General features: G+C 38.1%; 2 protein-coding genes across 3 annotated transcripts in view; both read right to left on the minus strand.

Annotated features, from left to right (window-relative positions):
- LOC111147658 (transmembrane protein 30A) overlaps positions 1-29,900 on the minus strand; it is a 35,640-nt gene extending 5,740 nt beyond the window's left edge. The window contains exons 1-4 of one of the 2 annotated variants that reach the window (XM_022503855.1): positions 29,486-29,900; positions 6,524-6,631; positions 3,678-3,785; positions 86-173 (exon numbers count right to left, since the gene is read on the minus strand). In XM_022503855.1, coding sequence (XP_022359563.1) covers positions 86-173; positions 3,678-3,785; positions 6,524-6,631; positions 29,486-29,722 — 541 coding nt within the window. In that variant the 5' untranslated portion in view covers positions 29,723-29,900. The remainder of the gene's footprint in view (positions 1-85; positions 174-3,677; positions 3,786-6,523; positions 6,632-29,485) is intronic. The other variant, XM_022503856.1, reaches the window with a different exon arrangement.
- A 24,216-nt stretch (positions 29,901-54,116) lies between these two features.
- Positions 54,117-219,718, minus strand: LOC111147678 (filamin A interacting protein 1). Its single transcript, XM_022503892.1, has 6 exons — positions 219,032-219,718; positions 147,794-148,075; positions 109,199-109,372; positions 101,404-101,582; positions 58,054-60,859; positions 54,117-54,921 (listed from the first exon to the last, which is right to left on the minus strand). The coding sequence occupies exons 2-6, from the start codon at positions 148,067-148,069 to the stop codon at positions 54,715-54,717; spliced, it is 3,642 nt and encodes a 1,213-aa protein (XP_022359600.1). The 5' UTR covers positions 148,070-148,075; positions 219,032-219,718; the 3' UTR covers positions 54,117-54,714.
- Between the last annotated feature and the right edge of the window lie 18,317 nt (positions 219,719-238,035).

Here is a 238,035-nt window from a genome sequence, read left to right on the forward strand (position 1 = left end):
GACTATCAATCAGTATCAATAAATTATACACATTTTCCTATTTATATATGTTCATAATCTGTATTTCTTTTTATCTGTATCATACCATTAAACATGCTGTTGGCAATAGCTCCACAAGGAGCAATTGGTTTGTCTTCATTTCTTCGATAAGGCTCACATTCCTTACTGGGATTCTGATGTTCAGAAGGAAAAGAAGAAAGAAATTATCACATGGGCCTCTGGGAGAACTACGAGCTAGCCTAATTACGGATTTTAAATTCAGTCCCAACATGTGTCTCATTTGTAATGCATACAGAATAATTCTGTACTGTAAAGACTGTAACACCACATTTAAATACTCAAATTTTTTTTTAATTTTTATTTTTTATAAACATATAATATATTTTTATCCCCAGGGGTACAGGTCTGTGAATTGCCAGGTTTACACACTTCACAGCACTCACCTTAGCACATACCCTCTCCAATGTCCATAACCCCACCCCCCTCTCCCAACCCCCCTCCCCCCAGCAACCCTCAGTTTGTTTTGTGAGATTACGAGTCACTTATTGTTTGTCTCCCTCCCAATCCCATCTTGTTTCATTTACTCAAATTTTTTCTTAATGTTACTGTATTACCTTTTTATGTAACCCTTCCTTGCAAATACTTTGTCATATATACATATATCAAATTGACTTTTTTAAAATTTTCTTATCAACACAAAAATCATATCACGAAGTTTTCTGCTCAAGAAAAATTAAGAAGCAGTCTATTCTCAATCCAGTTGTGACATGATAAAAGGAATGTTCAATTGAAAGTAGACTGCAGGGGCGCCTGGGTGGTTCAGTGGGTTAAAGCCTCTGCCTTTGGTTCAGGTCATGATCCCAGGGTCCTGGGATGGAGCCCTGCATCCGGCTCTCTGCTCAGCCGGGAGCCTGCTTCCCCCTCCCTCTCTGTCTGCCTCCCTGCCTACTTGTGATCTCTGTCTGTCACATAAATAAATAAAATCTTAAAAAAAAAAAAAAAAGTAGACTGGAAGCTCTAGTTCCACCTATGTACTATATAACTTTGGGCAAGTCCCTTGATTTACCTGGCTTAACTTAGAAAATGAACATATTCAACTAGATAATCTCAAATTTTGTAATTCTGGGTTAATCCTGTGGTTCTACGTCAAAGGAAGGAAGGAGGGAGGGTGAGGTTTTAAATACAAATAAACTCTTCAGTAGGGGATATATATTCTAGCCACTGAATTCTTCAAGAAGTTTTAATAGAAAGGAAAATATTTTTTTACTACCTACGCATCAGAGATCCTGAACTAAGCAATGCTAGATACTTTCCAGTAACTGGTTTAGGAAAGCCATTTATTGAGTACCTAATATACCATGTATCCTGCAAGGTATTAGACACAGAAAAAGCAAACAAATAAATAAATAAAGTCCCCGCTTTTTAGCTCACAGTATAACAGAGGAAACACATCCATATACAACCAATTATTATATGAAATAAGAGCCATGATGAAGGAGTTTCTAGTCATTCAACATGTATTTATTAAACGTCTTCCATGTGCTAAGCACTGGCAAGGTGCTTGGTATATGGTGATTAAAATGATCCTTGCCCTCATGAGCATAGCATATAGTATAGTTGGGAAAACAGAAGACAAATAAGTAAATATGTAATTACAAATTGCAGTAAGTGTTATGAAAGTGGTATGCCAAGTAATTAATAGGGGAAGGCAAAATAAATTACTTTAGAACCTATGATAAAGAAAAGCTTGTTCTGGAGGTAATATAACATGAATTAAGACCTAAAAAAGAAGAGAAGGCAAGCATGTCACGAGCAGGCAGAAGAGGGTTTTAAGCAGAGAGAATACAGGCCACTGAGAAAGAACTTGTTATTTCTGAGAAGATAAAAGAAGAATGTAGTTAGAGTATGGGAACAAGGAGAATAACGTATGATGACACTGGAGAATTATGCATAGTTCAGATCATCCTGAGATTTTACTCCAAATGCCAGTAGACCACTAAAAGATCATTTAAGTGGTTATCTACATTTTTCAAAAGATCACTACAGCGACTATGTAGAAAATGGCCTGACAGTAGGGCCAGAACAAATGATATGGAGAGAGTTGGGAATGCATGATATGGGGAAAGTTTGTTAAGCAAGGTGAGAAGTGACTTGGCATAGGGTATGAATGAATTAAATATGTAAAGAAGTTATTTTGTATCCAAGGGCACTATAGAAAAGAGCAGGCCTCCACATGAGAGGACTTCCAGGGCAAGACTTAAACCAGTATTCTAGGCAAATAAAATGTAAATGCTGAAGGGCAGATTACTTGGTCTCAGGAATGGTTAGGAAGAAGCATACATCACCCAAGGCAGCCAGGCCAAAGATACATGAAAGGTATGAGTTAGAAATAAGGAAGTAGAGTGGAGTGGTAGGTTGACAGAAGATTGTGAAGGACCTTACACACAATGTTTTAAGTAACAAAGACTTCAATCTGTCCATTCTTAAAATCTTCAAAATCTTTGAAAGCCACCTGGTCTTTAAAATCATGTATTTGGTTTAGCTCAGAGATCAATAAATAACAAACTATACCTGTTTTTATAAATAAAATTTTATTGGAACACAGTTACAGTACACCCATTCGTAAGTATTGTCTATGGGTTACTTTCATTTTACCGTGGCAGAGGGGAGTTGCTGTGTCAGAGACCATATGACCTGCAAAACCGAAGGTATTTACTGTCTGAGCTTTACAGAAACAAATTCATCAATTCCTAGTCTAGGCCAAAAGCTTTTTGCTTGCAGCCTGTAAGAAAAGAACTGATCTCTGTTTCTTCTGCTTTTAGCAAAGAGAGGGTGTATCTAAATAAAGGAATTATAAAACAACCACCGTTTTCCAGGTCTCTAAACACACCCAATCTATAATCCCAATCAACAAATTCAGAAAGATCTAAGAACTTGGTGTGTCTCATAGAATATCACCTTCTCTGGATTTGAGTCCTAAAACCCCACATGGTATTTTGCAAAATATTGCAGACCTAACCAGAATCTTTCAATAGACATGTTATTTCTTGAGATCCCAAACATTAGGAATGATCAATAAAACCAGTAGATAACCTAGAGGAGTATATGCTTACCAGGAGCATTCTGGTCACAATATAGTCCTAAACTGCATTCTAAGAAATTCATTATATCTAAGAAACCCAAAATAGCTCTGGAACTCTGAAGGTTTGCTACACTGGCAACACTAACATAAAATACTTGGGGACCAACCACTACTATGAAAAGTTGAACAGTCAGGAAACTAAGATCCTCTAGCCCCACATTGGGCTCTCTGCTCAGCAGGGAGCCTGCTTCTCCCTTTCTCTCTCTGCAGCTTCCCCTGCTCCTGCTCTCCTGCTCAATCTCTTGAGCTCTCTCCCTCAAATAAATAAATAAAATTTTGAAAAAAAAAAAAAAAAAGGGGGGAGCCTGCTTCTCCCTCTCCCCCTGCTTGTGCTCTCGCTCTGTCAAATAAATAAATAAAATCTTCAAAAAATAGTAATAAAATAAAAAAGCAAAAACTCTCACTAAACAAACTACAAGTAAAAAGTAACACTTTAATTTCATCCTAACATTATTAAATTTAACATTTCTAACTAAGCTATTACCACATATTCTTATTTATATCTACATTTTCATATTCCCATCATTTTACTTACAAGTAAAGCACTAGAATCTCCATTTAGTTGACTATCATCTCGAGATTTCACGTAACGACGATGGTTTTGATAGAAATTAGACAGTCCATAATACATAAACACATTGCCCTAGAGAAAAAGAAGGGAAACAATTTTCATATGAAACTGTTGTGTATAAACTTGTTTCATGCATACATAAAAGCTAGTCATTTGGACTTTACTAGTTTAGAATTTGTGATAACTTAAAACAAGTACTGGAGTGAATCCTACCAATCCTTAACAATCTAAAACATTACAAACTGTAAGTAAGGTTAAAGAAGGTATGTTAAAAAATTCAAGAAAAAACTTTGAAATATCCTTAAAGACTTCAAAGAAGTACTATTTGCATGGAAAAAAAAGCCCTCAAGATGTCTATTAGCCTATTCTACTTTCAACTTCAAATTTTCTCCAATTCAGATTGGTCTCCACTGAGAGTCAACTTTTCAAAGGAATAATGGTCTAACTTTCATTTATTGTCCAAGTTAATTCTTAACTTGAACTGAGACATAAAAAATTTCTTAACAACATGCTATATAGTATTAGTAATTAATAAATTAATAATTAGTAAAGTATCTAAGTTAATGAGTTAATATATAACAATCAAGAAAAATGCTCTAATATAGTTGGTGGAGCCAATTTAGAATAACTTGGGAAAGAAGGGTGACCGACATACACTATAATTATTTAGAAGGCACCGCAAAACCATCTTGAATGACTTAAGGTTTTAAGAGGTAGCAAAAACATTAAGCTATTTTCTCCTTTCTGGTTGCTACTTCTATAGTCTACAATCAAAAATAACTCAATAGGGGCTCCTGGGTAGCTCAGGTGTTAAGCACCTGCCTTCAGCTCAGGTCATGATCCCAAGGTCCTGGGATCAAGCCCCACATCCGGCTCCCTGCTTAGCGGGAAGCCTGCTTTTCCCTCTCTCTCTGCCTGCTGCTTCCCCTGCCTGTGTTTTCTGTCAAATAAATAAATAAAAATCTTTTTAAAAAATAAATAATAGGGGCATGTGGGTGGCTCAGTGGGTTAAGCCTCTGCCTTCGGCTCAGGTCATGATCTCAGGGTCCTGGGATTGAGCCCTGCATGGGCTCTCTGCTTGGCAGGGAGCCTGCTTCCCCCTCTCTCTGCCTGCCTCTCTGCCTACTTGTGATCTTTCTCTCTCTCTCTCTGTCAAATAAATAAATAAAATCTTAATAAATAAATAAATAATTTTTAAAAATAACATTTTAAGTAGGCTTTATTTGATTTGCTATTTTCACATACACAATTACTTATTTAAAATTTTATTTTCAAATGTCAAATTATACAAACTTTCCCATTTGATATAAAGAAAATGTTCACATAAGAACTATTTTTGGTTATCAAAAATATCACAGAAACAAAGAATATGCTTAAAAAAAGATAATCTCAATTAAGAAGCAGTACAGTAAATTCAACTTATAAACTGAAAAAGAAATCCTTTCAGTGAATACTGAGACAAAATAACTGAAAAGTCTGTCAGTCCAATGCAAAGTTTGGTCTTGTGAAGGAACCCAGGATCCACAAAAGAATGGGCTTTTCAGAAAAAGTTCTAAAGTAGGTGTTTTTGGATGGGGAAAGAAACAACTGAAGCTTTCAAGACTGTTTTATCTCAATTCTGTCTGTTCAGACAAAAGCAGAACTTCTTTACAGTTTTCTCATCACAGTGAAAAAAATCTGAATTTTTGAGGTTTAAAATTTATATGTGATTTCTGCTGAAACAAAGTAAAACAAATTCCTGTCTGCTCCCAAATTTATTTGCATGTTTTTTAAGATAGTGTTAGTCCTTTTTTTTTTTTAAAGATTTTTTATTTATTTGTTAGAGAGAGGGAGAGAGAGCGAGCACAGGCAGACAGAATGGCAGGCAGAGGCAGAGGGAGAAGCAGGTTCCCCGCCGAGCAAGGAGCCCGATATGGGACTCGATCCCAGGACCCTGGGATCATGACCTGAGCCGAAGGCTGCTGCTTAACCAACTGAGCCACCCAGGCGTCCCTAGTGTTAGTCCTTTATTTCAGTGCACAAACATCTACAACCACTAGATGGCAACCACTTGCCGGGGACCACAAAAGTCAAACAGGTCTTTTAAGAAAATTTCAATTGTAGAAAATCTAAAAAGTTGACAAGTATTAAACTAATTTTGCTTCCTGAAGAATAAAACAATTTTTTATGCTGAATTTTTAGGTAAAGGAAAGCACAAACTGGTTTTGTCATGTCTATTCTGAATCCTTATGTCCTTTAGCATCGGCTCAATTTCCAGTAACAGGAATGAATGCAAAAGATATATAACTACACACACACACACACACACACACACACACACACAGAGAGTAGTGTTCTAATTGCTGTCAAGACATAAAAGCTCAATAAGGTTTCACTACGTGTTTGCATTTATGGCAATTCATATCTAATAGAAAACAAGACAACTAAATAATGAATGACTTAGTAAATTTCCGAAGTAAACTTACTTTAGTATTAAAAGTAGGCAAACTCTGTCTGTCAGATAAATAAATAAAATCTTTAAAAAAAAAAAAAAGTAGGCAAAATTATTTCATATAAATGATACATTGCTTTGTAAAATAAAATTTTCCAGTGAAAAGATAAAATGTTTTAAATTTAGTTTATAAAGTACTAAACTATTTAAATAAATACATGATATTTAATTACCAGACAGCATAATGCAATAGTCAAACAAAACAATGTTCCTCAAAAGGATATGGACTTTGCTACAAAAATGAAATTAGTAAAAAAATTTTAATAAAACATCAATATTTTTAAAAGCAGGGTTTTTCTAAGACATTGGGAATACAGACCTCAAATGACTGTTCCAGTGTGAAGTTAATGGTACAGTAACAAGGTGTCGCATTCGGAGACAAACATTTATTGCAGGGACTAGAAGGGTCTGTTCCGGTATAATCAATCTGTAAAAGAAACACAAAGTAAGCACTTCCTTGGAGAAAGTGGATACACTGTGAAATAACTTGCTATTAGAAGAAAAAAAATGAGTCCAATGAAGCAATGTATAGCCCAGAAAAAAAAGTTTTTAAGGTTATCTATTTTGACAACCTAGGGTAATAAAAACTAAAAAGGGTCCTACATTATTCTACTAGCTCATCTTTCCATGTAAATTCCTCTCTCCTTTTTACCAGGAGAAATATATTTACGCATAAAGTCAGATAAAATATTCTAACTGCATGATATATAAAGATTTAAACAGCTATATAAAGCCTAAATAATTAAAATAACAAGTGAGAGGTGCAGGGGGTGGGGGCTCAAGTCAGTTGGGCATCTGCCTTTGGCTCAGCTCATGATCCAGAGGTCCTGGGACTGAGCCCTGCACTGGGCTATCTGCTCCCAAAGAGCCTGCTTCTCCCTCTCCCTCTGTTCCCCCTGCTTGTGTTCTGTCAATAATAATAAATAATAATAATATAATAAATAAATAATCTCTTTAAAAATAAGTGAATAAAAATAAATTTAAAGAAATACCAAGTTGATACAGAGATCAGTAAATCAGTTATTGCTCTTAAGTCTTCCAATCTTTAATACTTTTCAGTCACCTCAGCTTCCATGATATATTTTCAAATTAAAAAAACAACAACTAGTAGGTATCTCAAGAGCTACCATTTTCTTAAAAACCTGATGGTGTAAAATAAAGAATTTGCCTTGTCTTTGTCCTGGTTTCCTGGCAAGGAGCTTCTAAAACCCTTGGAATTTCTCCAATGACAAGGGGGTATCTGTTTTTGATAAGCCCCGTGACTCACCCACTATAGTTTCTGCTAGAGACAGCCCAGGATGGGGGCTAGTCACCGGAAAGACTATGTATGATTAGGGACTTTGGCTCAGCCCAATCTCTGGGGAGAGGGGAAAGCCTGGAAATTTAGTCCAGTTATATGCGCCAATGTTTAATCAATCATGCCTGTGTCATGAAATGTAAAAAATAAAAATAAAAAAAAAAACAACTCTGGAAACAGAAGCACAGGGGTGCTTCCTGGTTGGTTAACCCACTGATATACCAGAAGAGTGATGTACCCTGATTCTATAGGGAGAGGGCACAAGATTCTATATTCAGGTCCCTACCAGACCTCAACTTACGTGTTCATTTAGCTAGTCATAATTTACGTTGTTTACAATAAAACTGTAATGGAACTTAGCTAGTCATAATTTACGTTGTTTACAATAAAATTGTAATCCTAAGTATAGCACTTCCCTGAGTTAAGTCACTCTAGCATATTACTGAAACTGAGAAGGATCACAAGAACCCCAGATTTATAGCCAATTGGTCATAAGTACAGATGGCCTGGAGACCTCTAAACTTGCAAATGGTATCTGAAGGACAGTCTTGTGTATGTGGGGGTGGGGGCGGTCTTAGGAAGCCCCTGGATTTGCAGCTAGTTGACCAGACATGTCAGTAGCCTGGGGACCCAATTTGCAGCTGGCATCCAAAGTGGTGACAGTCTCTCATTGGGAGCCATGCCCTTACAGCTGTGCAGTCTGATGCTATTTCAGGATGGTTAGTGTCAGAATTGAACTGCAGTACACCAGCTGGCATCAGATGACCTGGCTGATGGCTAATATGAGTCATTATAAGAATTTTTTAAAATAGATACCATTGGGCGCCTGGGTGGCTCAGTGGGTTAAGCCGCTGCCTTCGGCTCAGGTCATGATCTCAGGGTCCTGGGATCGAGTCCCACATCGGGCTCTCTGCTCAGCAGGGAGCCTGCTTCCCTTCCTCTCTCTCTGCCTGCCTCTCTGCCTACTTGTGATCTCTGTCTGTCAAATAAATAAATAAAATCTTTAAAAAATAATAATAAAATAAAATAAAATAGATACCATTATTGTATCAATATTTTATGGTCTTAAAAATCCTTTGTACTCTACCTATTCATCCCTCCCTCCCCTAACTACTGGCAACCACTGATCTTTTTACTATCTCCACAGTTTTGCCTTTTCCAGAATGTTGTACAGCTGGAATCACACAGTGTGTAGCCTTTTCAAATTGGCCTCTTTCACTTAATAATATGCATTTAAGGTTACTCAAAGCCTTTTCATGGCGTGATAGCACACTTCTTTTTAGCACTGAACATTATTCCATTTTCTGAATGCAACACAGATTTATCCATTCACCTACTAAAGGACATCTTGGTTGCTTTCAAATTTGGGCAATTACAAGTAAAACTACTATAAACATCCTCCTGCAGGTTTTGTGTGAACCTAAGTTTTCAGCCATCTGAATAAATTACAAGGAGTAGGAATGCTGGATTGTATGGTAAGAGCAAGCTTAGTTATCTAAGAGGCTGCCAAACTATCTGTATTGTTTTGCATTCCCACCAGCTGTGAATGAGTTCCTATTGCTCCACATCCTCACCAGCATCTGCTGCTGTCAGATTTTTGGATTCTCACCATTCTAATAGGTGTACAGTGGTATCTTGTTTTAATTTACAATTCCCTAATGATCTATGTTAAGCATCTTTCATGTGCTACTTGCCATCTATATATTAGGGACCAAATGTATCCTCCCCAAATCAGCACTAATTGTCCATGTGATGTATCTGGAGGTGGGGCTGTTGGAAGGTAATTAGGTTTAGATGAGGTCATGAAAGTAGAGCCCCCATAATGCGATTAGTGTGTCCTTAAGAGTAGAGACCAGAGCTCTCTTTCTCTCTCCCTAATCCCATGAGAACAAAGTTGAGAAGGCAGCATCTGCAAGTGAGGAAGAGGGTCCTCACCAGGAACTGAATCTACCAATACCTTGATCTTAGACTACTGAGACTCTAAAACCATGAGAAATAAATGTCTATTATTTAAGTCACCTAGTCTGTGTTTTCTGTTCTGTTTTTGGTTTTGGGTTTTGTTTTGTAGCAGCCCAAGATAAAATAGAGTTTAGTACTAAAAAGTGGGGTGTTGCTGTAACAAATACCTACAAAGACAGAAATGGCTTTGGAACTATGTAAGTGGTAGAGCCTGGAAGAGACTGGAGATGGATGCTAAAAATAGAGACATTAAGGGTAATAGCGGCAGCAAAGAAAAAGCCTTGGGGCAAGAATGTCTGGCCCAGTGGGTCCTGAAGGTAGAAGAGCTTCAGATCCAAGATGATTACATTTGAGCCTTAATATCTAAAAGTATTTACTCACTAGATTTTGAAGACTTGCTTAGAACCTGTCACCCCTTTTTTCCTCTAATTTTCTCCCCTTCCAAATGGGAATGTCTATGCTCTGTCAGTTCCTCCCACTGTATTTTGGAAGCACATAACTTATCTGGTTAAATAGGTTCACAGATGGAAAGACATTTTGTCTCAGGATGAACATACCTCAAGCGCCACCCATATCTGATTTAACTGATATTTAGATGAGACCTTAGAGTTGGTGCTGGATTGAGTTGAGACTTCGGGGTATATTGGGATGAAATCGAAGTATATTCTGCATGCAAGAAGGACATGAATTTGAGGAGAAAAAGGGTAGACTGTATGGACTGAATGTGCCCCCCCCAAATTTGTATGTTGCAACCATAACCCCCAATATGATAGCATTTGGAGGTGGGCCTTTGGGAGGTAATTAGGCTTAGATGAGGTCATAACAGTGGGGTCCCTATGACAGGACTGGTGTCCTTAATAAAAAGAGGAAGAGAGACCAGAGCTCTCTTTCTGCCATGGTAAGGACATAGCAAGAAGGTGACCTCCTGCAAGCTAAGATGAGGGTTCTCACCAGGAAATCAATCTACCAACACCTGATCTTGGACTTCTTTGCCTCAAAGACTGTAGGAAATGACCATCTGTTGTTTATAAGCCACCTAGTCTATGGTCTTTTGTTATAAGAGCCCAAACTAAGATATTGTATATTTTCTTGGGTGAGATATCTCTTAAGGTCTTTTGCCCAATTTTTAACTGGGTTTTTCATTTTCTTATTGCTGAGTATTAATAGTTCCTTGCATATTTTGGATAATAGTCCTTTAATAGTCCTTTATCCTAGATAATAGTCCTTTTAAAAATGTTTTTTCCTACTCAGTGGCTTTTTTTCTCACTCTTTTGATAAATAATAATTTTATGATAAAGTCTTTTATTTAATTTAATAAAGTACAAAGTTTAGCCATTTAATTTTTATTTCTAAAACAACATTTAAACTTTATATATGCTCAGTATTTCCTTACATTGAAAATAAAGGTTAAAATCGGTCTATAGAAAATAGAGTCAGCAACTAACTGCAACATCTGATTGCTTTTTAAAAAAGATTTATTTAGGTCAGAGAGAAGGAGAGCACAAGCATGTGCAAGTTGAGGGGAGGGAGAGAGGGAGAGGGAGACAAGCAGAGGCCCCACTGAGCACAGGCTGGACACAGGGCTCATCACAGGACCCTGAGTTCATGATCTGAGCCAAATTCAAGAGTCCGACACTTAACTCACTGAGCCACCCAGGCGCCCCAACATCTGATTGCTTCTCAAAAACTACAAAACTGTTTAATAAATCCCGGTTTTGTCAAATTCCAATAATGAAATGTTCTCCACCAAAGCTTATTTTTTTATTAATAAAACTTTGTTTACAGAAAATTTTTATTCATCCCAAATATCTAGGAGAAGTTAGGCACATAACTAAAACAATCTAAAAACACAGGTCTCCTAAATGAAGAGAGGCAAAGCATATGTAATTTATACTATACCTGTTGAGCCACAACTTTCCACTCAGGGCCTATCCATACATAATATCCCACTTAAAACCCAAGTTTTATGATTCTGAAGAGATGAAAAATGAGACCACTTAGAAGGGAGAACTATATTTTAAAATCTATATTAAACTATAGTAATTTTTTTCAGTTTTTATTTTTAAAAAATCTCCACACATTTCTTTCTTTTGAGTCTTTCTTAAGACTAATTTAAGGATTTATGGGTGCCTGGGTGGCTCAGTGGGTTAAGCCTCTGCCTTCGGCTCAGGTCATGATCTCAGGGTCCTGGGATTGAGTCCCGCATCGGGCTCTCTGCTCGGCAGGGAGCCTGCTTCCCCCTCTCTCTCTGCCTGCCTCTCTGCTTACTTGTGATCTGTCTGTCAAATAAATAAATAAAATTAAAAAAAAAAAAAGACTAATTTAAGAATTAAAAAAAAAAAGTGGCCAGCTATTACCATATTGTATGCCTTTGAACAAACCCCTTTCAAATCACTCTCTTTCAAATTAGTTTCTAGGGCAAAGTAGGAAAGAAAGATCATTAATTGTGCAAGGACATATATTATTTATTTGAACAAAAATAATGAATTAATATGATGGAATGTAAAATCTAATAAATCATACTACAGTATATTAAAACTGAACATTTTATTAGAACCAAGAACAAGGGGAGATAGCTATAACATTTTCATTACAATCTTTTGATATAATTTTCAAAACGTACAAAATATTGGTATGTTCTTTTGATTTCAGGAAAATCTGAAAGGAATTTTTAAAAAATCATTATCATGAACATATTAAGCCTCACTACATTCAAGGCATAACATATGATACAAAATAAGATACAAAAGCAATCATACCTAAACTTCAACATTGTTTATACATTCCTTTCTATTACACACATACTGTATTTCATCTGATTCTCACCAAAATCCTGTATTGTTATTTACACCGTACACACTGTACACAGAAACATGCCCAAGCTCATACAAATAGCATTAGCTTGCACTATGCTAAAACCAAGGATTTCTAACCCCAAACCTAAGTTTCTTCTACTGAACTGCTTTTTCTAAAGAATCATCAGGGGCACCTGGGTGGCTCAGTGGCTTAAGCCTCTGCCTTCGGCCTGGGTCATGATCTCAGGGTCCTGGGATGGAGCCCTGCATCGGGCTCTTTGCTCAGCAGGGAGCCTGCTTCCCCCCCTCTCTCTGCCTGCCTCCCTGCCTACTTGTGATCTCTCTCTCTCTCAAATAAATAAATTAAAAAAAAAATTTTTTTTAAAGAATCATCAGTGTCCTTTGCCCTGTAGAAGACTACTTTATTAAAGGTATCACATGAATACAAAGAAAACGACTACAATCGCTAAATGCCAAACTGAATGGTAAAGAGGACCAACCGTAAGTACAAGGTGAACCAATAATTTTATACTGAGAAGAGGAGGCTCTGAACTGAGCCATTAAAGAAAAAAAAAAAAAACAACAAAGGAAAAAGAAGAAAGATGTGTACAAGTGAAAGAGGGGACATTAGAGAAGCAAGAAGGTAGAGGGCACAGGTATATCCCAGGACAATGAACATAAACACTTAGGATTTATGGACAGTTTTCATTTATTAGGAAATAAGGTTAAGGAAGGTAAACTGGAGACATAAGAATACTCTGTGTTTTACTGATTACTGTTTATTAAAATATACTAAGTGCCAGACGTAATAAGCACTTAATACACATCATCTCATTAAAAAGTACAATAGTCCTGCAAAGTTTGTTTTTGTTTTCCTTATTTTGACCTAGAAGACTCCTATTTAGGGAAGTTTAGTAATTTTCTAAAATTTTTCTCAAAATTACCCTGTTAGTAATTATGAGCAAGAATTTGAACCCAGCTCTGCTTTGCTCCAAAATCTATGTTCTTTTCACACTAGTAGGAAAGAAGGTAGGTACTGATTGTGTGAGTGAGAGAACAGAGGTACAACATATAAGGCAGCAGGGTACCCTAGAGGACCGATAATATAATTTAAAGTTTTTAAAACATTAATTTTTTATTAACAGGTAATACATCACTGTAGAAAAATTCCTCTCAAAAATGCTCGTCAGATAAACAGAGTGAAAGGAAGAAATAAACAGCCATATTTAAATTATTCACAGCCTTTTTTTTTTTTTTTTTAAAGATTTTATTTATTTATCTGACAGACAGAGATCACAAGTAGGCAAAGAGGCAGGCAGAGAGAGAGGAAGGGAAGCAGGCTCCCTGCTGAGCAGAGAGCCCGACGCGGGGCTCGATCCCAGGACCCTGGGATCACGACCTGGGCCGAAGGCAGAGGCTTTAACCCACTGAGCCACCCAGGTGCCCCAAATTATTCACAGCCTCTTAAAAGCAATTGAACTTTTTTTTAGATTCAGTCACTATTTTAATCTTTTTTGAAGATCACTTTTTTAAAAAATCAAAAGCTTAATTCTGAACTTATAGCTACAGAACAAATGTAATCTGTTATATCCAAATCAAATTCTATGGGTCATTTGAAAGCTGTTGTACGTTTCTATAAATTAGGGAATCTGAGTGGGAACAATAAACAAGGATTTTACTTTTTAAAAAAAAGAAGATTTTTTAAATTTACTGGATAGAGAAAGCACAAATAGGGGTAGGGGCAAAATGAGAGGGACAAGTGGATTCCACACTGAGCGGGAACCTAAAAACTACAAAGGGCTCATCCCAGGACCCTGAGATCATAACCTGAGCCAAAGTCAACAGCTCAATCAACTGAGCCATCCAAGCACCCCAAGGATTTTACTTCTAATTCAATCAGTTTCAATCTCATACTTGAGATGATAAATTTATGAATTAGGTAATAATGTAAATGATCTTTAAAGAAAGGACAGCAATAGCAAAACTAGCTATTATTTCCCAACTGTCTTCTCCATGCCAGAATTGCTCTTAACCTTTTACAGAGAGGAAATCGAAATTCCAAGGTTAAGTAACTGCCCCAAACCAAAAAGGCTGGTATGTGACTATGGAATGTGACTGGGGCTGCTGTAACTACCTGCCACAAACTGGGTGTCTTCCAACAAAGTGTAATTTATTTTCTCACAATTCTGGAAACTAGAAGTCTGAATTCTAGGTGTCAGCAGGGCTCTACTCCTTCTGGGACTCTGGGGAGACTCCTTCCTTGCCTCCTTGTAGCTTCTGGTAGTGGCTGCCAATTCTTGGTGTTCTTTGGCTTGCAGCTGCATCACTCCACCTCTGGCTCTATTACTGCCTGCTTCTCCCTATGTGTCTGTCTTCACATCACCTTCCCTCTGCATCTGTTGTCTATCTCTTCTTATAAGGACACCAGTCATATTGGCTAGGAGCCCATCCTTTCTCTCTGCTCCTCCCTTGCTTGCTCTCTCAAATAAAATATTTTAAATAAAGAATAAAATTGGTGTCAATTGTGAGTATTCTGATGTTTTAAACAGTACAAAGTCTTCATATTTTTCAACTTAAAGACAGATTGAAAACGACTTTGTTGGGGTGGCTCAGTCTGTTAAGCATCTGCCTTCAGCTCTGGTCATGATCCCAGGGTTCTGGGATCCAGCACCTCAACGGGCTCCCTGCTCAGCTGGGAGCCTGCTTCTCCCTCCCTCTGCCTGCATCTCTGCCTACTTGTGATCTCTCCTCTCTGTGTCAAATAAGTAAAGTCTTTTTAAAAATTTTGTTGTGATTAGTAGGTATTGCTGGGGTCAAAGGCAGGCAGCCCCAAGATGGGCCACTTAGGCATTAACGTTATTTTGAGTTAAAAGTAATCAAAACCCAGCAGACTGAGGAAAAGCTCTTCACTTTCCTCTCAAATGCCTGCTTTTATCAGGAAGAAAGCTATTCAGAGAGATTCCTCTTTACCAAAGAAACTTATCTACATAACAATGCAACCTTTGCTTTCTAAATACCTCCTTTTGGGGCACCTGGGTGGCTCAGTGGGTTAAAGCCTCTGCCTTCAGCTCAGGTCATGATCCCAGCATCCTGGGATCGGCCTGCTTCCTCCTCTCTCTCTGCCTGCCTCTGTCTGCTTGTGATCTCTGTCTGTCCAAAAAAAAAAAAAAAAAATTATAAATACCTCCCCTTTTACCTTCCTGCTAATGGTATTTTTCTCTCTTGTATCCTCAGACCCCTACTCCTCTCCTTAGCTCATTTATAAACACAACGTTGCCTGACTGCCTGGGATTTCCAGGTCTATGTGGGTTTTCTGTACATGGATTACCAAATTTGATTTTCTCCTGTTAATCTGTCTCATGTCAATTTGATTCTTAGTCCACCTAGAAGGATCTTGAAGGGTAGCAGATATTCTTCCTCCCTGACAATATCATCCCAGGACTATCTTAATTTTTAGTGTTTGAAATGTAATTTTATAATATAAATTTTCATACAAAGTCTTATATATGACATTTAACCCATTTCTACACACAAAAAAATAAACTCCAACATAAAATTCCTTAAAAGTCTAACTAAGGTTATCAAGTTATAAAAACTGCCTAGGATAGAACTGATGAAAAGGGCTTTGCTAATTATGATTCAAACTATATAACAGGGTAGATCAAAGGAACAGATAAATCAGTGAGTAAAGCAGAGCTTTCTCTTTGGAAGAATACATGGTCATTTCTATACAAAATATTGTTTTTGTATAGTCCAACAGATGTTCAAATATTAGTGGCTTTTACCTTTGTCTCCAGTGCTCCTTCCTGGCAATGCTGTCTTAAACCACGTGGCATCCATTATACCGCCCTCTCTAAATTGTCACTGGTCTTATCTCCACCCCCAGTCCAATTTTTTATTCCTAGATGTATTCACTTAGTTGAGTTTCTTACCTCCTAATTAAACTCTTACCATCTCTATTTCAAATCTATGGTGATCTTTTCAAAATTAAGCTATATGTATGTGATTTTTTAATGCTTTTTGGTTGTGCCTCACTAAAAACTTGACTTAAAAAAAATCAGTAATGATAGTTCATTGAATCCCTTAATCTCACACCCAGTCAGTGGTTGTCTTTTGATACCTATAAACGATACTAAAAGAGGACTTATTTCAACTACCTCCATTTTGACTTCAGTCTGTACTTTCTGATTCTTTCCAGCTTAGCGATTAACTCAAGCAAAAGATCCTACAGGCAAAGTATCCCCATGACTGGGGACCAAAATTACCCCCTCAGCAATAAGGACTACCCTGAGCCAGCAAAATCAGCATGGCTGATCCCCAAGACAATGACTCACCTGACCTTTACTGCCCACCTGTGTGTACCCAGTGAACTTTGTCCCACATTTTCCTTATATAAACCTAGAAGTATTTTCAACACTTTGGAGATAGCCTTTGGGAAACTAGTCCACTATCTTCCCGTGTTGGCCACACTGAAATAGATTCTCTTCTTGTTTCGCCACTACTCCTCTTTCTGTCTTTGGATTTTGTCAGCGGCAACTGGCCTAATCTGATCTATTTGGGACCCCCGGAGCCAGGTGCTCTTGCACCCCTGTGTCCTGGCTACAGTATCACCACTGTACCAAGCATCCAAGTTCAAAATCTCAACATCAACTTTAGCACTGGCCTCCAAGTTCTGCTAATTCTTCCTTAGCAATATAATTAGTATCCCTGAATTTGACTCTCATTGCTTGCACTACAGATCAAACTTTGAGACCTCATTCTAATATTTTTAAAAGGAGGAGGAAAAGGACATTATATCTTTTTAAAAAATAACTAAGTTAAAAAAACTTTTTCAAAACTAAACATAATCATATATAATCTGAGACCTGAGAACTTAGAACAATAGCCAGCTTAGTGTATTGATGAACAATGCTATTAGATGCTATAATCTTCTAATCATTCTTAAATAAGTTTCAATTAATTTTAGAAATTAAACTACAAATCCATGTAACTGTTGGTTGGTTGGCTGGTCTATGGCTTCCAATTTTTCAGAACTAATATGTATACAACAGCACTTCTTTTTTTCTTTTTAAAGATTTTATTTATTTATTTGACAGGCAGAGATCACAAGTAGGCAAGGAGGCAGGCAGAGAGAGAGAGGTGGAAGCAGGCTCCCCGCTGAGCAGACAGTCCGATGTGGGGGCTCAATTCCAGGACCCTGAGATCATGACCTAAGCCAAAGGCAGAGATTTTAACCCACTGAGACACCCAGGCGCCCCTACTTCTTTTTAAAATAAACCTCAAAAAGGGGCACCTGGGTGGCTCATTTGTTAAGTGTCTGCCTTCGGCTCAGGTCATGATCCCAGAATCCTAGGATCAAGCCCCATGTTAGGCTCCCTGCTCAGCAGGAAGCCTGCTTCTTCCTCTTCCACTCCCACACCCACTTCCTTGTGCTCCCTCTCTCTCTCTGTGTCTCTCTCTGTCAAATAAATAAAATCTTTTTTAAAATAAAATAAATAATAAACCTCAAAAAAAGCCTGTGTTTGTGTATAGGAGCAGGGGATGCATTTCATGACATTTTTAAAAAATCATGTACTCCCCCCTCATTTGCTGCAACATTTGCCAATCAACCTGTTTGCTGAATTTTCAGCATTCTCTAGATGACTGTTCAACTGGCAAATTTGTTTTACCTATACACATGGGGTGGATATCATATTAATACAAGTTTCATCTTGTACTCTATAACACTTTCCTTGGCTAATTTCAATAACTCCTTGAGACACACAATACCATTCAGATGATCAATAAACTCTCAGTAAACTGTTTTAAAATTTCTTGATTGTACTCATTGAATTTAGTTAATTAATTTGTTCATTAAAACATCTTATCCCCTATTAAATGCCAAATATTGTGCTACAGGATGGGAATACATAATGGAAAAACACATTGTTCATACTACAAAAGAATTTACAGGCTAGTGAAAGTAAAATCATTTTAATAATTACCAGATATAATTTGATAATGTTATGAAAAGCCATAAGCTAGTACTTATGGGACCTGAGAAGCATTTATATCAGGTGGGGAAAGGGAGGAATCAGGGAACATTTTCCATAGTGTTGACAGGAATGAAATTTGAAACAAATGGAAGAATAAGAAAAGGACGGACAATTCAGGTAGATCTGGCAGCATGCCACATTCCAGAAACTACAGTAGTTTGCTATGGCTAGAGCAAAGAGTAAGGGAGTGGTAGGAGGTAAGGCTAAAGAAGCACAAAAGTAGCCCATCTTGAAGAAAAATACATTCCACATTAAGGGGTTTGAACATAAGCCTGAATAGTAGAAGCCATAGGAAAAATTTTAAGCAAGAAATTTTAAGCAAGAAAAATCAGAGAACTTAGTTCCTAGAGATAGGATAATGATAATCAAGTTTAGTTTGAATTCCAGGATTTCTGATGTGAAAAACCATGTGGATGTGGGGTGCCTGGGTGGCTCAGTGGGTTAAAGCCTCTGCCTTTGGCTCGGGTCATGATCTCAGGGTTCTGGGATCAAGCCCGGCACAGGGTTCTCTGCTCAGCAGGGAGCCTGCTTCCCTTCCTCGCTCTCTGCCTGCCTCTCTGCCTACTTGTAATCTCTGTCAAATAAATAAATAAAATCTTAAAAAAAAACAAAACAAAACACATGTGGATGGTGATGGCACTCACTGTAGGACAGGTTCATCACTGCTTCTTCTATTATGAAATGCATCATGTAATTCCAAGGTCAGCTCTCAGTCCTCCCTTTATGTGAACTATAATAAGCAGGAGCACTGAGCATAAGTGTTCACAGGCTTTTTCCTAAAACTGTTTTCCAGGACACCAAGTTTACCTTGTTTTTCTCCCACCTCACTGGCTGCTCCTTTCTAATCTCCTTTGCTGTTCCTCCTCATCTCCCCAGCCTCCACAAACATTGGAGTGACTGGGTTGTCTAGATGCTCTCACTTTTCTTTGACCTGCAACCACTCTCTTGACTTCATTCCACCTTATGTCTTTATAAATCATCTATGCTGATTAACCCTCAAAATTTATAACCCAAGTCTCAACCTTCCCCCTAGACTCATATATTCAATTGCCTACTCATTATTTCCAATTTGAATGTCTAAAAGTCATCTCGTCCTAATAAGTCACCCTCCAAAAGCCCCTAAAACTATACTAAAACACTTCTGCAGTCTTCCCCCATCTCAATAAATTATAACTCCATCCTTCCAATGTAGGTCAAAATATCTTAAAGTTATCTTTTATTCTACAATTTCTCTCACCCCCCAGCATGTTTACTACCTGAGAAAATTCCATGAGCTCTATGTTCATAATATATTCTTTTTATTTAAAAAAATTCATTAACCCAACATTTGCCTATGTTTTAACAATTCAATATACAGTAACTAAACAAAAGAATAAATTTTATACATGATATCCATGTCATAATATATTCTAAATCTAAATGCTTTTTACTGCAACCATTCTACTGTGGCCCCCTAATCTCCTGCTTGAATTATGGCAGCAGACCTTTATCTGGTTTCCCTGCGTAGGACCAAGGGCAAGCTGCTCCAAGATGGGCCAGTGGTAATGAGGATCATTTAAGTTAAAAAGCCATCAAAACCCAGCAGATTCAGAAAAGGTTTTACCTCCCCCTGCAACTGCCTAAAAATAATTTAGAGGACCTGCTCCAGGAAGAGAGCTATCACCTAAGATAACTACATTATACGATGAACTAGATAGGGTCAACAGGGAAGAACCTAGCGAGCCAGGCCTGTTTGATCAGTCTTCTATGTCCCATGGTTTCTGAGTGGCCCAGCAAACATTTGCTTACCAAGCAATTACAGATCTTCCTGTGAACTACATTCCTTCCCTTTGCAGTAACAGACCCCTACCCTTCTCCTTAGTTCATTATGACATATAAACCTAATTTTGCCTGGTTTTGGAATTTCCATGTCTGTGTGGACTCCCCATATGTACACTATTAAATTTGATTTTCTCCTATTAATCCATCTCATGTCAATTTAATTCTTAGCCCAGCTAGCTTGAAGAAGACAGGGCATTCTTGCTTCCCTATACCTGCTTCTACTTTTATCCTCCAGGTAATATTCTTCTTATCATGGCCAGAGTGACTCTTTTAGCTGTAAGTAAAATCATGTCACCTATGTGTGTGAACCTTTTCAGTGGCTTCCAAAATCCTTACAGTGGCCCCTGTGCTGTGCAGCCTGATACTTTACCACTCTAACCTCATTTCTTCTATCCTTCTCCACTTCTCACTCTATTCCAGCCACACTGGCCTCTTTGCTGTTCCTCAAACATGCTAATAAACACACTCTTCAGGACTTTTGCTCTTATTCTTTCTTCTGCCTGGTACATCCTTCCCTCAGTTACCAATATGGCTCATTCCCTGACTTCTTTTAGATCTTTATTCAAGTACCACTTTACTGAAGCCTTCCTATTTTATTTAAAACTGTCATCCATTCATATTCCCTTCCCTTCATTTTTCTTCATGGCACTTTTCACTATCCAACATACTTCAGATATACTGAATTAAAGAGCAAGTCAATGAAAGGTAAGAATGTACATTATCAACAAGTATGGCCCTTCTTTTCACACAGACTGTGTGGAAAAAGAGAATACAGACCAGCACCTACAAGAATCAAAACAAGAGGTAAGAGTGCTAGGATGTGAATTCTAGCTATGTGACTAAGAAAGGACTTAATCTCAGATTTAATGCCCCCCCCCAAAAAAGGAATAATAACAACATTACCATTGTGTCATCATATCAAATGAATCAAATGACATATGTATGTAAGATTCTTAGCACAGTAAAATCTCAAAGGCAAGTTGTTAGTATTTTTATTACTAAACAGAATTAAGATAGGACTTTCATTTTTTTTAAGAGGTAAAACTGGAATACTTATATGCTGAACAGAGAAAGAAAAAAGAGGCTGAAGAAAATAAGAGGAAGGTGATGATATTCAAAATTCCTATTAACTTATTTTTTTAAAAAACTTATCAGCAAAGTAATAAAGTTGGATTTGCTTTTCACATATAAAACACGTACTGCCTTTTACTATGAAATCAAGTTCAACTCAATACTATAATCAATATAAAAATGCAATCTATTTTTCCATGCCTAAACTCCTAGCCTTATATCTAGATGACTTAGCTCCCATCCAGTCAATATATTACCACCAGACAAATCTTTCTATATATAGCTTTATTTTGCGGAGACTCCTAACATCCTCCAACCTCAATTTCTGTGCTACCTTTCTTCCATAGCTTAAAACTCAATTACTAATTTAGAGAACAAACTGACGATTACCAGAGGTGGGGGTAGGCAGGGGGATGGGGGCAATAGGGGATGGGGATTAAAGAGTACACTTATCACTATGAGCACTGAGTAATGTATAGAATGCTGAATCACTGTACTGTACACCTGAAACTAATATAACACTGTATGTTAACTACACTGAAATTAAAATAAAAACCTTAATTAAAAAAAAACAAACCTCAATTACCAGCTGAGAATCTTGTTATCAAAATAAAGGCCACATTTCTAACCTCTAGCTGCCCTTACAGCTAGTGTGTCCTTGTTACTAAGTGGAGGTAGTACGTGGCAGCTTCCTCAAACCATCTTTAGAAGGCCTACCCCTTTGTTCTTTATCTCTTCTTTCACACTGCAGCCTGGAAAAGGATGTGACAACAGAGCTCTATCCTTCATTCTGGACTGTTAGCATCAGTTTCAATCCCTACCAATGGCAGAGCAGTAAACTAGACCTAGTAAAACAGTACCTCCACCCTAGCCAGAGACTGTGTTTCTAAGGGATTTTTACATGAGAAGGAAAATCTTAATTCCTCATGGTTGAACCCAATCCTAACAGATACACACTGTATCAATCATGTCACTTCCCTAATTTACATACTCATTATCAAATACTCAAAGGCTATCCACAATCTGGCACTGGCTTATTTGCCCTTACTCCTATATTCTCTATACACCTTTTGATTTTCTGTCACTACACCTTTCCTCATATTAATCTCCTTTCTTGGAATGCATCCAACTTCCCATTTAGAAGTGTTATTTATCCTTCCAGTTCCAGTTCAAAGCCCACTTCCACCACAAAGCCTCCCATGGTTATTAAAGACAGATGTAATCTTATCTTCCTTTGAACTATTAAGGCATGTTCTGCTTGTGCCACTCACCTAGCAAGGCTTTGTTTTCCTTTTAGATGTATAATCTCATACCCCCCAAAAGATTCTAGGGTCCTTAAGAAAGACTACTCTCTGCTTAAGAAGAAAAAAAAAAAATTTAAAGAGGCTCTGTTCACATTTTTCTAATGTTCACTATGTCCACAGCAGCACTCTGCATACAGAGTGTGCAAAATATCAATTAAAACTCTTGATAATTTTAACTCAGTCTATGAGTTTTTACCACCCAAACCCACTAAATCCTTTAACAGCTAAAATTCAAGGGTAGCCTGACCTAATGTCCAGATTGTAATAAAATTTACTGGATATAAACACAAGGTTTGTGAACATGTGAGTGCAGATAACCCTTTCAGATACTAACTTCATTTCCTTTGGATATATACCCAGTAGCGGGACTGTGGGATCATATGGTAGTTCCTTTGTAAATTTTCTGATGCTCTTCCATAATGGTTGTACCAATTTACATTCCACTGGCGTTCCCTCTTCTCTACACCTTCACCAGCACTTGTTATCTCTATCTTTTTGTTAAGAGTGGACCTTAAGTATTCTCACTGAAGTGTTTACACCAAAAAAATCTTTTTAAAAGAGTTAACTGTGGTAGGTGATGGATGTATTAATCAGCTTGATTATGGTGATCATTTCACAATGCATACATACATATATCAAACCATCATACACTGAAGACCTTAAAATATACAATTTTTATTTGTTAATTATATACCTCAGTAAAGGTAGGGGGAAAAAGTTCATACTGAAGACAACAGTCCATAACTTATCCTAGAAAGAAAGAAGCTACCAGGGGGAAGAGGAACTAGAGTTCACTCGATTTTAAAAAGTAGTGGTTATTAAATGTCAAAAGCATACAAAGCATAATACAGAATACAATGGTAAACTGTACACATGCCCATTAGCTTAAATACAAAACACAAAGAACCAGAGCTAAAACGAACAGATGTAGATGACTAGATTAGTTTAAAGGTTATCATATTTCTCAACTTTGTTTTGCTACCACTGTAATTGTTCCTCTAAATAAAACTGTCCTTTCTTCTTAGTAACTCTAAAAATATATCCTATTCCTCAGAACCCAACTGAATTTAATGAGCTAGGAAAGAAGGAATTTGAAGGACAGGCAGTTTTCACACTGTATAAGAAGGACTGGAAAATTTCCATTTTTGAATGTAAATCCGTCTTAAAGGAAATCAATATAAGACCTAAGCAGGTCACCCAACAAAATGCTGAGCAATAAGGTAAATCACAGTAAGTATTAATTAGATTAAGCTCTAAAAATGGCATTTTAGGGGCGCCTGGTTAAAGTGGGTTAAAGCCTCTGCCTTCGGCTCAGCTAACCATCCCAGGGTCCTGGGATCAAGCCCCACATCGGGCTCTCTGCTCAGTCGGGAGCCTGCTTCCTCCTCTCTCTCTCTCTCTGCCTGCCTCTCTGCCTACTTGTGATCTCTGTCAAATAAATTTAAAAAAAAAAAAAAAACTTAAAAAAAATTATTCCCTTTCTCTCTCTCTCTTTAATAAATAAATAAATAAATAAATAAAATGGCATTTTAAGTACCCCTTTGAACTAATACTTCCACACTAAAGAATTTATCTGGAATCCTTTCTCCAAAGTAAAAATCTCAAAAGCAATTTTTTAAAGGTTGCTTGAACTTTATCTGACTGTGTAAAGAAATGAAGAATGGTATCACCTGGACCAAGATTAATACGTTTAGCTAAGGCCTTTTTTATCTATGAAATGTGTACAAAAAAGGCTGAACACAAGCAATTATCAGAGATTATACCTACCTTGAAAGATTATTGAGAATTATAAAGTTTAAGTTAAAAATTGCTATTTTTGTAACAAATGATGAATTTGCCAGTATGTTTCTTTAAAACTCTAAATCAAGGGCAGGAAATTCTTTTCTGTAAAGGGCCAGAAAGTAAACACTCTAGGCTTTGCAAACCAAGAAGCAAAGTCGAGGATATGGTAAGGGCCTATTTAGCCAGAGCGATTCTATCTGGTTAAACAGTGATTTTGTTGTTTATGCAGTAAAACTTAAACTGATCCTGCCCCCCCCACAGCCCCCCCCCCGCCCCCCCCAACCTACTTAAAAGCAAGTCCAGTCGACCAGTTCCAGATAACAGAGCCCAAATACAAGGGTGGGTCAGGTCAGGTAGAGATAACAGAGCCTGGATGCAGGGATGAGTCGGGCCAGGTGACATCCAATCAGTGGAGCGTGCATACTGTCTCCCTAGCTACCAAGGAATATGGGCCCCGCCTTTTGGGCGCCAATTCTGACCAAGGTGATAGGCTATGGGGTGAATTGTAATTCAATTGGCCACCTGTGTGTGACCTAGCATGACCGTGCAGCTTTCTCTGTGTGTTGCAATCTCACTGGCCACCTGCGTGTGGCCAGGCTCAACCACATGGCCTTTCCTCTATAAAAGTTAGTCTGTAAGGCAGGGAAGGGTCACCTCTTTGTAAGAGACAGCCCCAGCCGGTCGGTTTGATTCTCGATGCTTGGTGGGAAATAAAACTTTGCTTGACCTTCGCTTTGTATCAGTCTCGCTCCTTTGATTACGGACCCAACAATATTATGTAGGTTCTTTATATAAAAAGAGAAAACAACTTTGCACAAATTTGTATTGATGAAATTCAAAATATATTAGCACTAGCATACAATCTTCTGGTAACGCAGGTCTACTAATAAGAATGAAATTATTTTTCAGGGATAACATTTCACATAACTGGGGTCCAAAGTCAGTGTTTTCTATCACCAAATCAACTGCAAATGTTCATCTATAGAAGCAGTCTCAGTTCCTGAGCTTTACAAAATGGTCTGGACCAGCCATATTTACTTTGCCATGCCTTGCTCTAAGTACCAAAGTTGCTTGAGAAACAAATTAAAACACAACACAAACCTCTTAATTTCTAAGAGTCAGCTTCTAAGCCACTGCAATTCATCTGAATAGGAAAATTTTAAATTTCTTAACATACAGTGCCTTATCTTTAACCCTTATTTCTACCCAGCAATTTATTCTTCCTTGACTCTTAGCTGTGAGCTAAGTATAAACAAAGAATAATGCTAAATGCAGAAGAGAAATCTAATCCTCTTAAAAATCTTATTATGTAAGAATCCAGGTTATATAGGAATATAACTAGGAAATGAGGAAAACAGAAAGTAACCAGGATTAAATAATTGAGGGCAGTAAATGACATAGTAAGATAAAAGCAGAGGAGAGTTGGGATTTCTCTATCAAACATGTTGTGGGTGGAAAGGGGAGTTCTATTCCATTAAAATTTAATGAAAAAGTTTCCTGAACACTTTTGGCAATATTAATTTAAGGTAAATATTTAGTTTTTAAATTTACTCTGGACATTACTTTGAAAAATGTAGTCATCCGATTCTAAGCATTCACACTGATAAATGCCTTTGTAAAAGTTAAGAATATCTCATTAGCTTTTTGAAGGTAGCTGTATTCGGGTAATAGCTCAGTCTCACCAACAAAGGCCCTAGACTAGAAAATCATTATTTTTGTCAGAAAAGGATGTGCCTGACTCCTACAACTGCCAAATTAAAGGAAATTACTTGCTGCTAATAATAAATGAAGATATTAAAATTTAATGTCAAGCGACATATTAAATATTTAAAATATTTTTGTATGAATGATAAAATTAACAATTTTAGTTTTCTAATAACTTCACTGAATTAGATGGTGGAAAAACTAAAAACCAACTAAACAAGATATACAAACCTAACAGGATGGGGCTGGAGAGATAATACTGCCAAATATAAGCATTATAATTTAAAAATATCTTTTTTATAACTTTTTCAGCAGAGTCCAATGTGCTTTACAAGATTAATTTTTAAAAATGATACCCTTCTGGAAGAAGGGTATAGACCTACTGATTTTTGTGCCTAAAATATTTGGACTTCTGATCTTAGCACTCTAAGCTATATTACAAAAGCATTCTTATTTGACAAGTCTCCTCTTGCCTAATAATTTGATGTAATACAGCAATCAAAGTTCCTAAAACTTTCAAAATTGATAAAATAAGCCAAGTGTGAGAAACTTACAGTGTAGAAGTTGGAAAGAACTTGTTATTACCCACTTACTTTTAATAAACCTCAACATATATATACATTTTTAGATTTTTTTACTTATTCATTTGAGAGCGAGAGCATGCCAGAAAGAGAGCTCAAGCAGGGGGCAGGGTCAAAGGGAGAGGGAGAATCAGACTCCCTGCTGAGCTTTAGAAAGCCCAACAGGGGGCTCAATTCCAGGACCCTGGTATCATGACCTGGTCCACCACGGCACCCTAACCCTCAACAAATTTTAACCTAAACTAATAGCTAACAGAGGGTGGAGAGCTTGCAAAAAGAAGCATGTGCATTTTGGGAAAGTTCTCCAGGTTTCTCTAGTATTCCACACCTGATCCAGAACCAATATTCTGCATAGTTCAACAGCCAAATTTTTAAAAAATTGCAATTCTGTTTACACAACTGTATTGTCAGTGTTAGGACAAAATTCCCAATTTTAATTTCCTCTGGTTCTAAAGGTGATCCAATTTGAATACACAGCATTTTTTAAACCTCATTAAAGCTGGAAGTCATAAATTTTTAGAACTGAACAGCGTATCAGAGATCATCTAGACTGAATTTTTTTTTTTTAAAGATTTTATTTATTTATTTGCCAGAGAGAGAGCGCGAGCGAGCACAGGCAGGCCGAGTGGCAGCAGAGGCAGAGGGAGAAGCAGGCTCCCTGCAGAGCAAGGAGCCCGATGTGGGACTCGATTCCAGGACGCTGGGATAATGACCTGAGCCGAAGGCAGCTGCTCAACCAACTGAGCCACTCAGGCATCCCTAGACTGAATTTTTTGATTCTTCAAGAAAAAGAAACTAAGTCTCAAAAACATACCAAGAATCATCACAAACTAGAGTAACAGACCTGAGACCTCAACAGTACTGCCTTGACTCTTAGTTCCCTTTTAACCATTAGACGGAGGTGCAGGAGACTCCTCAGGCACTTTGATATCAGAATTACATACATGAGAAGTAGTCAAAAAATTTCCATTTCAACAACCACTTAGTGTAAAGAACCTTACTTAATTCAGAACCCAAAAGTTTTAAAGTAAATATTTATCTTCATAGTATAGTAAATATTAACAAATTGAGTTCTGATAATTTACTAAATTCCCATAGTATAAAATTCCAAATTATTGCTATTTCCATCTTAATATCTTACATTTAAGTAAAATGATCCAATTCTAATGTTAAATTATTTTCTTCTACTTAACTATTCACAACGCAGTTATGATTCCAGCATAGTGTAAAAGATTAAGGCTGGGAATCAAGACATCCAGGTTTCTGCCTCCATTTTACAATACTCTGTTAGCTTAGTAACAAATACCAACCTCTCTGACTCCATTGCTCATCTCCTGATCAGTGATTATCATAATGACAGTAACTATTTATTTTAAAAACTTAGTGCCAGGAATGTTATCTATACTGTTTTTAATTCCCACATTTTATAAGATAGGCATTATTCACCTATTTTACAGGTGAGAAAACTTAGGCTTGGAGAGATAAAGTTTCCCAATAAACTGAGCTTTTTAGTAGCTGAGCTGGAATTTAACACCAGCTCTGCCTAAACCAACCTAGAGCCCATAGGTCCTTGTGTTACACTGTTTTGCTCATATCCTGATATGTGTGATCCTAGAGTGGTTGAGTGAACAAGCACCACATTTGCAGGACTATTAGGGAGAGAAAAATGATAAAACAAATAAATATATATGCTGGGTAAACATATTGTGGCACTTTCTTCATATATTAAGCCAAAAATGAATTTTTAGCAAAAGATTTAAGTACTATGCTATTGATAATATTCTTACCACTATAAACTTAAAATTGATCATTGTACAATTAAAGGATATATTGATTTTGCTTTTAGAAGTAACATCGCAGATTATGCGTAAAGTAGATATCTTCATGCCTATTCCGTAATTGAAATAAAATTACTCTGAAAGTCCCATTAAATCACATACACAGATTTAAAGTATTTAATAAAATTAGAAAAATGGCATAACCTGAAAGAACAGAAGAAGTCAAGAGAACCTGATACCAGTTCCTGCCCTTCCAAACAGATAAAAATACCATCTGGTGTACCAGAAAAGGGGATGTATAGATTTTAGTACTGGACATCTCTACGAAGTATTTACATTCTAGTACCAACCTACCTCCACCACTACAAATAGATGAAGATACTATGATTGCTGTTCTGAATTCAAGATGCTTCTCCAAGTCTGTCATGTCTTATATCAGTAAAGTGTTCAGTAGATAGTGTACAACTAATTCTGTGTATAGTCCTTGACTCTCTTTTTAAAATTTAAATTCTATTATTATTAAATGCGGCCTAAAAGTAAAAATTAGAATTGGAGATTCTGGTTATCTTTTATCTCTATCAATGCCTTACAACTAAAAGCATATACTAGCCCAAAATGAAAGGTACTGTGCGTACTTCTGCTTTGTGTCCTAATATGTGATCTGGGAAACTTATTTATATAAAATCATCAATACCTCTATGACCCTGGCTCCTTTCCCTTAACAATGGCCAACGCGTTAATCTCTGTAATCCCCAACACGGGTAACGACACTCTGACCAACTCAATTCTCCCGGAGTTACATCTAGACAGAACTTCTTTTTCCCCCACTGTGTTTTAACCTCTATTGGAGGCAAAAAGCCCGACAGAACCACACGAACCGCACATTAAAGGGGCGTTCTTCATCTGACCCACCCCCTGCATTAAACATTCATCCCGTCTGAAGCCCTGGAAATCGCAGGAGGAAACTCGGACAAAAACTGCAAAATTCCGGAAACACACAGAAAGAAACAGGAGAAACAGAGGAAGAGGAAGAAGACGCGGGGGAGGGCAGAGCCAGCCTGTCAACCTCAAGGGAGCTGAGGCTGGAGTAGCGCAGACCCGGAGGAACCCGTTCCCGGGCAGCGCCAACTCCCACTGCCGCTCCCACCCCTCACCTCGATCTCGCGGATGTTGTTGGAGGTGACGAAGATGCCGATGCCAATGGGGATGAAGATGAGGCCGATGATGAAGAAGGTAGGGAGCACCGTGCCAGCCGTGAGGATGGGCTGCCAAGCCGGCAACCGTTGCTGTTTGAAGGCCGTGTTATCCGGTCTCCGGTTCTTGGCGGTGCCCCCGGGAGGACATTGGGGTCCACCATCCACTTCATCCTTCGCATTATAGTTCATCGCCATCGACCCCCACGGCGCGGCTCCGCGACGCGCAGGTGGACCACCCAGGGGACCCGCCTGCTGACCCTGACAGAAGACGCGCAGGCGCCGCTGCCGCCGCCACCTCCGCTGTAAAGGCGGAAGAGGCGGGACACCCTTCCGCAGACGGCCGCCGACCGGAAGCAGGTGTCGGCTGGGGACGCCAGAGGGAGGGAGAGAGGAAGGAAGGAGAAGACTGAGGACTAGGGGAGGGGAAAAAGGGAGGAGGATGGAAGGGGGAGGGAAAAGGCGGACGCACCCTGACCATCTGCCCTGTGACGACAAAGTGAGGGCCTCAAACCCCTGAGCGTGGAGCAGCGTTGCGCCTGCGCGTCCCTGGGAGCGAGGGTGTTTGGACGCTTACGCAATAGGTGTGTCTTTGCTTCACTCTCCCAAGCTTCTGTTTCCGCTCACCTACCTCCTGCTGTGGTTATCATGGCGACGGCGCTGCTAGGTCGCCGGTCCGACTCTCCCGGCCCAAATCACCTTCAACATCCCTGGAGCTGCTGACAGAGAAGGCTTTCTGCTGACTTGGGCGCCAGACAGGTTTTTGTCTTACCTCGAAACCCTCTCTGAAGGGAATCGGCGCATTTAAAAGACCCTGCCAAGAGAGCTTGAGCCTGGTGGGATGGCAGTGTTTGCCTGGTTTTCTCTAAAATTTTCTCTAAAATATATAAGCGATTTTCTCTAAAATATATAAACCTCAACTCAAGGCACAAATGTAAACGTTAAGCAAGATGCGTGGTAGGTGACCCTTTTGTACTAAGTCAAGAATAAATCATGCCAATTGCTTAACCCCATTATCCTGCCACTTGTTCTCACTTTTTCCCTCCACGAACAGACTTAATGTTACATTTTACCTTGTTTTCTGTACTCATGTTTCTCTTTTGCACATTGATTTTGGAAGTCTGTTGTAATAAGCTATAGGTCTTTACTAATAATCAAAAAACCTCAACAAATTACGGCATCACTATAAAATGAGATGCTATGTAGACAGTTTAAAACAACTAAGGATTTGATGATCCAAGGAGATACTCCTGATATATAAAAAGTAGCTAAATGATGCCAAAGTACTATAGATATATAGAGTGTAAAGCCCCAAAAAAGTAGTGGCAATCTATTTTTTGCACTACATATTTTTTGCTCTTTTACCTATTTTCCAAATTTTCTGCAATAAGCATATATTTGTAGATTTTTTTTAAAGTTATATACATTTCACATTATATTGGCATCTTTGAAATCCAGGCCAGAGAGTAATTCATATGATATGAAAACATACCCAAACTTCATTTTCTTTCAGACTTTGTATTTATGCCTTTTGGGTTTTTTTTTTTTTTTTTCAGTTTATTTTATTTCTTTTCAGTGTTCCAAAATTCATTTTTTATGCCCACACCCAGTGCTCCATGCAATAAGTGCACTCTGTAATACAGGCTCACTCAACCCCCCCACCCTCCTCCCCTCCAAAACCCTGTTTGTTTCTCAGAGTCCACAGTCTGTCATGGTTTGTCTCCCCCTCTGATTTCTCCCATCTCACTTCTCTCCATCTCCCAGTGTCCTCCGTGTTATTACTTTTGCTCCACAAGTAAGTGAAACCATACGATAATTGACTGTCTCTGCTTGGCTTATTTCACTTAGCATAATCTCTTCCAGTCCCATCCATGTGGATATATTTATGCCTTTTGTAAGGTAAACGAAGGAAAGGAAAACGAAGAGTGTTTAGGCTTCAGATTTAAAATTAAATATATTTTCAAAATGACTGCAAATCTCAGGATGTGAGCCAATCAAATATTTATCTGGCAGAGAACTGGCTTACTTGCTTTTGCTCTTCTATGACACCATTATCTCCCCAATTCTTAGCACTGTTAACATAAGTATTTTTTTGTTTTGATCTATGCAAGTTTACTTTCAACCTAGGGTTCAAATGGAAAACATTCATCCATCACAGTTAATGGAGAAGGCATGGAATACTTCCGCTAAGTTCTGTTGGTTCCCAAAAATATAACAATACTGGACATAATGCAAAAATACAAAGCAAAAATACAAAAATATCTCTAGCTGTATTATCACATCCGCTAAATGTCATAGTTCCTTAAGAGAATTGCTACCTCTGTATTGTGTATAAATGGTCAGTTATTTTGCCCTCAGATTTTTTTTTTTTGTTCTAGTGATCTGAGTGATGGCAATATGTTTATCTGCTTTTTCTTTAGTTTTGTTTGTTCATAAGAAAGATTAACTCCTTATCTCTTTTTCTTATTAGAAATTCCATTTTGACTGAAACAGAATTGTAGAACTGAAAGCTTCCTTAGATGCTTCCTTAAAACTTAAATTTTCAGATGAGGGCCAAGTAGATGAAGAGATTTTTCAATCTCTTGATATCCTTTATAGTTCCTTTTACTCTCTGTACTGAACCATCACGATATGCTGCTTTACCGAACTAATTTTTTTTCACATTCACGTCATTGTCTCAGGGGACTCAGAATTTTATGCTTTCCTTTTTATACATTGTTTTATGATTGTCCTTACCAGGTAGTTTTTTGTTTTTTGTTTTCATTTAATCTGATGAGGTAGAAATTCAGCATTTCTGGTATAACAAAAGAGAGTGGTCTCACAATGGATTACCAATATATGCATTTTTCTCTGTGGTTCCTGGTAGTGACTGGGGTGTGTGTGTGTGTTTTGATGATACATGTAGATAATATTTCTCTTGTTCAAATGATTGTTCACTTGCTGATTCCTGGGGAAAGAAGAATTTACATGGCTAAATGATATTAATGCCATTTACCAGGTCAACACAGTAAGTGTGCAAAGAATGCATGAGCCCATATATAAAAGTAAATCCAAAATAATAAAGCAGAATGCAGACCCCATGATCTGAAAAGATGTATATAAATAGCTTTTGGCAGGGTAGTTTTATAATAATTTTTTATTTTGTAGCTCAACTGGTGTGTTCAAGCCACCAAACTAGGTAACTAGAAACATTAAAGAAAAAATATTACATAACTATTGAGTAACTTAATTAAGAAGAGGAAACTGAAACTGGTCTTTTTACTGTTTAGCCAAAGGGCCACACAGATTTGCTTGTTAGACACCTTTGAGTATTCGGTGCTGCTTAAACTCTCCAGTTTCTAGCCATATTCAAGCCATTTCATTCACAACTGTAGCGTAACAATGTTTAGGAAAGCTGAAGAGACCTAAAAAAATGTACCACAGTTTTTGCCAGCATGAATTTTAGAGAAAGTTCTTAGGAACTGGAAATGGTTTGAATTGTTTTCAGTGACTGGGTGGTATTTTTACTTGTTTATTTTTGAAGAAAAAAAATTTCTATGCAGTTAATCATGGCAGCTTACTTTAGAGAACTTTGATGGGACTAAATCATATTCATGTTTAATGGAGAAAATTTTTAGGGAAAGAATGATAGAGAATTTGTGTAATAAATTTAATTTGTTATATTTATTTGCATCAGAGATTGGTTCCAACTGAAAAATTACTGCTTTTAAAATTGACCTCTTCCTGTTTTTTTGTTGTGTATTAAACTTTTTCAGTTAGGCATTTAAGAAAGTCCTTTTGTTCTCACATTAAGAAATTATCTGATTAGCCTGAGGTCATTGGTGGTGTGCTGAAAGTTTTTGCAGGTTCATGAATAATAATCATAGTCAGAAATAACAATTCAAACAAGGTATTTTAATGGTAGTCTCATAGAGGAAAGAGTAGGCAGCCTAAGAACTTGGTTTTGGGGAGGAAATTAAGGTTTCTTTTCTCATAATTCTACACTTTCTTTAAAAGAAAAATTTTAATTCTGATAAGACTTCAGACTTCGTGACTCCCACTGTAGACACTCTCTCAATTGATTACGCCCATGGTGCCATCAATTATAGATAAGGGCTTCCTTCAAATAGGATGTTGCCATCGCTAAGTTGACAGCCAACTGACATCTATTATACGTAGATAGTGAAATTATTTTTTAAAGGGGACAGGCAGAGGAAGAAAGAGACTTACTACTCCATGAGAATAGACACAGTAAAGTAGATCTTTAAAAATGTTTAACCAGGGGTTCACGCGTGGCTCAGTCAGTTAAGTATCAAGTATACTCTTGATCTCAGCTTAGGTCTTGATCTCTGGGTCATGAGGTCATGAGTTTAAGCTTCACACTGGGCTCCAAGCTGGGCATGGAGCCTACTCTAAAATTTTTTTTTACATGTTTAACCACTTATAGTCACATTTGGACTATTTTTGGATATATATTTTTATGTTCAAGTTTTAAAATACGGGAAATCTGAGGGGAGGGGAGAGGTGTGGCAGGCATTCCATAATTATTTGTTTTTGTTGAAACACTTGGGTCACTACTACCTATCAAGTTTTTATTTCTTTAAAATATCTCTAATGTATTCTTGAAGGATGACTTTCACAAAATGAACTTAAACGTGAAAGTCAACTTCTGCTGAGCCTGATAAAGGAAACTTTTTTTTTTTTTTTGTCAGTGAAACTAAATGTTTATGACAACAAATAACCATGACCTCCTAGACTTCCCTCTGACCAGTGCATGGTGAGGGACAAAGTAGGGGTTCAGCAAACTCTTCCACAACATTTTTAATTTCACTGAATTTTCTGAGAAAAATAATCTACACTCCCTGCCTTCAATTCCTAACCCGTCCAACCTACTGCTCCCCTACTTCAGACCCTACTCTACTGAAACTGCCTTGCTAATTCCTACTCATCCTTCAAGATGCAAGACAGTAGCGAATTTGAGGAACCTTTTTTTGTCCCTCAGGCTGTGCTAAGAGTTTCTCTCTGAGTTCGTGTCAACTTATACATACCTCTATCGTGTCAACTTATACATACCTCTATCCTCTATCCTATTACTTACCGTAATAGAGAAATAATGCTTATGTCTGTCTTTTCTACTAGAGAAAGCTTCTCAGGGTCAGAGAATGTTTTTATGTGTCTCTATATTTAAACACCTGGAAAAATGCCAAGGTCTTAAAGACAATTCAGCATATCTTGTTGAACTAACTAGACCTACTCTCAACTCACATTTTAGTGGAAGAGACAACTTGCCAACAAACAATTGAAATATAATGAGGTCAGTGCCATATAAGATGTGTGCACAAGGGTTTATAGGAGATGCCACACCTCATCTTCTTTATGATGTAAAAAACTAAACTGTGGGGCGCCTGGGTGGCTCAGTGGGTTAAAGCCTCTGCCTTCGGCTCAGGTCATGATCCCAGGGTCCTGGGATCGAGCCCTGCATCAGAGAGCCCGCTTCCCTTCCTCTCTCTCTGCCAGCTTCTCTGCCTAATTGTGATCTCTGTCTGTCAAATAAATAAATAAAATCTTTAAAAAAAAAAAAAAAAAACTATGAGGAAATGGGTCCTAAGGTCTGAGTGATATTATGGTTCTCCATGCAGGAAAGAATAGGATCAAAAATAAAAGAACGTAGAGAAAGTTGAACCATATACAACACTCATTATTGATGATTCACAAGACTCCATACCCTAGCTGATCTCCTTTTCTCAAGATCTTGGGTTGTTTCCCTTTAAACCAAGATCTCTGGTATTCCCCATTCTTGAGAGTTAGCTTATACAGTCCATTTGTTCCACTTGTCTACTTGCTACAATACTCCATGTGGAAACAAATGCTTGGCTTCTGTGTGAATTGAAAATGACTGAACACACTTTTCTTGTTAAAATGGCATAGGCCATCTAGTAGTCTGGTGAGGGACCTCTCTTTGCGGAGAGCTGTCTTTCCTTAAGATGGGTGATTCTTGAGAATTTTCTTGTTTGATCCAGATACTCTGTCTAAAATCTTCAGTGGGCACAGAGGTTTCTACAAGGGAAGGATCGGCAGCCAGAACAATTTGGAGGAAGATCTGCCATAGAATACCCTTGCTGAGGTACTTCTAGAGGAGCAACCTTTGGGGTTAGGAGTCAGTAATTGGGTGCCCACAAAACACCCTGCCACTTGGACTAAACATATGTCTTGCTGTCAAAGAGGAGAAAGAAATGTACCCTCCAAGCCAGAAAAGTAAAAAATGAAAAACGTGATAATGGTCGTGGAAGAAGTCTGTGAAGATTGGAGGAAAGGAGATACAGCAGCTAGAAGAGTGGGAAAGGGCCTCTCCCTAGAAGGAATTACATTGCCGTTTTCAAACATTTATCCAGGATCCTGTATTCACTCTGAGGAATATGCAAGTCCCATCTTCAGGAAGCTTAGAGTCAAACTGGAGAGACAACTTTGTACACTAATGCTAATCATTATAGCCAGAATGGGAAAAGAGACTACTGAAGAGAAAGAAAAAAATAATTCTCCTTAGAGACACTTACCTCTGAAAGAAATGCTGCAAGTAATGCCAGTGGAAACGAAAAGAGAACTGGTTAACTTAAAAAATTTAAAAAAAAAATAAATAAATAAATAAAGCGAGTTGGGAACTCCGCGGCACTGGGTTCCAGCCATTTCCTGTGGGCAGGTCACTATGCCTGGAACCATGAAGTCAGTGAGGGTTGTCCTGGTTGGAGGCCTCAAAGTTTAGCATCTTTTATAGGTTCCTTGGGATAGCATCAACCACAAAATTTCAAAAGTAAATTTTAATGACATTCAAGGGAAAAAAAAGACCAGTATGGTGCAAAGAAGAAGACCAGTATGGTGCAAAGCCCCTAGTACCAACATGTGTGGAGCCCAGGGAACTTGCTGCAGTTTCTCTGCACACGGAAATAGCCTGGTGCTCATTAAAAGTGACTCTAGCCCAGGGCTCAAGGGAACAAATGCATTTGAGCAAATATAGAAAGGCTGAGACCTTTCTTCTCCTGGGAAGTCATGAAATAAACAATGACTTTTGGCCAGTCCTCTTAAACCATGTGCACCCAAGGGGCTCTGCTCCTCCAAAAAAGATGCCTCAGAACTGCCTTGTGGGCCAGACCCCTAACATCTGCAACCCCCAGGTAGAAAGCATCTTTGTTTAGACACCATGCTTGCTTGCTTTTTTGATATGCAGATATTTAAACAATAAACAGGAAAAAGCCATTCCTTTAGTTCCAAATAAGGCAAAGATAATTAGGGATTGGCTATAGACCACCAACTCTGTTAAAAACCTGATAAAAGGGGTCAGAGAATAGCCCCACTGTCACCCCCATCCCACTTTGCTGAAAGCATTACCCAACTGCCTCTCTAGAAGCGGGGCTGTGGCCTGCTGGCAAAACCTCAAGAGGATTTGTTCCACTCAATAACCTGCCTTTAGATTGACAGCAGAAAGCAGTAAAGTGAATATTGACTGACAATGCATTTGGTGAAGATAGAGGGCTGAGGGAAACCCTGTAACCAGTCCCAGCACTTGCTGTGTAGCAGTGTTCATCTTACTAAAGAATCAGACTATGCTGCAACTCAAAGGAAAAGTATCCCCCATTTCAGCAGACCTGCTGTACCATTTCTGCTTATTCACAGTAAAAAAAAACACTATTTTCAAGATTGTATGAAATGCAGAAGTGAAAACTATTTTAAAACAATTTTGAATAAAAAGGTGAAGATTGCATACTCATTTTAAATGATTTTAATTTTATGAATATTATGTTCCAACTTGAAGAATATTGCACAATGTTTGTATATCACAATTGTTATTTTTCTCACTATAGTGAGATTTTGATAAACATGGTTGACTTTGGAAATAACACAAAGAGAATGTCTTAATTGGCTAAATAATTTCAATAACCTGTGAAGAACTGAAAGAAAGGTATTACATTCATACAAAAGACAAGTAGATACCCATAAATTCACTTGGCTGTAGTGAAAAATAATAAACTTCTCATGTACTTAATAAAACTTAAAGGAGACAAAATTGAGAATGCTGTGAAAATACAATGTAACTCCAAAATTTTTCAATGCACACTTTTGCTTTTAAAAATCCTTTCAACTGCAAGACTTTTAAGAATATCTCTATCACACTGTAAGCCTCTTATTTTGGAGAAGCTGACATCTAATGTTTTTTAAACAAAATCTAAATAGATACAATCTGCCCTGTTAAAAATAACAAAATCTATGAATGTTAAGGTAAAATTACCCAGATAACATAAATGAAAAAAATAACACCAAAAAATAAATGCATTATAAAATGGCACCAATAAATATTTCTATTCAGACTTACTAATCTATAGCATTTTGCATTTTCCCCATGTAACAAACACAGTTGTTAATATGTAGTTACGGAGTAGATGTTGAAAATTTAAGACAATAAAATATTAGTGTTCACTAAACAAAGTTCCATTAAATTCTCCCCAATATTTATGAATTTATCACAATAACTTTTATTGTTTTTCCTCTTTGCCTTCTAATTAATATTTTTAGCAGGGGGATAGCACGGGAGTCCAAAGGGGGATATATGCTTCAGGGACCAGTTGTGTTATTCTTTTTTCTTAACTTCCATTTTGCATTTTTGTTATTTTTAGAACTGTTGCTCATCAAATTCATGAATATGTCCAACTTTTGCCATGTTTTTTCTTCATTTCCAGGAAATTCAACCACAACATAAGGAGAAAGGACATAAACATATTACATTGTCTGATCCAACATTTACTCTTGCTCTGCCACTGATTTTTAGAACTTGTGAATTATTTCAGTAGTGCTGGTGTCTTTTTCTAATGCTTAAGCTAGATACTCCATCATGAAATTTTTTGTTTGGTTGTTCTAAGAGACAATCAATTCTTCACATTTTGTGAACATTCTAGGCATCTAACATCTGGAAAATGTATCCACTATCTTCATCAAACCTTGAAATTTTATGAAATCCTTGAAAGACATCTCTGCAGAAGGTACCTCAAAAAATACTCTCATCAAAAAGAAAGGGGTAAATAATGGATTAGTTCAGTTGTACCTTAAACTGGAATCATTTCAGAAAATAGAATTATTCCATTCAAAACTGATTCCCTTTCAGTTTGGATGAATTGGAGATTTTACTTATAATAAGAGGTGCAGAAATTATATGAGTCTAGGATGGTACCAGGATTGCACATGGAGGCAGTTTCTTTAATTGGATGGGGATACTGGGATAGGACTATTTATGATCTTGTTTGTTTATTCATTGGATAAGGATACAGCTATCTGGTATTTTCACTTTTCTGTTAATTTTTAACATTCTTTTCTTTCAAAACAATTTTTTATTCTTTATTAATTTTACTCATCTGTCGCTCAGATTCCATTTGAGTTTAAACGGAGGACTTAATCCCAGCATGAAGAGAGAAAAGCCCAGCATCCATCTAAGTGCCTCAGATTGCACCACCATCCTTACTCTACGTTGCCAGTACCAAATTCCATTATAAATTCAAGAGAAATAAAAACTTCAGATCCAAATAGACATAAATCACTTATAATATCTTAAAATCAAGAAGTAAAGTCTTATCCTCTAGCCTTTTCACTATTCATGTAATAAAATTCCCACAAGTTGAGAAAAAGCTATTTGCTTTAAATGCTTATTTGTGATACATCAGAATATTTTGCCATCAGAAATATAAACGTTGGCAAATAGGGAACTTAACTGTGTGTCAAAAAAAGATAACGGTACAAGATAAAAACCCTTCTCTACTTGAAAATGTCATTACAGTTCAGAAACATTTTCAGAAAACAAAACTCATAGCAACAACTTTTTAAATCTTCACACATACACACTCTAGTTTTCTTAATCATTAATCAAAAGCCCTGAAGGATATGTGATACGTTGGCTATCATTCAAGCTAGGACAAGCCTACTGTAGCATTTCTTTCACTTAAAAAAATCAAACTAATTTGCCATAAAATATAGTTATTTAATTTATAATATTTACCAAATATGACTGCTAATTCTACAAAGTATAACTTACAACCTTCCAAAGTTACATAGGGGATGATATCCAATTAATTTTTCTATTCCAGAGACTCAGTGTGGACTTGCCTCTATGGGTTTGTAACCTGGATACAAGCTGTCAACTGGAGAAATGGGCCAACACTGTTACTTGCATGGTTTTCAGTTATCTGTGGGACACTCAGAAGCATTTTCTTTAATCTCGGTAAAGTTCCATCATATATGATTTCTGCTTTCAGAAACTGACATGTCAACTCTTCATTTATCTTTAAAGTTATCTTTATAAAGACCTTATTGAAAACGTATTCACAATAGCAAAGTCTTTTTTAAAAACCTGTATTATTAGGGTTTCAAGTAGACTTTAGATGCACATTTTCATATAAGCTTAAATTCAACAGCAGCTCTGACATTGAGATTTGAGTAATGCATATTGTGCTTTTATCTTTAAAGAATATGTTCTCTAACCTGCATGCCATTATGAAAATCTATCCAAATCCTGTCTATCAAGGAAAAAAAAATGTTATCCATCATGGGATTCCTCTTACCATTTTTTTTTTAAAGATGCAGATATTACCTAGGTCAGTTTTATTTTTCGGGCTTTCATTTGAGCAGATTGTAAGAAATATCTTGATATCACAGTTCTTATTATATAAGTCCTTTACATATAAGCAAATAATGCACACAAAAATGTAATTGAACTCTCAGTCAAGCTATTCCATAAACCTACTAGTTAAACTTATATATCTCCTTTTATTAACTTGTTCCATATGAAATTCAATTTATCCAGGGGTTTTGGCACAGAACAATAGATAGGCTTTACGTATTTAAAACTGTTTTTATATATTTAAAATTAAACTCTTCAATTAATGCTATTTATTACTGTTGAACCATGATCAGAATCACAGTATTGTACAAGCAATAATAATACCTCTTTTAGAATCTCTTGCTTCTGTTTTATCTCTTGAATTTACCCTGGGAAATATGTAGAGTGTTGTACTTTCTTTTCCTTCAGAAATAAAATGGTGATGAAGGAAAATAATGACAGGTTCCCGTTTTGAATGCACCAGTACTGATACTTGGAAGAACTGACAGTGTCCTCTACAGATATATGTGTCAGAGACTACAAAAAAGGAAGCACTTTAGGAAAAAAATTACATTACAAAGTGTATTATAAAAATAAATTACATAGCATGTGCCCATGGACCTGAAAGCTTTGCAAAAGGAAGAGAAATTTATTTTGACACAAAAATTGAATAGCTCTTGCTACCTAGTTTTATATTATCAGCAATGCCATTTTCAGCTTTTACATTATTATATCCTCAAAAAAAAAATCACTGGAAGTAGAAAATTATTTCCAGTAGTGATCAGTAGCATGGAGGACCTTAGTGATGATGGAGGGCTGTAGAAATACTACTCATTCAACAAGGATTCAGAGGAAGTACACACACCCAGTATGTGCTTGGTTTACCATTTCATCTGGAGTTCATACGTAACTGGTGAATGACGATGCTTTCTATAAAGAAAAGAAAGATACAGCATTTTCAATTAAACTGAAAAATCAGTAGTTTATGTGAGGATCAACACCACATCATTTCAATAAAAGACTGTAGATGTTAAACAACAAAACAAACAAAAACAGGTACATGAGCCCAATAGCTTCCCCTGCAGTTCTTGACTGTTCTTGGGTAATTTCTTTATATTGGCATATGTGTTTTATCTCCAAAATTCTTAAAGTCTTTTAGGCACTATGTTTAATATTCTAATAATATTAGGTGGATTTTACCCAAGGAAATAACTGAACACGAAGACATTAGTTACTATATATAAGTCCCATACTGGGAAATCAGAATATTTTCTAGAAGTAACTCTATTCTTCCAGCCATACTCTATTTAATCTGAGCAATATTCACGTTTTTAATTTCTTTTTTTATGTTTGTGGATTTGAGTTTTAATAAGGAAATATTCATTATTCTTTAGAAGACACTAAACATGATTTACATTTGTCTTGAGCTGCTGCTTCTTGCAAAATTATGTATATGCCTTTTCAAAAAGATTTTATTAATTATTTGAGGTAGAGTAAGAGAGAGAGCACAAACAGGATGGAGGGACAGAGGAGGGGGGAGATGCAGGTTCCATGCTGAGCAGGGAGCCCAAGGTGAGACTGGATCCCAGGACCCTGCGATCATGACCTGAGCCCAAGGCAGACGCTTAACTGACTGAGCCACCCAGGCGCCCCTTATGTATATGCTTTTAAATCTAAATTCATTATTATAAAAGTAAAAAAAAAAAAAGAAAGAAAGAAAGAAAATAGACTGAGATAGTACCAGCCATGTTATTATGGGTGTGTGATATTTGTATGTATTTGACTGATTTTGCTTTTACCTTACTCTTTATGCTTTCATGAAAATATATCATTTTTTTTTTCATTCTTTCAATCAAGGACTACTTACTGAGGCTCTCCTACATGCCCATCACTGTGCTAGGCATGGAAATACATAAGTGATCAAAATAAGAGTCCTACCATTGTTGAAATTATAAAGAACAAAGTAAAGAAATAACTAAGCTTCAAATAGTTTCTTCACCTGAAAAATGTATTACCTCCCTGACAATATGTGGCAGTGTTGTAAGTATAAAAGCTAATGTCAGGGTTTATCAATAATGTGAGGAAATTTCTGCCTATTATTTTCACTTTAATTTCAAGTAATTAATATTTACATTTTATATTTACTTAAGTAGTTAACATCTAAATAAACATTGATTAAAGCATATTATGTCACAGACCTATAGATTTGTGCTAATTATGTACAGTGGATGATCATTTGTCAAAGTTTTCTTAATTTGGTTTTATTAACTTTACTTCAGTTCATACTGACCAGTAGGTGGCAATATTTCCATTCCTTCGCTCGACCTTTTGATTTGAATTTGGGATAAAACAGCAAAGCAAAGTAAAATGAAATACATGAAGGTTTTATATACTTAACAAAACTTAGCTCTGAAGGCTTTGTAATGCTTCTAAGACATACATATGATTTTTTTTAATTTAAATTTTTTATTTTTTTTATTAACATATAATGTATTATTAGCCCCAGGAGTACAGGTCTATGAATCGCCAGGTTTACACACTTCACAGCACTCACCATAGCACATACCTTCCACAATATCCATAACCCAACCACCCTCTCCCTACCCCCCTACCCCCGGCAACAAACATATGATTTTTGACAATAATACAAACCCTTAAAAATCGTCTCATTTTTCTCATTGGGAAATTGTTAGAGCGCTTAAATTTTTTCAATGCCTAAAAATATATCAAAATCTTCAGGCAAAAACTGAAGACACGAGTTAAAATATTTTGTAGTTAAAAATCAGGATCTAAGATTCAAATGCCGTTTCCCGCTCAACACTTTCTTTTTTAAAATTTCATTAATAGTTTTCAAAGAATCAAAAGACATGGATCTCAAGTCTTCCTAATAGAATTCAAGTATCTTCCCCATTTTCCTTCCTTAAGAAAGCATAGAGAACTAAAATTTAAAAGAAAAAATTCCTGGGGTGCCTGGGTGGCTGTTAATTGTCTGACTCTTGATCTCAGAGTTGTGTGTTGGCTACTAAAAAAAAAAAAAAAAAAAAAAAGAGTGAAATCCAGAATTGTTCTTACCCTAGATGTAATTCAGAATGGGCATGCATTTGTTTCCTCACCACGAAGTGAGGATTTTACAGATCATCTCTGAAGTGCCTTGCAATGCTAACATTTTGTGTTACTACTCTCACCTTGAGTGTGCAAATCTCTAAATTCCTAGAGTTGCCTTAATCTGAACATGTTTGCAATCTTCATAATCATGATAGCTTTTCAGAATTAGAATTTTCGGAATTCAGAATTTTCAGTAATTGGGGCCATACATAGAAGAAACAGTATCTTGTGAACTATTCATTTTATTGTTATTATTATATTTAAATTAGCAAATTTGGACTCCTACATGATACATATATACATGTATGTGTATATATATAAATGCTATTAATCAGATTGCATTATCTGATTATAATAAAGATTTATTAATTTGAGAGAGAGAGAGCACAAGCTGGCGGAGGGGCAGAGGGAGAGGAACAGATTCTGAGCCCAGAGCCCGACTGAGGGCTGGATTCCAGGACCCTGAGATCATGACCTGAGTTGAAGTCAGATGCTTAACTCACCAAGCCACCCACATGCCCCTAATCAGATTGCATTGTTAAGAAGATAGTCTGAAAAATACTTGACAATGTTAACAGCTTATTTTATTCTACTTTAATAATAAAAGAGTGTATTTCAGGGGGCACCTAGGTGGCTCAGTTGGTTAAGCGTCTGCCGTCAGCTCCTGTCATGATACCAGGGTCCTCGGATAGAGCCCTGCATCAGGCAGGAAGTCTGCTTCTCCCTCCCTCTCACCCTTTGTGCACTCTCTCTCTCTCTCTCTCAAATAAGTAAATCTTAAAAAAAAAAAAGAGGGTATTTCATATTTATATACATAAACTTTATTTAAAGGAATACAATTAAACCCAAGTTATTTTGTTTTATACACATGGAGACATAGTTCATCTCATTTCCAGAGACAGAAAAGATCTATATGATACAAGATCTACTTTAATTGAAACTTATTAAATATATTTATGAAATCTATGCTTGTTTATTATCTATGTTTTCCCCAAATCTGAAAACTGAGTCAGAAAAGAATCACCCTGCCAATACACAAAATTATGAGAGATAAAAAATGTTGCTGCTCGTTATTAGATTTTGAGGTGACTCATTACACAGCAAAACTATCTGATGCATACAGAGTCCTTGGTTGCTGGCAAAAAAATAAAATAAAATAAAATGCTTCAGGGATTATGACATTAGTTAAGTTTTTGTTTTTCTTTTTTTTTGTTTTTTTTAAGGGCAGAGTTTCCAAGTTTCTCCCTGGCATTTTTTTAAATGGTTTAACACAATAAAAGAATGTTATAAATTTTACTGAAGTTACAAAGTCAGTGAGCAAATCTTACTCCTTTTCTTACTCTGTCTTCATTTCATCTCAGAGTAAGACCCAAATATAGGTCATGTGGGGCCCCTAAAGTAACCTGAGTAAAATCAGGTGTAATTCTGTATAAAGCTTTTCTCTTTTTACAGTTACTCTTTTTCTGACATTAGTAATTTGTAGCATATATAACAGGCAGGTTGAGAACAAAGCCCATTGTTATTTCCACCTCTATCAACAAACTCAAAATAGCAAAGCACTTAAGTTTAGGGCCCTCTATCTGCAAACATTTAAGAACATCTTTTCTTTTTTCCTAATTGGAAGAAGGAAGAAAACTCTAAATCTTAATCAGCATACACACACAGGGACATTGGATTTTTTATGTATTTTTGACATTAACAGTTTAACAAAAATACTTACACTTTCCTCTATATGTTCCTCTCAAGTGTTATCTCGGTATTTTCTCCTTAAGAAACTTTGGGTAACACATTAATTATTTGGGATTATGACATTATTGTGAAATGATGTTTCAGAATAATATGAATTCATTCTTTAGTACACCAGCTATTAGATAATGGTCCACAGAAAGGAAATTTAACATCTTATCAGTTCCTAATTATACTTGACTTCTGACCTTACTCTTCATCCTCCTTGGGTGGTAACCCAAAACTACTGGCCAGCCAGATGACTTGAGATCCAGTGTTGTATATGCAAGCTGGGATTTGGGGAAAAATTTGGGGGAGACTCTCAAGTGCTAGAGTGTGGCAACATGGCAACAAATTGCAAGTCTGATTCCCCTCAGGAGGGCTCCTTGGCTGTGGAGTAGGAAAGATGTACTCCCTGGAAAGTCAGTGCCTTCCTCCCAAACAATACATATGTTTATACTCTGTCAAACTCTCTGCAAGGGGACACTTGAGCTCTGAATTGTAAAAATCTATTCTAGTAAATGAGACAAGACCACTTTGATAGCCTTTAGGTTCACACACCAGAGACTAAGAGAGTCAAAGATCAATTTATAGTAGGATTTTACCTCTGCAAAGGAGGGCTGCTTCATCCACAGGAAACTGCATGGCAAATTACCACAGAAAACATTTTCTCTTGGATTTTACATCAGTTTGGCTGGCTTATGACCTGCTTCCCATGGTCCGTGGCTCCCTACACCCCATGGGCTCTGCCTGAGAGGCAATGAACAGGCTTAGGGCTGTGCTGTTTTTCCTCTCCACTAGCTACTAAACCCCTGCTTTACTATATTATTCACTGAGTGATTTATTCACCTGTAAAAATGTCCTAGACCTTTTAGAAAGAAGTAGGAATGCCTAGGTATTGTGTACTTTTAAGGTTCTCATTTGAATAAACTGCTTCGGTATTCAGTCCTGTTATTATCACATTCAGAAATTAATCAGAGTTCTGATAAAACATCTGTTTTAAATAGGAAGTCCAATAAACTTCCTCTGTTGACTTGGACTTGTATTCCCTCTTTTGGATTCAGCTCAGCTAATTAAAAATACTTCCACTAATCAGTTCTGTCATTTGCTTCAGGAAACTTTTGAACAAGATGATATACACTCTCTTGGGGTTTCTCAACCTTCTAATAGTTTATTTGCTTCCTTCCAAAACATTTCCCACTCCATCATCTGCCCAGATCATCCCCTTACTTCTCCACATTGCAGGAATTGCCAATAATCAGTTCTGACTGGGAACTACTTTTTTAGGCAAGCTAATCCTTATCTCTCAAATAGTTTAGTTTCCAGATACAATCAAATTGGAACCAATTATCCCACATATGACATTAACTATAAATAGGAATTCAACGGTGGAAAAATAGTTAAGTATTTGAGTCAAGAATGCTTGGGATCTACTCTTTGGACACAGATGCTAAGTGCCTAGGGTTGATCTCAGTCTATGGCTGGCCACAGAATCACATGGAAAGTAACATTGTATGTGAAAGTTGGCAAGGGCCTGGCCTGATGCTTTTTAGATAAGGACAACAATATTCATCAAAGTGCTGTTATGAAAACTTTGACACATATAGTTTCCATGTAGATATCTTAATATCTCAAAAATCCTTTGGCAGTATTATTCTGGCCCAGTGCGTGTGGGTATTTTAGTCTATATATGAATATGTACTTCGCTCACCTGAGGTTGTTTCATCATATGAAATAATGAATCATATACAGAAAACCTGGCATCATCATTAGTAAGATGGTTAGACATCTCTAAGCCTTGGGGTTCTCCTGTTTTGTTCTTGGTCTTTTGTTTTCATCTTTAATAGTAGAGATAATTATCTTGACCTCTAAAGTCTGGTTCAGCTGTTACCAGCCCTTGATTTTGCAATTCTGACCATCATGGATGCACAACATTAGCACATGTAGAGAGGACAAAATTACATTTACCAGATAAGCTATTATTTACTGGTCTTAGGGAAAGTGTTACAGTAGAATGTTTTAGGTTGCTTGCTTAATAGTGAAGCCTATCATCTGACTATAAGGAGGAATGCCAGAATCATAAAAGGTTACAACCAAATGCTAAACCATAAGCCAAAGTAAGGCGATTTGCCAAAGGTCATACACCTTACTCTGGTCTCCTGGTTTTCAGTTTCAGCTTAGGTATGTAGGCCATTGTTCAGCAATCTACTTTCTCTGGATAGTCCCCTTACTATCGATCTTAAATCTGAATCCTGCTTTTTGGCGGTGTGGTTTGGGTTTTTTTGGTTATTTATTTATTTATTTAAGATTTTATTTATTTATTTGACAGAGAGAGAGAGAGAGAGAGATGGCAAGAGAGGGAACACAAGTAGGGGAAGTGAGAGAGGGAGAAGCAGACTCTCCTGCTGAGCAGGAGCCCGATGAGGGGCTAGATCCAAGGACCGTGTGATCATGACCCAAGGCAAAGGCAGATGCCTAATGACTGAGCCACCCGGTGCCCCTGTTGTTTGGTTTTTTAAAACAAGAGTTTCTCCTGACCTATTCTTTTTTAAAGACTGTATTTATTTGAGAGAGAGAGAGAGACTGTGAGTGGGGTGGGGTGCTGCAGAGACAAAGAATCTCAAGCAAACTCTGCACTGAGCATGAAGTTCGATGCAGGGCTCAATCTCTGAGATCCTTGAGATCATGACTTGAGCCAAAATCAGGAGTCGGACATTTAGCCGACTGAGCCACCCAGGGGCCCCCTGACCTATTTTAGAAGTTCCTTCAAGAACTTGAAAAGCCTGACAAATCACTTGAAATTTTCTCTCCAGAAGTGTCTTTCATGTTCGTCTGGGGGAATTAGAGAGGGTGAGGAAAGAGCTATTCAGAATTCATTCAGGTATGTTTGTATGTCACAGAAAGCTCTCAGTTCCCCTTAGCTTTCCACATGTGTGATGACTTGTGACATCTCCTCAGTCCAGGATCCCTGGCCGTTCTGCACATATTATGGACCGATAGTACATTTGATGGGAAAGATGAAACTTATGCTATCCAGAATGGCAATACATGAATTTCCTCTCATTTTACCATCTCTTTATTTCCATGTTCCCACACATGATTTGTCATGACCCTCCACATCATTCTCACAGGTTTGAGTTGCAGACAAAGGGAGGAAGTGAGAAGTTAGAATATTTCTTTATTCTACAGCATTGAACCATCGTTCAACTTCTGGTTTTCTTTCTCTACAGTGAGTGCCAAGTTTTTTACAGCAGCACACAAGCTTTAAACCCCAGGTTAGATTATGAAATAATGGCTTGTCTAGTAGAAGCAAGGTTTTTAAAAGAAATTTTGAACAGAGACAGATACAACCACCAGAAGGAAAAGTAGGGAGAAGGGACAAAGTGAACAAGTCAAGGAAATGTGGCCTGGCCTGGTATGTAAGCCATTCAGTCCACATGGGGGTTAGGAGTCCAGGCAAGGGAAAGGGAAGGGGAGAGATGCTCAAAGAGCAGGGAGGGAGAGAGCTCAGTCACAGAGAGCCTCAACGACCATATGGAGGAGTTGGTGCTATGTTCCGTAGGTAATGAGGAAACTCTGGAAGGTACTCAGATAGAGGAGTGACACAATCAACTTGAACTTTGGAAAACAAAATGAAAAATGAATCTGAGAGTTTTGAGGCTGAGATTATGAGACCAGTCAGCGGGCATATTGAACTAATCCAGATAAGAAGTAATTAAAACCTCAACTCAGTCAGTAGCAAGGGAAATGGAGATGTGGGTTCAGCGTTAAGGGGTTAGACTATGAGACTTGCTTGATGAGTTGACTTGACAGGTGAGGGAGGAGGAGAAGCCTAAAATGACTACCAAGCTTCTTTCTTAGGTGATTGGGTGGATCAGGATAACCCCTGCTGAGATACAGGGGTAAGAGGAAGGGAAGAGGAGGGTTGGAGGAAGTGTTGAGAATTGGTTTTAGACAAGTTAAGTTGGAGATACACAGTACAAAGTTGGATATGCATTTGGAGATAGAAGGTTGGTAGCCATCAACATATGGGTGATAACTGAAGCCATAAGAGTGCATAAAATGACCAGAATGAGCAAGTAGTGTAGGTAAATGGTAGAGAGGAGGGGAACAGTGACCCTTAGGTTTTATGCATAAAATAAGGAGTCAACAAGGGAGACCAAATGGAATGGTCAGAGAGGTCAAAGGAAAACCAAAAGAGATTAGATGTCATAGTCACCCTTACCAGAGACCCAAGGTTTATTATTCCAGGAAAAAAGAAAACAAAAAACAAAAAACCTGACCTAAGCAGTTCTAGACCTAAACATACGAATGGACAGCATAGACTTTAGAATGCAGGGGAATAAAAATATTTGTACATTTTATCATGATATTCTCCATCCCACTTCCTTTGATCTATTCCCAGAATACATGTAGTCCACCTCAAGAAAGTTACTGAAGGATTTTTTTCTATAGAAACTACTGGGAGATGTATAGTTGACCCTTGATCAATGTAAGTTTGAGCTGTTCAGGTCCACTTATATGTGGATTGTTTTCAATAAGTGTAGTATAGTACTATAAATGTATTTTATCTTCCATGTGATTTTCTTAATATTTTCTTGTCTCTAGCTTACTTTACTGTAAGAATGCAATATATAATACTTGTAACATATGAAGTATGTGTTAATTGACTGTTTATGCAGTTGGTAAGGCTTCCAGTCAACTGTAGGCTGTTAGTAGTTAAGTTTTGGGGAAGTCAAAAGTTACACTTCACCATAAACTCCCATGTTATCCAAGGGTCAAATGTACTTCAGGAGATAGATTGATATACAGACAGACAGGCATGTAAGCAAAAGAAGTAGAAGAGGAAACCCAAGAAACAGAGGATTCACCTTAGGCAAAAGAACAATAGGACAAGAGCCTTACCTGGCCTAGAACATTACCAGTCCAGACTAAGTAGGGAAGCGGAGGGCTAATGTAGGAAACTAAGGGACTAAACTAAGAAAGCCTCCAGGTAAAAATATGAAAATGATATATTTAAGTGTTTGGAAAAATTGCTGATAAGTGTTTGGCAGGTCTATTAGAGCATTTGGAAAAAAAATAAAGATATATACATAGAAAACCAAGCAGATGAAAAATTAACATAATTATCCTATTGAAGGGTGAAAAATGTAAGAGGAAGGGAACACATAGTAAACTATTTGGCTCAGCAGGAACAATATTTTTTTTAAGATTTTATTTTTAAGTAATCTCTGTGGCCTCAAACACACAATCCTAAGATTAAGAGTCATGAGCTCCAGGGCACCTGAGTGGTTCAGTGGGTTAAAGCCTCTGACTTCCGCTCAGGTCATGATCCCAGTGTCCTGGGTTCAAGCCCCCCATTGGGCTCTCTGCTCAGCAGGAAGCCCGCCTCCCCCTCTCTCTCTGCCTGCTTCTCTGCCTGCTTGTGATCTCTGTCAAATAAATAAATAAAATCTTAAAATAAAAAAAAAGACTTGTGTGCTCCACCAACTGAGCCATCCAGGCACCCCAACAGGGAACAATATTTAAATTTCTTCAACCGTCAAGACATAATGGAAAGGGGTACCTGGGCATCTTAGTTGGTTAAGTGTCTGCCTTTGGCTTAGGTCATAACCTTAGGTTTCCCATCCAAGTACTAACCAGGCCCGACCCTGCTTAGCTTCCGAGATCAGACGAGATCGGGCGCGTTCAGGAGGTCATAACCTTAGGGTTCTGGAATTGAGCCCCGCGGATGGAGCCCTGGGTCAGACTTCCTGCTCGGCTTCTCTCTCTCCCTCTGTCCCTCCCCTCTCCCTCTCTCTCTGTCTCAAATAAATAAATAAAATCTTAAAAAAAAAAACCATAATGATCGACAAATAAAGATTGAAAAATAATTGAAAGATAAAAAAAAAAATTTGGAAATATGTAGACAAATACCAGAAGAAAGAGTTAAGGGTTAGGAATGATTTTCTCCAGGGAGACAGACTGAGGGAAAAGAGGGGTGAGATCAGAAACAGCTGTTTTCATTTTCTTTTAGTGCTGGCTGATAGTTTAACTACATATATGAATGACTTTAATAACAATTTTAAAAGTAAGTTTAAGAATAAATGGAAATGTGGAAGTAGAGGCAGAAAAGGTCGAGTGTTCTGTCCATGGCTTATCCGGGCAGCACCTATTATAGAGGACTGCACAGCTGATCGAGGAACTGTGCTCAAATGGAAGAATCCAAAGCATATTTATATCCTGTGCGCAAGTAGCAGATAAAAGGGAGAAATTGAAACAGCCGAGGATAAGGACATAACTAATCATGAGACCCTGGAGGAGGAGGTTGGAGGGAAACACTGAACTTCATCTGGGTTGAGGAAATTTTGGGATTGTATGTTCCTGTTTGCTGGGAAGCCCCCTCTGTGCCCATCCGGTCACTTCTTCCTTTCTCTGCCCTCCAGCCTCCCACATAAATGTGTTCTTCTTATCTAATATCCCTGGGGCTTTTCTGATCAGCAAAGTCTCATGCTTTCCTCAGTGTTCCAAATCTATGAGGGAACGAGAAATTCAAATCTTTGTACATCTCATATTCTTGGACGTGTTTTCACTTCCCTGAAGCTACACTCTTCCCACACTACACATCAAAGCCATTCCTTCCCTTCCTTCTTGAAGACGTTCGAGTAAGACATCTAGCAAGACCTACCCTTAATGAATACACTAACATCTCTAGAGTCTAGTAGCCACCCATTCACTTGCCCTCTGAAAACATAGTAAGAATGCCAGTAGAAACTGAAGAACTCTGTGTAAGCAAGTGACCCATACAGGAAGGTCATTTTCAAGAAATGATAAACACCCTTAGGGTGTTGTCCACACAGGAACACTTCTCGTACCACACGTGCTAAATGGCCTCCCTCACAGTGTGCTGAAGTAGTCAACCCATGAAAATTATTCTCTGGAGGAGAAGCCCAGGTCCTCCTCTGTAGCTGGGCAGATTGTGACCTGCAAATCCCCAAGGGGAGCCATTCCATTGAAATCTCTGGAAATGGCACTCCCTCCCCTGTCTCAGGTGGGACCTGAGCAGCAGCTGTCCACCACAGCCTTGGTGAGCCCTTTTACTACACGACTGTGTCCCAGGACAGGGAGAAGACTCTAACCTTTTAATCTCATTCCCTCTTATAAAAGCACAGCAAGCTGCATTTTTGAAAACATCCTGACAAATAGAAGCTGGAATTAGAATGCAGTTAATCTTCCACTTCCTGGGTCGCCAGGGTGGCTCAGTGAGTCAAAGCCTCTGCCTTTGGCTCAGGTCATGGTCAAAAGGTCTTGGGATCAAGCCCCACATCGGGCTCTCTGCTCCACGGGGAGCCGGCTTCCCCCCACCTCGGCCCCCCGCCTGCCTCTCTGCCTACTTGTGATCTCTGTCAGATAAATAAATAAAATTTTAAAAATAAAAATAAAAAAAATCTTCCACTTCCTATCCCCAGTGGATTTCATTTCTAATATGTGGCTTAAAACAAAGCTATCCAATAAATGTAGAGTTGGTTCTAAAATTACAAAGAAAAACTGCCATGGCCATTCTTTACCATTTCTGGAAAGTGACTATGTGTTGTTCTGCCAAGTTTTCTTAGCAGCTGTACTTTGTAGGTGGCTCTCTTCCAGCTTCCAGATGCATAAACATCCTGCACACGCACTGCTCAGGCCCTCAGAGCTCTCTCCCTGCAGACGGTGTGAACTTCCAGGCAGAAACGACATAAGCGTGGTGTGAGCAGGGAATAGCAAAAGACCGCAGCAGTGACAAGAATCATGATAAAAGGCGCTGGAGAACGACAGGTGGACTCAGAAGGAAGACAGAGGCTTGTTCTTTTGACACTGTTTGTTCACATACAGTGAGTTACACCCCAGCAACACTAAATACTCTCAATGCCAAGGAGGCATGTGAAAAACAGGGAATGTCCTTGTTTTTCCAAGGGATGGATGTGTATTTTACAAAATGGGAAAATTTCCTTTAAAAAAGAGACAAGTCAGTATTGGAAATGGAAAGACTCTTGTTTAAACTTGTTCAAAATCACATTTTATAAAATCTTTTTTTCCCAGTCTCTCTCCTTCTACCTTGAAATCCAATTATTATAGCACGTCTCCTAGGGTTATTCAACATCTCTTAATACATATGCTGAGAACTGATGAGCTGTAGGCAATAGAGACCTGATGGAAAAGAATATGAATTCTGCGAGGCATCCACCACCACCATATACAACAGAAGTCGAAGTTCTACAAGAGATAGGAAATCTAGTATGGAAACAACTCAGGGAAGAGCCTCTTTATCAAGAAGCTTGATGATTTGATGATAAAAAGCTAAATCATACATCTTTGAAAAAAAAAATACAACTATCTTTCCCCAAATATCAAAGGCAAGGCTTATCCAAATAATCTTGGAACCCTCATAATTCAGAAGTGGAAAAACAACCTGCAACTTTGTAGTTATTGAATTTTTATAAAGTTTACTCAGTTAGCTTAAAAATTTTGACAAGGGCGCTGCCTACTTGAGACCTCAGATGCTAAGTTGTGGGTTATTAGCCTTGAGCTCATTTGTGGTTATTTGACCAGGAAGCACAATGTCTACTTTAATAACATGGTTAATCTCACAAAGACACCTGGCATTTTGCATTCACAGTTTCATGCTTATTAAAACATGCTTGATTTTAATGAAAATGATACAAATATAAGTAAAATGGACAGGAATAATAATTCAGTTCACCACACCATACCACACCACACCACACCACACACACACACACTCATGAACTCATTCTATATTTGCAAGTAAAGTCCACACTCAACTGAGGAAATTATTTGAATTCAATTAAGTTATGAATGTTGTCTTTTTTTTTTTTTCTTGGCTTTAATGTATCACAATTACTTTCTTCTATTTTCTATCCATTACAACCTTACCTCTATTGAGGTTGTAATGGATAGAAGGGTCATTTGGCAGCTCTATTCAAACAGCTCCACAATTTAAATCAATTGCACACTTGAATAGAGCATGAGTTTGACATTAATGGTTCTAAAATTATTGTCTATAAAATTCTGGGAGTGTTTTAGAGATGGCCAAAACCTCTATAATACACACAGACACACACACAAATAAGTAAAACTCTGTTTTTAGGATTCCATATTTCATTTCCATTTTATTTCACATTCAAATTATTTCCTGAAATCATCCCAGAGGCTTTTGTTTTTGCTAAACTGTAAAGGTCCAGGCCCTGTGATAACTAGGAGATGTTTTTTTCCAGCACATGAAGCAAATTCAGGATTTAATAGAGGCAAATGACAACTGTTAAACTATTTCCTATTTCATAATAGAATTTCTGAAAAATCAATTATTGTGACAAGGCCTATTAAATTTGATTTACAATTAGGAAATATGGGATCCGGCTTTGGAGAGGATGAGATCCAGCCCCCATATCTTACTGACATAAAGAGACCGAGGCTCAGGCAGGTTAACTGATAGGTCCACTTTCTAGAAGCAAAAATGGGACTAGAAGTCAGCCCCGCCTCGGGCCCAGCATCCTCAACGAAGCAGCAGTTCTGCTAGTTAGTTCTGTTCTCTAGCATCAGAACACATGTACAAAATAGGAAAGACACATGGCTATTAGTGGATTATTTTATAAACAAGATATTTTAAACTGCAGTTAGTACATGTAAAGAGTTGGCACAAGCAGACAAAGGTCCGCGTTCACAGCAGCGGTAGCGTCTGCACAACATACCCCCTCAGCCACTGCCCTCAGCCCTTCCCCCCTCCAAGAGAGGTAGCGCTGCCGGCTGCAGATTTCTTCAGCTCTATTTTCATAGACTGAGTCTCAGCTCGAGGCTCGAATTTGGTCAGATTTCCTGCTCCTGGAGCTGCCACTACTGGCTTTCCTGCTTTCATACCTTTTGACATAGGAATGCGGGTGGGTGTAGGTCGCTGGGATGACCCATCTTGTCCTGACTGTAAGAGAGAAAATAGGGAGATGTTGGTGAGTTTCCTCCTGGATTTGCCATCAGTCTGAGCATCATCAGCGGACAGAAAGCCCATGGAGGGCACCTCTCTAGATAACATTGTTAAAACTTGGGAGTCAGGATCTCATCCACTCTGATTGCCTCCTCTTACCTGTCCTAAAACATCTGAGCCAGATTCCCCTTCTCTTCTCCAGCCCCTGACCTACTTCCTCTACCCTTCCGGAAGTGACCTTAACTCCTATTTCACAGAGAAAACACAACCACCTGGCATCAACTCAGGCAACTTTACTCCCACTGTCCCGTAGATTATCTCTACTTTCTTTAGAGGAAGCAGCTCTCCTTTCGCCTCTTAATGATGCCAGACTCTTCTCATTTTTCCTGTCACTGCTGGCCATACCCTTCTTCTTGAAGTTCTCCTAAAACTCTCTGGCTGCGACACATTCTTACTGGAGTCTCACCCATTCGCCTCCCACCTCTGATGACTCCTATTCAATCTCTTGTTGGCTCCTTGTTCTAGTTCGCCTTTCTTCTAAAAGTGGGTGTCACCATGCTCCCTTCTCAGCTCTCTTTTCGTTTTCCACATTCACCCTGAGAATGGCCTCAGTTGTCACCCCATGTGTTGCTGAGTCCCAGGACCTTGAGCCTTCAATGATCTTCTGGAATACACATGTGTATTTCCAACTACTTGCCAGACATCTCCACTGTCTCTCAGGCATCTCAAATATAAATGCCCCCAACATGACTTATCCTCTCCCCAAACAGTAGTCCCTCTATGTTTCTCATCCTATCTACCCATACAGCCATGCCAGAAACCCCAGAGCCACTCTCTAGATGCAGGTTGTCATGAACTCTTTGATCCTATCTTCAATACATCTCTGTCCTCATTTTCACTACCACCGTTCAAGCCTACCCCATCTCTAACCTAAAAAATCACAAGTGTCCCCACCCTCAGCCTCTGTGCCCTCCAATTTATGTTTTGAACTCTTTCATAGACATAGGTTTCTAACACATAAATCATGTCATAAATCTTTCATCAATGCCCTTTCCATCGTGTCCTTTGTCCATCCTATGAGATTAAAGGTCAATCTCACAATAAGCCATGCACCTCTCTTCCATATCTGACCCCAGTCTGCCTCTATATTTTCTGCTCTTGCATTTTGTCTCTGCACCCAACAGCTGCAGCACCGTGGGAATGCTCACCATTCCCCAAATATGGCAGGCTCCTTCACATTGCATACCTTTGCACAGACTGTTCTCTCTACATACTCCTTCTGCTTTCTTTCTCAAAAAAAAAATCTCTCCTTATCTATGAAAACTTCCTCCTCTGGGAAGCCTTCTCTGGGGGGTTCCTTTTTATACACCTCTATCATAGGACGACCGGAGGGTAGGTTCCAACTGGGTAGGTTTCAATCCTGCCTCTCCTGCTAAGGTGGGCAATTCTACAGGTCCTTTTTGCAGTCAGCACCAAACCCGGTGCCCAGAGTGTAGCTAAACAATAAATGTTGAATGAATAAATGCACAAATGAATTATCCTCACTATTCAATTTCTAAGAAACATGTCCTAAACTTTTTGTCATCCTCGACTTTATGGAATCTGATATATCTGAAGTAAGTGGCCATCCTTTAAACCTTATAAATCTTATTTGAAGTCTTGTTTGTATATGGGGTTTAATCAGTAGTGAAAAATGTTACTAAAGTAAGTAAAACTATTTTGATCTGACCCTTAAAATGGGAATAAGATGTTTCAGCAGAAAATCTGCTCTAAGTTACAACTTATACCTCCACCATCTTTTTATAAAAATCATTAGAAATAACCACGCATACCAAATTATGCTTTATGTTGCTTAAAAAGCAGTATTATATTGAACCGTTTGAGAAGTGTGAGCAATTCTGAATGCTATTCAGCACCTTTGGGCCAATAACGAAAAGCTTTACTAGCAAAGCAATTAGTAACTCACACTTTGAAGTCTGTCTTAAATCTATGTTGGTACACAGAAAATTTAAGTAAATTATACTGTGGGTATGAGAAAATAAACCACAGTTTCTATACTTAAATAAGAAGCTTCCTGTCCTTAAGAGTGTCTAATACATGCTACAGAATTTGTTCAGAGTCTAAGAATCATAATTTCTAGTCTACTGGTTTCATTTTTTTTTATTTTTTATTTTTTTAAAGATTTTATTTATTTATTTGACAGACAGAAATCACAAGTAGGCGGAGAGGCAGGCAGAGAGAGAGAAGAGGAAGCAGGCTCCCCGCTGAGCAAAGAGCCCGACGTGGGGCTCGATCCCAGGTCCTGGGATCACGACTGAGCTGAAGGCAGAGGCTTTAACCCACTGAGCCACCCAGGCGCCCCTAGTCTACTGGTTTCAATTAAAATCTAAATAGTATACATTCTTTTATAATTTAATTTACCAATTTGTCCCAAGTAAATGAAGACAATCACGGGAGGTATTTTTAAAACTAGAATTTATTTTAAAGCTCTGGTTTTTATACTTTGGGCACACTTTGTAATCATTCATTTAGGCTTCCAGTTGGTTATTGAATAAATATTTATCCAGCACTTGCTCTCTACAAGATGCTATTAATAAAATGTAGAATTTAGACATATAAGCTCACTTATTTTATACTATTAAAATAGGTTTTAATATTAAAATACTTTAATGTTATTTTTGGAATAAAATATGGCTATGGCCATTCACAACCACATATTGAATATTTTAGGGTATAGAAATGTAAGCCAAGAGGCAGCTTTCATTCTTCCTGCATATTGACCATCTCTCTCAGTCTTGATTTTTAAAATTATTTTAAATATAAAAATTAAACTTTAAGCCTGATTATTACCATATGTTGACATTATGAAGAGGCCATCTTTGCAAGAATTTGGGGGGCCTCCATAATTTACATGAAAAAAGAAAATTTCACCCCAAATTCTTTCAATTTATTAAAATATTGGGCCACTTTTTATTTTCATTTCTTTGGTGTAGCTTGTCCTCTAGGAAATATCTGCTAGTGGACTCAGAGCTAGAGGCATGTGCTTTTGTTTCATTTCGGGCCCCTGAGTGATTCCCACGACTCACTTCGCCCTCCCTGGGCCTACAATTTAGAGCGTCTCCTACTCACCACTGACTGGGTTCCTCGAGTAGATGAAGTTGTGACCGGTGTTATGGTGATAGTGCTCGTCACCTTGCTCGCGCCAGGTCTTGATGAGAGATGGTTCCTAGGAGAGCGAAGGACAGTGCCAGTGGAAACCTCCTTTTCAGCTGTCACATTAACAGGTCGGACAGTAATAACTGGACTCGCTCCTTCAGCCGAAGTCCCAGGGGATCGTTTAAACTGAGAACCTAAATGAATGTGAATTTTATTGTCTTCCGTGGTTATGATATTGGCATTGGAGTTATATTTCCGTAGTGGAGTTGGAGCAGTCTGTTTTTCTGGGGTGACTTTGAGGACAGTCCTTCCCATGGGCATTTCCTGGGATTCTGGAGAGACTCCCATCTCAGCTGGTGCTGCCGATGTAGATACCGTCATTATCTGAATGGGGGATGTGGGCCTGTCTGCAAACATACCTCTTCCGCCTTCTGGGGTCTTCTCTCTAGAAAACGTAGTAATCGTGACTGGGGACATGGCTCGTTCTGTGCCAAGAGTAGCATCTCCACTTTTTGGTTTTTGAGCCATAACATTTGGTGACGGAATAATGGTTATCCTTGGTTTCTGATTCCCTAAGGTAGGAATGACCGTGGTACTAGAAAAAAATTCTTCAGATGTCGGGCTGGTTATTTCCAAAGTTGCCGTACTATTCTCGTGGTCTGGTGTCACTCGAATATGCAGAGGCTGGCCTTGCTTTGGCGAAAGGACCAGCTCTCCTGGGTGCCCTGGACTGGCATTTGTTCGAGGCCCTTTCTCGTGAGTGATTGGGGGCCCATTTTCCCTTTTTCTCATCCATGGAATCCAAGACTTTCTCATAGTGAGCTCATTTGCTGCTGGAGGATATCTGTCTAGAACAGAGGATCGTTCCATAGGTTTCTTCAATCCCACCTGTCGAAGGTTACTCATGATATGATTTTCTTCTTGGAAGGATTTCCGTATAAATACTGCTGGTGTTTCTTCCTCGGCTGCCTCACTGCTGACGGCATCCGTCTGCACTCCAGTCGACGTCACTGGAATATCCACCATTCTTCTTCCATTCATACTGGGTCGAAGAGCTCGGCTATACCGTTTAGAAAGCTCCAACTCTTTGGTCAGATTGAGGACCTCCTGCCCCATGTTTTTGTTTTTATTTTCTTCTTCCATAAACCTTTGTTGAAGGACAGAATAATCCACTTGCAATTGAGAAAGCTGATCTTCTTTGTTCATTAATTCATGGATCTTCTCTTTAAGAGCTTGGACTTCGGCTTTTAGGTCTCGACTTTTAGCTTCTTCTAACCGAAACCTGTGTCTCAGCTCTGCTTCCTGACTCACCACCTCACCTTTCTCGATTGCCTTATTCTTGGCAATCTGGTGTTTTATCTCCTCCAGTTGTTGAGAGAGGAAATTGGCCTTGTCCTGCTCAGTTCTAAATTTCTGCTCCAACTGATCGTACTCATCCTCTGTCTTCATCAAATCCCCCTCAACCACCTCCAGCTGTTGGAGGCGTTTCTTCAGTCTCTCAATTTCCAGTGTCAGTTCCTTTATCTTGTTATCTTCTGGGCAGGTGAGCTCAGACCCTTTCCAAGACCTTCCTCTTGTTATTTCTCTTTCCACTTCCTCTATCCCATCAAGTCTCTTCTTTAATAAGTCAACACTGCAGCTTAATTCAGAGGATTTTTCTTCTTCACTCTTCAGTTTACCTATTAACTCATCTCTTTCCTTCGTCAAATTGTATACCTTTTCCTCCATTTCAGATTTCAGTTTCAAAAGCTTCTTGCTTTCTTCAATTAGTTTCTCAGTTACATCCATAACCTTTCCTTGTTCCACCTTAAAATTTTTATTGAGTCCGTCTACTTTTCTCTCCTCTTGCTTTATTTTTTCCATCATATTTTTCCTTTCATCAACCAGCATCACAGTAAACGACTTCAACTTTGTAAGATCATCTTTGAGACTTAATTCAGCCTTTTCCAATCGACTTTCAGAACATTCCAGTTCTTTAACTCGACTCTTGACCACCTCCAGTTCATTCAACAGGTCTTTGGTTAAGTTCTTCTCTTTCTCCAGATTTACATGCAGCTGGCTGCACTCAGATTTACTCTTGCTAAATGCTTCCTCCAGCTTCTCCAGTTCAGACATTCTTTTCTGTAACTTCTCCACTTCCAGTTTGAGCTCCCGGCTATGGTGTTCCTCCTCCTGCAGCTTCTTCCGCAGTTCCCGGCACTGGGTTTCAGTTTTAGTGATCTCCTCGTCTTTACCCTCCATTTCGAGCACACGTTTCCGGAGATTTTCCACTTCTGCCATCAGGCTGGAGTTGCCACATTCCCCTTTGGCAATTTTATCTCTTAATTCCTGAAGTTCTTCCTCTGCCTTTTGGAGGTTTTTGTTGGTCTCTTCCAACTCCTCGATTCTCTGAGTTAAGCCGACCAGCTTGAGCCTAAGTTGCCTGTTGTGAGACTCTTGATTAGCCAACTTCGCATTCATCTCTTCATGCTCTTGGGAAAACCTCGAAGACTTGTGTTCAAAATCCACTTCTAACTTGAGCAGTTTCTGTCTGTCTTCTTTGGATTTGGAGGTGACGGCTTTGAGCTTTTCTTCTTCTTCCCTCAGTTTCTGAGTAAGATCCTGTACTTTCTGGCTCTGAAGGCCAAGTTGCTCGATATGCATTTGCCTTTCATCCACCAGCATGAGTGCAAAGGACTTGAGTTTCACAAGCTCATCTCTCAGTTTATTGAGCCGCTTAGCATTTTCCTTTTCTTTTCGGGCTTGGTAAGCCTTTTCTTGTTCAAGGAGCTTTTTCAATCTAGGAAACAAAATATATTAAAATATTATATGTTATTATTATATGTGTCATATATTACTTTTGTGTATATTTATTGTTATACATATTAAAAGGTTCATCAGCAAATAGGTTTGTCTTGGATATTAAATAAAAAATGAAATGCCAGGGGCACCTGGGTGGCTCAGTTGAGCGTCTGTCTTTGGCTCAAGTCATGATCCCCGGGTCCTGGGATCAAGCCCCACATCAGGCTCCCCTGCTCAGCGGGGAGCCTGCTTCTCCCTCTCCCACTCCCCCTACTTGTGTTCCCTCTCTCACTATCTCTCTCTGTCAAATAAATAAATAAAATATTTTTTAAAAAAATGAAATGTTATTACAGTAAATACCTATTAACTGCTGCAATATCGAGGCTTAACAGGTGGTATTAATGAAACTAATCAGAAGTCAGGATACTGATTTCCCTTAGGGAGGGGTAGTGACCAGAAGTGGGTATGAAGAGGACTAGTTTCCGTACTTTTCAGGTACTAGTTTCTGTTTCATGATTTATGTGCTGTTTACACAGGCTTGGTCAGCCCATTACATTTCAGTAAGTGGAACTCTTATGAGTGTCTTTCTGCAGATATATTATACTTCAATAACAACCACTGGGCAACACATAGGTTGTGCAATAACAAAAGACTGTTTAAATAGTGTTTTCTGTATTCCAGGCACTATGTGTGTAATGCGTTTATTTTTTCTTCATAGCAATCCTGTGAGACACGTACTGCTACTGCCATCCTGATAAGGAACGTGAGAGACGGTACTTGCATGGGGCCCACCATCAGGAAGTGGCAGTGTTGGCATTCAAACTCAGGCAGTAGGGCTCTGGTATCCTTGCTCCTCACCTCTGCATCTTATTACTTTAAAGGATCATTTTATTTTAAATGAAAGGGTGGGTGCAGAAAAAAAAGAACTTGGGAGGGGCATCTGGGTGGCTCCATGGGTTAAAGCCTCTGCCTTCGGCTCAAGTCATGATCCCAGGGTCCTGGGATCCAGCCCTGCATCCAGCTCTCTGCTCAGCAGGGAGCCTGCTTCCTCCTCTCCCTCTGCCTGCCTCTCTGCCAAATAAATAAAATCTTAAAAAAAAAAAAAAAGAACTTCAGATTTTTTAAATTTTGTAGGCAATGACCACCTAGGGACAAAGCAAGACAAGCTTTCTAATAGAAAGCTGATCTGCATAAACTAACTTCAGCTAATGAAGAACCAGCACAGAATTTAAAATAAATGAAGGAAAAAGAAATGTAAAAAATTTTTTTAATTTAAATTTAAATTTATTTTAAATGACTTTTTTATTTTTTGAAGATTTTATTTATTTATTTGACACACACACATAGAGATATTGCACAACTAGGGGGAGCAGCAGAGGGAGAGGGAGAAGCTGGGAACCCAATGTGGGGCTCAATCCCAGGACGCTGGAATCATGACCTGAGCCGAAAGCAGACTCTTAACCGACTGAGCCACCCAGGTGCCCCTAAATGATTTTGTAAATAAGAGAACTAGGTAGGGAAGAAATCTGAATTACTATCAATGCAAAAATATGGCCACCAGAGGAATTATCATGTTTCACATGTATGAAATACATTTTCTTTATGGTGTTTATGTATAGCATTAAAAAGTACAAATATAAAGACTCCAGAGTAACTACTTGCCAACTTTATGTTGGTCAGTTAACTTGCACCAATTTCTTTCATTGAAGTAGAGTCAACAAACAAAGTTACATTAATTTTAGGTATACAACATAGTGATTCAACAACTCTGAATATTGTGTTGTGCTCACCGCAAGTGTAGCTACCATCTGCCACCATCCAACACTATTACAAAATCATTGACTCTATTCCCTATGCTGTGCCTCTTATGCCCGTGACTTATTCATTCCATAACCGGAAGCCTGTATTTCCCATTCCCCTTCATAGCTTGCAACAATTTCTCATAGTTATTTTCAGTTACCTGTAAAAACAGAGTTGAAATAATCATATTCACTTTCTGTAGTCTAAGAATGCATTTTAATATTAATATGTTTATCAGAGAAGCAAGTTATAAAAAATACATATTTGTTTTAAGTATGCTTTATTCTTTCAATATATTTTGTCTTATCTACCTTAGTTACTCTGAATGATTTATTTTGTATTTATGACTATATTAGCTGTTGGCCAAGTAAATAGAAGCTAATAGTCTCACATTGCATTGTGCAAGAAATGACTGGAAAAGCATTGAAGCTATTTGTGGTGTTAGAGAATTATTATGGAAATGTTCTTGTGATGTCATTAAGATTTTTTTCTGGAATTTAATTTTACAAACCTCCCCTTGTGTCTAAGCATCTATTAACTAAATACATAATTTCCAAAATCCGTTATGACTTTATTCCTCCATTAAAAGATAAAGATTGTTTTCAAATCCTACAGATTCACAAGAGCAATGTTATAATCGTTTCATTAAGTGTGGTTCTTATGTGTGGAAAAGGGCTTTTTCTTGATCATCTTTTCTTTTTACTTAAGTCAAAACAACTAAAATAATGTCATAGAATTACAGAGTAGGAGAGACTTTAGGGATATTTTCAAATTCCTTAACCTTAACTAGACTATCTGAGATGAATTCATTGAAAACATCAGTTCTTTCAACTCCAGGCTTAGAATGTTAAAATTTCTTTCTTTTTTCTTTTTTTTTTTTTTTAAAGATTTTATTTACTTGACAGAAACACAGTGAGAGAGAACACCAGCAGCGGGAGTGGGAGAGGGAGAAGCAGACACCCCGCTGAGCAGGGAGCCCTATGAGGGGCTAGATCCCAGGACCTGGGATCATGACCTGAGCCAAAGGCAGATGCTTAACAACTGAGCCACCCAGGCATCCCAAAATGTTACAATTTCTAAAGCAATTTCTTTAAATACCTTATGCCTCCATGCTATTACAGACAGTGGGCTGGAGTGCCTAAAACATGGGCTTTGGGGTCAGACATAGCTGTACCTGAATTCTGTCTCTCATTTTCCAACTGTAACCTCTGGCCAATTCCCAAAACTCTCAGACCCTCAGTTTTTTTTACTTATAAAGAGAAAGATGTTAACACCTACCTCACAAAACTGTTCTCAAATTCAAAATAGTAGAAGTAAAGTGACTGACGTATAGACTCAATACGTGGATGTCAAAAACACAAAAATAAATGTAAGAACTAGAGAGTAGACATCTGAAAAGTCTGTCCAGTGCTTTTTGTGTTGAATCTGTAAATATTTTCATGTCTGTAACTTGTCTTTGGTAGTAAAACCTCAGGTACTAATGTTTCAACCAGAGAAAAATCGAAGGCTTTCTCATGAGTAGGAAATCCTGTGACCAGGGCAGGAATATGGCTTCCAAGAAACTATATTTCTCTGGTCCTCCTAACTGTGATTATTGCCCCCTCCTTTCCTCTGTCCCTTAAGTTCTCTCTTTCCCCCTTCTATCACTTCTTAAGTTGTTCCCATCTCTTAGTTAAAGTGGATCCAACAGCAATACACAGTCCATTCTCTGCATTCTCTCTTTTTTTTTTTAAGAATTTATTTATTTATTTGACAAGAGAGATCACAAGTAGGCAGAGAGGCAGGCAGAGAGAGAGGTGGGGGAAGCAGGCTCCTTGCTGAGCAGAGAGCCCGATGTGGGGCTTGATCCCAGGACTCTGGGATCATGACCCGAGCCGAAGGCAGAGGCCTTAACCCACTGAGCCACCCAGATGCCCCTCATTCTCTTAAAATTCAGTTACAGCGTTGGTTTGGCTGAAGATTAGGTGGAGAAACACGGTAAAACTGTGTGACTCAGTCAGGACAGCCTGCTGAGATCCTTCTGAGCAAGCAGACTTGCACTTAAAATACCTATAGGGAAGACACTGGCGATGGGAAGGATGGGATGAATTGTGAGGATCTTGCCAAAGGCAACTGGCATGGGCTTTGTGACTGTTCACTCGCTAGGAAAAAGAGAGAGAGAAATAGAAAAAAATTACTTTGAAGATTTCGGTCTGCATAATTACAGATAATACCTTTAACAGGAAAAGGAAAACTGATGAGAAAGAGCCATGGTAGAAAATTGAGGTAACTGACAGCAAGATAGTCAAGTTAAAAAGTGTTTGGCCATATTTAATAAAACTGTATTGTACACTTAAAAATTTGTTAAGAGGGTAGATCTCATGTTAAGTGTTCTTTCCATAATGAGATAATTTTTAAGTATACCAAACGTTGGAAATGTAGTACTTTTGATGTAAATCCTATAAATTGTATAGCTCTTTTATATCTTAAGGCCATCCCTAATGATCCCCACTGTCATTTACTTCCATCCAAGCCCTGAGTGTCTTTTGCTGATAATTCTGCAACAGCTTCTTAATGGGTTTCCTCACAAGCCCTGCCACCTGTGAGCTGTGTGATCTTGGATGAGTTACATAATATGAGATATTGCTATATCTCACTTTCCTCACTTATAAATTGGGCATCAAAATAGTACCTAGTTGATAGGGTTTGTGTGCGATGCATGTTACTTAATATATGGAAAGCACTTACAAGAGTGCCTGACCCATGCTGAGCGTAGTTTCAGCTATTTTTAAGTTATAATTATTATTATTACTTACTCTTACCCAAATTCGAATATAATCATAGGTTGTAACGGAATCCTGGCTCTCCATGCCTTCTTGTTGCTCTAAGAATAGAGGTGAAAATTCCTTAACATGGCCTAGCATGATTGGATTCCTCAGCACCTTGGCAGGTTCAACTGAATTCAGTCTTTCCTCTCTGATCTAAGCTGCTAACATTCCTTAAATATGCTGTGCCTTCTCCCTGGTATTTCCTACCTGCTCTTCCTTTCACTCTGGCACACAAACCTGAATATATCTGGCTGATTTTATCCTTCAAGTTTCAATAAAGTGTCACTTCCTCCAGAAGCCTTCTTGACCAACTGATTCAGTTAGATCTGCTCATAGACTCCCATAATACCCTAAAGTCTTCCTTTATAAGACTAATCAACTTACACATTTTTTAAAAGATTTTATTTGTAAGTAATCTCTACACCCACCATGGGGCTCAAACTCACAACCCTGAGATCAAGAGTCACATGCTCTTCCCACTGAGCCAGTCAGGTGCCCCTCGACTTACAATTTTGTAATGCCTGACAACCCTTGTTAACACAAGTTGCATGAGGATACGTGTCATGTTTGTCTTGTTTGCCCCATAGCACAATGCCTGACACATAGGAAGTGCTCAAAATGTAGTGACTGAATGGATAAATGAAAGAAAGAACAAATAAATAATCTTGAGGTAGAAATAGAGCTCAAGTCATCTTACACAGAGATGTGTGAACTGAAGTCCCTCACAATGCTGGGTATAAATTTTTGTTGAATGGATATTGTGGTTGTTACAAGGCCAGCAATTTGATATTACTAGGGGTCATTAGACAATAAGGGGCTCTGGTCTAGTGAGCAGTGGCCTCTCTTGAAGACTGTGGTCTTTCCAGTCAGCAGTCTCCTAGAGAAGAAGTGTATCTCCTAAGTGGAAACCAAAACAGAGACGGAGCCCTCTCTGTGTGGACTGGGAAGGTCTCCCTTACAATACATCTATCTTTCATACTGGATGATGACCAACCTCTAGATATCCTATGAAGGGCCTCTGGGAAAACTGGAACCCTAAATAATATTTTGTAGACCAGGCTGAAGTAAAGTTTTTGTGTTTCTCTCATAGGTCTTAGCGTCCTTTTGTTTTTTTGTTTCGTTTGCTTGTTTTAGTTTTATTTATTTATTTATTTAACATATAATGTATTATTTGCCCCAGGGGTACAGGTCTATGAATCATCAGGCTTACACATTTCACAGCACTCACCATAGCACATGCCCTCTCCAATATCCATAACCCAGCCACCCTATCCCTACCCCCTCAACTCCCAGCAAACCTCAGTTTGTTTCGTGAGATTGAAAGTCTCTTACGGTTTTAATTCTTTTTAAGAAAATATCCCAACCTTGGCTACAGAGAAACAAGAGAGGGTATTTTACCCACAGCTGGACCAGAACTCTAATGTTGAGGCAGTGTACATCTGGGGTCTAGTGGGAGGAATGGTAGTAATTAAAGCGAGAGAAGTCTCAGGAAGAAAGAAAAGTTACAGGAGATCTTGGGACTATTTTGTCAACCATCCCTCCCTACACAGAAACTCTTTACCTTGCTAAAGCTTGGTAATTCCTGGATTTTCATTTCAATAAGGTGGGGGTGGTGATATTGCCTTACACATGGAAATAATTTTGATCTACAAAGGAGAAACTATAGAGAGAGAAAGAAAAAGGAAAGGATAGAGCCAACTCTTTGGGAAATGCCCAGAAGTAAGAGGTAAAAAGAATGAGGAGGAGCTAGTGAAGGCCTGGCAAGAGAGATAAGAGGAGAGAGATACACCAGGAGAGACCCATGGAATGACACTGGCATGCCAAAGGAAGGGGGCACTTGTATCCATTTAGGTCCCTCCCTCCCTCATCACTTTACCCTTCTACTTCAGGTAGGCTTTTTTTTTCCTTCCCCTCTATCTAGAAATCCTCATTTTTACATCAAACAAGAATTCAGAAGTACTATCATGTAACTAGTCACAATACATAATGACTGTGGCATATTATGTCTCCTTTTTTCAAACAATATCCCAATAGTTACAATTTTACTTTGTGCTTTAAACAATTAATTCGCCTACATTACTGGACCCCGTTGCCATGTAATTATGCTATTTAAGGAGCAGAATAAGAAGGTGTGGGTGTTGTTTGTGCTAACTGGTCTTATTACCTCCTCTCTGCCCTTCCTGCCATTCTTCAACCATGCTCTAATTCTAAGCAGATTAGCATAAAAAGGAAACAAACCAGAAGACCAAGACTAAGAAGATGAATTAGTACCCTGATTCTCATCGCAGATACAGGCAGAACCCTAAGCATCCTGAAATCAAATTTATTCTTGGCAAGTTCTTAATTTTCAACAAGCATCTTATCCTGATTAAAGGATGAAAGGAAGACGAGGAAATGATCTCACAGATTTTCAGAATTCTATTGCCTTTCTTAATAACTATTCTTAAATGTATTCCTCATTTCTCCTTTCAATCTGAATAAAGCTATATTTTTTTAATTTGTAAATTTATCCTTTACAAATGTTTAGAAATTTCAATTATTTTCAACTAGAAAAAGACTTTAAAAGTATAGATCCAAATGTTCTATAATTGTTTGTGGTTGCATATATAAGTCAAGATGCATCAATTTGTATCATTAAAATTGGTGAATTTTGTTATACATAAATTGTATCTCAATAAAAAATGTAGTGATGAAAAGAATATAAAAGGCCCTAGATGGGACAGCTGGGTGGCTCAGTGGGTTATGCCTCTGCCTTCCCCTCAGGTCATGATCCCAGGGTCCTGGGATTGAGCCCTGGCATCAGCTTCGGGCTCCCTGCTCAACAAGGAACCTGCTTCTCCCTCTCCCTCTGCTCCTCCTCACTACCACCCCGCCACCTCATGCTCTCTCTCTCTCCCCACCAAATAAATAAAATCTTTTAAAAAATTAAATAAATAAATAAGAGGCCCTAGAAAGTATTCCAAATGTCAGATTAAGGGAGAAAGGTTGTAAACAAATATTATAAGAGAGTGACTTAAAATGTAATAGAAAATATAAAATAGATTATTAATCTTAAGGCAGAAAGATAGGAAAGCTAGAGAAGAGGGCTAACACTTTCAGCTGGGGTTGGGGAAGCTGATAGGAAAATGTTCTGGGGAAAACATGTTTCAAGTACTAGAAAACCTCTAGTTCTAGTATTATTTCAAGATGCCGAAAATAAAGGTTACCAAGTCTTTCAGAAATTTAAAAAAAAAAAAACTTATTTACCAACTACCTATTGCATCTTAGGCAGCGTGTTAAGTACTTTATTATTTCACCTCATTTTCACAACACTTTGAGCAAGGCATTACTGTACCATTTTATAAATAACACAAGTTATTTGACTTAATCAAAGGGAAAGGATTGAGAAGGGGTAGGTTGGGATTTTGAACCAGATCTGTTCGACAACAAACAAAATGCTTTTAACAACAGTGCCATTCTTCGAATAGATATTACTTGAACATATCAAATTTGCAAGACTTTGTTTTTGTTTAGGTTGACTTCATCTTGCTATGTCAGCCTGTCCTTCTGGAATTGTCAAGATCTTCCTTGGACTCTGGTTTGTTATCCAGCTGATGCCAACTTATACCTAGCATTGTGTCAATGGTGAAATGACTCCAATCATTAATAAAAAGATAGCTGAATTTGCATAGAGCTCTTCATACACTCTCGAGATCTCTCTCCTGTTGACGTCAGTCCATTCAATAGCAGGGACACTATCATGCACTTAGCTCCCAGCACAGTGGGCTGTTACTCTTTTTCTCTTCTGAGCTCCCAGACCTCCCCTATGGTTCCAATCACATCTACCCCATGTCAGTCAGCTACAACTAAATTCTTCCAAATGCTTAGGCCCCAGATCTAGAGTCATCCTGGAGTCCTTTCTTTCTCCCACATCTCCACAATTTTTTAGCAAATTTTATCAATTCTTCCTTCAAAAGAGGTTCCAGATCCAATTACTTCTCACTTCTTCTATTGCTATCACCCTGGCCCAGGCCACCAATCATCTCTTATCTGGATTATTGAAATGGCCGCCAAGTCTGACTCCCAGCTTCTACCCTTGCTCACCTTCAGTCTGTTCTCTGCCTTGAAGCCAGAGTGATTCTAAAAAAATGACAAATTGGGGCACCTGGGTAGCTCACTGGGTTAAGCCTCTGCCTTCTGTTCAGGTCATGATCTCAGGGTCCTGGGATCGAGCCCCACATCAGGCTCTCTGCTCAGTGGGGAGCCTGCTTCCTCCTCTCTCTCTGTCTGCCTCTCTGCCTACTTGTGATCTCTGTCTGTCAAGTGAATAAATAAAATCTTTAAAAAAAAAAGGTAAGTCAGATCGTGTCACTCCTCTGCTCCAAGCCTTCCAGTAGTTTCCTATTTGACTCTGAGTGATGCCAAATCATTGCAATGACCTGAAAGACCTACATTATCACCCCTTCTCCCTTACCTCTCTGACTGCACAGCTTAACACTTTTTCTCTCCTCCTTCACATATTCTAATAGATCATCCCCTCATATCCTTCAGATCTTTGCATAAATGTCACTTACTCAGAGAAAACTTCTTTGTCCACCTTATTTACCTTGTGCATTTCATGACAGAACTTTCTATTTCCTTTTCCTGAAATTTTTGTTCTCCATACCACTTATTACACAATACATTTTACTTATTTTTTTAAATGACTGGTTCTCCTCTCTAAAACGTAAATACCTTGAAAGGAAGATTTTTGTGTTTTCTATTCACTGCTGTAGCCTGTAACCAGAACGTAGCCTATGGTGAGTTCTTTACATATATGTTGAAGATCATTCCAAAAGGCCTTCCCTTGCTGAAATTCCAATGCACCTGGCCAAACTCCTTAACCTCTTTGTGCCTCAGCTGTCCCATCTATAAAATGGAGGGAATGAAAGTACCTCCTTCATGGGGCTATTGTGTAGACACACAAAATGAAAATTACCCCTCTGAAGTTTTTAGACAGTGACTATTCCACAGAGCGCACTCGATAATGGTATCATCAGTACTGCTGGCAGCACCAAGTAAGGCACCTTTTCTTGTTTACTCACTTGGCAATCATCTACTGAACATTCGCTAAATGCTAGGCACTCTGCTGGACGTTTAGAAAAAAAAACAAGCAGTTTTTGTCCCTAAGACATTTATTTAGTCTCTAAAGGAAAGGACAATTAAACTAACAATCATATTGACATGCAAAAGATGCGTATCCTGTGTGCAAATACAGAGGAAAGGCAGTGAAAGTCAAAGCAGGGAAAGGGAGTCAGGGAGGTTTCCAGGAGGATCTGACTCTTGAGTCTTAAAGGTTAAATGGGAACTCTGTAAGTAGAGAAGGCAAGGAAAGGGTTGCTCTACACAAGACGTTGGCAAACTGTCATCTGTAGGCCACATCTAATCAAGGCTGGTATTTCGTATCATACAGTTCTCAAGTTAAGAATGGTTCTTATGTTTTTAAAGGGTTGTAAAACATAACAAAAAAGAATATGGAGCAGACACTGTATGTGGCCTACACAGCCTAAAATAGCAGTCTAGTGGAAACAGTATGTAAAGGCACAGCGTTGAGAAATATGAGATATTTTCAAGCCACAGCAGGTAGCTCAACTGAACCAAATGACAACTGTGGGGACACTGGGAGTTGGAATGAGGCTAGAAAAGATGGACAAACCAAACAAAACACCCCGTGGGTTAAGAGGATGAATCTGAACTTTGGATTCAGAATATGATGAAATATGACAACTGTGTAGAGGAGGGAGGAATGGGTCCAGGAAGCTGGAGCTCACTTAGGAAACTACAAAAACATGAGATGAAAAACATGATGGAGTCTAAACTAAGATCTTGATCAGTGTAAAAGGAGAGAAGGCTTTGCCCTGGGTGAAGTTTAGTATTTGGTGACAGACTGAGTGAGGATGGAAAAGGAGAAATTTGGACAGACTTTTCAGCTTCTGGTCAAGGTTATTAGTTTGATATCTGTGCTTACCAAGCTTATCACACATAGGGTAACATAAGAGAAATAGACCTGGTTGGGAAGATCATGATGTTCCAAAAAGACAAACTGACTTTGAGGTTGCTGAGAACCCTTCAAGATCAATGCTTATTGGTAAGCCTGGAGTTCCTAGAGATAAATCTGGGCCAGAGATACAGACCGGGAGTCTCCAGTGACTGGTACAATCTAAAGCCATAAGAGAGAATGAGATAAGTAGGAGGTTTGTAGACCTAAAGGAGAAAAAGGAGTGAGGACAGAAAAGAGACACTGAGATGAGAAAATGTAAAGGAACTTAATGCAAGAGCCTGAGCAGGATAGCCAGAGAAACAGGAAGGAATCCAGTAAATAGTGCATTCCCAGACACCAAGATGGCAGAGAGAAGCATAAAAAACAGGACATGTTCCTAATCCCAAATCCTCTGGAGAGATAAAGGGAGAAAACAGGAAAATGTCCACTGTTTTCATTTAAACTTAAATTTAAAAAGCTTTTCCCATTAAATATGTCAATATGGGTCATCAGTACTTCACATGAGCATTTTTATGGAGTTTCAGCATAAAATAGAGAGTAAAGCTTAGCTGACGAAAAACCAAAAAAATTTAAAACACGGAGACAAATATCTGAGACTTAGTACTTGAGATCTTGATTGTAAAGAAGGAGAAACAGGGAAGGGGACCCAAGAATATATGTAAGAATGTATATATATGAGATTAGCATGTTCTCACTTAACTTTAAAGCTTTTTTCTTTATGGGAATAGCCCAGTTAATAAATAATGATAGAATGTCGTTAGTAAATACAGAAGTAATTATAGAAAGACACTATTCTGCAATGCCCAATGAAATAATGGATGTAGGCAATGTCCATCAGTGTCTCCCAAGAGAGATAGACAAGCACTGCATACATATGTACATACCTCCACCCAAGAAATATTCCTACCAAAAAAAAAAAAAAGAACCCAAATAAGATCAAGCCCCTGTAACTACTTACTAGTTTACAAGAAAGACAGGGGCAAGAAACATATTAAGTGACACTGTGATGATGCAATCAGAAAAACCCAAAATGTAAGGGACTACCCAGCTATCTTAAATAAATAAATTTCAAGAAGCAAAAAAAAAAATAATCCGGGGAGGGAAGCACAGAGAAAAACCCAGGGCAATGGGAAAAGATGAAACCAGACTAGTCAATTAACTGTTGATTAACTGTTGAAGTTAAGTGATGGGTACATGGGGATTCATTATACTATTCTCTTTATTCTTATAAATGAAATTTTCCACAATAAAGGTTTATTTTTTAACCCTCTTTGTGATCTTTATCTCCCCCTCACCTTTCTCTCCACCCCGGGCAAATCTCAGCTCCTTTGGTATCTAGTCATATTTTTACTTTCTTTACAGTATCCCTCATATTTGTCTGTGATTATGGGTGATTCTTTCATTCATTTCCATATTTATAAAAATTAAGCATATTAAAGCCTTTACTTTTTCTTCCTCATTGGGATCCATCTGATGCTGAGTCAAATGTGCTAAAAAAAATAAATAAATAAATAAACAACAACAAAAACCATCCTTGCCCCCTTCTGTTCCACAGACATGCATGAATTTATTATTCCTTTTAAGCACAATTTTTGCTGTTGTTGGAGGAAAGGGGAAGTGAGAGTTTTTTTAACCTTATCCTGGTTATCCATCCTGGAGATAAACAAACACCTTCGCTGGAACAGTTGTCAGTCAGTGCTTCTAAAGACCCAGAGCTACACTTGACTATAACCATTCTCACTTCTCATCCTTGGAAGGTAAACCATGTAAGATTTCACAAGTTCTTTTCCCCAACATTCTTGACACTCTCACTTCTATCATTTTCCAAATTTATCAGCACTAGCCCCAGAGCAGCAATTTTTCTCTTGGCTTCCTTTAGATGTCGTCACTCATCATCATCTTAAATCCAGTGGACGCCATTTTGAAACACTGATGTCATTTTAAAAGTTAACACCATTTGTTTCTCAGCCGGATCATGCTAATTTCCCTTCTCACTATTTCCCTTCTCTTCCACTATTTTTATTCTTTTATTCTTCTTAACTCTCCCTGTGTGTATGCCTCTCTCTCTCTCCCAAGAGAAAAAGCAGGTTAAAACTAGCAAGGGCATGATAGTAATTAAAGATGAATGAACCTCAAAAGACTCAAGCTTGCATGCAGTTAGAAGTCTTTAATCACATACATTTTTTTCCCAGCAAGAGCACAGAACAGAGCTAAGCAGCTTGGCAACATGATAGCACATGGTTTTACCAAATGACTCAGGAAGAAGTGTTACTTTTTCATAAATTCCTTCAGTTCCTCAAGATGGTGTCTATTATAATAATTATGCAGCATTAATCTAACTTCCCAATATACTGCACAGGGCTGAGATTCTGGCAAGTTGAATAAGGCTGGGCAGTGCAGCTGCAGTCAGATCCCATCCTCATTTTGGAATTTTATTCATCATTGATTTTTTTTTTTTGCATTGATTTTTATTTTAAAAAGTAATGCATTAATATATTGTGTATCTTGCTTACTGAGTTTTTTGACATCCCCCTAAATTTTGTACCAAGGTGACACTCATTTGCCTCACCCTAGTCCCAGCCCTTGAGCTCTGAGTGCTAAATAATCATTTCCTTTATGTATAAATAAATGGCAGGACACGAACATTTGAGTTTTGTTTTTCTTTTGTGTTTTTTAGTAGTGTGGGTAAGTTTACAAAAGTCTTTGTACAATTTTTCCTTTTTTGTGTGTGTGAAAATTAGCCATATTGTGGAACATCTGATCTCAGACTTTGTTTTTTAAAGATTTTATTTATTTATTTGTCAGAGAAAGAGAGATTGAGCGCAAGCCGGTAGGGTGGCAGGGAGACAGAGAAGCCGGCTCCCCACTGAACAAGGAGCCCAATGTAGGACTCGATTTCGGGACCCTGGGATCATGACCTGAGCCAAAGGCATCCCTGATCTCAAACTTCTTGATCCTGGCCCAGTGCAGTGGGACAGATGCTTTTCTCACCTACTCTCACAATAGAAAAAGAAATTGGTGATAAAATATTGAAAGAAAAGAAAAGAAAATCAGTAAATTTTTGCTAGCAGCTTTCATAAACTGCTTTTATTTTGCAAGAGAAGATCCTAAAGTTATACACATTATTTTATATTTTAAAACTATATCTTAAAATTTAAAAATAATCTAGTAATCTCATTACATTTACTTTGATATTATAATCCAAGTAATGCAAACACACACACACACACACACACACACACACACACACACACACAAACACACCCTGAGGCAAGTTACCACAAATGAAGTTTTACTCTTCACCAGAAGGGATTAGGTATAATCTTGCTTTAGAATGGGCACATTGATGACATGTCTTGAAGTCTAACGTTTGAAAATTATAAACTAAGGATATGCATTAGGGACCCTCTGTGGGTTAGCCCAACAACCCACAACAAACTAAACTGATTATGAAGTCTGACCAATAGCAGTTTACCTTTAAAAGGCACAGATGGTAGCAACTGAAAACCATAACAAGCTCATGTTGGATAATAAATTATTCTTCTTGAAGATTATTGTCTTTCCTACTACCACATAAGCACGTGTTCAGTGTTTGCCAGCATTTTGGTAGTAGTCAGACTCCCCCTGGAAAATACCCTCTTAGTCTTCAAGAAAATCTTTTAACATGCTAATTTAAATTTACAAATGTTATATTTTAAAATAAATCCTCTGGTATATTACTAGTAAATTGCTCTTAATCATTGTAGAAATTAAAGTTTAGGGAATTATTTGTCATTTGCTCATAAAATCCTAGAAAGAACTTTTCTTTTGATAGTTTGCTGCCCATTAGAAGGTCCATATTTGGGAATCACTACCTGAGAAGGAGCTCCCTGATCATACTCTAGTATGAAGCTCCCTGACTCACAGAAATACAACCATGATTCATTAATTCACTTAGTAATTCAACAAAGATGAATTGAATGTCCCATCATTGTCAGATAGTATATTAGATACTTGAAATTAAAAAAAAAAAATAAATTGCAATGCTAAGTAAATATTACCACTTGTGTTTTAAACATAGACTACTGAGGAATACCCAAGGTAGGGATGTGACTGGAGGAGGTTTTTCCCAATACCATTCCTCTGCTATCAGGGGTACAGCCTATTTGACCCCTTTGGGAGAATGAGAGAAGGGTTCCCCTGCTCTCTAGAGAACCAGTCCTAAACTGGGGTGCCTATCTTGATGCTCTGACAACTGGCTTTCAGTCCCCATGCTTTCATTAGTCAGGGGTCCCAGCAAGCTACAACCTGCACAATCACACACAATAGTTTTATGGGCTCTTTTTTTTTTTTTTTTTTTTCAGCATTCAAGTTTCATTAAGCTGACATGTCTCCTTCCCAGAGATGTGTTCTCTGACCAGTTTATTGAAAATAGTTTTCCCAGCCACTATCCGTCATATCACCCTATTTATTTCTTTCACTGCACTGTACTATTTGAAATCATCTTACCCATTTATTTGTTTCCTTAGATATCATTTGTCTCCCCACCTCTCTACAGGGCAAAAGCACCTTGAGAACAGGGTCTAGAGCTGAACACCAGCCCCCGTAACAAAGTGTCTAACAGAGTAGGTGCTCAATCAATATTTCGTCAATGACTGAATAAAACAAAGTTTATCCAGATGAAGAATGGGGAAATAGTATGCCACATAAAGGGAAAAGTGCACACAAGTGCAAGAAACAGAACCTCATTCAGAACAGCACGGAGTCCATGGAGAGCACAGAGCAGGAGATGACTCCAATGGAAGGTGGAGGTCAGATCAAGCAGTTTGCGTGTTATCCTAAGAAGTTAGGCTCCATTCCTGAGGGTTATACAAAATTCTGTAAGGACTTCAAGAATAGTGATAATATCAAATTTGTATATTACAATATTCTGATGATAGTATGGTTGTATGGGTTACAGAAGGAGGAAACTAGAGGCAAGGAGATCAGTTATAAAAGTACTAAGATTTTCCAACCCAAAAAAGGACTAAACAAAGATTACAACTGTAATATAAGAAAGGAGATTTTAAGAATGATTAGAATGTAGAAGTGTCTGGTTTTCATGCCTGAATGTGAAGGATAAGGTAGAAAGAATTATATAAAATTATTCTTGCATTTTGACATGGGCGACTTTGTGAATGATGGTGCCCTCCTTGACCATAATGGCCTCATTAGCATCACAATCTAGCCAACTGATCTAAGTACCTTGTGAAATCTTAGGGAAATAGTTATGATGTACCAGTTATGCAATTTTATTTATTTATTTGACACAGAGAGAGAGAGATCACAAGTGGGCAGAAAGGCAGGCGGAGAGAGAGAGGGGGAAGCAGGCTCTCTGCTGAGCAGATAGCCCTATGTGGGGCTTGATCCAAGGACCTTGAGATCATGACCCGAGCCGAAGGCAGAGGCCCAACACACTGAGCCACCCAGGTGCCCCAAGGCAAAGCTATCTTTTTAAAAAATTCACCTCAGCTGATTCAGCATAGGCAAGATAAATCCCTAGGTCTTTTCTAGAATTATGACTTTTTTCTTAAAGATTTTATTTAGGGGCACCTAGGCTGCTGTCATTAAGCGTCTGCCTTTGGCTCAGATCCTGATCCCAGATTGAGCTCCCTGCTCAGCGGGAAGCCGGCTTCTCCCTCTCCTACTCCCCCTGCTTGTATTCCCTCTCTCGCTGTCTCTCTCTCTCTCTCTGTGTCAAATAAATAAATAAAAATCTTAAAAAAGATAAAAATAAAAAATTTTATTTATTTGAGAGATAGCATGAGAGAGAAAACAAGCAAGCGTGAGGTGAGGTGAGATAGGGCAAAGAGAGGGACAAGCAGGCTCCCCACTGAACAGGGAGTTTCAGGAGGACACAACAAGGAAAACCATGAAGACGATGATGAGACAACAAACGGTTTGATCCCAGGACCCCGGAATCATAACCTGAACTGATGGCAGCACTTAATACACTGAGCCACCCAGGCTAACCCCTAGAATTATGACTTTTTGAAATGTTGTCTTATAAGTCTCAATTTTATTCACCTTTGAAAAATAAATATAGTTGTCTCTTACAAACTTGTGAGGGATGCAGATCAGGACTCTCAACCTCTTGGTAGGGAGTGTTTTTGAATAGGGACATCAACTCACTTTATGGGATCAGTGTTATATATAGCTGTAGAAAAAGATTGTTACTGGAGTTACTAAATCACCAAGCTTATCATTTGTATATTGTATTATTTAATAATGCAAATTTCTATACTTCTAGTTATTATCCTTAATCCTGCACATTTTCCATTTACGCCTCCGGTTCCACTCTCTACCGTACTCAATCCTGGGAGGCTGATCTTGAGGCATTGTCGTGACAAGCCCCTTCTAGCTTCAAGTTTGGGTTTGTTGACAGGAGGCACTCACAGGAAATTGGAGAATGAGGTATTAATTCCCTCTGGAGTCTTGGGTATTTGGCTTCATTCTTCTACTGAGGGCCACCCTCTCTGACAGTTACTTATGAGGGTTCTGGGAACTACTCCCTTCCTCCAAGTTAATGGGTAATAAGAGGCATATATAGTCCTACAGTCCAAATGCCCCTGTTGAGATAACAGGACAAATCCATGAAGAAAGGAGCCAGTCATGGCTGAGAGTGCATCAGTGAAGAGCTGAAGAGAGAGGAGGATGACAGGCTTATAGCCATGTCCACACATTACGATGGGTGGGAAGCAGAAACAAGAGCAAAATGAAGCTGAAGAAGGAAGAGGGGAGGCAGAGGACTGTGTCTCTTCTCCCTCAGGCCAGACAGGAAAGGGTCTTATCTGTCCCCATTTTAAAGCGAGGTGGCAGGGAAGAGCCTTGCCTTGGATCCCAGGACAATAATCCTTAAGTCTAGCTCTCTACCTTAGTCATTTTGCACTACTCTTTTGAGGTAGGAATTTTCTGGTTGGTAAAAGAGAAGGACCACAAATACTGAAAGCTGAATGGGAATATTTAGGAGGAAAAAAAAATGGACAACTCCTGACAGAGGATCAAATATGACGCCACATGGAGCAATTTATTTAGAAAACTAATCTCTATGTAACTCAATCATGCCAATAATTTCCATTGTCAAAAAAATATACAGGGCGCCTGGGTGGCTCAGTGGGTTAAAGCCTCTGCCTACGGTTCAGGTTGTGATCTCAGGGTCCTGGGATCGAGACCTGCATCGGGATCTCTGCTCAGCGGGGAGCCTGCTTCCTCCTCTCTTTCTCTCTCTGCTTGTAATCTCTCTCTCTCTCTGTCAAATAAATAAATAAAATCTTTAAAAAAATACAGTATTTTTTTTTTGGGAAATTTGTCATTTAAAGCTAACCCTCAGTGCTCAGCGGAGTAGTTCAGAGTATGTGTTCTAGAGCCAGATAATCTGGTTTGAGTCTAATTCTGCCCCCTACCATCTTGGGCAAATCACATAATTTAGCTCTTTATCAGTTTCCTTCCCTATAAAAGTGGGATAATAATAGTACCTATTCACAGGGTCATTGTCAGAATCACATGAATTATTATACATAAAAGGCTAAGTTCACAATAAATATTAGGTACTATTCATAATAATCCTACATTGGAATGTACAGCCAATTTGTATCTTTTCCTTTCAATGAGAATTAATTCTTCAAAGACAATGAGAAGAGAGATGCATCTACGGATACCATGTAAATATAATCTCATTCTTGAAGTTGAAACTGTTGTTTGTCTTGTGGGCATAGATGAATAGTTTCTACCCACAATAATACTCCTCTTAATGTGTTTTTGTATTTCCTAAGTTGTTCAAAGTACTTTCTAACACCCTCAGATTAATCAGATGAAATATTTTTTAAACAGTAGAATTATTCTTTCTTTTTGATATTTTCTTTTTTTTTTTTCCTTTTTAAATATTTTGTTTATTTATTTGAGAGAAAGACCAAGTGAGAGAGCACAAGCAGGGTAAAGGGCAGAGGGACAGGGATGGGGATTCTATCCCAGGACCCGGGATCATGACCTGAACCAGAAGGCAGACACTTAACTGACTGAGCCACTCAGGTGCCCCACTGATGTTGTTTTTAAAAAAAAAAATCATCGAGCTGAAAAAATTCACTGAGCAAGTTTCATGAGGAACAGAAAATGCTATGAGCTAGGGAATTTTGTCACCTGAATATGTGGCTTTGGACTCTTTCTTCCCAGTGGGCCCCTCACCTTCCCGTACTCTAATCCAAAGAGACCTTTCTTATCCCATTCCCAAAGAATATGTCACCCAGTTTCATCACACCTTATTATCAGGTGCTCATCTGGGCAACACTTGTGCATTATCACAAGTAACTCTCTCCCTCAGAAAATAAGCAAAATGCGGTGGGGTGGGGGGCATCCATTGAGAAGCCAGAGAGCAGGAGGATATTTTGAGGCAGGTGGGTTTTTAGGTCCCTGTAATCATGATGTGAGGGATCCTTCCCCTTGCTTAAGTAGAGAGGCTTCTCTGTGGGCTGCCCTTGTGGTCACACAGAATGTGAGGGGAGGAGCTGGGAGCATAATCAAATTTCTAAGACTATTCAGACAAGTTGAAGACAGTCCACAAAGGTAAAAATATACCTCATTTTACTCTGTACATGCATTTATAGAGTGCTGGACAAAAGCCATATTTTAAGTTTATATATTACGCTTTTAAGCTTATACATTATAAGAGCTCACATTATAAAAACTTACCCTTTTGTAAAGCCTTTTACTAAGATACTGTTAATCTAATTTGTCTCTTGGGTAATTTCATTTTCATAACCAAGATGTGTTTAAAGTAATATAGATATAAAATAAGTAACAGATTAACTTAAATATATAAACCACTAGTAGTACATTCCCATACATTTATTTACTCAGAAAAATAACCCTTTCCCTCTTTAAAATGGCATGAGAATTTATTGCCATTGTATCTAGAGGTCTTTTAAAAAGCTTTTAAATATAAACATACATAAAGTTCCACTACATAATTTTAAAATTATTATTAACATTTATCTAACCAGTTTTGGAACAACTTTAAAGCTAATGCAAAAAATAAGAACTCAAAACAATAAACGAAACTCCAAAAATCCCAAGACTTAACTTTGTATTGATCCTGACTATTAATCTGGAGAAAAGAAAATGTGAGTGCCGTTCTGTTGTGGAAAGGACATTTAGTTTTACAAGTAAACATAAGTTCATCCATCACATGGAATTAAGAATCTGGGCAGATCAATGTAATGAACCCAAGATTTTAATCTCAGTTGAACTCAAGATTTTCATCACTTTAAACACAGACAAAACATTATTAACAATCAGTGTTATACAAAATTAAACCCACAAAATTAAAACCATACCATCTGCCCTTATGTTCAAATTTCTATTAAAACGGGTCATGGGAATCTGAAATCATACTATAAAAATTTGGTTTTGGCCAAGTGAAGTTCTTTTGTGAAAGATTCACACCACCCTCCAGCCCTACTGAGCACTATATGCGAGCTATCTATTTTGATACACTCTGCTGAATTCAGACAATGTTTTTTTGGCGTTTTGAACAATTACTGAAGTTGAACTTTTTACACAATTGTTTAACGTAGCCCAAACTTGAATCCCATTCCCACTTTGAAATCGAACCTCCTATTTTCTTTATTATTCTTGTTATCAGGGCCACACTGTTTCAGAACAAACAGGGCTTTCTTTGGATCACTATGCATTCTAATTCATTGCCAACTTTTACAAGCCTTCCCCACATATGCAAAGAGATCTGCAGATAATACACATAACACCGACAAATTTTGAAAATAATATTTTTACCTTAAATTAATCTTTGCTTATCCAGAAATTATTAATTAGAAGATACATGTACAGCACATGGAAAGGCTGTTCTGTTAAAAAGTCTTCAAAACACATTAGTACTACTGATGGCAGCAAGATACGCGATTTTTCCATTCTTAGACAAACTCCCCAAGTTTCTGTAGGATGAGATTGCTTTTCCCTCCATAGAAAAACAGGAGCATGCCTCATACCACAACAAGGTGCATCTTGGCCAGTTCCAGTCAAGGATTCTGAGGTACCAAAGAAAGTCACAATAAGCTGGTCATTTTCAAGGGTTGTCACCGTCCACGCTCAGTAAAACCTATAGCCGAGAGCTGAAAGGTTGTCGAGTTTTTACAGCCCTTGTCAGATTAGTCAGGCTGTACAAATGTCCAAACCCAGCTTTTAAGATGCTCTTTGCAGTAACACTTAGAAAGGAGTTTACTGCCAAGTAAGCCTTTTAACAAATGAAATGCGCATGGACGAAAGTAACAACTAACATTGCTTAAATCAAAACAGATCTTGACTTCCTTACCTTAATACTAGGAAACATAGTAGCTTTTGTTTTTGTTTTTGTTTTTTATAAAGGGGTAGTGAAGTTTGTTCAACAGCAGCAGGCCCTGCTCAGCCCCCTACTCCACAGGGAATTAACCGTCACATTCCAGGCCTGTCATCAGAACAATGAAAGGTGAATGTTGTGCAAAACAGCTTGGGACCACTAACTGATGATGTCATTCCTCCCTTATATGGTTCATTATTGTGCAGATTTACTTTGGTCTGTGAAAAGGGGTGGAGCCGCCCAGCACTGGAAGCGGAGGCAGATCTTAAGAAGCAAAGCAAGTAAACGGAATTATGCTCTCCACTGAGGAAAAGGCACTGGGGAGGGGGATAAAGTGGGGGGAGGAAGAATGAGATAAAGAAAAGATATGCATAAAATGTCAAATGGGCCTCACTTCTGATTTTTCAAACTAGCTAACCTCTCTACAGTTCTGTTCGGCACACACTGGAATTTCAATAGGGATCCCTCTAGAGCCCCATCTCTGATTCAGCCAACAGGAGGGGATTCACTGTCAACCAGAGTGCCAGTTAACTTACGTGCATCTAAGTGAAAACACTGCAGTGTGGACTGCAGAATGCCAAGGAACCCTTAGTTTAAGGATCTTTGTGTCTTAAAAAAAAAATATATATATACATGTATATATATATATTTATATTTATATATTTATTTAAAATTTATTTCCTCCCCTAAAGTGTTTTGAGATGGCAAAAAAGTGGGGCCACACAAACCAACAGGTGAATAGAGTCAGCCAAATTTCAAGGAATGTTTATGTCATCATTCATACAAATATTCTCAAAATCCTCTATCACCTTCAATTAGTTTCTCTTTTCTTTCTTTAAGAGTCTCCTTGTTTCCTTCTTTCTTTTCTTCCTGAGTCTGTAATAATTCAGTCAAAAAAACATTAGGTAACAAAAGTTCCAGAATAATTTTTGCTAATATATATGCACAGAATTTGTATATCACGTGTGTTAAGAAATGCCATTTTATTTACAGGATAAAAACATAGTATCAGATAAATTTTTATATCAACTCTAACAGATTAACTTTAAAGTTAGCAGAATTAAATGTTTAGAGAGCATTTTTAAGTCCTTAAATATCTTTCATATTACACAAATACAAGCCATTATGCTATGGCATAGAAAAGAATATGAAGGAAAAATAAGTTAGAGATAATTGCTTTTCTACCTTTCTCATGTTCCATCATGTCTTTTGCTTTATGAACATGTCTGTCTTCTTTCTTATCTAAACTTAGAACAATGATTAGTGTATGTTTCAGGGTTCCAGTTCAGAATAGAGTGTTTTGATTATTGAGTTATTTTGGTAAAAGTTCCACTACACAACATTTTAGGTAAAATGGCAGATATTAAACTGATTAATCGATAGTTTTGGGGGTTTTGTTTTGGGGGATGGGATTTGGGGGGTAGGAATTTTCCCAGCTATCTTAACATAACTGGGGAAAACTAAAATTGAAGAAGAAACTGTTGCCACCATGTGTTGTGTGCAGTCTGCTCTAGTGTTGGGGCAAGGGGCTTCTTGGCAATCGAGAAACCCAAGACTGAATCTTGTCTTGGCACCTACTGGTTAGATAATCAAGAGGATGTTTTCTAACTCCTCTGGCTTCAGTGGACTCAGTAGGGATAGGGATAGTCTAGTAGGGATAGGGAGTCTTACTTGCAGAATTAAACAAGACAGTATGAGTCGGGGCCATAGTGTGTGCACATAGTGGGCCCACAATAAATACTTAATGATATGTCTATGCACAGTTTATTCATCTTGATAATGATAGATACTTTGCAAAAGTACAAATTTGAAGTCTCATTTTGACAATAAATTCATGTTTAAAAAAAGAGAATCAAGGGGTGCCTGGGTGGCTCAGTGGGTTAAAGCCTCTGCCTTCGGCTTGGGTCGTGATCCCAGGGTCCTGGGATCGAGCCCGGCATAGGGCTCTCTGCTTGGCAGAGAGCCTGCTTCCTCCTCTCTCTCTGCCTGCCTCTCTGCCTACTTGTGATCGTTGTCTGTCAAATAAATAAATAAAATCTTTAAAAAAAAAAAGAGAGAGAATCAAGGGGTCAGTACTGATGATACAGTCCTGCCAAGGGGCATCTTGCATCAGTCCGCTTCTGGTGATTCAAGTTTGAGGTATATGGTCCCAGCAAGGCACTGACTATGTTCTAGGCCATAGTAAATCATTATTAGAGGTAAATAGTAATAACAATAGCAAGAGGAAATGTTTTAGGTATATCCAAAAAATCTTTAAAACAAATACAATAAATGTCAACCACAGGTGTGCTTTTTCTCTTCCCTGCTTAATACTACTAATAGCTACATTCAAAATCGACTTAAAGCCCTACTATTAAGACTCACTTAAAATAGCTGACGTTTAAGGGGTGGTTTAGTCAGTTAAGTGTCTGCTTTCAGTTAAGCATCTGCTTTCAGCTCAGGTCATGATCTCAGGATCCTGGGATCAAGCCCCACAACATGCTCTCCATTCAGTGGGGAGCCTGCTTCCCCTGCTGGTGCTCACTCTCTTGCTCTCTCTCTCTCTCTGTGTGTCAAATAAATAAATAAAATCTTTAAAAAAAAAGAAAGAGAGAGATGAGTTCTTAGAGGAAGGTCACCCTGGCTATTTCAAGGTCACTGCCTATTTTAAGGCTGTAAATAGTAAGGAAATTCAACTTTTTCTTTTGCTTTCGCTTCCCACATCAAAATGAGGGGTTGAAGATACAAGGGGCTTCCATCCTTGTGTAAGTGGGACATAAGAACCTGATGAACCCAGCAGCCCGATGTCCTCAGGAGTGTTGCTCTAGACCTAGTCCTCCATCTGGTTCCTCAAACTTAGCAGAGGATTCCATCACCTGATTTAACCAGAAATGTAGCTGATGCTGCAGCTGGAATATTGCTGCATTTGTCTGATTGAACCTTTCATGCAGGGAACTTGTCAGCATGTCTACAGGCCAGGGAGCTGATACTTTACCAAGCTTACCAGTAGGACTTACTATTAACTCTGTGTGTGGCAAAATTCACTGGAGACTTGCTTTCATTGTGATATATCATTTGTCATGAGTTACCAATATCTTCCAATAAGTTCTGACAATTGGAAAAAAGCAAGCTGACTTGGCCCAACTTGCCACACCATGGTAAGGAGCTAGATTTTATTCTGAAGCATCTGATTTATATGACTAATATGCAGAGAAGGAACTTGAGCCAGGGAAAGCAAGAGTGGAAAGATGTCTAAAGGATGCTATCGTGGTAGCCCAGAGAAGCAATGGGAAGGTGGTTTGGATAAGACTTTATCTTGGACTAGGGCAGTGGCAATGGTTTTGGGGGAAAAAATGGACAAATTCCAGATATAATTTGGAAGCAGAATCAATACAACTTACTGGTGGTTATGTTTGGAAGGTTAAGAGAAAGAGAAGGATGATTGCTTGCATTTTAGTTTGAGTAATTAGATGGAAAAACTGGTAAGTGAAATAAGCATAAGAGGCAGAGATTTTCAAGAAGTGACCAAGAGTTCCATTTTGGAGACTTTAAGTTTGAGAAGCCTATTAAACATCCTAATGGGCTGATCAAGTATGGATAGTCACTCAATTATTATTTACCAATGAATTAAATAAACATTTTTGTGTAAAGAGGATTAGTGATTTTCTTTTCTTTCTTTTTTTTTTTTTTTAAAGATTTTATTTATCTATTTGATAGAGAGAGAGAGAGAGATCACAAGTAGGCAGAGCAGAAGGCAGAGAGAGAGGGGGAAGCAGGCTCCCTGCTGAGCAGAGAGCCCGCTGTGGGACTCAATCCCAAGACCCTGAGATCATTACCAGAGCCAAAGGCAGAGGCTTAACCCACTGAGCCACCCAGGTGCCCCGTGGTTTTCTTTTCTATGAAAGACATTCAGTCAAACGGAGGCTCTCCCTTTCTCAAACTTTTTAGCATGTGTTAACTAAAATGTATACTCCAGCTAAATTTAATGCACACAGAAAGCATTGTGATTACAGATCCACAGGCCAAGTCCTAAATCCACTGTGAGTGGGGATCTTTTAAGACAATCATAACTTCTTTGAGTCCTGGATCCTAGAGACAGAGTATCCAGGTTCCCATCATCCTTTAAGCATCTGGTTGTCACTGAGAATCATGACCTGAGGAAGTGGCTCTTAAAATCAAATCTTCCTGCAATTGCTCTGTATTCAAATTGATCAGGAAAAGAAGAGATAAAGAGAGCATATTTCCTACACATTCTGAGAAAGATCGAGTTTCACATATGGCAAGTGGGAAGTTTCTCAATGTGTGGGTGATTACTGTCTTGCCAATTCAGTGTGCTTTTATCCAAGGAGACTTTTTTTGCTGCAGAGGAGGTTCTGCTCCAGAACTGTGAGAAGTGGATGCACTGGTGAGCGGGAGTGGGCAGGCAAGGAGAAGTCATAGGATATGCTAAAGGCACTGTGTTTTGTGTTCCTTAGTTGGAGGGTGGGAGTTGGGGGACAACATTCTTCCAGGATCTCTCCCTGGAGGTTTGGTAATGGTGTATTAAGTCTGGGCAGTAGTTCTGCACACAATTATGCCTTCTTCCTCGGGAGAAATATAATCCCAAACTTCTCAAATGTTACAGATTCCAGAAGTCAGACAAATCCATGAGCTTTAGAGAGCTGAGTAAATCAGAGAATATTGGAGGAAGAATAGTAGGTATAAATAAGTGGATAAAGTAAGAACATTTCTGTAAGAATACAGGATTTGCTGAAATTGTAAGAAACGAAAAGGACTAGATAGACCAAAGCATTCCTCCCTTCTAAAAGCACACGGGATGCAGAGCAGCCACAATAATCCACCATTTCTAGTTCCCTTCACATTTCAGATCCGATACATGTGCTTCCTTGAGCATTTAAGAATAAAATAAATAGCAACTTCTATAGGAAGTAAACTTTTATAGGAAATTGAGCGTTGTGCAGAAAATTTAAAGCAAATTCTTAAGGCGCAGTGTTTCTGAACTTAAGAGGAATGAGTTGAGATTAAATAAAGTTGACCTCTAGTTTGTTTGCAATTGAAGCTCACATTCAGCCCCTGAATAATTTGAATAGTTTCTTGGCTAAGAGTTCACATCCAAGAGCTGAATATGTTATGCATTGGGCATAAAAGACCAAACCTTTGATTAATCTTTTCTGTTCAAACTTTTCACCACCACAAAGTACTTTCCAAACACAAGCATTTTTGGAAAAAGAGTGCATACTCGGTCAAGGAGCCAGAAAGAAGCAATCTCCAAACACTGAAAACACCACCTTCCCAAGTTCCAACTCCCTCTCTGGAGTCCAGGATTTGTAATGCTAATCTGAGTACCTTCTTCCATCCTGGAAAAAAGGGAAAAATATCAAAGTGATGGGGTTGAATATTCACTGTGGTGCTAAGAGACAACATATTTTTCCAGCACTTTCCTTTCTTAACTCTTTCTTGGTATATGGATTTGTACAGAGACAGCATTTGCCTGGTATTTAGCATGATGACAAATGACTGTCAATTTGGGGCAGCATTCCCAAGGGTTTTCATACCAGAAGAATAATCTCACTTATTACTTTGCAATACCTGCTTTTGTCCACGATGCTGTAATAAACCATCAGCATAGTTAAAAATGCAATCCAACTAGTTAGAATTTGGGGACCCAAAACTCCCAAACATTTATTAGAAATCTTTACTTTGAATCCAGGTGCTTTTGCAACCGCGATGCAGTCGTTTTTCTCTGGAAATTACACATCTTATTAATGAGACAAATAGTTCAAAAAAGATCTGGAAGTCACTTTGGTTTTGTGTTTCCAACATACAGAATGCCTGTCAGGCTTGATCAACTGCCTGGCATTACAACTGCCTGGATTACAATTGATAGTATCAGTGTACTGATAGATCAGAAACAAAATCACTTTTTAATGTCACTATAGAGCACTAGTTATTTACTGTACTTTCACCCCTAGGGGAGACTCTGAAGCTGTAATTACTGACTAAAAATTTGCCTATTAATGTACCATTCTAGGGGCGCCTGGATGCCTTTGGCTTAGATCATGGTCCCGGGTCCTGGAATCCAGCCCTACATCAGGCTCCCTGCTGGGTGGGAAGCCTGCTTCTCCCTCTTCCATTCCCCCTGCTTGTGTTCCCTCTCTCACCAAGTCACTCTCTGTCAAATAAATTAATAAAATCTTCAAAAAAAATAAAAATAAAGTACCATTCTAGCTGGCCTATTCGTTATTTCCTAATGATCTTCACTGTGTGTTTCTTTTTTTTTTTTAACATTTTTTTAAAAGATTTTATTTATTTATTTGACAGAGATCACAAGTAGGCAGAGAGGCAGGCAGAGGGGAAGGGAAGCAGGCTCCCTGCCGAGCAGAGAGCCCAATGTGGGGCTGGATCCCAGGACCATGAGTCACAACCCAAGCCAAAGGCAGAGGCTTCACCCACTGAGCCACTCAGGCACCTCTTTTTAAAAAATTTTATTTAATTATTTGAGAGAGAGAGTGTGAAAGAGACAAGGGCGGAAGTGGGGGAGAGGGACAGAGGGAAGTCCTACCAGGGGTTCCCTCCAGGGACCCTGAGCTGAAGGCAGATGCTTAACCAACTGAGCCACCCAGGCGCCCCTTCATTGTTTCTTAAAACTTTCCATCTGCTCTACTTCCTGAGGGCTCTCTGATTAATACTGAAAATAGGCACACATTTTTATTTGTATACGTATACTGTATTACAACCAACTTTTTAATCCAAAAGTTATAAGGTAAGTCTGCATTAGACTTTCTAAAGAAATGAATTTGTATCTGTACTTCATTTTGTAACCCACAATAACTTCTGCATGCAAAATACATGCATTTAAATCCTTCAGTCTGGTATACTAGTACACTGCAGATTAGCTTTTTTTCTCATTCAAAGCAGTTTGTTTTATGCAGCTGTTGGGAAAAGAAAATAATTATTCCCCAGGCTATTCTATACGTCAGTCCAACTTGGGTTTAAACTTTTATTCTTTTCAAGACATGAAATGTGTTTTTTCATTTCTTTTTAATTTACTGAGTTTTTGAATATGCAAAGTTCTAGAAATAAAGGAGTAAATTTACTACTTCAGCAAAGGTACTACAGCAGTTTTTCTTTGATAGGATCCCTATGTTACCACATATTTTACTTCTCATAAAATTTTGTATGGCTAAAAATCATAATACTACTTAATTTGTGTAGAGAGAAAGTCATTTTCCAGCTATTATTTCATAGTTTTATTTTACTTCTCAAATATAATTTTTTTCTTATATAAGATTAACCTGTCTTTTGGAAACTTAAAAAACAAATGCTAAATCTTTTGTCAACATAAACCACACTGTGATATTATTGGTTCTCCTAAAATGCCATAAACTATATGAGGCCAGAGAGAAATGACCATGATTAAAATAAAGAAAGTTTTCAGAGCCCCTGGGTGGTACAGTCGGTTAAGTGTTTGCCATAGGCTCCTGTCACGATCTCAGGGTCCCAACATGGAAGCCCCTGAGGAGCTCTGCAGTGAGTTCCCTGCTCAGCAGGGAGTCTGCTTCTCCCTCTCCCTCTGCTCCTCCCCGCTGCTCTTGTGCAGCCTTGCATGTGCGCACGCGCGCACTCTCTCTCTCTCTCTCTCTCTCTCTCTCTCTCACATGGATACATAAAATTTAAAAAGAATAAGGTCAGTTTCTCTCATGTTTATGAATGATTATCAATACTATACATAAAAATGACTATAACAATAAGCATTACTAAGGGTCCTAACTTTTCCCAACTAATTTGGAATGCCATCTTTAACATATTTTAAATTTCCATATCGACTATAATCTATTACCAGAATTTCTATCCTTTCCACTGACCTACCTATTATTGTACCAATATAATACTACTTACTATAATGTTTAAAATGAGTTTTTGTTTCTAGAAGGAAACTTTTCTGCTACTTTTCATTTTCTAAATTTGACTATTCTTGCTTGTGTATACGACCTTTAGAATCACTTCATTTAGTTCCCGTACCTTAAGAAAAATCCTGATGATATTTTTATTGTGATCACATTAAACTCATGGATTAAAACAAGGCAACATCTTAATGATGTTGGGTCCCCAGTTCTAGAATATGGTAAAGTCTTTCTATTGGTCCCAGTCTTTTTCATATCTCCAGGTAGCATTTATGGTCTCTCACATTCTTAAGTTTATTTCTAGATAGTTTATATTTAATGTAGTTTATCTTCTCATTTGGAAATAGGAAAACTATTGATTCTTGACTCTTGAGTCTAAGTAGTTTTATACTTTGTCACCTCACTTTACTGAATTCTCTGTTTGCAGTAGGTTTTTAATTTTCCTACATCTACCTACAATCTAAATACACAACTATCTCCACCTAAACAACAGAAGAATTTGCTTTCCCAGGACATTGCATTGCTTTCAGTGTGTCTTAGCTGGATAAACTGTACATTGTGATTTAGTGACACTTGCATAGCTTTCCTTTTAGTGTTCAATACATAGGTGAGAAGAAGAAATGTTCACTTTTAGGTATTATGTGCTATGCTTTGTGGGAAGGGCTTTATATTCATTATCTCATGAACTTAAGCAGCTCTATGAGATAGGTACTTAGTTATACCCACTTTGTAGATGAAGAAACAGAATCACAGGGGTCAGATAACCTGTCCAAGCTTCTAGACCAGGAAGTGGCAGAGTCAGAATTTGAAATGAAATACATTTCATTTCATTGAAATGAAAATACATTTCCAAATGAAATTTATAAGACTGCGAAAACAACTGTCTCCTGGTTCCATATTTTGCAGGGCTCTTACACCCTGTAGCTAGAGCAACCCAGGGAGAAGTTAACCATAGCTGAAGAGGTTAGACTTAGCTCAGATGATTCTCTAGAGGTCACAAACCATTTGTACTCTAGAACCAACATGATTTCTCTTTAGCACACATATGGATTCTTTCACTGATAATGGGCATACTGATTGCAGGCCTCAAACTTATATGCTCAAGAAATACAATTATCTTCATTTTCCCGGTATGGGTTCCCATTACTCTTTATCATAGTTCAATCTGTGTAAATTCAGTCAAGTTTGGTTTCCCTTAATACATTTAAAGATTCCTCAGTCAAGTCACGGTCTCCTGAGTTAATTCTAGAGCTTCAGGACCCCATTTCTGTGCTTGAGATTACATTCTGCGACCATCAAGAAGGTGGGCAAAAGCCCAGCTAGTCATTATTCTTCCATAATGGTATTCTCAGAGATGCACCCTGGGCTCTCTTGTGTCCAGTATCAGTCTACTCAGATTGCTGATCTAAATGAGTCACAGTTCTATCCTCATGGCCAGCCACACTTCATTTAGTCACATGGGGAAAATCTAGATATTCTTTTAGGGTTGCTTAGGGATACCAATTTTTACTTCATTTATCCTGAATTATTTATCAGAAGGAGAGCCACAAGTTTTGCCATGCTTTTTTCTATGAACTGAATTGTGTTCCCCCAAAATTCATATAGTGAGGTCCTAACCCCCAGTGTGACTATATCTGGAGATGCATCTTTTGGTAAGTAATAACGGTTAGTGAGTCATAAGGGTGAGTTTCTACTCCAATAGGATTAGAGGCTTTATAAGAAGATCTCTTTCTTTCCATGTGCCTGTACAGAGGAAAGGCCACGTGAGCATACAGTGCGAAGGTGGCCATCTACAAGCCACAAAGGGAGACCTCACCAGAATCCAACCATTCTGGGAACCAGATCTCAGACTTCCAGTCTCCAGAACTGTGAGAAAATAGATGCCTGTTGTTTAGGCCACCTAGTCTGTTCGTTATGATAGCCCAAGCAAACTAAGACTCCCTTGGACTCCGACTAGTAATCTCTTTACTCTCAAATTCTCCATACCACATCTATCTGCAGTTTCTATTACTCTTCACCTTCCCTCTCTCCACCCTCTACTCCCCAAAAAAGCTCAGAACAGAGCCTCTTCTTTTGCACTACCTCCTCCCAAAAAGAGCATAGATGGCTCTTGCCTTCTTGCTTCTCTAAGCATCTGATCTAACAGAGAAGAAGATGGGTGATTAAAAACTGGATTCACTTGATTACATCATCTTTCTAAGGCTCTACCTAGATCTTTGTTTCTGAAATCCAAACACAAAATATTGACTTCTCGCTTTCAGCAGTGGCAGCATGTCCTTGAGGCAGCGGTTGCTCTTAACTGGCTGTTCAAATAAGAACAGGACACAGGGTAACAGAAAAAAGTAAGTTAAAAAACTCGATTATAATCCTGTAGTAAGTTTTTATATCTGAGCATAGGCAAATGAAAATGTCCAAGCTATGACAATATTATAATTGAATTACTCAGTCTTTGAGGTTGTAAGGGACAGGCTCACCTGGACTATCTAAGAAGATAGGAGTTATTAGTAAGACTACCCCAGTGTACGTTAATGTAGAAAACTGTCTCCACAGCCAGTCAGGCCTAGAGAGAAGTGGAATATGATACATCCTTTTGTGGTATACACTTAAAGTTCTAGCAACTAAACAGCAATGAGTGTGCCTCAATGCCTGTCATCCTCTCAAATGCAGGTGTCCACTGAAACCCCAGTCCTGTGATATGGCTATGCTTTACTCTTAGAAATTCTCTGTCTCTGCTGGTTTTTTCCTGGCTTCCATTGTCTTTATGTCCTTCTGTTTCATATGCCTCAAGAAAGTGTCTCAATGAGTTAGTGGGTCCTCATCAAACAGAGCCCAGTATTTGGCAGTGTTTTCATACCAGGATACCCTACAGGTCTAAATGTCCTTCATGTCTGACCAGCCACAGTAAAGAATAAATAGCCAAGAGATGAATTTTGCTCACTGCACATTGTTTTATAAATTTGAGCCAACATCGAAAAACTGAAAGATTTTACTAAAATCAGAATTTTGTTTTTCCTAAAAAATCAGAATTGGCAACAATGTGGCAACAGAATCCATAACCTAAAACTGAATCAATCACCTGAACTGAACTGTGACTTTCTCTGGTAGTAGGAGCTTGCTGTCTCCAGGATAGCAATCCCCCCCACTCATGCAGTGTTTGCTGAGGGGCTGGATCTGCTTCTCTCAGTTACTGCCTGGCACTGAAGGTGTTTGAATTGGAGAACTTTGTGACCTCTGTCCAGGACAGTTGAATCTGGTCTAAGTGGTTGTGACCTGCATTGACAGAGTCATATGACAAAAAAGAAAGAATGATGGTTATGTGAAAGGAGTTGCCTCTATTTCTCTCAGAAGAAGCCTCTTCAGTGAATCAGGTACTTAGAGTTTCAGGAGCTATCTGGTAATTGCCTGAAAACTTTCTGAAAGGGAACAACAAAAGGATCAGTTCAGATCTAGAGAAACTCTGACAACCTGATCAACTCCCATTACTGGGCTCTCACTCTTTATCTCTCATATTTAAATTCCAAATACTGTCCTCCATTCTTCCTTCTCCTGGGACTTTTCCAGAATAAGGGATATCAAATACTAGGACCGAGGAAGTCTTTTTTTTTTTTTTTAAAGATTTTATTTATTTATTTGACAGACAGAGATCACAAGTAGGCAGAGAGGCAGGCAGAGAGAGAGGGAGGAAGCAGGCTCCCCACTGAGCAGAGAGCCGGATGGATGCGGGGGCTCTATCCCAGGAGCCTGAGATCAGGACCTGAACCGAAGGCCGAAGGCCGAAGGCCAAGGCTTCAACCCACGGAGCTACTCAGATGCCCCAAGGACCAAGGAAGTCTTATGTGTTAAAAAACTTGAAACAGTAAAGTGTGTTTCTTGTGTATTGTTTCTCAAGCCCTCCCTTTGAATGCTTTTCCTTTCTAGTGGCCAGTTTTCTAGTGACCATCCCTTTCTATAATATTAGAATCCTTCTTGGGATGCCTGGCTGCCTCAGTAGGTGGAGCTTGTGACTCTTGATCTCAGGGGTTGCGAGTTCGAGCCCCACATTGGGTTGGGTTAGAGATTACTTAAAAATAAAATCTATCTATATCTATGTATCTATACATCTATATATTCAACTAAAACTCTCAGCTTGCCAGGTTAAGCCCTTAGATCTAGAAAATATCTTCACCATCCTTACCTATAGTAAAATGCAACAGTAATTAACATTCAGATTTAAATATAATCTAATAGGCTCTGAGGTTGTAAAGTACAGAGCCACCCAGGTAGCAGCACTACAAGATCCTGAATCATCAAATATGATTTTGTGGTATATTTAAAAATTTCTAAAGGAAAGTAAAATGCATTTGAGAATATTTTCCATAACAATAAAAGTAAGTTAATTTACATCATAACCTTTGCTTAATCAGAAACTTTTGTTGATCAGAAAACCTATTTTCCTAGGCATGTCTTTTAAAGTTATATTACTAAGACTGAAGAGTCTTAGATCAGAGGCTGCTAACTCAATGACCTTCAGAATGAGGGTGCTATGAAGCTTGGGAAGATCACATCCACCCAAGATCCAGCATTTTTGTACAGTGGGATCTGGTGAAATGAACCCCAAGGGCATTTTTAATGGGCCGAGTCATATTTAACCCAGGGAGTGCCTACTTCAGGATGAGTGATTTGCTCCAACTTCTACAGGGAAGAAAGTAGATATGATACTATCCTGGGTCTATTAAGAGGATCAACTCTTCTTCTAACTCCAAACTTCCCACCCTAGGAAACTATCTTTTTTTTTTTTTTTTTAGATTTTATTTGTTTATTTGACAGGGAGAGATCACGAGTAGGCAGAGAGGCAGGCAGAGAGAGAGGAGGAAGCAGGCTCCCTGCTAAGCAGAGAACCCGATGCGGGGCTCGATCCCAGGATCGCAGGGCTTGATCCCAGGACCGGGGATCATGACCTGAGCGAAAGGCAGAGGCTTTAACCCATTGAGCCATCCAGGCGCCCCGGAAACTATCTTTTTGAGTTGCCACTTGCCTGGTCCCTTTAAGATGTAACATTACTTCCTTTACACCATCCTGATTTATCCCGCCCTCCAATGCAAATATCCTGCTGTGAGCTAAGAATAACACAACAGCACCTCAGCTCCTTTCATTTCAATCACATTTGCCCATAGGAAGTGGGATTTGCATATTTCAAGAGTAAGAAGAATTGGAAGGAGGAATTGGATCCTGGCATTCTTTCAGAAAATCAACGGTAAAACCTATTCCTTTTCTGATTGAGTCTCTGAATTCTAATTCCTCTCCTTTCTTAAAAACTGTTCATTCCCAGCAGTTTTCTTGGCCAGTAGGATACTGATAGTAAGCGACATAACTCATAACCAAGTTAAGGTCTGTTACTCAAATTCTGAATCTGCAACAGAATGGATGTACAGTCCACAAAGTCACTGGCCAACTTTCCAAGTCATCTTTTCCTCCTCCATGCATTGGGGGAAATGAAGCATTCACTTTAATCAGAAGGTAAGAACTTGGAATTAGAGAAGATTATTATATTTTACTGTAAACTCAGTTCAAACATTGATTCTTCCAATTAACTATTGGTAGTAAGATTACTATTGGTAGTAATCTTGGTAGAAGGAACTTACCTTGTCTGTTTCTCTATGTGCCAAATAGGGATAATAATTATGCATCATATAGTTTTGCAAGGACCAGAGAAGTCAATAAAAGCTAACTCTGCTATCCAATAGCATCTAGCAGGGTGTTAAGCACAGAGAAGCAGGCTCAGGTGTTTTTTGCTAATATGTTCTATCTATTGATCACTTTCTGCTTGATAAGACTTGATATTTTTACACATCATTGCAATCTTTTCCTACAAAGTGCCTTATTATGACTCTCCAAGCTACCAGTGAGAAAAGCCCATTTTATTGCCATATTTTAAAGATAAGGCATCTAAATCTAAGAAAAGACTCAGGTATGATGCCAGGGAACCAGGTGTGAACTTCTTTTCTACAAAGTGGGCTAGGATTATTTCCCAGGATTCCAGGCAACTAGAGAAACTTTTTGAGAACTTGCTCTGACTGGTCATTTCCCAGCATAGGCGAGTGAAATAGTGCAGCCTGTCCCACCAGCCACTGGGCAAAGCCCATTCCCCTTCATGTTGACCAAAATAGGGCTGGAAAGCTTCCCTTCCATTCAAGCCCGTGCTCCTGCATGCTCTGCTTGGTAAGTTAAGAGATTTCTCTTGAGATGCTGATTTGTACTTAAAAAAAAAAAAAATGAACTTATGCTTGGAAGTCTTACTGCAAAATTATATGATGATGTAATTATTTATGTAGTCGCGGCTGAGCCTATAGAAGCCAAAAGCTTTAAAATCTATATCTACAGTTATAGATTTAGACAGAACTCCCCTACGTCATTACATTAGCGTGTGCGTGTGCACACACACACACACACATATACACACACCTCAAATACTTCTTTAAGTTTCAGACCACTTTTGATGTAACTGTGTTCTCTCTATTTTAACATTCTTGAAGCAGCCCTTGTGAAGTTTAAGATTAAAATCCCAAGTCTTGCAGTTCAGACAGAGAATGAATATAAACGCTGAAGGTGATCTCATGTGCTCAGAATTAAGCCATTAAAGGTCAACGTGACTTAAAATATGGACCAAACAATACAGCATTTAGAAAGGGAGCTTTCTTTACCCAGTCCTAACTAATGCAATGAAGTATATTTTCATCTTGATTATTAACAGTACTAGTTAAGCAATGCATTTTCTTCATGCTATTTTCCTCTTTTTAATTTGGGAATATAACTCTTTGTAGAAATAAATATGCAGTAAATGATGGCAATAAATGATGATCACTGTCTGCTGACTTAGAATAAAGGAAGCCCAGAACAATATATTGCCCATTTTAGGTTCTTAATTTGTGGAATTTTTATATAAGATGAATTGAAAACTCCTGAAAGTGAAAAATAATTTCTGCTTCTATTATTTTTATGCTTGCAGGGTCTAGGTCAGTGACAATATCAAGGAGGCAGCTTAGAGGTGGGCTTTATTTAGCCCCCTCATAACCATCATCAGCCCCCCATCATGACTCCCCAAACAGAACCCAACCAAAGCTGAGCATTGTATATGTTATTCAAACATAGCTCCAAACAAGGCCCCAGGCTGCTGCTTCCAACAGATCTATCTCAAAGCTTCTCCTATCTTGACAGGACACCACTGGCCTGAATATCCCTGTTTATATCCTCCCAATAACCATCTTTCTGCCGTTTAAGAGTTTATGTCATAGTTTGGCCATAAGAGCATGGAGGTAGGGAGCCCACACACAGAGAGAGGGAAAAAAAAAAAAAAAACCCAAGCCATTTTGCACAAGGGACTCATTTGCACAAAAGTGCTAGACCACTGTGCACCGCAATCTGAGTTGAGCTAGATAATTTTTCTGGGCCTCAATTTCTCCACCCACAGAATGAAGGACTTAAAGGGGCTGATCTCATAAGTTCTTGGCAGGGCTCTGAGCACCAGATTCCTGGTCTCACCAAATATCTGAATTTGGGTTGCTTATCAACACCTGCTAAGGATCCAGCATTCCTGGACCCCTTTTGTTATCTTTAACCATTTTTCTGCAGGAAAAGAAAAACTCTAGCAGGGTAATTACTGAGGATGAAGCCGAGATGTTACCCCACAGGGAAAGTTCCCTAGCTCAGCACCCCTCCCATCACCCCACTACCCCCAGATGAAAAGCTGTCTAGGGAGGAGACCGCCGGCAGAGTCGAGTGGTCAGTGGGAGAAGTTGGATAAGATTATAGGAAGCAAACCACTCGGCTTATCTCAAGTCTCACTTTCTTACTTCCTTTACTCATGCTCACAGTAGAAACAAGGAAATGTTTCCGAAGTGAAGTTCTTGGCTTCCCCCTCTCCCCCACCAAAAGGGACTTTTTCTGGAGAAGGGGAATGGAAGGCAAAACAAAGAAGGAAACAAAGGACTTAAAACAGTCTACAGGAGGACTCCCACTCGTGCTCAGAAATGCTGGCTCCGAGTTAGGTGAGCCCGGCATCCCGGGCAGGTGCTGCAGCCGCTGGGAGCTCCCGAAGCCCTGGTTGAGGCCGGAGGGACCTTGTGCAGAGGGGCTCCCTGGTGACTTGGCCACGGGAAAGAAAGCCTCGGGGTCAGCACACTGCCAGCCCCCATAAGTAGATCTAATTATGACCGCTTACTTCAAAAAGAGGATTTAACCCAAAGCAGATTTAACAGGGCAGTTTCCAAAGGGCAGCGGGAATCCCGGGCCTGACCTTTGAGAAAATCCTATAGGCTTCACTGCCCCCTAGGAACTCAGCAAGCAAGTCACGGTGGACTCCTCAGATCGCAGAGAAATTCAGGGCTGCCATCTTGAGTTGTCAGGGTCCTAGTAGGGGTGTTTAATTTAGCAGAAGGGTGTCAGGCTGGGCCTGCCCACCACAGCGTGTGCACTGGTGGTCAGTCAGAGGATTGATCTGGGGGAAAACACCGATAGTAAAAAAATATAAAGCCCTCAAGTATAACCTGTTAAGTCAAAAATACTATTTCAAAACCTTAAGGTGGTTTGATATATGAGCAAGCATCAAAATTCTCTTAGAGAATTCTTATCTAAAACAGGAAAGTTTGCTGATGTATCCCAGTAGTGCTGCTGATCAAGATATCAAAAGCATCTTAAGATAATTCTCTTTTTTTTTTTTTTAAAGATTTTATTTATTTATTTGACAGAGAGAGATCACAAGCAGACGGAGAGGCAGGCAGAGAGAGAGATAGAGGGGGGGGGGAGCAGGTTCCCTGCTGAGCAGAGAGCCCGATGCGGGACTCGATCCCAGGACCCCGAGATCATGACCCGAGCCGAAGGCAGCGGCCCAACCCACTGAGCCACCCAGGTGCCCCAAGATAATTCTCTTTTAATTATTACTTTGATTTTAAAAACCTACACAGCACTTTGCTCAGGAGAAATGGTTGCTGGAGTTGTTTTAGTAAAATCAAACAACTCCAAAGGGTACAGAGGATTGGAATTGTTCATCTACAGTTGATCAACAAGAAGTAAGTAAATAAACACATCTGGGAGGGCTTATTGTAGAATATAAAAGTACTTTGTGAACTATAAAGCTCTCCATCATGTGTTATTATTTCAATTACTCTCATGGAACACAAAAATTAGGAAGACAAAAAAAAAAAAAAGGAAAAGGAACAGCCTGGATAAGTACAGTCTCCCAGCCACACACATCATTCAACTGATGAATCACTGAACTTTACCTCAGAAACGAATAATCCACTATATGTTAATTACTTGAATTTAAATAAAATGTAAACATAAATAAAAATAATTAAACCAACAATTGAAGTGAACTGGTGCCACCTCAGGCATTTAGCTTACATGGGAAACTATAGAAGAGACAGGTGTGTCTGGTTCTGAACCAAATCATAGACAGCATGACTGGAAAACAATTGATTCACACAGGTGTTCTTTAAAATTATTTGATTTCAGATCTTTCAGGAATTCACTATCAAATAAGCAGCTGCTCTTTTACTTGACCACGTTCCAACACAGAACCCCTAACCAGAGGGCTATTGTAGACATTCATAATTTACACTGTCACTAAAACCTTGTTTGCAAGATCTGTGCTTGAGGTTGGAAGGTTCACAGAGACTGAGGGAGTGGAGCTTATTCTCAGTGCTTGGTTTACCCCCAATATGTCAAATTAGACCATTGTTCAAACACAAAGCTGATAAACCTTAGCTTACAGGAGCAGAAGACAGGCCTAAAGAAATGGAGAGTATCGTACATTACACTCCAACAAGCAAAGAGAACTTTGTTCTCCTTTCCACTTCTCCTTCCCCAAGGGATGTGCCAAGTCCAACAATAAGTAAAAATTACCAATAACTTTTTAAGCCTTTAACAAAAACCTGTGCTGTTTCATGCTTTTATTTACTCTTACTATGACACCTTTTTCTTATAAGCAAAGTAACCTCTAAATACCGTATCTCTTTCTTGTAACTAAATATATAATAAAGTTGGGATTACTAAAGCTGTTCCCAAGTGGCTCTTAATTTGCAAGTCCTAAACACAGAAGCAGACACGCTTGGTAACTCAAAGCATGAGGATTGGATGTCACCAGTTTCAAAGATTGTGGAATTCACAGACATAATGATTCAGCAGAGGAAAGAAAAGGGATAGAATAAGCTGAAAAGATGCTGAACAAAACTGGAGATTATAGGAGAGTTAGTTACAAAGCTTTTCAAGTTGGAGTCTCAACTTCAAACATGGTGATACCAGGTCTGAGAGAATTACCTGTCAGGACAGATATCAGTGCTCAACATGCTGAGGTTTTATTTGAGGTTGTTTTGTTATTGTTTTTTTACACTGAGTTTTAAGAGTTATGTAACCCTTAGAAAGCAGGTAGATCTAGTCACTTAGTAATTTATATACAACCAAGTATTAAAAGTTTCTGTTGTGGTATTAAGAATGAATAGGATTTATTTTAGAGATACCACCTCACACCAGTCAGAATGGCTAAAATTAGCCAGTCAGGAAATGACAGATGCTGGCGAGGATGCGGAGAAAGGGGAACCCTCCTACACTGTTGGTGGGAATGCAAGCTGGTGCAGCCACTCTGGAAAACAGCATGGAGGTTCCTCAAAAAGTTGAAAATCGAGCTACCCTATGACCCAGCAATTGCACTGCTGGGTATTTACCCTAAAGATACAAACATAGTGATCCGAAGGGGCACGTGCACCCGAATGTTTATAGCAGCAATGTCCATAATAGCCAAACTATGGAAAGAACCTAGATGTCCATCAACAGACGAATGGATATACAATGGAATACTATGCAGCCATCAAAAGAAATGAAATCTTGCCATTTCTGATGACTCGGATGGAACTAGAGAGTATTATGCTTAGCGAAATGAGTCAATCAGACAACTATCATATGATCTCCCTGATATGAGGAAGTTGAGAGGCAACATGGGGTGTTTGGAGGGTAGGAAAAGAATAAATCAAACAAGATGGGATCGGGAGGGAGACAAACCATAAGAGACTCTTAATCTCACAAAACAAACTGAGGATTGCTGGGGGGAGGGGGCTAGGGAGAGGGTGGTTGGGTTATGGATATTGGGGAAGGTATGTGCTATGGTGAGTGCTGTGAAGTGTGTAACCCTGGTGATCCACAGACCTGTACCCCTGGGGCTAATAATACATTATATGTTAATAAAAAAATAAAAAAAATTTTAAAAAGGATGAATAGGGTTCATTTTAAATGGTTAAGATTACTGATTTGTCAACCACTTATTCAGGAAGTAAAAGTAGATTATTTTCCATTGAAAGAAATTAGTAGAGAAGCTTTTGGAATGTAGGTGCTTCATTGATCACATACAGGCTCCCTGGGTTTGTTTCCAGCTGTATGGCTTTATGGTTCTCAACTTCCTACAGGGAATCTGTAGGGTCCCACCCCTGTGTGCCCCCAAACCTATTTAGATGGACAATAGCAGGTAAAAGTCTGTCTCACTTTCTACAAGCCATGCAGATCAGAAATCACTCAGAAATGGGAGTCAGAACCTGGGCGCCCATCTGTGGTGTCCCTGGGTTCAAGTGGGCTCCCTGACCAGAGGGGCAGAGATGAAAGGGCGGCAGGGATCTCCGTGTGGCTCATGGCTTGTGTGCACATTACCTCTCCCGCTCCTGCTCCAGCAGGTTGGTGAAGTCGTCACTCTTGTTCATGTAGTCGGTGTGTTTGTGCTTCTCGCTCTCTAGCTCATACACCGTGCGTCGGTGACACTTCTCGGCCAGTAGCAGCTGCTCTAGCATGCGCCGGTACGTTTCCTTCTGTTTTTCCTCAAGTCTGTCCAGCTGGGTAAACAAACATGGGAAAGAGCTTAGTAGTTCATTTGATTTGCATAGGACTCACTCAAAATATTATATTGGTCCACTGATTTATTATCGCAAGGAGAGAACATCGGGTCTGGCGTTCTCTGCCATTTTCCCCAATCCCTCATTTTGTCTAGGCCAGCTGGCTTTCTACACTTGCTGTAATAAGGCTGTAGTAACTTCTGGCCTTCTAGCCCTTTTGCTGTGAGCAGGTGTACTGGTTCCTAAGCTGTTAAGAGAACAAGCTCTTTCACTATTTCCGTGACATGGCACAAAACCCTATACTTAGAAAGAGGATGACAGCCCTCCTCATCTCAGAAAAATTAACAGCTCAGCATGTACCTGTACCAAACTTCTCCCCTGGGAAGTCATTATTAACATCACAATCTTTTTTTAAGACTTGCAGTTACATGCACTTCTAGGAAAAGTATAGGAAGTCTCCACAGTCCTCTCTCTTCAAGAGATACTAAATATAGGGAGGATTTCAGGACTTATCAAGAGATGCTAAATATAGGGAGGATTTCAGGACTTATAGAGAGCACGTATCTCAGACTAAAAGAGACGCTGTCAAATATTATTACAGGACTTCTTTAAAAATTAGAATGTATTTATTTATTTGAGAGAGGGAGAGTGAGAGAGCACACATGGTTGGAGGGGAGAGGCAGAGGGAGAAGGACAGAATCTCAAGCAGACTTGCTGCTGAGTCTGAAAACTGTCTCAGGGCTGGGTCCCACAACCCTGAGATCATGAAGTGACCTGAAATCAAGAGTAGGATTCTTAACTGACTGAGCCACCCCTATTATAGGATTTTTGTGCCTATTTCTCTGACCAGGCTAGAAGATCTTTAAAGAATGCCTTGAGGGGCACCTGGGTGGCTCAGTGGTTTAGTTAAAGCCTTGCCTTCAGCTCGGGTCATGATCTCAGGGTCCTGGGATCGAGCCCCGCATCGGGCTCTCTGCTCAGCAGGGAGCCTGCTTCCTTCTCTCTGCCTGCCTCTCCGCCTACTTGTGATCTCTGCCTGACAAACAAATAAATAAAATCTTAAAAAAAAAATTGTCAGACACTACACAGACTTAAAAAAAAAATGCCTTGATTTTGTTTTTAGTTTCTAGTGCCAAGCACAGAGCCTGGAGCCAAGTAAGTGTTCAGGACCAACTCTCGCAATATTGATAGTTCCCTATCCTACTCTCCTCTTCAAACTGTAGTTCAGGGTTTCTCAACTTCAGAACTATTGACATTTTAGAACTTTAGAATTTCAGAACTATTGACATTCTTAATTTTGGGTAGCTGTATTGTGCACGGGAGGAGGTGTGGCAGCCTCCTTGGCCTCTGGCCCCCTCCCCAGGTGCCAGTAGTACGACTTCCAACTGTGATAAACTTACCCTCAGATGTTGCCAAACATCCTTTGGAGGGCAAAACACTTTCACCACCCCCCACCCCTAACTGAGAACCATGGCTTTAGTTGAAATATATTTAAAATCCATTCTCAATCCACAGCCTACTTGCTAAAACTTAATGGGGGTAATTCCACACGGTATCCACATCAGAGATTTTTCCCTGGGTTCTCCATGTTTGTCCCTCAGTCACATGGAGGTCTGAGCTTCCCTCTACAGTTGTGTGAGGTCTGTAGGGGTATATGTAGGGATCATTTCTGGGCCTCCAAATAAAAGAGATACAGCCCACATAATCCTCAGTGTTTCGGACCAAATTTCTGTCCCTTTGTGTAAGAACCTGTGACTAGACAGACTGGTAGAGAAGCCCAGGTTGACTGGTGGCAAATAATATTTGATACCATTAGGGATTGGCCAATTGTGCTTTTATGTGTTCTGATAAATTTCTGTAGTCTTAAAAAGACAGCTTATATAAGAGGTTTCCTTCATTGGAATATCTCTCTATTACAAACTATTCTCCCCAGGAACTCTTCCATCTTTTGACTATGTGATTTTCATCATATATTATAGAATTTGTCAAGCATTTCTAAAATATATCATCATCATCATCATCAAGGTAGAAAGAGCAACTCTTTCCCTTTTTTGATCCTTTCTATTTTATCATGAAGTAGGACCCACTTTTGAAAGTATTTGGAAAGCAGCTTCTGCCTATTTCTTCATACCCTCACCCCTCTGGGAAGGAGGGGTGACTTATTTGAAAGTTGTAACCCAGCAATTGCTCTACTATGTATTTACCCAAAGGACACAAAAAATACTGATTCAAAGGGGGCACATGCACTCCTATGTTTATGGAAGCATTATCAGTAATAGCCAAATGATGGGAAAAGCCCAAGTTTCCATCAACTGACGAATAGATAAAAAAGATAAAGAAGATATATACACAGTGGAATATTACTCAGTCATCAAAAAGAATGAAATTTTGCCATTTGCAGCAATATGGCTGGAGCTAGAGTCACATGGAGTCATTTCATCTAATGTGAAATGAAATAAATCAGTCAGAGAAAGACAAATAGCACATGATTTCACTCCTATGTGGAATTTAAGAAACAAAACAGAAGAACATAAGGGAAAGGGAAAAGAAAAAAGAAAGTTATATTTGGAGTAGGGAACTAGGCATAAGCAGCTCAGCCTTTTCATTTCTTATTTTTTGACTTTGACTGCCATAAAATGGTGCTCTGAAGGCCCAAATTCTCCTTCAAGTGGCTTCTCCAAAGTCTTGGAGGGAAAGCAATAGAAAGCCCAATAGTATTGATTTATCTATTCAGACCAGTAATAAAACTAAATGCTTTAAATCATCTATCCAACTCCTGCAGTTACCCTCAATCCCTTCGAGGAACTCTGGAAGGGAAGATGGAGGCATTATTAACTGAATGGCTAAGATGCTCAGAAAAAAAGAGATTGTGAGGACATGTGGAGAAAAACAGCTTGTGTTGATATGAAATGTTCTGAGGCAGACCAGGTCAAAGGTAGACCTTAGTTTTAGTAAGTCCTGTCCATGTGGGCCTTTGAGGTTTGTTGTTCTCAGCAGCTACAGTCCTGAGGCCGGCCCACTGGAGCAGTTGCTGGGGTCTCAGTGGGCCATGCTCCCCTTAGCTACACGAGCACTGATTGACCCCAGCACTGATTACAGAATCAGGAAGACAGTCTTTTTGTCTCTTAATGCACTAAAAGAATGGTGTGCACACTGTTTTTCACACAGAACTGCAGGCCCAGACTTTAAACTGCAGAGGTAGCAAATTCCCCTTTAGCAATAAAGCATTCATGCGTGAGGATCTAGCTTTTAATTTTAAATTCTAGATGTAAGAACCAACATAGGTAGCAAGCAATCAGCTGTACAAGACCCTGTTCTTTGTTATTTTGTTTGGAACTACATAGAGCTCCTAGGAGAGAACTTAGGTAGGCTAACCTCTCTCTCTTGGATCTTTGTGACTTGTCTAAAGGCTCTGAAGACCACCTCCTATAACAATGGGCTCTGTCAATTCATTAATCATGTACACTGTGTCCATGACTTTTGGTTTTCGGGATCCAAACTGTGACTCCATCATTGAGGAACAGTTGCCTTTATTAAGGAATACCGAAAGTGAAATGGGAACCCGTTACTTTAGAAATTACAGCTCCCACTTGGACAGAGGTGGAAGGAAAATTAAATGAGATCATTGTAACACTGAAGGCCAAAAGGAGAATATACCTGCAAGTCTTATTCTACAAAAGCAAGCTGATAGAGAAGAGGCTTAAGGACTTGAGATGGAGAGAAATGTCAGCATGTTTTAGACAAAAGAATCATGGTTTAGGAAGTGATTTTAGCTCTGTATCAGCAAAAGGCTAACTGGAGAAATATTAAGAGATTTAGGGAGAGAGAGATCTACTGAAACCAAATTTAATCTAAGTCTGCTAAAGAGGAAACATAAAGTCTTTTTTTTTTTTTAAAGATTTTATTTATTTATTTGACACAAAGAGAGAGATCACAAGTAAGCAGAGAGGCAGACAGAGGGAAAGGGGGAAGCAGGCTCCCTGCCGGGCAGAGAGCATGATGCGGGGCTTGATCCCAGGACCCTGAGATCCTGACCCAAGCTGAAGGCAGAGGCTTTAACCCACTGAGCCACCCAGGTGCCCCAAAACATAAAGTCTTAAAGAACAAACTCGAATTACACAGAAGAGAAATGGATCTAAGTGCTCTTAAAGATAAGGCTATAAAGAAGGGACATATATTAGTCATTAGTGAATCAAAATGAGTGACCAGAGGAAGTAGAGATAGGCGAGCACAGAGAACAGAGCCATGCGAGTCCCCCCACGAAAAGGGTTGGGATCCAGAAAATGTTTGGGGAACATGCTGTAAAACTGCTGATAGTTCTTCATGAGATCAGTTGGGAGCCATTATCTTGAAGACTGCAACCGCTACCCAAGGTGAATACATAAAATATAGACAGATTTAAGAATTAAATTCTGAGAAGATCAAGGTAGAACACTTGAAGCATTATTTGGTGAGTTTCAGGGTGTCAGTTAAAATAGATGGGCCCTGAGAGAACACATTTGAGAAACTTGGAGATGTAGAGTTTGAAGGAAAGGTGAGACAAACATCGGGGGATTCAGGCAGGACAGTAACATAAACAGCTCAAACATGGATAGAGTGAGATGAGAAAAGACTCATATGTCAGAGAGGATTATCCAACTCAAGGATATGAAAGTAGGTAAGAATTGTCTTAAACAAAGGATCCTCTTGGCAGGCTCATAACTCCTTGATTTTACTTCTATCACTGAGGGAGACCATATAAAGTAGAACACAGAAGGTAACTTCCCCAGACTGATAGAAATCCTGTGATAATTAAAGGATTTTCTCTACCTGCCTTCCTTCCCTTAGACATTGCCCAAGTCTCTTCTTTGGTCTCCCTAAGAGTAACATGGGCCTGCACTACGCTGAGTCATTTTGCTTGAGGTAAACTGACTGTGGAACTGAGGATTTTCTTGTATTTTTAATATTTATGCATGTGAGGTTGGTATTATGATAATTGATTGTGTTCTAATAATTCTTTAGACTCTTCAATAAAAGGGGAATGGGGGAACTAAAGATATATTAGTTAAACTTTGAAAATGCTTAAGATTGGGGCGCCTGGGTGGTTCAGTGGGTTAAAGCCTCTGCCTTCAGCTCAGGTCATAATCCCAGAGTCCTAGGATCTAGCCCTGCACCGGGCTCTCTGCTCAGCAGGGAGCCTGCTTCCTCCCTCTCTCTCTGCCTGCCTCTCCGCCTACTTGTAATCTTTGTCTGTCAAATAAACAAAATCTTTAAAAAAAAAAAAAAAGAAAGAAAAGAAAATGCTTAAGAATAAGATCCCTTTGGCTAAGGCTAAGCAGAAGAATTTGGGAAGGAAAGATACTGAAATCTTGATTTCTTCAGAATTTTGCTTAAGAATTATGAACTTTCATATCCTGGACTTTAATTCACAAAGAAGCTCAGGGAGATTTAATAATTGCTGCTTAATTTCTCCCCAGATATTTGGCAAGGCAGAGGGGGTCCACCACATGGGGTTCATTGCTGAACCTCTGATGAGTTCTATTGGATAACCTGGCTAGGCCTGATTTGGTATGGAAATTAAAATGAGCAGTGACTTTTGGGCTTGAGATGCAGCATGGCTTCTAAGGATAAGAGCTAGACTATTCGCTCATGGTCCCAAGAGGCTAATGCAACAGTGATTGTATTGGGATTGTTCCTCATGAAGTCAGAAGAAGGAATCCTGCTCCTGGATAATGACAACTTGATTGTTATGTCCAAAGGGTTAGGAGACCCCAAATTTGTAGATGGTAGAAGATAAATCTTTTCTCCTTCTAGCATTCTATTTTTCCCACAAAGCAAGACCTTACTATTTTGTCAATATGGGAAAAGTAGCTTCTGTCCTTCTCTCTACCTCCACACTCTCTCCTCCCCAAGTGAGGAATACTCTTCAGATTGGGAGTTGAGGGGAGAAAGAAACCAAAAGTCATGTTTAGCTAAGCCAGTTCTAAAAGGACCACCCATAGTGTGGGTGTTCTTCTGCTCTGCCCCGTTGTCCATGAGATAGGAACACTTGGGTTAGGCCTACTTTCTGAAGGTAGATCAGAAACTCCTTTCTTTGTGTACTTTCCATAGAGCTCACTGGGTTAGAGGCAGTGCTTTTGAGCAAATGTGTGTGCTTTCAGACCCACCTCTCCTTTGAGGTGTCATCCCCAGCTCTAGCTTGGGAGCAAAGAATTCGGAAACCTAAATGATATCATTTATCCAAACTGCGTTCTCCCATCCAGGGGGTTATTGTAAGAATATTTAATGAATATTTTGACCTCACTATGTCTTTCACTCCTCAAGCCCCTCCAAGTTTGGAACTAATTAAAGGTGTGAGTAAATATCACAGTATCACCCAGCAAATGCTCATGGCTAGTATTTGGTGAGTACTTGGTATGTACTAGACACTGTGTTAAGAGCTTTACGGGCATTGCTTCATTTAATCTTCACAACAGCTCTAGGAGATATGTATTGTTGTTACTTCCATCTGACAGAGAAGGAAGGAACTAAGGTTAGGGAGCTGAAGTGACCCGCCCAAAGCCATAGGCAGTTGGTAATGGTGGCTCTTAGACATGCAAGTGGATCCAGCCAGTTGACTGCATCCCATCATAAGTCATCTCTTAACATTTTAGGCAAAGATTAAAACACGAGCTCTAGCTATTCCTTGTTGTAGAAATTAGGGTTATTACAGGACCATCAGTCTGCTGTGAATATTGTCTAAAGCAGATCTTATCTGAGATCTGTCAAAATAAGCTTCTATCAAGGCTTGACATATGATAATATATTATCTTTTATATTATTATTTTTTCTATTATGATATATTGCTTCATTTTTAATTTCTGTATTCTTTTTCTTCATTTATGATACTAATTTCACATCTCTGAAATTTTTTTACATAAATTCTGTAGTCAGTATGGGTAATCTAGCAACTGTTTCCCTAATTCAGCCTCAAACTTCTACTACAACATGAGAATACTTTTAACATGTAGTCTCATGGGAAATTAATAACATCGCAGATAGTTCCTAACACAATCTTATATGAAAGTGACTAAATACAACCCTATTAGATTTCCTTTCATCTTAAAAAATTGCCCTAAGCATTTTGCCTCAACCACTGTATTTCAGCTACTTACATGAGACCATTTTAACTGTGACAGAGTCTGTAATATACAAAAACACAGTCCCTTTATAAATATCAATAATAAAATAAATGTTCATCAATACAATATCAATAATCAATTTAATTTCAGGTAACCGATTTGATAATGATCCTGACAACTCAATGCCAAAACTGATAACTGCTTCAAATTTTTACACACATCATCTCCTAGAGAAATAAAACAATAACAGACTGCAACAGCATGTAATTGGTGTAATCACATTGAGAAATATATTTCAGGCTTTAAGTATTTTTAAGGAAATACTTCTAAAATTCTTATCATTGCGATGTATCCATTGTAATTCATGAATTATATCATTACACTTTAATTCTATACTAAAGTGTCATAAAAATTTTGCCTTTGAAAGAAAATGTTAAAGCATGGAAAATGGAGAATGTGAAGCCATCTCTCTGAGGTACCCTTACATACGGGAACTTGCTGATGTCATATTTTTACCTCTGAAATTGGTTTCTCATAGACATCTTCTCCTATAGACTTCTCCTGGGCCAGGATGGCATCTCGGTGCAGGACTCGCAGCACTTTCTCTGGCTCTGCAGACCCGTAATGAGCCTCCAGAACCTCGGGCTTGGTTTTCTCTGTCTTCAGCATGTGGATCACATCTTCCCTGGCCTGTGGTAGAATGCGGCAAGGTCAGACGGTTGACAACATAAATCACATGCCAGACTCACAAAATCAACACAAAGCTTATTGAACACATCCCCATCTCTTCCGAGCTATTGGCAAATTCACTGGGTATTTTGTTCTTATTTTCTATCAAAAGCAGATTGGCAAGCAGATACTCTGCTTCAGGTTGCTAGGAAGCAGCAGGCAGAAAACGGATTTGTGCTAATATTAACTACATAAAAATTGCTTTATCTAAGTAGAAAAGATTCTGAGCACTTTTGAATCAAGAGGACGTGGGGTACTTACCCTGTTTCACTGTACATGAGGTCAAGGACAATTTAAAGTTTTCTAGTTTTCTGTTTATGCTCTCAAAGAAGTATTCAAATCTAGTTTCCCCATTCTAATTATAATCCTATGTGTAATTAACAAAGCAGCCTTTATAAGTGAGTTCCTATTTCCCATCAAGTGATTTAGTTTATACAGAAACACATGGTTGGGAACTCACATGGTGCTGGGCTGGGCTTTTCGATCTAAGGTATCACACCAAAGGTGAAATTTAACTCCTGTAACATCCAGACTACCGATCCTATGAGCCAGGTTGGTGAGGTCAGTGTTGTTCTTTTGGTTTCTCAGCAAAACTTCAGCACCTTGTTGAACTCTTGAGAAAATCATCTGTTTATAGGTTTTACATCGTGTTGACTATAGAACTCTTTACATAATGGATGTATCACTACTAAGTGATGAATTTCCTAGTTATGACGGAGCTAACATTTGGTCAATGTACTCCCATCTGGTCATATACTTGTTTTTTCAGTACTGGTGATGGGTATGAAGTATCCCGACCTCATGCCAACTTATACTAAAGAACAACCTGGTGGGTAAGAGTTGCAGTTGCAGAACTGAGTTTTCCCCTTTGTTATGCTAACTATGGATCTGAAATTATAAACCTGGCTCATTATCATGGTATTCTCAACAAGGGAGCTAATTAGTTAGCCTTAAGATAGGAGCCTTATAAAGTTTGTCTTTCTTGAGGTTTCTCACTTTTATTGCTTTTTCATAGTCTCCAAATTAATCAAATTCCAGATGGCTAAAGACTATTATGGAAACGTCAATAGACTGCAATTTGCAGATTTCCCCCCTGTTGTCTCTGCCACATTTGCATGTGCTCATTTCAAGAAAAAAAATTGGAAAATATTAATTTTGAAGAAATAGTAGTTCAGAATTAGCAAGAAAGTTAAAGTCAAAAAATAATTTAATGGAAAGGCAATGTGCTGCCATGTAGAGTGAAAGAACATAAGCATAGACACAGTACCAGGCTATCTTGTACAATATCTTTGTGCAGCTTAGAAAAAGGTGCTTACTTCCTCTAGGAGATACAGTCTGAGTCAGAATGCTGCTTACATAGCAAGGAAAGAAAGGGCTGTATTTCAACCCCTGTCTATCCGCTCTCCCAGACACCTTTGGGCAAGCCATAACTCCATTCTGTAGATGGTGGCTCTGTACTGAAGGAGCATAAGGTCTGTCATTGGTTATTCGTTTTCAGGCAAATAATATAAATAAGGAGAATTTAGAAATGTAAATCGGTAGGTATTTCAGTTCAAAAGTTTAAGCTACGTGGTTTTAATTAAATGTAAATATTGTTGGTATCTACCTTCTTGACCAAATCTTCTTAATAGAGAATTAAGAAAACAGTTTCTTTTGTTCCAACTGATATAAAACACATTCTATTTCTCTCCCTAAAAATGCGCTTGTGCTTGAGTTGTATTAACTGTGATATGCTACATATACCACACATGTCATTCTTAGTTTAAGTACTCTAGACACTAATTCCCAAAGAAAAAGAGGCTATGGTGGTATAACACTGGGCATTATATATTTAGAACTGCACTATTCCTCATGAACTTACTAAAAGCTTTTTCATTGCTATAATAATAATCCTGGAAGGAATACAAATGTTGCCTATAAATCACTAGTATTTGAAGTAGTTTAATATAGTAAATCAATCATTATTATTGTGGTGCCTTTTTAATCAATGGGTTAATGAAATGACTATAATCATAATAAATTTTTTAATTAAATATATGATTCAATCTATGTAAAAAAGGTCCTACATTTTGGGGATAAAACCACTTTACACTTCCATTTTAAGAAACTTCTTAATTTTTTTAAAGATTAATTTATTGGACAGAGTGTATGTGCAGGGGGAGGGACAGAGAGAGAAGGAGGGAGAAGCTTGAGCAGACTCCATGCTGAGCACACAGCCCACCACTAGTTCCATCTCAGGACTCTAAGATCACGACCTGAGCCAAAACTAAGAGTCTTTTTTTTTTTTTTTTAATTTTATTTTTCATAAACATATAATATCTTTTTATCCCCAGGGGTACAGGTCTGTGAATCGCCAGGTTTACACACTTCACAGCACTCACCATACAACATACCCTCCCCAATGTCCATAATCCCACCCCCCCAACCCCCCTCCCCCCATTAACCCTCAGTTTGTTTTGTGAGATTAAGAGTCACTTATGGTTTGTCTCCCTCCCAAACCCATCTTGTTTCATTTACTCTTCTCCTACCCCCTTAACCCCCCATGTTGCATCTCCTCTCCCTCATATCAGGGAGATCATATGATAGTTGTCTTTCTCCGATTGACTTATTTCGCTAAGCATGATACCCTCTAGTTCCATCCATGTCGCCGCAAATGGCAAGATTTCATTTCTTTTGATGGCTGCATAGTATTCCATTGTGTATATATACCACATCTTCTTTATCCATTCGTCTGTTGATGGACATCTAGGTTCTTTCCATAGTTTGGCTATTGTAGACATTGCTGCTATAAACATTCAGGTGCACGTGCCCCTTCGGATCACTACGCAAAACTAAGAGTCTTAACCCACTGTGCCACCCAGGCGCCCTGAAACTTCTTAATTTTTGTATAAAAGAATGAAATACTAAATGTAAGAAGGTTCCTGTCCTTAAACATCACTGTTTTCACATAGAAGTTTCATCAGAAACAAGGAGTTAAATTCTTAGAGTGCTGCAGGGATGCTAAGTAGACCACTGTATTTATATATATATAAATATATATATATATATATTTATATATATATTTTACATATATATATGTAAAAGGACTCAGAGGGAAGAATACTTTGAAGAGGACTCTAGAAAAGAGAGAGAAAGGGGTCTATAAATTGCTCAATTTATTTAGTCCTGATGATGAAGAGAATAAATATGAGATTAGGGTATAAAAACCGACACGGAAGGGTCACATTCTTCTATTCCATCCTACAAGTTCCTCTTTGTGCCAAGAGAGACATATGGAAGCCAAGAACAACGATGTTCTGCAAAACTGTAACTGCACCAGATGGAGCAAAGGGTTGTCTCAACCGGTGGCATAAGGAACTGATTAAAAACATATGGGGGCAGCAAAGAGCTACTCTGCAAAGCACAGGGCCAACAGGTGAGTGTGTGATTCATCTGATAAAGTCAACAGAGGGTATCTGGGCTTTGCTGGGAAAGCAGGGAAATGGTGGGGTGAGGGGGAAGGGCGGGTAAGGCAGAATAAGAAACAGAACAGATGGAGTCACAACAGGTGGAGCAGTTAAAAAAAAAAAGAGTTAAATCCAATCATCCACTCAGTAAATATTTGTGCACATTCACTGTGGGCAATGCATTGTGTTCAGTATTGGAGATATAAGTGCATCCACAGAGATTAAAGCCTGGAAGGATATGAACAAATAATTGAAGTCTTAGGATGGAGGAGATACAGGGGGCTAAGAACTCCATCTAAAAATATACTTGACTTGAATATAAGGCTAAGGAAAATCTTCACAGAGGAAGTGACCCAAAAAACTTACGAGTACTTGAGCCAGAGAAAGATGGGAATTAGGGTGAGAGTGTTCTTGGCCAAGGGAAAACTGTAAGCAAAAGCCGAACAGATGTAGATGCTTGGGCTGGGAAACATGAGGCTGGGGCGATAAATAATGGACAACTCATGAAAAGCCTTGTAAACCAGGTAGTGAGCTTGCATTTTCTCATGGAACAGCTAGCAGCTTTGGAATTTTTAAGTCGCAGGACCGGGACATGGTCAGGTTTGTGTGGTGGAAAGGTCATTCATTTACCCTGTTAAAAATGTACAAATTCTGAATCAACAAATGAAGAGATATTCCATGCTCATGGACTGGTATAACAAATGTTATTAAAATGTCTATACTACCCAAAGAAATCTAGATTTAATGCAATCATTATCAAAATACCAACAGCATTTTTCACAAAACTAGAACAAATAATTCTAAAATTTGTACGGAACCACAAAAAAACTAGAATAGCTAAAGCCATCTTGAAAAAGAAGAATGAACCTGGAGGTATCACAATCCCAGATTTCAAGATATACTACAAAGCTGTCGTAATAAAAACAGTATAATACTGACACAAAAATAGACACAAAGGTCAAAGGAAGAGTAGAGAACCCAGAAATAAACCCACACTTACTTGGTCAATTAATCTATGACAAAGAAGACAAGAATATGCAATGGGAAAAAGGTAGCTTCTTCGACAAATGGTATTGGGAAAACTGGACAGGTATATGCAAAAGAATGAGACTGGACCACTTTCTTATACCATACACAAAAATAAACTGAAAATGGATTAAAGATATAAATGTGAGTCCATAAAATGTGAGACCATAAAAATCCTAGAAGACAATAATTTCTCTGATGTTGGCCATAATAACATATTCCTAGGTATGTCTCTAGGGGTAAGGGAAACAAAAGCAAAAATAAACGATTAGGACTACATCATAATGAAAAGCTTCTGCACAGTGAAGGAAACAATCAATAAAACTAAAATGCAACCTACTGAATGGGAGAGGATATTTGCAAATGATATATCCCATAAAGGGTTAGTATCCAAGATATACAAAGAACTGATACATCTCAACACTCAAAACCCAAATAATCCAATCAAAAATAGGCAGAAGACATGAACAGACATTTCTCCAAAGAAGAAATCCAGATAGCCAATAGATATACAAAAAGATGCTCAATATCATTCATCATCAGGGAAATATAAATCAAAATTACAGTGAGATGTCACCTCATACATGTCAGAATGGCTAAAAATCAGTAATACTAGAAACAAGTGTTGGCAAAGATGTGGAGAAAAAGGAACATTCATGCACTATTGGTAGGAATGCAAATTGTGTGGCCACTGTGGAAAACAGTATGGAATTTCCTCAAAGAGTTAAAAACAGAACTACCCTATGATCTGTGGGTATTTACCACAAAAATATAAAGGATATATGCACCCCTATGTCTATTATGGCATTATTTGCAATAGCCAAACTATGGAAGCAGCCTAAGTGCCCATCAATAGAAGAATGGATAAAGAAGGTATGGTATATAGGGGCACCTGGCTAGCTCAGTCAACAGAACACCCAGTTCTTGATCTCAAGGTCATGAGTTCAAGCCCCACATTGGGCGTGGAGTCTACTTTTTAAAAAGGCATGCTACACACACACGTGCGTGCGCACATACACACACACACTGGAATATTATTCAGTCATAAAAAGAACGAAATTTTGCCATTTGCAGCAATATAGATGGATCTAGAGAGTATAATGCTAAGCAAATAAGTCAGTCAGAGAAAGATAAACTCCATATGATTTCACTTACATGTGGAATTTAAGAGATAAACAAACAAGGGAAACAAACAAAAAACAGAATCTTTTCTTTTTTTCTTTAAGATTTTATTTATTTATTTGACAGAGAGATCACAAGTAGGCAGAGAGGCAGGCAGAGACGGGGGGTGGGGGGAGCAGGCTCCCTGCTGACCAGAGAACCCGATGTGGGGCTCGATCCCAGGACCCTGAGATCATGACCTGAGCCGAAGGCAAGGCTTTAACCCACTGAGCCACCCAGGCACCCCCCAAAAGACAGAATCTTAACTATTGAGAAAAAAACTGATGGTCACCGGAGGGGAGGGAAGTGGGGGAATGGGTAAAATAGGTCAAGGGGATTAAAAGTGTATTTATCTTGATAAGCATAGAATAATGTATAGAATGGTTGTCACTATATTGTATGCATGAAATTAATATAACACAGTATATCAATTATAGTGGGATAAAATAAAATATCTCTGCAGATGATTTTAAAGCACAGCTGCACTTAGAAACCACTGCTTTAGGACAGATAGACCAATTCAACACTAAAACCACTTAAAACATCTGCTATATGTTAGCTTAAGCTTCCAGGTAGGGTCATCTAATTCTTAAGCACTTGCTTGACCCAGTGGTTTCTCATGTTTTCTCTCTGTTATCAGTTCCACTGATTGTTCTTCACCAAGGAATCATGATCACTTCACACCAGCAGCCTAAACCAGGGGAGTCCCTGGAAACCATTAGAGGTTTTTGCCAGTTCTGGGAAATAAGGGTAACCAATCACCCCAGTTTGCCTGGGACTAAGGAGCAGGGCCACACAAAGATGGACTTTTGAAAATCAGGACAGTCCCAGGCACACTGGGAAGAGTTGGTCATCCTAGGACAAAGTGGTGGACAGGAGAGGACGGGAGACTGGATAATCCAAAATGTCCCTGTATCTAGCTATTGGCAGCCACAGGAGGCTTACTCAGGTACTGAATTTCAGTGACAGTGTTTCTAAAACAGCTTTCTTTAAAGGCAAAATGCCATTATTGATGATTATGCCTGGTGACAGGTTCAGCTATTTTTTAAACTTGTGGGATTTTTCAATCTTTGAGAAAATGCATAATGAGCTGGAAAGAATGCTTAGATCTTATGCACATGTGACATAGTTTTTCCACACTTCTAAAATGGGTATGTATATGATTCTGTGAGGACAGGATAAAATCAAGCTAAAGAAGGTATAGCTTCCTGAAGCACTACAATTACTTGAAGACTTGGGGTGAGTGGGAAGGAATTTATAACTTTTTCAAAAATTAATACAGTTTTACGGGTGTCTGTGTGGCTCAGTCGTTAAGTGTCTGCCTTCAGATCAGGTCGTGATCCCAGGGTCCTGGGATGGAGCCCAGTGTTGGGCTCCCTGCTCAACAATGGGAAGCTTGCTTCTCCCTCTAGTACTCCCCCTGCTCGTGTTCCCTCTCTTACTCTCTCTCTCTGTCAAATAAATAAATAAAACATTTTTTAAAAATTAATACAATTTTAATATTCACTTTAATACTTAGGACTTGAAAGTTCCTAAACACTCTTGCTTCTTTGTATTATTTTGTTAACTACCTAAATATAACTAAGGCAGTGAGCCAAGGATCCCTAGAAAAGATGGTCCTGGATGACAAAAGCATGCCCATTCTGCTAATGCTTTCCTACTTTGGCATCTCCGTTCAATGTTTTGTATCTATTTAGATAAGGAAATTTATTAGTTTACTTGTCTCTCTTTCTTAGGCTGTGAGCTGCTTTGAGGACAAAGATGTATCTACAGTGTCTACTAAAAGAATGCCTGCTCATGTGATAGGAACTCAGTAAATATTTGTTCAAATAAGAAGGTAAAGGTAAATGATGTAAGTCAGAGAAGCATAAACTGTCACTGAAAATCTCAGAACAACCTTAACTACGTAACCTTGTTTAAAAGAGTTAAACAATTAATTACATTTTGTGAACTTCTACTCTTTCATCTGAGATTTTTTCTATAATTTAGGAGTCACTTTGTTCTTCTTAAGTTTACTACAAAAAGAAAATATGTAAACGGGATAAGGGAAAAACAGTACTTTCTTTTTTTTTTTTTTTTAAGATTATTTATTTATTTATTTGAGGGAGAATGAGTGAGAGAGAGCATGAGAGATGAGAAGGTCAGAGGGAGAAGCAGACTCCCCAAGGAGCTGGGAGCCCGATGCGGGACTCGATCCTGGAAGTCCGGGATCATGACCTGAGCTGAAGGCCGTTGCTCAACCAACTGAGCCACCCAGGTGCCCCAAAACAGTACTTTCTACCAGAATGTTGCAACAGGAAATGGACTATCTTTAAATCTAATACAAATTGAATTATATTATTTACTCTTGTTAGGTAAATATAAATACTATAAATATATTGGAAGAAAAAAGCTATGTAATTTATGATGATATTAGCTATTACTACAGGAATTAAATCCACTTTTTTCTCCTGAATTTTAGAACACAAAGTTAACATGATTAGTAACACAACCACGTACAGGGAGAAGATTCAAACATGGTTAGTTTGAAGGGCCAATGGTGCTAAAAATGTGTCTTTTGGTTTCTCCGGAGAAACTTCTTTCCATAAGTATATGGTCAATAGTGCCTCAAAGTCTCTATACCCATGTTTATTAAAGATCACTCCTTTCTCTCATTTCAGACAGAATACCATCCAAAAGAAATATTTCATTAAAATCTTAAAAGCAGATGCTATTTTCATGTTAAAACTTGCTATTATCAACATTATAGCTTGAATTTTTTAAATAAGATACCTCAAAATCCCAATGATGTTTTTGCAGAAATAGAAAAATTCATCCTAAAATACAGAGGAACCCAAGAGCCAAAATAATATTGAAAAAGAACAAAGTTGTAGGCTCCAGAATTTCCGATTTCAAAACTTACTAGAAAGCTACAGTAATCAAAACAGTATGGTACTGGTATAAATACAGACATAATAAACAGTGGAAGAGAATAGTGAGCACACAGATAAATCCTCACATATACGGCCAAATGATCTTCAATAAAAATGCCAATACCATTCAGTGGGGGAAAGGACAGTTTTTTCAACAAATGATGTTGGAAAAACTGATTATTCATATGCAAAATAATGAAGTTGGACCATTATCTTATGCCATACATAATAATCAATTCAAAATGATCAGAGACCTAAATGGAAGAGCTAAAACTTTCAGAAGAAAATATAGGGGAAAAACTTCATGATACTGGATTTGACAATGATTTCCTACATGTGACACACCAAAAGCATGACAACAGCAGAAAATTAGCTCAGTTGAAATGCATCAAAATTTAAAATTTCAGTATCAAAGAACACAATCAACTGTGAAAAGCAACTGACAGAATGGGAGAAAGTATTTTCAAATCATATATCTGATTATCTATGAAGAGACTAATACCCAGAATATACAAAGAATGCCTATAACTCAACAACAACAACAAAAAAACACACAAAAATTAAAAACTGGACAAAGCACTTAAAAAGACATCTCTCTAAAACAGATATACAAATGGCCACCAAGAACCTGAAAATATGCTCAGTGTTTCTAGTCAGCAGGGAAATGTAAATCAAAACCACAATCAAACACCACTTCATACCTATTAGGATGGCTATCATCTAAAACACAGGGAATAAAAAATATTGGCAAGGATATAGAAAAATTTAAACTATTGTGCACTGCTGATGAAACTGTGAAATATATTAGTCAGTATAGAAAATAGTATGGTGGTTCCTCCAAAAATGAAAAGTAGATGACCATATGACCCACCAATTCCATTTCTGGGTAAATACCCAAAAGAATTGAAAGCAAGGAGACTCATGTTCATAGCAGCATTGTTGGCAATAGCCAAAAGGTAGACACAACCCAAGTATCCACTGACAGATGAATGGGTAAACAAAATGTGGTATACATACACAATGCAATATTATTCAGCCTTTAAAAGGAAGGAAATCCTGACACAAGCTACAGCATGGATGAACCTTGAGGACATTATGCAAAATGAAATGAGCCAGTCACACAACACAGATATTATATGATTCCACTTACAAGACAGATATTATATGATTCCACTTACATGACAGATATTATATGATTCCACCTACATGACAGATATTATATGATTCCACTTACATGATAGATATTATATGATTCCACTTACATAGTCACATTCATAGAAACAGAAAGAAGAATGGTGTTTTGTTAGGGTTGGGGCAGAGGGGAAGGGAAGACAGAGTTGTTCTTTAATGAGGACAGAGTTTCAGGTTTGGAAGATGAAAAAAGTTCTGGAGATGGATGGTGATGGGGTCCAGCAAGGTGAATACATTTAATGCCAATGAACTGTGCACTTAAAAATGATTAAAATGGTCAACTTTACATTATGTATATTTTATTACAGTTTTAAAAAAATAAAAAGTACTTTATTTGCCACCAAAATAATTGGAATAAGAAAAGAAAAAACACGCCCAATCCTTTATTTAGACATTACCATTTTAGAGAAAAAAATAAAATTCCATGTAGTAAACTATGAAAGTTCAGTCATATTTTCCTTATGATTAGTTAGGTGTATGTCAAAGTCATCCATGGATTTAAGCACATTTTCACTACTTATGTGGTTTTCTTTTTACTTTTTTACACACTTCGGGATATTAATAGCACAACAGCTGCGATGTCCTGGATTAGAAATTAGATAAGGTCACAGGTTCCCCCATGCAGTGCTGTGATGCAACCGTGTATAATTTCTTAAATTCCAACAGACTACAAGCTTTTTGTTCTGTGCTAATCAAGCCCTTGGGAAGAAGCCTTTAAACTCCTCACCCTTATATATAAGCAGGTCTAGCAGACAGGGTCCAGCTTTCTGTGAACAAGTTGAGAAGCTGAATTCCCTAAAATATGAGAAGTCATTGCTAAGGCACAACTAGATGATTATTTTCTCACTGTGGTTGTTTATCTAGCTCCAAAATTTAATCCCTTCAGCAAACACCGCTAAATGAGAACTAGGACAGAGAAAGCATCTGCACTAGCTGTGGTACCAGACATTTCAGCACAGACATCTCTGGTACAATTCTCCTTATTAAGTTAAATTTTGTTCACCTCTTTACCTTTCTCTATGACTGTCTCCTTGTTAGATTGTCTCTAGAAGTTATTTTTCAAGCTTGAGCAAAATCTTGTGATGTAATCCTGTCTGGAGGGCTGACTGGACCTACCACAGGGCTATTTGCATGAGGAACTAAGGCTCTTCCTGGGAAAGAACTCATCCCAGGGGAGGAAGGGCATCATGTTGGCTGAAGGACAATAGAGCAGGGTCAGAGGGGAAGGGTGAGTCTGAGGGCAGCAGAGTGTCTGTCACTCCAGTCCAACCCCCTCAACCCATGCCTGAGTCTCAAGGTGAGGGATGGCCATAAAAGACCTAAATAAAACCGAGAGGAATTGGTAAATTAGAATTCAAGATATCATGCTTTAGTAGCAAGGGAGTGAGGGAGTAGGAAGGACCAGCCCTCTCTATATTTTGCATCACGCTCTCCATGTCGACATCAGCTGACGTAAACAGAAGAGGAAGCCTTTGGGACACACACAGCAGTGCTGGCTGTGCTTTAAGCAGGCGCATACAGGGGTACCCATCATCACCACAGCTTGAGTAGGAACAAGGGCAAAATGGCAAATGCCAAATGGTAGCTCAGAGGAGTGTGCAGAACATGTATACGTCATCCTCTGAGGACTTCAGCATATTATGAGAGAAACCTTGGGGAACCTGGCATTCCCACAGAACAGGTGGAAGCAGAGGCTGGAGAGGGATATAAATTAGTTTCTTTGATCTTATTTTTATCCTGTGTCCAGTGAGGGCTGCGAAATATAAGACTTTTTTCAGAAGAGAAAATATTTCAACCAAATAAGGTAAGACTATATCATCTAGATAGAATTTATACATGAGGTTTATTTGAATCACATAACATAGAGTTCCTTCAGATTTGGTATGTTTTTGATATATTCATTTCAGCTTTTGACTTCAGTGAATTCTATGTTTATAACACACGTGACCAACTTAGAACTAGAGTTCAATTTTTTGAAGAAAAATACAAGAAAATGTCAGCCACTATGAACCTAAAGGGAATGTCACATGGGATATTTACTGTTATAAGTAGTCAAGAGTTAGTACTTCAAATTTCCTTTTAAGGGCTTGGGAATGGGAGCATCTGCAGATGAATCATAAAGCCCCTCTCCTCTTAAAAAGAATATAATATACATAAGTTACTGTCTTTTCTAAGTATCAGTTGTTCTGGTGTACTGAAGATGTCTATTGCTATGTGGTTCTTTCACCTGCTTTTCTTTTCGTCTTTCTCTTTAAACGAGCTCATGATGTAAACTTAGAGGTAGTTTGTTTTTACTACTTAGAGGTACTGCTTGTTTTTACTACAACTCAAGAGAAGTGATGTGGTAGAAAGAACATGCACTTGGGAATCTTGAATTAGAAATATGCATTAATCCTACTGCTAGTGGGACTTGAAACGAGTGAATTAGCATCCCTGAACTCAGTTTCCTTGCCTGTAAAATGGGCATAGCAGTGGTTCCATCACAGCTCCTATGTATAAAGGTGCTTGGCAAATGTTAATTACCCCGCCCCTTGGGAGCCAAACAGATAAAGTGTGGCTCTGCAGTTTACTCCAGCCATGTGACCTTTGGCCAGTTAGCTCTGAACTTCGTTCCCCATCTGTATGAGAATGAAATATATGTGAAGTGTCTAATGTAGTGCCTGGAATGCTGTAGATGCCCAACAAAAGGCAGTTTCCTCTTTTCTTTTCTCATAAAGGTAAACTGGCTGATGGGGGACACCTGCACCTACTGAGGAGCAAAACAAAAAGCCTTTCCACAAACTGAGTCAGTAAGTCAAAGACCTCGTCCCCATTCCTCTCAATATCCAGTGACTGCACAAACCACTCCTAACAGTACCTGTGATTCCTAAGCCATAAACCTAACAGGCAGCTGGCAACCCCATACTGGCTTGTGCTGTGCTGCTGAGCCTCCTGCTCCATCGCTGATGTAATCTGAAGGAGCAGCTTTCTCTCTAATTCAAGAATTTGGACTGCACTGTTTACTCTAGAGTCTACAGTTCCTTCAGCACCATGTCAAAAGATCATATTGCAGCAGAAATGTCTTACCATTTTTTTAAACTTTTCTGAGCCTTCTATTTAAAACCTGGCATCAGTAAGAACATCAACACATTTTGTACTAGCACTCAAGTGAGAAGCAGGCATTGCCTATAAATGAAGGTGCAGCCAAAGTCAAGCCCTCAAGTCAAGGAAAATAAAAATAAGTACCAAAAAAACCAGAAAGGTTAATTTTTTAAAAAGTGCATCTTTGACATTTAACAAAATCCCTATAATTTCCTACTTGGAATGTCCTCTTTTTTTTTTTTTTTTAAAGATTTTACTTTTTTTTTTGACAGAGAGAGATCACAAGTAAAAAGAGAGACAGGGAGAGAGAGAGAGAGAGAGAGAGAGAGAGAGGGAAGCAGGCTCCCTGCTGAGCAGAGAGCCCAATGCGGGACTCGATCCCAGGACCCTGAGATCATGACCTGAGCCGAAGGCAGCGGCTTAACCCACTGAGCCACCCAGGCGCCCTGGAATGTCCTCTTTTTAAAGAAAGGAGATCCTGAGAAAGCTACAAAATTTCTGTAATATTTATGATTTGCCAAATGCTTTTTGTGGGCAATATTCGGCCCTCTAATGACATGTCTTGGTTTGAAATGCCAAATCTATTTGCTCAAAGAGACATGTAGTCCATTGTATCTGCTCATACAATTAGTTCACTTTTTCACTATATTGGATCAGATATGGGGCATTTTCAAAAAATTTTAAAATAAAAATATCTCAAGTGAGGGGCACCTCAGTGGCTCAGTTGGCTAAGCATCTGCCTTTGGCTTGGGTCATGATCCCAGGGTCCTGGGATTGAGCCCCATGTGGGGCTCCCTGTTTCTCCCTATCTCTGTACCCCTTACTTGTATTTTCTCTCTCTCTCTGAAATAAATAAATCTTTTTAAAAATCTCATGTATATTATTACGTACATGCTAGCATTTGGGAACTATGCAATACTCTGAAATCTGAGAATGGCCATAAAATTTGTAGAGCTGCCATTTCTGACACCTGATACTTTCCTAATTACTATACTCACTACTTAGTAATTTCAATGGCTCATTTTCTCCCTTCCCACAAGACTGAGAACTCAGTGAGGGCAGAGGTCTCTTGGTTTCTTCTGAGTCCCTAGCCCCTAGCACAGTGACTGACACAAGTGCTTACTCAATGCACATTTGTTAAATGTATGAATAAAGCATGTGTGTGTGCACACACATGTGTATGTTGTGTATATGTACTCAACTTGTCCAACAGCAGTTTCCTGTGTTTCCCCTTTCTAAGCATGTGCATTTTCTCCTTTGAGAACAGAGTAGCTTTTTAAAATTTCACCTTTTATCTTTCACTAGAGAAAGTTTAGACTCCAAAAGATAATGGCTGATTAGTCTCATTACGTTCCTGAAATCCCTATAAAATCTCTCTATGATTCAGATTCCTTCTTGTATGCAAGGAACAAATAGAAACGAACTATAGGTGATGCTCATTACCAGCAGTAGTTATTTTCTGGAAGTTACCACAAACACTGAATTAGAGAATACTGAATTATTGCCCCTCAAGTAAATACAGTTAGGCTTCTACATGCCCCTCATCACAATGTTTTCATCAACCAATTAATATATGACTTTGCTTCGTGTGTTGTTCTGTTCAAAGATGAATGGATGAATGAAGAATGAATGAATGAATGAGTAAATATACATAGGTAGTATCTGCTTCTGTATGAGGTGAAGACTTTCTCTGAAATGACAAGAAAAAGGATAAGAGAGTCTACGTATGGAAAAAAAAACATAGTCAATTAAATGGCAAAAAAAGAAACATATGTAGTAACTATGATAGATACAGGGTAATTATCCTCAGTTACAAAGCATCCAAAGGTCAGAAAAATCCTAACTAAGGCTTTCTGTTAGGACAAAGATTGAGCATAAATATGTTCATTACAATGTTACTTATAACTGTAAAAATACTGGAAACAACCTAAATATGCAATATGGAAATTTTAGAGTAAAATATAATACTTCCATATGATAAAACATTTTATAGACTTTAAAAATTATATTTCAAGGGTTGTTGAATGATGTGGGAAATGCTTACAACAAATACGTAATCTAATTTCCATATACACTGTGTTTGCAATTATGTAAAATATACACATGAAGAAAAATACTCACCCAAATATTCACAATTATTCTTTTAAGTTAGTAGAATTATGAGTGATTGATGTTTTTCCTTAAAACGTTTTTGTAATTCTAAATAAGACTTTCTCAAATTTTTTTCACTAATTCTCCTAATGAGACTTTTTAGATTATTTTTTATGATTACCATGCTTATAAAATTTCAATACCACAGACAGATTGTAAATCTGTTTATGTACTGTGATCTTTTTGAGTGTCACAAGTCATTGTAACATCTAAAATTTCTTTGCCTCTCCTAAGAATCAGTATTCACCTTGGGAATAAGAAGAATACATCTTCTAAATGATCTTTATTGAACTGGTTTTACTTTGATTATTAGATTAAAAAAATTAAAGTCCTGAAATAGGTCATATCAACTCAGAGAAATAAAGTTATTGTAGACTTTCTGGTCCTCTGGTATTTGAAATTTTGAAACAATGACCTTTCTATCATGCCTAATATTGTTTATGTAAGTAAACATCTATTCTGGCTAATATATTTGGCTCTATGTACATAATATGAAACTAGTAACATATTTTGCAGGGAAGGACAGAGTTGAATTTAATGACAACCAATACTTACATTGCACCCTGGTATGGACAAAATTCTTTTCAGGGGTATTGTTTCTCTTAATTCCATTCTGCAGATGATTAAAATAAGGCTCAAAAAAATTAAATAGCTTGCCCAAGGTCACAGGATTCATAAGAAACAGAGCTATCTGATTCCAAGATATTTATTCCCTCCATTACGAGTTGCATATGAAAACACAATATAAGCACAAAGCAAGGGAAGGCCCTGGAATTAAACTCTCTGGATAATGTTTCCTGTCCTAACATTCATCCACAAACCGTACCGCCACCATCTGGTCCAAGTTCCCCACACTACATAACTTGATTGGCTTGCCATGATCTTGCCAACATTTTTTGAGCCCTATCATCTTTTCAGTAACTTCCCTAAAAATGCCACACTTCTTTCTTTAAGCCAGAGCACGTGAGGCAGTGAACCCAATCCTGTAAACTTCCTTCTCTAACTCACCGAGACCTCTTGCCAAGCCACTGCTGCTGGGAGACAGCCCTAGAGCCTGACTTACAGCAATGCACTTTGAAGTAGATAAAATATGCCCTCATGGACATCTGTCTGTTATTTCCTGCACTCACAGCTTTGTTCTTCTTTATTGCCAAAGAATTCTATGGATGATGTCACTTTTCTCTGAAGAGAGCAGGCCATCAGAGCTTTTCACTGACATAATTAATTATCTGTAGCTTGATTCTGGGCCAGAAAATTCTCAAGGCACAGCCCCCCAAAGAATTAACTCTACTGTGCTTGCTATTCTTAAACTTTTAAAGAGACAGGGTACCATATCTTTTTTTTTTTTTTCTTTTCTCAGACACTGATAATGGTATTTTTGTTCAGTGATATCAAGTAACAGAAAGTGAACTGGGGCACTATTCTATGATTTCACAAGGAAGACCTTCGGTTCAATGGGCAGCAAAATCTAAAGGTCGCTGCAGATCAAGTATACAAAGCAAAGCTTTTAGGGCTTAGTCTTAAATGCTACAGGAATGCATCACAATTACTGAATAGACTCTTTCGGGGATCTTGTGAATCTGCAGCCAGAAAAATGAGATCTCAACCAAAGCTAACCATGTTGAATTATCTACAAGGTGAAAAGATTGTTTACCACCCACAACAGCCTAAAAACATCAATTTACGTAAACTTCACAAGATATAAGAAATTGCCAGAATGGTGACCAAATATTGTGAGAGTTCTCATCAGTTTCTTTATATAGATCTCAAAGCAAATTAGCAAGCTGATCAGAAAATATCACCCGCCACTCTACTGGGTTTCAAGATTACGTAAATGAGCTCTTACTTGTCTCTTTTGTTTAACAGATTTTTTTTTTAAGATTTTATTTACTTATTTGACAGAGATCACAAGTAGGCAGAGAGAGAAAAGGAAACAGGTTCCCTGCTGAGCAGAGAGCCCAGTGCAGGGCTTGATCCCAGGACCCCTGGAATCATGATCTGAGGCTGAAGGCAGAGGCTTTAACCCACTGAGCCACCCAGGCACCCCTCTTACTTGACTCTTAAAAACTGGGACTTGGTGGGGAATGATCAACACTGTAGATGTCAAATAGTAGTGGAGGGGTTTTGTTGGAATCAGGTAATCACCTTTTCAGGTGAGTGATAAGGTAAGATCTAAGATATCTCTCAACTTTTTCAACTGGTAGAATTAGCAATATCCTAAGACCATAGATTTGAATGTGCTTATTAATATTGTCCCCCACAAAGAAATTGTTAGTTATGGTCTATTCTGTTGTCTTGATTCTGTAGAAACTAGTTTAAATTGTATTCTCTCTAGATTAATTTAGCTTGGCAAATTATCTTTTGGGATCTACTATTAAAATTGTTAAAGATTTAAAATTACAATGTAATAGTTGATCATAAAAAAATCAACATTACCGAAACAACATCAAAGACAAAGTGAAGGTCTATGCCACATTCTCCCAAATTCTACTCCCCAGACCTAATTTTATTAATAATTTGAAGTGGATCTTTTTAGAATTGTTTTTCTCTGTAGACATATAAATACAGATGTCAACACACACACATTCTCTATCTCTGTCTCTCTTTCCATCTCTTCTTCTCCCTGATATTAATGAGGTTTTACTATATGCCAGGAAATCTGTAAAGTACTTTGCAAATATTATCTCATTTTAACCTCACAATAACTTTATCAGATAGGTACTATTTTTTTTAAAGATTATTTCTTTATTTTAGAAGGCGAGATCGCACAAGTGGGAGAGGGATGGGGGAGAGAATCTCAAGGAGACTCTCCACTGAGCATGGAGCCCCATGCTGGGCTTGATCCCACAACCCATGAGATCATGACCTGAGCCAAAATCAGGAGTCAGAGGCTTAACCAACTGAGCCACCCAGATGCCCCAGGTACTATTATTATCATCATCTTGTAGATGAGGTATCTGAGGCAGGTACAAAGGAGTTCAGTGATTTGCCTAAAGTCATACAACTAAGAAGTGGTGGTGTCAGAACACAAATATACAGTCTAACTCCAGAGCTGGTAATCTTAATATGATACTTTATGAATTCTCCATAGATATATATTTATCAATATAGAATCTCTCAAATATGTACCACTTTATTTTGTATTCAAATACAATGGAAAGCTCAAGAAGGATGAAATTCTACTGATACCAATAATACTCATTTCACCAGCACTAACAGGTCTTACATATTTGTTTTTCTTTTTTTTTTTAAATTTTTTTAAAAGGTTTTTATTTATCTATTTGATAGAGATTACAAGTAGGCAGAGAGGCAGGCAGAGAGAGAGGAGGAAGCAGGCTCCCCATGGAGCAGAGAGCCCAATGTGGGGCTCGATCCCAGGACCCGGGGATCACGACCCGAGCCGAAGGCAGAGGCTTTAAACCACTGAGCCACCAGGCACCCCTGTATTTGTTTTTCAAATGAATAAATTCATTGGGTCTCCTCTCTTTTCACATACCTATCCCTCGGTTGAGGGCTTGTTTTCTTTCTTTCTTTTTTTTTTTTTTTCCAGTTTGCTCAATTCTTCTTACATGAATCTATAACATAAAGCTTGGATCAAATTCTAATACCAAGTAAAAAAATTCCAAGTGAAAGTTAGCTGTGTTAGACTAGAATTCTGTGTTGAATTTGTTTGCAATAAAGATCTCTACTGTAGAAATAAAATCTTTACCAAACATCTGTTTGATTTGTCTTCCTCCCTTCTTTAGCTGAAAGTTGAAGAGCCTGCCTACCACTTCTCTTTCCACTGGCACCAGCACACACCATAGACGGAGCAGTTAGTTATCTCCCTCTTTCTTCCCTCTCTCCTTCATTTTGCTTCCATCTATTTATTCATTTATTCATGTGTAAAGTTGCTATTCTGCTAGTTGTTGTGATGGAGCCCACATGAATAAGACATAATTCCATGCTTGCATGACTTTATACTAAAGTAGGAATGAGATTTGGGAAGGTGATTCCTGTAATTAACTGTTCATCCAGAACCTTTTTGAAGGAAGGATGGGAGGAAAGTTTTAGAGCATGGGATAGCATAAGGAAGTCACAAGGAATGAGAAATTTTAATTCCAGGTTTTTGACCAACCTAAATGACTCTAAGCCATAGACGGACTTTTGATTCATAGAATCATAGGAATTTAGAGTAGGAAAGAACTTTAAGCCCATGATTATAGCTAAGAAAACAGGTTCAGAGAAGCCAGTGATTTCCCCAAGGGGTGCAACTAATTGGTTGTTGGTTATATATTAGAACCCAAGTCTCCTGATTCTCAAACCAGGGATCCCTCTGTCATACTGAATCACTAGTAAATACACTGCAACAATCTCAAGTAAGAATAAATCTATATGCTAATTAATTTGTTTAAAAATATGAAATAAGCGATTTTTTTGAGAGGTCATTTTTTTTAAATAAGAATTTGAATGTCATTGAGCACAGTTGAAGTAATCCTGGCATGCTATAAAATCAATACCCTAAAAAAGTAACTGACATTTTGCTGAAATTTGACTTTATATTCAAATACATTATTTGTCCATTAGCAATAGGAGTGTGGTTACTGAACTCAGAATAGTTGATTCAATATTTTTACCTTAATTTTCAGGTCAGTGCACATGTAAAGTATTATTTATGACATACTTTCTTCTCATGTGCAATTCTCATAGTCAACCAATTTTATTATAGTCTTCCTGAGGGAAAATGTTAGAAAAACTTAATTTTTTTATAAGCTTATCAACAACTACTACCAATAACCACTTATCATTCAAAGTTGGGAGCACTCTGGTTAAACATGTTACATATCATGGTCTTATGACTTGCAATCCCCCTCTTAGGAATTTTTTTTTTCATTCTCAAGCCTAAGCCTGAGCTTTATCTGACAACCTGACATTGATTCTGATGTTTAAAAATCTATGCCTTACCAGCTTGTATAATGTTTTCAATGCATCAGCTTTTTCATAATAAATGACCTAGAATAACTGGCCAAGCTTCATTTTAATAGCTGGGAACTTTCAGGGAAAGAATTTTCTTGATGATGACAGAGTCAAAATGGTTCATGGTCCTCCTAGTTTATTTCAAACTCCTGCTGCTTTTTTGTAGTTACCAAGTTGCCAAACCTTGTTGCTTCAGACAATTGATATGCTTTGACCTCTACTGAGTTTTTGTGGTTAGGAACCTTATCTGAGCTGTCATTACCATGCTTCATCATCCTCAAGCCAGTGGTCAGATGAAAGCATGGCAGAGATGACTAAACAGAAGAGGCAGGTGGATGAGATCAGACAACCAGTGCTGCCAGATTTCTCAAGGCTGAACTCATTATTTCATGTTCAGCCGTGGCCAGTTTTAAATAATATTATGAGAATATCCCTAAATTTCCTTCCAATTTCTCCATGACCTTCAAGGCCAACAAGCAAGTAGTCTGAATGCCCTCTTCCTGCAGCCATTCTTCACACGTGCTTAATCCCAAGAGCTGATTCAGCCAGACACCATGGAGCTGCCACAACATGGGTTCACCCAGCTGAAGTTTTAGTGGTCACCTCACAGATGGTGTCATTTTCGAGGAGATCAGTTCTGAAGGCTTACATCCCAAGATGACTTAACCACAGCAAAACCATTTGAAGAATCTCTTCCTGACGTGCCTGGCCACAGCTCCTAGGGACTCACCAAAGCCACAAATAAAGAAAATAATCATGTACTTCTGATATTGCAGCTGTTAAGTGGAGACACTTGGAACTTTAGGTACCGTGAGTAAAACCCAGCCCACTCAGGTTTCTGCTTTTATCACTCCACTGAAACATCTTATCAAGGCAAAGCATGACTTCCCTGTTGCTAAATGCAGAGGTCAATTTTTTTTTTAAAGATTTATTTATTTATTTATTTGACAGACAGAGATCACAAGTAGGCAGAGAGGCAGGCGGGGCGTAGGCAAGGAAGGGGGGGAAGCAGGCTTCCCGCTGAGCAGAGAGCCCGATGCGGGGCTTGATCCCAGGACCCTGGGATCATGACCTGAGCCGAAGGCAGAGGCTTTAACCCACTGAGCCACCCATGTGCCCCCCAGGGTCAATTCTTATTCCTCATTTTCCCTGATTCGTTTAGCAGCATCTGATGCTTTTGATCTTTCCCCATCTTGAAAAATTCTTCACTCTGACTCTCAAACACCCTACTTTGCTAATTTCCCTCCTACCTTTCTAGCTGCTTATTATCATTCTCCTTTGCTGATTCCTCCACACCTTCTTGACCTCTGAGTTCTAGAATTCCCTGGGGCTCAGTCCTTTGACCTCTTATCTTTTCTAAATTTGCTTTCTTCATGACGTCACCCAGTTTCACGGAATTAAATACATCTACACATAAGTGACTCCCAAGTTGATAACTCCAGCCCAGACCTTTCCCTGAACTCCAGACTCATATCCAAATGCCTACTGGATATCTCTGTACTTGAATGTCTAACAGTATCTCAAAAATGACATGTGCAAAACTGCATTGCTGGTCTCTGCCTGTTTACTCTGCTCCACCTGCAGCCTTCCCCATCTCAGTAAATGACAACTTCTGTTCTCCATTTGCTCGGCCAAAGAACCTTCCTGGGAGATAGCCTTATATAATCTCTTTTTCACATAACCCATGCTCAACCTGCCATCAAATACTATCTGCTCTCCTGTAAAATTTGTACAGAACCTGAGCACTTTTCACCAAAACCACTGTTACCATGCTAGTCCAAGCCACTATTAGCTCTAATTTGGATAAAGCCTGTTAGTCAGGTCCCTGTTTCTGGTGGTTCACATCAATTCAGAAGCAAAGAAGTTAATAAAGAACTGCGGACAAAGGAAAGGATCCCTGCATTTCCTCTATACACTCAATCATTATCAAGCCAACTAAAACTAAAACTGTGTTGGAGTTCATAGGAGTGGAATTTTAAAAAAGACATAATGACATTTTTAAATGTTAGATAATTATTCTGCAGATGTTTCTTAGGTACCTAATATATAGAGATTTTGATTTCCATGAACAATGAAAAATATCAAAAAGAAAAAAAATTTTTAAAAAGAAAAAAGAAAAAAAAGGGGCGGGGGAGAAAACCACAACCTGATTTCTAAATCCCTTTAAAGATCCTCTGATTATAAAGCCATGTCTTTTAAATAAGAACAGCTGGGGAAATTCAGAAACAGTGTAATGAGAGAAGACATGTCTTTCCACACATGAAAACATATTATAGTGTTAAAGGAATTAGAACAGTGTGGTACTAGCACATGAAATAGGCAGAGAAATCTACTCAGAAATAGATTCAAATATTATATTATAGAATAAAAGTGACATTTCAAATCACAGGGGAAAAAGTGAAAAATCAACTAATGGCTATTTACCTATTATTTCACAGTTGTGGAGTTGCTTATCTTTATTCTACTCTGTGATGCTGAGTCTGGAACTCTGCAAACTGCATTTCATAGACTCCTGTGCTTGCTGTTCCCTATTGGGCTCTGCCAATAGGAGTCACTAGAGGGATATTAAAAGGTGGGAAGGGGAGAATGAGGTGTGCCTTTCTGTTTTGTCCTGTTTCTCTTGACAATGTTGTTCCAGTTCCAGCTTCTTTAGACCTTCCAGAACCAGCCCATCAATCTCTCTCTCCTCAGTGAGTTCCCTGCTCTGAACTCCTAAGTTCTAGTAAATTCTTCCTCTTCCTTTTGTTTCCCCAGCTCTAGAGGCTCGCAGCTATTGTCAATGGTTACCTCAGCATTCTCTGTACTCTTTCCATTTTCTAGCATCTGTATTACCAAATCCCTTTATTAGCTCCTTTCTGTTTGAAATATCTAGAGTGTTCTGTGTTCCTCTCTGGACCCCAATGGATACAACAGCCATCTACAAAAAAATCAAAGTGACTCACCTTAAACAGAGATGAATTCTAGATGGGTAAAACAATGGAAAAACTGGAGAGGAAAAAAAAGAACTAGGAAAATTTGAAGGAAAGTTTTCATAATCTAGAAGTGGGAAGGGCTTTCTAAATATGACCGGAATCGGAAGCCATTAAAGAAAAGATTGATGTCTGACTAATAACAGTAATATGAAATTCTGCATAGCAAGAAGTGCTAAAAGCAAAGTCAAAATAAAATACTGAGATGGAAAAAATATTTCACTTATAACTCATATCACAGATAAAAAAACTGATTTCTTTACTATATGAAGAGCTCTTATTAATCAATAAAAGGCCAACAGTACAATAGGAAAAACAGGCAAAGGATAAAAACAAGCTAGTCACAGGAAAAGAAATATAAATATCTCTAAACACATTTGAAAAGATACTCATCCTCAATCAGAAGAGAAATGTAATTTTAAAGTACAAGGAGACACCCATTTCACCTACTGGATTGTCAAAGGAATTAAAACACCAGATTGGCATAATGATAATATATGGTATTGACAAAAGTGTGAGAAAACAGACCTGGCCAATTTAACAAAATCTACCACAAACATATATATCCTTTGACTCAGCAGTTCTATGCTGGGTTGTGTGACCGAGAGAAATATTCTTACATGTGTGATAATATGTATGTATAATGCATCCATGCAGCATTGACTATAAAAGGAAAAGACTGGGTACAGTTTAAATACCCAACAACAAGAGACTGCACTAAGGTACATCCAACTAACATACCCTCCACAACCATTAAAAAGAATGCAAAATCTCTGTATGTTCTAATAGGGAAAGATTTCCAAGGCATATATGATGTCTGAAAAGGGCCAATTACAGAACAGTGTACATAACATGTTCTGTTTATGTAAAAACTAAAGAAAATAAATTTGCATACATTATGCTTTTTTTTAGTTCTTCAACCACATATGTGAATCAATTACCCAAATTTCTAGGGGGCACCTATGTGGCTCAGTTGGTTAAGCCTCTGCCTTTAGCTCAGATCATGATCTTGGGGTCCTGGGATCAAGCCCCACATCAGGATCCCCGCTCACTGGGGAATTTGGTTCTCCCATTGCCCTTCCTGCCCCCTGCTTGTGCTCTCTCTTTCTCCCAAATAAATGTTAAAAAATCTTTAAAATATTATTCAAATTTCTAAATAAAATATTTTTAAGTTAACTAGACTTATTGTGATCATTGTTTTAAATATATATGAATATCAAATCATTATGTTATACACCTGAAATTAAATTATACCTCAACAAAAAAGGAAAGATAATGAAATTTTTTTTTTAAGATTTTATTTATTTGAGAGAGAGACAGTGAGAGAGAGCATGAGCGAGGAGAAGGTCAGAGGGAGAAGCAGACTCCCCGTGGAGCTGGGAGCCGGATGCGGGACTCGATCCTGAGACTCCAGGATCATGACCTGAGCCGAAGGCAGTCGTCCAACCAACTGAGCCACCCAGGCGTCCCAGATAAGGAAATTGTTTTAAATCCACACAAAATACTTTTAACTTAAAAATTTTTAAGTATGTAAACCTTAGCTCTAGAAGTGTTTTATGTTTGGCCTAATTTTTGGATTTACTAAATCAGAGCATGACTCCATCCATACATTTGTCTTGTCTTATAATTACAATATAATTCCTGAACGTGTAATTACAATAAGACTCCACCACCTTGGAAGAGATACAAGAATGACACTCCATCAAAATATAAAAATCTCTGAACACCTGGACAGAACGGAAGTCCTCTCCCATAAAGTCCTTGAAAAAAACACACGAGCAAGTTATAACAAGTAATGGAATAAGCTTTTAAGCATTAGCCTAATAGTAGGTATTTGTATGGAGAAGTGCTTTCCTTGCCTAATGACCTTCACTTGATGTGGAAACAACATTAAAAATAAAGTAGGACAAAAATCAATAAATAAAATCAATGTACTGTTTCCATCAGCCAACCTGGAACATGTGAAATATTAGTGACTTTTTCTTCCAAATCATTTGCATGACACATAATGAAAGAGAAGAGTCCCCAATAAGAAGAGGCTCTTGACACCATTTTAACACAGGAAATGTCCACGGGATTGTGGGCGCGTCAATACGGCAGGACCACAGATGGAGGGACGCAGTGAGAGGTGAGGCTGGAGTGGTGAGCAGCTGCCAGTCCATGAAAGCCTTTCTGAGCAATAGGGAGCCTCTGAGTGTTTGAAGCAGAGGAAAGGCTTGATTGATTTGTGTTTTAAAAAGCAGACTCTGGCTGTGATATGGAGAATGATGAGGGACAAGACCACAGGAAGGGAATGTCACTTAGGGGGCTATGGCATTAAACCATGCGAAAAGTCATAAGGATTCTGGAAGTGAAGCAAAGATGGTGGAGATCCCAGTTATTTGAAGTTGGGGACCCTACACTTGTTCTTTTTCCTCCTTCACATTCCCTCGACTTCCTAGCTGTCATTCTATAACCACCTGTCCACAGTTTCCTTGTCAATTGAATCAGCTATCATATGGTGGTAGATAATCAGTAGGAATGACCAGATTGCTCCAGTGTTTGCTGCAGGTAGACAACAGTGTGGTATCTGTGAAGATCGTTGCATGAGGCAATGAGACTCAGGGGAAAATGGGATCTCGCAGCCCCCTGCATCTAGTCTCACAGGTGAAGAAGGGAATTAGCCCTTCCCTCCATCCCTTCCCACTTAAGCAATTATAGCTCTAGAGAGAAAGAAAGGAAGTGCGATGTTGAGAGTTTCCTGTGTATAACTCTTCAGTGACTCCAGAAGTGTCTCCCTGTCAGGAAGTGTACGTTTCTTTCAGGAGAGCTCTTTGCCCAGGTATTTTGCAGTCAGCATACTTGGCACTTCAAGCTGACATGTTATGCCACAGTCACCTATAAACGAGTCATGTCAGATACCGCAAAGAAAACAAATGCTCAGGGCTCAAGCCCTCTATGCAACAGTGCACTCAAATGACTGTCCTTTGTAAATGCAAAGCCAGGAACTTACATTCCGTTAAAGAAAAAAAGACATGTTCATTTTGATTGTTTCAGGGGATAGCTCACCTTCCTCATTGCTTTGAGGTTAAGAAAAAAATTTATTAATTACAAAAAGTATATAAAACCCAAATGCACACACATACACACACATAATACATATCACATACAATAACTATTTATATCACATATACAATTTTTCCCACTAGTTTAAGATGGCAGGTACTACAACATGCCATCTCAGGGCAAATCCATTTAAGGTTCAAAAACAGTAACACCCACTGTTCAAGGAAGACTCACTTTCATTGGTACAATTTGGTTTTGAGTCCATCAGACCATTTTCTACATTTGCTTGAACATCCACACCCTTGGTTTATTTCTGGTTTTCCTCACAAATTAGCTATTCCCCACAGAGCCATGAACTTGCAAATGTGCTTTTATTATTACAACTTTAAAAAGGTAGGGTAGAGCAGAGTCGGCTAAAATCTGTGCACATTGTTTCTTGTTTCCTTTCAGACCCTTGATCAGGAAATGTTTAACATGGGAGTAGGTATTGTTAGAGATTAATGGCTGCTGTTCGGAAAAGTTGATAAAAGTTCTTTCCTGCCAATATAAGCTTATACGTTGTCGAAGCACAAAACAGTGCCCACAGATAGGATTACATGTTAGCTGAAAAAAAACAAGTGACAATGCACTTCTTGAATCAGTTTATACCCTTCCTTTTGATTATGCACTAATATCATAGGGAAATGATTTCAGAATTTTTCATCAGACACTTTGGATAAAAGTATTTTTCTGTTGAGAGCTGTATGACGTCTCTTTCAGCCTGTCGTGTGTTTTGAGGTTAGTCTATGCCTGGTTGACACGATGATCATGAAGTCATATTTCAAATCCCACCTGGGCCAATTAGCTTTGGAAAGAAAATTATTCCACACCATGTCTGCACTCTTAACCCCACCTGCAAAACCAAGGATGCCACAGGTCACAAGAGGTTCAGAACAAACCCTTCATTACCACTGCACATGGAAAGTTCTCCTGAGGATCACTGGGGCCCAAACAAGGGAAGATCCTGAGAAACTACCGAGAAAAAAATCATTCTTTATTTACTAAGTTTTTTCCCAGTAACTTTCAGGAGCGTCCCTGGAACTGCTCAAAAGAGAGAAGGGAATAAAGAAGAAGTAAAGGCTAGCCCGGGAATTTGTAAACAATGTCAAATTGCCAGCAGTTATAAGTAGTGCTTGTACAGAAACATCTCAGTAATTTGGACACCATCAACTTAAATTCATCATGGTCTAGGTATATAATTCTGCATTTTACTCTTAAAAACATTTAATAAGGGGCACCTGGGTGGCTTAGTCAGTTAAGCATCTGTCTTCATTTCAGGTCATGATCCCAGGGTCCTGGAATTGAGTCCCACATTGGGCTCCTTGCTCATCAGGGAGACTGCTTCTCCCTCTGCCTCTCTCCCTACTAGTGTTCTCTCTCTCTCTCAAATCAATAAATAAAATCTTTTTTAAAAAATTTAATAACTATAAAAAATGTTTTATGTGGCTCAACAGTGTAAATTAGAAAAATGAACATGGGGTGTCTGAGTGGCTCAGTGGATTGAGCAGCTGACTCTTGATTTCGGCTTGGGTGGTAATCCCGGGATCCTGGGACAGAGCCCCAAGTCAGGCTCTGTGCTCAGCAGGGAGTCAGCTTGAGGATTTTCTCTCCTTCTGTCCCTCCCCCCACCCACACTCACTCTCTCTCTAAAATAAATAATCCTCCAAAAAAAAAAAAAAAAAAAAAGAGAGAAAAATACACCTAACTTTTTTCTTTTTAAAGACTTTTTATTTATTTGAGAGAGAGAGCTCACAAGCAGGGGAGCAGCAGGCAGAGGGGGAGGGAGAAGCAAGCTCTCTGCTGAGCAGCAAGCTCCATGCGGGGCTCAACCTAGGACCCTGGGATCATGACCTGAGCCAAAGGCAGACACTTAACTGACTAATCCACCGAGGCTACCCAATACACGTAACTTAAACTGAAGATTTTACTTGGCTTTTCACTGTTTTCAGTCACTTTCAATCAATTAAGCAATGGCATTGGCAGTAGTCACAACTGGACTCATTACAAGTGATTCTGTGGTTCAGTTTGTTACAATCCTACTGAGAAGCATGAAGAGAAAGCAAGATGCAAGTGAGGAGATGAGGCAGTCTACTAAGAAAGAACCGAACCATCAACTCATGATTTAACCTACTGAGCCACCCAGGTGCCCCATCAACTCATGATTTAGAGAACAAAAAAACTACCCCAAATTGTAAATTTCAAAATTTGTTGCTTTGTATGGAAAACGTTCTGTTAGCAAATAATAGATGCTTCTTCTCCTTATCTGTGGGATGAGGATTCTCTTGTCAGTGAGTTTGCTCTTCCATTTTATTTTTATTTTTATTTTTTAAAAGATTTTATTTATTGATTTGACAGAGAGAGACAGAGCAAGAGAGGTAACACAAGCAGGAGGAGTGAAAGAGGGAGAAGCAGGCTTCCTGCCGAGTAGAGAGCCCAGTGTGGGGTTCCATCCCACAACCCTGGGATCACAACCGACAAGAACTGACGCTTAACACCTGAGCCACCCAGGTTCCCCTCCGTTTTAATTACAAAAATAATAGTGGCCTATTATTTTTCTGGCAGAGGTTAGGCACTGGCTTTGGAGCCAGCAAGGCATAATATATCTTACTAGGGCATCCTTGGGGGAGTTCAGTCAAACCATCGAGGCTTCCATTTAGTCCTCTAACTTTTTAGGGGTACTGTGATCATTCAATAAAACAGTGAAGGTGCTGCTCCAGCGTAGGCATCCCAGGAAGGATGCATGGGCAATATAGACATGATTATTTTTCTTTTGCCATTTACTTGTTTGTTTGTTTTTTTTTTAAACTTTGTATATGGGAAAGTTTTACATGTATACCAAAGTGAACGAAAGAGTATAATGAACTACCTAACTAACTATCCCCTCACATACTTTTTGCAGGAAGGAGAGGCTGGAAACTTTAAAGGAAATTTTAAAGGAAATTCCAGACATTTCATCATTTTACCCAACAATAAAGAGATTATGATGACAGTGTCTTCAGGGTAGGGTACAATCTGATTCCTGGTTGAGAGATAGTTGTGCCACTAATATTGGCCCAACACATGCAGTAAGAAAACACATAAACTGATGCAGGGAGTAAAGTGTCATGGTGGTAGAAAAGAAAGCCAAAATTTTCCCTGTCACCTGACATTTCCTTGGAATAGACTCACTCTTGGTCACTATGGTAAAGACCAAGATCTACTTTTAGAAAAAAATTAAAATGACAATCCAATCTGTTTCATTAAAAAAAAATTCATATTAACCAAATGGAACTACAGAGTAATTTCCAAAAGCACCTATCAAGTGCTTCATAGATAAAATCTGTCCTCTAGGAATTTGTAGTATAAAATAGTTCTGGAAAAACAGACAGGATTTAGAGAAGTTTTGTTAAAAATAGTCAAGCAACATAGAAAATGATGGAGATAAATTTACCTTTGTAAGAAAATATGTACCTAAAAAGGGCAGAGGGAGAGAAGAGGCATAGGTATATAGTTCAAAGAATTTTTAAAAGGGGTCCTGAATATTCTATGTCCAGGTTCTTGGGGGGACAGAGACCTTGCTGGCAATAATTCCCTGTCTAAAGAGCCCCAGGAGCTTTGATCAGTGTCACATCTTTTATGTGGAAAATTTCCAAGCCCCTATAAGCTAGTGATAAAAAGCATAGGAGAGCTGGTAGGGAGAGGAGGGAGGGAGATTCGGGATGGATGGGGGAAATGTATAGAACGTGCAGCTTAGTCCAGGAAGGGGATAGGATCAAGTCAACAGAACTGGCCTTGATAAGAAAGGATACTTCTCTCTTCGTGAAAGGAAAAGGGAGAAACAGAAGGCAAGGAATGGAAATTTTTGGAATGGAGAGAGGTTGAGAAGACCTTTATCTCCCAAGTAAAATAGAAGATAAAGTATCTGTGGGAGATAAAGGGAACAAGGATAGGATGGGAATTGAGAGAAGTCTGTCTCTAATATCAACAAACTTGTTAAAGTGTTCCCCTCCAAAAATAAAACAAAACTAAAGTCTTCCCTACCCCTTACTATTCCCTCAGACACGACCCTGCCCTCATTCTATCCACAAACTTCTCAAGAATAAAGTTTACGGAGCCACTCCTGGACACCAGCAATCTGATATCAACACTCACCATTCCTTTGAAAATGTACCTTTTAAATGCCATCTTGATAAATGGCCTGTTCTCAGTTTTTATCCTCCAGCTTTTCAGCAACACTGAGAACTATAAATGTCTTCTTCCTGAGAATCTCTCCTCCATTGCATCCACTGTACATCACAGTTCTCATCTGTCTTCTTTCTCTTTACCTATGTCCTCTACTCCTCTTTGGCCAATTTTTTGCTCTCTCCCCACTCTTAAGGCAGGGTATTCTCCAAGGGTCTGCCTTTGGACTTGACTTTCTTCTCTTATTCTATATCCCTACAGTCTCCTCAGATGAGTGCCATGTTTGTTTCTCTATATCCTTGCTGTTGATACAGTAGCCACTAGCCACATGTGGCTATTTAAATTTAAATTATTATTAAATATAATTAAAATTAATTTCCTCAGCCATATTAGCCATATTTCAAATGTTTATAAGCCACATGTGGTTAGTGGCTACCATACAGGACAACATAGATAGAGGGCATTTCCTTCTTTACAGAAAGTTCCTTCACACTCTCTCCCCTGAAGTAAGATCTTCCGCCTTAGCAGTATTCTACCTGACAACTCTTCTAGAAGTCCTTCTAGAATCACAAATTCATTATGCCTCAAATCCTACTCATTAAAGATATATTTCTCATAATAGTTTTCTGTATAAGCTCTAATTTTACTTTAAAAAGGCTCCGTGTAATAAGACCACATGCTGAAATAATTAGGAAATATTTATATAAGTAAACTAGATATTTAAGTATAGTTTTGCTCCCTAAAGTAATAGAGATCATTTTCATTAAAAAATATATATATAAACTACAGCCATGTAGGGCAGAAATTGCCATCTTCTACATAGTACTTATGTAGAATTTTCCCATGTTTAGAGTGTCATAAAACAATAAACAGATTTATTTATGGGGTATTTTCTCTCCACCTATTAATATGTTTTTCTACATTTCTCAATAAAACCAAGGTTTTCCCCTAAGGTGTCAATGAGTACACTATTCTCACTGTAACAAAACCAACTTTCTGATTCTATTAGGAGAACTAAAAATATTCCGTCTGAACAATGAAAATCAGACACCAATGTTCTTTGCCAAAAGAGTGACAATACAACTGGACACATGAGATTCTGAAGCACCGTTATTCAACAAAGAATCAGATCTGGTCCTGATTTTAATCAGAACGCAACCTGTCTCTTTGCTGCCTCCTAAACTTAGCAAAGACATACCATTCTCAGCACGCTGACCATTTTGATGGTATGAGGTTTCACTGGGCAGCCTCACTCAGGGTGACCTCAGCCTGAGATTCTAAAGATGGAGTGTATTAAGTGCAGGTGAGTCATCAATTTAAAAAGCCATACAGAGTAACTAAAAGCCTCATTCTTTGGAAGTACAGATTCCACAGAAGGCCTTACCATGTGACAAATGGAACTCACTTTGGAAAAGAAAAGCCATCTCTAGAGAAAGAAGTGATAAATGGTTCTGTAGGATAAGCCTGTTGTGTTTGGATGCACTAGGTAATTCTATCTGAACTGATCATCACCATCCCCAATGGAGTTATGACATCCCCTGCTAAAGATGACAGAAAAGCAGAACTATGGTTCTGTGATATTTATATCTGTGATATTTACTGTATATACTGTGATATTTAAACTTTCTCTATATAGTTCAAAGACATTAAAAAATAAATCTTATGACTGCCTCATAGGGTATATAGGTATTAAAACATTCCAAGACTACTCACCAGTTACCAATAAACAATGATATGCCTAGCCCTTTCCTAGGTACAATGAGGCATATGAAAGAAGCAGAAGACAACCACTTCTGACCTCAAGTTGTTTCAGACAACAGAGGTAAGTAAGCACATAAGACACTTAGGGAACGTGTGTTTATGGGATGCTATGATTTACACTTTTACCAAACCAATGTGAGGTTTCAGGACAGGAAAAAGACAGGTGTGAGGGAGCAACTATTTAGAAAATTCTTCACAGAAGAGATAAGCTTTCAGTGGTCCCTAAAAGAAATACTGTGGGAGCGGTTGGAGAAGGAATGAATTGGTAGACCCCAGAGGATTTTTAAGACAGTGAAAATACTCTATATACTATTACAACAGTGGGTAATGTCACTATATATTTTCCAAACCCATAGAACGTAGAACACCAAGAGCGAACCCTAATGTAAACTATAGACTTTGGGTGATTATGATGTGTGTATCAGTGTAGGTTCATAATTGTAACAAATGTACCACTCTGGTGGGGGATGCTGGTAATAGGAGAGGCTATGCATGTTGGGGGGCAGGGAAGTTTATGGGACATCTCCATACCTTCCTCTTAATTTTGCTGTCTTCCTAAAACTGCTCTTAAAAAATAAAGTCTCTAATAAGAAAAGAGAAAAACATATTAGTACATGAAGGAATACAGTTTGAAACAAGGACAAATATATGTCCTGAATCTTCCCAGATTTGGCTTCTTTGACTATGTCCAAAAAAAACAAAACAAAACAAAACAAAACAAAAAACCACAAAAAACAAAGACAAAAAAACCAATTAACTTTTACTGAAATGTAAAAATAAAAAAGATTTTCTAAATTCCTAGATTTTCAACAGAACGTGTTATTCTGTTTATTTAATGTCACTTCTCAAACCATTGAAAATAGGTTTGAACACACTGAAACTGCTCTGGCAAATGTTCTCCATAACCTCCAGATGCACACACCCAAAGAACACCCTTCAGTCATGTCCAACTGAAGTTTTCTGCTGATTTGACTGACATAATCTCTCTCAATCTTGACTCCCTTGGCTTCTGCACTTGATCTTAGCCAAAAGGCCGAGAAGCAATGACTCCCTTGGCTTCTGCATCACTCCACTCTTCTGGGATCCTCACTCCTTTTGACTGTTTTTAGTCACATGTCTTTTCTTATGTCATATTGTACACCAAATTCAGGTGTACTTTTATTTCCATCAAATACCTCTCCCCTGAAGCGAGACTATTTACTGATGAATATAACCTATGCTTTTCCACCCACTCTATGTTTGAATCTGTTTGTGTTGGTCTCTACTCATTTCTACTTGTCCAAAACCTACCAATTATTCATCATCCAATTCTTTAGTAAAGCTTTCATTTATCTCCTGAGGTTTTCATAATCTTCCCCTCCTCTGTGCTCTCATAATTTACATTGCAACTACCCTATAGAATATTCACTCCTGCATATTCTCATTTATCCCACAAGGTCAGGAGCTCTTTCTTCATCATGACTGCTGAGGTACCTAGCGTCTAAAACCATGCTTAATACATAGTAGGAGCTCATCAAATTTTAGCTATGAGTATTGTTATTCATTATCTTTGCATTCTTCAGCCCTCTAGCACAGTAATGCTTCTTAAATATTATAAAAATCAATTTAGATTTAATTAATTAATGCCCTCAGAATGAATGAAATTTCTTAGTAAGAAAGGAGAGCAGGTAGAGGGCTTACCTACAATAAGTGGTAGAGAGGTAAAGTGCAGAGTTGGCTTGGGACTCTCTACCTCTCCCTCTGCCCCTCCTCCCCAATAAATGGATTAATATTTTTTTTAAAAAGAGAGAGAAGATAATGGCTAGGAACTTCAAAAGGAGAGAATAGAGGAAACTTCTAGTAATCCACAGGGCCATGTTATCTATTTCATAAGTATCTGAAATATAACATCTTCTCCCAGTCACGTGGGACAAGAGTAGATTTTTCAACGTGTGGATGATCCTGTCTCTAAACCAGCCTGACAAACACCAAAGCCAAATGGAATGGTGGTGCATTATCTAGCTGTGTGAGCTAGATTTCTCTGAGCCTTTTTGCACAGGTGAAAGAGAACTAACTATAAGGACAAAGGGAAAAATGATGAAAATTTTTAGAGGTTGTTTTTTCTAAAATGTATTCAAGTGGATATATCAAGTGAATTTACTATATAAAATAGTTAATTTTTTTTGCATCAAGAAAAAGAATTAATTAGTATCCTGTTTTTGAATCATTTTACAAGAATAGCCTTCTGCCAAGTTTTCTGTGTTATGGCTTTTTGATGTGAGTAGCATTTCCTTTGAACTTTTCTCGTTTTTAGTACAGCCGAATCAACTGGCTTCTTTAAAGTGCTATTTTTGGACAAATACAAGGGAAAATTAATCATGGTGCCCAAGTGATAGTCTGGGTATACTATGTCATTATTTTCAGTTTAGTCTGGGAAATATGTAACCAGTTTTTCACCCAGAGAATAAAAAATGTTCCAATTTATTAGAAAGTTCTTGTTATTGGAAGCATCAATGACAGAAGAGTCATGATGGAAACCATCTCAGCTATTTCCATACAAGCAAAGCTGGCCAGCCATTGTGTTAAAATGACAGGCTTGCATCAGCTAAGGTGTGGCTTGAAAGGTCTAGAAGATGTCCCTCTCCAAGACAAAGTTCATGACACCACAAGTTCTAGACAAGACTCCTTAAAATACAAAAATCCCTGAGAAGGACAACTCCATCCCTAATACATATCCAACTAAAGTTGCACTACAAGAGTTCTCTGGGCAGGTGTTCTTGGGTGGCTCAGTTATTAAGCGTCTGCCTTCTGATCATGTCATGATCCCAGGGTCCTGGGATTGAGCCCCACGTTGGGCTCCTTGCTCAAAGTGAAGCCTGCTTCTCCCTCTCCCACTCTCCCTGTTTATGTTCCCTCTCTCACTTTGTCTCTGTCAAATAAATAAATAAACTCTTAAAAAGAAAAGATTCACTGGGTGCTTGGACTGGCAAGCAAAACAGCAAATTTGCAAATTTTGCAAAGAGCCGATGCTAAAAATAAAGGTCATGCTGTTTTTAAGAAATAACACAGAGGACATGGAGATATGGACAGGAGAAGGGAGTTGGGGGAACTTAGAGGGGGAGATGAACCATGAGAGACTATGGACTCTGAAAAACAATCTGAGGGTTTTGGGGGGCCGGGGGTGGGAGGTTGGGTGAGCCTGGTGGTGGGTATTATGGAGGGCACGTATTGCATGGAGCACTGGGTGTGGTACATAAACAATGAATTCTGGAACACTGAAAAGAAATTTAAAAAATAAATTAAAAAAAAAAAAAAGGTCACACTGTTCTAATGTGAGCTCAACAAATTCCTGTAGATCACACAATAGATTCCAAGGGGGCAGGCAGGCCACTGGTACCAGAAAACACACATGACTGTTTACAATGTCCAAAACCCTGGATATGGTGGTGAAGAGAATAAGAGAGATCAAAAATAAGTCTGAGAAAAGGAAAATTGACATGGAAAGCCTGAGTGAACTCTCATCTCCTCTTTTTCCCCCAAGTCACTTCCAGGGTACATCTCCTACAGGGAGACTTGATCTTGGTCTATCTCCCCAATATGACAAGCCCTTTTTTCTTTGTGTCACCCTACTTCTTTTAACCAGTAGTTCCAGTCTCCCCAAGGCCAAGCTGCTGCACAACTCCAGGGCACAACCCTCATAGGGTAGTGAATATGAAGCTCCCCAAAGGTGGGCAGGGCCCAGCCTATGGCCATGGGGCACCCCTGCCCTCCACCATGTTTCTCACTATTCAGATCACACCAAACTTCAAGGCTCAGATCATATATTTCTACTGCCTGGATGTGAAACTTTCCTCAATTTCTCTAACCTAAAAAATGGTTTTGGCCCTGGATTTCACACTAGGGATCTACTTGAAAGAAATTCTCAAGATGAAGAATAAATACAAAGGTCCTGGATCTTACCCTTGAACATCCCCAAGTGTAAATACTATAATAGGAGGGACACTGAACTGAGAGGGAATTTGGATCTAGAGCAAATGTTAACTAAACTGCTGTGCAACCTTGGAAAAGTCCCATAATTTATCAGAGTGTCAGTTTCACATTTGTAATAAAAAGGAGGTGGATAAGACACCTCCAAGAGGCTTGTCAGCCCCAATATTTTATATAACCTTGAAACAGAGTAAAGGGTATTTGAGTCACATACAGCCATCCTATAAAGGGAGGTAATTAATCAGTGGTCTTTGAAGGTCTGGGGGACAACTCACTAAATGTTCATAAACGTCAAGCCAAATGGCGTACAAGCCTTACCTCTCAAGGCACAGCCTTGCCTCTCTTCACAGCACTAGATCTTTACATAGAATTTTTTTCCCCTATCTCTAGTCTGGCAAACCTGGCACACAGCTGCCACATTTTCACCAGCCCACTCAAATTTGCTAATGCCAACTCCCTCCCATGCTTAGCTACAACACACGCCCTCTCACGTGAGAATGCTAAGAAAGGACAGGTTTCTGCGAACAAAAGATAGATCTACGGCTCTAAATACAGGAACACTCTCACTTTAAACAGACCTAATATGACACAATCTGCATGTGTAAGTACATACACTTATATGGGTCCATAGAAATAAATGGGTAGATGGATGATTTGCTTTGCAAATGAATTCACCATGAAATTTCTTAAAATACCAGGTCCTTCATTTCTCTTTTCCTTCACTGCCTCCTCCACAAATATCTTACAGTTTTTACTTATTTACTGCTGCTCAGGAATATATCTATTGTGTAAGGTAAGGTATCAAGTATTTATAAAGTTTAATGGAGAGCAAAATGCATTTCTTTGGCACCTTCTGGCTAATTTACCTAATGTTCTGGGTATGTGGCCTTATATTTTGCATGCCTTGGCTCTGAAACTGTATCTGTAACACCATGAGTATAAAAATCACATGAATCTTAAATATCTTCCAGAGTTCACCATTATATAACAGTCTTCTGCAGAAATTAAAATCTGGAAGAGCCACAGGCTTCACACAAGCCACTGTGCTTGGAGAGAAGGGAACTGATGGTCTTACTTTGAGAAAACTTCCACAATAACTGCTGTACCTTCCACTCCAGTTAAAATCTGTCAACTGACAGCACCTTAAAAAGTTAGAGTAATATATTCTGCCTCCTTACACAATAAATGTTAATAGACAAAACATTAACCACCTTTCTGGGAGTGGTGAAGCTATTTCTAGTAATGGTGATACTCTGGTAAATTTCATCTTTTGCTGTGAAATGCAAATGTGATTTTTCTCAGCCCATAAATGGTAAGCCCAATCATGTTTATTTGTTCAAAATTTGATATTTTTATGTTTTTGATTTCTCTTTTCTCCAGGGATTTCCTTATCTGTAGGCACACACAGATGAGAACAGGAACAGATGAGGCTACCCCACCCTAGTTTAGGGTAGATTGCAAATAATTGATGATAACACTACCAAAAGTTTCATCTCACACAATTTTAGCATTCCCCTTGAGGCTCATGTAAGCTAAGAGCCTAATAAAAACAATAAGGAAAACATCAACTTCAGTCTTAACTAATACTCTCCTCCAAAAAAAAAAAAAAAAAAAAAAAAAAAAGTTATTTTTTCCCCCATTTTCAGAAACACGATCGTCCAGAACTCAGAGACTCAAAAGAGTCCCAACTCCCTCTTGGATCCCTAAAAACATATACTTAATGGGGGACGTGGTTCGTGGGAGCTACAGAAAGGTGGTAAGAATAGCAGTAGAAAAAGTACACTACCAAGAATCAGGAGGCCTAAGATGAGATCTGGAGAAACCCTTAACCCTTTTGAGCCCCAGTTTCTTCCTTATAAAATATAAATAATAACACCCACAAGATTTGATATCAAATGAAATAATAGACTTGAAAATGCTTTTTGAAAATACTGTATCTTCACAATACAATGCTCTGCTTATTTGTGTTCTCAACTCCTGTGATGCCATAGAAATTTAAAGCTGAAAGTTAAGAAAAAATGAAAAAAGAGTAAGGCTGGTCTAAACAAAGCATTCTGTATCTTTCCTTTACTTTGTTTCTCTATCTCTTTATCTCCCTTTTAATCTATCTTCTAGAAAAAGCAAAAGTAACCATTGATCTAAACTCTGTGCTCTAATAATCATGACTTTTCTACGGCTTTCAACCTAATTTAGCCTATGGCCTATGGCTAAATTAGATAACCTTACTGGTTACTAAGCACAGGAACCTGGGTTAAATTATTACCAAAATCATATCATGAAGAAATTTTCTGCTTCTAGAGAAGCTCGAAGTTGGAATCAGCATCTATTCTTTATTCTTCTACTCATTCAACAAATACTTAATTCGGTATAAACTTGTGGCAGGGATTTAGAAATTAATACGAAAAACATAGCCCCTTTCCCCATGAAGTTCACAATCCGGTGAGGGAGACAGATTCATAGTCACTCATTTTATAGCTTAGGAACTAGAGACAAATAGTTGATAAAATTTGACCCTACCTGCAACTCTCCCTCCATTATACTGAGCAGCTGTATAAGGTCTTCTTTGGATAACTCCAAAGATTTCTTATTTTTTCGTTCACTTTCTCCAGATGGCTTTAGGTGTCGTTTGACAGTTCCGGAGGCCATGACATCATCCTCTTTTCTATTTGATTTGTTCTTCTTTTTTGCATCTTCTGAGAGACTTTTATCATCAACATTGCTGATGATAGAGGACTTGGGGCAGGAAATATGCCCATTGGATGAATTTTCACCACCCTGGTTTCGGGATCTCATTCCCACCTACAATACATGAAAAAAAGATAAGATGTTACTACCACTGAAATTATTCATCTAACTGCTTAGAAACTTTTACCAGCTTCACAGCATCACTAATAAAGAAATACCAAAAATCAGTCCCAGTTAGTTTCCTTATAGCTTTAATGAAAGTCATTAAAATCTGCAGGAAAATGCTTTGATGGTCTTCAGGAAAAAGTGAAAATGTGATTCTGATCTGATAAACACCTCAAGCCAAATGATTAAGTTCAACACCAAAAGTTCTAAGTTGTGTTGATGGTTGTGTATCTTTGATATGATGGGATAAATATGGTACTTTACCTTTGTGGCCTCTCTCCCCCAAACATTACCCAAGTCTAATCATGAGAAAAACTTCAGACAGACCCCAGTTGACAGTCTACAAAATTGCTGACCAGTAATCTTAAAGCTATCAAGGTCATAAAAAACACAGAATATCTGAAAAACCATCAGAGCCAAGAGAAACCTAAGGACACATAACAACTAAATGCAGTATGGCATCCTAGGTGGGATTCTGGAACAGAAAAAAAAGACATTACAAAGAAAAACTAAGGAAATATGAATAAAACATGGACTTTAACCAATAATAATGTATCAACATTGGTTAATAAATTATAACAAATGTACCATACTAATGTAAGATATTAACTACAGAAGAAATTGGGTGTGCTATATACTGGAACCTTTGGTATTATGTTTGCAATAATTCTATGAATTGAAAGCTGTTGTAAAATAAAAATTTTATTTTAAAAAATGATTCTAAATTAAATTTATCAGAAAATTCAAACATCTGAGGCACCTGGGTGACTCAGTTGGCTAAGCATCTGACTTGGTTTTGGCTTAGGTCATGATCTAAGGGTCATGAGGTTGAGCCCCATGTTGGGCTCCATGCTCAATGCAGAGTCTACTTTGAGATTCTCTCCCTCTCCCTCTCCTTTTCTCTTCATTTGTGCATTCTCTTTCTCTAAAATGAATAAATAAAACATTAAAAAACAGAAAAGAAAAGAAAATTCAAACATTGAACACTGCCAGGAACAAGTTGGAAGTCACAACGTACAGAAAAATCCACATAGGGTGGAGGGGGCTTCAAATGGAGAGAGGAATAGGCAAACTCAAAAGGAAGAGGGTGTTGTTGTTTTTAGTAATGTGGGATTTTGTTTTTCCATAACCTCTTTTTCAAAATCGGGACCAGGGGGTTGTTTTGTTTTGTTTTGTTTTATGTCAGTCACTTACAGTAATAAGAATAAGAGCACAAAGAATTGGGGAAAACAGATGAATTTCAAAATCAAAAAATTTTTAAATATCTTGAGGTAAAATAAAGAAAAAGACAAAGCAGCGGGTGACTTGTCCCATGTGGAGCACATTTTGGTCTTTCCATCATGAATGCTTTATAGATTCTCTGTCAGTCTCTCAGCAGAAGAACTTGACCAACAGGTATGTTACTAACAAACAAACTGAACTCAAAGCCTAGGACTCAAAGTGTAAGAAAGAGAGCTCTAATACCCTGGGGGCTGTACTACAAAATTTGCCTAAACTCTTAAATATAGTAGCTTAGCACATGGGCTTATTTAAAACTCACAGTATAAATAGTCCTTCCTCTGAACAGCTAAGCAGCAAGATTTTCATTACTCATTCCAGATAAAATACAGAGACTTGTTTTCTGAAAGTAAATTTCCTTTATGAACTCAACCATACTTAAGAAACCAAGGAAGGGGCGCCTGGGTGGCTCAGTGGGTTAAGTCGCTGCCTTCGGCTCAGGTCATGATCTCAGGGTCCTGGGATCGAGTCCCGCATCGGGCTCTCTGCTCAGCAGGGAGTCTGCTTCCCTCCCTCTCTCTCTGCCTGCCTCTCTGTCTACTTGTGATCTCTCTCTGTCAAATAAATAAAATCTTTAAAAAAAAAAAAAAAAAAAAAAGAAACCAAGGAAAACTTTTCAAAACACTAGGTTTATAATAGAAAAATAAATACAGTGTGATGTTTCCTTTCAGATAGTGCGTATTCAATTCTTCCAACAAATCTTTAAATCTACATTCATGCTCCTTTTTTGAACTGAACTCTTATAACCAAATGGACCCTTTTGTCAGTGTGTGAACTTTCTTCAGCACCCTAATTTTGAACAATATAAACTGAAGAAGTGGTCCTTAAGACTGGAACCCTATTTTCTGGTTCACGTAGAGATTAGTTCTTGAAATTTTAGAGCATCTTTTGTACTTCCTTGGTGAAGAAAGAATAGATGTGTCTTTGTAACAGAAGTCAGAGCGCTTCAGAGCAGATCTACTACAGTTTATCACAGTTTATTTGTGGGCAGAGAGAGCTGACTTAAGACCCCAGTCCAAAAAAAAAGTGAATAGAAAGTTTTGAAGGGGAGTAAAATATACCTTTTTGGCATATTGATTATTTAAGAAATTACATAGACATAGGTGAAGTTCTGAAAACTGAGTAGAAATTTCCCTTTGGTATGAAACATTAAACTTATATGGGAAATCTCCATTTGTAAGGGTGTCTCCCTCTCTGTACCAGGAAGAAAAGAATGACTAAATTTCTGGAAACTCTTCTCAGCACAGAGAAGGTAAGGACTTCAGTCTTAAATCTGCACAACACTTTACTCTTACTGTGCTTTTCTTGGTAATCTCCCCCAACTGACTCCCTATCTCTGACATCTTCTTTTGTCTTTAACTGAAGATGATATTAAGGTGATGGCTTGAGCCATTTCTGAGAATTCCTCTCTCATGTACAGAGGAAGTATACATGTTATTAAACTTCTGTTTGTTTTTCTCCTGTTAATTTGTCTTTTTGTTACAGGTGTGTCTCAGCCAAGAACCTAGAAAGGTAGAAGGAAAACTTTTTCCACAATTTCAAATATAACTCTTGAATTTTACACATTATAAGTAAGACACATGGGCTTCCCAAACTGAATTGTGGCTCCCTACAATTCCATGCCTTTTTATCTGAAATAATTTTCTCATAAGATCTTAAGGCTCTTTGGGATGGTGCATCAAATACTGATTTGACAACTTCAATTTAGACCATGCATTAATAAAAATTCCAGACAATAGTAAGGCGGTAATGTTTTAAACTTAGTCATACATGGCTTTAATCATATACAATGTTTGTATTTGAGTGTAGCATGTGTTTGTGTCATATTTCCCTGGACTTCTTATATCTTTTATAGGATCTACAGCATTTGGGTATTCCTACGTTAGGAAAATGCCTAACTAGCTATGTTACATGCATTTACTCAACCGTATTTACAAACATACAGAAAGTGACATTTACTTAGTGCAACTCTTTTCATAGTTAGTACTTTCTAAAACATTCAGTCTGATGCATTTTTAGGTAAATTTTATTGTAGTATTAATAGCTTTTATGAAATTAATGGAATTATATTAGTTATTAGTATTGATTATAGAATTAACTGATTACAGAATTAGTCACTTTCACAGAAAAAGCATATTTTAGAATTATCTAATTATTTTATGTCACTAATCAGCTCAAAAGCTTGAGTTCCCTATTTTCTTCCATGTTATTTCACTTTGACTGATAAAAACATCTCAAGTGCTAGACCGTAATGTTAATTCTGTCTTAGCAAATATTTTTCCTCTGTGACACTGAAATTTCACATTAATTACTTTTCCTTTGACATGTGTGCATTGTTTTTAGTACTTTCTTGGTGATCTAAATAGGGTCTACCAGCTTTATCTCCACAACAAAGTCAGCAATCAGCTCCTTTTCTACCTTGGCAATGTAAAAGTACTCAGAGATCACAAACTACCCAAGAAATGTTTTTGGAAGGAAGTAGACACCTGAAAGTGAAAGACATACTTCTCAATAGTGTAATCAAGTGTGTCATCAGTAATGCTCACATTATTTATTTATTTGTTTGTTTGTTTATTTATTTATAAGGTTTTTTTTTTTTAGTAATCTCTACACCCAACGTGGAACTCAAATTTTCAACCCCAAGATCAAGAGTTACATGCTCCTGCAACTGCCAGCTGGGCACTCCAATAATGTCCACTTTACACTACTTTATTTTAAAGGAAGAAAATATCAAGACAATAATGACTTTCATGCATCACATTTAATGACAGCCATACTTCCTTATTCTAATAGCTCTCTCAAGAGTTTCTTTTTTTCTTAAATTTTTATTTAAATTCAATTTAATTAACATACATTATTAGTTTCAGAGGTACAACTTAGTGATCCATCAGTTGTATACAACATCCAGTGCTCACTCCATTAAGTGCCCTCCTTAATGCCCATCACCCAATTACTCCATCCCTCCACCCACTTCCCCTCCAGCAACCCTCAGTTTGTTTCCTATACTTGAGTCTCTTATGTTTTGCCTCCCTCTCTGATTTCATGTTATTTTATTTTTTCTGCCCCTCTCCTACGTTCACCTATTTTGTTTCTTAAATTCCACATATGAATAAATTCATATGGTATTTGTCTTTCTCTGACTGACTTATTTCGCTTAGCATAATACCTGCTAGTTCCACCCATGTCATTGCAAATGGTAAGATTTCATTATTTTTGATGGCTGAGTAATACTCCATTGTATATCTTACCACATCTTCTTTATCCATTAATCTGCCAATGGACATCTGGGCTCTTTCCATAGTTTGGCTATTGTGGACATTGTTGTTATAAACATTAGGGTGCATGTGCCCCTTTGAATCACCATGTTTATATCCTTTGGATAAATACCTAGTAGTGTAATTGCTGGGTCATAGAATAGTTCTATTTTTAACTTTCTGAGGACCCTCCATACTGTTTTCCAGAGTGGCTGCATCACATACTGTGTCTTAAGTGTTACACAGTGTGCTAAGCATTTTACATATAGTATCTCATTTAAATTAATATTCACATTAACCCTATGAGGTAGGTGCTATTATTCTCAATTTTACAGATATGGCCACTGAGGTTGAAAGACATTAAATGTCTTTTTCCTGGATCACACAACTACTCCTAGTAAATAGAAGAGCTAGGATTTGAACCCAGGTCTGATTCCAAATACCTACTCACAATATGGCTTTCCTCTAGGTTCTTAAACACATGCAAATTGGAAGGGGTAGGGGAATATTCTATAAATCAGATGATTCAGAAAAGTTTACAAATGCTTACTTAATGTTTTTCACTTCATACTACAGAATTGGAGAAATCGTTCATCTACCTCCACAGACACTCATGCAAAACTCACACAGCAATTAAAATTAGGTTGCTAAGCAAAATCCTTTTGCCAAAATCATTAACCTGCTGCAGAACTTGTAAAATGATGAATCATTTTTAAATCATCCCAAGAAGCAACATGGCTAAACATTAAGGATACAGGTTATGAAAACAGGATGTGAAGTCTGAACAGGGACCATCTGTGTTAAAAGTCCCGGAGTCGAACAATAGTACACATTTAATCAGAGTTGGCCAAATCCTGTCCATTGTGTTTACAGGAGTATCAGGCAGGTAACAAAAAAGGCATCTGGTACTCTGTAGGCTTCTTAATATTTGATTACATGGCTGCAGTGTTGGGAGATGTAGATAACAAAATTTCTGAAAGAAGCCAAAAATATCCTTGCTCTCCAGCATATACCCTTTGAAGAAAGTTCTTTTCAAGAAAAAGACAAATTGAAAATTCACATCAGATTTGTAATCATCCCACCTTTTTTTTTGAATCACTGTTATTTGGGGCACAAATTCCTCTTTTTAATAAGTAAATAATCCTAACATAGTTCAAGAAATAAACTTACACTTCCACTCATTGTAATTAGTCAGCAATAGTTTGCATGGAATTTGCTGACTAGGGTGTGAAGAAAAGAAATATGAAATGTTATTCCAAACCTCCCTCTTTTATCTATGGCCATCCCTCCTCTTCGGGCCCTCCCTCCCTCCCCCCACCCCACCGCATATATTGGGCAATCACCAGAGCATACCATCAGATGAATAAAATTCTAGGAATCAGAAAATGTTTATAAAGACTTTGAGCTATTTACGCTGAACGAACAAGTATTTCTAGAGCATTTGAACAGGAAAAGGAAAAGGACAAAGAAAAAATTCTACAGCAATGAAATACTCATTCTAGTGCCCACCTTCATTAGCTCCTTGCAAATCTTAATTCTGAACTTCCCCCTTCCCTTTTCTCACTCTTACTCTCGCCTCCTTTCAGATTTATCTTTTCATGTTATGACTCAATATTGGCCACAAGACTCCCCATCCCTACCACCAACAGAAACATTTTCTGCATAAATTAGGTTTTGGAATATTTCCTATGTTTCTCAAGTATCCAGCCTCTGCTTCTGGTTTCATTTTATCTATATACTTTTCCAAGAACCTACCTAGGGCATGGGGTGAGATGTCACAATAGTTTTATTTATATAATTTCTCTTTTAAAATGATTTATAGAATTATAAGGAAAAATTATAGTACATAGTAAAAAGGAAAGCACATGATTACAGAAAAGCCTTCTTTTTATAGTGTGGTCTGGCAGAAGGTCTGCTGCAAGTGAGGCTTCCAGAATATTAGCCTGGAACTGTCCTGGTTCTTTCTGTTGGACTTAAATGACAATACCCAAAGCACCCAAAACTAAAGACAAAAGAAAACATCTGTTCTAGTTTTATGTGAATTACAGAATGTAAAAGAATCAAATAGTTTATTCTTTATCGATGTCAGACTATTCCCTCTGCATATCTTATTTACTTGGTGAAGTCTAATTATAAAGACCCCAACTCATAAAATGTTCAAACGTTTCTCACGGGATTATCATTTCATTCTAAAGGCATAGACTGTTCATAAGTGTTCCTAGGTTTACTCTTAAATTTTCTTTCACTTTCTTCATCCTATTTATGAAACAAGCCATGTTAAGTGATTTTTCACTGCTTATTATCCACATTCATAAAATCTTCAAAATAATATTCTACTAGGATAGATCTATCCAGACCAACTGAAAATTCTTATAATTAATTTCACAAAATGTTAGAATTCAAGAAAGGGGATTCTCTTGGAGTCATTGCAGAGATGCTGCAATCAAAAGTTTAAGAAAAGTATTATAACTGGGGCAAAATAGAAAAATATTATTCTACCCTAGCCCAAAACCATGGTGAAATGTTTTATAAAGTTCTGCTCCATGTTCTTCAAGGAAGATAAAAGCAGACCTGGAAAAAGTTTCTAGAAAAAAAATAATGAAAGAATAGATCAGGGAACTACCATGAAATAAGAAGTCTTTTAAAATAGGATATCTGAAAAAAAATAATTAAAAAAAATAGGATACCTGAGTCTAAATGAATGTACAATTTGAAGGTTTTAAAATTTTGACTGTAACATAGGGTGACCTCTCTTAGCAACTGTCAGTTTACCTCTTTATACGCACTTCTAGCATTTATAACAGGGTTTGGGGTTTGTTACTGTTCTTTTTACTTCTTTCATAGAAATAAGGCCACTGTCAATTGTATAAAAGAGAAAAATGTTTAACTATCTAGAAATATACTGTTTTATAAAGAAACAATGACATAATGACATAACATTTTTTTTCTGGCATTTTCAACTTTAATGACTCATTTTTTTAAACCTCAAATACATTTTAAATATTTTTATATTTATAATACTTTATTATTGTAATTCTGATGTCACTATACTACTAGACACAGTATATAATACATAGTCATTGATTACAAAGAAGGAGTGATGCCTAAAATTTAAGTGATTAAGACAACTCTTTAGCTTTCTGGTTAATTTTACTTATATCCTTTCTGCCTAGGCACTACAGTTCTTTCAGACATTCTAGCAGTACCTGGCCTCTAAAAAATGTTACCATTTAGTTTAATCAAAATTGTTTAACCTTGGTTTTATCATGTGACAAAGAGAACATCTGAGGAAAATTACCAGATTCCTGCTTAGTTGGACCCAGAATTCCTTTTTGTACCTCACCACTCCTGAAAAGATCCAGACCCAGAATTGTAGAAGAATCAGTCATTTCCCTTCCCCTAATAAACTCCTATCTGTAGCCAGAACAACAAATATCTTGGACTCTAACACAGCAGTCTATATTTGATGAATTATTCTTAGATATTACCTCTATTCATAGTAATAATAGCTGACATTTACTAAAGAGCTCATTGTGCTCTTGACATTGGGGTAAGCATCATTTCATGAAATCCTGATATCAATCCATAAAACAAGTATTATGATTCCTCCTCTTATAAAGATAAGGAAATGAGGTTTAGAGAGATTTAGACATTTGCCCAAAATAATGTGGCCAGTGCCTGGGAAAGCCTGAGCTAGAATGCAAGCCTGTTTGGATTCTCCATATGCAAGGAGAAATCTGAATGGGAGCTTTCCCCACCATATCAGAACTACTGCAACACAAATGAACCCACAGCAACCCTTTTATGGGACCGAAATAAGTTTAGTTTTAGGGGATAACATCCACCAAAGAACCTCCAATGATAATAATTAATTCAGAATCCTACTGTTCCAGCAGGTAGTTTTCTCTAATTTCTGCTTGTGTGAAACCTTCTTCTTCCAAGACCACACCCTCTACTTCTATCTCTCCCCTTATGTTGCCTTTCTACTTCTCTGTGTTTGAGGTTTTCAACAAAGCTGAAGAGGAACACTGCAAGGGGTTGCAGTATTGACTTCTAATTTTTTAAGATTTTATTTATTCATTTGACAGACAGAGATCACAAGCAGGCAGAGAGGTAGGCAGAGAGAGAGAGAGAGAGGAAGGGAAGCATGCTCCCTGCTGAGCAGAGAGCCCGACAGGGGCCGATCCCAGGACCCTGGGATCATGACCTGAGCTGAAGGCAGAGGCTTTAACCCACTGAGCCACCCAGGCACCCTTGTTGACTTCTAATTTTTTTGAATTGAAAAAGTAAGACTACAGAAACATGACAATTGTTTTATGACCGGATATGAATTGAAAAGACTTTTTAAATCAGGCAAATTAAGAAAAATTCCAGTTCACTCAGTAGCTGATTGCTTTATTAAGCTAACTGTATACATTTTCTGTTAGAAAAAAAAATGTCTTTCTGTAGCAAATATTCTTAAATAATTTTGTTGCATTTTCAAGAAACGCAAAGGCAGATCACAACTGCTGGTCAGTGTCAACAATATGGGTTAATGAGAAGAAAGACATGCTATGGTTTGGATATCCTTGCTTCATGCTACCAAGGGAGAAGATGAACTACATGGATCACTCCATCTGTGTGGCGCCGATGACTTCATGTGTTCTAAGTGCCTACAGATACGTCAATTGTATTCAGTTGTCCTTTAAATGTCTTTTCTTTTCAATCTCTAGACCATTTCTTAACATAAAGAGCAACCTAATGTCAGTTATAATGGAGGGAGTCATGGATTGTGTCTGTTTTTAACTCTTCCTGACTTCTTTCTTTTCTAATTATCCCTGAACATCTCTTGTCCTGGGTTAGATCAGAGCATAGGAAGCCTAAATTGAAAACAGAGCACATACACTTTATACACCAAGCAAGGAAAAATGCAAAAATTCTATGAATGCAAGAGAAGCTTTGTAATTGTCATAGATGTTTATCCAATGTTTAAAGACTCTTATCAGTCTGATACTGTATGAAGAGGCTGTGTTCTATACCAATCAATCAATCTTCATGAACTTAGTTGCTATGTGAATGCAAAGCATGGCAAAAAGAGCAAGTAGAGGGGCACCTGGGTGGCTCGGTGGGTCGAGCCTCTGCCTTCAGCACGGGTCATGATCTCAGGGTCCTGGGATAGAGCCCCGCATTGGGCTCTCTGCTCAGCAGGGAGCCTGCTTCCCCCTCTCTCTCTCTGCTTGCCTCTCTGTGTACTTGTGATCTCTCTCTGTCAAATAAATAAATAAAAATCTTAAAAAAAAAAGAGTAAGTAGAACTTTATAATTAGTTAATTAAGATGCATCAGGAATTTAATTTATCTAAAATGTCATGCTACCATAATACAAAAGTTTCAAACAGTATGTGGGCAGGAAGTACATAAGAAAATTCCTTTTGGAATATTTTTTTCAAACACATAATGGCCCCAAACCACTTCTTTTTTCTCCACTGTCCAACCACGCTACCTCAGCATACCCCCAACCCTACAATGGACCTAAGGTGTCCCATGACCACATACATCCTTAGCATTAATTTTCCTAACATGCTAAAACCTCCTGGAGATGTTTGCCATTAACCCTAAGTCATCAAGAAAGCCATGCCCCCACTGTTAACCCCACATTCATTTAGTCTGTAACTCTGGACAAGTTACTTAACCTCTCCAACTGGTAGCTTTCCCATCTGTACAATGAGGATAATAACACCTGTTCCACCCACACTGTATATGTGAAATCATAATGCCTGTTCTACTGTATATGTATGGGAAAATATTTACGAGCAACAGTAAGGCAGGAAGCATTCATCTGTGGCTGATTAACTACTGAGGTCATCAAACACCTCTCAACACCCCCATAGAGGTACCACCAGAGACAGACACTTTGCTTTCAACTGTGATCGTCTAGAACAGGAGTCGACAACTCTTACTGTAAAGAAGTCAATGCTAAATATTTGAGGTTCTGCAGGTCATGTGGTCTCTGCTGCATCTATTCAATTCAGCTGCAGCTACAGATAATGTCAACAGATGGGTGTGGCCAGATTTGACCCCCGCCCCTAGTTTGCCAACCCTGTTTTAGACTGTGTAACAATTATAATTAGTTGGTGCGTTTAAAATGGGAGAAACGGAAATGGTTTCTGCCACTCCCCACTCCCTCTCCCAGTTTATAGTAATGAGAAAAATGGCTAAAAATAAGAGAGAAGAAAAAATGAGAGAAAAGATCATGTAGTAGCTAAGTCATCTGCCCACCTATCCTCTTGTTCTCTTCCAGGGAATTCGAAGGAGGGCATGAATATAAAAATGTTCCTTCACAACCTTTGAGGAATCTATGGTGGAAGAACCTGATGTGATACGATTTGAGAATAGGATTCCCACTGGCATTAGTCATGCCATGGGATCTTCAGGCAGACGATAGAGAATTAGCAGCACGTGTCTGCAAAGAGGGTAATGGAGACTGCTGCCCGCTACGTATAACATGCCCAAGGGGCTGAGTGCCCAGCAAGGGTGGAAGGAATCTTGGAGAGACAGCTGGCAGGCGACTAGAAGAGTTACCAAGGCAGAGGGCTTCAAAGCACACCACGGGAAGAGGGGATGAGGGGAAGAGCAGCTACACTTCAGGGAATCTGCAGCACCTGTGAGAATAGGGGAGGCTTTCTAAGACAGCAGAGGAGACAGGGCACTTCCCCAGTGGCCACTGCTTTCACCAGGCTGGGAGATGACAAGAGGACATAGAGGTAAAATGGCATGTGACCCATACACTTGCAGAGAGCCCTGCCCTGCAGCTCTGCTGTTGCTATCTTGAAACCCTTGAAACCCTTCATTATTTTTTTAACTAGAGGCCCCACACTTTCCTTATGCACTGGGACCCCTAAATTATGTGGCCAGTCCTGACCACAGCAGGACCGTCTGTATGAGCCAGATACTGGAGTTGCTCCCGCCCTGTTACTTGCACTAAGCTGGTCATGTTAGCAAACTTCCCTACCTGCCCCCCACAGATGAAGCACCGTGTTTGTGTGATACCCCCAAAATATGGAGGAAAAGAGCTTGAGAGGAGGGAAAGACTGAAACGGAATTCTGCTGTGTTCTAGGACTATGTATGCATGTATATGTATACTGATTTAACTGAAAAAAGGAAAAGAAAAAAAAATCACCAGATAAAACTGAATTTACCCAGAAGTATCCAGGTTAAGTTCTCCACCTCAGGTATTGGATGGAAGAAGTATAAGTATAAGAGAGGTAACTAAAGAATAAAGTTGAATTCAGTCACAAAGAAAAAAAGTATTAGAATTAGGTCCCTGGGTTTTATGGGGTGTCTTAACTATGAAACATAACACTGTGTACAGTGTATAAATCATAAGTGCTATAGGACCTTCAGGAAATATATGTAAATGAGTTCTCCTTTAAATCACATCACTAGTACTCCTGCTTTAGCTTTGAAAAGAAAAGCAAGAAAAAGGACTCATGTGGGGACTGGAGGCAACCAGAGCTCAGGGATTTTCCAACAATGAAATTTTTGTGTAGACCTTCTGAGAGGAGATTTATGAGAAGCTTTTGGAAAGAGGGAATGATACAGGGGTTCTCTGCCCCAACGTTATCCATTGTCACTCTCTGCCCCCTCCTTTTAGGCATCGTTCCTGTCTCCCCATCTGTGTTCCTCACCTATGCCTTTCCCTGAAATTATAAAAATAAGATCCCAGTGTTCTCATTCTGGTGCACAAGGGGCCTTCCCAACCCAGATTTGCCTTAAGTGTGTCCCCAGCCCAAACATAACCTCTCACCCATCTGTTGAACTATCACTCTTCCAGAATCTCAGGGTGCAGTTAAGAAATCAACCTCTTTAAAAGTAAATTACATAGTAATGTCACTACCCTAACTCTATACTCCTCAGTCTTTATGAACCCTAGTGAATCTTTGATTGAAATTAAAACAGAAGTAGCCATTTTTAAGAGGCTAAAAGTAGGGCAAAGACAGTATTTCTTTAAATCATACCACAAGGGGCACCTGGGTGGCTCAGTAGGTTAATTGTCTGCCTTAGGCTCAGGTCATGATCCCAGGGTCCTGGGATGGAGCCCCACATTAGGTTCCTTGCTCAGGGTGGGGTCTGCTTCTCCCTCTCTCTCTTGCTCCCCCTGCTTCTGTGCTCTCTCACTCTCTCTCAAATAAATAAAATCCTTTCAAAATCAATCAATCAATCAATCAATCAATTATACCACTAGGCTGTTCAATGTAAAATAAGCCATGGCTGAGGGAGACCAAGAAGACATCTTGGAACATATTTTTTCCTCCTCTTCCCCTCTGAACATGCTTAATGTCCAAGTCCCTTTTCCTCCATTACTAAGTACCAATGTCTTAGTCCAATATCCCCTTTTCTGGAGAGCCAAGCTGAGCCCAGAGTTCACATACCAGTTAAATCTTGGCTCCTAAAGCCTGGGTTGGGGATGAGGAAGCCAGAAGACCAAGATTATCAGCCTGCCAGAGCTTTAGGAGCAACTACAGGGAGAGAAGCTCCCTCTGAAAGCCCAGGGCAGTGTTTCCCAAACTTCAGAGTGCTTCAGAATCACCTAGAGCACTTATCAACATGCAGATTGTTGATTCCCACCCCCAGATTTCCAAATCTATGGGTCTAGGGTGGGGCCGGAGAGTTTGCATTTCTAACAAGTTCCCAGGGGGTGAGAATGCTCTTAGTCCCAGACTATACATTGAGAACCAACCTTCTAGGACAAGGTAAGACTAAGATAGGTCCAGAAAATGGCAAAGAGGCCTCAAGATATCTACCTATTTCACCTAGAAATTCTCTGCTCTTCCCATAACTAAACTAGAAATACTTGACCTGACTGGAAAAAATATATATTATTTGTAACTATATACATTACTGATTACCTGCCTAATTACCATTACTGATTACATGCCTAATTACCATCCTCCAACAGGGTCCCTGTTTGAGAGTTTAGATTTGTAGGCTAAAAAGTGATGTCCTAAAGGCCAAAAACTCTTTGCAGATATGGGGTAAAAGGAACAGTTAATTAGACATTTTTTTTTTACTATGTATTATTTACTTGTCAATTTTCATTTCTTTTTTTAAGTTTTTCTATAAATTCCAGTTAGCTAACATATACAGTGTAGTATTAGTTTCACGGGTACTATATAGTGATTCAACACTTCCATACAACACCTGGTACTCATCATGACAAGTGCTCCCCTTCACCAATATCACCCATCCACCTGCCCACCTCTCCTCTGGTAACCATCAGTTTGTTCTCTATAGTTAAGAGTCTGATTCTTTCTCTTTCCCCTTTTTCCCTCTTCTCTCTCTCTTTCTTTTTCCCTTTGCTCATTTGTTTTGTTTCTTAGATTCCACATGTGAGTGGAATCATGCAGTATTTGCCTTTCCCTGTTTTCAGTTAGCATAATACTCTCTAGCTCCATCCACATCACTGATCTGCACCCCAATGTTTACTGCAGCATTATCTACCATAGCCAAACTACAGAGAGAGCCCAAGTGTCCATGGACTGATGGAGGGATAAAGAAGATGTAGTATATACATATACTACATCTTATATGTATATACTTATATGTATACACTACATCTATATATATATATATATATATATATATATATATTACATCTATACTATATATACAATAGAATATTACTCCTATCAAGAAGAATTAGACTTTTCTCAGAATATTTCACAAAATAATCTAGATACAGAGATTTTATTGAAAAAAAAAATCAGAATATCTGGCACAACTGAGCCCATTTTCCCATGTAGTTACATTTAGTTGGAGCTGAGTCATGGCTGACTCATTTAGACGAAGGACTTACTAGCTCACCACCAGTCCTTACGACTCTCCACTACCTCTTGAACATTGAGACCCAAGAATCAATTGCCATGTATTTATTACTACATTTGCACTGTGTTCTTCTTCTAGTAGAGAAATTCTTCTCTGTAACTAAGGATAAAAACAAAAGCTACATCAAGAAAGCTTCCTGTTTTAAGAAAAAAAGGAGAGAATATTAAGTAATAATTATTCTTATGGGCTTAATATGCAAACACTCTGCCAGTTTTATTTGTTTATTATCTGCCTATCTTCTGAAACCTTTTGAGTTTGGGTCCAGTCTGAATGAGCCTGGATGGCAGGGAGAAATGCATGGGGGAGGGAGCAGAGGCAAGGGACAGACTGTGTGCAGGATGGTCAAAGAAACCTCCTGCAAAGAAATTGTTCAAAAGGAAGAAGCTGTAGTCTATCATAAGTTTGATCCAAGGACAATGTCACTTTGCAATGGGAGAGGAAATAGTGTGCATAGCAGGGAATATGCTCTGGGGGGTGCCTCCACAGACATGTAGTCAAAGCTAAGGCTGACAGGGAGCTACAATAAAGGCATAAATGGGAAAGAGAGGTGCACCAGCGAAGGCTCTGTAAGGAGCTGGGTCCTGGCTTTGAGAAGTGGTCATGCAGGAAGCATGGAGAGGATTGGGGGAACTTCTGCATGGTCACTATTGGAACCAGGGGAAGAAGCAGAGGCACCAATAGATTTTCAAGCCCGTTCAAGTGCAGGAAGGCATTTGGAGGGCCAGTAGACACCCTCTGGGGACCACCTCTTAAATTAACTTGCGGAAGGTGGAGAGAAGGTTCTATCTATATTAATTTAGGAAGGAACTAAGACAAGAAAATACCTCACTGATCTCTTACTACTAAGTCCTTGGTTTTCTCAGCTTGAGAACTATGCGTTATAGTTCATTCTACAAACTTTTTTGTGCACCGCTATACCAAACAACAAGCACCTAAGAACGATTCTGGGTGCAAGGACACAGAAAAATACAAAACAAATTCCTTCTCTCAATAATGTCATAGTTCAAGATATTCATCTGTAAATTTTTTTGTCAGCTTAATGCATTATTTGAAAATATAATTAGTTATCCTAAACATTTGTATATTTATTTATGAAGTATAAGCGTTATGCTAATTTTTAATGTATTAGGCATATTATATCCAAAATAGATATAACTAACTAAATATTAATAAACATTATAAATAAATATAATGGATGTTAATATCCTAATGACTTCTCATGTGAAAAATGGTCTACAAAATAGATACTTAAACAGATTTTTAAAATAAAAGACATCTCAAGAAATGCTTTAATAACAATCTTGGATCTGAAAAATAACTAGATCTGATCCTGAATAAAATCATGAAAAAAAAAACAAAACTGGAAGTGTACCAAACAAATGGCTGTTGATTAGGACAGAGGGAAAGCTTTGAGGACTGAGAATTTCTCATATTGCAGTACTCCCTTGGGATCTAGGGGATGAGTAAGCTCTTTCCAAGCTAAAGGAAGAGTAGAAACAAAAGTGTGTTACTGTTCAGTGGCCTGATGGGAACTTAGAAGTTCAAAATGGTGAACAAGTGCAGCAAAATATTATATCTGTAACAGAACATAATGGATTAACCCAGGCAAGCGTCATCTTATAATAAGACTGCACTCTGTGTTTGCATGTTCAGCCTTCTAGTTTGTCCCTCATATGGTATTGTTATTCTTCCACATGAGAAAAAAAAAAAGTGAACCTCGGTGGTTGCTATGGTAACTAAATAGTGGGAGCAAGGGCAGAGGAAGGTCAAGGAATGTTCTATAGTTACACATCAAGAAAGTACAAAACACAGGTTATTTTTAATTTTGGCTGTGTTCCTATAATGTTAATGTCTAAAAATTAAGATGTACGTAAATAGTAAAGTCTGTTTCTCATGCAACCATGAGAAAAAATACTTTCTCAGTAATTCAAAACCACCTCCTTATTTTGTTGACGTTTCATTTTCATCAGCTGTCACTCAAGCCAACCAAAATGCCCAAAGTGAGCATTTTCCAAATTTGTAACCAGGGAGGGCGTTCTTTGCCCTTCTTCCCCTTGTTTTCTGTGCTCCTCTGTTCTTAGTAGACTAGCATGACTCACCATCCGCAGAACACAAATTGAGAATTGCTTTTCTAGGAGTGGTGATGTGTTTGCTTTCTGTCATCAGTATTCTCTCATCTAATGACACTTGTGGCCAAAGACAAAGTTTTGCCAGGAAGCTGACGAACCAGCATAGGGAGGTGGCAAAGCTTGTGAACAGAGAGTTTTCCTCTAGACCAGCTATAGCCAGCTGTTCTGGACAGAGAATGTGCCTGCATTATTGGACTCCTGGGCCAACTGAGGTAATGAGCCTGAATATCCCTCTGTCCTCCCTATACCTCTGCTCTAAGAAAATGTACTCAGTGGCTCATGGGAGCATAAGAAGAAATATAAAACAGAAAAACCAAAAAAATCAAAACCACAGAAGATAAGAGAACTACCTTCTAAAAATCTCTCACAATACCCTATGTAAAAGATATTGACATATATAAATTGTGTGAAAATAGAGTTTCTTTTTCAAGAATCGTAAATGGCTGGATTTTACTTGAACCAAAGTCCTAGACCGGGACCACACAGTTAGAGGTTTTCTATTCCTCCATAGATTTCACTTAGATTATAGACCAGTCACGCCCTACATTTGGTAGGCTGTTCAGATTTTACTAAAGTTCTCACTGTTTTCATCAAATCATTTTGCTAATTATATATTTATAAGTACCATTCCCTACATATGCATGTGTCATTGAAAAGGAAATTTTAGAATAAACTTTCTTTGTCACTTTAAAATATATTGCTCAAAACTAAATTTAAAAACAGAATTCATGTTACTGTCATTAGTGAAATTATTTTCAGGATCCACTGTATTATTTTCATTCAATACATGCTTATTAAGTAATATCAAAGTATCCAGCACTGGGTAAAGAAAACAATTCTAGGTGGTTTGTATCATTATAGAACTCACAATCTAGTAAAATTGTTCCAATTAAATAGGTAAGTCAAGGGTGGGACCCAGAGAAATTAGTAAGATCTTTTGCCTGTGCTTGATGATTGGCTGAATGAGTTATTTCCAGGTCAGTCATTTTAAATTTATTATAAAAAATGAATCAATATTCCTATCTCAAAGCCATTTCAACAAAACTGTTACTAAGCACATTTCCTATGCAAGACGTCATAGGTTTCATCCACAATGGCTCACAGAGAGTGACTATTTAATGTGCTCTTTAAAACATTGTTCAAGTACTCTGGGGACACCTGGGTGGTGCAGTCCATTGGGTGTCCATCTCTTGGTTTTGGCTGGGATCAAGGTCTCAGGGTCATGGGATGGAGCCTCACCACCAGCTCTGTGCTGATTGTGGAGTCTGCTAAAGACTCTCTTTCCCTCTCCCTCTACCCCCACCATGCCCTCTTGAGTGTGTGCACACTCTCTCTCAAATAAACAAATCTTAAACAAAATTTTTTTAAGTACTCTGTATTCTAGCAGTGATTTTTTTCAAAGCACAGAATTGTATCATATGTGCAATGGCAACTCAGAGGTCTCTATCACTTTGTTCACTTTTCTTCAGAGAATGATGTTAAGGTATTGGGGATTTCTTTGCTTTTTTAATCTTGAAATATGAATGAATGGATAAGTGATTGTTAGGGCCTTAACCAATAGTTAAATCATGTCTGCCTGAATTCAGATTCTGCATTTTTGTACCTCCGCCATTTCATAGATTGAGAACTTAAAATCATGTCCCCATAGACTATAGTAAGCTGGAAGTAAAATTACAGCCTCTCAGACTCTGCTCCCATCCATGACTGGGGACCTGCAGATTGTCCTCAAAGATCCTCACTCTTCTAGAAATAGAAGTCTCCGCAGGGAAAAGGCAAATAACTGTGTTCCTCAATGATGTCCTGACAACTATCTAGAGACTCTGGTATTTCCTTCTCTCTGGCTCCTGCTGCCAGTGGCCTCTCCCGCCATCACTGAAGCTGCTGAGAGGTTATCAAGGCAACAAAGAAAAGATCTCAGGAAGACCAGAGCCTCCAAGGTTTACCCCAATGCTCAGATGCTACCCAAACTTCCCACACATTGAAGGCTATGGTGGGGCCAAAATCTCTGATGCTTTTTAAAGTCTTTGGGGTCACAGAAGCCGCAGAGTCACAGAAGTCACTGCTGCAAAAAGCCTCCACCTGTAACTGTAAATGTACCAAAAGTTGGCAGCAAGGGTTGCCAAGATTACACCCGAGCCAGGAGATCTAGTGGGATAATCTGGTTGAAAGTAGGAACAAGGGATTATAGATTATCTCAAAGCTCCATTTGCTTAGAAAGCACACTTATGTCCTATATCACTAGTTGTTTGGTGGACCTGTAAGCAGTTGCTCTTAGAGATTATGGGGCAGATAAAACCCTGTCCCCAAGCTATTTTTTGATGATGACATAGCTGGAAAATTTCTCTCTTCCTAATTCATTTTGGTTTGTCATTTTAGGCTCCTGATATGTCAAAGGTTTGGTGAAGTTTCACTGGACACTGGCAGAAATCCTTCAGACATGGGTTAAGGACAAAGGGCAGTGATATGCTGGTAAACTAAGTCTCCAGTGGGGGAGGGGATTCCTGATTGGTAGGTAGCATTTGCAGATTTCTGTGGCATAAATACCCCCTCGTGGCCAATTTCAAGCTACCACCATGACATCACTGAAGAGAGCGCTGAGAAGAGATGAGCACAGTCAGCTCCTGCAAGCCAGCTGGCTCCAGCATACCCCTGAGAAAGGGCCAACCAACTGCGGCAACCTCAACCTCCTGCTCGTTCTTTTCCATGCAGGCAGAACCAGACTAGAGAGAGTTCCCTGCATTCCTAAGTAAGAGATTAGGAAGGCAGAAGTAGGGGAAATGGAGGTATCAGATAAACCCAGAATCATTTGCTGCTTCCTTCCCTTAACCCTCTGCCTGCCTGACAAGAATAAGCACATTCCACCAAGTCCAGCCTCGCTCCACAGTATTGTGGTTTTTCAAAGCAGATGGAAAAGCACGTCGAAGGAGGAAAACATAGGGAGGAAATAATTTGTCTTCTTAAAGTATGTGACGATAAGCTAGGGAGAAAATATGTGAGTTTGTACTGACAAATTTCAATAGCCTCTGTAAAGAAAACAAGCTGGATTTTGAACCGAAGTCAATGTTTTGTTCTTGTTTTCTTTTCTTTTATTAGAAATAAAGCTTCGTTCATTAAGGATATTGGCTTTCTCTTCTTCCTCACGCTCCTCATTTCAGTAATCCTCTTGGCCCGGAATGCCTCCTGGGAGAGCCTGTGTCTGTGAATTTCGGTAACAGTTACTGATGTGTTGCTACAGTCAGGCATCTCTCCTTACTCGCTATGAAGTAACAGTCTGAAGTACAGTCCAAAAGATGATGTCAAAGATATATACAAACAGTGACCTTGAAGGTTTCTAATGCATCTCTAATGGAATCAGCAGAGCGGTGCTCGTTGGTCGGTCAGGAGCTTCACATTTTGGTGAGAACATATTTGAGCTGGGGAAGAACTGTTGTCAAGAACCAAGAATTAGTCATCAGTAAGTTGGCTAGGAGGCTAACTGGACATTCCAAAGAAATTAACTGCTCACTAGACATTGCAAAGAAATTAACAGCTCGCTTTGTGCCTCAGTTTCTCCATCCTAGGCAGGTGACAGCTAACTGTTCTTTTTCATAGTTGTAAGCGATGAGGTTTCATGAATTAATTCATTGAAAAGTAAGATTTTAGGTAGAAGGCCTTGTGTCCAATGGCAATGTCCGTCATGTTGCATTGTAACAATTCCTGTATTAGCTCAGATACATTCTATTACTGTGGCACAGTGACAGACCAAAGACAACCAGTTTTACTGTCATGAACTCAGGAATATGCTTTTTCCAACTGTGCTTAATTGTATGCCTGCTAGTGGATCCTTTGAGGCAGAAAATATTAGTCGAAAGGGGTTAATGCTTTATCACAGGTTATGTATAAATAGTGAAGCTATAAAACATATAGTGTTATGAGTTTTGTCATTCACTGAACTATGGGATAAATCCAACATCTGGACTTCATCCTTTGGAGCAAGACTATTCATAGCACATGATAAGTATATTCGGCCCGGAGACTTTGTTTTTTTTTTCTTCTTATTCTCTTTTATTCCACAGAGATTTGATTAGAAAGCTTTAGATAAATTTAACCCAAGTAAAAAATAAAAACGGAAACAGAAATGGTTTTTTGTCTGCACAGCTTTGGTGTCCTTAACCATTTTCCTCATCACACAAGATCATAAACTGCTTTAGGACAGAAACTGTCTAACTCGCTTTTGTAACCCCTTCAGCAATTAGCCTAGAACTTACACAAAATGTATGAGCAGAGGCGCCTGGATGGTTCAGTTGGATAAGCGTCAGGTCATGATCCCAGGGTCCTGGAATGGAGTCCCACATCCGGCTCTCTGCTCAGTGGGGAGTCTGCTTCTCCCTCTCCCGTCGGCTCGTGCTCTCTCTCACTCTCTCTCTCAAATAAATAAAGGAAATCTTTTTAAAAAACGTATGAGCAGGGGCGCCTGGGTGGCTCAGTGGGTTAAAGCCTCTGCCTTTGGCTCAGGTCGTGATCTCGGGGTCCTGGGATAGAGCCCCGCGTCAGGCTCTCTGCTCGGCGGGGAGCCTGTTTCCTCTCTCTCTGCCTGCCTCTCTGCCTATTTGTGATCTCTGTCTGTCAAATAAATAAGTAAAATCTTTAAAAACAAAACAAAACAAAACAAAAAAACATATGAGCAGTACATCTTTGTGTAATTGGATTAAATAAAGGTGGGGAAAGGCAGTGTTTGAGAAAACGCAATGAACACCAGTATATTCTACTTAATCTCCTGAAAAAGCTGGCCCCATTCCAGTTAAAATAAATTGAAGAATGTGAGAAAATGGAGACAGATCTCTCAAAAGTCCTCAGAAATTATAAGCACCTCTGAATGTTGCTTCTACTCACGGGCTTTTTATTAAGAAGATGGTGAATTTATAGGATTCCCAAATGTAACAGAGAAATCAGGGGAACCAAAAAGTGACTAAACAATTCAGAAACGAGATAAATTTTGAATAACTCCAATAGACAAGCTCTGCCGGAGATGGGGGTTACAAACAGGCTGCTGACCAACTTGATAGGCCAATATTACATTCTCCTCAAATAACCTCAAATGAAATGTCTCCAGATATCTGCCTTTTAACCCTCAGCGCATTGACACAGAGGTCTGACGTCATAGCAGTTCCCCAGATTGTTGAGAGAGGAAATCTAAGCTCTTATAGTAAGCAAATATAGTCAGAGCTGGAGGTTGCAAAGCCATGTTCTCTTAAAATACAGGATAATAGCTACAATGTACAAATAGAGAAGCCCTTACAGTATGTAGGAGGGCACATACAGGATAATAAAAAGTAAGCTATTCTTAACACTATGGAACAATAGTCACCCCTTGGAATTAGTCACAAAGCCCAGATTTTGAAGGGATTTAAATAAATAAATGGATGATTGAAATATAATAGGATACTAAAAAGAAGTTAGGAAATATTTATGCATAACAGTAGCCTTCAAATATAGTGTCCTAGAGAGCAACTGCTGTACTCTTCCAGAAAGTTTACTGCAGACCTGCTATGATCTGAACGTTTGTTTTCTCCCCAGATGCATATGTTGAAATCCTAATGCCCAGTGTGATGGTATTAGGGTTGGGGATTTTGGAAAGTGCTTAGGTCATGAAGGCAGAGCTCTCATTATTGGTATCAGTCCTCTTGTAAAAAATCTCACAGAGCTCCCCTAGCCTCTTCTATCATGTGAGGACGCAGGGAGAAGGTCCAAACGAGAGCCTTCACCAGAACCCAACCACACTGTCACCCTGATCTTGAACTTTTAGTCTCTAGATAACTGTGAGAAATAAATTTCTGTTGCTTATAACCTACCTGTGTCACAGCAGCCCAAACATACTAAGACAGGACCCTTATCTAAAACAAAACTCTAGGTTAAAGGGACCACATATTTGAACTAGGGCATGGTATCTTCTTCCTAATGTTGAAATACAAATTAGGCCATGACTAAGTAATTCTCAAATAATAGAAATCCTTCCTATTATATACACAAGTCGACAAATATTTCTTGAGAACCTACTGAATGCATCACGGATATCCTCCCTCACCGGAGTCAATAGGAAAATACAGGTATTTGCAAGGCCATATATTATTGCTATGATGACTTGCTTTTCCTAACAAAGATAAAAAATATATACAATAATTGCATTGAGTAGATGTTATAAATAATACAAGGAAATAACTTCTGAATTTTTTAAAAGAAACTCATTTTGAAAATATATTGTGGGCTCTTTTGGCAACTTTTTTGTAAATCTAAAATTATTTCAAAATTAAAGTTAAAAAATACATTGTGGCAAATAAGAAAATGAGATATGAGCACTATGAAATATAAGTTGATTTTTTTAAACGCTTAGCTTTAAGTCAGGAAAATCCTAAAACCTAGCAATTCAGGATTCCGCCCATCTTCCCTGACCTTCACAGCAAGTCAGCTAGGTTTACTGCCAGGCCCAGGATGGTACAGGAGGTAAAGGAAAAGCCGCAGATGAAGAGAATTTTCTCTATGGTTAGGCTTATTGAAGATATTTAACATGTGTACTTTGGTAGCCATGCAAATCAGCAATGGGGAAATGCTGATACCCATCTACGAAGCATAAGGGCAGGCAAGATCTGCTTCTTGAGATCAAGAATCACATGATTCCATGAGACCACATAGATGAGGGCGCACTGGGAAACCGCCTACCCCCAATTTGTCACTCTGACCTTTGACCACAGTGACTTCTTTTAAGAAAATGGGTGTGATTGAAGAGGGAAACTTCCTCCTTTCTCCAACTTCATTTCCTTTATATTCCTTCCCAAAACACTCATCCAAATAAATCTATGTCTGCAAACATGGGGGATCCTTAACCAGCAGTATCAGTGGAGTAGCCCATCCCAGATTCCCTGACAACCCAGCTAATGAAAGGAGGACTAAAGAATTCCCATAAGAGCCATTTGGGTGTTTGTTTTTGTTTTGTTTTGTTTTTCTTATCATTAGAAAGGAAACAAAGAAGGAAGAAAATGTTTCAAGTTAAGCTATAGAAGAACACTATAACTACAAGAGTCCACAATGAAAAATCTTAAAGTGAAAGCAGAAAGTTTCTTCATTATTTAAAAAAAAAAAAGATTCCCTAACTCACTTCTCCAATTTTTTAAAATTTGTTTTTTTAATTTTTTTTTTAAGATTTTATTTATTTATTTACAGAGAGAGAGAGAGCAAGAGTACAGGCAGGGGGAGCAGCAGCAGAGAGAGAAGCAGGCTCCCTGCTGAGCAAGGGGACTGGATGTGGGACTCTATCCCAGGAAGCTGAGATCAGGACCTGAGCCGAAGGCAGATTCTTAACCACTGAGCCACCCAGGTGTCCCACATTTCTCCAATTTTTATATCAAATGAAAAATAAGAATATTAAAAAATTTGTAGTTAGAATTCATTATACCCATGAAATATCTATTAAGCAAAAACTGAAAATAAACCCCATAGATTTTCTTTTTTCCTTAGAAATTTTTTTCTCCAAATCACACTATTTAAAGCTCCTTATAAATCATGAAGCAAAAGCAATCATCAAAAAGAAAAGCAAACATTTACAAATACATAGGCCAAAAGCATTAGGATTACAAGTGTCCTTCAGTTTTCAGAATATATCAAGGAAGTAAGCAATTTTTAAATACCTTTCAAAAATCTATGGGTCAGTCTATCCCTGTCCCTCACTAGCTCATTTCTTCAGCTCACACTTTAATTTTTCTGAATAATTTAAAGAACTGTTTTCTTTTCTTTTATTTATCTTTAATTTTTTTAGAGAGAGCATGTGGTGAGGGAGGGGGTTCACGGGAGAGGGAGAGGGAGAGAGTGAATCCAAAGCAGGCTCCATGCCCAGTGCAGAGCCCATGTGGGCTCTATCTCACAACCCTGAGATCATAACCTAAGCCAAAATCAAGAGTTGGACATTTAACCTACAGAGGAATCTAGGCACCCCATAGAACTATTTTAATAACACGTAATCTAACATGATTTTGAGGGAAAAAAATGGAAGGAATATATACTGCATATTGATTCCCATCCAGACCTGAATCGCTGCATGACATTGGGCAGCTCACTTCCCCTTCCTGTGGCATTTGTAAAAATGGGATTGCACTTGCTTAGAAGGTGCTAACTAGAGCCCCTTGGCCATGCCTAGTCTTTGGATGTATCTTGTTTGCCCAGCCTGTTTTAAAAACTGGGGAACTTCACATTTAAATCCAGATTTCTGATTTCTCTTTAAAAATGATAAGACTGGCAACACTGGACCCACATGCCCAAGTGAAAACAAAGGTTGAAACTGAATAGCAGCTGTTCTGTTTGGATAAAGTGTGGATTCTTGGTGTTCAGTTACCTGCCTGAATGCTGAACATCTAAGTTTTTGATGAAACAGATGACTTCTGGTTTCTTTCAGCTCCAGCATTCTCACATTTAAAGTGAGCCGTATAACAAAAGTCCATTTAACCTCTCAAAGCGTCAGCTTTGATACTAATAACATTGGAGAGACAGAATGACATACTGAGTGGGGACCACTCAGCACATGCCACACGTGTAGAAAGTGCCTAACAGACAGTAAAGATAACAATACAAGTAATAGTGAGCATAGTGACTCCAATACAGTTCCATAATGGTCAATTCCAAGTGAAAATTAACGAGCTAATTCTTCTCTTCTGAATGAACCATTAGTAAGTTTTTATTTTACTTACTGCACTTGCCAGGTCAGTCTATCATTGGTTATTATTAAATACACATAGCCAGCCAGTTTAATAGAAAGTTCATGCTGGGCTTGCTTCTCATTCATGTACAGGCCACAAATGAACCCAGATAGGACCCTTTAGGAGTTTTTGTCATAGATGTCCCCACCATTTCAAGTTGCTCTATAGTCACTCATACACAGTGAACCCCCCTGTTGCTCACAAGCCATACACCTCTTATATTAGACTACTTGACTAATAATGGAGCTTGGATGGGCCTGTTCTGGTGTAATTGGCACAGATTTGTCCATACGTGACATGAAAAGATTCATTTTGAAATTAAATATGACTTACACATACTATCCCTGTGTATATTTGTAGAGGAAAAAAAAGTTTGTAAGTTCTAGTCCAACAATATTTCAGGCAGCAAAATAAAAGAAAAATAAAATAATCTGTACACCCCTCCAAGTTTTGTTAGAGCTTTTACCTGTATTTATATAGGTGTTATTTATAATGCCTCAGAACTTACAACTGATGAAAGAGAACCCAGCTAGCAGAAAGGGCATTCCACTGACTTCCAGTCCAGTGTAAGGTGGCAGCTGAGACAGATGCAACCAGGACAGCCAGAAGGAAACTGCTACTGTCAAGGTAGTCTGACTTCCACCAGAACCTGGAGAGCCCTCCCCCATCTCCACACTAACTGCTCTGCCCGCCCTGTCAGCCCCTCCCCCTCAACTCTGAAGAGCTCTCTGAGGAATACAGAGAACACAAAAGGGTCTTTGTGTCAATCCTTTCCTCAGGATTCTTAAGTCATTTGCTATTATCCAAAAGTAGCTTTTGGTCAGGCCCTTCCCTTCAAAGAACCAAGCCCAGCTCCTCTGTGTTCCTTGAACCATCACCCTTTCTGGAGTCCTCTGGACCTCTCTCCTCCTCCTTACCACTAAACCCACGGTTCTTTCAAGTGTCAACTCAGGAATTACTTCCTCTTTCCTGGTTCCCTTAGGAAAACTTAGCTGCTTTCTTTACTCTCTTTGAATGTTGTTCATATAACTATGGCAACTACCATGTTTATTTGCCTGTGAGTGAGCTTCTTGAAAGCAAGAACCTAGTTGTTAAATATTTTTCTTCCTAGCACCTAATACAGTGCCTGGCATATTGTAGGCAACTAAATATTTGTTAAATATTGAATAAATGGAACTGCTCACTTCGCATAGCCTATATATTTGTGGATTCCATTCTGCAAAGCCGAAAGACTCTTCTCGTTACCGGTACAAGTAATTAACAGTGTATTTTTGCGTGTCTTTCCTCTCAATACATTTTGCTTTCTTCATTTATTCCTTTGGGACAGTCCATCTGTTTGAGCTTACTACCTATTAACAACAGCAAACTATGTGATCCCATTAATGTGGTAAGTCATTATTTTGCTGAATCATACAAATACAAAACTTAACAAGTATCATAGTATATTTGTTATGAAATTTAGAGGATGATCATACCACACAGCATTTTGAGAACTAATTTCAAAGTGTATAATCAGACAGGTTAGATTACTTAAATGAAGGGATTTACTTATAATCAATCCAGTTTTCAAAAATCATAAAATTTTTATTTTCTGAAACTATTGATATAGTTAGATTCTTACGAGAATAAGTCCCCACTTGTTCTACTCACCACTTAAATCCTGCTCTTCACAGCTAAAGGCATGTACTCTGCTAACCACTATGGAGAAGTAATGTTTGCAGCTGCAATCATAACAAAATATAACAAATTCTGACACTTAACGAGCCCAAGCCTGAATTGTCTCCAATGACATAACTGTGTCTCTTCTTAATTGAATGCTGTGGAGGTAACCACTGCCTATCTTGGTGAAATCTCCCTCTTGCATGTTTAGCTCAAAACTTAAATGAGCTAAACTACATTTCACAGTCATTCACAGAGAAAATTGTGGCTGCGTAGAAGGGTGTGCTCTCTGTGAATGGGACTATGTACCTTAGTGGTTTCAAATTCATGGTGGTTTCTTTAGCGGTAAACATTTAGTTTACCTGGGTTCACACCCTTGACTTTCACTTGGACAAACCTGAAAGCTCCAGCCAGCTAGAACTGCCAGCTTTTACATAGTTTTCTACCCACAACCATCAATCTCTCCCTGGCAATAAAAGGAGACTAAACCTTGGTTTGCCCCAGTGTCACCTGGGAAGATGATGAATCTTTCACTGATTTGAGCCAAGGATGACGTTCCTCAGAAAAGTAAACCCGGTGTACAACGTTCTAGCAGTTCCATATTTTGGAGAGCCAGATTCCTTATACACAATGTGGCACATTTCCTGAACTGGCTAATTGAGCCAGTTGCTTCTAAAAAGCTGGTGCCAAGTGTCTGCCCAATGATTTAAAACACCTTCCCTTTTGGTTTTTTAATATTCTATGTTCATTTCTTTGGTTAACATTGGTGTCATATCAAATGAAGTCGCCAAACCTCAAGGAGAAGACAACTTGTCTCCAAAAAAGTAGAATATTTTTCTGAGGAAATGTTTAGTCAAAACCGAAAAAGAAATGATTGAGACACAAAGTTGGTATGAACATGGCTGGTCTACAAACTTGTGTGGTATTAAGAACCTACACATATTTTTAGCTAAAATGAGGTTTCAGTATAGATAGGAAGATAAGAGAGAAAGTGACTATAAACATAAAAAAGAGGATTTTAGATCTCTTCAAAGAATTATTTTTTCCTGCAAGATACATTGGTAATGAAACAAGCCTAATTCCCCGAAAATCATTTGCAATTTATCTTTTTCTTCTGTTTTTAATTGGCAGGAAGCATTTTCAATGAAAACTATAGTTTACCGTGTATGTTAGTATTGGCCAAGAACTGGATTTTCAAATCTCGGAACTTTGGATAAAATCAGTGTTACCTAATGAAACTGCAGGAAATCCCAGGGTTCCACCAATCATTTGAAGAGAAAAGGCGCTCAGTGTTTTCTATCACTAGGTTTGTAGATATAAGATTTGCTTTACCTAGTTGAGAGCATTTTAAGCATTCATAGGACAGAGTTAAAGATGGAGGCTAGCTGTCTGAGAATGAAGAAGACTGTTTGAAAGCTAACAATGAGAACTACTAAGAGCTGAAGTTATTTATTCTTTGCAGGTACATGGATTTTTGATTAAGGAAAGTTTGGAAGGATCCTTATTTCTCTTGATCACTCAAGATCTTTCTATTGTGCCCTCACTAAACATCCAAATGAGATTACATGTTCATCTTAAAAGCAAACTGTATTTAAAAACCTACACAGGTGCGCCTGGGTGGCTCAGTGGGTTAAAGCCTCTGCCTTCAGCTCAGGTCATGATCCCAGAGTCCTGGGATCGAGCCCCGCATTGGGCTCTCTGCTCCATGGGGAGCCTGCTTCCCCCTCTCTCTCTGTCTGCCTCTCTGCCTACTTGTGATCTCTCTCTGTCGAATAAATAAATAAAATCTTAAAAAATAAAATAAAAACCTACACAGATCCATACATTGTCACAAATAGAAATCAGGCCTCTTCTTGTTCTTTGAAGATTGAGCCTTTACAAAGGGAATTTACTAAGGATTCTTCATCAGCATTTTTGAAATAGAAAAAAAAAAATGTAATATCAGATTATCCTCAAAGAAAGCTGTTCTCTACAAATAGAGTAACATCTAAAACAGCTGAGGAAAAAAGTCTTTGTAATTTTATGTCAAAGACGGCATGCCAGAGACTAAGTAGATTTGAAATCTCTTTGTATTGGAACTTTCAAATTAATTAAATTAACTTTAATCTGGGCTGGCAAATACACGGCATGAATTTTGTCACACCTTCCTTCCAGATCACTAATTGATTGTGGCATCCTTTGGCTGCTGAGCCTGAATACATTCCCGGAATCCTCAACATACCACCCAGACAACCTCTACTGCAGATCAGAGCGCCTATTCACAAGGGTGTGTGTTTGGTATTTCTGCTCTCATTCTTTTAAAATGAAACATGATTCATTCTTAGGTGCTACTGCTACATAAAGGAGATAGCAAGTAAATCCTTTCAAAAATAGATGCCTACGTAGCATGGTTAAACACAAAGCTGATAAACCTTAACAAAAGTAGAACAGTGTAGGAAATCAGTTCCAAACACTAGTGCTTATTTGACTGCTACAGTAAAAATTCTGAGACACTTACTCCCAAAGCCACTCCCCAGAATGAGTGGCTATACCTTCAACTCCCAGCTCATACCTACCTCAAACTCTAAAGTTATGAGTGTTTATAAATACTCAATCAAAATAATCCTTGGGGTGTGGGATTTCACTCAGAGCAATATAATAACCAGTTAGAACCTATTACTTCAAGTTAAAGTACACATAATTCTGATTACTGAGTTGATATATCTGACTATTTTAGAAGAGAATGCCTCTGTCAGCTTATTAAACAAACACAAACTATTATAGAACACCTTTTGAATTCAAGAATTAGTTGATATAGGGGCGCCTGGGTGACTCAGTGGGTTAAGCCTCTGCCTTCGGCTCAGGTCATGATCTCAGGGTCCTGGAATCAAGCCCCATGTCAGGCTCTCTGCTCAGCAGGGAGCCTGCTTCTCCCTCTCTCTCTGCCTTTCTGCCTACTTGTGATTTCTCTCGTCAAATAAATAAATAAAATCTTAAAAAAAAAAAAGAATTAGTTGATATAAGTAATGTAATGAATTTACTCCATTTTGAAAGTAGAATAAGTCCAAATGCTAGCAGACTTTTTGTTTCATGTTGCGGCAGCAAGATAGGGTTAAAGGGTAGGGGGGTAAGAGAGAACAACATGTTCCAGAACAATTTTTTTTAAAAAGAGCCATTGACTCACCATGATATTTAGGTTGGGGTGTTACTTTGAAAATTTGATACCATATAAACATTATAAACAAAATTCAAAGGCAAAATAGAAAAATGGGAGCAATATTTGCAAATACTATGTACAAGTGTGTCTATAAACACACTGATTAAACATTAATATAACAATCAAAATAGCAATAATTAATGATAACATATAAAAAGCTCTTATAAATCAATATAAAACACTAATATATAAAAAATAGACAAAGGCAGGCACATGGATGGCTCAGTTGGTTAAGCCTTTGCCTTTGGCTCAGGTCATGATCCTGGAGTCCCAGGATAAGTCCCACATCAGACTCTCTGCTCAGCAGAGAGTCTGCTTCTCCCTCTGACCCTTCCCCCTGTCATGCTTTCTCTCTCCCACTCTCTCTCAAATATATAAATAAAATATTTTTAAAAAATAGGCAAAGGTATTTATAGGAGATTCACAAAGAAGATAAATCAATGTTCCCTCTAACATTAAAATATATTTAACTTCACCCATATACAAAGTACATTTATAAAATCAGTGAAATTTACAACAAAACGAAAACAAAATATCATTATCAGAGAGAGAGCGAAAGCTAATGCTGGTAAGGGTTTGGTGAGATGATCACTCTTACAACTCATGAAAATGTAAATTCATATGAGGTAGTACATAAAATAATAAACTCCTCCTTTTCTTTCTACAAAGTAATATGATAAATTACACAAAGAGCCTTAAAAAAATAGTCATTCACTATTATAATAATCCCAGATTGGGATAATAATCCCAACTTCTGCAACTTTAGTTTTAAGATATAATTAGAAATGCAACTAGGAATTTATTGACAAGGATTTTTATCAAAGCTTTAATAACAGTTTTGGATTCCAAATTCCAAAATATTGGAGACAACTTAGATGACCAATAGTGTGGAAAATGTTAAATAAATTATGGTTTATTTATTTGATGGGAAATTACATATAAAATAAAAATTAGATATGAAACTATATCTTCAGTCTAATGCTAATTATATGAATATAGTAAGTAAATTATTCAAAGAGACAAAACTTAGAAAGTACACCAAATTACATTGTAGTTATTTATAGGTGGTGAAATTGAGCACGATTTTTTTCTTTACACTTATTTTTTCCTAAGTGGCCAAGAATGAACATATTTTACTTCTGTATTAGAATTTGTTTTTTAGAAAGTAAGATATGACACCATTCAATATAAAAATGTCATATTTTGGGGCGCCTGGGTGGCTCAGTGGGTTAAGCCTCTGCCTTCAGCTCAGGTCATGATCCCGGGGTCCTGGGATCGAGCCTCATGTCTGGCTCTCTGCTCAGTGTGGGGCCTGCTTCCCCCTCCCCCTCTGCCTGTTTCTCTGCCTCTTTGTGGTCTCTCTTTCTCTCTGTCAAATAAATAAATAAAATCTTCAAAAAAAAAGTCATATTATTATGAGGGAAAGAAAAGAGAAAATGATAAGACTGACAAAGAATGTTGGTAACTGAAACTCTGGTCCACAGTGGTAGGTGTAATGTACCATAAAATGTGCACAGTAATTCCCAGCAAGGTATGTGCACATGACATAGCAGCCTGCCCACTATGCTCAAGCCAAGACTAGTACACAAACCAGCTGGTCATCTTGGAGTACTCTGTGTATTGTTGGGGCTCCCTCTTTCTTTCCCGTCTTTCTGCTTCTGCTTTGCTTCCTTAAGTCCTCTTTTTGCTTGAAGACCTATCTCCTCCATGAAATCTCTCTCAACATCTCTATCTTACTAGAAACCTGGAGTATATATTGTTTATATCTCTCATTTGGCACTTAAATTACTTAAATTGTCTTTTGGGTTCTTTTCTTTTCTTTTTTTTAAGATTTTATTTATTTATTTGATAGAGATCACAAGTAGGCAGAAAGACAGGCAGAGAGAAAGGAGGAAGCAAGCTCACTGCTGAGCAGAGAGCCCAATGCGGGGCTCGATCCCAGGACCCTGGGATCATGACCTGAGCTGAAGGCAGAGGCTTTAACCCACTGAGCCACCCAGGCGTCCAAGGGTTCTTTTCTTACACTGAGATTTTAATGTCCCAACCAGATTTTGAAGTGCTACCAGGGAAGGGATAATATTGAAAATTCTTTTGTAGCCCTATTCATTCATTCAACAAATATCTATTGAACTCATGTATGTGCTAGACACTGTTTGAGGTGCTAAGGATATAGAGGTGAAATTTTTAATAGGGGAGAAAAAAAATCCCTTGCCCTCAAGAGCTTGCTTGATGCCATGTCATATGCGATGCAAATCCACAATAAATTATGACAGTGGCAGGGATAGCAAGGAAGACAGAAAAAGTTACAAAGAACAATGCATTCAGTTTCCATTGCTGCCATGACAAATGATCGTAATTTCATATCTTAAAACAATATTCATTTGTTAGCTCACAGTTTCTGTGGGTTAGAAATCTGGGTACGGTGTAAGTCAGCTGGGCCTTAGAGTCTCACAAAAATAAAATGAAGGTGTCAGCAGGGTTATATTCCTTACTTGAGGCTCTGGGACAGAATCTGCTTCATTCACGTTGTTGGCAGAACTCAGTCCTTTGAAATTTTAGGACTGGGGTGTCTGTTTCTTTGCTGGGTGTTAGCTGGGAGGCCCTTATTTCCTAGAGGCCTTGCTTTGTTCTTCCACATGGCTCCCTACGTCTCAGTACCATCAACAGTGCACTGAATGCTTCTCGCACTTAGAGTCTACTCCCTCCAACTGGAGAAAATTTTCTGCTTTTAAAGATGCATGGGATTAGGTTAGGTCCACCTGAGTGATCCAGGATGATCTCCCCATCTTCATGTCAATAATCTTAATTACAACTGCACAGTCTCTTTTGCCATGTAATATAACATTTGTAAGAGCCAGGGATCAAGGTGTAGACATCTTTGGGGGTGGGGGGAACCATTCTGTCTACTAAAAATAGTAATAACAAAGAACTCCATGAAACACTCCAGACTGCAATTATGAATTCAACTCAAGAAATCTAATTGAATCTTGTGAGGCCCCAAGGTTTTTTAAACTTATAAGAAACATTTCTACCATAGGCCTCATTTCCTGATGACCAGATCTTAAACACATTGACAATCTTTTGCTTGTCCATGTTGTTAATTAGCAGAAACCATTTTTAGCCATGGCTGAGTTTTCTCCTAATTACCCAAGTTCCATTTTTGTTGGTTCAACTAATTTATTATCATCTTCGTTCTCACATTGAGTGAGAACATTTGAGTTCTCATTGAGAACCCAAAGAAACAAGAGAAGTTTGTTTGGGGGGTTGGAGGAAGAGAGAGCCAAGCTATGTATTACCTCATAACACCCTCCATTATGTAACTTCTCCATGGGACAAGATCAGGTTCTGCAGTAAATAGAACACCTGGGAGGTGGGAGCAGTAGAAAGAAAGCTGTCTTGCCTCTTTGGGAATGGAAAGAACAGAGTGGTCAAGAACTAATCCTGTGACACCACAAACAGACTTTCAAGAGATTGTGGAGGGGACAATGCCAAGTTCATATGACAGACAGCTCTTTTAATGCTTGTACAGTGCCGCTTATTCATATGAGGAGGCAAAAGGAAACTCTTTCAACCCTGATCCCAGACACAGAAAGGAGCCCAGGTTTACGCCCCTCCCTGCAAGGACAGAGCGCCACTCAACTTCGTCTTTGCCTATGAGGCAAACCAGCTGCCCAGGCCCGCTAATGACATCACATCTTGAGGGGTGAAGAAAATAAAAGTTTTTTCTTAGCATGTAATGTATTCAAAGTCCATTTCCACTGCAATTTCCAAGCACCAGTGTTTCTTGGGAAGAGAAATAACTAAACAAAAAATTTATGTAGTTAATATTGGATGAGAGAGGGGCAATCAACTTAGAAAATGTAGACAAAGGTGCTTTGTAAATGTGGAGTAAAAAGATTTTTTTTTGTTATTACTACTTTCAATTCCAACTCTTTTATCTCACCAATGACAAAACTGACTCCAAAACAGCTTGACTTTCTCAAGATTGTGTCACACTTTTGCTCAAAGAACTTTCAAGTGCTGTCCATTGCCCACCAGAAAAAAGCTTAAATCTCTTAGATTTTCATTCAAGACCTTTCTTATCATAATACAAATTACTTTTCAAATCAAATCACCAATTAACCATTATTATTATTATTATTATTATTATTAACAGCTACTAAGGTCAAGACACTTAGGCTCTATGGTCATAGGCAGTCATAAAACACGCTTTATTTCTTAAAACATGTTTTATTTCCCACAGGAACAATAACTATAATTAAACTCATCTGCTTGCTACACTTCAAACTTACCCTGGATTTTTTCCACCTTGGGACCTTTATTCATGCCCTTTCCCACACCTAAGATGCTCTCCACCATCACTACCTCTTTCATTCAACATCTTACCTATCTTCTCAGGCCCAGATCAACCGCTCTCTCTTTTAGGAAGTTTCCCCATACATTACTAATCCAGTGGTTCTCAACTAGTGCAAATTTCTTCCTCAGGAGCCATTTGTCAATGTCTGGAGAAATGTCTGATTATCACAACAGGTACTGGCTTCTATGAGCAAAGGCCAGAGATGTTATTAAACATCCTACAATCAACAGAAAAGCCCCAACAACAAAGACTTCTCTAGTCCAAAATGTTAGTAATGCTAAGGGTGAGCTACCCAGTACTAGAATAAAGTGAAATCCCTAACTCTGAACTACAACACCAAATGTGTGAGCACTCTTTTGGCATTTAATATATATTTTATCTTTTCGCTATTTTCTCTCTGTTTGCATGTATTCTTTTTCTAAACTATTTGGAAGTTTGGAAACAAGAGGAACAATTTTATGCTATTCAGGCATGTGCTAAATTTTTTATTCCATGCCTATAGTGATCATTGAAAAAAAAATCTCTTGACAAAATATTTTTCTATTCTTCAGTACTAATGAGCCTTCCAGGCTCACAGTTATCACTGTCACATTTTAGCAGTTCCAACATCCTCAAGTTTCCCTCATTTTTTTGCTATATCCTCAAACTCCCTACTTCCATGAAGATAGAATGTCCTAGTTGGGGGAAGAAAACGCCATAATCTTAAATTGGACAGATGTGTCTGACTCAGATTGAAAAAGCAGTGTGTTGGGGTGCCTGGGAGGCTCAGTGGGTTGAAGTCTCTGCCTTCGGTTCGGACCATGATCCCAGGGTCCTGGGATAGAGCTCTGCATCAGGCTCTCTGCTCCGAGGGGAGCCTGCTTCCCCTTCTCTCTCTGCCTGCCTCTCTGCCCACTTGTGATCTCTGTCTGTCAAATAAATAAATAAAATCTTAAAAAAAAAAAAAAAAGGAAGTAAAAGAAAAGGCAGTGTGTTGAGTTTGGCACAACACAAAGACCTGTGCCTGAATCTCTGCTTGTTTATCGTCTATTTCCCCACGTGCACACTTCATGGACTCTGTTTTCTCTGTATAATTTCTCAAGAGCTTAGAGTAGAAAGGAGGAGTCAGGTACCTTTACCAGTTCTTTCACTTTCAGTTATGGTTACCATGGGGTAAAATTTAAGCAGGACAGGGTTAAAAACTCTAAATGCCCCCAGCACTGAAAAGATTATCCTTCACATGCTCCCATATGGAATTCAAAACAAGTTCTACCAAATTATAACTTCCCACATAGTGTCTACTTCTACACTGGTGCTTCTAAACCATGCTCAATTCTTTCAAAAAAACATTTCTCTTCTCTTTCTCTTCCTCCCATCTTAACAACACCCTTACCATAAGCTTAGTCTTCCCATAAGGAAATCAGTAATGGCTAAAAGAAATGGTCATTGTCTGACATCCTTAGCCTAACAATTTTGAAAAATATTCTTTTTTTAGAACAGATATTTCTAAAAAGTGCAAAAGTAACCAAATAAGAATGCCTCCAAACATCTACTCAAACAAAAGTCTGGCCTATCTTTTTTTTTTTTTTTTAAAGATTTTATTTATTTATTTGACAGACAGAGATCACAAGTAGGCAGAGAGGCAGGCAGAGAGAGAGGGGAAGCAGGCTCCCTGCTGAGCAGAGAGCCCGATGTGGGGCTCGATCCCAGAACCCTGAGATCATGACCTGAGCTGAAGGCAGAGGCTTAAGCCACTGAGCCACCCAGGTGCCCCTGGCCTATCTTTATAATTAATCAAAAAAACTTGGGAAAAATAGAACTACGTCTTCATTAGAATATTTACTTAAAACACTGCTTTTCAGTGGGGTGAAGGAGAGAGTGGTTTTGTTCCCCAGAAAGTGTTGCCAGATTTAGCAAATAAAAATAAGGATGCTCAATTAAATCTGAATTCAAAAAAAAAAAAAAAAAAAAGAGGGGAAGGGGTTTATAAGCACTTCATATAAAATGACTTATTCAATCCCCATGACAACTTTAAAAGGTAGGCACGGAAACTGAGGTTTAGAGGGCTAAACAGATTACCCGGACACAAAGCTGGGAAGAGATAGGCCTGAATCTAGGTATGACTCCAGATCCCAATGGCTTGAATGTTCTGATAGTGATCAAGTCAGAACATAATCTTCAACATGATCGAAATAAGTTTTTAAAGTAAATATGTCCCATTCAATATTTCAGACATACTTAAAAAGTATTCATTCTCCATCTGATATTGAAATGTAACTGAGTATCCTCTGTTTTATCTGGCAACCTATCTCCTGGGGACATCTGGCAATGTCTAGAGATATTTTTGGGTGTCAGAACAGGGGAGGATGCTACTGGCATATGTAAAGACCAAGAATGGTGCTAAACGTCCTACAATGCATAGAATTATTCCATCTAAAATGTCAATAATGTCAAAGCTGAGAAATCCTGATCTAGGTTCACCTTTGAGATCATCCAATCTGCTCTCTTCTTTTAATCGGACAGAAAAAGAAAGCCCAGGCGAGTTAAATAACATGTTCTAAGCCTCACAGCTAATTACTTTCAAATTCGGTCAACTTGGAGGCAAATGCAGAAAACTAGTTCCATGTCTGTGTGGCCCGGAAATGTACCTACTGAAGCAGACACACGTAAGCTCTCCAAGAGTGTATTCCTTCAGATTTCCCCAATAGAGAACAGGAATCAAGCCCCTGGGTGGCCTCTGCCTGGAAGGAAGAGGGGGTATAGGGCTTGAGACAAAATTTTTGTTCAAATATTTTTCCAAATCTTTTTCCCCAACCTTAATTTTATTTATAGGAAAGGAAGGGAAGAGTGAACACACTGGCTTGGAATGAGTTCCAATCATGTCTCCTCTCCCCAGCTCCCACTTTTTCTTTGACCTACAAAGACACATTGTTTGAGCCTTTAGGAGAGCTTAACTTTCCTTATTCAAGAATCTCCTGACTTCTGGATGTGGGAAAATTGCTTAAATAGAAACCAACCCAAAGAAGTTATTAAGTATTACAAAAGGAAAATGAAGGCATTGATGAAACCTACTAGAGATTATTTGGGGGGTAGCCAAATGTCAGAGGCCTGTGAAATAACACGAAGTGGTGTACTGAAAATGTATTCATACGTCAATTCTTGCCACATACGGTTTGCTTGGAGGCCCCAAAGCAAGCAGCATGGCTCATCTAAGTAAAGAGCTAGCCAAGATAATCTAATGACCTAAGAATCTAATGACACTATACACTGTCTCTGATCCTGCTTGGTTTCATTTTAACAGACCAATTTTTATTGCTTCTCTTCTGTGAGTGTCTGCAATGATTCCCTGACACTGCTTACTGAAAATTTTCTTAAATTATGAGTTGAGGTTTTTAAAAATGCAGTTTTTAAAATATTCATTCAGCATGTTATTAATTATTAGTATGAATTTTTGACAGGACTGGACTAAGAGAAATAATTGCCTTAACCACATCATCTAACTAAGGAAATATTCATCCTACTGAAATAATTTTTACATGAAATATATAAATGAATTTAGGAAGGGCATAGACTTTTGCACATTTTGGGAAAGGGTTTCTTCCTTCTCAGTTCCCTCAGCCCCATCATTTAATCATTGTAAAACCTTTCAAAAGAAATATGACTTTGCCATTAACATCACCCTTCCCAGGCCTGGTACAACCAAGATCTGAACTTACTGCTTTTTAAAATCTTCTTGGAACAAAACCCTGTCATTGTCATTTATATTAACATCCACATTGCCTTATGGATACATAAGTTCCCATTGCTTTTTTTACTCACTGATTTAAAAGGGATGCATTTCCTTTTTTTTTTTTTTTTTAAGATTTTATTTATTTATTTGACAGACAGAGATCACAAGTAGGCAGAGAGGCAGGCAGAGAGAGAGAGGTGGAAGCAGGCTCCCCATGGAGCAGAGAGCCCAATGCAGGGCTCGATTCCAGGACCCTGGGATCATGACCAGAGCCAAAGGCAGAGGCTTTAACCCACTGAGCCACCCAGGCACCCCAAATTGTTCCTGTTTCTTAATAGTTGAGTTACCCACACACTTTGCATTCTCAAGAGAATTAGAAGATAATTTTTAGAATCCTCAAAACAGTTCTGTGTTTCTGGAAGCTAATTTTCCCAAATACTTACATTAATCACTTCAAGTAAGTTAAGTAATTATAAGTAATTTCAATCAAATGTTACTTTGAGACCAGAAATGCTACTGACTCTTGGCCCTTATTTTCATTTTATATGGAAAAACACTTGGGCCCAATGTAGTCTGTTAGAGATGGCAGTGATTCTGTGACTAAGGAGTCCCCAGAATTCTTTCTGCCAATGGCTCTGGACCTAAAAGACAATAGAAAATCTCCCTAGCCCACTAAATTACAGCATGTCTAGGGAGTTTCTGGTTAGAACCACAAGTATTTGTATAGTCTCCACAACTACAACCTTCTTCAGGAAGTGTAAGACACCATCAAACTATCTAGAACCATAAGATGTCTTTGCTAAGTTTCAGCAAGGGATGGAGATACTCTCCCAGAATTTAACATCCTTTGGAGGAAGTCACCCTTCTGCCATTCTAAAGGCACTCAGCTCTTACACACCTTGATGATAACTTAAGATCACTCTATGTACATTTACATATTTTAAAAAAGAAACAATGTTGCTTTGAGGAAAATCTATCACGTCTTAAGGCAAATAGGTGAATTTTGTCTAGGACTAATATTAAATATTAAATCATCTCTGTGGTTGAGAGTTATTTTACAAAGTAAATACCTTGGAACTTCAGCTTTCTTAGAGGAAAACAATTATGAATAATGATTTTTTCATTTTCCCCTATGGCTTGATTTAATACTCAGGTTCAAAGTTCCCCTTCTGGAAATAGAAATTCATCCCCTACTCCTGAGATTCCACTGTGAACTCTATAAAATATCTATGTGTTTTTAAACATCTCAGCTCAGAAGATAACCAAGGCAATATGGCCAAAAGACACTATAAAAGACTGAGCTTTTCTGGGTGTTTAAAAAAAAAAAATGTGTTGAATTAGAATGCTTGTTGGTTTTTTCTTTCTTTCTTTCTTTCTTTTTTTTTCCAGCTTCAGTGGATATGATTTGTTTATAAGAGAGATAAGACATGCTGATAAGAATAGAACTGGACCGGGGCACCTGGGTGGCTCAGTGGGTTGAGCCTCTGCCTTCAGCTTGGGCCCTGATCTCAGGGTCCTGGGATCGAGCCCCGCATGCTTTCCCCTCTCTCTCTGCCTGCCTCTCTGCCTACTTGTGATCTCTGCCAAATAAATAAATAAAATCTTTTTTTAAAAAAATAGAACTTGGGGCGCTTGGGTGGCTCAGTGGGTTAAAGCCTCTGCCTTCGGCTCAGGTCATGATCTCAGGGTCCTGGGATCGAGCCCCGCATCGGGCTCTCTGCTCAACAGAGAGCCTGCTTCCTCCTCTCTCTCTGCCTGCTTCTCTGCCTACTTGTGATCTCTGTCTGTCAAATAAATAAATAAAAAATCTTTAAAAAAAAAATAGAACTGTCCAAATAAGCTAATTTATGAAGAAAAATTCAGTACTTTCAAATTTTTCTGTGGCCAGGATTTTGGGTATATAACTAGTGTAGGGTTTACTACAAGAACCACCCCACCCCACCCCATGGACCTCCTTATCTATCTGAAGATTGCCCGATTTACCACCCTTATTTGGAAATCGGAGAGCCATCTCAACAAATCTAATTCCAAGAAATCAGGTTTTTCCTACTTTTTAAAATCTGGGTTGTGAAGAATCTCAGCCCACAAAAAAATTGTAAGAATGACAAAAATTAACACATACAATCCTACTATGGGCTAACCATTGCTCTAAGCTAAATCATCTTGCATAATAATCAGACTACTTTACAAAATGGTACTAATATCATTCCTGTTATACAGATGAGGAATCTGAGGCACAGAAAGGTTAGGTAACTTGGGTAATACTGCTCTGCTAGCACGTGAGCCCAGGCAGCGACACTCCACAGTCTATATTTTTACAGCATCTCCTGTCACCATAAAATATTCATTGACTTGGACATAAAATTTTTCCTTGCTTAAAATGATGTCTACATACATATTTTTAGAAGGGATCTTAAGGGGTTTTTTGCTAATCATTATATTATGAACACTTTCTCCAAGCCTTCGTAGAGCAAAGAGAAAAACCAAGTGTACAGCTCTCAAAGCACAGAACCATTTGAGAAGTTTGTGATAGAAATTCCTTCAGGGGGGCGCCTGGGTGGCTCAGTGGGTTAAAGCCTCTGCCTTCGGCTCAGGTCATGATCACAGGGTCCTGGGATCGAGCCCCACATCGGGCTCTCTCTTCGGCAGAAAGCCATCTTCCCCCTCTCTCTCGGCCTGCCTCTCTGCATACTTATGATCTCTGTCTGTCAAATAAATTTAAAAATCTTAAAAAAAAAAAAAAAAAAAAAAGAAAGAAAAGAAAAGAAAAGAAATTCCTTCATGAAACTTGCCACTTGAGGCATAGTGTATAGTAGGAGAATCATCCCTGAACAAGAAATTGATCCTAGATCAGAGGAACATGGGCAATAATTTCCCTGCACCCCTTTTACTCTCTCATTTCCAAATAAGGGTGGTCAATCGGTCAATCTTCAGATTCTAGGCACTAAGGTGTCTGGATACACACACTGGAAAATAAACACAGAAGAATTCTTATGAGTATCACTTCAGCAAGTGTGAGCTTGTGACACATGTGCTCCATGGAAGAAAAGGACAGGGTGTGAGTGATGGGGGAGAACAACAGAAGACACCTACAAGAACTTTCACGTGGGAATAAGAGCTTATACAAAGGCATGGCCATCCCCCAAGGCAATGAGGATGTAGGTGAGGTTATTGACAGTGCCTTTCCCAGCTGTTACCCCTGGGAAAGTGCATCTTTACCTCACTGCCTACCTTCTTCAGTCTCCTTCTTCATGATCCATATTTGGTATAACTCTTCCTATCACTTCTTCTCCCTACCAACTGGGAATCCCCTGTGGACCTGACCTAAGTATCTCAAATCTTAGGACCTGTCTCCAGATATATTACCATCAGAGTTTGTGGGGTTTTTTTTATATTTAACCCAGGATGATGCCAGCTATAGGGCTTAAGTGAGGTTCTAGGCCACAAGGCACTAAGTTTGAATACTTTTGCTTCTGGATTGTGGAGAGGCCCAGAGAATCCCAGGGTAGAAGCCACACAGATGCAACGGCAGAGTCACCAGTCAAATGGAAGGCCACTGGCTCACTGAGAACAGGAAACAGCTGTAAACAATCAGTTTGCCCATCCTGGCTTGTACCAACTCAATAGAAATCCTAAGGATAACAAAAATAATTGAAAATAATATTAACTCTTAATCGATTAATTCTTACATATACACATTATCTAATGTATGTACATACACATGTCAACACATAGATACAGATATAGATAGTTAGGTACAACAGCTGCAAGAAATCTCTTTCCTCCCTCACTCTAAACTCTAGAAAATTCTCCATCAAACTCAATCCAAGCCTACTACCCAGCCTCTGTTCTTACTCTTCTGTCTCCCCATGGTCCCCTGGGCTGCAAAGGCAGGTCATTTCCATACACTATGCTACTATCACTTTCTTGGGCCACCTTTCTAGCATCTTCTCTTCACTACCTCCATCAGGACCACAGTGGGCCAAGATCCATTCAGGTGGCAATGGGATCCATTCTGGAAACAGGGTGGTGGGAATTGAAGATGATGACTACTCAGAATTTTTTTTTTTTTTCACATGACTTCATCTGTACATGAGATTTTCACAGTGGCAACAGAATTTAAAAATGACACACTGTAGTGAAAAATGTCAAGTTGAACCATTTGGTTCTTGGTAGAGAATAAACAAATGAGATTGATGAGGAAAGGACATAACTCAGCAAAGGGCCTTAAGGCCAAAGTGTCTGCATTTAGTATCATGACCCAGGACATTTGCACATCTTAGAATTGTTGCATAATAATGTGTGTATGTGTGTGTGCATTAGGGGTAGTGAGGTAAGGGTGAGCCTAAAGAGAAAGAAAAAGAACTAGCTAATCACATTCATGTGCAAACATAGCTAAAATATCTTTTTTTAAACATAAATATCCAGTTTGGGATTACTCAATTAAGAAAGCAAATCAGCTGAAAATAAACAGACTGAATGAGAGTCCCCTATGTGAACTCACATGACTCCTCTGAAACTTCCAAAACTTAAGTTTTTCTGGGTATCATTAAAACTAGGATCTTGTGCATAACATGGGCCACTACAATATGTTTGACCTGGAAAACAGCCAAAGATAAGAGTCTTAACAGAAGAGAAATATTAATAAAAACATTATGGAAGCAACATAGTTAAACCCAGAGTAAGCTATCTAGTGTTTCTTATCTTAGTTTATTTATATTAGTTCCTTTAAAACGTCATGACCCTGTCGGTGAACTTTCTCCTTATCATTTTATTTCCTTATCTAGAGATATTTGTGAACGGTCATATTAATGGAAGAACGTGCTAATTGAGTTGTTCACATTAGGACTGGTGAGTATTTATTTAGCAGGGGTTAAAAGCAAGGTAGAAAGAAGGAAGGGGACAGCTGAAAAAAATGTTATATGCTTCCGTGACATTTTTTAATCTATGTTTTATGAATTAAAACTATGGAAAACTATCATGATGTCTAAATATTTAAAAGGAAATATTATGCTTCACAGAGGTCATTCTGGCATAGATGTTGGAATGTTCCATGTCTGCCCTTGAGAATCTAAGAATCTTATCCTTGATGTCATCTTTTTAAGATTATAAAGCCCCACAATTCTGATTAATTTTAGTTTTTATGAAATTCTGGCCTGGTACTCAAATACTTATGTTTAGTTATTTCATTCTTTTAAATAAACAGCAAGATTTTCTTTCCTATAACTTAAAAAGAAAATTTTTATGCTGCAATGATAAATAAAATACATGTAAAACACAATAATTTGGGGTTTACTGCTGAAAATATTATGGGACCAAGAGAAAAGAAAAATACCAACATATATCCTAATGCATTGCTACTAACAAAAAAGCAAAAGTGCTTTCTGCAAAATCACAGAAAATCCTTGTACACTAAACATCTATGTCTGCAGGGAAACCAATCTTTTTTAGAGTCAAAATTAATGCCTAAACATTTTGTGAATGTTTCCAAAACATAAATTATGGATAGGTCTTCCCCTAGCTCATGCTAAGCACAAAATGATGACATTTTTGTTCCACCTCACAGTCAGCCATTCACACTTTCTGATATACAAAAATTTACTGTTCATTAATAGGGAATATATTTACTTACCTATCAGTAACACTATTTCCATCCCAGATTGTTTTCCCAAATCTGTACTCATATATCCAACAGCCTACTCAACTTCTTTAACATACACCCTAAAGGCAACATGTTCAAAACTCAATTCCTGGTCTCTCCCTTAAACTGCTACTCCTCTGCCGTCCCATGTCTCCCTTAATGGCAACTCTATTTTCTAGCTGCTAGCCTGAAAACTTTGGAATCATACCTGACTACTCCCTTCCTCCAACATCTACATCTGACCCATCCAGAAATATCATTGTTGTTCCTTACAAAATATGAAGGATCTGACAACTTTTCACCACTACCACCCTGACCTAGCCACCATCTTCCACCTGGATTTTGTAACAATATCCAAGTGGTCTTCTTGCTTCTGTCCTTGTCTTACTATAATGTCTTCTTAACACAGACTAGACTTAGCCTTTTGAAACTTAAGTCAGATCATGTTCTTTCTCTCCAAAGTCTCTCAGAATAAAAGTCAAAATTCTTAAAATGGTCTACAAGACCCTACTTGAGCTGTTAATCTGTTACCTCCCAGACCTCTTCTCCAGCTACCCACCTTGCTCACTCTGCTCTAGCCACACACATCTTGCTATTCCTTGAACATGACACTCGTGCTCTCAACGTAGGTCCATGCCCTGGCTGTTTTATCTGCCAAGAATGCTCTTTGCCCAGATGCTCACATGGTTTTACTCCCTTTCAAGTCTTTACTCACATATCACCTTCTGACCACCCTATTTAAAATGTACCCTGATCACTCTACTTACCATTAGAATCTTCATTTCTCTACCCACACACAGCACTCTCAATTCCTCTTACTCTGCTTCACATTTTGTTTTTTATAACACTTATCACTTTAAGACTTGTGATTTTTTTTACTTGTTTATGCTTATTATTTATAATAAATATCCCCCTACTCCTGGCATGTAAGCTCCACAAGGGAAGTGATATTGTTTGGTGTACTCATATATCCCAAGCACTTGAAATACTACCCGGCACTTGGTAGGCACTTGATAAATTCCATCGAATTAATGAATGGGTAAATGAATTCCGTACTTTATCTAATAGTGGGAATTCACTGCTGGTATGTATATATATATATATATATATATCCATTTATACAGCCATTCATCAATAATTTTATCAGTAACTGAATACCTATTCTGTACTCAATGTGGATCCATACTCTATTGTTCCACTAGACAATCTGGCAATTCAAATCTGGGATCACATTTGATGTACTAATCTACAGAGTTAAAACAATTAGGGTGAAAAGGACATAAATTAAGAAATAACCTTGTTCAGCGCTGTCTGACATAGTCTATATCTGTGCTGTCTGGTACCGTAATCAGTAGTTACATGAAGTGTTGAGCACTTGAAATGCAACAAGTAGTATTGAAGAACTGAATTTTTATTTTATTTTATGTTAATTTAAATGTCAGTAGTCACATGTGGCTAGTGGGTACTATGCTGAACTACACAGCTCTAGTTCATCCCTCAGCTTCTAAATAAGACCTTCCCTAATACATCCAAGGCAGGTTGTTAACCACACTACTTTTTTCTTCTTAAAAATTAACAGTTAGTTATATTTTATTAACTGGTCTATCTGTGGCTCATGAATGTGTCCTCTTTCACAATTACTGTTATTTGGTAAGCTAAGGTAAACCTTTATATTATAACAACCAATTTGCAAAAAAAACCTTCAAGGGTCACCTGGGTAGCTTAGTGGCTTAGTTGATTAAGTGTCTAACCCTTGGTTTCAGCTCGGGTCAGAACCTCATGGTCGTGAGATGAAGCTTCCATGGGGCTCTGCACTGAGTGTGGAGTCTGCATGAGATTTTCTCTATTTCCCTCTCCCTCCCTCCTGCCCCCCTTCCTGCTGGCATTCTCTCTCTCTCAAATAAATAAATAAATAAACAAAATCCCTTTGAAAAAAAACCTTCAGAATTTATCCTCTAAATCCAAGATCACATTTTGCCTACTTTTCTACTTGCATAACATAATTTCTGTTACTTTTTAAACCTTATTTTATGGCTCTATTAAATAAATAATTTGATGAGTGCTGACATAAATATATATTCATGGAACTATCACCATACCTAATGTAATTTAAAGCTCAAATGACCAGAGCCACTGCTGACCCATAGGACATCACTGTGCAAATTAGGGGAAAAAGGAACTTCCCACCCAGTAGAAGCTTTCTTCTGCAAGGACACACAGTGTAGTAAACAGTAAGTTCAATTTCAGCTCCACCTATTTCTTCAGTGGTGCCTTCATATGGTGAACAACATATACGATCATAAGTGGCAGTCCTGAAAACTGGTCAGTTAAATTCATTTTTAAAACATATTCCTTGGGCTTCGAATATTACAGTCTGGTTTCCATTTCAAGGTGGTAGACTAGGAATAAATTGTAGTCCGCTCTTCCTACTGCATATCCTAAAATTTTAGAAAGGATTTTTTAATCCATATAACTATAAAATAATATCAACCTTGGGAGGACCATAAACTTTGAGAAAACACCAGAAGACAAAAAGAAGATGGGATCAAAAGGAAGATTTAAAACTATAGCTTAGGGAAGCCTGGGCTGTCCATATGACTCTTGATTTCAGCTCAGGTCTTGATCTCAGGGTAGTGAGTTCAAGACCCACATTGAGACCAACATTATTGAATGAATGAATGAATGAATGAGTGAATAAAGTAAATAAATAAATAAATAAATAAAATAAAATCACAGCTCAAAACAAGAATAAGAGAACACTGCCAAAAATGTTAGGAATGGATACCAAGGACAAGAGAGAGGCTGTGGATAACAGATAAGTGTTACTATTAGAGGACAGCAGCAGGAACAGCCAAGAAGGTGGAACTGAGCACTTGTCCTCTACCAACCTGGGCTACATTTTGAGTCAAAGAACAGCAACATAAGTTGGTTACTTTAGCTGGAAACAATGGCTATTGGAGCTTAGCTCAAGGAAACACATGAACATCCTGATACTCCAGATGGCTGGAGCTACCCAACAGGAATGAAGCATCCACTCACTCTCTAGAAGCTAGCTTCCAAAGCACCCTGTCAGTGGCAGCTAGCTCTATACCTCCCAGATGCTCTTGACAACAGACTGAAATGCAAGTTCCAGCAGCATATCTTGCCCCTGTCTCTAAGCAGCTGCAGGAATGCAGAGAACAGATGGCCAAACAAGAAAACTCAGCTACAAGAACATTCAGTTAGGAATCACTAAGCCCTGGAGAAAGGCCAATAATATTAAAAAGATATAAAACAGAGTTCTTTGCCTTTAAAAAGTCAAGAACTTACACGTAGGAACCAAAACTAATAAGAAAGTTAAGACTTTAGAACAACTATAATTCCTATCCATACAGTAATTTAAGGAATATTAAATCTACAAAAAAATCAGAAAGTACAGCTATTAAAATTTTGATCACTGAAATCTAATACTCAGTAAGTGGTTCAAATAACAGAACAGTCAAAGAATATTGCTGAACTGGAATATTCAGCCAAAAAATTCTTCTAAAATGCAATTAAAAGTGATGAAGGGATGTAAAGTATAAAATAAAAGTTAGGAATCATGTAAAATAGACTCAAATATTTAATCACCAATATATTAAAGTGCCTAAAGATATGCTAGGAAAGAGAAGGAAAGAGATATTAGGGGTATGTTGTGATAGATGTATTGTGACATGAGTCACACTTTAAGGACTAATCAAGTGCTGAGCAAGATAAATTTTTAAAACCCACACTTAGATATTATATTAATGTTTCAGAAGACCAAGAACAAAGGAAACAAACCAAAAATTTGGGAGAAATAAAAATAATAGTCTACAGAGAATCTCCTTAATAATGCACGAAAGAAATAAAAGAGCAAGGGAAAAATGTTAAACCCATAATTTTATACCCAACCAAACTATCATTCAAGATGATAATGAAACATGAAGGAATGAGTAAGTTTGCCAATTATAATAACTCTTTGAAATAATTATGCCATCCAAAATAAAACAAAATATGTTTTGAAGTTCTGAGAAGCAATGGTGAAAAAGAAATCCATTAAATTATATTACTAGTTCTATTTAAGTGTTGATTTTTTACAATGACAGTAATTTTTTAAATAACAATGTAGAACTAAAAGTCCAGATAAATTCAACACGGAAGGAAATGGTAATCCTTCAAGTAAAATCAAAACATATAGAAATTTTGTTTTGTTCAATGAATGTAGAAAGATACTAACTCTGGATACTAATAGAAAATACATTTTAGCTGCATGTGTTAAAAACCAAATAGTAATTACTGGAAAAACACAAATACAATTTATAATTTTTACACCATCAGAAAAAAAATAATGGAAGAAAATTAAATCAATCCAACAACAGCAGAAAAAACATGAAATAGTATTCAAATTTATAACTTCCCTACCCAAATTACCAGGCCCACAATATTTCATAGGCAACTCTTACCAGTGCTTTTTTTAAAACTAAAAATGCATATTTTAAACAAACAACAATGGGAAAAATATGAGAAGACACCAGGCCACTTAGGTATGTATTATAAGCTTTTTGAAAATTCAGAACAAGACTGCATAAGGAAAGAAATTTATAAGCCAATCTCACAAGCATCAAAGCAAAGATGTTAAATTAAATAAATTCAGCAATCTATTTAAAAAATAATGTATTATGATCAGGCAAGGTTTATTCAGGGAGGCAAAGATAAATTTTTTCTAATAGTGAACAACCAGTATTATTCACTAACATAATTCATATGGTTCAGGAAAAAAATAATTTAAATGATATCCCAAAAACTCAATTGTGGACATATATATGTGAGTGTGTATGTGAGAGTGTATGTGTGTTTGTGTGTGTACAAAAGCTAAGAAAAGAAAGAAGCTTCCTTAATTTGTTAAAAGGTATCTACCCCTCCAAAATACAGCAAACACATTATTAGAAATATTGTGTTTAAGGTCAGGAATAAAACAAGAATGCCACTGCTACTATTTAACATCAGGCTGGATATCCTAGCTGATGTACTAAATAAGTAAAACCATATTAAGTGGTATAGGGATTGGAAAATAAGAGACAAACTACTATTAGTGTCAGGAAACATGATAATCTACTTAGAAAATTAAACAGAACCAAATGAAAAACTATACCACTAAGAAGAAAGTTCAGTAAGATGGTAAGATGCAAAATCAGCATTAAAAATCAACAACTTTGCCATACATTGACCTCTGTGGTTTTTAAAAAGTAACTGGGTGGGAGGGATGATGCTTGGGTGGCTCAGTAGGTTGAGCATCCAATTCTTAATTTCAGCTCAAGCCGTGATCTCAGGGCTCTGCATTCAGAGGGGAGTCCTTTGGGGATTCTCTCTCTCCCTCCCCCTGCTCACTCTCTCTCTCTAGAATAAATAAATAAATCTTTTTTTTAGAAAAGCAACTTGGGAGAAAATCACATTCCCAACAGTAACAGATATTAAATTATAAAGTCCTTAGTAATAAAATTAATAGAAATAAAGCCTCTATGGAAAAAAATTTAAAAATTTAACTGAAAAATAATAAGGTGGCCTGAATAAAGGAAAAAATATACCACATTCATAGGTGAAAACCTCAATATTTTTTAAAATATAAATTCTTTTTCAAATTAACATCCTGGGGATGCCTGGGTGGCTCAGTGGGTTAAAGCCTCTGCCTTCGGCTCAGGCCATGATTCCAGGGTCCTGGGATGGAGCCCCACATTGGGCTCTCTGCTCAATAGGGAGCCTGCTTCCTCCTCTCTCTCTCTCTCTGCCTGCCTCTCTGCCTACTTGTGATCTGTATCTGTCAAATAAATAAATAAAATCTTTTTTAAAAATTAATGTCCTGTTATTTATAACAATGAAAACTTGAAAACAGCCTAAATATTCATAAAACAGGAATAGCTAAATAAATAATTATGCCCTTTTTATGGAAGACCATGCTGCAATTTTCTAGAATGAAGTGAACTTCCATTCACTAACATGAAAAACTGTCTAAGCCGTATTGTCAAGCAAAATGACAGATATACTACTTACATTAAAATATATATGCCAACAGAGATATCTTTTCTATCCCTGTGGAGAAAGGTCTGGAAGCATATTATACATTGTTAATGGTGACCATTTCTAAAAGAGAGGACTAAGGCAGAGACAGTGGAGATGGGACTAATCAAAGAGTACTTCAATTTAACCTGTTAAAGTCTCATTTTTTAATAAGAAGAATCTATTACTGAGGTAATTTTAATTTATTTTTCATGTGCAAATTATTTTTTAATGTATGTCTACATGTGGAAAGTAAGTGATCAAGTTATAACCAAGCATTGCAAGCAAAGTTGCTTTAAACTAGTGAAATCAGTGAAACAACAGACTTGATATAATCTAGGACATTTCTTCCTTTATTTAAGCTATTAATTCCTTTCCTTCATAGTACTAGGGAATCAAAAGAAACTTCACATTATTCCATATCCTTTACCCTCTGGTCTTAAAAAATAAAAGGTAATCTTGGGTGGACCTATATTTTTTGTGGCTGTTTTTTGGGTGAAGTTTTTGGGTGTTATTTGGGTGAAGTTTGAATTACCCATCCAGGATACTGAGACATAAATGCTCTGTAATTTCTAAAATGGTTACTCTGGAAACAAGAGTCAACCTCCTTAATGTAATTATCACCATCTGAATGTTAATTTAACAGAATGGTCTTTCTCAAGTCTTAGTTCAATATTCATTGTAAGAAAAGTTTTATAATTAAGAATTATCCATTTTTTAGAATTTTGATTCCCACATTGACTGTTTTGTGATAGAGTGTTGAAGGACGAATTGAATCAGGCTTTTAGTGTGAAATGTAAAACTGTGAAGGCCAAACATATAAACATTTATTTCTTGATAACCACAAGTGGCCTATGATTAAGACAGAACCTGATAATTTAAGGAAAATTAACTTGTCTAAAGTGAGAACAGAGAATAATTCATGAATGTACTAATTTTTCTTTCTCCTTCCCTTAGTCTACATTGGTCTTAAGCTATGACATGTACAAACCAGTGGGAAAACATTAACTATGGTTAATGGATTGAATGGATTTATTTAAGAAGCAATATTTAAAGAACTAAAAGCATCAAATTATCTCCACGACACATATATTGGTCACAGAGACATACTATAAAGTACATCATAAATCTTACTTCTTCCCAAAACCCCATCTCAAGCCCCATAGAGATTGAAAGAAACAGCACATTCCAAATCTCAAAGTCTCTTAACCATATTTTTACCTTTCTTTTATCATTACCACTTTTAATATTTTTCCACTTTTCTAATTAAAGTCTATACTCTAGAGGGAAGGCTGTGGGAGTGGTAGCACATACACTGCTTCAGTCGGTAGAGTCAGGATATGAAATCAGTTCTACTTTCAAACTGATTCAACTGGGGAAGACAAGGTGTGTTTTTATTACTTCAGAGAAAATCCCGAGGAAGGATAATATCTACATTTGCTTTGCTTACCCCCCACAGTGCCTATTTATGATACAGTAACATTGCAGGCCCTTAAAAATAATGTGTCAAATAAATGAATAACGAAAGCAAGATCCAAACGAAAATGACTATCCAATGAGGTTTTAAGAAAAGACACTTCTTTATCAGCAGTGGAGAAGTGGTAAGTAGAAAATTGATTTTAAAATTAAAACAGAAACACTGAGTTCATTATACAACATTCAAAGGAAAATAATGGAGGGTCTTTTGAAAGCCGTTTCCATTTATAACAAACAAAAGTCAAATATATAGGTAGAAGTTGAATCTTCAGGGCTTTCCCTGCTTTAATACAACAGCTTCTTGGAGAAATTTTAATCACTACACAGGCTTCCGAATGTGAAGGTGATTTATATTTGGAAAGATCTTAAGGAGGAACAAAGGATTTATGGTCATTAACTTCCTTTATATTAAGAATACAGAAATTGAAGAGCTTGAAGACTGTTGTACAGAGCAGGGCCCCCAGAAGTTTTCCCAGTGACTGCACCAAATTTCCTGGTCTTTGACTCCTCTAAAGGTCTTCAGCTCTTTGGGGGCCACTTAACATGCTTCCATTTGCTATCTCTAAAAGTGTTTAATACCCTCTTGCTTTCATTCCCTTCCCTTAGGAATAATTACAAAAATAGGGAAATATTGGGATAGTTGTAGACAAAAGGAAAAGGAAAATACAGCCTAAGACTGAACTTGGCAATGTGCTATTTTTTCTAATCTATGTTTTGGAGTCTTAGAGGAGTATCTGCATTTGCACAGGTATGATTGGTGACAGTTCTGGTGTTTACTGCAAGATCAGGTGAATGGTGGGTCGATTTTCCAGGTCAGTGCTGCCCAACCAGCCCAAGGCCAAGCCTGCCTAAGATATATTTCTGCAGTCACTGTATTTATAACAATACTGGTTTGTATTTAAAATTACATAATGTTACATAGGAAGTAAAAAACATATATACCATCTTGGAGAATATATCTGTCCTTCTAAGTTTATTAAAATACTAAGAGCTATTCCTAGCTTTTTAAAAACAACAGTATGCTCTTAGAACATTTTCTTACCAGCTTCATTACTTAGTAAAGAAGAATTTCATCCGATTTATTTACTGAGCATTTGGAATACTAAACATACTTACATTTACATCTAGGTTTTATCTCAAAAAATATTAAAGTTGAAATACTATAGGCACTGCGAGTTGAAATACTATAGGCACTACATTAAAAACAAATGTAGTTAATTTTAATAAAGTGCTTTTTCCCACTAAAATCAAAACAAAATTTTTTTCTTGGCAAAATATATTTCTGACTGAGTATTTTTGACCATGATAACAATGAAATCTTATACGACCTCTGTATTTGTCAAAATTTGGAGAAATGGCTTATCATTTCTATAGTCAACAGAAAAATGAGCATCCTGGACTTGGTGAAAGGTAAAAAATGCTTTTGAAAAAAACCCAAATATGTTACAATTAACCAAATTTACCACGTGAGAGAAAAATCCAGCTGGTTGTTACGGTAATGTTCAAGTGGTGACATATATATTCTGCAATTGTTGAGGGGCACGTGACACAATTTTGTTCACAAAATGAAAAAGCTGTGGAGGAGAAAAGAACTCCTCAAAGTAGGACAGTTCTGGTCAGAGCACTAACCATGTTAAGACCATTTACATGAGACAAGCTCACCTTCCCACTGACAGAATAGATATCACTTCCATTAATTTCATGAGAATACTAAGGCAAATGACTAACAAATATAAAATAGCAGAAAAGTTGATATATGTTACTAAATTCTTTTTCTGTACTTTCTAGAGGTAAGCTTGGTGGGAATCTCTCATATTCTAAAATATTCAATTCTTAATCACTTGTAGCAAAAGCAGTTGAGTTGAATTAAATCCTGTATTTATTTTGGGGGACATTGAAAACATAGATTACCCAAATACCAGGATTGTGGGGAACACAGAGGAGGTATATCTTTGCCTTCAAGAGCCTCCAGTGAGATAGGAATACAAAACAGTAAGTTGAAAATGAGCAAAGAAACAAAAAGGTATAAAACAAAGTACTAAACGGAAAATAATCACTTGCTAAAATGTATAGACCAAATAATAAGTGCCCTTGAGGAACGAAGAGAACAATGGAATTTAAAAGTCCCATTTACTGTGGAGGAAAGTGTGAGGTAGCTGCTTCTGTTTTCTTAATAGACTTTGAAAGACAAACAAGGTTTAAAGAGATACAAACACCAAAAAAAGTCTTGTCCTGGTGCCTTAAGTCCAGCAAGTCTCCTGTGCTGCCAAGGTCTCACTGGAAACTAAGAACTACATATATTTAGAATTGAAAGAAAATACCAATGTTAGAATGTGGTAGAATATTCTGGTAGGATTTAAAGGAAGATGGAACTCAATTAGAAGAAAAGAAATTGCTTAAAGTATTCTCTTACTGTTTCAGGAGGATTTGAATACCAGTAAAGGTCAGACCAGTAAAAGAAATGTGCTACCCCAGGAATTCTCAACCAGGGGCAATTTCACCCCTCACGGAATATATGACAATTCTAAATACATTTTCATTGGTCACAGCTTAGAGCAGGAAGGGCTACTCGTATCTAGTGGATGGAGGCTAAGGATACATAAGGATAAACAGCCTACAAGGCACAGGACAGGTCCCCACAATAAAAAATTATCCAGCATAAAATGTCAATTATGTTGCAGTTGAGAAACCCTGAGTAAGATCACCAAAGGCAGTAAATGGTGAGACTTTCTACCACAACTCATGCAGCAAAACAGGCCAGATAAATGTCAGAAATGATGTTAAAGTTGCAGAGGATGGAATCATAGGAAAATCAAAATTTAGATTTAAGACTTCTTGTGTCAGTAAAGTTATAAAGTTATAAAGTTACATCTGGTATCAAAGAAGACTTTTGGGGACATTAAAAACAAATGCTTTGCCAAAGCTGCATAACCTAAATCTAAACATGAGGAAACATGAGACAGTCCCAAAATGAGGAGGCATTCTACAAAATAAATGTCCTGTAGTCTTCAAAACTGACAAGGAAGAACTAGGGAAATGCTCCAGGATTAAATAAACTAAAGAGGCACCACTAAATCCAATATGTAATTCAGAAATAAATCCTTTTGCTATAGAAGACATTGCTGGGACAACTGGGAAACTTGAGTGAGTCCATAGGATTAGATGGTAGTAATGTATCAACGTTAATCTCCTAATCTTGATGTTTGTGTCATAGTTATGTAGGAGAATAGCCTTGTTTGTGGCAATACACACTGAAAAATTGGGGATGAAAGGACATCAGGTTTGAAACTTACTCTCCAATGGTTCAGGGGAAAAAAATACTTCTTACTTTTCTATCAGTTCATGATTGTATCAAATTAAAGAAAAATAAAGAAAACAAATGTATTTTGGAGAAAGCTAAATGTCTGTACATTTGCTAGCCAAGAAATGATTTATTTAAAAAAATAGCAACATTATGGGGCGCCTTAGTGACTCAAGTCAGTTCAGCATCTGACTCTTGATTTCAGCTCAGGTCATGATTTTAGGGTCATGAGTTTGAGTCCCATGTCAGGTTCCACACTCAATGGGGAGTCTGCTTGAGATTCTCTCTCTCTTCCTCTGCCCCTCCCCCATCGTGTGCATGCACTCTCTCTCTCAAATAAATAAATCTATTTTATTAATTAAAAAATAAAAATATAGCAACATTATGGTTTTATTTGGGACAATGTATAACAATCTGTACCAAATCTATATGATAACCTTTTAAATCTTTTATTGAAGAAGGTAGGCTATACATACATACATACATACAATTTTGGCATCGTGACCTCCAGAGAATATCTTATTGAATTTTGAATTTGGATAAAATATTCCTTATCTATTTAGCCATATAAACTAAACCATTAAGCCATTTTAAAATGACCAACTTTTTCTGGGGCGCCTGGGTGGCTCAGTGGGTTAAAGCCTCTGCCTTCGGCTCAGGTCATGATCTCAGGGTCCTGGGATCGAGCCCCACATCTGGCTCTCTGCTCAGCAGGGAGCCTGCTTCCTCCTCTCTCTCTCTGCCTGCTTGTGATCTGTCTGTCAAATAAATAAATAAAATCTTTTAAAAAATAAATAAATAAATAAATAAAATGACCAACTTATTCAATATGATATTATTAATTTGCCATTCAATTTAATTGGGCTGTTAAGTAGAAAAATACATAGACAATTGCTCCTGTAGTTAGGTCCAGATCATAACAGCATAGCAGGTCATATGTAGACTTTAGTTTGGTTTGAACCAAATTAAACAAATAAATCAACCACTCTTAGTGAGGACACTAAGTTGGGTTTAAAAAAAGTAATTTCACACCATCATTATATAGAATCTTTTCAAGAATATTTTAGAAAATTGTATTCAATCCATTCCACATACATATTTTAAACCTATAATTTATAATGCTCCTTTAAATATAGCACTTAGGAAGATTTTCTGGAATTTAACTGAGGTTTTTATGTAACCAAGATTCTGACCTTTTCTGTGTATATTAAACACCCCTTTATAATCATGGTACTCACACCAGGTTCCTCCAATCTCTTAATGTAGTAGACATTATTCCCCCTTAAGATAGAAAATTCCAGAATAGAAAAACAAACAAAACACTGAGAAGAGGGGCACATGGCTGGCTCAGTCTCTAGAACATGTGAATCTTGATCTCAGTGTCATGAGCTCAAGCCACATGTTGGGTATGGGCCTATTTAAAACAAAACAAAACAAAACAAAAAACTTGAGAAGATTTAGTCAAGTCAGACAATCTTCCAGTTCCCAAGCATCTACTCTGATTGCCATATTGAGTGGTAATTTACACTTCAAATTCTGTTTTGTTGTACAACAGTCTAGAAGAAATGGCAGGTCCCTTCCTCAAGGTGTATATTTCTTGGAGAATAATCCACTTGGTTTCCCAGTACATATAAAAGTTATATTTACACTACCTGTAGTCTATTAAGTGTACAATAGCATTATGTCTAAAAAAATGTACATTTCTTAATTTAAAATATTTTGTTGCTACAAAAATACTAACCATCATCTGAGATTTTAGCAAGTCATTATCCCTGATCACAGATCACCATAACAAATACACTAAAAATGAAAAAGTTTGACATATTGTGAGAATTACCAAATGTGGTATAAAGACATGAAGTAAGCAGATGCTGTTGAGGAAAATGGTGCCAATAGACAACACAGGGTTACCACAAACCTTCAATTTGAAAATAAATAAATAAATAAAAATTTAAAAATTGCAGTATCTGTGAAAAGCAATAAAACGAGCAAAATGAAGTGCAATAAACATATGCCTTTTAACATTTGGTCTCACTCCTCTTTATCTGTGGCTCTGAGAGAAGTAAAAGGGAACTCATTCACTTAAGCCCAGTGTATGAAAGAGTGCCTGGAAGGACAACCAAAATGATAAGCACCACTGCTCATCTTAGCACATCTTGCAAGACCAAACAGCAAAAGATGATCTAAATAATCAGCTTGGTTTAAAAGGGTTAGTGCCTGCCTTCACTCTACATAACCTTTCAGGAGTAACTTCTTCCCAAAAAAGACTTCCCAGAAGAAAGAACAAGAATGCCAGCACACAAGGTCTTGGGTGAGATTGCACTTACATACTCTTCCCTACCCATTCACAAAATGTCCCTGCTTTCACACCAGTGGGAAGCAGCTGGGCGTTGTTCACAGGATGTACCACCCTCCCAAGATCCCTCAGAGGATTCATACACACCACACAACACTCTGTAACAGCCTCCATCCATCTCCTGGAATGACAGGCAGAATTGATGAGTAGTAAGTTGCTGAGGTTCTGAAAAGCCCGGCAGGGGAGGGGCCAGGGGCTGGATGAGGCAGAGAAAGCCTGAGCTCTTATACAACAGTTATCTTGGGAAATAACCCAAGATGGGTCACGTTCTAAATTCCAGGAAAATATGCTGCACAATACCATGCTTGTCTGTGAATTCATATACCTGAATTAATAAGCTACATGACCTTGAGAAAGTCAGACTTTCTGGGTCCCAGCTTCTTCATCTCTCATAATGATGTGATCAAAGGCAAAGAATTCCTTGCTCCTTTCCCTCATTTCATCCACCTGCTACTTGGTCCTCAGCCTCACGATCCAGTCATATGTGTGTCAATTTTGGTTATCAGTTTAGGTTTTGATAATAACATTACTCGGGAAATACACTGCCATCAAGAGGTACTTGGCAGTTCAATGTTAGGCAAAATGAACAATGCAGACTTGTTTTAAAAACTCTTAATGGAGCAAGATCTCGTCTAGGAAATCCTATCAAGCTACTGAGGAAGAAGTATGTGCACTTTTTTTTTTTTTTTAAATAAGGGCTTCCAGGTCTGCCAGACTTTTAGAAGTCAATAGACAATATTTGAGAACAATAGGAGGAAGAGAAACAATGCATTCTCAAAGCATCACATGTGTTTTGACTCTTCTATTTTTCAAAATGGAAGTGACCTTATTTTTTTTTTCTGATTATAAGGATTTTTACCACATATTGTCTAAGTGCTTTTCAGGAAGCTTGCTCTCGTTGATTTTCCCATCAGCAGCATATAGCAGCCATTTCCTCACATCCTCCCCATACTGGGTATTGAATTCTTTAGAGTCCTTGTTGGTGGAAACAATACTACCTCCTTTTAATTTGAATTTGTAATTATCAGTGAGGTTAAATAGTTTTTCACACATTTATTATAGATCATTTACCTATGTCATTTGTTCCCTTTTCGGTTGTTGTATCTCTTTTGTTCATTTAAAAGAGCTCTTTATATTAAGGATATTAGTCCTTGACTATTTTTGTCAAAAGTATTTTTGTCTAGCTCGCTGTTTGTACTTGGCTCATGAGATTGGGTTTTTTCTGTGTAAAATTTTTCAGTTTTTATAGTGAAATATTTTAGCCTTGTTTTACTGCTTTTTTGTCTTGTTCAAGATCTCCCCCTCCCCGCCATCTACCTATTATCTATCCTATATTCAACTGTTTCAGTTTCATTTTCTTACACTTACATTTTTGGTGCATCTAGTATATATTTTCGTATAAGGTATGATGTAGAGATTTAATTTCTTTTTTCCCCCAGGTATTTCAACTTGCATTGAAACATCCATATTTTCTCTTCTGATTTGAAATGCCTCTCCTTCCCAACCCTCTTATATGCAGGTGTCTATTTTTCTGGTCTTTCTGTTATTTTCCCTTGATCTCCTTGTTGGATATGAACAGATTCTGACACCACCACCAAAGTGTTTTAATGAATGTGGTTTCAAAATTTATTTTAATATGTGGTAAGGCAGTCCTCCCAACTTGCACTTCAAAAAATTCCCGGCTATTCACTCCAGTTTCTTCCTCCAGCAGCAGTAGGCACTTGCAGTGAAGTGTTGAATATATGTAGGTACTTTTTAAAGTACACAAACTTGTGAAAGCCCTAAAACAAATAATTGTATAAGAAGTAGTCATGCCCCCCTTCAGACACACTAAGAGTGGTCACTGTTCTGAAAGAAAACTCAGAGTGCGGATGGTGGTGAGGGTCAAGAATTTTCTAGCCCATAAGGTGAATATTTGGCTGGTTCATTGTGACCACTACAGATTTAAATATGACGAAAATATACGTACATAGTGCATTCTCTTCATTGCATTATTCTTTAAAAAAGCATTAAAATTATCATGTAAGTGGAAAGTATGTAATTTATGAGTTGCCCACCATTTGTAAAGCTGTACAGACTCGTTGAGACAAATCAGATATTTGAAACTTTTAATCACATTCATGTCTGCTGCATTCCCTTAGACTTTGTCAGTCCCTCTCGTTTTTAGCCTCAACAGTCCCTCTTTCCCAAAGCAAGAGTCACTTCATCCCACCTGTAATCACTAAACCAATCACTGACTACCCAAAACCAGGAGGGTGCTCCCACAATACCATTTACTCACTAGTCACATGGCATGGAAATTGCCATTGTTTTTACCTGTAGCACCTATTAGAAAGTAGAGATAATATAATATTCACTATTGTATCCCAATCCTTAGCTCAGTGCCTGACATACATAAATCACTCTACAATCAGTTCCTTTCATACAGCCCAAATCCTCTTAAGTTCTCACACAATACTAGTGTTAATACTGTGGAAGTCCAAATCTTATGAAAGTGTCTGGGAACAGAAATTAAAGTAATCCAGACATAAATCAAGTTGCAGGACTTTAAATATGTATTCATATCATGTGGAAAAACAAGAGCCCTGTTTTTTCTTCTAATCTCTCTCTCTCATTCTCAAAAAAAACAAACTTCTTCACTTTCTGAGAAACTACAAGTCACTTTCATCTGGTTTTCTCCCTTGTCCACTCTTCTGTTTGAGCTCAGCATTTCATGTGTTCATTTTGGTGAGATTCCATCATAATACATCACCAGGAACACATGTGTTCCACTGGGACTTTATTCCCTGGAAGATGTGAATGGTGATGTAAATAACAGCATCATTGGAATTTGGGGGAAGTGATGCTGGGAAAAAGCTATGGTGAAATTAAGACAATGTCAAGCAACTATAATCAATATTTCCTTTTGGAATAATGTGGGTAATATTGATGCCGATAGGGAACTTCAGTGGTATTCATCAGCGGGAGCTGTCAGCAGACACATTTATTAAATGGCAGCTGTTGCTTTACCACTTGCAGGGGAGTGGAGCAATCCTAACTCCAAAATAGATTTCTGAGGATGAGAACATTTCCAGCTAATAAACCATAATAAGAGCCTGATTATGGTTTTTTCATAAGTGTTACAGTACATGAGTGAAAAGATGAGGGGCAAATATTTGCAATTAGACTTGGGACAACAGTTGTCTTATAACACTTTATTTATTATTGGTTTTTGTTTTTGTTTTTGTTTTTAGGTAATCCCTATGCCCAATGTTGGGCTCAAACTCACAACCCCTAGATAAAAAATCACATGGTCTACCAACTGAACCAGTCAGGTGCCGCAATATACCACTATCTTAAAGTAAGTGTTTTATCCTGTTATTGGAAATACATCTATATCATGCTAATCATAGCTAGAGTCCAGTTTCCACTCATTTAGCTATGTGTTGGTTATTCTCTGATACTCTAATGGACATTGTAAATGTTTGTTGATTTTTAATTTGTATTCTTATAATAGCAATATGTGACAAATAAGGTTAAAAAGAATACAGAAAAGCAGACAGATAATCACCCATGGTTACTGATTGTTATTCCCATGTTTATAAAAAAAAATTTATGTTCAATCCAATCAATGGAAATTTGTCAGTGATGTTTACTTTCTCAATTCCAAGACATTTATTTTTTTAAGTCTACATTTAATGGATTCAATTTAGCAAACACTTTTTGAGGACTTATTTTGTGCAATGTGGTTCTAAAAATCATCCCAAGTCACATCTAACCTAGTTTCATGTTAATTTTTTAAAATTAACATATAAATATTAATCAAAATAATTATAATCTCTCACTTTTTGTTTAGGTCCTATTGCTTAGAATAATCTGTGTTACAGGATTTGCCATTGGTGATTTCCATCTTGGTAAGGTATGATTTAACCAGACAAATGATTTAACCAGACAAATTTACATCCCCTAGATGTAAAAATATTGCTCTGTAGAATTTCAAACTTATAGAAGCAATCAGATAACTAATTCTATACAGGCTTCCAAAAAGTGTAGTCTTAAAAACGTCTGCAGGGTACTTGACCCACTGGTCATGGGACCAGTGAGTCGGGACAGACCAGCTTGTTTCCAGTGCACCTGCTGCTGTAGAAGAAGTAAAGTAATTAATCCCTTCCTGTTGTTGCTGTTATCATGAGAAGTTAAAGGGTGGTATGTAAGTTCCAGAAAGGGGAATCCCAGGGAAAATAGTGAACCCAGCCAAAGTCACAGGACTAGGGGAAAAGTCAAAGGTCTGAACAGGAGACTAGAGCTTTTGGTTAAAATTTCCACTGGGGGAAGAAAAATATGCGCCCAAAAGTAAGGCAGAATATATTATATCAGTCCACAAGGAAATGGAAAGACAGTATGTAGAAAGAAAGTTACTGGGGAAATGGAGCACTTTGGAACAGTGTCTAAGAGAACAGTTTGCCTCCACAGGACTCACTTGTTGGGAAAACAGAGAAAGCAAGAACCCAATCATTGGCCAAGCAGAAAGCTCATTTAGTTATCAGAGCACCAAGGCCAGCTGCCACAAGAACCTTGATGCTGAAACAAGGAAACAGCTACCATTCAAAACCTTATATTCTCAGAATTAGCTCCAGACCAGCAGAACAATGAAGAGATTAAGAGTACAAACTGAGGAGTCCAATTGCCTGACTCAGATCCCAGATCCGCCACCTGCTTGTTAGAGAGCCTTGGACAATTCCCTCAGCCATTTTATCTATAAAATGTAGAGTACATGAATATATGCCTCATGGGGCTGCTAGTGCCTAATACATAGAAACACTCATTAAATATTAGCTACTTTGTTTGTAATGATCATGTGATAAAAAGGGTAATAGACTGGAATTCGTAACTTCTGCTGAGTGACTTCTTTCTTCATCTTAGTACTATCTTCTTTTAAGTGATGAGGTTATGCTAGATAACTGGTTCACCACCCTGGATGCACACTGAAATCACATAAAAGCTTCCAAAAACCTAGTCAGGTCAACTTGAATCAGAACCTCTGGGGCACAGCCCCAGGCATTTAAATTTTTAGAGCTTCCCTGCCGATCCTGATGCACAGAGTGTTGAGAACCACAAGACTAAGTGATCTGATAATTCCAAGTGAACTCAGAGTTCAGTTTCCTGCTGGGTACTTGTGGCTCCAAGACCAAAGCTGTATAATCATCAACAATGTGAGACTCAGAGCTCCCATTCCTGCTTGAAATCAGACCAGGTACAGAAGTACAAAAAGAACCAAGAGCTCTGACAGAAAGTTCTTGCATTAATATGATAAATTGTTACTATCTTCCACTTAAGAGACTGTATCAATTTTGTTGCCAAGTGAGATTTAGAATAATTGAATGAGAAAAAAGAAGGGGGGGGGGGACATTCTAGAAGCCAACAGTCCTTTGTCCCCAGTAGAGACACTAATCCTTTCTCTCCTTTGATACTGCTGTGCCCTTTTACGGAAAGATAAGAAATGACATAAGGGAATTTCTGAGTTTATTTGTTAAAAGGAAATCAGGAGATCATGTGAATGAGATAGAGGGAATTGATGAAATATAATATATTGCTACCTTTACTTTGGAGTAAATTAACCTATACCACAGAGCAAAAAGTATATTTGTTTCGGGAAGATGTTTAGCATGTCAAGTAAGCAAGCAGTGGTATAAATCCTATATATTGACCAGAAATAACTGTTTATGTGTATGTTGTGGGGGGGGCACGGTGGTATGTGTGTCAAGGTATGTGAATATATTTTTTAAAAGATACTGTTTTTAATTTGTAGAATAAATTTTTTCCAAGAGTAGAGATTCATTCTGTTATGTGCTTGCTTCACATGAAACATTCACATTCCTAGGATTTTCAATCCTATCACCTGGGGTATTTGATACATAGAGTATTTATGGACACTGGCATAAGAAAAAGCAAAACATTATCTACTCCATCAAAATTTTATTAGAACTGCTTTCCTTTTACTACAAATAATCCAAAAGTTAAATGTCATTCATGTAAGTTTTAATTATATCCAATTTTAATTATATCCAAATGATCAGACATTAGCATCATTAATAGTCATTCTTGGTTAATAAAGATAAAAGAATTAAATAAAATGTCAAATAAAATAGTCCATAATATTTATCACAGTAGCAAACCACTGTCTGAAAGTATCAGGTGATTTTCCTTAGACTGTAGCAAGATCTCTGTTTTTTTCTCAAGGAGAAACATGCTGCCAGGTTGACAACTCACTACCTAAGCAAAGTTTTGGGAGCCTATGAGAGCTCTTACATGGAAAGAGGACTTCTATTCCCTTCTTCATTCCCTCCTCCATCCAATGTACATGCACCACCAAAGACTTCTTCAGGGAACACTGATACCAACACCTGGAATAAGTATTTTGTAGGACTCCCCCTTGAACCCACTTAACAAACTGAATGCTAATGACCAAGGCAGAGATCAGCAGAGCATTTTGAATGTTACAACAGAAGGTGGGGTTCTGAGTTGTCAGCAGAGACAAAACAAGGAAACCAAACCCCAATGGGATCAAAAGATCTGGCTACAAAAGCATCCATAATAACTCATAAAAGCAAATGTTCCATGCCACCCTCTCCCAGTGAATCAACTGGCAATGTAGAAACCAAGAAGCATGGGCACCTGGGTGGCTCAGTCACTTAAGCATCTGACTCTTGATTTCAGCTCAGGTCATGATCTCAGGGTTGTGAGATTGAGCCTAGCATTGGGCTCTGTGCTGGACATGGAGACTGCTTAAGATTCTCTTTCTCTCTCTCCCTCTCCCCCCCCCCCACAAAAAAAAAAAAAAAAAAAAAAAAAAAACATTGCCCCATCAATAACTGTGGAAGAATAGTACCCAGGCGTGGCTCTTCTTGGGTTGCCCAACTCCATAGGCCACTGAAGCTTCTGTTTCTACTTTGGGATCTGGGAGAAGAGTCTGAGTCCCTGCAGTGTCGCATCCTACAACTTTCACTAAAACATCTCACAGTCATCTATACGGAGGTGTTCCTTGAACAACTGCCTATGTTATAAGAAAGTAGTTGAAAATATGGGCTGACTAAGATCAAACCGCCTGTGTTTGAATGTCCAACCTACCAGTGGGCATATTACTTCCCATCTACCAACCTCTTTTTTCTAACCCATAGAGCAGAGATCAAGCTAGTGCCTCATAGGGTTGTCATGAGAAGTAAATAAAATCAATAAATAAAATGCTTGGCACAATGTCTGGCACAGAATAATCTCCAGTGTATGCTACCTAGTATTATCATCATCTATAGATACTAAATAAGTATATGTATTATATATAAGTATATATAGATGATATGTATTATATGCAGCTGTTATCATTATATTATGAATTATATCATCATGTAAGAATTGGGATTTAGATGCACAGTCATTGGTAGGAACACCTGGTATGCTGGGCAATGACCTCCAAAATGAACAACATACAGAAAGTGGAGATATGTGACCCCAAATTGAGAAGCCCCTGAGGACAGTATAAGCAACTGGCTTCCTTATGCACCCAAACAAACAACAGCCTGTGATCGAAGCAGTTGGTTTGGTGATGTCCAAACCAGAAGATGATATCTATCAAGACAACATGTGGAAGTTAAGCTTATGTGTGAGGCCCCTCCCTCACCCAAATACTGGGCTGCCTAAGCATGTATCCCTTATTAAACAGTTATTGAAACACAAAGAGCCTTGACTATCTCCAGTGTCACATTTCAAAACTTACAGAATAATTGGGAAAAATCTGAGCTGGCAAAACTCTTCCTGGCTCACTCTGGCAAGCAGACCATCTTTGTTTTCCAGTAGTGTGTGTGTTGTCGTCACAGTAACTATGAGGCTCCAAATACAGGCACAGACCATCATTTCCTCATGGACTTAGGCTACCACTGAAATAGCATTATGAATGCAGCAATGCCTCTTCCTTTCCTGTTGTGTTGTGGAACCTCAAAGAAGCAGGCCCTAAAATGAGTTACTTAAGACGTAAGTATATTAAAGAGATATTAAAAAAAATAAAATCCTTTTATCCCTATTACCATATCACCTATGATTTGTGTGTGTGTGTCTGTGTGTGTGTGTGTAAAGACCTTATTTTTACAAAGATCTTTTAGATAAACAAGGCAAGTTGGCAGTAATTTGATTGTCTTGGTGATGTCAACAGTCTACTGTTTTTAATCAAATTGTCTTTCGGCTTTAAATCTTCAGCAAGTCATTTTTTAAAAGAATGCACTTAGCCAGCTCTGATGAGTTCATTTCATGGATTTCCTACACCTTTTCCTTACAAAGACAAGTAGCAGATAATTCATTTCTTCAAAGTAACTTGGGAAGATTGCAGTCACAATTGTTGCAAAAGAAAAGAAAAAAAAAACCAAACTGCAAGACTATTTTCAAGGGTGGACATGTAAGGTCTTTGACCAGTGAAGCAACAATCATGTTCAATCATCTATGTTTTGGTAAAGGAGGTAGGTGACAGAATTGAAGCAAGAAAGCAAAAAGAGAAAAAGCCCTGAACCTTAAGGACTCAAAGTCAGATCACTTGAGATAATTCCTGCATTTGTTTTAAAAATTTTTAGTCTGTCTTTCACAGACCTCAGAAACACATAAATCACCCAATATTATGCACGTTGACACCATTTCCCAAAAAGGAAAAACCACGCCAACCTTCTTTTGACTTTTCAGTGCTGCTGCGGCTTAAGCAAAGCTCTCAGGGACCGGGATGCTGGTTAACGTCCTGTTACTTCATTTCTGCTGGGAGTTTCTCAAGTTCTGCAATCAGCTGGTTAGTAGCCAGCTAGAGCTGCTCAATTCATGTTCAACTTTCCTGATTCTAAGTTCTTCCATAACTCCTGCCTTGCCTTTGAAATCAAACTGCCTCAACTATTGCCACAGGGAAAGGGGAATTCTGCCTGTAGCCTTTCCCTTGTCTGATTAGCCAAAGAGTAAGAATGACCATTTAAGGAAAAATAAGAACACAAGCCAATATATTTTCCTGAGGTTCCTATATTTTTGCCCCCAAGCCTTGATAATGTATTCTATAAGGCCAGGAAAAGTTCTTATTTTTTTTTTCTTTTCTTCCTTCTTTCTTTCTATAACAAGTTTTTCATTAGAGAATGATAATTCTAAAACCCGGTTTGCCTCACTTATCTCTGAGAAACGTATTCTTTCAATTGGGAAAAATAAAGCAAATGGTCAGGTTGAAGCCATAACTACCCAGCATAACGTTTGTTAGTGCTGAAGCTACTAAGAAACTTCCCTGTTTATAAGACTGTTTCAAATATTTTTGTTAAATATACAGAATAGTAAGTACCCCATAATATACACACACATCTTTATGATATAACAGGGGTTTTTTTGTTTGCCTTGGAATATACTTTCTTGTCATGTATAAGAAGAATGAAGAGGATTAAGAACAATGAATAGCAAGAATTCATTTCCATTTGGTAAGGTTAAAGCTAGTGTGAGATGACCTTTTTTGGTCTTTTCATTTTTATCTGTTACTAGGTTGGTAAAACAGAACAAAACATCTAAGGGAAGAAATAAAGAATGATAAATTTAATAGTCTATTTTCTATAGAGGAGGAAGTCTCCATTGCCATACATTACTCAGCGTTGTAGGCTATAAAAGAGACACCCAAGCACTACATATAAACATACTTTATCTCCAAGTGCAAATATAGAAACCATAGAACAGTCGATGCTGTGGGTGATTATTTAACCTTTTTAGTAATTATTCTATAAGACAGCAGGCTGCTGAGTGATAAGGGAGGGTTTGAAACATAAATTCCATGCTAAATGATTGGCTGGCGTTCAAACTATGTGTGCTTGCAGTACCCAGCAGCAAAGTATGTCCCAAACAAGATTCCACATTTAAACAATATGTTCTTCTGCTTTTCCTATGATCTGTGAACTTGAATTCACAGACTCTCTGTATCTAAGAATTTTGTGTGCAACAAAGATCAAAATAAACAGAAAACTGCAATTAGTGTGTGATGATAAAGCAATAGTATTTTACATTTACTGAAAATTCTATCAGGCAACTGAGTTTTATTGACTCATTTAATCTTCAAAAGTACTCTGTGAGGAAGACAGTATTATTATTCTCATTTTACAGATAAGGAAACTGAGGCACAGAGAGTAATTTGCCCAGGGTCACAGTGAGCGGAAATCTGAATCCAGGCCATCTGGCTTACCTATGCCACAGGCCTTCCTTGCCTCCTCCTTCATAACAATATCCTTGTATTTTCAACTCAGATTTAAGGAAACAAATTTATTGTATTAGCTAATCTTCCTATTGCTATATATGTTAGAAATAATTAATGTATAAATAAATTTATGTTGCAGTCTTTTAGATGTCATACTTCTCTCGTAAATCTTTCTGCTAAAATAGATCTCAACCTAAGCTTCCCCCTCACTTCCCAAGATGCTTTCTTAGGGTACGTTTTATGAAAAAATGTTCATTTTCCAAAAAAGAAAAACACAATCAGCATTAGTTTAGAATGAGCATTTTGCCACCAGGTTTTACTTCTAAAAAATAAATTAAAAATATAACTATAGAAAAACCACTGCTAAATGAATATATTGGCTATTTCACAAATTTCATTGTGCAATTCCCATAATGATTCTTGCTAAACACTTTTAGAAGGGTAATTTTAATCTCCTTGGCTATCTTAAAATATAAAGAAAATACCTTTCTTTCAGTAAACCCAAAAAAATTGCTTCAAAATTGTAATTCATGTTTTATCTCACACAGTAAGGCTACAGTTTTCATGGGTGATTAAAAATAAATCTGAGAAATGTCTCTATTTTTTAAATATCCAGGGAAAAAAGAAAAAAGGATCATAACACAATATTTAAATATTTTAATGTTCTGGGACAGATTGTAATCCATGATGACCCACAGATAGAAGGAGCCATGATTTAAATGAATAGTATGAAAGGTAATTATAAATTTAATCTGGTACCAAAAAATGATAAAAGTGATATGATTTATGGTATTTAGGCGGGTAGATGCATACACAGGACAAGCAGGTATATAGCATATATACAGTCTTTTTTTTTTTTTAAGATTTTATTGATTTGTTTGAGAGCAAGAGAGAGAAAGAAAACACCAAAGAGGGGAGGGTCAGAGGGAGAAGCAGACTCCCTGCCAAGTGGGGAGCCCGACTGGGCACTTGATCCTGGGACTCCAGGATCATGACCTGAGCTGAAGGAAAGCGTTTAACCAACTGAGCCACCCAGGTGACCCTACAGTCTTTAAATACATTTCTTTCTAGTTTGTTCTCAAGGTCATCATCTCCAAAATCAGGTACATGAGCGTAGTTAGAATTACTTGTAACTTCTCTATGCATGATAAAACTATGAAGACTTGCCTTGAGAAACTTTTAAGATAAAAAGTTATTAACTACATTTAACAGTTGCTTTTCTTGATTTTATATCTATTTATACTTTCTCTTGTACTCATCATCAGAAATGTAGAGCCTAAAGGGTTAATAGAACATCCACAATGTGCATGGGGATAAAAAGCTCTAAAACCAAGTGGTGCTTAGGCCAGTGCTTTGCACCTAATTGCTTCATTAAACTGTTCTGAATTTAAAGACACAAACCCTACCCCAGAGTACCTTAATCCTAATAAAGCACCAAACTGTCTAAAAAGGAATCACTTGAAAAGGTAAGGTCAGGTAATCATTGTGAAAGTAGAAGACACTTATCTGGGCTTTAAAAAGTGGACAGGGGTCTCTATAAGAAAGGGGAGGAAAGGTATTCCAGCCAGGGGGAATGAAACAGGCAGAGGCATAGCACTGAAATGCGCACTGTGCATGTGTTTGGAGAATGGCCCAAAATCTGAAACATCTAAAGCAGAAGGACACTTGTTGTTGAGTAGTGGGAGCCGAAACTGGAAAATTTAAGTATGTGCCAGATGATGGAAGGTTTTCAAAATACCCAGCCTAGGTGTTTGGCACCAACAGGAGCCCCAGAAGATAACTGAAGAGTAAGAGAAATTGGCAGAGCACTGTTTTAGAAAAATTAACCCTTAATGTGGAGGGAGATATGGTGGTGGACTCTAACAACTCTTATGGTGAAGGGGACAGAGTAGATTGCAAAATAACACAGACATGTGAACTTGAGCAAACAAGAGAACAGAATCCGCCTGGATCATGGGGGGTTTGACTGTACACGTATCAGAGGGAAGCACATGGTCTAACCTGAGCTATTTTTGATTTTCAGGGGTGAATTTACAGCCTTGAAGACAATGCTATTCAGAAATCAGTTCATCAGGAAACATGGCTTTCACCCAGGGCCAAATGCTTTAGTTAATTATCTACACACTGTTCCACTGACTCCCAAAGAAATTACATGCCGAGAACTAATGGCAGACTTTGGCTTTATACATATGTTTGTAAGCCAACAATGTGACCCTTCCTGAGATAAAAACAAAATGAAAAGCATTTAGTTCTGACTTTTCAAAACTTTTTCAAGACGAAGATACTTCATCTCCGCTAAAGTACCAGGAGTTTCATTCTCTAATACCAAGGTTACCAAAGTGCACTTTGCACTATACTTGTATACATTCATTATATATGATTAGCTTCATTTATTTCATAAGCTAGTCATGCAATCAGAATCAGGAAGCACTATACATACTGAAATGTATGTACTATTTCCATTTCCTGCACATTCGATATATAAGCTTTAATTAATTTTTCTGAAAATAGAAACATTTACTGAAAGGGTTGATACATTCTTAATTGTCAACGAATCACCTGTTCAAAACTGGTCTTGGGTAAATTCTTTCTTTAAGTTGACAAAATAGACTCAAATAATAATTCCTTTTAAAATGTGCATCTGTATTTTCTCATATATCATCCTTAGATTAGAATATTCATTCAAATTATCATGTTCACTTAAAGGAACAAGCTTACGCAAATCTAGCCCAACTATAGACACCAGGTATCAGTAACCATACCCTAAAATTCAGCCACAGCTTTTGTCAAAATCAATGTGAAATCAACCACTCTAAGCAATTCTGATAAAATTGCATGGCAACTCATGGAAGGGGAGATAACATACCAACAGAGAAAAGGAAGATTTCCTTCACACTATCGTAAACACGCTCCTATACTCATATACACATATATGCAACTTAAGAAAGAAGTTTTTTTCCTAAAAGATTCTATTTCAGCTTTAAAAATCAGAATCGGTTTTATCTATACAGAAGCAATTACTCAGTTTATTTTTTTCTAGGTCACAAAATAGCACTCTCCCGGGTAGTTTCTATTCAACAACTGCAAAAGTAGTGATTTAATAGCAGTCGTATTTTGTGCCCAGTCAGAAACACTGGGAGTGACTATAATGTAACCAGGTCAGATCCAGCACAAGGTGTACCAGTATAATCAGAGAATCCAGCAAAGGGAGAAGCAGATAGCAGCAAATCTTAAGCACAGCAACACACACACCATGCAGGACTTTCCTCTCATTTACCACACAAGCTGCTCAGCTAGTTTCAGTAAATGAACGTTATTTTGCTCCTAGGAAAAATCTTTCTTCCATTGTTTAGCCACCTTAATTGTGACAGGAGCTCTGAAGTTGTCCTTTGCCACATTGCTGTTACCTGCCCGAGAACATTAACTTGGCAGAAATATTTTGATGGCTATTAAAACATCATAACAACCTTTGTGCTTAAAAAGGAATTGGTGTAATTCTGAAAGAGATGATGTTACTGATTCCTTCAAAATAATCTGCGATGATTATGATAATTCCTTAAATGAGTTATCACATAGTGGAAACAGTAAGAATCAAAGGAATCCGACAACACAGACTCTGAGAAAACACTCCTCTTACAGAAGCAGAAATTTCTAAAGAGAGTAAATAGCTATTTATTTTGGTCTTACCTGACGGCAGCTTGTTTAACCAAGGGTATGTCCTTTATGGAGGTAGTTTATCCTTTGAAGAACCCAGTGGCTTGTCCCACAGCCCCAGAGAGACTGGAGTCTTGGAAAACTATCCAGCCCAAAAGAATACAGAGGAAAAAGCTTTTCCCACTTTCTTTCCTAGGACTAGCCAACAGCTGAAGTCATGCAGGAAACTGAGTAGAGGGAAGGGAAAAGCAGCTTCTTCTCCCTGAAATCCCGATCAGCAGAAATTGGAGGCTGTTGTCTATCTCCCACCCAGACTTTTGTTTAAAAGTTTTTTCAACTGTTGCTAGGTGTTGTTGGGTTCTGAGATTAGGTTTCTCGTCTTCTGCTCCCTTCACAACACTGTCGGAGCAATGACTTTGTTGAGGAGCTGAGCTCGCGCGTGCTATATTTAACCAGTGTTCTCAGCAAGTCAAGCCTGTCAACAGCTGAGAAGTTTGGAGCCGGCTTTACTCAGTTCCTCGGCAGCTGGGTTATCAGTGGATATAGCTCTGCTCACCCTGTAGAAGATTGCAGGGAAACCGGCAGATCCTTTTAAGGACACAGAGGTAATTATTACTCAAAGCTCTTAAATACAGATTGTGATTTGGGGCTTTAAATCTGAGGAAGAAATAGCAGTTGTCTCGAGCAGAGCAATTTACCAATGCAATATTTTTCTCAAGCAGGCATTCTCAGATAGACGTTCTTAAATTTAAAACAGCCTTTTAAAAATGTGCCATAGTTGTTGGGAAAATTCAGAGAGAGAGATCATTCCAGACGGTTTTTTACATCGGTGTGTTACTTTCATAGCCAGATGACTTACCTTGTTCTATCAGACTTGATCAGCTTGTATACCTGAATGTTATTAAAATAAGGTTAACATAAAGGAATGTCTGTAATAGTATGTTTTTGAATGGAGGAGGGTTAAGGAGGAAAATCTTAGGATTCTTACTTAGATCATTCATTCAAAGTAAGAAGTGGAGAACACTCCAGGAAAACCAGGACTTGAAACAACTTTTGTCGACAGCCTCACCTCATCAGTAACCCTCCAGGCTCCAAAACCGGAGAAGGGTCGCTTCTGCCCTGAACTCTCACATGAAGACTGTCTCAAGATATTTTATCGGCTTTATTTTATATCAGAAAATAGGATGAATCTGCCAAGATCAAGACTTATGGGGGAAAAGTGTTTTCAACTAGTTTTAGGAACTATCTTATTATATATGTGAAATTAAGAGTAAGAGGAACAGAGAGAGATCCCTTTAGGTAAAGTAGGAAGGGACACACACAAACACACACACACACCATTATTAGTTAACAAGCTAGAATATTGCCCTGATAAAAATGTCACCAACACCATTATAAATGTTGACCCCCCCCCCATACCCAAGATCAATCTATCAGCCTAAGGCTATACTTTTTTTGACATGCAAACTGAAGTTAGACCAAGCAGAGTACGCCTGGGGGGCTCAGTCAGTTAAGCATATGCCTTCGGTTCACGTCATGATCCCAGGGTCCTGGGATCAAGTGCCGCATCAGGCTCCTCGCTCAGCCAAGAGCCTGCTTCTCCCTCTGCCTGCTATGCCTGCCACTCCCCCTGCTTGTACTCTCTCTCTCTGACAAATAAGTAAAAATAAAATCTTGAAACTAAAGCAAAACAACCAAAAAAAAGCATTGCATATTTGTGAGAAGTAACTTATGTGCTAGATAACCCTAATGTCTCTCTGGGAAGGGCTACCACTTTTCATAAGAGGTGTGTGTGTGTGTGTGTGTGTGTGAACTTTTTAAAGAAATGACCCTCACCTTCAAGATTAGCTGACACTCCCCCCCAACACACATACCTCAACCCATTAGAAAACATCTCAGTTCTTCCCATCCCATCACCTCACTAACAGCATTCATCCCTGTAATTTATGCCTGTAATTTATTTACTACTATCCACATATAAAATTACATTTGTTCAGATTCTTAGTCTTCCTGGGTCTGGGCCAACCTTGATTTTTAGAAAAGACTTCTATTAAGATAAAAGTGTCCTTATGTGAAATTAATGGACTAATCTAGAACACTAATGGATCTTTTAGAAACGATCTATTCACAGTCCCTAAAAAGTGGGTTCTGATAGGAAGTGGAAGTATGTGACTGGGCTAGGCCATTGTTTAGAAACACCAGGAGAAGATTTTAAATATTACAAAGAGCTGGGTATGGAGAAATTATTGTTCGGAAAATGCACATGCCCCACACAACATATCCCGCATGTAATAGCACCAGGTTGAGAACCATTTCACTAAAGAGGACTCCAGGAAGGTATCTTTTCACTCCTACTGAAAGTTCACTTTATAGATGTCTCCAATCCAAAATGAAACAGAGAAGCTTGTACCCCAAGTCAAGATAACTAAGGGGAATAACCCACTTTGTCTTTATGGACCTAGATAATTCCCTCAGGAGCAGGATAGTTATTTCTCATCTAACTATCCAGACAATTAGAGTTCTCAGTGTTGTTGTTGTTGTTTTTTTTCTTTAATGAAAACCTAGTCCTTCCACCATTGTTTTCTCTAACACTTGGATTAGCGGTCCATTGTTACTATTAATTTATTTTAAACAATGTGATGACAAGCAACAGCACACAGAGTATTTTATATAATTAGATACTGTTGCTACCTTCAAATTATGTTCTTTAATTATACTTAGCATATGTGCTAGCCTAACTCAGTATCCCACAATAATTAGTCTCTCTCTCTCTCTCTCTCTCTCTCTCACACACACACACACACACACACACATACATATGCATTCTCTATCCCTCTTTATAAAGTGAATTTATTTTGAAAGCTTTCCCCCGGGAATGATTATTCAGACAAAAGAATTTCCTACATAATCCACAGAGGAAGTAGTGCCATTAAGAGCTATTAGAAATTTGTGTTTTGTATACAGTCAACAAGGCACTGATTTTTCAACACATTTTGTTAATATATTACTGTTCAGCTGGATCTTTTTCTCAAAGTCTTAAGTGTGAGCATTCTGAGAACATCTGATAAACTTAAAACTAAAGCTGAATTTCCCTACTTCAAGAATGAGTCTTGATGAAACTTTTTAATAAGAATATAGGTTAATAATATCAATGAGGAAAAAGCAAATGAATTAAATAAGAGAGTTGGCACATTATCTCTACATCCATTTCTAAAACACAAATTTTGCCATGTCGTTCATTTAAAGAAGCACAGGGATTTTTTTTAAGTAAAAAATTAATCAGTTTGTCATTTGCTTCAAAATGAAGTCCAGGGGTGAGGGGTCACGAGAGGAGTCTCCAAACAACAAACATCTCTGTTATTGTTTATTGCCTGGATCTGAGACTTGGATATAAGCTCCTGGGTAGTAGAAAATATTTTCTGTTTGTTCCTTACTGAGTAATCAAGCACCACAGCAAGTGTTCAATAAATAGGAATGATTGAATGAGCAAATGAACAATATAAAGATGAAAAAAACTTTTAGAGCATGTTATCCAAAACTTACAGAAAATGTTTCTAGGCTCTCTGGACAGAGTTATGTCATTATTACTTGTTTATTAAGAGTTATAGAAAGAAAGTCATAGATTACCAATCGGTTATTTTGAATTTTTTTCAAATTGCAAAGGAAAGTTAATAGATTTTAGGATAATAATAAAGATACTTATGTAACACTTACTATGTGCCAAGCACATTTCTAAGGCTTAATACATATTCTCACAATAACCCAATGAGACAGGTATTATTATTATCCCCCATTTTACAGGCAAGAAAACTGAGGCATAGAGATCTTAAGTAACTTGATCAGGTTACATGCTAATAAGTAGCAGAATCAGAATTTGAACAAGAGAGTCTGGTTCCAAAAATTTGTGTTTCTAACCACATAACTGCCCCCTACACTTAATAGTTTCAGTATCCTGTTCTTGGCAATCACTGAGAGTCAAAAAATATAGACTCTGCTATACCTGAATAAATATGCTTCTGACCAAAAAAACACATTTAAAATTCTATAGCTCTCCAGCAAATAGAAAAAAAATAACATAACTACATGATCAGCATAGTAAAATAAAAGCTCATTGGAACTGAAGTCCTGTTGAATACCAGAGAAGAGAAAATTGGACTGGAAAGAAGATAATTGCTTTGAGGGAAAAAAAGTGCCTATTTTTAAGCAAAGGATATGAGCTGTTCAGTATTCTCTCTAAAACAAACAATGCATGATGTTCTATGATGAATGAGTTTAGTGCCTAATGAAATTCTAAAATTACATTCTAAAAATATAATTTTGGCCTATGATTTGATAAGCAATTTTTAAATGTTTATGAGCTATGCATTCACAACCAAAACTTCTCAAAGATGTAGCCAACAACAAGAAAAAACATCAGACAATATGGGGGGGGGTGGCAGGAGAAATCATTATATATTAACTAGTGTTTTGATATCAGAATGATGTGTTACACTTGCTATAGTCAGATTTTACAATTTAAAACACTTGAATTTTTTATTAATCTACATATACCTCTATTTAGATCTTACAAAACTTTAAAAGAAATAGTGCTAATACTTTGTAATATCTATACACATTCATAATGAAATAAGTACTTTGGCCTGTTCACTTAATAAAACATACATTATATCACTTATATATTTGTTCATAAAATATTCAATTAAATTATTTATTTTCCCAACAGCTTCAGAGAAAAGAGAACCAGAGATAGGTTTTTAGAAAGTTATAAGATAATGATATTTCCATTTACTTGAGCAAAGTAAGCATTTACATGCTTGTTTTAGACATTAAAATCCCCAATTCCCTGCCCTGCTTGAAACTGGGTGAACAGAACTTAACTCTGAAAGTTATTATAGGATCATATTCTATCAAGATTACAAGCATCCTACTTTGCAATAGAGTCAACTAACATTCTCTTGAGTATATTTACTTCTTCCTTTCCTATTCCAGAGTCATCCTCCACTCTGGTTCGATGCTCTAATCCTTAGTTGTTTAATGGATGACTCAACAATTTTCTATGAGGGGATGGGACATTTACTCTCCAAGAAACAGACACAGAATTGGGAAACCAGTGATTGGGCATAGAATCATGAAAAATAAAGCACTTTTCCCCATGGAGCTTATGGGTTTGTATGTATACACTATATAGATAATTACAATTAACCGAAAAACAAGATGCCTTGGAAGCACACTGGTTGAGACCTCTGATTCTGGAGTCAGACAAAGCTAGTTTGAATTCAGACTCCCATTACTCATTACCTATGGGAACTTAGCAAATTACGTTACTTCACCCAAGACTACTTTACCTTTTCTGTAAAATTAATAAAATAGTTTAAGACTATTTATAATAGCCAAACACTATAAACCCTCTCTGAGTGCTTTCTACTATTGAATGGGTATATTGTAGTGTAGTCAGACAATGGCTTGCTATATACAGCAATTAAGAATGAGCAATCTAGGGGCGCCTGGATGGCTCAGTGGGTTAAGTCTCTGCCTTCGGCTCGGGTCATGATCCCAGGGTCCTGGGATCGAGCCCCACATCAGGCTCTCTGCTCAGCAGGGAGCCTGCTTCCCCTTCTCTCTCTGCCTGCCTCTCTGACTACTTGTGATCTTTCTCTTTGTCAAATTAAAAAAAAAAAAAAAAAAAGAATGAGCAATCTACAATTGAATGTAACAATATGGATGAATCTCTCAAACAAAATGTTAAATGGAGAAAGCCAGACTCAAAACAGTACACTGACGATTCCATGTACACCAAGTTCAAAAACAAACAAAATAAATTTTTGGTTTTGGAAGTCAGAATGGCAGTTATCCTTAGGAGGTGTGGACACAACTGGAAATGGGCACAAGACAGGTTTCTGTGACATTGGTAATATTCTATTTCTTGTGTTGTGCCAATATGTTCAATTTGCAAAAATTAATCAAGCTGTATACTTGTGATTTTTTTTAACATATACTTAGGTATTTTTTTTGTCTGTTATAATTTTATAAAAAGTTTAAAAATTGAGGATAATTTTAAGGTAAGAGTCCCTACCTTCTGAAATATTTGCAGATGAAATAATAGAGTGTCTTAGATTTACCTGAAGACAACCCAGTGTCAGGAAAGAGACGTGGACAAGAGAATAATGAAACAAGATTGGCCAAAAGCTGACAGCTATTGAAGCTGAATAGTGGGTGATTATTATACTATGCTCCCTACTTTCATACAAATTACTTTTATACTATTTCTTCGGAATAGTGACTACTATGCTAGTTATTATTTTAATTATGAATATTAATGTAACTGTCACCTGAAAGTATCTACACAAACTGAACTCTTTGAATCCAATCAAGTCTTTACATGGAAACCACATGGAATTCCATTGATGTCATGAGATAATCAAGAAGACAATTGGCTTTATAATATTAACACATACTATTAGCAACTGGGATCAAAAGTTGAATAAGAAAAAAGGTAAGGAAAAAAGAAAGGACCCCTGAAGCAAATTAGTCCTAAAATCACTGGGGAAACAGGTTTCATTCTTGCTTTTATCAACAAAACTCATTAACATATTGTTCTGCCTATCTGCTAATGAAAGGGAAAAATATCAAGAAATAAAGATGTCTAAGCAGCAAAAACTGTGGGCCAACAACTAACAAGTGGTTAGTAATAGGAAATGTCATACAAGGGTTCAACCCTCAGGGTGAAAAGTTCAGGGCAAGAAATGCTCAGAAATACTTGAATTTAGTATCCATTTTACATCCATTTTACATCTTGTGTACTTAATATTTGTATTCTTTCCTCTTTCATCTGAAAATGGGTAATCATTCACCTCCTGGGAGAGCTAGAACCTTATAGTCTGGGACAGGAAAGTGTTTCTGAAATGATGAAATATCTAAAAATGTTTTGTGTTGAAGCTTTCCTTTTGGTGACTTACCTTCAGGACTCTGAGGTAGGTTAACCATATGATGAAATGACTAAGGAAGTCATTTAAGTCTTTAAAAAGCCTGGTGTTAAACAAGTATAAAAATGAAAGTAGAAATTAGAATCATTAGGTAGAGTTAGATAGTAAAAAAGTGAATGAAAATTGCAAAGCAGTAATTTTTTAAAAACAAATTGACCTCTTTAAGACAATTACAATTTTCTTGTTTAGTCTTTAGCCATTAAAAATAACATTACAGGGGCACCTGGGTGGCTCAGTGGGTTAAAGCCTCTGCCTTCGGCCCAGGTCATGATCCCAGGGTCCTGGGATCGAGCCCCACGTCGGGCTCTCTGCTCAGCAGGGAGCCTGCTTCTCTTCCTCTCTCTCTGCCTGCCTCTTTGCCTACTTGTGATCTCTGTCTGTCAAATAAATAAATAAAATCTTTAAAAAAAAAAAAAATAACATTACAGGGGCACCTGGGTGGCTCCGTGGGTTAAGGCCTCTGCCTTCAGCTCAGGTCATGATCCCGGAGTCCTGGGATCAAGCCCCGCATACTCTCTGCTCAGCAGGGAGCCTGCTTCCTTCTTTCTCTTTCTGCCTGCCTCTCTGCCTACTTGTGATCTCTGTCTGTCAGATAAATAAATAAAATCTTAAAAAAAAAAAGAAATATTTTGCTGAGGTAGAAACATAAAAACTTGTGTTTGGCATGACTTTCCTTTCTGGTGATTATTCAGGATTTCAGTGAATTTACCCCCAATAATGTAATAATTAAGCAAATGAACATGGTTGAATTTTGTCTGATGTGAGTCTGGCATTCAGTTTCACTTATTGAATTCCTCTCAATATTTGCTTACAAGGAAAAAAAAAAGGTCCTCTTTTCATGATTCTTCAAAATGAACTAACATTGCTTTGCTTTCCATGCTTTTTCTACTTTTTCATCCTTACAACTGTCTTAATTCTTCATAACATTACATCACTGCATTTGCTTCTGTAACTTTCTCCTGTGACATTTTCCCTCTGAGCCTTGGACTGTGTCTGGTTCTGCCTGGAAATTCTGCATGGTGCCAGGAGGAAAGATCTTCATCGTTAGGGCTTACCTGAGGAAAGTTTCCAGCCATTGTGTTGCTGTTGACTTTAGCAATAGGGGAGAGAGAAACACTTTTTGCACTTCCCCAGCAATATCTGGAATATGACATCACTAACTGACTATGTCTTAGAGTAGAAAGAGCCCTGGGAAAAAGGAGACTTTGCTCTGACCTCAATTAGAGAGACAGTTTTTTAAAAATGACTTCATCTCTCTATGCCTGTTTCTTCAATTGTCAAGTAGAGATGTGGAATTTCATTTACACACCCCACCACTGTTCTGGACCCTCCACCATCACAGTACGTAAGATGACAGGGAGGCGACTCCATAGGAGTGGGAATGAAGTTGAGAAAAAAGAGAAGGCAAGAGCGTTCTGGGGGTCCACGGCATCAATTTTCATTATTTAAAATTATTTTTATTGCTTAAAATTATTTGTGTTACCAAAATGTCTTACTTGTATAAGCTTTGTTTCTAATCTATAGATCATTTTTACAAGACATAATTTATTGCTTAGATTTTTATACATAATTCTAAACTGTTAAAAACACTGTAAAACATGCAAAAAGAGGAAAACAGGAGTGTTTATTTTTTTTAAAAATGCTAATTGAGTTAATTGTAGCCTGGCTAAAGGGGAAAAAAGTTACAGTTCCAAGTTTTGCTCATTTATGCCAACATATAGTATTCTAATCTTCTAGGTCTGTGTGTGCTGAGAAAGTCTACCATCTGTAAGGCAGGTACATTTGAATGTCCATTTGACCAACGCCATTTATCAGAAAATGAATATGCATTATAGAAGTATGGACATAAGCTATACACCAAAACTATAAACCTCCAAATGTTTTGAGATTATAAATAAATAGATGAGAATGGGAGGACAGGCTTTAAGGAGGACTTGGACAGTGAGTGCTAACAGGAGCGTAATTCATCCTAGTGCTGGGTCAGAGCCTCAAACCAGAGGTCTGGTCCTTCTTGAGTTTCCTCAAGAAGGCTTAAGTCATGTTTGCTTTTGTGGGATTAATCAAAATTTGCTATAGAATTTATGTAATAAACAAATGGGTAGCACTTGCTCTGTCCAAAGAACTCTGAAGCAATGGTTCTCAACTGAGACCACTTTTGTCCCCCAGGGGACAGCCTGGAGACACTTTTGATTGTCACAACTAAGGATTCTCCTGGCATCCAGTGGGTAGAGGCCCGGAATGAGGCTAAATATCCTATAATGCACAGAACAGGTGCCCCAAACAAAGAATTATCTGGCCACAGTGTCAATGGTGCCAAGGTTGAAAACTGCATGCACTAGAGGATTAAAAAACAGTGACACAGACAGGAACCACCCTCTAGAGCTCAGAGTCTGGCAATGAAGATAAGGCAGATACACAGCAAAATGGACAAAGCAAGAGGAGCTAAAAGAAATATACAGAGAAAAAATGACTTGTAGCTTCAGGGATGAGGGAAAACTTTGAAAAACAATACCGTAAATATCCATCTTAACATTCCTAAAGTAATTTAATTTAAAGATGCTATTTATTCTTGTAATTCATTTTTACATCAATAAAGATAACTTAACCACCAAATACTTATAGAAAACATTCTCTCTGTTTTTGAGCCTGAATTAAGTTCCCTGGGAAGACAAAGCTGAGTAAAACAGTAAAACAGTAAAACACTCTTCTCTGGAATTTAGAGCAGAGTCACACCTCCAATTCCACACTAACATTATCAGAATTCATTCCTTCAAACATGTCATGAGTACCAACTATGTACCAAACACTGGGTGGCACAAACAGGTAAGATTTTTGTCTTGTAGAACTGTCATTTGGGAGGTGCCTGTGTGGCTCAGATGGTGCCTGCCTTTGGCTCAGGTCATGATCTCCAGGTCCTGGGATCCAGCCCCATGTTAGGCTCCCAGCTCAGGGGAGAGTCTGCTTCTCACTCTCCTTCTGCCTCTCCCCCTGCTTGTGATCTCTCTGTCTCTCTTTCTCAAATGAATAAAATCTTTTTAAAACTTAAAAAAAAAAGAACTGTCATTTGGGGGAGGGAAAAAAAAATCAAACCAACAAATACAGGATATCAGTGTGTGACTTCTGTTTTCAAAAATACTAGACCATCTAGTCCAAAAATCCAAAAAGCCTCCTCACTACAAAACACCAGAAATTTCCAGTCGAATCTCACAAGCATACTTTTTGAAATGTAGCTGAGCATGAAAGAAGCTGTGGAAAACTTCTAAGGGCCAAAAGCAAAGAGGGAATTAAAACCAAAACAATGAGTGAAAATTGACAGTGAGGTCCCTGGGGCCTGAGGAGCAGGAGGGCAATTAGTCTCAGAAACCACTAGATTTTAGTGACAAGGTAGGAATAGAAGATGAAGCCTCAGGTCCCAGAGATTAGGACCTGGAACTGAGTCTCCTGAATAAAGCTAGGACTCTTGGAGTTTAAAAAAATAAATAAATAACAAGCATAGGAAATAAGAAGGAAACGTATCCATCTTGGCCTGGCTCTAGATAAGGGAAAAGATAACCTATGCTAAGAATGCATTACCACAAACCAGGTTTTAGTAGGCTTGATGAACAAAGGTACATTACTCTTGTCTAAGAATCCCCAATCCATGATGTTAAAATAACCCAGATTGGTAATCCCCACAGAATAGCTAACAGTTAATCCACAAAGTCCACCCAGCGGTGTCTCTTCATAAAGCCCTAGGATTCTACCTAGCAAATAAAGCTTAGTATGTAATCTTTTTGGGTTCTGCCTTCTGAGTAACCAGAGCTAAGTTAGGGACTCTTGTAAGAGAAGACCTGTTTGAGGATTCCATTCTAAACTGAGACCTGAAGGATAAGAAGTGGATGCAACCTGTAGAGAGGAAGAGTAATCCAGTAGAGGGAATAGCACGTCCAAAGGCCCTTATGTGGAGCAGAGTACAGAACCTTCAAGAAACAGAGAAGGTAATGGTAGAGAGAAGTTTGGAAAGCTGCAAAGGAGCCCAGTCACACAGAGCAGAGGTCTTAGGCCTGGACCCCATATATACTACGTGTGTTTTGTTATACTAGTTGGCAAAGTTGAAAATAAGGAGATATCACATAATAATTTCTGGATCTTCTAAAAATTCAAAAGATCTGTCAGCAGCGGGCTTGCATTCTTACATGGCCACCTTCAGCTGGATCTACCCCCTTGAGACAAGGCCTGTGACCTCCTGTTTGCCACTGTCCCCACCCAGCCTTTTTCATTCATTTATGTTGCTGATTTGTCATCTATGGGAGTTTCAATTATAGCTCCTACTTTGGGACTTAATAGGTTATGCTTTTTAAAAAGTTGGATTTTATTCTAAGATCTTAAAGTACTTTAAGCAAGGGAATGATACGCTCTGATTTATATAAACTCCATTTGCTATAAAACAAAACAAAACAAAGATTGGAGAGAACCAAGAATGAAAAAGAGGCTACAAATGAGACTATTGCAGGAATCTAGGTGAAAGACCACAGTGGTTTGAAATGGAGTGCTAGCAATGGAAATGGCAAGAAGCAAATGGATTTAAAGTGTGCTTGGAATCAGAAAACCCAATGTTTGCTTATAGATTAGATATTAAAGGTTAGAGAGAGAATCAAAATAACTTGTACTATATTATGCAGAATTTGAGCCCTCTATGGTTTTCAATGGAAACAGCCTCCCACACAGATATTTACTGATAATCTCTAGTACATGGAGAACTTGTGCTGTGAGGGGTACAAATAAAAGAAACTTTGGTGCATTTAAAGAGCTTGAATTCTATTAGTAGAGGTAAGATTGATGCAAACAAATATACTTGTAAGGTATGTAATTTATTAGACAGCTGTACCTCTTAGAGTAACAATAAGAATAGGTAACATTCATTGACGGTATATACCCAGTGCATACATCTCATTTAATACTGCCTAGAGTTAAGTATAGTTGTCATTTCCACTTTATACACAGAAGAATAAAAACTCAGGGAAGTTAGGTAATTAGTATAAGATCATACAGCTTCTAACTGGCAGAACTGACATTAAAGTCCAAGCGGACTAACTCCACTGGTCCTTCGTTTAATGAGTGCCCTAGACTGCTTTTACGTACCTTTAGGGGAGCCACAAAGGTACGTGCATGTTGCAACTCAGACATGCGAAGAGTAATGTTGTTCCTTTGACTTGACTGAAAGTGCTCTGAGCTTTCTCACAAGCCTCTTTCAGCTGGTGAAAGGAGGGGGAATTAAAAGACTATTAAAAGACTATTAAAAAAAAAAGACTATTTAAAACTTAGCTCCATTCTGTATTTGAAACTAACTTTTTAGGTAATGTGTTGACCCCTGTAGAAAAGAAATGCAGATTTCTCCACCTTCATCTCCACCATATCCATGTGTACCAGCACATATGCAGGTACGTACACACTTCTGCTACCCAAGATGGTGTTGGGAGGTGTGGACACAGAACCACTGAAGTGCCCCAGTCTTGGGCTTGATGTCCAGGCCCATCTGGTTGCTGCTTGTTCTGTTGGTATCCATGACTAAACTCCTTTGCTGGAATCATCCTTGATCTTGGTCTCTTAGCTGACTAACAACTCAGTAGCATTCCCTAGTTAATGGAGCCCCAGCTCAGCTCTCGGCAGTGCTGTAGGGCTCCCCACATCTGTGACATTTCCTATATCCAACCTCCTGGCCCAAAGGCCCATCCCCTGCCTCTGCTTCAGAACTACTCCTATCTCAGCAGGCTCCACGGTTAGGTTGACAATAAAATTTATCATACAAATCAAGACATTTGTGGGAGTGACAAGAAAGCATACTATTACCACAATGGAACATGCTGTAAATCAGGACAGTCTTAAACTAGGACACAGGGCAGGCCCTAGCTCTCAACCTAGCTGCTTTGTAAGTTCCTCTTCCAGAAATTTCAATAACTCCTGGGTTGTATTTATGTTACATGGGATGGGGGAGAAGTCCAGGAAAGCTAAACTTTGGGGGCTCTCCTAGCCACAATGCACAATCAAATTCAGACCATTGGGACTTATTTAGTCCCATGTTAGTCTCAGCCCACAGGGCAATCTCTTTCAGATGCTAAATGGAAACAGCCTCCCACACAGATACTTAACAAACCTGTTCCACTTCTGGGAAAGCCCAGAGAGGGAAATGGCTCAAATGCCATAGGGGAAAGGGTATCCTTCTCTTCACTATGGGAAGTTTTCCAGACTTTCCTTTTGCTAAGTTAAATCTAAAGCTGAAGGAGACTGAAAAGAGCAAAACAAAACCCCAAAATAAACACCTCTCAACTCCACAAAGCTTTGCTTTCAACGCTATTGTCTTCGTAAAGAAGTCCAGTAGTCTGCCCTCTTATCCTCAATGTCTAAACCTCAAGACTAAGCTTTAAAAGTAAAAGACTACAGGGGCGCCTGGGTGCTGCATTCAGTTAAGCATCTGACTCCTGGTTTTTGGCTCAGTGTCTCGTGATCAAGCCCCACGTCAGGCTCCACACATTCAGCACCAGTCTGCTCAAGATTCTCTCTCCCTCTCCTTCTGCCCCTCCCACTTGTGTTGTCTCTTTCTCTAGGATAAGTGAATAAATCTTTGAAAAGAAAAAAAAATAAAGTAAAAGACTGCAAATTAAAATTTATTTCAGGGAGGAGATAGAAATAAAATGCATTGGTTTAATATTCGCAAAATAAAATAACAAACATATAGAAGGCTGTTCATTCTCAGCCATTTCTGCCTACAGTGAAAGAAGTATTTAATGTCATTCAAAATTTAGATTCTTAACACAGTCTTGATAAGATGAATAAACAAATGCCTTTTGTAAGATAGAGTGAGTAGATCTTCAGAGGTCGAAGTTCAGCTGATTTTGGATCTTAGATCCTGTTCTGAATATTCTATAGTTTCGTGATTTGTTATCTCTGAAAGGCCAAAAAGTATTATGTATCAGATTTCCACTTAGGGTTTTGCTTACTCATTTAAGTGTCTCAAAGCTAAACTGCAAGTCTTAATGTTTTAGAGTGGCATTAAATGGTTTTCCAATATTGATCAGGGATTATTGAGAGGTCCCCAAAGTTTCTGATGTTTCACAAGGGCATTCTAATGGGTTCATTTTTCTATTTATTTTATTTACTGCCAGGCAGTGGCAACAGTTGCGTCTCGTGCATATTGTTACACTAGTTGATTTTGAATAACCCTAACTTAAAAATGTTCTCTATACCGATGTGCAAGTTTCCAAACATGAGTGGAAAATTACAAAAATGCTGAGTAATCAGGCTTATGGAAAGACCAAACAAGAAAAGGCCAGGTGGAGTTTCTCTGAAAAGGTTCTACAATGCCTTTATGATTAATAAACCTAAGGAAAACATCTGAAGCTTCTTTGAAATGTTAAGAATGAACTATTGGAGAGCAACTGTGCTTCAAAGAGTAGTAAAATATGTGAGGCAGTATCTCACTAGAGGGAAAAAGGAATCCTATACTCCCAATAAATTATGTAGAAAGGAGTAGAGGGTTGAGTCTGACAAAGTTTAGAAGAGTTTCTGTTAACTTGTCAACTGCAACTACCCCCTTCCAACCCTAAACCCCTGGATTTCCAAGGTAAATTCTTAGGAATTGGCACAACTAAATATTCCCAGAAATGTAACTCCATATTGCATAACCAGAATAGATGGAGCTTAACAAAAGGAAACTGTATGGAAATCTGGGTAGTTCTGTAAAATTTCTTCAGATGCTTCATGTGAATGGAAGAGGGCTTACAAAGCCAACTAAATAAAGAGACGGTCTGCTTTATAAATTATAACTTTATCAATACACACTCACTGAGTATCAGCAGTGAGCAAGTCTTACTCCTAGAAATAAAAACTTATGTTTGTTCCTTTAAGATATTTCATCTAGTTAATGTGATAGATATACAATTAGAATACACACAATTCTAATTAGAGCAACATGAAATAGGATTAAGACAAAGAATCCTAAATATTTTCCTCTAATGCAAGACCTTATAAGGAAAAGAAACTTTTTTGGAAGGGTCTGAGCAAATCAGAAATACAGACAGATAAACAAAGAGTACACTGCATCCATGAGGTGGAGATTAGCCAGTTCTCAAATATTCATGATTATAAGGATAGAAATTGTGTGGGCAATTGAATACATTACTGAAAAGTTGAGACACTGAAGTACATAGATGTACAAAAATATGAGAGAGAGTAGGAGTAGTTCTAGTTAACTGTATGGTTGAGTAAGTGGTGAAAACCAGGCCTTTGTCATTAGCTTTGTGACTCAAATTCAGTGAAAGATATCAAATAGGTTGGCAAGTTCATGTCCTTTCTCTTTCTGTGATTAGTGAGATTTACAAAAAAACTGAATCAAGCCTAAAGTACCAAATCTGACTGTGCTGATTGTCCACCAAAAAACCCCATTCTCCCTTTTCCTACAATAACTGTATTAGAGCTGGGAACTGGTTACCTGGCTAGCTGGTATTTCCCAAACTCCTTTGCTGTTAGATATCACCTCCCGACTAAGCTCTCTCCATGTGAGCAAGAACATGGCATGCCACTTCAAGTCTGGGCCTAAGACAATGGACATACATTCCACCCCCCTCTTCCCCTTCCCACTACTGGAACCTAGCCATGGCACATTGTATTTTGACACATAAACAAAGACATTACAGTTGTGGATCATGGAGCAACAAGATAAAAGGAACCTGAATCTCTGAATCTGAGTCCCATAGATCTGTCCCACTGAACTCTGGATTATTATGTGAGAAAGAAATTTCTCTAGTCTTTAAACTACTGTATTTTGGGTTCTTTTTTTTAATAGCCTTACACAGACTGTTTCAGAAGAGAAAGTATATTATGAAGGGAAAGGTACAGTATTCAATGACAATATATTCTAATAGGAGGTACATTGAATTTTTTCCCATAGCTATCTTTTGCTGAACGCTAGACTAACCTTATACCAGTGTAGAAGCCATATTGGTGCCCATCCCATATACCCTGGCTTTTCAGCGTGCGCTGGTGAAATTCCCACTCTGGTACCTGCATCCCTGTGCCTCGGTGCTCTTCTTCCAGCCCTATGCAGGTGCAGACTAAAGTGCTAAGGAATTAATAACCTCAGGAGCAGCCCTCAACCCATGACCTCCCAGGAGTTGGTATACTAATACACTACCTCCCTCACCCTATTGGGTGGGATAATTCTGAGATGTGTGATTTTGCATCAGCTTTCCAGAGCTCCTCTATAGAGTGAAGCTCCAGGTACTCTTTGTGGTAGCTGGCTTACCCGTGTACTTCCTTCCGGTTGCCTTCTGGTTACTCAATCACTTCCTCCACTTCCCTATCATATTCTCTGAACTTCCCAAATAAACTAATTTCACTCAAATCATTGCCTTGGAGTCTGCTTCTGGGAGAACACAAATTAAGATAGCCAGTTTCTTCATACTCACAATCTCAGACAAAACCATTCTCCAACCATAGTCTTTATTATTAGATAGTATTATATTATTTTTATGGATGAAGTAATCAAATTTGTGTGAGTTAATTAAGTTAACCAAGATTAGTGTCAGAACTAGAATTGGTTGGAACCCAGGACTATCTCACATAAAAGTTTTTGCACCTTCCAATATACTAGACTCTACCAGAAGTGGAAGTTTTCTAATTGTCTATTAATGCAAATTTCAGCAGATGATAATGTTGGAAGTTTTATGATTGGATGATATATTTCAGGGAAACTAGACAAAATAGATTCTACATTAGTCTATAATATTTAGTGTTAAGTAAAACACTTCTGATAACACTTTTTGTTAAACAGACATAATTTTTTAGCCTGAATAGGAAAAAAAAAAAAAAAGCAGTTTTCAATTACTTGCTAACACACATTTATTTAGCTCTTTTGAAATTAGTCAAACCCTCACCAGAGCCACTTCACTTGAATAAATCTGCTTCTTAAAATGGTCTGCATAGATAGACTCTTTCATTTAGGAACCTAGCTCTACTTACTTCCCTATCCAGACTTGCATAGAGAAAAGGCTAGTAGATGAATACACATGAAGACATAAATAATTCATAAGGCTGGGGGCTCAGGAATTTTTGTATTTGAACAATTAATCAATCTATGGAATTAATAGAATTTTGGTTTAGAATTTCAGAAGTCAGTCAACAAGTAAAATTTAGAGATATTTGATGAGACAAAGTTACCCTTCCTGTATTTTTTCCTAATCCAAGTACTTGTAAGACTAGTTCTACATGAAGCAGGCATATAAAGAGGATAATCAAAATCTGAGGAAATAAGAGTTTCTTTACCCTGTATTGTATTAACAATTTAACCTGTGCATTCTTTTTTGTTGTTTGTTTGTTTGTTATTGTGTTATGTTAGTCACCATACACTACATAATTAGTTTTTGATGTCGTGTTCCATGATGCATTGTTTGCTTATAACACCCAGTGTTCCATGCAATCAGTACCCTCCTTAGTACCCATCACCGGACTCACCCATGTCCCCACCTCTCCCCTTCTAAAACTTTCTGTTTGTTTCCCAGAGTCCATAGTCTCTCATGGCTCCTCTCCCTCTCTGATTTCTCCCCCTTCATTTTTCCCTTCTCCTAATGTCCTCCATGCTATTTCTTATGTTCCACAAATAAGTGAACCTGTACATTCTTTTAGATTTTAAGTTAATATTCTTCCAGGAAAAACCCTGCACAGTTGTCACCCACAGGCAATACACCAGATTACTAAATGTTGTATATTAGCATGGAAGTATTACAAGAACTTAAAGAAAAAAGAAGCTGTTTACTCTTCACTACCACTAGATATAATCTAAACATTACATTCCTGAAAGGATATGCAATATCACTTACATTCTGTCTAGGCAACTGCATTTCTCTCCTGGTCTTAGCTGAACTGTGCAACATGAGCGTAAGCTTTGGTTATTTGAGGTAAACAAACCCTGTGGTCAACGCCTGCTTCAGCTGAAGCTAATGTCAATATGGATGGTCATGGAGGAGAATACTAAAAGTCCAAAAACACTGATTATCTTCAGAAAATGAAATGAGTCAGTTCCTACCCATATTGATGTCAGATTTTTATAGAGAACATGACATCACACAAAGTCTGAAGAAGAATGGAAGCCAGAATAAACAGAGCTATGCATCAAAAAGTCTTAAGTCTCACAGCAGACAGTTTAGCTAATGTAGTTGGATTCACAGAATTTTTATCCAGACAGACTACGGCAATAAAACAGAAATATGCACATTGGAACATATTTATCTACCTCATAAAAGTGTACAAAATTTTATATACAAATGTAAATAAAAGGACTTCGCCTATCTCCAGAAATGTACATGCTTTTCATTTGCCCAATGACTCACACATGAGATTTTATCAAGTTTAATTAAGTAATGAAATGTAAAACACATATATGTACCAAATGTATTTCATCTTAAAAGTATTTTTGCCTACTTAAAAAAATACTTTCAACATTCTACAGCATTTCCTAGATTTTAAGCTCTCAAGACTTAAAATATTGGCTAATTGTTAAACATTATTTAATCAAGGGCCAGTAATGGGATAGTGGTGCTGTGATTATTACTGGGTTTTTTGTTTTTTTAAGTTCTCATTTATTGGTGATACAAACCAGTATTTACAGGTGGGATCACATGATCTCTTGGGTTTGCTTTACAATGCTTCAAATATTTTGGGGAAAAAAAAGATTGGAGGGTATAGATGAAACAACATAGAATGTTGAAAACTATTGAAGTTGGAAAATGAGTATAAATGGGCTCATTATATTTTTTCTATTCTCTTATATGTGTTTTAAATTTCCATAATGAAACCATAAAACAAGAAAAATATTGGGCACCTGGGTGGCTCAGTGGGTTAAGCTGCTGCCTTCGGCTCAGGTCATGATCCCAGATCCTGGGTTCGAGCCCCACGTTGGGCTTTCTGCTCAGCAGGGAGCCTGCTTCCTCCTCTCTCTCTGCCTGCCTCTCTGCTTACTTGTGATTTCTCTCTGTCAAATAAATAAATAAAATCTTTAAGGGGCGCCTGGGTGGCTCAGTG

Source organism: Enhydra lutris, unplaced genomic scaffold (assembly GCF_002288905.1).
Source record: "Enhydra lutris kenyoni isolate GAN:26980312 unplaced genomic scaffold, ASM228890v2 scaffoldscaffold17, whole genome shotgun sequence".
Taxonomy (NCBI): Eukaryota; Metazoa; Chordata; class Mammalia; order Carnivora; family Mustelidae; genus Enhydra; species Enhydra lutris.

What these genes read in the sequence shown, in the direction of transcription:
- LOC111147678 (XM_022503892.1), bottom strand. Translation starts at nt 148,069, where the DNA reads ATGAGATCCCGAAACCAGGGTGGTGAAAATTCATCCAATGGGCATATT. An exon ending in ATGAGAAACCAATTTCAGAG is followed by an intron (nt 101,583 to 109,198) that starts GTAAAAATATGA and finishes TTGTTTACCCAG; the next exon opens with CTGGACAGACTTGAGGAAAA. An exon ending in CTCGAGGAACCCAGTCAGTG is followed by an intron (nt 54,922 to 58,053) that starts GTGAGTAGGAGA and finishes TCTCTCTTACAG; the next exon opens with TCAGGACAAGATGGGTCATC.